We start from the raw sequence: 243,793 nt of genomic DNA, 5'->3' as shown, positions 1-243,793 counted from the left end.
TAGCCAGTAGGTCAGAAACACAGGTAACCTCCTGGGGCATCTGGAGTCGGGGGTAAAGGGCAGTCTTGTAGGATGGGAGCCCTTAACCTGGGAATCTGGTGCTGTCTCCGGGCACACAGCATGAGAATTGAGTTGTCCAATGCCCTGCTGGTGTTTGAGAATTGTTTGGTGTAAGCATGTGTGGGAAGACCTCCTCCTACATACTTACACACATTGGAATCAGGTCCGGGTACCGGAATGAAGTTGTACTAATATTACTGCTGTGTATAATTTATTGTTATACATGTAAATAGGAAAAAAAATACACCATTGCATTTGGTGTCAGAGATGTGGCAGCCACCCAATGAAAATATGATGGTCACATAGGTAATTTTAAATTTCTTAGTATCCATATTTAAAAAAACAGGTGAAATTAATTTTAATAACATTTCAATTAAATATAAAAATGTTATCATTTCAACTTTTGAATATAAAAATTACTGAACTATTTTACATTGTTTTTCATACCAAGTTTTTGAAATCCAGTGTGCAATTTAACACTTCCATCATATCTCAATTTGGGCAATAAATTTCAATGGTAAAGTGAAATGTAGTCCCACCCAAATGATAAAGTTGTATTTAACAGAAGTATGTTACCCTGCTTCGGTTTTTAAATTTAAATTAATTAAAACATCCAGCAAAAAATAAGTGCCTCAGTCGCAGTAGCCACATTTCGAAGTTCAACAGCCACACGTGGCTAGTGGCTACTTTTTAGATAGAGCAGTTTTGGATCTTCTCTTCTAAAGGCCGTTTGCACTTCCAGGATACTTGTGGACCACATGAAGTTCATCTGTTTTACATGTCCCTCGGTTAAGAACTGTCATATTCACATTTTTAAAGCCAATTTACAGTTTAACAAAGTCAGCAAGTTACTTTCCCTGTGTTCACTGAATTTTATTCAAGTTTGCTTATGAATAGATTCCTCAGGCTAAAATCAAGCAACTTTATAGAGGTAAAGTAGGCTGTTGATTTAGACTTGGAAAAATAAGCTGGGATATAGTACGCTTCTCTCTATCACTATCTTCGGGTGTGATCACAGGATTTAACTTCTAGATATTAGGGTCACCGATTTTCACCTTCCCGACAAGCCATCCCCAGGGTCTGTACTTCTCAGGGCACATAAAGCTCTCTTAAAAAACAAGCCGCGGAACTTTCATAGCCAGGGCTTTATCCAAAGTCCCCCTTCCGTTTTTAACCGGAGCAACAGCTTGTCAATTCAAAATTTCTGGAGAGAGAAATGCATCCACTACAAAACACGCACGCCGAGCAAGCCTTTGCTGGGTACTGTTCGAAATCCCGACGACTACTCCCCCAGAAACTTGGTAGCTCCATCGCTGCGCCGGCTCCCGCTCGCCTCAGCAAGCCCGCGCGCCAGGCTCCGTGCAGCCGACTCCGCCCGTCGGGGCGGTCCTGCGGGCCCGGGGGCGGGTCCTGCCCGGGGGCGGGCCGGGGAGGACCAGGAGGCGGAAGTTCCCGCGGGCGGAGGGGGACGGCGCTCGCACCGCAAGTCGCTTGTCAGTGCTCGTCTTCGCGGGACGCTGCGCAGCGCGGTCCCCAGGTGAGTGGCCGTCCGCCGGGGATACGCGCTTCTGACCTCCCGCGGGGAGTCGCGGTGCTCCGGACGCGGGAAGGGAAGCTGGCCTGGGGAGAAGGGGGCGCGCTCGCGAGCTGGTGACTCCTCAGGTGCTCTCTGGGCTCGGAACGACTGAGGTGGAGAGCGGCGTGGGAGAGGAGCGGCCGGGAAAGGGCGGCGCGGGAGCGGGCGCGAGCGCGAGGCCAGGAACTGACGCTGGCAGCCCCCGGGGCCCTGGCCGGCGCGGGCAGGACGCGGGAGCTGGGCGCCCGGAGCGGGTGGCAGGGCGGACGCGACCGGGCGCCGGGAGCCTTCGCACCGCGCCGTCGGGCACCCGCCTTGGCGTCCGGGTACAGCCGCGTCCGGCGTGAGCCTCTTGGGGTGAAGAGAGGAAACGGGAAAGGCGTGTTACTTTTTGTTGGCTTTCACGTTACTGCGAAGTGTTTATTTCCTCCCAAATATTTACAGTTGTGTAACCTGTTTGGGGAAAACTTCCGTGCAACCAGAAATAAAGTTCATTAAAAAACAATTTAATATTGCGTAGTTGGGACTTTTCTAAGACTGCCGTTAGTGAGTTTGACAATAAGTGGAAAAAGGAAGGGCGTACGGACAGGGCAGAGCTTGGAAAGAAAATTCGTGGCTGTGCTGGGCAGGGCAGGTCAAGTCTAGGGTAAGATCGCCAGATCCTAACCCAAGTCCGCCTTCCCGACGGTGAGGACGTCGAACCCGCCTGCACGGAAACAGCCCGCTTGGAAGCCTTATTTGGCGAACAGAGCAAGGCGTGAACCTCTGCTGGAAAACTCCCGCCAGCTGCTTTCATCTTGTGCCTGTGGCTTTGCTTCTTCAGCCCGACCTCCATTATCTATCAATCTGGGGAAAAAGATAATCTCACGATTCTGCTCTTTAATTTTAAACCCTTGTCCCTCTAAGCAGTTAATCACGAGTTCACCTTTCTTTTTTCCCACCCACCGAAGAAGCTGGATACAACTGTGGGAAATAACCAAGCTTCCTTCACTAGTACTAGAGTGAAGACATTATTGAGACTTGATTTCCCCTGAAAGACAATCAAGAACTATACAGAAGTTCCAACATTTTCTGTTTGAAAGCAGAATAGGCTGCTCGCTGTTTTCTGTCCGCTTGGGATTTTAGGAAGAGTTTAGGTACTAACAACCAAATAGAGGAGAACAGGAAAAGTCCAATAATAATATTATCATTGCGTAGGGATCAGAATGTTTCAAGGGAAATTAAGCTAGCGGTGAGAGAATACTAGAAATGAAAAGACACTGACTAGAAATGAACTAACTCTGGTTCTGTAGTGTGGCTGTGACCTTGTCAAATTCTAGAAATTTTAATGAACCGAAGTGGGGAAGGGAACGCCCAAGTAAAGGGAAGTTGAATGTACATGGGTTGATATATAAATTAAGTACATTTTCTTGTAGGGAACAATGGGGCCAGAGGAAGCTGAGCTTAACTTTCACATTGTTCTCCTGACACAAGTTAAAAATTAAAAAAGGAGGGGGTAGGCTGCCTATGAAACCTCTATTGGCTTTGCATGTGCTTCTTTCTATCGTATACCAACCAGTATCAGTACTTCTCTACTAGTTTTGTGAAAATCTTCTCTTTTGTTGTAGTGGGAAAGCAGTGTGGTCCCCTTGTTTCCTCTGTATTGTTCATTTTTCACCTATATCTAAAGGTTTGACTTCTGGCATGGCCGCTGGGTCTTTTTAGTGCCCTGAACTGTTAGAGCAGTACTAAAGTAATGTATTATTGCCTAGTACTTCATCACACTAGATGCCAGTGGAAAAGCTCATTCTATTTCTGGGTAGATGCAATGCAGATTTTCACTGATTTAATTTTTCCTTGAGAACTAATTTGAAAGTTGTGCCTCATTTTTTGCCTTATGAGAAGATGTAATCTGTTTGCTTTTACTATATCCAGTGGCTCAGATATTTAAATCTGCCAATATTAAGTTGGTGTGATCAGAAAGAAGTTTTGAATGGGCTAAATAAAGGGAAAGTTTTTTAGATAGGTAGTATAAGGTGATGATTTGGTTGAACAGCACAGATTTTCCAAAGAAGTGTGTCTCAAACAGCGTTTAAAAAAACCTTTTTAAAATTGTGAATTTGTACATTCATTAACATTTTAATACTTTAAGGGGGTAAATACTATGTTTCTTAATATTACGTTTTAGAAAATCTTCCTTGCTTCTAATTTCTTCCATGCACAGATAACCACCATAACAACCAAGACCAAACTCTGGTCATACACTGGTTTTTTATTATATGAAAGTACTGCTATGGGAGTCATTATGAGTGTAAAACACAGGAGAAAAGACACTGAAACACTGGTTCTTTTCTGAAGCTCTAGTTCCCTTTCATGCATTAAGATTAAACCCGTATTCCTGCCATGTTTAGCCTAATTCTCTGTGTGGTAAATGCTTACTCTCCTTCGCCTATGTGATGTGCGAATAGAATAAAAAGCAGGTTCTGACTGAAATAACAGTGTGCTAAATTATTACCTATGATTGCCTGTCTGAAGGAAAAGTAAATGTTACTTTTAGTGTGGAAATGCCACTGTCCTTAAAAGAGGATATACAAGTTGTAGTTTAGGATTGGGGAGAATGGTTCATTAAAAAGCAGTTTTTCATTTTAAAGGGTTTAGTGTTTGGAGAGCATGAATGAGAGTATGTGAATTGGCCCTTTTCATATGTTAGAATAACTTCGAATGTAAGTAAGTGAAATTGAAGGCAAACTTCAATTTTTGCCTGCCAACTGCAAAAATTACTTTCAGTTAAACCTGAAATATAAAGTCTTGTTCGTTCTTCTGTATATAACAGTGTTGCAAAGTACTTTGAGTTAAAATTTGTATGCAAGAAGCCACAAATTGTAGCTAGTTCTAAAACTGATCAAGTGTCTAGAAATATATTCTTATATGGAATTTTTAGGCTATGGAAATTGGTGTGAGTCAAGAAATTGTATATAGCTCATAGATTCCTTTTCTTAGACTGAAAGGAGAACTTAATATAACCTTATTTTGTATATCTTCTCATCTGCCCAAAATAAAATACTGAACATAATTTAGTTGGGTTTATATTAAGTACATTTAAATATGTACTAGGGCTTCAAACAAACATTTTTGTTAACCAGATGATTTTCTTTCACAGTTTCTTTCATTTTCTGGGATTGGACTTTGAGCCATTAGAACCATGAGCAACTACAGTGTGTCCTTGGTTGGCCCAGCTCCTTGGGGTTTCCGGCTGCAAGGTGGCAAGGATTTCAACATGCCTCTGACAATCTCAAGTGTAAGCAAACTTTACAGATTTTATTATGTATCTTCATTCAATGCTTAGTCCTGGGAACCTCAGGGCTGAGGTGAATTCTCTTGATGACCTGTACTCATTAACAATTGCTTATGGGATTTAATCTCAGCAAATTTAGTTATCTGTAATTCAGGATGTGGTGCGGAGGGAATTTAATAATGGCCACTGATTTCAATTAAGCTTATTTTCAGTGTCACCTATCTTATTAATAAGAAAATGGAAGGCATTTAATTAAGGGACAGAATCCAAATCTTTGAATTGATACTAATTTGGAGAATTCCCTGGACCTTTGTTTCTTCATATGAAACATTACAAGTTTGCACCTAAGGGATTTTTACAGTTCCTTTCAGCTCCAAAAAGTGTTCATTAAAAAAGCACTTTGTTGATCAGTATTGGATAAAATGACTGTTTTTGGTGTTATTTCGTCTCTCAATTTCTGTTTAAAGTGATAGCCAACAGTAAAATGGCCAAAAGTTCCTAACCTTTGAGGAGGAATTGAAGGGCTTGGATTTCCAACTAGATACTCAGCCTAAGAAAATAATTGAGTTTGGCTGTTTACCTCATTATGGATTTAGTTTGAGTGTATTCTCTGTATATATTTTAAGGATATGTTGTCATAATGATGATGATACTGATGAGGGGAGTAATTACAGCTTTCATTTATTGAGGCTTGACTATGTGTCAGGCACTGTTTTGCTTTCATCACCAGTAGGTAATTACTGCTATTAATTACTGGTATAACTTTCCAGGATTTTTTTGGGGGGGAGGTATATTCAAATAAATATCAATATCTACTCCTCTTTTACTTACATGGTAGCATATTACAAATGTACCATATCTTGCTTTTTTCTCAACAATTTACCATGGGTAATGTTCCCTATTAATATATAGTTTTTTTTTTTTAAACAAGTGTATAAAATTCTCTTGTAGGGAAGTACTGTTCATATAAATCAAATGAAGCATATTTATATAGTTTCTGGTATTGCTATTCAGTTGTTGCAGTGGATACCATGTGTACATAATTATATATACTATATAAACATACACATTTTTTTGAGAAGCATGTGAAAATTTATACTTCTCTGCAATGCATGAAAATACCTACTCCTCCCACAGCCTTACCAGCAAACGTTTGGATTTTTGTCAAGTGCTCGTATCATCTCATTTAATTCTCATGCCAACCTGTGAAATAGTGGTATTATTCCCACTGTATAGAACTGTGCTGTAAGCGCACATGGCTGGTGTTGGAGAGCTGGCTTTCAAGCAGTTATGCTATGCTGCTTCCCTAATAATAAACTTTATCTTACATTTAGCTATATGGTTTTTCAAATCAGATGTTTAAAAAGTCATTGTTTAATATTATATGTATGTATGTATGAATATGTATATACATACTGCTTCTTACATTTATCCAACTTGATTTTGAAGGATTAAAAAAAATAAGTTTGTAACACTTACATATCTTTATTAAAATAGTGCAAATTCCAGTTTACTAATGAAGTTTTCCTTGTTTCTTGTCTCTGGATTTTTAAGTAGTTATCTTCATCACCAATTTCTGTGTAGATTCCAGTTAATTAGATTTTACAAGGAAATCCGTGTATGTAATCCAGCCAGCAAGTGTCAGTACTTTTCATGGTTGGATGAATTTTTAAATCTAAAGCACCCATGTGCAGATGTGTCTTGTGATTTATTGTTTGAACAGACATTTTTTTTTTCTTTTCTGCAACTGAAGCTTTATTATAAGGAAATGAACAGTATTTGAATATTATCTGTTTTTATGTTCTGTGATAGTTTATATTAAGTTTGAATATCCTACTTAATGATTATGGAGTAGACTGTAATAATTGTTTAGTTTAAAACACTTAATATTTTTTGCTTGGAAAAAAAATGTCTAGAAACCAATCGACACCTAACTGAAACAAAGTTACTCTTTACTTTGTTGTTTGGTAACAGGAATGCAAATGGTATGTAAATTTTGTGGTACCAGGCCTTTAAAAAAGTTGTGTGTGCTTCAGTTCCCTGGCATAGCGTTTGAGGCCCAGCTCCATGTTGTGATGCTGATAGAACAGAACACTGTGTACATGCATATGTGCCCTCCCCTGGCACAGAAGAAATGCTTTCCTTGTGTAGACAGAGTGCTAATTAAAGGATTTTGAACATACTGATTAAAAGAGACTATGGTAACAAAGCTGCTGAGTTATTTCTGTTCTCTTGCAAAAGTCTCTGCCATCTCCTGTGACCTTTTTGGGCCTTGTGCATTGGGGCATGCAATTCATTCTGGACTGGAGAGGATGGGAAGAGGAGGGGGAGGAGAGAAGGGAATGTTGGCTCAACTGTGCTGCAAGGCTGTTGGCCTTTCATTGTAGTTATTTTTAACCCCTTCTGTGGTTCAGTTCAAACATGCCTAGTAACATTGCCTAGTAAAGATGTGTAGCTAATAACTTATATTGAGGTAGTAATATTATTAATGGTATACCTCATCTTAATCAGTTCTCTTGTATTCTGCTTTAGTTATGTAAAATTACTGGGATATGTTTCAGTGGCCACCCAATTAATTAATTAATAATATCAAGAAGCAATTAAAACTTGAAAGCATGCCTTCAACATGTAATTTAGTGAATCTCTTACTGTTTTACTTATGGTCTTGAATTAGAAAAGAAAAGAAATCACAAATTTGTGCTTGTTATGAACCTGCATGTTTATATTTAGAGTTCAAAAGTATAGTTTTTCCTCTGGTCAGGTATTGTGTTGAACTCCAAAGGGCTGTTTATGTTCCTTGTAACACTGGAGCTCTGTGATAGCAAATGTATTTGAGATAAATAAGCCATTGGCCAGGACTTGAACATTCTGTTTTCTTGAGATTTTGTTGTTGTTAGCATATGAATATGCTCAATGTACCTTGTATGTTAAAGCATGCAAACTGTACAGTTTTAGTATTTCACTCAAATTGGTTCATGACCTATATTGTATGACTTTTGCATACTTTTATTAGTAGTAGATGGATTTCTCAGATAAGATTGGTGATTTCTGCAAACTTTTGAAAAGATCCTCGCATTACTGTAACTGCATAATCACATGTCATTGTCTTTAGTTTCTTTTTCTTAAAATGGTTTGCGGGCTCTCCTTTTATGACCCTGTATTTATGAAATTGCCTTGAAGCCATGGAATGTGGGGATGGATTTCATTGTAGCAGTGTGGGTTTGCTGGTCTTTGCCAGTATGTTTTGTAAGAAGAAATAGGAGACTTTTTGTACAACTCGACCATATTTTGACAAGTTGATGTTCCTCATGATGGAATTACAAGGATAATGTATTTGTGAATAACAATTTTTAAGTACAGCATCCTAAAGTTGAAATAATCTGCTGTGTGTTACCTTTTGATGTATGGTTAGAGTTTTTTTCTTAAATGTTAATATTTAGATTTCTTGATGATGCTCCCCCAGTGAATTCTCCATGAGCACATCTACAGAGATTCTTTAGGAGATAAGAATAAGGTCAGACATTTTAATACCTAAATAGTTATGATGTTGATTCTCAAGAGTCTGAGAAGGATCACTTGTTACCAACTCAGATGAGATTTTAGTTGGATTTGAAAACCAGAAGAAATTTACTATTTCCTGGAATATGGAGCTGTGTCTGTGAGTATAACAGAATAGAGGAATACAGAGCCGTGAAACACTTGGCTGTGTATTCATTCATTCAGCAGTTAAAGGAATAATTTCCTTGAAGCCATTGAAGAAGATACAAAGTATTGGGAAGTACAAAGGTTAGAGAGAAAAGTACAGTACTGGACAGTGTCATAAGACCTGTCAAAAGTCAATAGCTGATGAAATTACAAAGATACAGGTTAAGTGTTTCTTGGTTTCAGGGGCATAGATCTCAGTATTTGTAGGGGTTAGCTTCCTACAGGAGAAATTAATGGAACTGGTCCTTGAAGGATGAAATTTGATCACCTCAAAGTCAACAATTCTCTGTTGGTTTTCAGTGCAATGTGAAGATGAAGACTTTTCTTGCTATTGCTTGACTCCTGAAGCTGCGAATATAGCTGAGTGATTCCCCAGACAGTCCAGCTGCAGTTTCCCTCCTAGAGGAGGATAGAGAGAGACTTTCAGTCCTTTCAGGCTGAAATGGGAGAACCATTCTACCTTGAATAAATGGGCCCATTGTTAATTTTAAGCTGTTGAGTATTTTCTTTTACATTCCCTCCCACTACCCTGTCATTATGCCAAGTTCGAAAGTTAATAATTTAGTTCTTGTAATTACATAATGTATATTTTGCCTCCTCTCTTTAAAGTATTAATTACCTTTTGTTCAGGGTTCAGAGACCTGTCTTTTCCTACACAGCAGTTTTCTGCCATTGTGGTCACAAAGAATCTCAAGGTAATTCTGAAGATAATTTTCTGGTCTATTCTAAAGAAATGAAAAATATCTGTATGTTTTGTTGTAAATTAAATTTTTTAAAAAAGGGTATGCTTTTTTAGATTTTAATGGATGTTGGGCATTTTGGAAAGTCATTAGTTAAAAATTTTACTGGTATGCAGCTCTTTTGTAGCTGATGGAGGAAACAATATTGTAGAGGTTGGGTGAAGTAAAAGCTGCACTTCAGACTTAAGCAAAGGAGGTTTTCATGTAATCTATTCACCTACCCATGGGTTAGTTACAATATCTCCCTACTTAAATGGAGAAACTAAGCCTATAGATTTATTTGCAGTTATTTTTGAGAACCTTAAAGGCAAAGAGCTTGTCTTTCTGATGGTTGTTGGTCAGGTGGCAGTGTAGATACACAGTTAACCACTTGTCCTTGTCCACAATACCCTGTTTGCAGTAGTTCTTGCCCAAGGCCCTGTATACCACTGGTCCAGTCATGGCCTTTTCCCCCAGTTACTGCTGGATGGAGGAGAAATCTGATATGACTGAGAAGCAAACATTGCCCTGGACAAAAAAGGGATTGTTTCTTTGGTGTCTTATAAGGGGTAATTATGTTTCAGCTGTAGAAATATTGAGTATGTAACATAAAACTTGACAAAGTAAGACCTTAGCATGTGAAATATTAATGTATGTGCACATTGCAAGTAAATGGCATAATAATGCGAATGAAAAGAGAAAATTATTAATTTAAGCAACTAATAAGCAGCGACCTAGTACAGGTATTCTAGGTACAGAGCCACTAGATAGCCCTGTTGGGATTGTGGTTTTGATATTTTAATTACAGAGTGGGAAAATCACTTTTCTAGTACAGATACTCAGTTTTTATTAAGATTTTTTTTTTCTAAGTAACACAGTATTTCTGAATGGACAGAGCAGACAGTATTGCATGATTGTTTAAAGGTAGGTTTGGAAGAATTCTGTGTAATGTTAAAACTGATTCTTTCAAGTCCTACATTCTCTCCCCCCATCTCCTGCACCTTGTATTTTTTTCTTTCTTGTTGCATAAGTGGAGTTATCTACCATTCCTGTAAATAAATACTCAAATTTTTTTTTTTTTATAGCTGATGTTGCCATCCATTTTGTGTGACAATTACCGGAACAAAGTTCATCAACCTTTTTGGCATATAGTACTCCCAGCAGGGCTAAGCAATTATAGTAAATGTCCCTTACAGGTCTAAATGGAGGAAAGTAGAATGAACTGGGAAAGATAACATGAGGGAATGAAAAAGAACAAGTAAGATGGAAGGGGAAAAGACAGAGGCAGTTTTAAAAAGGTCACAGTGGGAATACTTATCTACTGGGTCACATTTGCTAATCAATCTTAACACTTTCAAGTTTGGTTAATTTATGCTTTAAGTAAGATATTCATATGGTTTGAAATTCAAAAGATAAAAGATGAAATTAAAATTCAAAAGGTCCTCGCTACCCCCATTTCAATATAATTTCCTTAAAAACGTCTTTTTATATGTTTCTCCTTAAAAAAGTGTTTGGCATCTTGCTTTTTTCACTTAGTCCCAAATCAGTAAATATATCTTCATTCTTTTTGCACAGCTGCATTGTTTGGATTTATCATAACTTACTTAGCCAGGTCCTATTGATGGGCAACCAGGGTGCTTCTAGTCTTTTTCCTTTACTGACACTGCACTGTAGTTCTGCGTACACACACACACACACACACACACACACACACACACACACACAATCTATTATATGTACACATGTATTTATGTATGTATATATATTGCATGTATACATGCTTATCTGTCAGGTAAGTTCCTAGAAATGGAATTGCTGAGTCAAAGGGCTGTATGGATATTGCCAAATATCTCTATAAAGACACTCTTACCCACATGAGAATATGAGAATACTGGTTTCCTCATACCTGTGCTAGCACACGTTTCAACAGACTGATTTTTTCTAATCAGATGGGCCAGTTTCCACCTTTCTCCTTTTTACAGGGCTTAATCACAGGTATTCTACCAAGGTTTCTATTTTTAAGTGGTTCATTGTTTTTCATTTTGCATGAGAATATAGTAAATGTGCTGCCTTACTTTAAATGATACTATTAATTTTTAGGGGTGGTATTGGAATTTTTCATCCAGAATGTTAATGAATTATTATCTCTATCATTTATTTCCTGTTTCTAGATGGATTTCCTCTCTGTGTTAACATGTTACTTCCCATTACATGGTGAAGATTTTTCACTGTTGAACAGTTTTTGGCATAGTGCCCTGTCATAGACTTCCTGAAAAATTACACAAATCACATACAGATTCAAGGTTGTTACCTTTGGAGTTTCTCCAGTAGCCTGTTACAATATGATGTCGAATCCCACTCTTCTCCAGTTCCCTTTAAATGCTGGGGCGGGGAGACTGACAATTATGAAGTGTTCGGAATGGTCTAGGGACATTGTAAAACTTACTCTTAGGAGCCTCACTGTGTTTTCGTTGTTAACCTTTATTAGCCAGTGGAGCTTAACTGAAGTCCGAAAGGGTTATGGAGCATTCTGTAGCACCATCAGTCTGGCATTATGAAGGCATACTAATGTGTGGCACAGTATGTTTATTCAGTTTACCTAGGTATATGCAGCAGAATGTATGTGCTGGTAACCTTGGTGATAAAAAAGTAAGGATGCCAGGGATGTTTCTGTGTTTTGTCATTAAAGATGGGGAAAGGAGGGATTACTTTTTAGTGTGTTGCTGTAAATTTTTAAATATAAGAGTTTGAAACTAGATAAGAATTTGCACCCTTTGTAATTTGAATCGTGTGACTTATTAAATATTTTTTCCTCGGATTGAAAAATTGATTTAACAATGGACAATGTTCTTTAACTTTTTTGGAAAATATGGTTTTACCAAATGAGGAAGTGGTTATTTTAATGATGTTAACAATTGACACAATTTACTATTAATTCAGTCAGGGATTTAAGTGTTGTGATTTGGCTCCATTGAAGAGCCACTTAATTAGCCCAATATTTCTCAAATGATTTCTGAGATACTAACTTTTAGAAATGGTGTAATTAAAAAATTTAGAAAGGTTGTATAAATCTCTACAAAAGGAGATTGTGATGGATATGTTCTGAAAGTATTTCTCTTCTTGAGCAAGGTAGCGGAGGTAAATGTCCTTTAGGAAACAAATGCTTTATCCCTTAAATAAGGAACCCTTACACATGTTCTGGAGAAAAACATTAAATAGAAGTACAAGTGTTGTTACATATGTAATTTTCAAGATTGTGGACATTCCCTTGAAGTATCTCTATTATTAACTTCCAAGTATTCTACAGATGGTTCTTTTGACCTTTTTATACTAGGCATTTTTGTTTATGTGCGCCTCCATTCTGGAAGATTCTGGTTAGTTGGTATCCAATTCTAAGTATAATATTTTGATATTTTAGTAGATAAAGTTTCCAAACTTCATCAGTCTCTTATTTGGATACTCAGGCACCTTGTTTCGGCAGGAATTCCAAAATCCTTTTAATAATACATTACTTCCCTATTTAAGAAATATTCAGGGCTACCTGTTATCTTTTGAATTATTGCTTGATTACTCTGCCTGGTATTCAGGCTGTATTTAAATGGGCCCGTTTAATACAACTAAGTTTATGGTCCAAAATGCCCATTTTGAACCCCAAAGTCCTTGGTTTCTTTATGCACATTCCCTTCGTTTCTTCTTATCTTTAAAGCCTATCCATCCTTCTGGGTATGTTCATATACTAGGTGCTCTTGAATGTTTGACTACTACTACTTACTTGGGTCTCCTATCTTTCCTATGTTAAATAATAATAATAATAATGAAAATATGCTAACATTATTGAACTCTTGTTATTGTCTAGGCCCTGTTCTAAATATTTTGCACGTTTGATTAAGTAATCCTCATAACAACCCTCTGAGGAAGTATGGTTTTAAATATTTGATTTACGCATGAAGAAGCTGAGGGACAGAGAAGTTAAAAAACATGCCCAAAGTTATACTACTAGTAATTGGTTAGGCTTAGGATTTGAGACCAGTCAGACTGAATAGTAATAAGACTTTTGGCCAATATTTTCTGGGAGTAGATGACAGCTTTCACCACCGATAGCCAGTTTTTTGTTTCTTAAAGAAAGAATGCATGCCATAGACTTGTATATATTCGAATAACTGAGCTTATTAAGAAAAAAATGTGACTGGTTTCCAAACTACTTATCAAAATCATGAATGAGATTTTTTAAAATGTAGATTCTTGGCCCCAGACTTTGATTTTGGGGTATTTAGAGGTTCTCACATGTTTTCTGGATGTTTCTCTTGTGCAATTTGAGTTCTGTTTTGCACACTAATGTTTGAAAACCGATGTAGCTTTGCTTTATTTTTTAAAATTTTTTTTAGTATTTTTATTCTGGGTCTTTTGTTGCTTAAATAATTTCAGCAAAAAAATTAAGCCTAAGCTACAGTGGAACAGCCATTGACTAAATAATGGTGGCTTTTTGTAGCCAACAGTCTTTTTCCCATTTTCCAGAGTTCAGATACCATAGGTCAGATCCTTTTAGGAAATAAATGGCAGTTTTACTATATGACATCAGGGCTTAGTTCTCTTTATGATGCTCTAAGTATCTTTGTGATGAGAATTAGAGCATTTTGATGTTGGCAAACTACTTGCAATATTTTAGTACTGTAATATTTAATCATGAAGGTTCAGTTTACCAAAGATTTCTGGAGGAATCTTTGCCTGTACTAGGTTTTGTTTTACATCTCATTACTAAACTGAAGTGGTAACCTTTAAGTTAAAAAGCACTAGTTAGTCTTTTTAAGGCCATGTACCAGAGATAAATTCACATTTTTGCTCTTCATATTAGGTCTCACAGCAGTATGGTTTTGGTACATCTAAATGGATAATATACTCTGTTAAATCATGATGTTCTTTCACCAGAACAAAAATGCTGTACAATTTGGGTCTTAATTTACTCAAGATCCTATTAGAATTCCCAGGATTTGTAAAATAACTATGACTGATGGTCATAATGAAAATAGAGGACAAATGGGAAGCTGGGTTGCAATTACAGTCAAGCTTCTAGACTTGTTAGTGTGCATGACTGATAGAATTAACTGATGAAACATTTTTTTTTTTTGATCCCAGTAAGGGTTAAGCTTCTAGGAAATGTCCCAGAGGTTACATGATATAAAAGTCCCTTTGCCTCTCAAGGTACAGTCTTCCTGTGTGTCAGTTAGAATTTGTTTTCTATGTATTTGATCCATCAGTTCTGCTCTGTCCTTTAGTGTAATGTAATGTAATGTACAACTCCTCTTTCATATAGCCTTTTAAAATAGGTGACTGAGTGATATTTTCCTTTGAGTCTTGGGGATATTCTATAGGAAGCCATTTCTTCAAATGTTTCTTTCATGACAGTTTGCCTCTCTTCACATCTGGGCATTTGTCTGTAAAAGTAGTTCAGTTTTTAAATGTATCTTTAGAAATAAATCTGACACCTTAGATACATGAAGAGCGTGCAGAAGTATAGTTAGTAACAACAATTTTGTGGGGATGGTGTGGGGTTTAAAAGTTGCTCTGGGCAGTGGGTTTGATGGAACTGTCAGTGTTTTTTCAGTATACTTTTCAGTTTGGAATTTTTACAATATGTATGTGTTTTGTTTAAAAAGAGAAAGAAAACTAAAACTGGCGTATTCTTTGTACATGTGCAAACTTAGGCTTCTCTGGACATATAGGGAGGTTAAGAAAGCCTAAGAGAGGCAGGTGTTTGTATGTGTGCTGTTTGTATGAAAGATCAAGGAACCTCATGGGAGAGAATTAAGGAAACAGATAATTGAGGTATTTTTAACCATGGTCCTTGGAGGTTATATTATTATTTTTGTTACCTTTTAGGAGAGATGGCTAAGTTCTTGGTATAGGAAAGTATGTCCTCTTGGTATCATCTTTTGGCACTGCGCTTCTCCTGAGTGACTCATGATACAGCCCAGAGAGGAGAAGCTGTTAGGCAACACATATTTATTGATCTCTTACTGTGTATTAGGCCTGGGTGTAGAAGGTGTTTCTCTATTTTCAGACTTGGAAAGGGACATGAAACATACTATGAATATAGAAGGAGCTTGGAAGTAGGAGAGGACATATATGTAATCAGATCTAGGAAAAGACAACAGTAACATGTACACTGACCATACAACCTGTGTCGGGATAGCAGGTGTGGGGTAAATGACAGAAATTCCAGAATCTCCCACCTAGCCTTAGTTTATTTACAGATTAATAGGTTTTTACCACGGCAGAGCCTCCCGTAGATCCGGGGCAAGGGGTGGGGAGAAAACGACCATTTTCTCCTCCCCTCCGTTCTTGGTAGATACTTGGTCGGGTGTCTGCCAGTCACCAAGGACTCACCAGTGGAGTTCCTCCTGGAAGAGGCTAGCGGTTAAGTAGAGAACGCCTGAGACACCAGAGCGTGACTAGCAGTGGTTGGAGGATATGGGCGGGTTGGGCCTAGCAAGTGAATTTGAGCAAGCTGTGAGCAATATAAAAATGGTTTCTCCCAACCTATGCTTTCCCTTGACTTACTTGGGTTTCACTGGTTTCATAGGGAATTCTCCCAGGGCCGGGAACACTCTTCCCCCTGGAGCTACAGCAGGGAATTTCTAGAGTAAAATCTGTAGAATCCATGCTGGGTTGGTACTGGCACAAGAACAGACCAATAGTACAGTGAGACAGAGAGTCCAGATATTATTAACCCAAGCATATATAGTCAATTAATATACAATAAAGAAGCCATGGATGTGCAATGGGGAAATGACAGCCTCTTCAACAGCCGGTATTGCCAAAACTGGATAGCTAAATGTAACAGAATGAAACTAGATTACTGTCTAACTCCATACACAAAAGTAAACTGGAAATGGATCAGAGACCTGAATGTTGGTCATGAAACCGTAAAAGGCTTAGAAGAAAACATAGGCAAAACTCTTGAACATAAATATGAGCAACTTCTTCATGAACATATCTCCCCAGGCAAGGAAAACAAAAGCAAAAATGAGCAAGTGGGACTATATCAAATTAAAAAGCTTCTGTACAGCAAAGGATACCAACAGTAGAACAAAAAGGCCTCCTACAGTATGGGAGAATATATTCATTAATGACATATCTGATAAGGGATGGCATACAAAATATATACAGAGCTCATGCGCCTCAACAAATGAAAAGCAAATAATCCAATTAAAAAATGGGCAGAGGATCTGAACAGACATTTCTCCGAAGAAGAAATTCAGATGACCAACAGGCACATGAAAAGATGCTCCACATCACTAATCATCAGAGAAATGCAAATTAAAACTACGATGAGATATCACCTCACACCAGTTAGGATGGACAACATCCAAAAGACAAACAACAACAAATGTTGGTGAGGTTGTGGAGAAAGGGGAACCCTCCTGGTGGGAATGTAAACTAGTTCAACCATTGTGGAAAGCATCGTGGAGGTTCCTCAGAGAACTCAAAACAGAAATACCATTTGACCCAGGAATTCCACTTCTAGGAATTTACCCTAAGAATGCAGGAGCCCAGTTTGAAAAAGACATATGCACCCCTATGTTTATCACAGCATTATTTACAATAGCCAATAGATGGAAGCAACCTAAATATCCATCATTAGATGAATGGATAAAGATGATGTGGTATATATACACAATGGAATATTATTCAACCACAAGAAGAAAACAAATCCTACCATTTGCAACAACATGGATGGAGCTAGAGGGTATTATGCTCAGTGAAATAAGCCAGGCAGAAAAAGACAAGTATCAAATGATTTCACTCATCTGTGGAGTATAAGAACAAAGAAAAACTGAAGGACAAAACAGCAGCAGACTCACAGAACCCAAGAATGGTCTAACAGTTACCAAAGGGAAAGGGATTGGGAAGAAGGGTGGGAAGGGAGGGATAAGGGGAATAAGAGGCATTGCATTATGTAATGTAGGGGTGGGGCATGGGGAAGGCAGTATAGCAGAGAGAACACAAGTAGTGACTCCATAGCATCTTACTACGCTGATGGACAGTGACTATAATGGGGTATGTGGTGGGGACTTGATAATGGGGGGAATGTAGTAACCACACTGTTGCTCATGTAGTTGTATATTAATGATACCAAAAAAAAAAAGAATCCATGGTGGAGACATAAATAGCAGCAGTAGTATTTGCTATAACTGCATCTGGGCATGGAGTCATTTATTCAGTATCATAATTGATACTGGTCTAGGCACTGATAATACAGAGATAAGTAAAACCAAGTCCTTTGTGTTAGGGACCTTATATTCTAGTGAGGGGGACTGATAACTGAAAGTGTATAAATAAATAAGCAATGTGATCTAATAAGTGAAGTGCTACGGAATAATTTGGGGAAGAGGAGGAGTGTCTGGGAGTAAGGGTTTTCCTTAAAATTGGGCAGTTGAGACAGACCCTTCTGACAAAGGAGGCAATATTGACTTAAGAATAGGAAGCCTGCATGGGAAGAGCCAGGAGAACAGCAGTGCAGGCATAGAGAACAGTAAGTGCCATGAGACAGGAAAAAGCTTGGTGTATTCAAGGAAATGAAAGGAGGCTAGTGTTGCTGGAGTGCAGTGAGCAAAGAGGAAAGTGTAGTGAGATGAGGGATGGGGGAGGTATGTCTACTGCAGGAATGAGCAGTAAGGAGGTTCAGGGTAGTGAGGAGGATAACACTGGGGGTGGGTGGTAGAACAATTTGGGATTTGAGAGGGATTCTAATTCCTCTGGATTAGAGTTGTGCTAGAGAGAGTGGGTTACCGCTGTTGGGATATTACCATATTTATAAGCTGGTGTGTTTTGTAAATTCGTTTTGATAGACATTTCAGAGAAAGAATTCTAAAAATTTTTTGAGCAAAGTAATAACCATATAGCCTTGCAAAGTAGCTATTTGGGTAAAACACTCATTTTAATATGCTTATTTTAAAGGTATTTATAGTTATAACGTACATTATTTTTCATTATTTGCACACTGATTACATTTTTTTCTGTTTGGTGTTCTTTTAAAATTTTTTATGATCACTGTAAAAAGCAGTTTGTTTCCCAGATGGCTTCTGTTTTCTTTTCCTTGTGATATTGAATGACCTTTTCTACTTCAGTAAAGACATGTTGCATACCCATTCAGGAGTTGTTTACATATTATGCTGGTAACACTTTTGTTAGAGTAGGCCTCAAAGATAAAGTGGGTGTTAGGTTGTTTATTCTAGATCAGATATGTTGAGCTGAAAAAGGTTTTAAAATGTGTCTATTTTTAGAAAGAATGTTTTAGCCTATTGGTTGGTTAATGTTCCCAATGCCAAAACTTTTGTTTTGTGACCAAGCAGTAAGTTGAGTTTATAAGATTTAACGTTTTTCATTTATGAACTTTTCAGAAAGGTCTTTGTATAGGGTTAATATCTAAAAAGAGCAGGCTGACCATTGACACTTAAGTAAATTCAGATTTTCATGCCTTAAGCACATCGTTAATGGATAAAAATATCAACATCATATAGCTGTAAGTCTGCAGTAATAAGTTGTAATGCTTTAGTAAATGATGTAACATCATAGCTCATATTTAAGGCCAGCTTTTTATAAAAGTTAGGGAATGACTTTTCCTATGAATTTTGGGGTATAGTTGTAAAATAGTGCTTCTCAACCAACCTATGAATTATCTGCATTACATTAAATATGATAAAATACACTAGGATAAAATAAATGTTACTTTAAATATAGTTTTCTTAATGGTTTATCTTAATATTTAAAGTAACATAATAGCAATTATTTTCTAAACTTAAAAAAACCCTTCAGGCAATTGTGATTATAATATGATGGTCAAATATCTGTGAATATTTTATTGCCAAAGCTAGTATATTAGTATTGTATTAAAAAACATTTTTTTTTACAATGATCCTTCAGAATTTATATTTTCTTCCAACATAATCGTTTTTAGATTTTATTTTTAATGGACAGTATTCTATATGCTGTTTAGTGTAGTTATTCAGGTACAAGCTCTGGAGCACAATGGCCTGGGTGTGAATTCTGGCTCTGTAATTTACCAGCCATATATATATATTTGGACAGATGACTTAACTGTCTCAGATTCTTCAACTGTCAAAATGGTGGTAAAAATAATATTTATATCATAGGATTGTTGAATTGAATAAATTAATATGTGTAAAGTGCCTGCCACATAGTAAACACTCAGTGAAGGTTACTTAATAATAGTAAAGGTTATCTTATAGTAATAAATATTTCCTAGCAATATCTAGTTGTAGCTGTTTTGATGATATTGAAATAATATTTCTAGATCCATCACATCTTACATGTCATCTTTGGAATTCAATTGATTTGTCTTTTTGTAGGTTTTTATGTAAGATTCCTTAGAAGCACCCTTCTCAATAACACATATACACAACATATACACACCCTGCAGTATGAATTATTTCATGAAATATCTTTTATAGAAGGTATGTAATAAATGTTGAATGAATAGGCTATTTCCTACTTCCATCTGTCATGATCTGGCATAAACTCTTAGATTTAAAAGAAGGGTTGACACCAGTAGTACCTCCCATTAGATATTATTTCCATAGTGACTGCCATTCACTATATTTTTTTATTTCTTCAAGTTCTTTTAAAGTGACACAAGTTATATTGCTGTTGAGAGGCAGTTGCTCTAGAGAACAATTTTCTTCTCTAGTAAAGGAGAAATTTGATTATAAAAGGGAATATGTAAGTGAAATGTAGACTATGCAAGCTTAAGCAGTGTGCGTACCATTTGTATTATCACTTTCTGGGGGGTTTTTGCAATATCAGCAGACTTTGTGTGCAGATCTCTGTGCTTCTGAACTTGACATTCTGCTTCTCTGACCATAGCCACCTGGACTTAGGGTGGGTGCTTGACCCAAATGTAGCCGTTTATAGACAAAGTTCGGAGATCTGTATATGGTCATAATCTTTATAAAATCTATCAACTTTATGAATTATGAAATAACCACTCCACTTCAGCCATACAAATAAATGTAAATTATTGCTGTTCATTCATTGGTTTATTTACTGTACAAATTTGAACATCTGTTAAATGTCAGGCATTTAACTGAGGATACAGTGGTGTGATTAAAATGAAGTCTGTGCCGTCTCAGACCAGTATTTTAGGGGAGGGAAGAAGAGACAATAAACAAATAAAAATAGTTGGTGATAAATAGTATGGGGCAAAACAAAGAAGTAAGGGAAAGGGAGTGGTGGTTTAATGGGGGTTTCTAATTTATAGGTGAACAAGGTAATAAGGTGTCATTTGAGCAGGGATTTGGATGACACAGAGAGAGGGAAGAGCATTTTGGGCAAATGGGAAAGACTCCAAGGGTAGCGTTTGCTTGGCATATTCGAGAAATAGCAAGATTCAGAGTGGCTGGAGTAGACATAGGGGAGAGTGGTAAGACAGGATTTTAGAGAGTCAATGGTAGTTATTTTCCAAAATTAGTTGTATTAAAATCTGTAGCAGGTTGGTTAATAGGGCAAAAGCATTTTGCTATTAGAGTAAGAAAAGACCTTGTTAACGTATTTTCTGTTATTTTTTAACAATGCACAGTTCTGTGGTACACAGTAAATCTTTCTCTGAAATCTGAAAAATCTGATTTTTATTTAGGACTGATGTTAATTTTTTAGTAGTATTTGAGGTTTAAGAGGTTGTAAATATTTGATATTTGCATTAGTACTGTTTTATATGTAAGATGAGTAACTGATTATAATGAGAAGTGGATCAGAATAAATAATATAGTTCAGTGATAATAATAACTTCTCATGGAGTGGTTACCACTCATTTAATTTCATTGCCATGCTCCTTACAATAAATAATATTCGCCTTAAAATGTAAGGTGAAAGAAAAAATTAGTTTCATTTTCAAGATTTTTGGCTTCATCTTCTGGTGTAAGTTTTTTTAATCTGTAGACAGTTATCTAAGCTATCCCAATTAAAATTTCATAATCAACTCTTATTACCTTCTGTGTCAGTGAAATCCTGCCCTTTTTATTTGCCTGAAGGAGGGGTAAAAAATGTTTATGAACAGAAATTTTTCCATCAAATGAGATTGCTATGTTAAGGATAAATTTATTCTAATGGAGAGCTACTTTCTCAATTAAGTCTAAAGGTAAAACTCTGAATGTAATACAGATGATTTGTTTCTTTAAAATTGGTTATTTAAAACTTATTTTTCAGTGATTATGTGAAGCAAGTATTTTTTTCAACAAAATCTGCAAGTTCATTTACCAGGCTGTTTAAATATGCTCTTGTGCTTGTTTAGTTTTGGTAATTCAAGTTTTTGCAAATGCAGTAGACTTGAGTTTCATGGTCATATTTGGCCTTCTCCAGAAATGATAATGATTATTTGCACTGGGGCTAGTATATATGTTTTTTAGATTAAAAGCCTTAGTAAATATAAACTTTTATTTCTACCACTTTTTTTTAAAGCAACAGTTTTATTGAGATATAATTGACATAGCACAAAAGTTACCCTTTACTCCTCAGAAGTCTCTGATCTTCTGAAAGTGATTAAAAAAAAGTGTGCTATTAGTACATTTAGTATATTCAGAGACTTACCCAGCCATCACCACTAATTTTAGAATATTTTCATCACCATAATTATATACCATGGGGTTAATATATTTTAATCTTAATAATAAAGTCATAGTCTTTTTTTAAAAAGGAAAATAAAAATAAAAACTGAAGAAAGGTAGAATGGCGGTTACCAGGGGCTGGGGGAAGAGGGAAATGGGGAATTGTTTTATAGTTATAGTTTTTCAGTTTTGCAAGATGAAAGTGTTCTAGAGATTTGTTGCATAATAATGTGAACATATTTACCACTGTTCAACTGTATACTTAAAAATGGTTAAGATAGTTAAAAATATAGGAGGAAAAAATTGCATATTGAACCACTGAATTTTTAAAAAAATTTATCATATAAATATATTTTTATTAAGGTATTATTGATATACACTCTTATGAAGGTTTCACATGAAAAAACAATATGGTTACTACATTTACCCATATTATCAAGTCCCCACCCATATCCCATTGCAGTCACTGTCCATCAGTGTAGTAAGATGCCACAGATTCACTATTTGCCTTCTCTGTACTGCACTGTCTTCCCCATGATCCCCCACACCATGTGTACTAAATATAGTGCCCTTCAACCCCCTTCTCCCTCCCTCCCCACCTGCCCTCCCACACCCCTCCCCTTTGGTAACCACTAGTCCCTTCTTGGAGTCTGTGGGTCTGCTGCTGTTTTGTCCCTTCAGTTTTGCTTCATTGTTATGCTCCGCAAATGAGAGAAATCATTTGGCACCTGTCTTTCTCCACCTGGCTTATTTCACTGAGCATAATATCCTCCAGCTCCATACATGTTGTAAATGGTAAGATTTGTTTCTTTGTTATGGCTGAATAGTATTCCATTATATATATGTACCACATCTTCTTTATCCATTCATCTACCAATGGACACTTAGGTTGCTTCCATATCTTGAATAGCCTCTAATTTTAAGGATAGTGGAAGTTTGTTGGATAGGCAAACCACCTCCCAGTTTAGTAATGCTAAGGAAATTTAATTCTGCTTTGTCTTAAAGTATATATACATACCACAGATATTTGATACATATTACTCCCAGGTTTTTTTAAACTATTAGGTAACTCTTAAAGTTCTATCATATTTAAACTAAAAGAAAGAGTCATAAATATGCCTGTGTTATCTCTTGGATATGAAATATGGATACAGTTGACAATTTATTATTAACTGATTAATACTCTGAAGCCTGATACTTCACATGTTGGTGGTCAACATGCATACATAGCATGTCCATGAGGAAGCCAGTGTCTGAAGTCATCCACCTTGTTTAAAGTATTGTAATTATTTTGGATTGGACATCATTTATAGTTCTGATATTTTGAAAGTTTTAGCTTGGGTGGATAAGAGTATCACTTTGTGTTTTAGGTAACCCAATCTTTCCACCTAAAAATATAGTTTGCAGATTTGTTGTAAAGAATTGTTATTTTTTAATTAAGGGTTGTTCTCTCACTCTATTTTGTTTTTGCAAATAGTAATTTATGACAGTCTTTTTAATTCAGTAGGAAAAAATTTGTTTACTTTTGATTATAAAAATTATATATATGCATTTTACGTAGTTGAAGCTGTGTAGGAAATAATGGCATCAAAAAAGCTAAACAGAAAACAAAACATCTCACCAAACCTGAAATCCATCTACCCAGAAAACTACTATGGACATTTTCATGAGTATCCTTAAAAAGAGACATTTCACTGACATTCTTTATGTAACAATGTAACAATATGTTTTGATCTTCTACCATCATTAAGTGTAAAAAGACTTCTACCATCTCTTTTTTTGATTTTGCTGTTTTAGTTCTGTACTTGTTTTTTTAGTTTATATGTTGATGTAGAGGAGATACAACAAATACAGGGATAGAGAGGCAGGATATTACAGTGTGTTAAAGAGTATGGACTCTGGAGCCAGTCATTGTGGGTTCAAATACTGATACTTTATTGCTGTGTGACTTTGATCAAGTTACAAAACTTCTCTGGGTCTCTGCTTTCTCATTTGCAGAGTGAAGTTATTAGCACTATGTTTATATTGTAGGATTGCTGTGAAGATTGATATTTTTGAAGTACTTGGAACACCTGGTAAAGAGTGTGTGTAATATAAATATAAACTTTTGTTAATGTGAATGTAATGGTTGCTAAATTTTAGGTAAGTTATATTTTGAATGATTTGGAGTATTTAGTCCAATTATCTACAAGTAGCTTTTGCCAGTTCCCTGTTTGTTCCAAAGTTTGTGCATTATATTGTTTTGTGTCTGTTGGATGAAAGTAGGGTGAGAGAAGGGTGGTAGAGAGTGTTATTACTTCTGATAACAAGTCAGGCACGTAAGATGTTATAGGAGATTACTGTGATCAGTAAAATATGGTTTAGTTAGTATTACAACTATGCAAGGTCTTAGTGAAGCTCAGTCTGGCTTGAAGTGTGAGCAGAGATATTAGGCCAGTGGTTGAAATTTATAGCAGCAGTAATTTCTAGAGACAATGGTATCTTTCATTTTGTAAAACACACTCAAACCAGTAGTTTATGGAATACTTTGTTTTTTTACATTTTTCTTACTTATTTCTTTCTCATTAGTGGTTAGCCAAACTGGTCCTTTACGGGAGTTTAATGTAGAGATCTTTTGTATATTAGAGTGTTTTTAAGGCAAACCATGATGAGAAGCTGAACCAATCTTAGATTATTCTCTTATATTGAAATGGATAAGATTTACCTAAATAATTCTGTTAAATCTTTTGATGTTTTTCACATACATCTTTATCTGTTCTCACATCTTTATCTGTATCTCATCATTCTATGGTACTTGTCTTTGATTCCAGTTTTTTTAATGCTGGCAGAAATATACTGGTACAATTTGTTGGAAATCTGTTTCAAGATTCTGAATAAAACTTTCCACTGCCTTTAACCAGCTTTTGAATTTTTCTTGCTCCTGGAGACAGTGCCCCTATGTTATGGACTCATGGTTTTGATGATGTTATTATATTTAAAAATATTGTTCAGATAAGTATTATTAAAATAAAACTTAATGCTATATCATTTAAAATTATCTTGAATACCACACATTAAGAAATACTTCTTTACTATTAATACCTCTTCATCTTACTCTCCACTCACCTCCTGTGTTGAAATCTATCAGTTACTCCAAATGGGACCAATTTGAAACCTTAGATACATTTCCTAAGGTACATTCTGTGCAAAGTATGGTTTTACTAGCACACTGCTAGTTGTATTACCAATCTGAGATTATAGTCTAGCCAGCTCAGCATTTTTATCTTTTAGGTTCAAATTCCATTGCATGTGACATGCAGTTTTGCAGAGAAAGGATAAAAACAACAACCAGGATCCTGCCTCTGGATTGTCATTAAAATCCATAGTTTTTTCTGAATAAATGGAGTCAAGTGATGAATGAAAACATTTTAGGGAAAGTTAAATTTGAAGATGATAAATTAAGAATATGCAGAGATAATTTTTTATAGTTTCTAAAAATTCATGGACAAGGCATTTCAATAAAATTATTTGTCTGTGAATTTTGAAGACAGTTCATTATTTTACTTTGTGTGGTCAATATATTTAACTGCATTACATATAAGGATTGTCCTTGTTCATGTATCAAAATAAATATGCTGTGAATAACTTGCAGAGCTCTTTAACACATTCTGAGTTGTATCTCATGTTACTCTACAAGTAATTCTCATCCTCATTACAAATTAGGAAGCTGAGGGAAGAAATCATGTGACTTGTCCGTAGACACAATCAGAGGTGATACTGAGAATCAGGTACAAAATTATCTTATACCATAGTGAAAAGACACTGTATTTAAAATCACATGTTCTTTATTATTACTTTTTATTAGTTAAGTTGTATAAGCTTGGATAATTTATTTCAAATCACTCTTCCCAATCACAAATTGGGATAATTTGCTATAAAACTTTCTTGAGAATGAAATTAGATACTGTATAAGTGAAAGCAATATAAAATTTTAAAAATTTACAAAATAAGTTCTTTTGCACAAATTAATGTCGTTTTATCTATTTTATATTAAAATAATACTTAAAAATAAGGTCATTGCCTTCTAAAATGTTTTCATCAAAGTCTAAGTAATAAAACAATAACTTGTATGTTTTCTAACAATTTGGTTTCTGTGAAGTTCTTTTTTCTGTAATTGGGAAATTTGATGTACATTTCATTCATTTGGTAAATTTTGATAGGCTTTGGGGATATAAAAACAAGTAAGAGATATTTGAGCTCTTTCCTTGAAGAGCTCACAGTCATTTGAGAGATATGGACTTAAAAGCAAGTGAATTTCACTAGAGCATGTAAATGCTTTATTAGAGGGTGAAAGACTTCTGTGAAAGTTTTCCTGGAGAAATAAGTTATAATTGTATGATATTATATACAAAACAAGACCTAGACTCTTAATACTTACCTAGACATGGAAGGTTATGCCTCATATGCCTTGAGTGAGCTCCACTCATATGGAGCTGTTGGACAATAAATTGTCATGAATGGCTTTGTTGAAGCCTGATGTGATTAGTCAAATGACTAGATAAAAGGGAGTTCAGCTGAGGGCCAAAGGGACTTACCCCTACCAGGTGTGTCTATTGCTATATGCTTTTAAGAGGAGGGGTGTTATGAAGGAAAGGAATGGAAGAGGAAGGAGAAGCTAATGTTTTGTATTCATAGGGTGAATACATGTCTAATGGGCATCTGTTGATAGAGGGCAGAGGAAATTACAAATTCTGCTTTTATCTGATGGACTCTAGCCAAGTGTACTCGTGTCCCACCCATCTGTCTTTGCTAGTTTCCAAGTTTATTTCTCTTAGGTTTTTCCATTTGGTCCTATTGGCACTCTAGGATTCTGATTGCAGTATGTCCCTCTTCTATATATTATTTTTGTGCTAGAACTGTGTAACTGAGTGATAAAATACTCTTAATAAAAGCATTTGTTTCACACACTTCATGGCCAAAGTAATATATATATATATATATGTAGTTGGGAAATTACATGGTTGAAGTGAGTGAACTAGTGCGTAATACCTTTTGAGCTGGAAGGTCAGTGTGCTTCACTGAGGTTCCTTAGCTTCTGCCACCATAATATTAGTTATGCTCCAACCACTCAGTATAGATCTGTACGTGCTACCTATAAATATTAGCTTAGTATTAGCATTTCTTTCCTTTAAACAGTCTTTATGCTTTTTATATTTGGAAATATAACCAAATAATAGAGAGTACTCTTAGATAAGGATCCTTAGCTTTTGATAAATTAAGTGAGATTTTACATGTAGCCTCTAGATGAAAATTCTATGCTTACTAAAGTATTAAGGCTCTAGGAGATAAAAGAAACATATTTTGTGAGTAGGATATGTTGACATGTTAGACCTTGTACCAAGCTCTCTAGACCAAAATATCATGGAAGGTTTGTAGACCGAAATGCTGAGATGACTTTCCTCAAGAAATTTTTGGGTGACAGATACTGTAATTTGCCTTTCTAGCATGTTCTGTCTCCTTTTTCCTTATTACAGGCACTCTACTTTCTTGGGGTGGCAGTGTGCCAGCTAAGAGATTTGCCTTTGTAGGTTCAAAGTCTTAAGTAGATGAGTGCTAGGGTTTATTTCTATTTCCCTGAGTTAGATGCCCTTATTTCCTACCAATTTCCTTTTCCTCCTAGTCAGAAAATTGACATAGCGCTTGGACTTTCTTGCTACCATTTGTGACAATTAAAAAGTAGATGAATTCTATGTTGTGGGTGGCTGAGGAGAAAGAATGACAGAGCCAAGGGGCAGTGATAACATTGTGGAGCTGCCTTGGACTGCCTACCTTTGCACTTCTCTTTACATGGAGAAAAGAATTTATTTTTAAATGTAACCACTGTACAAGGATTTTCTGGTATGTGCAGCTGAATATAATCCTAACTTTGCTGCATAAGGAACATTTTGTCGTATTTCACATCAGAGCCTTTGTTACTAAAAGCTTTCAGCACCTGCGCCCCTTCTCGCCCTATATAGATTTTGTCACTGAACTTTGATCAGTGTAGAACTTGACCAGAGGGACAAAGAGATAATGAGAAAACATAATTTCAGCAGAATTTGAACATAATATATTGTCCAGAATTAAGTGATTCAAGACCATCCTCCTGAATAGTAATTTGCAGAAAACTTTGGATCCAGATAAGTTCTTACGGTTTGCTTTCTGTATTTGCACCTTTCTTACCTTTGCACCCTGGCCATTCCTTGAAAGCCACTAAGACTGATAGCACATAGCACTTATCCAGAATGTCACTGTTTCTTTTTGCTGATTTTAGTTTCCCTGTGTTCCTTTTAAAAATTTGCTAGGAATGGAGATTCCAGTGTGTTTCCTGTTCCCATGCAGCAAATGTTTATTGACTGCATAACATGTGAGTCAATTCCTATGGTGGGGTTGGGACTATTCAGGCTTTCCTTTGGTGCTTGCAGATGGGATGTGTGTGCTTCTTAAGAAACTTGAGTGTGTAGGGGAGTTTCTGGAACAGTTTTTCTTGGCCGACCTGTATCAGAATTACCTGGAGCTCTTAATAAAAAGACACATTCCTGTGCCTCACTCAAGACTTACTAAATTAGCATCTTTATGGGTAGAAAGTGGGAATCTTTTTTAACAAGCACTGCAAGTGGTTCAAGGACGCAAATATTTGAGAAATACAGGTTTTGAACCTTACTAGATTCCCCCATCCTCCTACACAAGTCCCACAAGTTGCATATTTTTATTAAGATGCTGAATTAAGCTCTCCTTTTGTCTAGTGTACCTTTCACTGCAGGCATTTGTTGTTGTTCAAGCATTCTAGCTTGCTAAATGGTGGTTCTGTATGTGAAACCAGCTTTTAAATTGTTTTTACAAGATTTTAATGTTTGAGGAAAGTACTTTGTCTTGGAGTAATAGATGTTATTCTTGAATTAAAACAGGTTTTAATTACAAATAACCAGGGAATTGTTTTTCCTTTAAAGGTGCTTATGTAACTTGGAAGATTCATGTTAATTCTGGTTTTCCAGGAATTCCTATTGCCTCCATTTTATTGGGGAAATATTTTTTCTTTACTTTCATAGATGTTTTTAGTGACTTTTCCCCTAATGTCTTTCCAAAATGGAAATAAAATTCTTTAAATTAAAAAAAAATTCAGTGCCATCCTTAAAATTAACTTGCTTCTACTTTTGAGTAGTTTGGGAAAATGTGATGTCTTTGCCATTAAATACACCTTATAAGTAGCTATAAAAAAACATCTTGTTTTTTTTTTGGTTACAAAAGTTTCAATTCCAAGTAAAATACATAAGCAAAAAAATCTTTCTATGAACCTGAATCTGCACATCTTTAATATAGAGCTCTCACATTTTAAACTGTTCATCCTTTTTCAGTCAGTTCTTCAGCAATGCCAGTTTCAATTCAGTAGATTTTTTTTGAGGCCTTTCAGTTGAGCATATATTTTGCATTCTTCCTCAGCACCCCCTTCTTTATTGGGCTGTTTTAGTCTTTATAAAATGCTTTGTCCTTTACTAAAGCAGATGCCACAAAGGATTTGCCTTAAGGCCAATTATTTCTCCATTAGTTAAGGTGGAGTAAGAGTACTAAGGAAGTGAAGTAGACAGAGAGTACAGCTTGTCTCCTTTTATGGAAAGTAATTTTGCCGGAAGAATTGCTTTGTATACCACCCTTGAGAGTGAGGCATTTCACTGATGTCTGTTTTGGAATGGTAACAAAGGTGTGTTTTCTTCTCATGACCAAATACAAGCTGCCCTAGAGGATTTGGCAGTCTGTCAATCTCAGATTTAGTCAGGGGGAAATAGAATGTCTGATCGAGACAAGGAGTTAACCTTGCAGCTGTGAACCAGACACATGTCAGTATGAGACACACTATCTCTAGTTCTAGAACTTTACAGGCGGATTGGGAATTAGATTACACAGCATGCAGATCCTGTGAATGCATAAGCATGTATTTTATTCTTTGTGAGATACATGTATGAACAATAAATATTGTTTAAATGATGAAGTCATTCTAGAGTTTGATTATCAGGTAATGAAAATGTTGCTTTCATGGTTTTGGTCATAACAGGATCCTTACTAATTAGTTTTAGAATGTCAAGAATATTGACTATATCTGGTATCTTTAAAACGAATATGTATCTTTATCTAAAAATTAAAGTTTAATGATACTTGTAAAATATTTGAATAATATAAAAGTATACCAAGTAGTAAGTAAAATTTCCTCAGTGTCTTTTGGTCTTCCTTCTTTTCAGATGTAATTTTTCCAGCTTTTTGCTCTTCCTACCTAAGCACCACTATCCTGACACATACATGTTGTTTAGCTACTTGCCTTTTGTTCCTTAATATAAATCTTTGCTGCTTTCTCTTTGTTCTTTAATACAGGTCATAAATATGTTTCTAGGGAGATAAATGTAGGCATTTATCATTGATTTCATCATTTATATATCAAAGTTGTTGACTTTGTAATTATTCTTTATTTCCTGAGGTTTTAAAAAATGAATGTTTACTTACTTATTTTTGATCAGTACATCTCTCTATGTGGCTGTTCATAACAAAAAAAAATCAAACATAAAGTGTGGATAGTAATCTTATTAATGAGTGTTATGGTAGGTTATAGCAAATTTCAATTAAAATTAATAGTAACTTGAAAATGACCTACACATCTTTGTAAACAGTGACTAAAACATTGTAAACACTGTGTGAATCTTTTCCTGTATACTTGATTCTTTGTAAAATAATATTCAAATGATTTCATATTATATTTTAAATCTTTGTAACTTTGACATCTGCAAATAAGCTTTCCATTCAGTTTTCCTCAGAATTAAAAATGTGTAACTCATACAGTATTAATTATACCTCAGTAACAAATGTTTACCTGAAGATTTATGAGTAAAATAGTATGAATTATTTATTCATATGGCTTAATATTCCTGGCCATGTCCTTCCATGTAACAGTGGATAAGGAATTGGTGAGATGACTCAATGGAGAGGATGGTCAGAATTAATTTATTTTGGACATTGCATGTATTATCTTTCTAAAATTTCTCTGTTTAATATTTATAATAATATTTTATGTAGGCTGATATTAAAGTAAGTCAGTGTTTCTCATAATTGTGCAAATGCTAAATGGTAGCAGAAACCAAATCAAGACTAAAAAAAATGTGACTGGTCTGGTAATCATATATAATTCAAACGTAAAAAATTGGAAAATGATTCAAAAAGGTAGATAATTCTTTTAGACTACTGTTTTTAATAAATACTAATGTTGCAGTATTAAGTAATCCAGTAAATGAATTTTGATTCTACCCAGAAGAAGATAGGAGTGGATTCCTAACACATTTGTGAGTTCCATGACTGGTTCTTTTGTACTGTATGTGAACATGAATTTTTCTTTTATTGAAGTATTGTTTTATACAATCTTATACTAGTTTCAAGTATACAACACAGTGGTTCACCAGTTACCCATTTTGTTAAATCCTCACCCCTACTAGTGCAGTTACTGTCTGTCAACATAGGAAGATGTTACAGAATCATTGGCTGTATTTGCCGTGTACTACCATCCCCATGACCAACTTACATTTTTTTTTTTTTTTTTTTTTTTTTTTTTGAGAGGGCATCTCTCATATTTATTGATCAAATGGTTGTTAACAACAATAAAATTCAGTATAGGGGGGTCAATGCTCAATGTACAATCATTAATCCATCTCAAGCCTAATTCTCGTCAGTCTCCAATCTTCTGAAGCATAACGAACAAGTTCTTACATGGTGAACGAATTCTTACAGAGTGAATAAATTCTTACATGGTGAACAGTACAAGGGCAGTCATCACAGAAACTTTCGGTTTTGATCATGCAATATGACCTATAAACCATCAGGTCAAATATGAATATTCATTTGATTTTTGTACTTGATTTATATGTTGATCCCACATTTCTCCTATTATTATTATTATTTTTCTTTTTAATAAAATGCTGAAGTGGTAGGTAGATGCAAGATAAAGGTAGAAAACATAGTTTAGTGCTGTAAGAAGGCAAATGTAGATGATCAGATGATCAGGTGTGTGCCTATGGACTAAGTATTAATCCAGGCTAGACAAGGGCAGCAAAACATCCACGGATGCAGAAGATTTCTCTCAAAGCAGGGGGGGTGAGATTCTGAGCCTCACCTCTGTTGATCCCCAAATTCTCACCTGATGGCCCCCCTGCGACTGTGCCTGTCTTAGGTTGTTCCTCCCTTGAGGAATCTTACCCGTCTCTGGCTAACCAGTCATCTTCCGGGGCCATACAGGGAAATGTAAAGTTGGTAAGTGAGAGAGAAGCCATATTGTTTGCAAAGGTTAGCTTTTTACTTCTTTGCAGATTTATGCCCTGTGGCTTCTATGCCCAGCACTTGTCTCGAGGTATCTTTACCACCTGGAGGAATTATGATACTCGGTAAATTCGATATGAGGCACGAATTCTATTTAAAGTTTGTAATTAGGAAGGAAGAAGAAAAGCTATAGATGTAGCATATGAAGGAAACTTGGGAGGATTGATTATTTCTTTGACATATCTTCTTGTATAGTACCTTAAGTATGTATAGGTTTTAAACTACTAACTAATTTGCACACACATATTGACATAATAGGAATACGGTGACATAAACAAAGCAAATCTATAATTACCAGCCATCTCCAGTGAAGCCAAGAAAACCATTTAGGCACCCTAGGCATTTGTGAAAATTTATCTATGATATGATGGATATTTTCCAACTGTACTTGAACCATCAGACAAATTAAAGCAGCCCATTTCTGGGATCTGTTCACATCCCATATGTTCTTTTAACCATAGATAGTCTATAGTCATGAGATTTTGGGGTGCTACAACTTGCACCCTCCCAACTCCTGGTTGAGTTCCAACAGTACAGATCCAGTCAAATTCGTTGTCTCACTGTATGCACATGCCAGCCTAGACATCTCCCTCCTCCTTCTCATGGCAAGTCCAGGAGATGGTGGGCTGGATGCAGCCACAACCGCAGCATCGTCCGGATCCCTGTGGAGGCTTTTTGATGATCATCCCCCGGCAGGAGTCCTCCAGAGAGTGCTGATGCCGGAAGCTCCTCCTCATATCGTATCTTAGTTCATTTTCTGGGTATCCAAGCTAGGCCTTGATCTTCTGCGTAGAAACAAACAGACCCTTTGCCCACACTTTGACATGCCCTCTATACCACTGTGCAGAACTCATTGGAGGTCAGCACACAGTAACTGCTTTTTTTTTTTTTTTTTTAATTAAGAGAAAGGAATATTATCAGAAAAGAGTACCTCCATAGCTGATCATCTGACACCCTTTAAGTGATCAACATTAAGGATATTTAAAGCATGCGTTGATCTTTGATTTACCAATAGTTTTATCCTGTTAAGGAGTAATCCCCCTTTTCTTTCTTTCTTTCTTTTTTTTTTTTTTTAAATTTTTAATCTACACTTACCTGAAGAATACTATGTTTACTATGCTCTCCCCTATATCAGGTCCCCCCTAACAACCACATTACGGTTACTGTCCATCAGCTTAGCAAAATGTTGTAGAGTCACTACTTGTCCTCTCTGTGTTGTGTAGCCCACCCTCCCCTTTCTCCCTCCCCCCCATGCATGCTAATCTTAATACCCCCCTTCTTCTTCCCCCCCCTTATCCCTCCCTGCCCACCCATCCTCCCCAGTTCCTTTCCCTTTGGTACCTGTTAGTCCATTTTTGGGTTCTGTAATTCTGCTGCTGTTTTGTTCCTTCAGTTTTTCCTTTGTTCCTATACTCCTCAGATGAGTGAAATCATTTGGTATTTCTCTTTCTCCGCTTGGCTTATTTCACTGAGCATAATACTCTCCAGCTCCATCCATGTTGCTGCAAATGGTTGGATTTTTCCACTTCTTATGGCTGAGTAGTATTCCATTGTGTATATGTACCACATCTTCTTTATCCATTCATCTACAGATGGACATTTAGGTTGCTTCCAATTCTTGGCTATTGTAAATAGTGCTGCGATAAACATAGGAGTGCATCTGTCTTTCTCAAACTTGATTGCTGCGTTCTTAGGGTAAATTCCTAGGAGTGGAATTCCTGGGTCAAATGGTAGGTCTGTTTTGAGCATTTTGATGCACCTCCATACTGCTTTCCACAATGGTTGAACTAATTTACATTCCCACCAGCAGTGTAGGAGGGTTCCCCTTTCTCCACAGCCTCGCCAACATTTGTTGTTGTTTGTCTTTTGGATGGCAGCTATCCTTACTGGTGTGAGGTGATACCTCATTGTAGTTTTAATTTGCATTTCTCTGATAATTAGCGATGTGGAGCATCTTTTCATGTGTCTCTTGGCCATCTGTATTTCTTTTTTGGAGAACTGTCTGTTCAGTTCCTCTGCCCATTTTTTAATTGGGTTATTTGTTTTTTGTTTGTTGAGGCGTGTGAGCTCTTTATATATTCTGGACGTCAAGCCTTTATCAGATCTGTCATTTTCAAATATATTCTCCCATACTGTAGGGTTCCTTTTTGTTCTATTGATGGTGTCTTTCGCTGTACAGAAGCTTTTCAGCTTAATGTAGTCCCACTTGCTCATTTTTGCTGTTGTTTTCCTTGCCCGGGGAGATATGTTCAAGAAGAGATCACTCATGTTTATGTCTAAGAGGTTTTTGCCTATGTTTTTTTCCAAGAGTTTAATGGTTTCGTGACTTACATTCAGGTCTTTGATCCATTTTGAGTTTACCTTTGTATATGGGGTTAGACAATGGTCCAGTTTCATTCTCCTACATGTAGCTGTCCAGTTTTGCCAGCACCATCTGTTGAAGAGACTGTCATTTTGCCATTGTATGTCCATGGCTCCTTTATCAAATATTAATTGACCATATATGTTTGGGTTAATTTCTGGGGTCTCTAATCTGTTCCACTGGTCTGTGGCTCTGTTCTTGTGCCAGTACCAAATTGTCTTGATTACTATGGCTTTGTAGTAGAGCTTGAAGTTGGGGAGTGAGATCCCCCCTACTTTATTCTTCTTTTTCAGGATTGCTTTGGCTATTCGGGGTCTTTGGTGTTTCCATATGAATTTTTGAATTATTTGTTCCAATTCATTGAAGAATGTTGCTGGTAATTTGAGAGGGATTGCATCAAATTTGTATATTGCTTTTGGCAGGATGGCCATTTTGACGATATTAATTCTTCCTAGCCATGAGCATGGGATGAGTTTCCATTTATTAGTGTCCCCTTTAATTTCTCTTAAGAGTGACTTGTAGTTTTCAGAGTATAAGTCTTTCACTTCCTTGGTTAGGTTTATTCCTAGGTATTTTATTCTTTTTGATGCAATGGTGAATGGAATTGTTTTCCTGATTTCTCTTTCTATTGATTCGTTGTTAGTGTATAGGAAAGCTACAGATTTCTGTGTGTTGATTTTGTATCCTGCAACTTTGCTGTATTCCGATATCAGTTCTAGTAGTTTTGGAGTGGAGTCTTTAGGGTTTTTTATGTACAGTATCATATCATCTGCAAATAGTGACAGTTTAACTTCTTCTTTACCAATCTGGATTCCTTGTATTTCTTTGTTTTGTCTGATTGCCGTGGCTAGGACCTCCAGTACTATGTTAAATAACAGTGGGGAGAGTGGGCATCCCTGTCTGGTTCCCGATCTCAGTGGAAATGCTTTCAGCTTCTCGCTGTTCAGTATAATGCTGGCTGTGGGTTTATCATATATGGCCTTTATTATGTTGAGGTACTTGCCCTCTATTCCCATTTTGCTGAGAGTTTTTATCATGAATGGATGTTGAATTTTGTCAAATGCTTTTTCAGCATCTATGGAGATGATCATGTGGTTTTTGTCTTTCTTTTTGTTGATGTGGTGGATGATGTTGATGGATTTTCGAATGTTGTACCATCCTTGCATCCCTGGGATGAACCCCACTTGGTCATGGTGTATGATCCTTTTGATATACTGTTGAATTCTGTTTGCTAATATTTTATTGAGTATTTTTGCATCTACGTTCATCAGGGATATTGGTCTGTAATTTTCTTTTTTGGTGGGGTCTTTGCCTGGTTTTGGTATTAGGGTGATGTTGGCTTCATAGAATGAGTTTGGGAGTATTCCCTCTTCTTCTATTTTGTGGAACACTTTAAGGAGAATGGGTATTATGTCTTCTCTGTGTGTCTGATAAAATTCCGAGGTAAATCCGTCCGGCCCCGGGGTTTTGTTCTTGGGTAGTTTTTTGATTACTGTTTCAATTTCTTTGCTTGTAATTGGTTTGTTTAACTTTTGTGTTTCTTCCTTGGTCAGTCTTGGGAGGTTGTATTTTTCTAGGAAGTTGTCCATTTCTTCTAGGTTTTCCAGCTTGTTGGCATATAGGTTTTCATAGTAGTCTTTAATAATTCTTTGTATTTCTGTGGAGTCTGTCGTGATTTTTCCATTTTCATTTCTGATTATGTTGATTTGTGTTGACTCTCTTTTTCTCTTAATAAGTTGGGCTAGAGGCTTATCTATTTTGTTTATTTTCTCAAAGAACCAGCTCTTGGTTTCGTTGATTTTTGCTATTGTTTTATTCTTCTCAATTTTGTTTATTTCTTCTCTGATCTTTATTATGTCCCTCCTTCTGCTGACTTTAGGCCTCATTTGTTCTTCTTTTTCCAGTTTTAATAATTGTGATGTTAGACTATTCATTTGGGATTGTTCTTCCTTCTTCAAGTGTGCCTGGATTGCTATATACTTTCCTCTTAAGACTGCTTTCGCTGCATCCCACAGAAGTTGGGGCTTAGTGTTGTTGTTGTCATTTGTTTCTATATATTCCTTGATCTCTATTTTGATTTGTTCATTGATCCATTGATTATTTAGTAGCATGTTGTTAAGCCTCCATGTGTTTGTGAGCCTTTTTGTTTTCTTTGTAGAATTTATTTCTACTTTCATACCTTTGTGGTCTGAAAAATTGGTTGGTAGAATTTCAATATTGTGGAATTTACTGAGGCTCTTTTTGTGAGCTAGTATGTGGTCTATTCTAGAGAATGTTCCATGTGCACTTGAGAAGAATGTATATCCTGTTGCTTTTGGATGTAAAGTTCTATAGATGTCTATTAGGTCCATCTGTTCTAGTGTGTTGTTCAGTGCCTGTGTGTCTTTACTTATTTTCTGCCCGGTGGATCTATCCTTTGGGGTGAGTGGTGTGTTGAAGTCTCCTACAATGAATGCATTGCAGTCTATTTCCCTCTTTAGTTCTGTTAGTATTTGCTTCACATATGCTGGTGCTCCTGTATTGGGTGCATATATATTTAGAATGGTTATATCCTCTTGTTGGACTAAGCCCTTTATCATTATGTAGTGGCCTTCTTTATCTCTTGTTACTTTCTTTGTTTTGAAGTCTATTTTGTCTGATATTAGTACTGCAACCCCTGCTTTCTTCTCACTGTTGTTTGCCTGAAATATGTTTTTCCATCCCTTGACTTTTAGTCTATGCTTATCTTTGGGTTTAAGGTGAGTTTCTTGTAAGCAGCATATAGATGGGTCTTGCTTTTTTATCCATTCTATTACTCTATGTCTTTTGATTGGTGCATTAAGTCCATTTACATTTAGGGTGACTATTGAAAGATATGTACTTATTGCCATTGCAGGCTTTAGATTCGTGGTTACCAAAGGTTCAAGGTTAGCTTCTTTAGTATCTTACTGCCTAACTTAGCTCGCTTATTGAGCTGTTATATACACTGTCTGGAGAGTCTTTTCTTCTCTCCCTTCTTATTCCTCCTCCTCCCTTCTTCATATGTTGTGTGTTTTGTTCTGTGCTCTTTTTAGGGGTGCTCCCATCTAGAGCAGTCCCTGTAGGATGCCCTGTAGAGGTGGTTTGTGGGAAGCAAATTCCCTCAGCTTTTGCTTGTCTGGGAATTGTTTGATCCCACCATCATATTTAAATGATAGTCGTGCTGGATACAGTATCCTTGGTTCAAGGCCCTTCTGTTTCATTGCATTAAGTATATCATGCCATTCTCTTCTGGCCTGTAGGGTTTCTGTTGAGAAGTCTGATGTTAGCCTGATTGGTTTTCCTTTATAGGTGACCTTTTTCTCTCTAGCTGCCTTTAAAACTCTTTCCTTGTCCTTGATCCTTGCCATTTTAATTATTATGTGTCTTGGTGTTGTCCTCCTTGGATCCTTTCTGTTGGGGGTTCTGTATAATTCCATGGTCTGTTCGATTATTTCCTCCCCCAGTTTGGGGAAGTTTTCAGCAATTATTTCTTCAAAGACCCTTTCTATCCCTTTTCCTCTTTCTTCCTCTTCTGGTATCCCTATAATACGAATGTTTTTCCTTTTGTATTGGTCACATATTTCTCTTAGTGTTGTTTCATTCCTGGAGATCCTTTTATCTCTCTCTATGTCAGCTTCTATACGTTCCTGTTCTCTGGCTTCTATTCCTTCAATGGCCTCTTGCATCTTATCCATTCTGCTTATAAATCCTTCCAGGGATTGTTTCACTTCTGTGATCTCTTTCCTGACATCTGTGATCTCCTTCCGGACTTCATCCCACTGCTCTTGCATTTTTCTCTGCATCTCATCCCACTGCTCTTGCATTTTTCTCTGCATCTCATCCCATTGCTCTTGCATTTTTTTCTGCATCTCTGTCAGCATGTTCATGATTTTTATTTTGAATTCTTTTTCAGGAGGACTAGTTAGGTCTGTCTCCTTCTCAGGTGTTGTCTCTGTGATCTTTGTCTGCCTGTAGTTTTGCCTTTTCATGGTGATAGAGATAGTCTGCAGAGCTGGTACAAGTGACCGCTGGAAGAGCTTCCCTTCTTGTTGGTTTGTAGCCTTTTCCTGGGAGAATAGCGACCTCTAGTGGCTTGTGCTGGGCAGCTGTGCGCAGACAGGGCTTCTGCTTCCTGCCCAGTTGCTTTGGGGTTTATCTCCACTGTTGCTGTGGGCTTGGCCTGGCTGGGGCTGTTCCTCCAAAATGGTGGAGCCCCGTTAGAGGGGGAGCAGCCAGGAGACTATTTATCTCCGTAAGGGGCCTCTGTGCTCCCTGCTGCCCAGGGGGTTAGAGTGCCCATAGATCCCCAGATTCCCTGCTTCTGGTCTAAGTGACCTGTCCTGCCCCTTTAAGATTTCCAAAAAGCACTCTCCAAACCAAAACAACAACAGCAACAATGAGAGAGGGAACAGAAAGGAAAAAAAAAAGAAAAAACACGCGATTTTTTTTTTTTTTCCTCAGGTGCCGGTCCCAGGCACCCGCGCACTGGTCCTGCTGCCCTGTCTCCCTAGCACCAGGGTCCCTGTCCTTTCAAGGCTTCCAAAAAGCACCCACCCACCGGTCCCGCAGGGAAGGAACGCTCAATATTCTTTGTCCTCAGGCACTGGTCCCACGCACCCGCTCACCAGTCCCGCCGCCCTGCCTCCCTAGCACCGGGGTCCCTGTCCCTTCAAAGCTTCCAAAAAGCACTCGGCAAAAAGAGAGAAAAAAAAGGGGAAAAACGCGCGATTTCTTCCGTCCTCAGGTGCTGGTCTCAGGCACCCACCCACCGGTCCCACAGGGAAAAATGCGGGATATTCTTTGTCCTCAGGTGCCGGTCCCAGGCACCCGCTCACCAGTCCCGCCGCCCTGCCTCCCTAGCACCGGGGTCCCTGTCCCTTTTAGGCTTCCAAAAAGCACTCGCAGAAAAGAGAAAAAAAAAAGGGGAAAAACGCGCGATTTCCTCTGTCCTCAAGTGCCGGTCTCAGGCACCCGCCCACCGGTCCCGCAGGGAAAAACGGGGGATATTCTTTGTCCTCAGGCGCCGGTCCCAGCCACCCGCTCACCAGTCCCGCCACCATGCCTCCCTAGCACTGGGGTCCCCGTCCCTTCAAGGCTTCCAAAAAGCGCTTGCCAAAAAGAGAAAAAAAAAAAGGGGAAAAACGCGCGACCTCCTCCGTCCTCAGGCACCGGTCTCAGGCACCCGCCCCCAGGTCTCGCAGGGAGAAACGCGGGATATTCTTTGTCCTCCGGCGCTGTTCCCAGGCACCTCCTCACCGGTCCCGCCACCCTGCCTCCCCAGCAACGGGGGCCCGTCCCTCTAAGGCTTCCAAAAAGCGCTCGCCAAAAAAAAAAAAACTGCTCCGGTTTCTCTCCACCCGCCGGGAGCCGGGGGGAGGGGCGCTCGGGTCCCGCCGGGCCGGGGCTTGTATCTTACCCCCTTTGCAAGGCGCTGGTTCCTTGCAGGTGTGGATGTGGTCTGGATGTTGTCCTGTGTCCTGTGGTCTCTATTTTAGGAAGATTTTTCTTTGTTATATTTTCATAGCTCTATGTGTTTTTGGGAGGAGATTTCCACTGCTCTACTCACGCCGCCATCTTGGCTCCCGCCTCCAACTTACATTTTGATTGAGAATTTTTGTGCCCCATTTATCCCCCTTACTCTCCCAACCTATGCATCCCACCTCCTCCCCCATGGTAACTACCAGTCACTTCTCAGTGTTTAGGAGTCTTCTGCTATTTTGATGGATAGGAATTTTGTAGTATAATAAGAAATGACTATGTACCATTGTTTTTTATAAAACTTTATCTCTCAATAGCTCTTTATTCTCTCTCCATCTCTATCATAAAATAACATTCCAAATGGGAATTTTTACGTACTAGTGTGAACCTTGTTTGGGTTCACTAGGGAGGGTGACTACTTTTTCATTGTGGAAAAATTGAAGTGATCATTACCTTACTCTGAACAAAAGCCAGAAACTGATTTTGACTGCTAACAGGACTGGTTTAATTGGCATCTAGCATTTGTATTTGAGACAACGGAAGTTTAACCCTCTTCAAGGCTTTTGAGCTATTCAGGTATTTGACTAAATCATTTCCTTGCATAACTGTTACCTCTGACATTGATTATCCTTATCTGATATTTTAGAGTTAATATTACATGTTATAGAACCTTTTACTGTTGCTAATTTGTATTTAAATCCTAGGATAATTTCCTTTCTTTTTGGACTGAGAATAAATTGAATATTGAGCAATCTCTTTGGAATATATCTTCAGTGTCTGGCTAACTTGCTGAGTACATCATTTCCATATTATATTACTTTTCCTTTATTCTTTTTGGAAGTTTTCAGTGGTAACTAAGATTCATAACCTTGTTACTGAGATGTGTAAACTTTTATTTTTTCATAGCATCAGTAAGATGAAGTCTATTTCATCATCTCTGTCTTACTAAGTTATAGGTTTCTTGTGGTTGAATCAAAGGGAATGAATGTAATTTTTATAAGATACAGAGATCTTTAATTTACTTTCAAAATATGCTCCTTTTAAAGTAGTCACATAATTGTTAGTACTTTTTTCAGCTTTAGGATCCTGGCCTAATTCCGTAGAAACTATTAAGTTTTTTTTTATTAAAATTTTTTTATTAAGGTATTATTGATATACACTCTTATGAAGGTTTCACATAAAAAACAATGTGGTTACTACATTCACCCGTATTATCGAGTCCCCACTCCCCCATACCCCATTGCAGTCACTGTCCATCAGTGTAGTAAAATGCCAGACTTAGAACTTGTCTTCTCTGTGCTACACTGTCTTCCCCATGATCCCCCCACCCCATGTGTACTCATCATAATACTCCTCAATCCCCTTCTCCCTCCCTCTCTCCCCACCTGCCCTCCCCCACCCCTCCCCTTTGGTCACCCTTCATCCCTTCTTGGAGTTTGTGAGTCTGCTACTGTTTTGAGGAACTATTAAGTTTTAAGACTTGCTTTATTCCCATTTCCTATTGTTTAAGAGGTAACAGGAGCAAATACAATTTATGAAACAGTCTCTCCTACATGTGTTTTCTAAAATGAAAGACATGCCAGATCTTAAACACAGTGTTGTTAATTTACTGATCTCTATGTTGAATTATGCTTTCTTACCTTGTAGAAGTTTAGCTTATTTTTGATGAATCACAAACTTTATTCAAATAACATCTTTGAGTTTCCAAATAAAAAGAAAAAATACCTTATAATCCTAGTAGAAAATATATTCTAATAAGAAAAATATTTTTGGTTTCTGTAAAGGTTTGTTTTTAAAAAAGAGAAATGGAATCATTATATATCTTCTTTACCCTAATTTTTTTTAGCTTTACTGATGTATAATTGGCATACAATATAATGTTCACACTTAAAATATACAGTTTGATAACTTTCACAAATGTGTATACCTACAAAACTATCACCAATCAAGAGAATGGACATGTCCATCACCCCCAAAAGTTTCCTGGGAGCTCTTTGTAATACCTTCCTCCATTTTCTCATCCCAGGCAACCACTCATCTGCTTTCTGTTGTTACAGATTAGTTTGGATTTTTTTACAGTTTATGTAAGTGGAACCATACAGTATGTCTTTTTTGTTTTTCGTTTGAATTTTTTCAGTCAACATAATTATTTTGAGATTCATGCATGATATAGGTAACAATAGTTCATTCCCTTTTATTACTGAGTGGTGTTCCTTTGTGTAGATACAGCATGGTTTATTCATTCACCTGTTGATGTATAACCTATTACCCATTTCTGGGTGTTATTTAGCAAAGAAAGCTGGACATGTGCTTTCATTTCTCTTGGTTAAGTACCTAGAAGTAAAATGGCTAAATGATATGGAAGTTATAAGTTTAACTTCTTAAGAAATTGTCAGTTTTCCTAAGTGGTTGTACCATTTTACATTTTCACTTCTAGTATATGAGATTACCAGTTTCTACACATCCTCAGCAACACTTGGTATGATCAGTATTTTTAATTTTAGTCATTCTAATAGGTAGGCATAGTATTTTTTTAAATCAAGGGGAATTAGAATCAGCATGTGATACACTGAGTTTTTATATTAGTTGAAGTGAAATTCACACAACAGAATTAAAATGAATAATTTCAAAGGCACTTTAGTACATTCACACTTTTGTGCTATCTGTCTAGTTTCAAAACATTTCATCACCCCAAGAAGAAGCCTCATTCCCTTTAAGTAGTAATTCCCCATTCTCTCCTTTTCCCCGGCCCTTGGCAACTACCAGTCTTCTTTCTATTTCCAGCAGTTACCTATTCTGAATATATCATATGAATGGAATCATATGTGACCTTTTGTGTCTGACTTCTTGAACTTGTTATATAACATTTTTGAGGTTCACCCATGCTGTAGTAGATATCAGCACGTCATTTCTTTATATCGTGGAATAACATTTTGTTGTATGCATGTATCATGTGTTTATCCATTCATCAGTTGATGGGCATGTAGGGTGTTTCCATTTTTTGGCTATTGTGAATACTGTTGCTGTGAACATTCATGTGCAAATTTTTCTGTGGACATGTTTTGTTTGCTTTTGATATATATCTATGAGTGGAATTAGTAGGTCATATGCTAATTCTGTGTTTAACCATTTGTGAAACCAATTTGAATATACATTTTAATTCCCACCATCAATGTTATGAGAGTTCCACTTTCTCCACATTTTTGCCAACACTTGATTTTGTCTGTAGTCATCTTAGTGGGTATGAAGTGGTATCACTGTTACTTTGGTTTGCATTTCCGTGATGACCAATGATACTGAACATCTTTTTATGTGCTTATTGAACATTTGTTTGTCTTTGGAGAACCTTCTGTTCAGATCCTTTGCCCATTTTAAAATCGGGCTATTTATCTTTTCATTATTGAGAAGTAATAGTTTTTTTTTTTTTAAACATATATTCCAGAGACAAGTCTCTTACCAGATATATGATTTGCAAATATTTTCTCCCATTCCATGGGTTGTCTTTTCACTTACACTTTGAAGCTTTGAACACAGAGGTTTTTAATTTTGATGAGGTCCAATTTATCTGTTTTCTCTTTTGTTGCTTGTACTTTTAGTGTCACATCTAAGAAGTCTTTGCCAAACAAAATTACTTCCTACATTTTCTTCTAAACATTATAGTTTTAGCTATTACATTTTGAGTTAATTTTTGTGTATGATGTGAGGAAGAGGTCCAATTTCTTTCCAATGTGGACATCCTGTTGTGGAAAACTATCTTTTGGTTTTAATTTTATTTCCCTAATGACTAATGATGTTGAGCATCATTCCTTCTTTACTTAAAATGTTTTTTATAGCTTTATTGAGAAATAATTGACATAACATTGTATAAGTTTGTGGTGTGTTGTTTTTGTGTTCATAGTGATATTGCTGAGCATTATGAGGGTATGTTGTAACAACAGTGCTTTATTGTCAATGAAATCTTTCTGCTTGGTATTTTAAAGTGTTTTAAAGTAAAGAGAAGGTAATTGATTTTTTTTATCCTACTAGTAATGACTACTTTTTATTCACAGAAATGAAAATAATAATTCAGGATACCTGATAGTCTTCTAAGGGAGGTAAAAATGTAGAGGAGTAGTTCATACTCAATGAACTATATAAAATGTGGTATGATCATGATAGAAATATGGTTAGCAATTGAATGATACAAAATTGATTTTGGAAAGGTAAATTTGCTTATTTGTTAAGATAATTTTTTAGACTACCTGATGTTCCTATTAGAGATCATGTGGGAAAACACCTTAATGAATTATTCTGGAGTTCAGTCTTATAAGTTGTTTGTAATGTGGCTTCCTATCATCACAAAGATTATGTAGAGATAATGAAACAGCTTAATTTAATCAAATGGGTATCTGTTTTGCATTAACTATATATGTTATTGCAACATAGAAGAATGTGTATGTAGTGTGCCATCCTCCAGTTTCAAGTCATAGATTTTGGACCACTGTTAGCCACCAGCACTTTTCTCTTCAAAGCTGCCAGACTTGAGTGTGTAGCTACATGCCGTGTGGGAGTTTTAACTTTTTAGATAGCCTGAGAGGAAAACTATATTGTTAAATGGGTTATTGGTTCTTGCAGAAATGAAAGGGTTGTTTTGCCATTGCTTAGCTAAATGTAGATGTTCAACCAGTAATCCAAGTGAGGAATGACCTGGGCTTTGAGGTCAGGGCTGAGCATTGAGAAACTAAATATGTGTGCTTTAAAAAGCAGCCTCATTTGGATTGTACCTCATTTGCAGTGAGGTATTAGTGTTACATTTATTTCTCACTCAAATTCAGTGATTAAATTTAAAATGTGGGCACCCCTAGATGTAATTTCAGAAGTCTTTTGCGCATGGCTAAAAATGAAAAATATAGTTAACAAATATGATTTTTTTTCATTTATTTCATTCACATTTTGTATATTTTGCTATTGTAATAATTTATGTCTGGCCCAGGATCTTTACATATATTTATCTTCTTTTTGAAATTCTTTCTACCTTGCTAACATCTGGACTTTCTTTATTGTTCCTAGACTGGGTGAGATACCCATCTTATTTATTCTCATAATACTTTGCATTAAAAAAAGGAAGTACATTTGTGAGAGTTGTATTAAGTACTGTAATTTTGCTAATTATTTAAGTCATCTACTGTATGCACTAACTTCGTAAAGGCAGAGCCTAAGCCTGCATTTTTTTGTTCACTGCTGTATTGCCTATTTCCCATTGGTGTTTTGTGTATATGTACAGAATGAGTGAATATATGCATGTATCCATTGTAAGATGAGGAAAAGGAAACTGAAGCAGGAGGGATGATCTGTAAGAAATATATGAAGTTTTGACATCCATGTTGTTGCAGATAGCAAGATTTCATTCTTTTTTATGGCTGAATAATATTCCTGTGTGTGTGTGTGTACATACCATATTTTCTTTATCTTTTCATCCATTGATGACACTTAGGTTGTTTCCATATCTTGACTATTGTAAATAATGCTTCAGTGAGTATGGGTGTGCATCTGTCTTTTTGAGTTAATGTTTTGTTTTCCTCAGATAAATACCCAGAAGTAGACTTGCTAGATCATATTTTTGAAGAACCTCCATACTGTTTTCCATAGTGGCTCTACAGTTTACATTGCCACCAGTAGTGCATGAGGGTCCCCTTTTCTCCACATCTTTGACAACATTTATTTCTTGTCTTTTTGATAGTAGCCATTCTAACTGATGTGAGGTGATAGTCCATTGTGGTTTTAATTTTTATTGCCTTAATGATTAATGGTGTTGAACATCTTTTTATGTACCTGCTGCCCATCTGTATGTCTTCTTTGGAATAATGTCTATTCAGGTCTTCTACCCATTTTTTAATTGAATTGTTTTGTTTTCGTTATTGAGTTGTATGAGTTCTTTATATGTTTTGGATATCAGCCCCTTAACAGATACATGATTTTAAGATATTTTCTTCTATTCATTAGATTGCTTTTTCATTTTTTGATGGTTTCCTTTGCTGTGCAGAAGCTTCTTAGTATGATGTGGTCCTCCTTAACTTATTTTTGCCTTTGCTGCTCTTTTGGGGGGTCAGAAGTAAACACTCATCACCACGACCTATGTCAAGAAGCGTACTGCTTATGTTTTCCTGTAGGAGATTTATGGTTTGATGTCTTATGTTCAAGTTGTTAATCCATTATGAGTTAATTCTTTTGTATAGAGTAAGGTAGTGCTCAAGTTTCATTCTTTTGCATGGGTTGCCCAATTTCCCCAGCACGATTTATTGAAGAAACTGTCCTTTCCCCTATGTATATTCTTGGTTCTTTTGTCATAAATTAATTGACTATATATGCATGGGTTTATTTCTGGGCTCTCAATTCTGTTCCTTTGATCTCTATTTTTCCACCAATATTGTACTGTTTTTATTGCTGTAGGTCTCTAATATCACTTGAAATCAGGGACTGTGATGCCTCCAGCTACGTTATTCTTTCTCAATTTTGTTGTGGCTAATACAGGGTTGTTTCGTGGTTCCATATAAGGTTTAGGGTTATTTGTTCTATTTCTTTGAAAAATGCCATTAGAATTTTCATAGGGATTGAATTGAATCTGTAGATTTGCATAGTGTGCATATTTTAACAGAACTGATTCCTCTGATCCATGAGTGTGAATATCTTTCTGTTTATTTTTTGTCTTACTTTCTTTCATTAATATCTTGTCATATTCACTTCCTTGGTTAAATTTACTCCAGGTATTTTATTCCTTTTGATGCAATCATAAATTGGATTGTTTTCATTACCTCTCTTTTTGATAAATTGTTATTAATGTATGGAGATGCAACAGATTTTTGTGTCTTGATTTTGTATCTTTCAATTTTGCTGAATCCATTTATTAGTTCTAATAGTTTTTTGGTGGAGCCTTTAGGATTTTCTGTGTATAGTATCATATCATCTACAAATAGTGATAGTTTATTTCTTGTTTTCCAATATGGCTGTCTTTTATTTCTTTTTCTTGCCTAACTGCTCAGAACTTATAATACTGTGTTGAATAAAAGTGGAGATAGTGGGCATCCTTATCTTGTTCATGACCTTAGAGGAAAGGCTTTCAGCCTTTCACCATTGAGTATGATGTTAGCTATGGGCTTGTCATAGATGGCCTTTATTATGTTGAGGTAATACTGTCTGTACACTAACTTTGTTGAGAGTTTTTACCATAAATGGATTTTGAATTTTGTCAAATGCTGTTTCTGCATTAATTGAGATAATCATATGACTTTTATCCTTCATTTTGTTACAGTGATGTAATACATTGATTTGTGGATATTGAACCATCCTTACATCCCTGTAATAAATCTTGGCTTGGTCATGGTGTGTGATCCTTTTAATGTATTGTTTTCCATTTGTTGATATTTTGTTGAGGATTTTTGTATCTGTTTATCAGGGATATTGGCCTGTGAGTTTATTTTATGTGGTATCCTTGTCTGGTTTTGATATCAGTGTACTGCTGGCCTCACAGAATTACTTTGGAAGAGTCCCATCTTCTATTTTTTGAAAGGGTTTGTGAAGGATTAGTATTAATTCTTCTTTGAATGTTTCGTAGAATTCACTAGGGTAGCCATCTTGTCCTGGAACTTCAGTTTATTGGAAGATTTTTGAATATTGATTCAGTCTCCTTACCTAGTATCTGTTCAGATTTCCTATTGCATCATGGTTCAGTCTTGATAGGTTGTATGTTTTTAGGAACTTTTCTATTTCTTCTAGGTTGTTCTTCTGTTCTTCTGTTCTTCTGTTTCTTCTAGGTTGTATGACCACAGTTTGTTGGTACATAATTATCCATACTTTTCTATTAATGTTCCTTTTTGTTTCTGTGGTATTGTAACATCTTTTTCATTTCTGATTTTACTTGAGTTGATAGGTTTTTATTGCAAATTATTTCATGGAATTCTTTAGGGTTGGGCATTGTGCTCTAATTTAGTAGGTAAAAGGAGTTCTACTCATGAATGAGAACTTGAACACTTTAAAAATAATTAGAGATAAGATTGATTAGACTAAATGTTCACTAAAATATACTTTTGTGTTAATAGGTGTTTCTGGAAAAGCAAAGCCATCTTTGTAGAAGACATTTCTTATGGTCAAGAGGCATGTAAATTATCTTTTTCTATTGCTATGACCACAGGTATTCATTTACAGGAGCTGAAATATAAAATGGTAGAAAAAAGTAATTCTTCATAACTTCTCTCCCCCTTAATTGAGAGTAAACTTAAACTTTCATTTATTTGTTTATATATTAAGTAATACATTATAGTGTTCAAATAAAAAAGTGTAACAAAGATATATAGTAAATAATCTGTTTATTCTGCCCAGTTCCAAATGAGTAACCTCTTACCTCTATCTCTTGTTCTCAGCCTCCAAAGCAGTAACTGTGATTAGTACAGTTTGAGTCTCCTTTGAGAAATATTTTATGCATGTAAAGATAGATGTGAATTTATGTTCATGTCCCCTTTTTTATACAAATGGCTGCATTTTATGAACTGTTCTGTACCCTGCCTTTTAAAAAAAATTCAGTTTTTGCTATATATATATTTTGCCTTTAAAGCCTCCTCATTTTTTCAGCTTTATTGAGGTAAAATCAACAAATCCTCATTTTTTTTTACAATTGCCAAGAATTTCACTGATTTCCCATAACTTATGAATAATTACAGACAATGCCACATACAGTCAGTTCTGCCATCATTTGTTCAGCTTTCCTGTTGCATCATGTTTCAGTCTTGATATGTTGTTTCGAAATGTGAATTTGTTCCAACACATTCGCTGTATCAGGGAACAGTTTGAGCATAATGTGAATTTTGCATTTGCTTATGTGTGATTTAGTCTGGGAGAAATACTAGGTGAACATAGAAAACAGCATTCAGCTGAACCAAACTGTCTAGGAATACACACCTCAGCATCTGTTTAGTTCACCAGTGTGTTGTAAGCCACCTCCATCCACATCTGGTGTTACTGCAATTTTCAATCTGATTTAAGATAACTCTCCTTCCATCATGTCACAGTAATCAATTCCACACCTATATCCCACTTATACTAGCAAACTTATGATCTTTTTCAAGGTAAAGTCCCAGAGTGTGTTGTGCCGTTAAACTGATTTTTTTGTAAGCCGTATTTTCCCCATAAAGTTCTTATGGCAAGCCATATTTTCCCCATAAAGTTCTTATGGCATGATTTTGCATAGCACAATGGTTTATAGGAACACATATGTTGCATTATAGCAAAACTGTGCATGATTTCACTCGTGTGAAGATATTTTTTTAAATTTTATTATCATTAATCTACAATTACATGAAGAACAGTATGTTTACTAGGCTCCCTCCTTCACCAAGTCCCCCCCACAAACCCCATTAGAGTCACTGTCCATCAGCGTAGTAAGATGCTGTAGAATCAATACTTGTCTTCTCTGTGTTGCACAGCCCTCCCCAAGCACCCCCTCCACATTATACATGCTAATCGTAATGCCCCTTTTCTGTTTCCCCGCCCTTATCTCTCCTTTCCCACCCATCCTCTCTAGTTCCTTTCCCTTTGGTAACTGTTAGACCATTCTTGCATTCTGTGATTCTGCTGCTGTTTTGTTCCTTCAGTTTTTCTTTGTTCTTATACTCCACATAAGAGTGAAATCATTTGATACTTGTCTTTCTCCACCTGGCTTATTTCACTGAGCATAATACCCTCTAGCTCCATCCAAGTTGTTGCAAATGCTAGAATTTGTTTTCTTCTTATGACTGAATAATATTCCATTGTGTATATGTACTACATCTTCTTTATCCATTCATCTACTGATGGACACTTAGGTTGCTTCCATTTCTTGGCTATTGTAATTAGTGCTGTGATAAACATAGGGGTGCATCTGTCTTTTTCAAACTTGGCTGCTGCATTCTTAGGCTAAATTCCTAGAAGTGGAATTCCTGGGTCAAATAGTATTTCCATTTTGAGCTTTTTAAGGAACCTCCATACTGCTTTCCACAATGGTTGAACTAATTTGGATTCCCACCAGCAGTGTAGGAGGGTTCCCCTTTCTCCACAACCTCGCCAACATCTGTTGTTGTTTGTCTTTAGGATGGTGGCGATCCTTACTGGTGTGAGGTGATATCTCATTGTGGTTTTAATTTGCATTTCTCTGATGACTAGCGATGTGGAGCATCTTTTCATGTGTCTGTTGGGCATTTGAATTTCTTCTTTGGAGAAGTGTCTATTCAGCTCCTCTGCCCATTTTTTAATTGGATTATTTGCTTTTTGTATGTTGAGGTGCATGAGCTGTTTATATATTTTGGATGTCAACCCTTCATCGGATCTGTCATTTATGAATATATTCTCCCATAGTGTAGGGTACCATTTTGTTCTATTGATGGTGTCCTTTGCTGTACAGAAGCTTTTCAGCTTGATATAGTCCCACTTGTTCATTTTTGCTTTTGTTTCCCTTGCCCAGGGAGATAAGTTCATGAAGAAGTTGCTCATGTTTATGTCCAAGAGATTTTTGCCTATGTTTTTTCTAAGAGTTTTATGGTTTCATGACTTACATTCAGGTCTTTGATCCATTTCGAATTTACTTCTGTGTATGGGGTTAGACAATGATTCAATTTCATTCTCTTACATGTAGCTGTCCAGTTTTGCCAGCACCATCTGTTGAAGAGACTCATTTCCCCATTGTATGTCCATGGCTCCTTTATCGAGTATTAATTGACCATATATGTTTGGGTTAATGTTTGGAGTCTCTATTCTGTTCCACTGGTCTGTGGCTCTGTTCTTGTGCCAGTACCAAATTGTCTTGATTACTGTGGCTTTGTAGTTGAGCTTGAAGTTGGGGAGCAAGATCCCCCCAACTTTATTCTTCCTTCTCAGGATTGCTTTAGCTTTTGGGGTCTTTGGCGTTTCCATATGAATTTTTGAACTATTTGTTCCAGTTCGTTGAAGAATGCTGTTGGTAATTTGATAGGGATTGCGTCAAATCTGAATAATATTGCTTTGGTCAGGATGGCCATTTTGATGATATTAATTCTTCCTAGCCAAGAGCATGGGATGAGTTTCCATTTGCTAGTGTCCTCTTTAATTTCTCTTAAGAGTGTCTTGTAGTTTTCAGGGTATAGGTCTTTCACTTCCTTGGTTAGGTTTATTCCCAGGTATTTTTTCTTCTTGATGCTATTGTGAATGGAATTGTTTTCCTGATTTCTCTATTAGTTCATTGCACAGATTTCTGTGTGTTAATTTTGTATCCTGCAACTTTGCTGTATTCCGATATCAGTTCTAGTAGTTTTGGAGTGGAGTGTTTAGGGTTTTTAATGTACAATATCATGTCATCTCCAAATAGTGACAGTTTAACTTCTTTACCAATTTGGATTGGCTATATTTCTTTGTTTTGTCTAATTGCCATGGCTAGGACCTCCAGTACTATCTTGAATAACAGTGAGGAGAGTGGGCATCCCTGTCTTGTTCCCTATCTCAGAGGAAAAGCTTTCAGCTTCTTGCTGTTCAGTATGATGTTGGCTGTGGGATTATCTTATATGGCCTTTATTATGTTGAGGTACTTGCCCTCTATACCCATTTTGCTGAGAGTTTTTATCATGAATGGATGTTGAATTTTGTCGAATGCTCTTTTAGCATCTAAGTAGATGATGATGTGGTTTTTGTCTTTCTTTTTGTTGATGTGGTAGATGATGTTGATGGATTTTCGAATTTTGTACCATCCTTGATTCCTGGGATGAATCCCACTTGGTCATGGTGTATGATCATTTTGATATATTTTTGAATTTGGTTTGCTCATATTCTGTCGAGTATTTTTGCATGTATGTTAAGAGGAATATTGGTCTGTAATTTTCTTTTTTGGTGGGGTCTCTGCCTGGTTTTGGTATTAGGGTGATGTTGGCTTCATAGAATGAGTTTGGGAGTATTCCCTCCTCTTCTATTTTTTGGAAAACTTTAAGGAGAATGGGTATTATGTCTTCTCTGTATGTCTGATAAAATTCCAAGGTAAATCCATCTGGCCCGGGGTTTTTGTTCTTGGGTAGTTTTTTGATTAGCTCTTTAATTTCATTGCTGGTAATTGGTCTGTTTAGATTTTCTGTTTCTTTCTGGGTCAGTCTTGGAAGGTTGTATTTTTCTAGGAAGTTGTACATTTCTCCTAGGTTTTCCAGCTTGTTAGCATGAAGTTTTCATAGTAGTCTCTAATAATTCTTTGTATTTCTGTGGGGTCCATCATGATTTTTCCTTTCTCATTTCTGATTCTGTTGATGTGTGTTGACTCTCTTTTTCTCTTAATAAGTCTGGCTCGAGGCTTACCTATTTTCTTTATTTTCTCGAAGAACCAGCTCTTCGTTTCACTGATTTTTTCTATTGTTTTATTCTTCTCAATTTTATTTATTTCTTATCTCATCTTTATTATGTCCCTCCTTCTTCTGACCTTAGGCCTCATTTGTTCTTCTTTTCCAGTTTCGATAATTGTGACCTTAGACTGTTCATTTGGGATTGTTCTTCCTTCTTTAAATATGCCTGGATTGCTATATACTTTCTTCTTAAGACTGCTTTTGCTGCGTCCCACAGAAGTTGGGGATTTGTGTTGTTGTTGTCATTTGTTTCCCTATATCGCTGTATCTCCAATTTAATTTGGTCGTTGATCCATTGATTATTTAGGAGCATGTTGTTAAGCCTCCATGTGTTTGTGAGCCTTTTTGCTTTCTTTGTACAATTTATTTCTTGTTTTATACCTTTGTGATCTGAGAAGTTGGTTGGTAGGATTTCAAACTTTTGGAATTTACTGAGGCTCTTTTTGTGGCCTAGTATGTGGTCTATTCTGGAGAATGTTCCATGTGCACTTGAGAAGAATGTGTATCCTGTTGCTTTTGGATGTAGAGTTCTATAGATGTCTATTAGGTCCATCTGTTCTAGAGTGTTGTTCAGTGCCTCTGTGTCCTTACTTATTTTCTGTGTGGTGGATCTATCCTTAGGAGTGAGTGGTGTGTTGAAGTCTCCTAAGATGAATGCATTGCAATCTATTTCCTCTTTTAATTCTGTTAGTATTTGTTTCACATATGCTGGTGGTCCTGTGTTGGGTGCATATAAATTTATAATGGTTATATCCTCTTGTTGGACCGAGCCCTTCATCATTATGTAATGTCCTTCTTTATCTCTTGTTACTGTCTTGGTTTTGAATTCTATTTTGTTGATACTAGTACTGCAACATCTGCTTTTTTCTCCCTGTTGTTTGTATGAAAAATCTTTTTCCATCCCTTGACTTTTAGTCTTTGCATGACTTTGGGTTTGAGGTGGGTCTCTTGTAAGCAGCATATAGATGGGTGTTGCTTTTTTATCCATTCTATTACTCTGTGTCTTTTGATTGGTGCATTCAGTCCATTTACATTTAGGGTGATTATTGAAAGATTTGTACTTATTCCCATTGCAGCCTTTAGATTCGTGGATACCAAAAGTTCAAGGTTAGCTTCTTTAGTATCTTACTGCCTAACTTAACTCGCTTATTGAGCTTTTATAGACACTGTCTGGTGATTCTTTATTTCTCTCCTTCTTATTCCTCCTCCTCCATTCTTTATATGTTGAGTCTTTTATTCTGTGCTCTATTGTGTTTCCTTTAACTGCTTTTGTGGGTAGTTGATTTTAGTTTTTGCTTTTAGGTAGTATTTGGTTGGTCTGCTTTCTTTGCTGTGATTTTGTTTTCTCTGGTGACATCTGTTTAGCGTTAGGAGTGCTCCCATCTAGAGCAGTCCCTCTAAAATACCCTGTACAGTTGGTTGGTGGGAGGCAAATTCCCTCAACTTTTGCTTGTCTGGGAATTGTTTAATCCCTCTATATTTAAATGATAATCGTGCTGGATACATTATTCTTGGTTCAAGGCCCTTCTGTTTCATTGCATTAAATATATAATGCCATTGTCTTCTGGCCTGTAAGGTTTCTGTTGAGAAGTCTGATGATAGCCTGATGGGTTTTCCTTTGTAGGTGACCTTTTTCCTCTAGCTGCCTTTAAAACTCTGTCCTTGTCCTTGATCTTTGCCATTTTAATTATTATGTGTCTTGGTGTTGTCCTCCGTGGGTCCCTTCTGTTGGGAGTTCTTTGTAGTTCCGTGGTCTGAATGATTATTTCCTCCCCCGGTTTGGGGAAGTTTTCAGCAATTATTTCTTCAAATACACTTTCTATCCCTTTTTCTCTCTCTTCTTCTTCAAGTACCCCTATAATGCAGATATTGTTCCTTTTGGATTGATCACACAGTTCTCTTAATATTGTTTCATTCCTGGAGGTCCTTTTATCTCTCTCTGCTGTGATTTTGTTTTCTCTGGTGACATCTGTTTAGCGTTAGGAGTGCTCCCATCTAGAGCAGTCCCTCTAAAATACCCTGTACAGTTGGTTGGTGGGAGGCAAATTCCCTCAACTTTTGCTTGTCTGGGAATTGTTTAATCCCAGCTTGTATGCGTTCCTGTTCTCTGGTTTCTGTTCCATCAGTGGCCTTTTGCATCTTATCCATTCTGCTTATAAATCCTTCCAGAGATTGTTTTATGTCTGTAATCTCCTTCTGGACTTCATCCCTTAGTTCTTGCATATTTCTCTGCAGCTCCATCAGCATGGTTGTGACCTTCATTTTGAATTCTTTTTCAGGGATATTGGTTAGATCTATCTCCCCAGAGTCCTTCTCAGGGGAGGATGTTTGGGTTAGTCTGGTCTGGATCAAATTCTTCTGCCTTTTCATGGCAATAGAGGTAGTTGTGGGGAGCTGGCGCGTGTGTTGACTGGGAGAATATCCCATCTTGCTGGTTTGTGGCCTTCCTCTCCTGGGAGAATGGCGACCCCTAGCGACTTGTGCCAGGCAGTTGTATGCAGACGCGGTCTCTGATTCTTGCCTGGCCACTGTGGAGTTAAGCTCTGCGGTTGCTGTTGGCGTGGCCTGCCTCAGGCTCCTGCTCCACTATGGTGGAACAGTGTTGGAGGGGAAACCGGCTGGAGACTCATTATCTCTGTGAGGGGCCTCCGAGCTGCACTGCTGCCTGGGGGGTTAAGGCGCCTAGTGTTCCCTGGGATTCCCAGCTGCTGGGCTAAGTGTCTCGGGATGCTTCCATCCAGCTGTGGGGTCCCTGTCCCTTTAAGACTTTCCAAAAGCACTCGCTTTTCTTTGTCCCAGCGGCGCAGGCTGCGGGAACCCACTCACAGGTTTTACTGCCCTGTTTCCTTAATATCCAGCACACCACGCACTGTGTGTCTGCTCTTCTGTGCAGATGGCTAGAGCTGAATATCTAGCAATCCTGGGCTCTCTCTCCCTACCCACTCCGATTCCTCTCCTCCCGGTGGGAGCTGGGGTGAGGTGCGCTTGGGTTCCACTGGGCAATGGCTTGTATCTTCCCTCCTTCGCGAGGTGCTGGGTTCTCACAGGTGTAGATGTAGCCTGGCTGTTGTCCTATATCTTCTCATCTCTCTTTTAGGGATAGTTGTATTTATTGTATTTTCAAAAATATGTATGGTTTTGGGAGGAGATTTCTGCTGCTCTACTCACGCCGCCCTCTTGGCTGCACCCTCATGTGTGAAGATATTTGTAAGATAAATTACCAAAGGTAGAATTGCTGAGTCAAATAGAATACATACACATTTGTAATTTTAATACGTATTACCGAACTGCTCATCAGTAATGTATGAAATTGACTATTTCCCCACTTCTTGGCAACATTCAGTTATCACATTTTAGTTTAGCTTCCTGATAGATGAAAAATAATCTTACTGTTTATATACTTCTCATGTTTTAATAACTATATATATTTTCTTTTGTGGAGGAAACTCAGTATAAAAACTTTGTTATATAACAGAATCCATAAGTTCTATTACTTGACAGTGGTGACTTTTTACCTAAATAACTCACAGTGTGTGTGTGTGTGTGTGTGTGTGTGTGTGTGTGTGTGTGTGTGTGTGTGTATTATAAGTTATTGTACCTATCAGCAACAGCAACTCCTTTCAGAGCATCTAAAACCTTTATGAGTATTTGAAAAGTGAATTTTATTAACATTTGTGAATTACCTCATAATTTTTGAGCCAAAGGAACATGTGTAAACACTAACATTTTAATAGGTCTTCCAAACTAGGGGATCAATACCCATTATAATTATATACAGTCCCAGGAAATTTATTATGTTATGCATAATATTTTTCACTTTATACTAGGGCATTGAAGCTGAGTAAAGAGAGGAAGAACACAAGAAGTATAAAAAGATAAGGCAGAAAAGATGTTTGGGGTATTTTATGTGCCATGAAATAAGCTATAGCAACTGAAATGATAGCTATTTTAAAAAATTTTTTATTTCTACTAAATTTTAAAATAAAGGGCATAAAGAACTAAGTTTTAAAACTTGCTCATAATCAGAATTTCCCAGAATGGTAACTTCTGTTGACACTTAGAAAAAAATGTTTTCTTAATTTCTAAAAATTTCTTAGCTCTTTAACATAATATAATTGTCAGGGCATGGAAAGTGTTGATGTGCTAAACAGTGTAATTCAAAGTGTTTTTACAGTTGTCGGTTTGTGATAATGTAAGTTCAGAAATTGAGAGTAATTTCTATAGCAATTTGACTCAGTAATTTTATGTTTATTGAATCTAATAAATATTTGGGGCTTATATTTTATATATTTTTAAATTAATTTTTCTAATTTTTTTTGTACTTTATTATTAAAGTATTGGTCTGAAACAAATTGGAGACTTAAAAATGTTGGTTCTTCACAGATGCTTTGAGAAGCTGTGCTTTATGATATTTCATTGATCAATCATATTTGAGTAGGTATTAATCCTCACCAGTCTCATCAAAGAGAGGCTTCCAACATCATTCATTAAGGGCATGCCAGGGAGCATCCTCCTATGAAAATAAAAATGTTGGGAGAAATAGGGTAATACCTCATCTTGGAAGGCAGGTGCTGGGCAAGTTGACTTCTCACCTCCCCAGATAAGGCTATTAATTTTATTTTTGGAGTAATAATTTTATTGGGGAGTAATATTAATTCAGTAGGAGAACTGCAGGGATTTTTAAAAGAAGAAAGGAGATTGTGGAGCCTCTGTCTTTTTCTGCCACTTCCTTTCTCTTTCTTCCCTTCCTGTTCCCTGTGTCTTCTCCTTACCCCTCCTTTCTCCTCTTTTCCTCTACTTCTTTCTTTCTCTTCATTTTTGGTCTGGATGATTAGAAATTTTGACTGAGGATTTTCTTTTAACTTGTGTGATGTTTGGATATCTGTATTGGATGGAAGCTGGATGAAGCTTAGAGAGAGGTAATCAGGGCAACAATTTAGAGTTAAGCTCCAAGAGAGGGAACTTTCCCTCCTGCTTTATCTGGCCTAGTTTTTCTAAGTAGGAGGAACAGATGGATGGGATTTAGAGAATAAACTATTCAAGATGAGAACCTATGCATTAGGCTGGAGTGTGCAGTGCGTTACCTCAGGAGGGACAATGGCAGATGACGTGTTGGGTGGGAAGGCACCCTGGCTGGTGATCCCAGTGTAGACTTTGAAATCACACTGCCTGGGTTCCAGCCCCAGCAGTGTGACCTCCTAGGTCTGTGAATGTAGACTAGTTAAGCTCTCTCTGTCTTAGTTTTCTCACTTAAAACTTGGGAAGGCTAGTACTTACTTTGCAGCATTTGTATGAGGCTAAATGATTACTTTGCATTCTTTATATGAGGCTAAATGAGTTAATACATGTAAAACATCTACCTTTCCAATGTTATTTCTCCTTTGCTTCTCTTCTCTATTATTAGCATCAAGCCTGTACCAGGTAGTATATTGAAACAGGTATCTTTGTGTGTAGGCACTCATCAAATATTTTACAGGATGGTGAAGTTTCTTCCTTTCTAGTTCACCATTTTGCAAGTTTTGTTAGTGTTTCCATCAGCAAACAGAAGTTTATGATAATGACTACTGGTTTGTTTTCAAGATCAGACATAATAGTTGTGGGAAATGGCTTAGATTATTTCCCATATCCGCATGGAATCAGTAGTCACAAAAAGCAGAGGCATAGAAAGAGAAATTTGTTAAGAGTGGTGAGACCCCTTAGATTATATAGTCTAACCTACTCCTCCCCACTACTTTTTTTCCTGAACAGCTGAACAAGCTCAGGACAGAAGAATTTAGTGATGGGTATACTTTGTTTTGAAAATAACTTGCTTGAATATTAATTCAGTATCTAAATTATTACTGTAAGAGGATTCCTTGACCTTTCTGGAGCCAGTAGAATTTTTAACTGAGTAACATGGATATTTTGCACTGACCTCTTCCAAAATACAGTTTTTTTATAATCACCTTTCGTCATGCAGGAGGATTTTTTTGATGATGCAACCTCACATTGGTACAAGAATAGCAGTCATATTGTCCAAGTCATATGTGAATTTATTTTAGAGACCTGCCAAGTTTGTATTTATTTGGCCACCAGAATGAACTTCTCTCTCTCTCTCTCTCTCTCTTGCCAATTAAACCACCCAATTTGTGATGATAGTCCCTGTTTTAAACATTTTAACATTTAAAAGATGTTTTAAAAGGCCCAAACATCTGATTACCTTTACCAACTTTGATACTTAAGACTTGCGTTTTATCTCTCAAAAATGCAAGAAAAATCATTTGAACATCTTATTTGAGACTGCTGGAGTTCTAGCACTTTTATTTACTCAGTGTTTTGTTTCTGTTAGTTCCTAAGCTGTAGGTTGTGATACTTGATGTCTAACATCAAGTTACTTAACATGAATTTATGTTTAATCTATGCAGATTGATAGAGGGTTTAGCTTGTGTAACATTTTTTTCCCCCTGTTTGGAGTGATTACTGTTCCATCTTTATGGGACAATTTAAATATCCTATTTAGAGAGAATTTATAACTTTCTGAATAATCAGCATTCTGTATGGCCTAGGACACCTCCTATTTCCTTGTTTTTTCCATTTACCTGTGTCATAACAATTTAACAAAGTTATTTTAGACAATTTAGACAATTTAACAAAGTTGTCTTTGGAAGGTATGTTTATTATTTAATAATATAATTTCAGGTACTCTGATCTCTAGCTGAGTTGAAATTTCTATTTCATTTTATAGTATTTCTATATATAAAGTAGTTTGCAATCTGAGTGAAATAACTCTGATGTGTAGTGAGAATCAGAACTTCATGGGTATATTACTGGCATGGAGAAGGACCATTTACGATGTGTATGGAATTGTGTAAAGGTGCTCTTGTGTCTGGTCATTTACTCACCAGTAATTTCTTGAGTACTCTGCTTCTCATTTTTAAATTCATCTATCTCCTGTGCAGTACCATGGCACATGGCTGGCTGCCTTCTGCTTAGTCATACCCAGGATAGGAATCTCATTACTTTGTGGGGAAACCATTTTATTTCTGGAATGTTCTGAATGTTTTCAAGCCCTTAATTGTGCTGAGAATTGGTATCTTCCTTTCTGAAAGTTGTACCCATGGATCCTAGTTCCTGCCTAGAGGATTGTTAGATTCCTGGGTCCTCACTGAGACTTTCTAAATCAGAATCTCTTGTAACAAGTCTCTGTAGACTGTATTTTTAAAGAGTGCCCTGAGAGAATTTGATCAGCCAAGTGTGGAAATTACTGCTTTGTAAAACACATTCTAGTCTACATTATATTAAACACTCAGTCTTTTTTAACACCATCATTTTAATAAGAAATTCCTGGTATGATGAAACTTCTGGATCTTCTTCTTTGGCAATGGCTATTTCTCTGGTACTGAATTACACTATATTTCTAATATAGTTTAAATATAGAATACAATGGAACTAACACTTTTCCTAATGTGGATAATGCTTTTTTTTAAAAAAATGCAGCCTAAGGCTATATATTGCTACTTAAAAATGTTTTTAAAAACACAACAGTCACACTGATGATTCACAGGGATAACAACCCTCCAAAATCTCCCTCATTGTATTTTTGTGGACTCTTTGTCAAGCTTTTGAAATTCTGTTGAATTTCAATATCTCTGAAAGTTTTTGCTTTTGATTCTAGGTATTGGGTTACAGATTCTTTCCCTGTTTATTCTGTGTATCTTAAAGTCAATAAAGAGCTTTTAAAAATTTTTCTTACACAGCCGAGCGTACTGCTCTCTTTTCTACCCTGTTTTTTGACATCTACAAATTGACATACATCCTTAATTTGTAAAAGGTTCTTGGAAACAAATATTGAGTCCGCTTCAAGAAATGGAGCTTGTGTTGATTGATTTTTTTATGATTGTGGAGTAATTATCAAGTGAAAATCAAGAAAGGAGATTTTAATACATTTAATCAAATACCTACATTTAATTAAGTTTTAAATTTGAGAGTGAAGAAAATAAATATACTAAAAAACCCATTTCAATTAGGGATGGGTCCTATCTGCCAGTTTTTGTTTTGTGTGTGTATATGTTTTACATTGCTTCAAGGAGAAGAGTTTTGGATTTTCAAGTCACTTTGGTAGGGCAAAATGCCTGGTGTTCGTCCTTGTCTTGCTCCTTCTAAACAAAAGAAAATATAACCAAACAAAAACAGTATTTATTTGAAAAAAATCTTTACTCTTGAAGCTTGCTTATAAATCTTTAGAGAATTCTGATAAAATATATGTTTCTATTCCATTGGTTTTATGCCAGAGCAACTTTTTGTCCATGAAGTGTGCCTGTGGTTTAAGAATCTGTTGCAAGTAATGTTTCTTACCTCAGTGTTTCTGAGCTATTAGACATTACATGTGAATACATTGGTCTCTAGTTCATGTCTACAACGATGAATAGTGTAGCTGGGGAACTCATGGTAGTTAGAGACTTCTCCTGGAATAAAAGTTTTTTAGCTCAACTAATATGATATTGAATGCTATTTTCCATTTTGTTTGGAAGTTGAGAAAATGGCTTGTAATATTGACAGCAGAGAACAATAACAAAGTTAACCAGAGGGTTGCCAGATAGATTTTCTTGGAAATGTATTCTTAATATTTAATTTTTTGAATAGATATTTTGATATATCAAAGAAATGTTAAGGCAAAATGTTAATTTGAGATAGAAGAGCAAATGTAGTATTTTTCATTTGTCCCCTGAGCTTTGTCATTTTACATGTAGAGATAGAAGGTTTTGTAAAAAGAGAAAGTAGAGACGTGCCTAACAAGCCGGGCCTGTATTGAGTACTCAACAAATGTTAGGTAGACTTTAAAATATTATCTGTTAATTACACATACTTTTAATAATTAAAAAATACAACTGTTACCCCTCCCTTTCTGTCTCCCGCACACACACACAGAGAAGATACCTTATGTGCTAGTATACTTCATGTACTCCTTAACCATCTTTTTTTAAAAAATTTTTTTATTAAGGTATTGATATACACTCTTAAGAAGGTTTCACATGAAAAAACAATGTGGTTACTACATTTACTCATATTATCAAGTCCCCACCCATACCCCAATGCAGTCACTATCCATCAGTGTAGTAAGATGCTACAGATTCACTGTTTGCCTTCTCTGTGCTACACTGATTCCCTGTGACCCCTCACACCATGTGTACTAAACATAATACCTCCCCTTAATCCCCATCTCCCTCACTCCCGACCAGCCCTCCCACACCCCTCCCTTCTGTACTACTAGTCCCTTCTTGGAGTCTGTGAGTCTTTTGCTGTTTTGTTCCTTCAGTTTTGCTTCCTTGTTATACTCCACAAATGAGGGAAATCATTTCGCACTTGTCTTTCTCTGCTTGCCTTATTTCACCGAGCATAATATCTTCCAGCTCCATCCATGTTGCCGCAAATGGTAGGATTTTTTTCTTTCTTATTGCTGAATAGTATTCCATTGTGTATATGTACCACCTCTTCTTAATCCATTCATCTACTGATGGACACTTAGGTTGCTTCCGTATCATGGTTATTGTAAAAAGAGCTGCAATAAACATAGGGGTGCACATGTCTTTGGGTCTGAGAAGTTGTGTTCTTTGGGTAAATTCCAAGGAGTGGGATTCCCGGGTCAAATGGTATTTCTATTTTTAGTTTTTTGAGAAGCCTCCATATTGCTTTCCACAATGGTTGAATTAGCTTACATTCCCCCCAGCAGTGTAGGAGTGTTCCCCCTTCTCTGCATCCTCGCAAACATTTGTTGTTCTTAGTCTTTTCAATGCTGGCCATCCTTACTGGTGTGAGGTGATACCTCATTGTGGTTTTAATTTGCATTTCCCTGATGATTAGTTATGTGGGGCGTCTTTTCATATGTGTGTTGGCCATCTGAATTTCTTCTTTGGAGAATTGTCTCTTCATATACTCTGTCCATTTTTAATCAAGTTATTTGCTTTTTGGGTGTTGAGGCGTGTAAGTTCTTCATGTATTTTGGATGTTAACCTCTTGTCAGATATATTTTTCCATACTGTAGGATGCCTTTTTGTTCTGTTGATGATGTCCTTTGCCGTACAGAAAGTTTTTAGTTTGATGTAGTCCCATGTGTAAACTTTTGCTTTTGTTTCCCTTGCTTGAGGAGATGTGTTCAGGAAAAAGTTGCTCATGCTTATATTCAGGAGATTTTTGCTTATGTTGTCTTCTAAGAGTTTTATGGTTTCATGACTTATATTCAGGTCTTTGATCCATTTCGAGTTTACTTTTGTGTATGGGATTAAACAATAATCCAGTTTCATTCTCTTGCATGTAGCTGTCCAGTTTTGCCAACACCAGCTGTTGAAGAGGCTGTCATTTCCCCATTATATTTCCATGGCTCCTTTATCGTATATTAATTGGCCATATATGGTTGGGTTTATATCAGGGCTCTCTAATTTGTTCCACTGGTCTTTGGGTCTGTTCTTGTGCCAGTACAAAATTGTCTTGATTACTGTGGCTTTGTAGTAGAGCTTGAAGTTGTGGAGCATAATTCACCCAGCTTTATTCTTCCTTCTTGTATTGCTTTGGCTATTTGGGGTCTTTTGTGATTCCATATGAATTTTAGAGTGATTTGCTCTAGTTCATTGAAGAATGCTGTTGGTATTTTGATAGGAATTGCATTGAATCTGTAGATTGCTTTAGGCAGGATGGCCATTTTGACAATATTAATTCTTCCTATCCATGAGCACGAAATGTGTTTCCATTTATTGGTATCTTCTTTAATTTCTCTCATGAGTCTCTTGTAGTTTTCAGAGTATAGGTCTTTCACTTCCTTGGTTAGGTTTATTCCTAGGTATTTTATTCTTTTTGATGCAACTGTGAATGAAATTTTTCCTGATTTCTCTTTCTACTAGTTCATTGTTAGTGTATAGAAATGCAACAGATTTCTGTGTATTAATTTTGTATCCTGCAACTTTGTTGAATTCAGATATTAGGTCTAGTAGTTTCGGATTAGAGTCTTTAGGGTTTTTTATGTACAATATCATGTCATCTGCAAACAGGAACAGTTTCACTTCCTTGCTACTCTGAATGCCTTTTATTTCTTTGTTTTGTCTGATTGCCGTGGCGAGGACCTCCAGTACTATGTTGAATAGAAGTGGGGAGAGTGGGCATCCCTGTCTTGTTCCCGATCTTAGAGGAAAAGCTTTCAGCTTCTTGCTGTTAAGTGTGATGTTGGCTGTGGGTTTGTTGTATATAGTCTTCATTATGTTGCTGTACCTGCCCTCTATTCCCATTTTGTTGAGAGTTTTTATCATGAATGGATGTTGAATTTTGTCGAATGCTTTTTCAGCATCTATGGAGATGATCATGTGATTTTTGTCCTTCTTTTTGTTGATGTGGTGGATGATGATGATGGATTTTCAGATGTACCATCCTTGCATCCCTGAAATGAATCCCACTTGGTCATGGTGTATGATCCTCTTGATGTATTTTTGAATTCGGCTTCCTAATATTTTGTTGAGTATTTTTGCATCTATGTTCATCAGGGATATTGGTCTGTAATTTTCTTTTTTTGTGGTGTCTTTGCCTGGTTTTGGTATTAGAGTGATGCTGGTCTCATAGAATGAGATTGGAAGTATTCCCTCTTCTTCTACTCTTCGGAAAACTTAAAGGAGGATTGGTATTAGGTCTTCACTAAGTGTTTGATAAAATTCATTGGTCAAGCCATCTTACCGAGGAGTTTTGTTCTTAGGTAGTTTTTTGATTACCAGTTCAATTTTGTTTCTGATAATTGGTCTGTTCAGATTTTCTGTTTCTTTCTGGGTCAGTTTTGGAAGGTTGTATTTTTCTAGAAAGTTGTCCATTTCTTGTAGGTTATCCAGTTCGTTGGCATATAATTTTTCATAGTATTCTCAAATAATTCTTTGTATTTATATGTTGTCCATTGTGATTTTTCCTTTTTCATTTCTGATTCTGTTTATATGTGTAGACTCTTTTTTCCTTGATAAGTCTGGCTAGGGGTTTATCTATTTTGTTTATGGAAAGAACCAGCTCTTGCTTTCATTGATTCTTTGTATTGTTTTATTCTTTTAAATTCTTTTATTTCTGCTTTAATCTTTATTATGTCCCTTCTTCTACTGATGTTGGGCCTTATTTGTTCTTCTTTTTCTAGATTCGTTAATTTTGAGTTTAGAGTGTTCATATGGGATTGTTCTTCTTGAGGTAGGCCTGTGTTGCAGTATACTTTCCTCTTAGCACCGCCTTTGCTGTGTCCCACAGATTTTGCAGTGTTGAATTATTGTTGTCATTTGTCTCCATATATTGCTTGATCTCTGTTTTTATTTGGTCATTGATCCATTGGTTATTTAGGAGCATGTTGTGAAGCCTCCATGTGTTTGTGGGATTTTTTCATTTTCTTTGTGTAATTTATTTCTAGTTTCATACCTTTGTGGTCTAAGAAACTGGTTGGTACAATTCAATATTTTTGAATTTACTGAGGCTCTTTTTGTGGCCTAGTATATGATCTATTCTTGAAAATGTTCCATGTGCACTTGAGAAGAATGTATATTCTGCTGCTTTTGCATGTAGAGTCCTGTAGATGTCTCTTAGGTCTGTCTGTTCTAATGTGTTGTTCAGTGCCTCTGTCTCCTTACTTATTTTCTGTCTGGTTGATCTGTCCTTCAAAGTGAGTGGAGTGTTGAAGTCTCCTAGAATGAATGCATTGCATTCTATTTCCCCTTTTACTTCTGTTAGTATTTGTTTCACATATGTAGGTGCTCCTGTGTTGGGCACATAGATATTTATAATGGTTATATCTTCTTGTTCAATTTACCCCTTAATCATTATGTAATGTCCTTCTTTGTATCTTGTGACTTCCTTTGTTTTGAAGTCTATTTTGTCTGATACAAGTACTGCAATTCCTGCTTTTCTCTCCCTATTAGTTGCATGAAATATCTTTTTCCATCCCTTCACTTTTAGTCTGTGTATGTCTTTGGGTTTATAGTGAGTCTCTTGTAGGCAGCATATAAATGTGTCTTGTTTTTTTATCCATTCAGTGACTCTATGTCTTTTGATTGGTGCATTCAGTCCATTTACATTTAGGGTGATTATTGATAGGTATGTACGTATTGCCATTGTAGGCTTTAGATTTGTGGTTACCAAAGGTTCAAGGTTAACTTAATTACTATCTAAGAGTCTAAGTTAACACACTTAATATGCTATTAAAACCAATCTAAAGGTTCTTTTTTTATCCTCCTTTTTCTTCCTCCTCCATTCTTTATATATTAGGTATCATATTCTATACTCTTTGTCTATCCCTTTATTGACTTTGGGGGATGGTTGATTTAATTTTGCATTTACTTAGTAATTAACTCTTCTACTTTCTTTACTGTGGTTTTATTACGTCTGGTGACAGCTATTGAACCTTAGTAACACTTCCATCTGTAACAGTTCCTCCAGAATACACTGTGGAGAGATACTTTGTGGGAGGTAAATTCTCACAGCTTTTGCTTATGTGAAAATTGTTTAATCCCTCCTTCAAATTTAAATGATAATCTTGCCATATTAAGTATTTTTGGTTCTCGGCCTTTCTGCTTCATTGCATTAAATACATCATACCACTCCTTTCTGGTCTGTAACGTTTCTGCTTAGAAGCCTGATGATAGCCTGATGGTCTTTCCTTTATATGTGATCTTATTTCTCTCTCTGGCTGCTTTTAATGGTCTGTCCTTATCCTTGATCTTTGCCATTTTAATTAGTATTTATCTTTGTGTTGTCTTCCTTGGGTCCCTGTGTTGGGAGATCTGTGCACCTCCATGGCCTGAGAGAGTTTCTCCTTCACCAGACTGGGGAAGTTTTCAGTAGTTACCTCCTCAAAGACACTTTCTATCCCTTTTTCTTTCTCTTCTTCTTTCGGTACTCCTATAATGCAAATACTGTTCCATTTGGATTGGTCACACAGTTCTCTCAATATTCTTTCATTCTTAGAGATCCTTTTTTCTCTCTGTACCTCAGTTTCTTTGTATTCCTCTTCTCTAATTTCTGTTTCATTTATCGTCTCCTCCACCGTATCTAATCTGCTTTTATTGCCCTCCATTGTGCTCTTCAATGATTGGATCTCTGACTGGAATTAATCCCTGAGTTCTTGAATATTTTTCTGTATCTCCATGAGAATGTTAATTATTTTTATTTTGAAATTCTTTTCAGGAAGATTCATGAGATTGATTTCATTTGAAACTTTCTCAGGTGTTGTATTCATAACTTTACTTTGACCCAGGTTTCTTTCCCTTTTCATGTTTGTATATGGTACTCTCTAGTGCCCACAAGTTCTACTCTCTGGAGCTGCTTAGTCCCTGAAGCAGTGTCAGGGGTCGCAGGGGAGCAGTATTGTTGCCTGAGGGGAGGAAAGAGCTTTTTCCTGCTTCCTGGCTGCTGTGCCTGCCTCCAGTGCCAGAACCAGTGGGCCAAGCACAGTGGTATAAGCATCTATGCTTTGTGTTTGTAGTTGCTGTAGATGGGGCTTCCTGCTGGCTGGCCTAATGCCAGGATAGGGTTTTCTGGTTTGCGAGCCAGGTGGGGTGGCTGCGAGAAAGGCGCAGTACGCTGCATTTCACAGAGGGGGTTCTTTGAGCCTGCTAGGGAACTGGAGCACCTGAAGTTTGAGAAAGTTCCCAACCTGCTGGGAAGAGTACACCTGGAAAGTTTTGTCTTCCCATCCTTTCTACTGAGCGGTAAGCTCTGTGCAATCCTTACCCCTTTAGCAGCCCTTTTGCTGTTAGGAAGTCTTTCAGACTGCCCGCCTTTCTTTTGTCCCACAGCACCCAGATATGGAACCCTGCTTTCCACAAGCAGCTGGAATCTCAGTCTCTCCAGGTATTCTGCCTGCCTTAGCTTTCCAACCCCCTAATCACAAGATTGTCATGAAAGGACCATGAAATGTAGGTTTGTGCTCCCGGAGCGGATCTCTGGAATTAGGTATTCAGCAGTCCTAGGCCTCCACTCCATCCCCGTTCTGTTTCTCTTCCTCCTGTGAACTGGGTTTGGGGATGGACTTAGGTCCCGCTGGGCCACGGCTTTGGTATGTTATCCTGTTCTGTGAGGTTTATTCTTTTCTCCAGGTGTACGCAGTTTGCTGCAGTCCTCTTTCCTGTTGCTCTTTCAGGATTAGTCGTATTAATTATATTTTCATATTATATGCGGTTTTAGGAGGAAGCCTCTGTCTCACCTCTCACACTGCCATCTTTAATCCTTTCCCCCCTCAACCATCTTTTAAGTAAAATAATTCTCATTTTTTTCCCTCACAATTCAGTAATGATCAGCCATTGGTAGTACTGATTATTTTGATTTACACAAAAAAGCTGTGTATAGATTCTAGATTTATCTGTAACATATGCTCATAAATTCTTGTTTCCTATAGCAATAATGGCTTTAGTCTTATCATTATATTGAGTGACTCTGGGTTCTTTGAGAGGAAAAGGTGGTTTGATGCATCTAAGTGCTGATGTAATGATCAAAACAGCAGACAGTATGCTTCAGGCATATTCTTCCAGGCAAACAAAATCTTAGCCCCCTCTGCTCCTTTACTCCCACCACTGTGCAGACTTTGCACAACTGGGAGCAGTGACACTGCTCAACAGGCTTTCCTTAAGTGCTGTCAGCACCCTGCCCCCTGCCAAGTCCAGTGTTACCCAAAGCTAAGAAACATGTGCTGCACCAACCACACTGGAACAACAATCATTTAGTATTGCTTCAATCTCTTTTACTCTTAGTTCCAAAAAGGAAAAAGATAGAAGCACTGACGTAAGAACATTTCTGTTTTATTTCTAACTGCTGTTTGTGATTGTCCATTTGCTTTCTGTGGAGAGAGTGAAACAACTAGATTTGATCAATGTTTTGTGACTAGAGAACAGGGCGCTAGAAGTATCTTCCAACATTTGGTGCTATCTTGATAAGAGCCAACTGTGAGGCTGGCTTATTGGGCTAGAAAAATAAACCAGCAACTGCAAGAAAAGACAAGGAGACCTTTAAGAGGTATTGGTGGGAGTTCTGACTTAAACAAAGAGAGCTGAAAGGAAAAGGGTCCCTAGATTTTTTTTTTCCCTCAAGAGATCTCAAACAGATAAATAAAATAATTCCATATATAGAGATGTTAACTCTTTGGGTCCAAGTGTTGATGAGTTTTGGTTATGAAGGCTACAGATGTGCAGAGGAAGCTGAGGCCACACTGCCTGAGACAGGAACAAAGCAAAAGACTTAGTTGTCATCTTTAAGGGATGAAAGAAAGTGCCTGGTAGAAAAAGCACTGAAAGGAATCAAGAGTTGATAAGTCTGGATTTCTTGGGAAGAGTGGCATCCAGGAGTGATAGTAGTTAATGTAAGCAATCTGTTTTAAGCAATACAATTTTTAAGGAGACCACACTAGTTGATGTAGAATCAACTTGTAAACTTAAATTCTTCAGAAGTTACTTCTTGTCACATACCATGCCCTTTATTGTGTGGCTTTGTCAACCTGGCCAGTCTGGGCTTTCAGTTCCTCTGTCATTTTATCCCTATGATACAGATAGCCTTGCCATTCCCTGAAAATGCTTTTCTGTTATCATGTCTGTCACATGCTTTTTGTTTTTGTTTAGAGCACATGAGTCTCTCCCATTTTGTTTCTGCAAATTCCTATCCATATTTGAGTACTAAGGGCACTTGTCATTATCTTGGAGAAATTTTCATATCTTTGAGAATTTCATTATCTTTTTCATGACACCTAGGTATATTAGTCATTCCAGTCTTTTGTGTTACTGATAACTCTTAGACATTTCTTTACTATGCTGTATGTCCCAGAATAGTCTTTACCTTTGCTTGTCCCTCTGCTTGGAATGCTTTCTCTCTGGATATATGCATGGCTCTTTCTCTTACTTCATTCTGGTCTCTGTTCAAATGTCACCTCCCCAGGAAGTCTTTCCTGACTACCCTTCCTTAAAAGAGCATCTCCTGACACTTCTGTCCTCTTTCTGTGCTTTATTTTTCTTTTGTAATACTTAATACTTCCTGACATTTATTTATAATTTTTATTTATTATTTATTTGCATGTTTATTGGCCAGTTGTCTCTTTCTCCATGACTGAATTTAAGTTCTGTTGAGTGCAACGACCTCATTTTTTTCGTTGTTGTATCACCATGCCTAGAATAGCCTGGCACACAAGAGTCAGTTGACAAGAATTTGTTAAATTATGCCATAAATGAAAATTTACTTTCCTCATTAGCCTTATAATCCATTCTTACAGTCATTGGCATCTGGCTCATATGTAATTGCTCAACTGCAACCAGTGAGAAGAAGATTCTTGTTCTGTAGACTGTCATTCTAAAAAAAAAAGCATTTGGGGTCTGAAAAAGTGGATAAGCTAGAGTAGATTCTCTTTCCTCCTAGTTAGCCCTGAACCCTTCTGGGTTTCTAATGTTGGTGTGGTTTTAGATTTTTGACAAGCACCTGTGTTTGCCATTTTGGTATTTTGCAGTAGTGATAAAAATAACAAAATGAAGTCATTGGAGAATAATACAAAACTTATTTTAATGCCTAAGTGAATAATGGCTATAAGTTACAGCGAGTGTTTAGACTACTGAGAGATTGTAAACAGCTGTGGAAATATTTATTGTGGTTTAGAGTGAAAGGGACCATTTGATCGAACATTCTTGTATAGCTGAATGGAATGAGGCTAGAGATGTAAATGATGTGCACAAGGTCACAGGATTTGTTATGGTAGAGTAAGAATTACCCTCAGGTTTCTTTTGTAGTAAGTACTAAGGGTTGCAGGGGTGTGGGTAACAGACACTTTCATCCACAGTTTGGAGAATTATGTAAATGGCTGTAAATATTCTTGCTGGCAATGTAGTGTCATAGATAAAAACTTTAAATATGGATACCTTTTTAGAAACAATTACTAAAGGAAAAGATAAATGTGCCAGAATAAACGTACCATCTTAGTAATCACTTTATGTTTACTATAAGAGCAAAAAAAAAATTGGAAGTGAGTAGCAGCCTATTAAATACCTTTGATTTGCACTGTGGTAATTCATCAAATGGTTATTGTGCATTATGTTTAAGTCCATGTACAATGGACCTAATGAGAAATAAAAGAAAGACATTGCCTAGAAGGAACTTCCTTGCTTGTTCACAGACCAGCAAACTGTTGGTCATAGTCTGAGATGAAATAAGGATAGAAATGAAGAAGTATTTAGAAACTTTTATCATTTGACAGAGTAATTTTTTGTCCATTGAATCTGATAATAAAAAAATTTGGTCTTATATTTTGTATGGTTTGTTTAGTTTTGTTTTTTCAGTAATTCATTATACATTACAGAAGAATGGGAATGCATGGCAGATTTAGGGGAAATACTCTCCCCTCAGATAGTGCCTTTCATCACAGATACTTTGAAGAGCACTGGTTTATGGAGATGTGCACATACATGAAGTTAAATTGTGTAAAATGGTAGGTGATGTGAAGGGCCATGCCTGTTCTTTTTTTTTTAGCGACTGTCTTCTCCATGTTGTACTACAGTCCCCATGACCAACTTACATTATGATTGAAAATTATTGTGCCCCGTTATCTGCCTCACCCCTCAACCCTGCCCAGCCTCTCCCCTAAGGTAACCACTAGTCACTTTTTAGTGTCTGTGAGTCTGCTGCTGTTTCGTTCCTTCTGTTTTGCTTTGTTTTTATATTCTACAAATAAGTGAAATCATATGGTATTTGTCTTTCTCCACCTGGCTTATTTCACTGAGCATAATACCCTCTGGATCCATCCATGTTGTTGCAAATGGGAGGATTTCTTTTCTTTTTATGCCATGCCTGTTCTTTTATGCCTTTTCTCAGAATTCAGTATTGCATTATAGTGTCTTACTGGCATGGGCCCTTGGTAAATGCTAGTGATTTACACTATGCAGATTTTAAAAGGTTTTAGAAAGCAAGTCCCTGTTTTTTTAAACACTTATCTTCCATTAGCATGTGAAAAAATGACTTTGCCCCACTTTGAATAAATACTAACCTTGCTTTAAATTTTAGAGTATTCTTAGTGCTAAAGGATTTTTTGTTTGTTGGGTTTGGAACATCTTTAGCTTGTGGGTTTTGAGGGGCTTGTGATTTTCTTCCCCTGTCATGAAGTATGCTTGCACTGGTGGTTTAGGAACCACACTTTGAAAAACACTGTTATAAGGTTTGTAACATTTATTTTGGACATAGATGCTTTTGAGAATTTGGGGAAAGCTGTGGACCAACTCAGTGGAAAATACCTATATACTTACACACAATTTGCATAAAATTTCAGAGTGTTCATCTCATGAACAGAACCTGGTGAGGAGGGAGGGTTGAAATGTATGACTTTCAGTGTTCATCAGTACCCAGGTAACTAGAGGTAACTAATTGGTTTTTAACTGTTATAGTGTGACATTTATTTATCATTTTCCTTATTATTATAGAGTGGACTACATAGAAACATTAATTTCTGTGTACTTAACAAATTTGTTTGATTTTGATATGTTTGTGGATGTGTTTTTTTTTTTTACACGAATCATCATGTTTTCACACTTCTGGTAAAATTTTATTCACACATTAACAAAAAGCCTATTAAATCTCTGGGCATAAACATACAGATTTAGCTAGAAAATGAAAATGTTATGTGTGATCTTAATAGTGAATTACAGTTTAAGAAAGTATGTTTTATTTTACTAAGATGCTGGTAGAAAAGAATAAAGATGTTAGTTCAGAAAGAAGGACTCATATATTTAGACTACTAGAACAACAGTATTAACAGAAGCTCTATTTTTTGACTAGGAAGCTCAGTGGCTATGTAAGGAAAGAGAACATAATCACCCTCTTATTTCTTTTGGTTTTGTAAGTCATAATGACACATACTTTGAAGTATTCTTCTCATTGCTGCCATATAAGATGAATTCTCAGACTTTTGGGTAAAATTGATTACAGTTTGACTCATAAGCCAAAAAATAAGGAACATAGTTACAGTAACCAGTGCTCACATGAGTCAGAAGTCTATAAATTTACTCACAGCAGTGATGGCTTGTTCTATCTCACTATTCTAACTTACAAAAAGCAAAACCATTTTATTTCACATGAAAGGAATTAAAATGAATCCAAAATAGTGTTAAGTTTTAGAACAGCATGTTTTCATTAAACAACAAGCTGAAAATGAACATTTTATATGTAGCTGAATAGCCTTGATAGGCGGGTTGAGTGTCACAATTATATATCAATTAATAGTGTAAGACTGAATAATTATAAATGCTGAGCATAATATTGTAGGACAGACTAGTAAATACTGGAGTCATAATAAATAAATTGGGACTTGAGAAAGCATTAAAGGTTATGTTTGGAAAAAAACTCAGTACTTCTCAAATGTTCTTTACTTCTGCTTACTTTTCATGCTTAAAAACTCTACGACTTTTTGTTTGTGATATTTGACAGTGATCCAGCAGGAAACCAGGTTGTGTGAGTTGTCCATTTTGGTGTAATGCTCATATATTCTTACATGTTTTTGGGGAGTTGTGGTACAAAAAGTCATCTTCACGGTCATCTGGGAGTATGTGGGAGATAAAAACCTACAGACTTTGAACCATAGGCTCACATGTCTGGATACAAGTGTTTAATTCTACAGTAGGTACTAGAAAATACATTTTAAAGCAAAATTAAAGATTGTCCATTAATTAGGTGTTTTAAAAAATAAGACCTTTTTCAGTGCTTTCCTTTGCCTCAAGAAAATCCTGTTGGTCAGGATTTCTCCAAATTTTGGTAACAGCATTTTTAGAAAACAGTTTTTATTTTCCCATGGCTTAGTTCCCATGGTTTTTGGACATGGGAAATTTCTGTTAGTGTTTCTTTCTATTGCTGTCATATTTATATATTCCGTTTTTACATTTACTAAGTCTGATAGCATTCCTGTCATACCCATGGTGTTAGGGTCATACTTTTCCAAGCATTCCATATTTGTTGAAAATATGTGGAAGGTTGAAAACTGGCATGTTAGTGGTCTCTGACATAGATACCTGTCTCCTATTTGTTACCTGTAATATATAGTAGGATAATTACTAAAGTAAATTTCCTTTGACCTAACATGATTTGTTCTTAGTAAACATCCAACTATTAAAATGATATTATCTATATTGCAAAATGATCTCTGTGATATACTTGGGCATATATGTTTTCAATAAATATTTCTATTGCTGATATTTATGAGGTTTGTTACTACTGGTTTATTTCATAGAGAAGGCAGATAGAGGTTTTTATGTGCATGTTGAGGATTCTCTATAATTTGGAAGGATACATTTCATTAGAAAATTCTAAGACTGGAGTTTCTACGGCTAAACATTTTGCCTCTATGAAAAAGCTTTGGGCAACATAGCAGCTGTATTAAACACTTGTTTTAAAGAGAAACCTTAGGTAATTAGACTTATTTAAAATGGTATATACTATATTGGGCTCTAACTTTTAAAAATGAAATCTCTATAATGCTTTCATTGATTTCATTTTTTTTTCTATGAGTTCAGTGATTGGTTTGTTTTTGTGATGTGCTCTTAAGAGGTAATAGCTACAGGGAAGGGTTAGCCTAATAGGTATATTTGTGAATCTCAAAAAGCATGTTTCTTTGTGGATAAGATAATTTTTCTATTTAGTATAATTTTGAGATCTTCCTGTTGTGCTGTCTTGAAATATTAGTATTCGATTTCCATTGCAGTTTTATGAATATGTAGTACTACTTTAAAAACAGAAGAAATGCTACTGGAACCATGTGTTTGTATGGAGGCTAAGTAATTTGGGCAAAACTTACTTAAAACTTATATTTTAGTACAATAAAGTTAATGACATGGTTAATGGCACACATAAGTTCTACTGAGTTAATTGGCTTTATATCATAGTTGTAAATTATAGTCATTTAAGTTAGTTCTTCAAACCAAAGCATAAAATCTTCTTTCTTCTATAATTGGTTGTTATTTTGATGTTCTCTTCAGTATAGATATTATTTTGTGCATGTGCGCATGGATGTACAACACACCCAGGGAGTAGGCCTGGATCTAGTTAACCCAACCTGACATCACTCATGACCCTGTGTCCTCTCTTGGTCTTGGTTACCAGTCTATCCTCTACTCGTGCCCTCTTCTGTTCCCCTTGCTCTGTTTTTCACTCTCTTTCCTTCCCTGACCTCCAACTCAAGGCTTCTGTACCAACATCACTTTACTGATTCTTACCTTTTGGGCTCTTGGATCAGTGGCCACACCGAACTGTCCTGTGGAGTGGTGCTGTGAGGGGATGGAGTTTGGAAAATGCAGACTTAGAGAGTAGCATGCAGGGAAAGTGGACATGGTGAGGTGGGGTTCTGATTCTGTGGTCTTTCAAGCTCTGTTGCTGAGTGAGGGGAAAGTTTAAGTTTAGAGAAGCAGTGGGAAGAAGAGAATGAATGAAGGAGGGATGTGTGGTCTTTCTTTAGGGAGGGAAGCGAAAAGTCCGGAGGTCTGACTGGTCAGTTTGAAAAGCTGTCTTCTCTCCTCTGTGTACAGGTTCTTGAAGTAGGCATTCAGCCTGTGTGAACTAGTACCATACTGTAATAGTGAGCATTGCTTTGTGTGGTTTGTGTTTTGCTGGTGTTTTATTTAATCTGCTCAACAGTTCTGTGAGGCAAGTGGAATTCTAGTCCCCATTTTCAAGGAGAGAGAGGTGAAGTTTAGAGAGGCATAGCACATTTGTCCCACAATTAATAGATGGCAGATTATGAATGTGAACTTATGTTTCCTTAACTTCAAAGCCTCTGCTCAGTACTGTATTCTTACTTGCTGTATGGACGTAGGCAAGTCATTTAATCCCTTTGAAGCTCTCTTTTCCCATCTGTAAACAGAATAAAACTACCTGATAGTGGTAAAGAACAACAAAGGGCCTCCCCAAGTTCCTGACATACTGTTGGTGCTCAGTAAGTCATCCTAATTCTTTTTTCTGGTCATTTCTTTCTCAGGGCAGAAAAACACTGTTGAGTGGAGCATCTTCTCTAAAATGACTCAAGAAAATTTACCTCTGGGTATTCCTAGTCAAAAGGTGGGGCAGCCCAAGTCTGTGATAACTTTTTTTTCCTTACATCCTCCCATACTCCCCCAGTGTCTGGCAGTCTACCAGGTTGCTTGCTGAAGATTGGACTTCCTTTTCAAGAGAAAATTTCATGTAATCCAAAATTATAAATAAAAGGGTTGAAATGCATCACTAGTAGTTTTAGCCTAAGTACAGGTCTTTGATATTAGTGCCTTTCTTACCTAAGTTAATGGGGAGACTCAGTAAAGAGATCATTCTCTTGAAGAGCATCCTTCTTGGAATTTACTATTTTTCTATTAGTAAACAGAAGCTTAGAGGTACTTCCAACGTGTGCAGCCATGTATGCTTGCAACGTAACTGAGACCACGAAGCAGTGTTTTTAATGAAGCATATAGCTACAATTAAGTTTATGGAAAGTTGGACAACAATACTGAAAATGCACTTAAAGATCAAAGGAGAAGCATTTGCTCGTGATTAGTTTGATTTATACCAAGCTTGACCCAGGGGTCTCCCGTGGCTGTTTCCTTCCTATACATCGTGCTTTTATGAAATACATGCACACTTATGGCTGTTGTCATATAATATGTACAAGATTTACTGATGACAGAAAGTTATTACTATTTCAAACAAATGCAAGCTATTTAGACTTAGAAAAACCAAGAAATAAGGAAATAATTGCCAACTTATGGTAATCAAAATCTAACTGAACATACAGTATCCTTTGTATTTATTGCTTTGTTTCCAAATTATGAATTCCAGCGCTCAATTCTTGTTGAGTTTGCTGAGGGATTTTTTTTTTTTGGTGAAAAGTACTTTCAATAAAATGTTTTCCAAAATGTTTAACTTTTTTAGAGTTTTTAAAAAAATTGTGGTTAAAAACAGTATACACATCAAAAGTTATACATTTTGCCCATTTTTAAATATACAATTCAGTTGCATTTCCTCCATGTGTAGTGTTGTGCAGCTTTCAGCCAGCTCCACTTCCAGAATTTTCTCATCATCCCAAATAGAAACTCTATATAAATATAATCTTTAATTTTACCTATTAGAGGACTGTTGTTTATTTTCTTTCTTTTCTTGGGCCTAGTCTCCTGTGTCTTTCAAAGACCCAATATTCAGTGTGATCTGTTTATACTTACTGAATTCTGACCTTGTCATTTGAATTAGAATATTTTTTTTATTGTACTTGTTCCATGCTTCTAGGTATCATATTAAAATCCCATCATCTTTCATTTCACTGGATTTTTATATTTATTTGCTTCTTTTGGAGCAGTGAAACACACATGAGATTTGAAGAGATGAAACAAAATAATGTAAATACATAGAAAGTTTAATAGAGAAGAGAAGAAAGATTGTAATTAAAGACTGTGTACACAAAAAAGTCTGACAGTCTCAGTCACAACAGTTTCCTTCTCCTCCTGCTAAATGCCTAGAACAGGAAGTACATCCAGTTAAAAAGATACTTGGGCCCATGATCTGAAAGAATTCAGCCCCCACACTGGGTATGAGTGGACTCAACGGGAATGATTGTTCAGTAGATCCTCTGTATTGTTTGTGCGCAAATAAAAATAGCTGCTTAAAGAGTTTTAAAATGTTGTTTATAAAGGAGTATTAAGTACCCTATTAAGTTTACTCTTTTCATCTGCTAAAATGTCATTTCCTTGGCTACTTCTCTTCCTCATTTGTAACAATCACACACTATTGTTAACACAAAAAAGAAATGGAGGAATTATCAGGGAACCTCTCTCAAAATCATTTTAGGTTTTTAGAGAGCAAATAATTTAAGAAAATGAATGTGAAGTTCATTTGAATTTTAACTTGTTAAGCAAGATAATTTTTATTAGTTTGTCTGATAGTATGTCCATGTTTTTCTTTTGCTATAAAAGTGTAATTTTCACCTGTGTTTATTATTATTTATTTTTTAAAGAGTGACACTGCTAATGAAATATATTTATTACAGCTAAAAGATGGCGGCAAAGCATCGCAGGCAAATGTGAGAATAGGCGATGTGGTTCTCAGCATTGATGGAATAAATTCACATGGAATGACTCATCTTGAAGCCCAGAACAAGATTAAGGGTTGTACAGGCTCTTTGAATATGACTTTGCAAAGGTAAATTGCTTTTTGTTTGACTCTGAGAAAAAACACTGAGGAATGTGTTTGTGTGTGTCTGATTCTAAAAGTGTTTCTGCTACCACTGTTTTAAGTAGGTAAGTTAAAAAGTGTTAAGTTTTAAGTAGGTAAGTTAAAATATAATGGCTCTTAAATTGGGTAATTGAGCAATATGGTTATTGGTGAAAGCTTTGGATTATTTCCCCCATAAAAAGGAATGTATTCACGTAATCATAAAAATTGTAATTTCAGAGAATTAAAAAATTCCAGAAATTTCTCAGTGGAATACAGGCTAAGAATTCTTATGAAAGGCAAAACTTGGACTGAATATTCTAGCCAGTATATTGGAGGGTATTCTTTTTAAGTCATAAAGCTTTTATTTTCTTGCCTTTTTTCCTGGGTAGAAAAGTATTTTTTAATGTACCCAGGTTTTGAAGTCCGGATTTTCTGAACTTAACAGTTCTGTTTTGTTTTTTAAATTACTCTGGCCTCAGTTATAAAATAGCTAATCATTTCATTGATTATATCAGGTATTTTGAGCATCCCAACAATTGACCTGCATTTAAATCCATGGATTTCTTGTTAAAAATACTGATAGGAATCAGAATATTTAGAAGTAAGTACCAAAAAATATATTCAGTAAGTTCCCTGTGGTAATTATGAATTATAAAATTGAAACCACTGCAGTATCATGGGGCTGGAGGGGCCGCTATGGAGAAAGAGGGAATGCAGAGAGGGTGATTGAATGATAGTTTTGAACCTTTAGGTTTATAAGAAAGGTAGTTATCATTTACCAGGTATTTATGGAGGATTTTAAAACAAGTCCTCTTTTTGATGATTACAAAAGTGTTCTTCAGTCTGTAAAATTTAGAAAACATCATTTCCCCTGAAAAATACCTCTAGTCTTTCATAAATTGTGTGTTCTGTAAATCTTTGAGAGGATGTGGTACCTTCCAAATGTATTTGGCTATAGAATTTTATTTTTTGAAGTCTCTCCTGGGACTATTAAAAGGATATATTCAGGGTAACGTGTATGTACTTGACTGAAAGAGTCTCAATTTGGTCTTAAAACTGAATAGAGAAAATTTTTATGAATTTATTAGACTTACAGATTTACCTTGATGTATCATGACATTCTAACCAGTTCCCTTTCTGGTTTTGTTTCTTTGTTTTTATTTTGTGTAAGAAATTCCTTTTAGTGAGACTGTTGAATCAAAGGTTATATGTAATTTAATTTTGATAGCTGTTAGCTATACATTTTAATGTGTGTAAAAAGAATGATAAGGTGCATGAGCTCTTTATGTATTTTGGATGTCAACCCTTTATTGGGTCTGTCATTTATGAATATATTCTCCCATATTGTAGGATACCTTTTTGTTCTATTGATGGTGTCCTTTGCTGTACAGAAGCTTTTCTGCTTGATATAGTCCCACTTGGTCATTTTTGCTTTTTGCTTTTGTTTCCCTTGCCCGGGGAGATATGTTCATGAAGAAGTCGCTCATATTTATGTCCAAGAGATTTTTGCCTATGTTTTTTTCTATGAGTTTTATGGTTTCATGACTTACATTCAGGTCTTTGATCCATTTTGAATTTACTTTTGTGTATGGTGTTAGACAATGATCCAGTTTCATTCTCTTACATGTAGCTGTCCAGTTTTGCCAGCACCAACTATTAAGAGACTGTCATTTCCCCATTGTATGTCCATGGCTCCTTTATCGTATGTTAATTAACCATATATGTTTGGGTTAATCTCTGGAATCTCTATTCTGTTCTGCTGGTCTGTGACTCTGTTCTTGTGCCAGTACCAAATTGGCACATACATAAGAACAAAGAAAAACTGAAGGAAGAAAACAGTAGCAGAATCACAGAATCCAAGAATGGACTAACAATTACCAAAGGGAAAGGGACTGGGGAGGATGGGTGGGAAGGGAGGGATAAGGGCGGGGAAAAAGAAAGGGGGCATTACGATTAGCATATATAATGTGGGGGGGCGCATGGGGAGGGCTGTACAACACAGAGAAGACAAGTAACATCTTACTATGCTGATGGACAGTGACTGTAATGGGGTTTGTCGGGGGGACTTGGTGAAGGGGGGAGCCTAGTAAACATAATGTTCTTCATGTAATTGTAGACTAACGGTAACAAAATAAAAAATAAAAAATAAATAAATAAATAAATAAATAAATAAATAAATAAGGAGGTTGGGGGATGACCAGATGAAACAGTACTGGACTGGCCAGTTGTTGAGAACTGTTGAAGCTGAGTCATGGATACACAAGAGTTCATTATACTGTTTTACCAATTCTTGTTTATGTTTGAAATTTTCAGTAAAAAGGAACAGCCCCCCCAAAAATAAATAAATAAAAATAATCTTGCCTAAGAAGTTTTATTTCTGTAGCATCCTTTCTGTTCTATGTATATTGAGATGTAGACAAAAAATTGTTAGTAATTAATTAAAAGTTATGATTTTTATTTATAGGCATTTTTACTAAATATGAATTCTGAAAGGGAACCAGAATCAAGAAGTCTGAGATGTCAAATGAACAAATATACATGGTGACGGGCTGTTTCTCAAATCCTAAAGTTGAAAGTTTATGTAGGATATAATCTCTTTTCCTGAGCTGAGTATCATTTCTTTCTTACCAACCCACTTGTTTCCACATTGTGCTATTTTATGACCCAGGACCCAGTATCTTATTTTCTATTGAAAACACTTCTCAGTCCCATAAAAATAGATGAAAAACAGATGTTACCCTTTTTGGATGCATTTCCAATTTAAGTAATCTGCTACTGATTCTAATAAAGATTCTTTTAAGTTCCTTAATATAAACTCTAACTTGTATAAACATTTGGAGATACTACTTAATCTTGTCTTCATATTTCTGAATATAGATATTCAGGGATCCAAAATATGAAAGAATTTTAGAGTTCTGCTGTATTCATTATAATTCTTCTAATGTTTTTTGAACACTTCTTGTGTTAGGTATTGCCAGCGTGAAAAGAGATTTTCATTTAAGAGAATTTATGGTATAACATTGGCAATGCTACCAAGGAAATACTTTTTGCCTTTTAAGGAAAAAAAAAACTTTGAAGAGTTATTTTCAATTCTTTATACTAAGACCATTTTCTTCTTAAGTTCCTTCTCTTTCTCATATCAAAGCAAATTTTTTTTTCCCTACTTATTTCTGAATTTGAACAACAGCATCCTTAACTGGTTTCTAGTCACCTTACCCTCTTTATCACACTTTTCACCTATCAGAGTGCTCTGCTTTCCCTTCCACTAACTGATCTATAATCGTACTTCCTCTGTGTGACTGTTTTCTTCATAAGCATGTGCTTTTCTTCATGAATATATAGTACTTTCCTATATAGACTTGTCTTAGTCTAGTCTGTTTTCCTTAAAAGCAGAACATGAGATGGGATTCATGTGCAGGTGATATGTTAAGGGAGTTCTTTCAAATGTTACAAAGAAGTGAGTGAAGAAGAACTGGGAAGCAGAAGAAACTGAGATGATCAAGGATGTGGTCTCAGGGGATGTGTAGCTTCAGTTTGATCTAGGGTGGAATTTGCAAACAAAATTGTACCATAGATTCTGTTCTGCCTTGAGGCAAGAGAACTGGGCCTTTGTTGTCTTCCCCTGTGTTTGTTAATCATGGGCCAGCACTATTTTGGAAAACAGAGAGAGAGAATGTATGTAGGGGAGGGCTGGAAGGTAGCTTCCGTTGCTTCCACAGATAATTGCTGGTGTGAGCCTTTAGCAGCAATGCAAGGAGCACCTTGGGGATGGGTGTACCAAACTGGTAGAAGGGGTCCAAAGTACCCAGGCTGGGTACCAGTATAACACACACTATAAGATTCCATCCAGACTTGAGTTCTCTGCTCAGAGGATTGGGTTCTCTAGTAGACCTAGGTCCATTTAAATTGTCCTCTCCTGATAGCACTATTCATCATGAATACCATTTTACTATTTAAGATTGATTTCTTACTGTCCCTTATGTACCTTTATGTCCTCTCATGAAATTTGCTTCATCTGGAATGCCTCTCCACCTATTCACTGCCAATACATGCCTCTTCATCCACAAATCCCACATCAAATCTCATCATCTACTCATAGTCTTTATAAGGATTTTAACTCATTTTTTTTATTTCCCCTCTGAACTCCTAAGATAGGTTTATGCCATTTGATTCAGCATTTAATTATCACTAGATACAACCAGGAATAACAAGGCAGGTTCCATAAATCATATACAAATATAACTAAATAGTTAATAGTCATACAAATAAAGCTAGTTAGTTAGTAACCCAATACTGCCCATGTAATTAATTACTCCATGTATAGTATTTCAGTTTCTCCAACTATATTCCTTGAAAGCAGCTAGATTCCTTGAAAGGAGTGAAGGCAGATTGCTATAAGTAGGCTCAGAGAGGTAGTGGGAAATGTGTAGAGGTCTCCATTTGTAGCGCCTGTGGGTCACTGTAATGTTTGTAATCAAATTAAAGTTTCCCTGAGCCTATACAAAATGGTGAGAAAAGCTTGGAGAGTTATAGCTGCTCTGCCAGTCTTATAGCAGGATTTGAGAGATAAAGGACTTCATTATTGGAGGGAGGGTCTAGAAGGCAGATCAAACATCTCCCCAATAGATGTAAGAAAAGGTAAAGATATTTGCTTATAATTAAACCTATTTTATAAGTATTTTTTCTATCTAGTCTAATTTGGGAGTATGTAGTAAATACATCTCTATCATATCTAAAAAATAAGATTTGACTCATTGTATTCTGGGTATCTAATGAATGTGGAGGTATGGAATATTTCATTTTGATAAAATCCTTGGAAAGGATTGGAAAAGAATTCTTCTGCAACTGGAACTGATTCTAAGAGTACTACACCTGGACAATGAACACTTTAATTTGAAATTATTTTTCCTTTTTGGGGAAATAAGGCAAATACCAGTATGCTTTCTTTTAAATAATCAATGTGTTTTGCCTGTGCTTTTGAATCCAAGTCAAAGTGGATCATTTTTAAAGTTACATTATTTCAGGTGCCAATAGAGGTGGCACTGCCTTTTCCTTCCAGTTATGTAGAAACACTGGTAGATGACCACTTTTGCTGATTTCTGCTCACCTTCATCCAAGAATCCCTATAAGAGAGAAAACCATCTTTGTTTTTGAAATGAAAATAACCAGCAATTTTGTTTTGCAGATTTGTTTTTGCATTAGGTATTACTGTTATTCATCTGTTAATAAAAATATATGTGTATGTATATTTAATTGGTCTTTAGACCCAACCTCAATAATCCTAAAATAGGATTTAAGTAAGAAAAGGTAAAGATGCTTCCTTATAATTAAAGCTATTTTATAAGTACTTTTTCTATCTAGTCTAATTTGGGAGTATGTAGTAAATATATCTATCATATCTAAAAAATAAGACTTGACTCATTGTAGTCTGGGTATCTAATGAATGTGGAGGTATGGAAGATTTCATTTTGATTTGTCTTTTATCCTTGGAAAGGATTGGAAAAAAATTTTCTGCAACTGGAACTGATTCTAAGAGTACTACACCTGGACAATGAACACTTATATTTGAAATTATTTTTCCTTTTTGGGGAAATAAGGCAAATACCAGTATGCTTTCTTTTAACTTATCAATGTGTTTTGCCTATGCTTTTGAATCCAAGTCAAAGTGGATCATTTTTAAAGTTACATTATTCCAGTTAATAAAAGATGAAAATTACTTTCTATAGCTTGCATGTCTAATAACTGTTAACTATATTAGAGTTGGATTCTATGAGTAGGATTTTTGACTATTTTTTTTTTTCAATAATTCTCTGCATGGCATAGATAAACTTGCCACTAACTTAGTGTAGGAAATGGGGCAAGTTGCTGAACTTCTGGGCTTCCATTTTCTTGATTATAAAATGAGGTCATGGGTGATTTCTTAGTTCCCTTAAATTCTGGTTCTTGTTCTGGTTTTTCATCTATAAATGGATAAGAGCATGCTCTTAGATCAAACTCACTTTAAGTTTGCTTATATTGGCTGAGAGAATCAGGAAATTGGACTTTCTTTATTGGAAGTATCTTAAACTCTGCCAGGTTAGCAAAGTGACTTGTACAACTCTGCTGACTTTAAGGTGAAAGGTAGGTCACAGAAGGATATTCAAACAGCATTTGATCATTAAAAAATCCTTTATGTATTTGTCCTTATTTTGTATTTTAAAATTAATCCTCTTGGAATCACAGAGAATATATATAACTTTTCTAATCTTCCTGGTTTTTTACATTTTTTTAGTGGCATGTGTGGTGTTTTATTTTTTTCCTTAGACTTCATTTAGTATGATTGGAAGTGAAAGATCTACAAGGATTGAGTTTTGAAAAATATTGATGTCTTCTCTTTCTGCCTCCCACTTTTTCCTCATCCTTCAAACAACAAAAAAGTTGTCAGAGGTCCAACTACTACTAATGAATGACAGATTGGAATAATTTAGTAGGCACATTCAGTTTCAAGAAAAAAAGAAAAAGCTGTTGAACCAGACTGAAGCTGTTAGCTGTCTTGTGTTTCTTCTTAATGGATTGCTTAACATACTATTAATATTAGCTTTATGGGTTCAGCTCTACTCATTCTCACTAATGGTATAGAGACAAGATTTTAGAAAGGATTTTTTTTTTCAAAATTTTCAGTTTTCTACTTGGGGTATTTCAATTCATGTGAATTAAAAGATAGTAGTACCATTATCTTTTCTTTTTATTGAATTGCACATTATCCATTTCAGATTACTTTTTTCCTCTTGGCATTTAACATTCTTTTTTAATGCAGTCTTCATAGACCAAATGAATATATTTGAATGAGAGTAAAAGAAAAAAAGGAGGCTAAATAGCTTGTGGGCCACTCACAGGACCATACAGTTGATTGCTGCTTTGTGTATATGGTTGCCTTTCCTAAATCAGAATATCATCTTTTATTTTTTCCTCTGAAGTTTATTAGCATGTTGACTGTATTTCCTAATTTATTTCAATATTAAAGTTTAAAGATACAGTTTTTCAAGCAGGCTTCTAGCTATGCATTCTATGAGAAAGGATTCCAGAATTTTTAAAAAATACATGTTTTTTAGGACTTTTTGCTCAATATGACATCTGGAAAGTAGACTGTAACTGTCAATTTAAATCAATAAGCAGACATAAAAAAGTATTTATCTTATCTCTTTTTCTTCAATTCGGTAGGGATCAAGATTGTTGAAAATGAACTTGAAGGCTAGAGTTCATCTTTTTGATAGTCTGTAGCAATTAGACAATAGATTTGGTAAGTATAGGTTCATCAGGGTGTATTTTGCAGTTTGAAATTCTTCTCTCTGAACTTGAAATTGTATGGTTATTTCTTAACATATAAGCCTTATTTATTCCTCTAAAGGAAATATTATTTCAATCTGTAATCCTTTGGGAAAACAACCCTAGGAAAGAATACATTTAAAACCTGTTCAATTTTAAAGCTTTATTGCAGAATTTTAATGTGTAGGATTTTTGTGTATGTGCAGAATATTTAAACAAGGCCACCAAAATAGAGATATAAAGGAGGAGAATGGTTGTAACATGGGTGTTGAAATTAGGCAAACTTTGTGCAAACCTTGGTTCCACCAGTTTGTAGCTGTGTGACCTTAGGCAAGTCATATAACTAATTTTCATGTAGCCATTTGTAAGCGGACATAGTAATAACTGCTCTCTGGGGCTGTTACAAAGATTAAATGAAATAGCTCATGTAGAACCTAGGACTTAACTTTTCTCTCCTGTCTTCCTACTTCTCTCCTCAGGTGATAAGTGACTATGAACATAGTATCTATTGTAAAGTAAGTCCCAAGAGTTCATATTTATTTTGTTTCTTAGCAACAAAATGGGTGTGACTGGAGGAAATAAGGAGAAAAGTAGAGGGCAGTCAGGTAGGTGGTTTTCTGAGAAAGAAAGGTGATGATGCAAGTGTTGGAAGAAAGGATTGTTTAGTTGAGTGAGTGGTTTTGATGGGACACTGTAATTATGGATTTTTAAAAGAGTGCAGTAGATTAGTAGATTTACAAACATGCTTACTGCCAGCTAAATACTGCTTTGGGTCAAAATTATTGTTTTAACCAATCATTTGTGGCAGCAAAAAGGAACCAGTACACACCTAGTCTTGCTTATTCTAATTCCTCTTGTTCTCCTTAGAGGAACAATGCAGATGTAATTCTTTTTTTGCTGTGGATTAAGTTAGAAAGATAAACAAAAAATAAATCTTTTCTCTCATTCTTCCCTCCTAATTCATATGAATTCCTTTTAATTTCCTGAGCAACTTATTAAAATCAAGTTAAATTTCTAACTTCTGGACTGTTTTTATGAAACTTTTAGAAATAATGTTCTCTTATAATCTGTCATCAACACTGTGATTAGTTACTTTAGTTGAAAAATTTATAATGTTCCAAATATTTAATAATTGGACTTTTACTCCAGATTTACCTTATGACTAGCAGTTGTAAAGGGTGTATTAAAGGGAGTGATTTATGATTGTGCTTTAAGGAATTTATATCTCTTCATTGGGATAAGAAGAGACAAAATGTGCTCCAGGGGTTCAAAGAAGTCAGATCACCATATAAGTGGGAAGGCTTTCTGGTGGTGCTGAACCTTGGGCTAGATTCTGAAAGAGGAGGAGCTCTCAGACATAGGAAGACCCTCTGAAGTAGTGTGAAGGTGGCCAGGCCCCAGGCATGTGTTGGGATGAGCATGTCACCAGAACTGCCTCCCTTGTGGATGTCTCACAGATTCCTCAAACCTAACATGATCAAAACTGAGCTCTACACCTTGTATCACGAATTTGTATCTTCTCCTGCTTGTACTTTGGTAAGCAGCTGGCCATCTACCCCATTCTCCAGATCAGAAAGACTCATGTTTCTGAATCTCCCACCTGTTCAGTTCATTTGTATGTAGCTCAGAGCAGACTGTGAGTTAATAGAATAAATTAACATGGCCTCAGGGTGTGGTGGTGGGGTGAGGCAGAACTCCTAGTTTTAATGCCTGTATCTTAAACATTTCTGTTTAAACATTTGTTTAGCATGTTCTAATGGAACACTTGCTGTTCTGATCACGGAGGATAGAAAGAAGTCCTTACACCTCTCCTCAAGGAGCTCACAGTGTAGGGCACTGGTTTCTAACCTAAATAAGGACTCTTTTATTTATGTCAATTTTTCATAGGCAGTTCTTCCCGTACCACATTAAGGTAACAATTATATTTTTAGTAATTGCATATACTATAAATATGAAGAAGAATCTACATTTATTTAAAAATCCAAATATATATGTGATTTAGCAGACTTCAAACAGTACATAGCATACAGATTAATTCATGGGTCAAATGTGAAAACTTACAACTATGTGCCAGTTGCCTCTAGTGCTCAATATGTGTTTCACAGATTGAAAACCACTGGCCAAAAACATTTTAAGCTGTCTGAAAGTAGAGAGGCAGACAAGCAGGGACATCCAAGGGAATTTGAGACTGAGGATAGAAAACATGAGAATGGGGAGGCAGAGACAGAAAGACATATACAACAGGACACTTGAAGGAGTAGAGTAACATTAGAAGAGTAACTTAAAATTATGAAATGAATAAAGAACAGTAAATTACAGTAGAGTAACAAGAAGATTCTCCTGATCTCATCTGCTTATTAGCAAATTAAAAAAACTGTATGTATTTCTGCAACAGCAGATTCTACCAAATTAACCTTTGTTATCATTTTAAGGAAGGGGGAAAAAAAGCTTTATTTCAGAGTTTTAAAATGAGAAACATACAGTATTTGCTTGTATAAAAAGAAATAGCTGAGTAAGATAAAATGTGCATTCTGATTAAGTGGCAAGAAAATCATTCCCAACTGTGAAGGGCAGAAATAATGTTCTGTTTATCACATCCTCCAGTGCCTACCACTATGGCTTGGTCATAGAAGGTACTCAATGAATATTTGTTGCCTTGATCTATAGAGAATGCTCCTTTGAAAAATACAGTAATTTTTGCTGCCTTTGCCTGACAAATTTAGAAGTAATTCAGAATAAATGATTAAATAGAGTGACAAACTGGTCACTCTTGCATATTTAATGGCAGCAGTCTCTTTGGTGTTTCAGATAAACATTTTGTCCATTGATCACAGAGCTTTTGAAAGGATTGAATTTCCAGCTACTGCCAACTGTTCCCAGTGGCTGTTGTCACTATTAAGTTCTCAAAGACTGAAATAGCTCAAGTGTGCAAAACACATATGCAGTGAAGCATTTATACTGTCTAACTTGGTAGTTTACTTTTTCTTTAATGTATTTTAAAGCCTGCATTTTCATACTAAATAAGCTTTGTAAGTAAGTTTCTGAATGTTACTAGTCCTAATAATTTATTTTGCCAGCCATGGCCCCTATTAACAGCCTTTCTCACAAGTATAAATAAATGCTCATGAAAAATAGTCTTTCATTCATCTATTTTTGTGTGTGTATGAATTTTAATTTCTTGGGTGATACATCAAGAATTGATTTCTGCATTACAATAAAAATCCATAGATAATAGTCCTGAAATCAGTGACCAGAGTTATAATTGAGTCTGCCTTTATCTTGCCTGTTTTGAATGAAGTTTATAACATTGTTTTCCTGTGTAATTCATCCTGTTGCAGTGAATACAAGGGATTTTCCAGATTCTTTTGTTTTACTGGAATTATATAGACTATGCTTTGAAATAATGGATTATTTATTAGTCCAGAATGTTTTTGTATCTGAGAATATTTTTGGTTACTGAAACTTAAGAAAAGCATTTCTGTACTTGAAGATAAGATAGTTAACTGCTTCTTTCAAAGTAGGATTTCAATCTCTTTGACACATTGAAATATTGAACACTATCTCTTTTTTAAATTTCATGGATTCTATGATGTTCATGTAGATGTCATTTTCTAATGAGAATTCTATTTGCTCCAATGAGCCAAAGTATTAACTCCAGGGGGTCAAATGAATTGTTCCTTTATTGAAAATTTGTTGTGCTGTTTTTGATTTTTGCATGTAAATTATACATGACTGGAATTTGAATAAACTATATGTAATTGAATTACAGAAATAGGAAACAAGTTTGTGTTAGTTTCAGTGGACATAGAGACCTTAAAAATACTGAAGTACAGCCCCCGCCCACACACACACACAGGTAGGATGAATGGTGATGGCAGGAAGGAGTGGAGTACCATTGTTGAGGCATCTGAAGTTTCAAGTGCTGAAAAGACAGGATTTTTTAGACTAAGGGCAGTGAGAAAGTTCACCGGGATCCTAGAGAAGAGAGGTCCTAGTTCAGAATGATTCTGTGATTAAAGTACAGGGTAAATTATAAGTTAGTACAAAAATGCTCATTTTCTCAGGCGTTAAATGATATGAGATGAGCTGGGCTGAGTATTAGGATTAAACATAAATTAAGAAACTTGAAAGAACTGTAAAAATCTCAGCAGTATGTGAATGACGGACAAGATGAACAGAGTTTTCTGTGACTTAATGCATGTGTATCAATATGTAATATATAATTCACACCCCAAGTTCCTTTATGTTGTAGATTGTCTTTGTGCTTTAGGCTGCTGACTGCATTTGTTGGCTAAAGAGGACTTAACATGGAGAATGGAGAAATGTAGGGGAAAATTGGGGACACAGAGGTCACAACATTTTTATAATACAAGTTGAATATTGTCAGAATATGGGTATGTGCGATCGACATCTGGAACATAGAAGAAGGTGTCTGAAGGAGGCAGCCAAGATGACCCATGAGGTAATTCATGTACTGAAGCTTGAATACATAATAGGGGCTTGCCAGGGGTTCAGCTGATGGAGAAAAGGACTCATTCTAGGCAGAGAGGACAGCTTAAAGCCACACTATTCTTACACTTCAGTGAAGTATAGTTTTTGAGGGAACAGGAAAAGTAGGAGATAGCTAGAGGGTGAAGAAGGTTCAGATTATTATAAAAGATCTCAATTGCTATAAGGAAAATTCTGAATTTTGGTACTGAGTAAAGGGAAACTACTGAAGAGTTGTTTTGCAATGCAGTAATAACAGATTTAATAATAATAATGAGTTAATATTTATCGAACAGGTACCATATGTTAGGCATTCTTTTAAATGCTTTACATATAATTTACTTAATCCTTTCAAGAACTCTTGAGATACGGATTGTGTTATTCCATTAAAGGTAAGGAAATGGAGGAAAACAATGCCTAAGGTCAACTGCCAGGAGGATGAGCCCAGATATTCTAGCTGTGTGTAGTAGGTGGTGGGTGGAGAAAGAAAGGAGTCCATGAGGAGAACCTTTCATGGGTATAGGCAGGAACTAATGGAGGCCTGGGCTAGAGAGAGTTGGGGTGGAGACAAAAATGTTCATTGGTGAAGGCAGTAGTTCTGAAGCTGGTTGAATAACTTTCTGTTGAGCGGCTATGCTGATCCACCTTGCCTCCTTTCTGTCACTTATCTCCTATTTAAAACTGTTCTGTTCATTTTGTTTAGTTTTTCTCTCTTCTTTCTTCCCATGAGTAACACTTATTTACCCATTATTTTAACAAACATTAGTCAGGTTTTTATTGATGTGAGTCTACATTAATTCCCATGCATTTACTGTGGGGGAAGGCAGGGACATAGTCCCTGCCTTAAAAGGGCTGCAGGGCTGTTTGACAAGGCATGACAGGTAAGTACATAACCTGTAATTCAAGTGGGTGTGAGAGGCCATCAGAATGATGCAGACTTCTGGGAGAGCCATATCCATTTGACTGTATACTCAGTCTTCCATTTGTATTTCTACAGCTATTTGCGATAGATTCACCTGAGCTGGTGAGGTCTGCAGCTCCCTAGTTTCCCTAAAGGTCAGAACTGGGCCATTCTAGAACCATTACATAATCTATATTTAGGAGCGTAATCCCACATGCTACACTTAGTGCCTCTTAACACAGAAACACCTCTTCCAACATTTTGGCCTTAAGAGAAAAAAAATCATCTCATTAGTATAAACCTCCATTTGCCTTTCCTACTGGACTGTAAGTTCCTGAGGGCAAGGGTGATGCTTATCTTGTTGACAGTAATATGCTCTGGCCTTTCCTGTAGACTGGCCCATGCTGGGTGCTAAAATGTTTGTTGAATTGAATAGTGCATCTGAGGGTGAAAATTTCCTAAAAATACTTTTACCAACAGTTAGGAAATGGAAGTACAGAATTAAGTGAGACTAATGAGATAAGTGTGTGATGCTAAATCAGACTACACTAAATTGTACCCACAGATGGGCAAGAACAGTTTTGTGGGGCAACTCCTTTATACCCAGCCCCTTCTTGTGTCCATTGCCAGCTGGGAAGTGAGGTAATTCATTCTGTTTTCTACTGCCTCTGCCCATTGTGATACCGGAGCCTCCGTACACATCTTCTTCGCCCACCTGCAGAGGATGCTGATGGGCAGTACAACTGTCCATCCAGATCATTTTCCTCCCCTGTGAGCTGGAGTCTGTGCCTAACTGGTCCTAGTTTGATATTTATTGGGCCCCACTTACCAATGAATGACATAAACTGTGCCATTACAGGGTCAGAGTCTCCGAGTTCTACTTCTTCAACTTTTGTTCTCAGGTGTGGCAGGTGCGCTGGGAAGGGGAGAGGCATGCTGTTCTCTTGCACTTTCTGTTCCAGTTTTATCTACTGTTTTGATAACTGAGTGGAGTCAAAAGAGATTAATTTAAACGGAGAGTCCCTTTTTGGCTCCAACACAAATCAGAGGCCCTGCATTTTGGGCCTTTAAAGGGTTTATGTTTACTTCTCATTTGCCTACCATTTGTTAGTAGGCCATAGCCCTGTGGGAAGGCACTTTTAGTGATAACATTTTACCTTTTAGGCGAGAAAAGGTTTGGGGGCCTGACCTGGTTAGTACACTTCATGGAATGCTTAAGTGGCTGATGTGTCTCTGTGGGCTAGAAGAAATACTGTGCTTCAATAGCTATACATTACCTGGGGCAATATTTCACTTATTGGGTAATGAGCCCTTTCCCTTTTCTATTCATTCATTCATTCATTCATTCATTCATTCATTCATTTATTAATTATTTTTTATTTTGGTACCATTAATCTACAATTACATGAGGAACATTATGTTTACTAGACTCCCCCCATAACCAAGTCCCCCCAACAAACCCCATTACAGTCACTGTCCATCAGCGTAGTAAGATGCTGTAGAATCACTATTTGTCTTCTCTGTGTTGCACAGCCATCCCGGTGCGCGCCCCCCATTATACATGCTAATTATAATACCCCCCCTTTTCTCCCCCCCCCCCCATTATCCCTCCTTTCCCACCCATCCTCCCCAGACCCTTTCCCTTGATAACTGTTAGTCCATTCTTGGGTTTTGTGATTCTGCTACTGTTTTGTCCCTTCAGTTTTTTCTTTGTTCTTATATTCCACATATGAGTGAAATCATTTGGTACTTGTGTTTCTCCGCCTGGCTTATTTCACTGAGCATAATACCCTCTAGCTCCATCCATGTTGTTACAAATGTTAGGATTTTTTTTCTTCTTATGGCTGAATAATATTCCATTGTGTATATGTAACACTTCTTCTTTACCCATTCATCTACTAATGGACACTTAGGTTGCTTCCATTTCTTGGCTATTGTAAATAGTGCTGCGATAAACATAGAGGTGCATATGTCTGTTTCGAACTGGACTGCTGCATTCTTAGGGTAAATTCCTAGAAGTGGAATTCCTGGGTTAAATGGTATTTCTACTTTTAGTTTTATGAGCAACCACCATACTGCTTTCCACAATGGTTGAACTAGTTTACATTCCCACCAGCAATGCAAGAGGGTTCCCCTTTCTCCACAACCTCTCCAATATTTGTTGTTGTTAGTCTTTTGGATGGTGGCAATCCTTACTGGTATGAGATGATATCTCATTGTGGTTTTAATTTGCATTCTCTGATGACTAGCGATGTGGAGCATCTTTTCATGTGTCTGTTGGCCTTTGAATTTCTTCTTTGGAGAACTGTCTGTTCAGCTCCACTGCCCATTTTTTAATTGGATTATTTGCTTTTTGTTTGTTGAGGTGTGTGAGCTGTTTATATATTTTGGATATCAACCCTTTATCGGATCTGTCATTTATGAATATATTCTCCATTCTGTAGGATGCCTTTTTGTTCTATTGATGGTGTCCTTTGCTGTACAGAAGCTTTTCAGCTTGATATAGTTGCACTTGTTCATTTTTGCTTTTGTTTCCCTTGCCCAGGGAGATATGTTCATAAAGCAGTCGCTGATGTTTATGTCCAAGAGTTTTTTGCCTATGTTTTTTTCTAAGAGTTTTGTGATTTCATGACTTATATTCAGGTCTTTGATCCATTTCGAGTTTTCTTTGGTGAATGGGGTTAGACAGTGATCCAGTTTCATTCTCTTAACATGTAGCTGTCCAGTTTTGCCAACACCAGCTGTTAAAGAGGCTGTCATTTCCCCATTGTACGTCCATGGCTCCTTTATTATATATTAATTGACCATATATGTTTGAGTTAATATCTGGAGTCTCTGTTCTGTTCCACTGGTCTGTGGCTCTGTTCTTGTGCCAGTACCAAATTGTCTGTGATTGTGTACTGTGGCTTTGTAGTAGAGCTTGAAGTTGGAAAGTGAGATCCCCCCCTTTATTTTTCTTCTCAGGATTGCTTTGGCTATTTGGGGTCTTTGGTGGTTCCATATGAATTTTAGAACTATTTGTTCCAGTTCATTGAAGAATGCTGTTGGTATTTGATAGGGACTGCATTGAATCTGTAGATTGCTTTCCGCAGGGTGGCCATTTTGACAATATTTATTCTTTGTAGCCAAGAGCATGGGATGAGTTTCCATTTATTAGTGTCCTCTTTAATTTCTCGTAAGAGTGTCTTGTACGTTTCAGGGTATAGGTCTTTCATTTCCTTGGTTAGGTTTATTCCTAGGTATTTTATTCTTTTTGATGCAATTGTGAATAGAGTTGTTTTCCTAGTTTCTCTTTCTGCTATTCATTGTTAGGGTATACTAAAGCAACAGATTTCTGTGTATTAATTTTGTGTCCTGCAACTTTGCTGAATTCAGATATTAGGTCTAGTAGTTTTGGATTTGAGTCTCTAGGGTTCTTTATGTACAATATCATTTCATCTGCAAATAGTGACAGTTTGACTTCTTTACCAATCTGGATTCCTTGTATTCCTTTGTTTTGTCTGACTGCTGTGGCTAGGACCTCCAGTATTACGATGAATAACAGTGGGGAGAGTGGCTATCCCTGTCTTGTTCCTGATCTCAGAGGAAAAGCTTTCAGCTTCTCACTGTTCAGTATGATGTTGGCTGTGGGTTTATCATATATGGCCTTTACTATGTTGAGGTACTTGCCCTCTCTACCCATTTTATTGAGAGTTTTTATCATGAATGGATGTTGAATTTTGTCGAATGCTTTTTTAGCATCTATGGAGATGATCATGTGGTTTTTGTCTTTCTTTTTTGTTGATGTGGTGGATGATGTTGATGGATTTTCGAATTTTGTACCATCCTTGATTCCTGGGATGAATCCCACTTGGTCATGGTCATGGTCATGGTATATGATCCTTTTGATGTATTTTTGAATTTGGTTTGCTCATACTCTTTCGAGTGTTTTTGCATGTATGTTAACAGGAATATTTGTCTGTAGTTTTCTTTTTTGGTGGGGTCTTTGCCTGGTATTGGTATTAGAGTGATGCTGGCTTCATAGAATGAGTTTGAAAGTATTCCCTCCTCTTCTATTTTTTGGAAAACTTTAAGGAGAATGGGTATTATGTCTTCTCTGTATGTCTAATAAAATTTTGAGGTAAATCCATCTGGCCTGGAGGTTTTGCTCTTGGGTAATTTTTTGATTACCAATTCTATTTTGTTGCTGGTAATTGGTCTGTTTAGATTTTCTGTTTCTTCCTTGGTCAGTCTTGGAAGGTTGTATTGTTCTAGAAAGTTGTCCATTTCTTCACGGTTTTCCGGCTTGTTAGCATATAGATTTTCATAGTATTCTCTAATGATTCTGTGGAGTCCATCATGATTTTCCTTTCTCGTTTCTCATTCTGTTGATCTGTGTAGATTCTCTTTTTCTCTTAATAAGTCTGGCTAGTGGCATATCTATTTTGTTTATTTTCTCAAAGAACTAGCTCTTGATTTCATTGATTTTTTTTCTATTGTTTTATTCTTCTCAATTTTATTTATTTCTTCTCTGATCTTTATTATGTCCCTCCTTCTGCTGACTTTAGGCCTCATTTTTTCTTCTTTTTCCAATTTCAGTAATTGTGACTTTAGACTATTCATTTGGGATTGTTCTTCCTTCTTTAAATAGGCCTGGATTGCTATATACTCTCCTCTTAGAACTGCCTTCACTGAGTCCCACAGCAGATGGGGCTTGTGTTGTTGTTGTCATTTGTTTCCATATCTTGCTTGATCTCTATTTTAATTCGGTTGTTGATCCATTGATTATTTAGGAGCATGTTGTTAAGCCTCCATGTGTTTGTGAGTCTTTTTCTTCTCTTTGTACAATTTATTTCTAGTTTTATACCTTTGTGGTCTGAAAAGTTGGTTGGTAGAATTTCAATCTCTGAATTTACTGAGGCTCTTTCTGTGGCCTAGTATGTGGTCTATTCTGGAAAATGTTCCATGTGCACTTGAGAAGAATGTGTATCCTGCTGCTTTTGGGTGTAGAGTTCTGTAGATGTCTATTAGGTCCATCTGTTGTAGTGTGTTGCTCAGTGCCTCTGTGTTCTTACTTATTTTCTGTTTGGTGGATCTGTCCTTTGGAGTGAGTGGTGTGTTGAAGTCTCCTAAAATGAATGCATTGCATTCTATATCCTCCTTTAATTCTGTTTGTATTTGTTTCGCATATGTTGGTGCTCCTGTATTGGGTGCATATATATTTATAATGGTTATATCTTCTTGTTGGATTGCACCCTTGATCATTATGTAATGTCCTTCTTTATGTCTTGTAACTTTCTTTGTTTTGAAGTCTATTTTGTCTGATACTAGTACTGCAACACCTGCTTTTTTCTCCCTATTGTTTGCATGAAATATCTTTTTGCATCCCTTGACTTTTAATCTGTGTATGTCTTTGGGTTTGGGGTGAGTCTCTTGTAAGGTACCTGTATAATGCAAATATTGTTCCATTTGGGTTGGTCACACAGTCCTCTTAGTATTCTTTCATTCCTGGAGATCCTTTTATCTCTCTCTGCATCACCTTCTCTGTATTCCTGTTCTCTGGTTTCTGTTCCGTTAATGGCCTCTTCCACCTCATCCAGTCTACTCTTAAGTTCTTCCAGAGATTGTTTTATTTCTGTATTCTCCCTCCTAACTTGTTCCTTTAGCTCTTGCATATTTCTCTGCAGTCCATCAGCATTGTTATGACCCCCTTTATATTGAATTCTTTTTCAGGAAGATTGGTTAAATCTATCTCCCCAGGCTCCCTCTCACGGGTCGTTTTGGTAATTCTGGGCTGGATCAAATTCTTCTGCCTTTTCATGGTGATAGAGGTAGACCTAGGCAGTTGACACATGTGTTAGCTGGGAGAACAATGTTCCTTCCTGTGCCTTGCCCTTCTCTGCTTGTGCTAGGTACCCGCACATGAGGAGCAGCTTCCGGTTTTACTTCCTCAGCCGCCATGGGTGGGGTAGTCGTCAGGGCAGCCCAGAGCCTGGTGGGATTGGCAAGTGCTCCAGGTGTGCTCTCCTGCGATAACAGTGACCCTTCGTGCCCTGTCCCGGCTTCCTCTGTCTTCCTCTGTCTCTGCTGGGTTTCTGCGTGCTGGCGGGAACTCTGAGTCTGGCCTGGGAGGCTGCGGAGGAGGCTCTGGGTGACCGCTGTGGGCGCGCCTGCACTCAGGCTGCTGCCCTGCTATGGCGGGTCCACCCTGGATGGTGAATGGATAGAAGGCTATTTATTGCTGTGAGGGGCTTCAGAGGTGCACTGTCGCCCTGGGGGTTAGGGTGCCTGGAGTTTCCCGTGATTTCCAGCTGCTGGACTCAGTTTGCCAGGACGCTTCCGCACAGTTGTGAGGCCCCTGTCCCTTTAAGACTTTCAAAAAGCACTCGCTTTTCTTTTGTCCCAAGGCCGCTGGCTGTGGGGACCCGCTTGTGGATTTTACTGGTCCGTTTCCCTAATTTTCAGCATACCATGCAATGTGTGTCTGCGCTCTCAGTGCAGATGCTAGGGCTGGGTATTTAGCAGTCCTGGGCTCCCACTCCCTCCCCGCTCCGACTCCTCTCCTCCCGCCGGTTGGCTGGGGTGGGGGGCACTTGGGTCCTGCTGGTCTGCGGCTTGTATCTTACCCCCTTAGTGAGGTGCTGGGTTCTCGCAGATGCAGATGTAGCCTGGCTGTTGTACTGTATCTTCTGGTCTCTCTTTTAGGATTAGTTGTATTTGTTGTACTTTCAAAAATATATATGATTTTGGGAGGAGATTTCTGCTGCCCTACTCATACCATCATCCTGGCTCCTTCCCCCCCCTTTTCTTTATTAAACAATTCACCCTGTTTTTATAATTCCAGCTATTACTAATGATCTCAAATCCCTTGTATTTCATCTATTTAATAGGTTTAGGGTGAATGGTACTTCTTCCAAAGCTACTAATATATTTAGCTGTAGCCCAAGCTAGTGAAATAAATGAGAAAATCATTAAAAGAGGAATTTGTTTGTCTTTCCTAAAAACAAAGCTCAATGGTTACAGTTGCTAATTTTTTAAGTTATTTTTACTGGGGTATCAAGTACCTTTTGGCAGATCATTTTACAGTGAGGAAAGAAATATGTAACATTTCTTCCCTGGAAAAGTGTAAAAACAGACATTTGCATGTAGAAATGCTGCCCATCTTAAAAATTCATTCGTTAATAATAATTGCTAAAATTTATTGTATATTTATAGATTAAGATGCTTTGAATTCACCATCTTAGCAAATCCTTTCAACACTCACGTTTTGATATTGTATTCGTTTTCTGTGGCTGATGTAACAAATGACCATGGACTTAGGTGGTAAAACAACAGCAGTTTGTTCTCTCACTGTTTTGGAGTCCAGAGCCTGAAAGCCAGGTGGCAGGATGGCTGCAGTCCCTTTGGGAGCTCTTGGGGAGGATGGCTCTCGCTTTGCGCAGCTGCAGTGGCCGTCAGCGTTGCTGTGGCTTCATCACTCCAGCCTCTGCCTTCCTGGGTGCCTCAGTTCCTCCTCTTTGTGTGTCTTTCTGCTCTTCTCTTCCTTATAAGGACACTTGCCATCAGCTTTAGAGTCTTCTTAGGTAAGCCAGGGTGATTCAGATCTCAAGATCTTTAACTTAATTATATTTGCAAAGACCCTTTTTCCAAATAGGTTATATTCACAGAGTCTTGTTATTAGGACATGGACATATCTTTTTTGGGGACCACCATTCAACCCACTATAGGCACATACTCTTTATTTATTTATTTTCCCCATTTTCCAGGGAGACATTGAGTCAGTGGTGAATCTGTTATGACTAGGTGCTATGCCTCTCCACTACCACACTGTGATGCCTTGCTAATGTATTCCACTCTTATTTTGAGACAAACAGTTTTAAGGCATTACCTATATGGTGTCTTGTCATTTATTTAATTAGAAACAAATTCATACCTGGTAAGTTTTTTCTACTGTTACATAGTGTCTATTTTGGGAAGTATATGTATGTATAAGATTAACTGATAAATTCTCTTGATATAAAGAGGGGAATTACCTTGCCATGGTTAACTCCAGAAGAAAAGGCAGCTTACTTCTTTGAGGGCAGCATAGACTTGTTTTTCTGGTTGAGTGAGACCAATCACCAACATCAGAATTCTAATCCTGACTTCATCGCTTACTAGCTCTGGGGCTATGGGCAGGTTACTTCAGTTCTTAGAACTTCAGTTTACTCATAAATTTGGGACTCCTGTTTTTTAGAGTAGTTAGATTAGTTGAAAAAGTTAAACCTGAGCATTTGATAAGTATTTTGCATAAATTAAGCCTATAAATGTTTTTAAAAATTAAATTCTAATGTCTATGAATTTCTTCAGGCTTATTTAGGCTTCTTTAGTAATTTTAAGCAATTCTCTACATCACAAATAATGGGACATGAAACTTACAAAATTTTAATGTGTTAACACTTTTCATTATCCATCCATGAACATAGATGGTATCTTGTATCTTACGAGGTGGTATCTCTTTGAGAAGAATACTTTGGTTTTGTTGTTTATTTTTTTAAAGGGATCATTCCTTTTACCCAGTGCCTCACACACATAACCAAAAATGGAAAAATTACAAGAAAGAATGTTGCTCAGATCACATCATGGATTATTGTATTTTCAGCATTTTGTGAGTAACAGCTTCTCCTTAAGGAGACATTCTTCTTAAGGTTGGAGGTCACTGTTTTCAAGAGCACTGTGTTCCAATTCTAAGTAATATTTCCTAGACAGGAAGTATGAACATCCTTCATTTTATTGTCCTTTATAATAGAAGCTTGTTGGGAATACTGGATGCTGGGTAAAACAAACTGCTCCAGTCTAGTTGTTTTTACTTAGTCTTGTTTGTTTTTCATAGTTGCGTAAGGCTGTTCCTTAAGGTCATGTTGGTTAGATATGTTTTTCATCTATTTACTGATGAAAGGATTTATTTTTTTTAAAATCATGATTATCTTATCCAGTTGACAACTGAGAAATTCTCAAAAGTGAATGTTTTAGAAAACAGTGCTTTTTAAAAATATGTCTTATTCCTTGGCATTTTATAAAAACTTTTAGACTGTAGTCACAATATAATCTCTTAAATGAAACTGTTGACTCATAATGCAAAAGCCTTTGAAGGTGTAAGCCCAACTGAGTAGTATTTTTAAGGATCTGTTTTCCACTTTTGTGCAGATAATACAAATGATGGATGGATGCAAAATTTGTTTTAGCCATTAGCATTTAATGAAGCTTGTTTCAGGAAGAATATATTCTCATAGAACTGAATGTAGTGATAGATTTTTAAAAATATTTCTGACCCAAATGACTTTGCATTGCTAATACAGAGCCTGCTATTAATTTCCTCCTGGGGTAGAAAATGGTTTGTTTCTACAACAACCCATTGAGAGCATCTTCTACACACACACATACACACCCATGTGCACACACCCACATCTGCATTCAGAGCAGAATAGTTTCAAATTGCAAGTAACAATGTAGAAAAAGAAGGTAAGCTTCCCCTAAAGATGTATATGTAAGTAGTATTTTTCTTCTTCGCGTTTACCTTTTTTATTGATATCATACAAAAGCTACTTGGAAATCTTTGGAATATACTCTGGAGAGGTTCCAGATATGTTTCCTGATACTCTTGCTCTTTAGGGCAATACATTAATGTGTTTAATTATTTCTCTGATATTAAATATAAATGAAATATTCTGTTATCAATAGACGATTTGAAACAAATAGGTGTTCTTGATTTTTATAGTATCCAATCTGTAATTTGAAGTAATTAAAAAATAAAAAACTAAATTTAATCTATGGTAAAAGGCATGAAGACATCAGGGATGTCAAATTTTTAAACTTAAATGTATTTTATAATTAACTTTTACTTAATATATTCGATCTTAACATTCCTTTTGGCAAGAGGCCATTCCTTTTTCAAATCTAGATATTTAATCAATTTAAGGTATTAGAAATTACATCTAGTTATGTTTTGGTTATCTCAGTAAGCATCATAATATCTAGGTTTATAGTTAACTGTTAATGATTTTAGGCTTAAGGGGAAAAAAAACTCTTATTTAAAATTAGTGATAAAATGTTAGTTATCCCAAAAACCTCAGGGAATAATTTTGAATAATGGGATTTTCTAGATAAATTGACACTAAATACCTCAATTCTTTAAAATGTTTGCTATAACATTTTCATGAAAAGTCTTTCAAATTTTATTTCTTTATGTACTAGTTTCTTATTGCACTGCTATAAAAAATTACCATAAACTCAGTGGCAGAAACCACCCCACAAATTTACTATATTAAAATTCTGGTCAGAAGTTCAAAGTGGGTCTCACTAAATTAAAATTAACATGTTGGCAGGGTTGTCTTCCTTTCTGGAGGCTCTAGGGGAAAATATGTTCTTTTTCATTTTCCAGCTTTCTTTGGCTCCCATTCTTTCCATCTTTCAAGGCTGCAAAAGTTACGGAGTTTCTCACATCACATTATTCTAACAGCAACTTTTTGGATGCCTGCTTCCACATTTAAGGACCCTTGTCATGTTGAGCCCACAGGATAATCCAGGATAATCTCCCTAGTTTAATCTCATGTGATTAGCAAATTTAAAGGATACCTTAATTCCCCACTGCCATGTAATTCAGCATTGTTTACAGGTTCTGAAGATGGGGATGGGGGCATCTTTGGGAGGCCATTATTCTACCTATCTCACTTTGCTTTAAAATGTTGAATTAAGCATGCTGAATTGACTGTAACTATGGAGACAGTGTGAAACAGAGGTTCAACTGATTTATTTTACCATCTTTTATTACCCAGGAGTGAATTTAAAAGCCCCTTCCAGGCTGCCAGTCATCTTAGTTGGTGGTCCTTCTTTATGGCTCTATGGTACTTTTTGTAGGTGTCCAACTTCTGTAAACTCAATGGAGATTTTCTGTCAGAGTCATTAAGGGGCTACTGCTGGGATACAGATCAGTACTGATACCCCTTCTCACTCCTAGTAAGTTCAGTGCTATTAAATAATCTTTCAATTGTTGACTATCTTTATTACCAAAATAAGTCCCATTCCCATCCTTATCATTATGTTTCTCACCATTGCTTGCCATGATTGATATGTCTGACTTCTGTTCTCTTTGAGAGATCTGATCTATATCAGATTCCAGTCTTGCTTTAATCTTTTTGCTGTCTTTTACACCTTTTGTTCTTTCACACTTGGTGTGTGTGTGTGTATGTGTGTGTACAAGAGTACTTTTTTTTAAGATGAAAAAGTGATAGTGTGAGTAACTTTCACAAGGCTACCTCTGTCTAAAGTGGCTGATTGAGGATTAACCTGGGTTCCTTAATCAAGGAGAGCCCATGCCTACCACTTGACTGAAATGCTATCCAACATTCATTCCAAGCCCTGAGCATTTTCTTTTGAAATTCATTTGCCATGATTACATGATTAATGAAGAGGTCTTTGCAACTAGAAGGGAGAACCTTACATTAACAGAAATGTATTTACTGCAAGGAAGATAGGAGTAAGATGAAATGATACTTTCCCTCTGCCTTTCCCCGTAGAGGGCTAAAACGGAGCTCAAAGGGTAATGCCTAAATGTTAGTAAACTTCAGTAGAAACAGTTCATATATACACCCAGTTTTCAACTTAAGGAGATGAGGGATTGGGCTGTTTCATGACATTTTTCTAAGGGAAGATAAGAGAGGAAATAAAGGGGTGAACCAAAAGACATCAGATTTTAAGTGCCTGTTTACTCCCTGAGTCACTCATATTATTCTGCTTTAAAAACATGCTAGGAATTCATCTAATCTTCTTTAGGGCACACCCACTTCCCTCTAAGCCCAGTATAGTTCACAGATAAATTGGTCTTTCTCAGCTCACCACTTTGGCTATGCAGTCACCTTGCCAACAGTGATTTGATTTCCTGTGGCTGGCCCAACTTCTTATTCTATCTCAATTTCTTCTTATGTAAATGAGTACCTGACTAACAAATATCTTACCTAATCCTAAACTTTCACTGCCTTGCAGTATTTCATGAGTTGAAAAAGCCATGTAAGGTACTAAATAAATAATGATGGTCGCTTTGTCTTTTAATTTATGTTTTGCTTTAATTGGCTGTTCTTCTTAGTATACTACATTCTTGATTTCCACAAGTGATTTTTTGCAGAGAACATCCATTTTTTTGCATATTTGCTCTTTGATCCAAAGTTTAGGGTACTGTATGCATAATTAATTGACCCTCATTCTCATGGTAATATATATAATGTCTGCAGTATAATGGGTTAATATAATGCCTGGAAGCTTCATATTCTTAATTAAATGAAGAGATTCTAAACAGAGCATATGGTTAGTTGCTAAATGATTTCTATATTCTTTATCATAGTATGTGCATTCTCATTTTTCTGTAAGGTTGCCTGTTTATATGTGTTCCCAGATAAAGACTCTTGAGGGACATGAACTCTGACAGTAAGAACTTACATTTTAGTATATTCATATTTCTTTAGTTTAGAATTTTTCTTTTTGTAGAAGAGAATGCATAAATACTCTCTAAACTGGAAACTACTAGAAAGTAGGATTTACAATTGGAAGACTGTATTAGTGATTGTAACTAGAATTCACACTCTTTGCTTCTATTGTCAATTTTTCAGAAAGATCTAGAAATCTTTTGTCTCATTGATTAAACCATTAGAATGACCAAAGTTACTGGAAGAGATTTGGCATCTGAGTAGTCTAAAATCTTCAAGTCAGTAACTCTTGCAAGTAACTACTGCTTCCAACAAAAGTGTTTTGGAAAAGAAATTTATATATATGATAACTTGGAGCTGGGAAAATTCAGTTAAAACCTGAGAAAAATTTTTGGCTCTAGGAAATTACTATTTGAATCTCCTGGATAAATGAGTTATTCTCTTTAACTGAAGGAGACTACATGGACAAAGGGCTTCATTGTCAGACATAGCTGAAGGTATGTCCTGGTAAAATTTACTTTTTATACTAGAACATGCATGATCTAATATATCTGAGAGTTCAGTCTTTTTTTTATAAATAATACTTATTAAAAGGTGCCGAAGATGTAGTTGTAGGTGGCAGCATGGTGTAATGAAAATATTCTTGACTTGGGTGTTAGTCTAAGATTTGGGTCTTTGCTCTGCCATTTACTGGCCATGGGGACTTCTGGAAAATTTCATATTTTAAAAAGTTTTTAAGCAAAATTTTGTTAATTTGTATTTTTAGTAAGTAATATATTCATATTGTTTAAAATCCAAAAGGTATGAAGCTTTTGACGTGAAATTCTTTCTCCCCACTCCTGTCTCTCAGTCCTTAGAGCAACCTTAGATATATATATATATATATCTATTTTACATCCATGTACTGAAACACTGTGCAGCTATACTTTTGCAGAGGTATTTTATACATGTGAGAGCAATACATGTGTACATTTTCCTCTCTTTTCCTATAAATGGTAGATACTATGTGTACTGTCTCATATCTTGCTTTTTTAAACTTTTTAAACTTAAGGTTATCTTGGGGATCCTGCTATATCAGAAATAAAAAAAAACTTGCTTCTAAAATTGGGTATATAATATGCCATTATATGGATGTGCCAAAATATATTGAATTTATTTCCTATGGATGGACACTTAGTTTGCTGTTAACAATGCTGTAATGGTTTACTTTAAATATGGTTCATTTCATACATGTGTGAGTAATTATAGGGTTAAAGTCTAGAAATAGAATTGGTTGGTCAGAGGTTATATCTATTCCTTGTCTTTAGAAGGGAACAGACCTTAGAGATGTCAGAGTGTTTGGACAAAATGTGTATACTCAATTAACAGTGCTTCTTTTTTGTTCCTCATGTAGCATGTAGGAATGTTGAGGGGCATGGGTCAGCTGAATGCCAACTCTTTGGAGACATCATGGATTGTCAGTGTTGTTGCTTTTTAATTCATCTCCATCCATACAGATAGAACCAGCCTGTGGACTCATTTTGTCTTCTTGTTACATGGCTCTCCTCTCGAAGTAGTTTGTGTTTCAGAAAGGAAACAAAATTTCCATAATATCTTTCTCTTCAAAAGAATATTAATTCTTCACAATTACTATGTCTTTAACATGCCAAGATAGAAAACACTATCTTTGATCTTTAAAAAAAAATCACTAATAGGGGAAAGCAGGCACTCTCTTCACCCTTCTCTTCTGCCTCACTTGCAGTGTGAGTTTTCGTGGAGTGTGAGCAGCAGTCTTGAAAGTAAGAATTTAAGCTGACCTTTATTTATTCCAGTGCTTGTAAATTTTTCTTCAGGTTTCAGAAGCTTCATTTCCTTCTGCTTTTGGCATATGCCTATGTCACAGAAATCTTGAGAGGTTTCTTTTGGGGTAGTTTTTTGGTTTAAACTGAATTCTGGTTATTAGGCACATTAATATTCATAGTAGTCTGAAAGCTTTGTATTTTACCTGTATGATAGATCAATTCTTGAATGGATTTTTCTAATAACATTCATTGTCTGAGGTATGCTTTGCCGCTTAGGTACACAGGAAGATAGTAAAAATGAGGAGAGCCACATGCTAGAACAGTTTTCACATTAATTCATAATAGCCAAATCATTGTTCTAACTGATTTATATATTAACTCATACAACTTATAGCATCTTCCCTGTGAAGTAAATATTACTCTCATTCACCAGTGTATATATGAGCAAAGTAAAGCACAGAAGATTAGGTGGTTTACCTGAGATCACATCTCTAGTAAATGGCAGTGCTGTGCTTTGAACGCAGCCAGGCTCTAGAGTCCATCCTTTTCTACAGTGTACTTCCCTTAGTTTAACAGATGCATCTTTAGTGTAACATTTTGGTGTCCTTAGGGACTACTGAAACCTAATGACACCCCATGTTAGCTTCCTTCTGTTGCCTGTCTTTACTTCTCTACTTGCCTCTTCTTTCACACCCGTACACACACACTGTACACGCACATGTCTGTAAGTGCCCTTTGGCCAAAGTGCTGTTGTGGTACTAAATTTAGATTATGCTTTGACTCACTTTTTATTTTCTGGTTCTTTTCTTTTCTCTGAAGTCAGTGCCTGTTTTTTGCCACCGTGCCCTGTCTCTTTTGTCACTGCCAATAGAGTTTATTACCCTCCAGGATTGTTCCTTTTGAAATCTCTTTCATCTTTGTCACTTACCAGCATTATGTAGAGGCTGTCAACCTATGCGAGTACCCCTCCGTTCTGGCACAGTGAATTAAGTAGTCGCGTTTCTCTTCTGTGTTTATTTGCTCCGGTTGTCTGGATGGCTTCTTTATCATCAAGAAAGGATTTTCGCCAGCTGCTTCACCCATCCATTCTTAAACATTCATCAAGTATCTCTGGGCCAAGTTCTTTACAACTGCTAGGAAAACTGAGATTGGTAAATTGTAGCTCGATCAGAAGGCTTAGAGTCTAGAGAGGTCTTACACATATCATGATTTTAAAATACTTCAGTAACATAAATCTTCAGTAACATGGTCATGATACTGGTATCTGTATAAAGACTTGGCAGAATATAAAGCTTCTTTTTATATGCTTGCTGAAGTCAGTGGTACAATGTCCAGCTGATGTCAGTTCATACACACGCACACACACACATATTAATTACATGAAATTACATAGTTATATAATGATTCAATAGAATTATCAGAGTACATTTTCTTAGTTTGCTTATTTTATAAGGTTTGATTTAAGACATCTCCATAGTCTTAAATATCGTTCTTGTCTTAATCTATGATTATATATGAATTATTTTTCTATGTAAAATACATTTTACTCTCACTTTTTGTATTCAAAGTTAAGACATTTCAAAAAGACTTATACATTATCTGTTTGGTAGAAATCTTTCCATTCTTGAACTAGTATGTAAAGACTAAAAGAATCACTGAAGATGAGGAATTTAAAAGACTTGTTAGCAAGCATTTAACATGTGCTACTGTCCTTATAGAATTATTTTAAGCTCTATCTGTTGTCACACATTGAAGGATGCAAGGAAACAATGTGGTTTTGGCTAGAGTTTATCAGTTCTCAGAATAACTTTGGTGTATTATCTTCAGTGGCATTTTAGCTTAGTTGGCCCACTTCAAAATATCCATCAGAGACACCATGGATTGACTTAAGCTTTGATGACTTGCAGTTCCAAAGGTGTCTAATTTTGGAACACTTAAAGTGTGGAATTCTAAAACTCAAATTTAGAAATTCTATAGCATATAACAGCAGTTCTCATACTTGTGGGGACAAAAGGGAGTATTTTTGATAATTATAATTAATGATGTTTTTATTTTTTTCTCTTATTAAAAATTCCCCACATAATATTTTGGTAACTTATTTGCATAAGCATTACTAGAAAGAAATCAATGAAAATAGTGTGTAACCTTTCTCAGAAATATACTCTACCTGAAATATGAGGTCAAGGTCCTTGTTGGAATAAAATTAAACAGATCCAGAAAAAACTCAGAGAATGAGAAATGCCAAAAAAATAAATAAATAAAAGCTTGAGCTTAACAAGGTGAGAGGATGACCCTAGCATTTATCCCAATGGAAAGCCAAGGGCAGTATGGGATTGGTGACATGAGAATGCAAAGTCATTTTAATGCCTCTTCTAGAAAGGATCAGCCCCTCTGAGTTTTTGCAGCTAGTCTATATCCAACTCAGTTAAATCCACAGGTGTTTTTTTTTCTCTTTCAGTGAAGGTATTCAATTTTTTTATTAACATTTATTTCATAAATTTATTGTATACCTGCTTTATGCCAACCATTCTGCCAGTTACGAAGGATAGAAAAATTAGTAATTTGAATGAAGACTACTTGATTTACTGTTCACAAGGGACTGTGTAAACTGCTTGTGTTAAAGCTGGATTCTAATGAATTTATGAGTGTGCGGTAAACTGAGGGGCATCCCCCTTAGGTTCTCCAAAACCAAGGCCCTGAATCTTTGCTGAATTTAAAGAACTTGAAGCAGATTACTGGGTTCCCTCTACAAACATTTTGATTCTAGAGTCAAGTCTTTCTTACTCAAAGCCCATTTATTTAACCACTGGCCTTTACTGTTTGTTTATTCCACATCCTCAGGTAAGGTTAAGATCATTGAAGAATTGTTCTCTAAGAAGAAATGGAGGAATGGAGGAAGCTTCCTATCTTTTTTAGCTTTAAGAAATATGTTATGCATTCTCTACAGAAGGACTGATTAACTTTTTCCTTATATGAACTGATTATTTCTTGTATGTTAAATATGAAAAGATACTGCATTGTAATGTTTACTTAATTGACATAGGATTTTTGATCCTGCGTAATGATTTTGAAGCTTTCTTAACTACTGTTCTCAGTAGCTACCTAATACCTAACAAGAGTGTGCTTCTCCAAGTTGAAATGACCTATGGATATGTACATGTGTTTTACTGCAATTATAAAATAAACACTTTGATGATTTTTTATGTGTCATTCCAGTTAACTGTTTCCAGAGTATGAGGAGTTTAATCTTCTTTATAAGTTATATATTTTATTTAGTGACAACTGTTTCTTGACAGAGTAATATATACTCTAGTATAATTTTAAAATATCACCAAGTTTTGTCAGGTTGAGTGGCTGAGAGATTTGTTTAAAGAAATATGGGTAACATTTTTGTGGTTGGAAAAAATAGGGAGAAAATGAAAGTATTGTTTTAAAAGATGTTTTTAAAGCCTGTATTGTGAAATGGATTGTATCTGAGATTGAGTCTGTTTTTAAAATAAAAATGAAAACAGACTAAATTCTAACTGTAAATATTGTGTAGCTAGAAGTCACTTAAAGAGACAGTATTAAAGATTAACTTTCTGATTATGCATTCTCTGACCTCAGCAGAACATTTGTTGACTAATTGAATGAAAAATAGGTATAAATTAAATGTAGCAAAGTTCATTCTACATCAAATCTCATTGTAATGTATGTTAATATATAAATACAAAAATACGAAATTTTCCATAGGAAGAAAAAAAAGAAAGAAAAGAATCATAGAGGAGAAACTATAATTTTCCTTTAGATTTTGCTTCATAAAATAGTGATGTTTGATATTGGCTGAAAAAAGATTGCTGTAGTTTCATACAGTGGCAGTGGGGGAAAATGTTGCCTCAGGTAAATGTCAGGTACGTCTGTGACATGGTAGTATAGAGTCTGAAAAGGGCTGGCAAGGTGGCTGACTTCAGGTTATCCACACGCGGGGCAGGAGGGGAGTTGCTAGAAATGCAGTGGAGGTGTCTATGTTAGTAGATACATGTATTTTTGTGGGTTTCTTTTGTTTTCCAGTAAATCTAATTTTCTTATGTGGTATTTGAAATTATTAGTCATAAATTCTCTTTTTATATGTATATCACTAATGTTACTGCCTTGTTTCTTATTTTGAATCAACAAATATACTTCTTAAAAGTTTCACTTAATTTTTATCAAAATACTGTGCAAATATGCAAATATCCTAAGAAATTAAAAGGCTTATATACAAGAAACCCCAGCAGTCCCTTTTTTGCCCTTTGCCTTACCTGGTCTCTCTTATCAGAGGCAACATGTTCTTTCTCTTGGTAATTAACTTTGTATTTCTAAATAATAATCATCTGCTAACTCTTGGATCATCAGTCTTAGTTATTATTCACTGACTTCCTATTCTGGTAGGTAAGAATTTGCCTTACAGCTCTACTTCACATGCCATTTTGTCATTATCATTTTGGGAAGGTGATTTAACAAATTAAAAAAAAATTCAGTCTTTTTCTTATGGCAATATAAATATTCAGTGCTAAGCCAAAGTTGGTGAGAATTCAGAATTCAACCAGGGAGTCTGCAGTGTCCCACAGAAAGCACTTCCTGGTGTTATGGGCCCTAAAGGCTGTGTGAGCTACTGACCCACTCACTCATTATGGATTGACTTGGTGTGCCGTGCCTATGATCCTGGAGCCCATCTTTCCTTGCCAAATTGCAGAGCTGTCTTTATGTTGTGTTTAGTGGCTGCATGTTTGAAATCTACTTCTTTTATGTATCTTTTAGATAGCTAAAAGATGCATATGATATATATATATATATATATGATGAAATTTAACATTTTAGGGGGTATGTGTTACAGGAATGGCAGAGGATGAATGGATTGAGTAAACTTCTGGGAAATGTGAAAATATTTTCAGAAAAATACATGTTAAAAAACTCACTTTCTTCATATATTTGTATTTGTTCCGCAGTGTTATTTTCAGATACATTTTTGCAATCACTTTGTCATCCAAGTCTTTCCTAGGAATGAGACATTCATCTTCCCTTTTGTTATTGGCTTTCCCATCTTCCTGTCATCTTTATAAAATTTTCATCATTTTATTATTTAAAACTAGTTAATTGTTTTTCTTTGTGTACTGTTTTCTGAGTACTTTCTGTAATCACTTTTAGGGCCATCGTCTATCAAGAGATTACAAAATCGTTTGAGTTTTAAGTAGCTTTCAAATTAATGCAGTTGTTTTCTTTGTTCTCTGTTGTCTTTTCTTTCAAGTACTTTCCTCTTTAAGAAAATACTTAGTGGATAATTTGTTTGTTAAACAATTACACATATACTGAAAAATATTTGGAAGGTAAAGAAGTAAGAAACTTCTATGCCATCTAGAGAAAACAAACATGTTCTGGTAAATGTTCTTTTAGTCTGACAGTATAGATACAAAGAGATTATGCATTCTTTCAACACATTTCAGGAATACAGTGTTGAACAAGATAGACATGGTGCCACATGAAACTGCTGCAATAGCTAATAAAAGAGATAGTCGTATAATAACAATTATAATTTTGACAAATACTTATGGTTTAAGATCACAGTTTCAAGGAAGAGAGTAGTGTTATCAAATTTGTGAGCATGTTTGTCATTAAAAAAAAGTCATGATATATAATCAAATGCCTCTTAATATATATATCTCTCTATCTTGGTCTCCAGTGTGTTTAAGTTTGTCAAATGTTGTTTCTCCTTAGGATATATAGAACTGTGGCCTAGTAAAATTGAATATTAATGTGAAGAATCCTTCTGTTTTTAACTTTATCTTTAATATATAAACTTATTTGAATTCTTTACTTCAGTTACTACTGAAGTACCAGAGTGGTGAGATAGTGAATTTGTGATGGAGATAGCTTATAATGAATCTGCCTATGGAGTACCATATGATGATTGTAGTACTAAGTAGATTTATTTTATAAATACGTGGAAATGCTATACAAACTCTAGGCTATTTTATTTATTGACTACAAATTGTAGGTATAGTGCTAGATAATTTACATATGTTACTTCATTTGATACTCTGAATAATCCAGTGAGAGATAAGTAGTAACCTTTTACAGATGAGGAAACTAATTCAGAGAAGTTAATTAACATGGAATAACTTACTCTTGGGAAGGTAGTATTGAGATCTGAGCCTTGATTGGCTTTAAATGAAATGCATGCTTTTAATTTTCTGATATTATGCTCTCTCCTTGCAATAGTGAGGTAAATGAGTCGGAATTATCTCCTTTTTTCAAATGAGAACATTGAATCATAGAAAAGGCGAAGATGTCAAGTAGAGTAAAAGGACAGTGAAACAGTATCAACCTGTTCTTTTTGAACTTCAGTTTTTCTGTTTGTATACAGTATAAGAGGATCATCTCTATTAAATCTACCCTGAAGTGTCCTACAGTGGTGGTACCAGGATGCCAGTGGCAGGAATGCATTCTAAATTTTCTGCCTTTGCTAGTACTTCAGCCAGAGAAGCTGTGCTTTTACTTGTTTAATAATATTAGACCTTAAAGTACATTCACATGTAACCAAGGATTGTAATACTAATCTAGTTTAGGAATAAAATTTGGGCTTTCAGATTTGATTTGCTGCTTTACCTTTAGTCTAGGTGAGAGCATAAATAAATCAGTTCCCTACTATATTTTTCTGTAAAATGAACTGTCAGGAGTTTTTTTTTTTTTTTTTTGGTAGTAAAAATCTTAATGAGAATGAAATTATGTCAGTGGATATTGATCTTGAAGGGTATTTTTAATAAAGCCAAATGTTGGGTTCCTCTGCAAGTAATTATGGTGAAATTTTTTTGTCCAGAGCATATCAGCTTATAGGAATGATACTTGATTCTTACGGGTAGATATTCATGCTAAATATTTTTGGTAAAATAAAGAAAATAAACTTACAGAATGAGGGATTTTGATTAGACTAGTAGGAGATTTTGATAGTTTGGCATAAACCAAGTTATTACTGTTTGTCTACCAAGAAACCTGGAAAAATAAAGATTTTTTTTATGATTTTAATGTTGATATTGTGTAAAGTCAGTCTAAATGGCATGTTAAGATCTGTGCATTCTTTGATTTCTCAAGCCTTTCCTGAGAGTTTTGTTAGATTTTGGAAACTGGCCTAGTTTTTTTAGAATCCAACTTTATTGAACTTAGTCTACACAATTATCTAAGTTCCAGAAAATATTTTTGGTGATTCCAGAAATAGGAAGTTGTAATTATCTGAACCAGACCTATCTGGTGCAATTTTTGCAAGGCTGCTCTATTTCTTCAGCTGTTTCTTCTAAATAGTTGGTCTCTTATAGTCATACTCATCAATATTCCAGCACATTTAACTGCTGGTCTTTTTCTTCAGAACTCACATAATGCATATAATTCAACAAGAAGACCAGTGAGTCATGCCACATCTTGTTTTCATAGGAACACCAAAGCATAAGCGTATATCAATGTTTGCTTTGGAGAGGGTTTTCTTAGAAAACAAGAGATCAGTGAGATGCTAAATTACAATTTTCTGTGACAGGCAGCTGAAAATAAGGCCATGTGTGAAAGCAATCAAACTCTTAGATGTTGTGCATGTCAAAATGGGAACAAAAATTATAATGCAAGTTTAATTTGCTTAAGCATGGATCTTAACATTACTTGAGATATGCTGGTCATCCACAGCTTTGGGTGTGGTCCATGAACTCAGTTCCTAACTCTGTTCTGTAATTATTTTATTTTATTGCCATGTATGACTGGGCCTTTGGGTTATAAGCATAGATGCAAATGAGAGAGAAGGAAACACATTGGATATACCGTAACATACAGGTTTCTGGCTTTGCTATTTGTGCCTTAACTTTTTTTGTTCATACAACCTGGGTACTTAGACGTTCTTTTGGAGAAAGTTTTAATATGCTGAATTTCTTCAGGAGGATTGGGAACGGAGCCTGTGCTCTGACCAGTCTGTGATAGTTTCTTACCTATGTAGAGTCCAGTGCCAATCACCGTGAAGGCCAGAGGCATCCAAGGCGGCACTATCCCAAAGGTTATTTCCGAGGGCAAGTTATAATTGTGCCATGATGAGCCTAGGTGTTGTCCTTGTACCTTGGACTCAGTGAAGTGCCTGAGGGAAATTTAGGAGTCATTGACTTCACTTTGATGATTCCATACAGACCACTTTCTCTTCCATCTGCTATCTAACTTCTCAGAAACAAACAGAACCATCAGCAAGCCACAGATTGTTGCTAGTTGAAAGAATGATCTAGAAGACAGGTAGACTTCATTTCCACTCTGGGCAATTAGGGGTGATAGTGTATTTTAGGGATGATTTGGAACTGGATTATTGCTTCCATTTCTCATCACCTCAAACTCTCTATCATGGTAGCCAAGAACTGACATATTTTGAAATGAGACTGATGAGGTAGCTTTCACAAAACTATACTGTGTTTAATGTTAGAGTCTTTCTCATAAAAGCAGAGAGTATAGCTGCCATTTATGTTCAGTTTTCATGTCATAGAGGAGGATAAATATATTAGACACTATAATATGTATTTATATGGCAAGCATTACTCTGGGCACCTTACAGAATATTTTTTCATTTAGTTTTTACAATAACCCTTAAGACATATAAGTGTTCATTACTGTTCTTATCTTACAGGTGAGGAAATGAAGACAGACAGTAATTTGTCCTAGGCCAAACAAATAGTAAATGAAAGAGCTAGGATTAGAGTCTGGGCATCTGCTCTTTAGCTCTCTTAGATACTGGACATTCTTGGGGCTACACAGCTTATCAAAGTAATCAAGCTAAGACTTAGGTGAATTTTTAAAATTTACCCTATGATTTGCTTGTCTTCAAAGCCAGTGCTAATGTTGGTTTTATTTGCCAGTCTGTTCTGAGACTCTTCCACCTTGTTATGGCTAATACATACCTAAGAGAAATAAAAGAGTTTGCTAATATAGACAGATTTTCACAATGAAAAAGAACAGTGTATGATACAGACTGTGTTGTAGAGGTGCTAATGTTCCTCTGAGCTTGAAGAGATCTTGTGGGTCTAGCCTTCAACAAAACAATTCCAGAAACAGTGATAAAGCTCCTGTGTGAACATCACCAGTGGGCAGCCCATTCCAATTAGACATCTCTAAGTAAGAGATAGTCCTTTTAATTAAAATCTCGTTGGTATTCAGCAAGAACATCTTAGAAAAGCAGCCAAAAGAGTTAAATATCAGAATGGTTATTGAAGAAAAGAAACATTGTTATCTTGAAAGCAATCAGGAACTTCGATGCCAAAGTTAATAAGTACTTTTTCATTTACTGTAAATAGTTTTTGCCTTTTTTTTAAGAACACAGTATAGAGCACATTGTGTGTTTTTTCTGTGAACTGGTTCAAATCTTTTGTGAGTTTTCAGGTCCCTCTCTTAATCTCATCAAAAGAGGAAGTAAGTATGATGGGAATCTCCTATTCTCATTCTCTTGAGATCTTTTAGGGGATGCATAACACGAGCATAAAGGAGACATTAGATTAGCTGGTGTGTCTTTCTCTCACTAAGAAATCTAATGCAGTTCAGATTACTTAAGAGTTAGGTATTAGTGTTTGGGTTCTCTACATTTTCACACGTTATCAAATAGGAAAATCTCTGTCATCTACTTCAGTTTATAAGTACTTGCTAGAAGATTTCACTGTTGGAACAATACATATAATAATATATGGTCAGCCCTTCTGTTCTTGGTGATTATAATTCTGTTGAAAACAAATGTGAAGTTTGGCTTTACAGACATATCCAAGCCAGAAACCTGTGTTAATTATTATTTGTGTGTGTGTGTGCTAGATCTGTTTGTGTGTGTGGGCACCTTTTCATGATATTATTGAATGCAATACTTCCCAAAAGTTAGAACTAGTTTAATACTGTTCTATGAACAGGCCATTTCAGTTCAGTGTATATTTGTTATGTAGCCACTATTATCCAGCCGTCATATTTATTATAGGATCTCTCAAGCTTTTAGTCCCTTCTGAGTTCACTGCCTTTGAGTGAAGATTAGTGTTTATCAAACTGAGGCTTATTATACATTGTTTATTGGGTCAGGATCGGCATCTCCTCTCCCCACTTTTTAAAAAAATTTAATTGTCTATAGGACATATTTTAATGGATTGCATTAAACTGTGTTTTATTGATTCATATTTGTACTAAGTAGGTCATGATACAGAATACATTTCTGGCTGTATATTGTCATAAAAAGTTTGAAAAGAGAGGCTTACATCAGTGCTACTCAATTTGTGGTCCTTGGACACTGATGTCAGTTTGAACTGTTTGTTCTTGGTCACTATTAATGAGACAAATAATGAAATTGAGAATGTGCATTTAGAAATTTTTGTAGCAATTTGACAATACCACAGTTTTCAAGCTTTAGATCACTGGATTTGTCCCATTGAAAGATGTAGACCAGTTTGGGTGTTGTTGAACTGGCATGATTGCATTATGAGGCACATATGTTGAGAGTTATGTACTGTTAAGATTGTAAATGACTAGGGTCATTCTTTAATATATTAGATTCAAACACTAGTGGGACTAATTTTCTCAGGATGATAACCTTACCTTTTGTAAAATAGGGGGAATGTATTGCTGATTTGCTAGTTTCAGACTTTCTATTAGAGTAGAGAATATACTCTAATATTTTATATCATTCCTTTTTTTGTATTTAAAATTTCATTATAATTTTATTTGTCATAAGAATTTTTTTTAGTATCATTAATCTACAATTACATGAAGAACATTATGTTTACTAGGCTTCCCCTTCACCAAACCCCCCCCCCCACACCCCATTACAGTCACTGTCCATCAGCATAGTAAGATGCTGCAGAATCCCTACTCGTCTTCTCTGTGTTGCAAAGCCCTCCCTGTGCCCCCCCCCTCATTATACATGCTATTTGTAAGGCCCCCTTTTTTTTTCCCCACCCTATCCCTCCCTTCCAACCCATCCTCCCCAGTCCCTTTCCCTTTGGTATCTGTTAGTCCATTCTTGGGTTCTGTGATTCTGCTGCTGTTTTGTTCCTTCAGTTTTTCTTTGTTCTTATACTCCACATATGAGTGAAATCATTTAGTACTTGTCTTTCTCCGCCTGGCTTATTTCACTGAGCATAATACCCTCTAGCTCCATCCATGTTGCTGCAAATGGTAGGATTTGTTTTCTTCTTATGGCTGAATAATATTCCATTGTGTATATGTACTACATCTTCTTTATCCATTCATCTACTGATGGACACTTAGGTTGCTTCCATTTCTTGGCTATTGTAAATAGTGCTGCGATAAACATAGAGGTGCATATGTCTGTTTCGAACTGGGCTGCTGCATTCTTAGGGTAAATTCCTAGAAGTGGAATTCCTGGGTTAAATGGTATTTCTACTTTTAGTTTTATGAGCAACCACCATACTGCTTTCCATAATGGTTGAACTAGTTTACATTCCCACCAGCAATGCAAGAGGGTTCCCCTTTCTCCACAACCTCTCCAACATTTGTTGTTGTTAGTCTTTTGGATGGTGGCAATTCTTACTGGTATGAGATGATATCTCATTGTGGTTTTAATTTGCATTCTCTGATGACTAGCGATGTGGAGCATCTTTCATGTGTCTGTTGGCCTTTGAATTTCTTCTTTGGAGAACTGTCTGTTCAGCTCCACTGCCCATTTTTTAATTGGGTTATTTGCATTTTGTTTGTTGAGGTGTGTGAGCTGTTTATATATTTTGGATATCAACCCTTTATCGGATCTGTCATTTATGAATATATTCTCCATTCTGTAGGATGCCTTTTTGTTCTATTGATGGTGTCCTTTGCTGTACAGAAGCTTTTCAGCTTGATATAGTTGCACTTGTTCATTTTTGCTTTTGTTTCCCTTGCCCGGAGAGATATGTTCATGAAGAAGTCACTCATGTTTATGTCCAAGAGATTTTTACCTATGTTTTTTTTTCTAAGAGTTTTATGGTTTTATGACTTACATTCAGGTCTTTGATCCATTTCGAATTTACTTCTGTGTATGGGGTTAGACCATGATCAGTTTCATTCTCTTACATGTAGCTGTCCAGTTTTGCCAGCACCAACTATTAAAGAGGCTGTCATTTCCCCATTGTATGTCCATGGCTCTTTTATCGTATATTAATTGACCATATATGTTTGGGTTAATGTCTGGAATCTCTTTTCTGTTTCACTGGTCTGTGGCTCTATTCTTGTGCCAGTACCAAATTGTCTTGATTACTGTGGCTTTGTAGTAGAACTTGAAGTTGGGGAGCGAGATTCCCCCCCCCTACTTTATTCTTCCTTCTCAGGATTGGTTTGGCTATTTGCAGTCTTTGGTAGTTCCATATGAATTTTAGAACTATTTGTTCCAGTTTGTTGAAGAATGCTGTTGATAATTTGATAGGGATTGCATTGAATCTGTATATTGCTTTGGGCAGGATGGCCATTTTGACTATATTTATTCTTCTTAGCCAAGAGCATGGGATGAGTTTCCATTTGTTAGTGTCTTCTTTAATTTCTCTTATGTCATTCCTTTTTAAAAAAATAGGTAATACTCTGTTAACATTGGAAAGCTTTGAAATTCTAATGTAGCTTCAATTTTACAACAAACTCCATTAAGTTATCAATCAGAAATATAAGTAATCCTGTCTTTATGAACAAAATTCACTTTTTGTAAATAAAAATAAACCGAGTAAATAAACAATTAAATGCATTTCAGGCCTTTTTATGTGATTGTATAAGTATGAAGTTAACTTATAAAAATGAACATATTTGAACATTTTCTGGCTTTAAGTTTTCCTTTTTTTTCTGGTAGATAATTTAGATAATTATTTTTTATTGAAGGGTAGTTGACACACAGTATTACATTAGTTTCAGGTGTACAACACAGTGATTCAACATTTATATACATGATAATTCTAGGTATCAGCTATCACCATACCAAGTTGTTACAATATTTTGACTATATTCCTTATGCTATACATTACATCCTGGTTACTTAATTATTTTACAATTGGAAGTGTGTACTTTTTTTTTTTTTTGTGAGGGCATCTCTCCTACTTATTGATCAAATGGTTGTTAACAACAATAAAATTCTGTATAGGGGAGTCAATGCTCAATGCACAATCATTAATCCACCCCAAGCCTAATTTTCGTCAGTCTCCAATCTTCTGAAGCATAATGAACAAGTTCTTAAATGGAGAACAAATTCTTACATAGTGAATAAGTTACATGGTGAACAGTACAAGGGCAGTCATCACAGAAACTTTCGGTTTTGATCATGCATTATGAACTATAAACAATCAGTCCAAATATGAATATTCGTTTGATTTTTATACTTGATTTATATGTGGATACCACATTTCTCTATTATTATTATTTTTAATAAAATGCTGAAGTGGTAGGTAGATGCAAGATAAAGGTAGAAAACATAGTTTAGTGTTGTAAGAGAGCAAATGTAGATGATCAGGTGTGTGCCTGTAGACTATGTGCTAATCCAAGCTAGACAAGGGCAATAAAACATCTACGGATGCAGCAGATTTCTCTCAGAACAGCAGGGGAAGAGGTTCTAAGCCTCACCTCTGTTGATCCCCAATTTCTCACCTGATGGCCCCCCTGCGACTGTGCCTGTCTTAGGTTGTTCCTCCCTTGAGGAATCTTACCCGTCTCTGGCTAACCAGTCATCTTCTGGGGCCATACAGGGAAATGTAAAGTTGGTAAGTGAGAGAGAAGCCATATTGTTTGAAAAGGTTAGTTTTTTACTTCTTTGCATATTTATACCCTGTGGCTTCTATGCCCAGCATTTGTCTTTACCACTTGGAAGAATTATGATACTTGGTGAATTTGATATGAGGCACGAATTCTATTTAAGGGTTGTAATTAGGAAGGAAGAAGAAAAGCTATAGAAGTAGCAGGCGGAAGAAAACATGGGAGGATTGATTATTTCTTTAAGTTTTCCTTTTTTATATTTAGGTAATATTATATTGAATGTTTTGAACTAATTTAATGAGATTCAGTGATGAGGATGTTGGACAAGATTCTACTTGTGAATGGATGTAAAATTAATGGCTTTTCTTAAAGTTATTAAACAAGGGTAAACCTGGCATATCTATGATTGGAATAGCCACATTTGATTATTATTATTTTTTTTTATTGAAGTATCATTGATATACAATCTTATATTGGTTTCAGATGTACAACACAGTGGTTCAACAGTTACCCATATTATTAAATTCTCACCCCCCACTAGTGTGGTTACTGTTATTAGATCATTACTTTTTAAATTCCTTTGACTCTTAACTATCTCCAGATTTTTAAAAAACCTAAACCTACTCAAAATTTTTTTGTAGGTGTTAAATAAAAAGACTGAAGTTGAGGCTATAAAGAATGTGAAGTTTTCATTTCTGTGCTCTCTGCAATAAGGTTGTGCTAAATGCTGAATGCTTGTCCCCTTGAATTTCATTGAAATACCTAAAAAATACCCATTTTATAAAAAGTGTTTGCTGTTTAGACAAGAATAGAAAAAGAGAAGTATCTGGAAAAAGTGACAAAATTGTATGTCTAATAATGGCATAGGACAGAGACTATATAAAATGTGAAGCTCAAAGAGCATTATCTTACACTTTGGATGAATGAAGAACAAATTAGATATTTTGCTTTGTTTCATTTGTATATTTAAGATTTAAGGCAAGTCTTAGTCCCTCTCTCTTCCTCTTCTTTTAGTTAGTAATTTCAAACACATATGCAGGTTAACTTATTGCTCAACACTGTATTTTTATTATTTTTAATTTGAGGTTTGGATTTACCTTTGTTACAGAATGAAGTACTGTGTTGAGGAATACTTTTCCATCTCACTGAGAAGAGTAAAAGAGAAGGTCCTTACAGTGACATAAAGTAGTTTATGTGTTTTGGTTCTCAGGCTTCATCTCTTACTGCTCTCCCAGCTTTCACTCCCACTCTAGCTTCACTGGCACATTCCTGCCTCAGAGCCTTTAGGTTTGCTAAGGTTTGCCTGGAATTCTCTACTTCAGATCTCTGCTCAGATTTCAGCTTATTAGAGAGGCCTGCTCTGACTCCTTTATATAACATAACATCTCTGTCCCTGTCTTGCTTTTTTATGCTCCATCATGTTCATTACAGAGTGACATACTTGGCTTGTTTGTTATTAGTCTGCTTCTCCCAAATAGAATGTAAGCACTTAAAAGTAGGAATTCAGTTTGTTCTATTCTTTACTGTTGGCCCACATCCTACAACAGAGCTTGTGCTGTAAGGGGCTCAATAAATTTTGTGGGATTAGTTAATAAGTTAATGAAATTAATTAATTGAAGGAAGAGATATAGCACAAGTGTTGTCTTGAACTTGAAGTGACATTTGGGTATAGTACATATTGGTCAGAAATGAGAAGGTACTTGGTTAAAATAATTTATGGTAATATGGAATGCTGTGCTAAGCATAACAAATCTGGTGTTTTACAGGAGCTACATTCTGATCATAACAAAAGGGCATGTGTTTGTTTATGAAAGTACAGGCTGATTAAAAAAGAATTGAGCACTATCAAAAATATGTTATACAGTGGCTAGATATATATTATGTGTGTAGATCTATATTCAGTGATTAGGTATATATGAATATGTAGCCAAAACCAAATTGTAAAGGAACCATCATGGTTATTTCTGTAATTTTACATGCTCAGTATATACCCCTGTATCTTAGATCTGCAGTCTGATTCACTCTGAATTATTGGTAGCATATTACCATCAATAATTGTAATGGGGACTATGGTGTCAGTCCCTTTTATTTTCTCAAGATTGTGAGGGAGAGGAGAGGTTCTTGACACGTACCTACAAGAAGATTGTGTAATGTGGTGGGTATCATGGGGTTTGGATGACTACTAATTTCAGAAGCTGGTTGCTATTGTGAACAGAACAACATAGATGTTGTTAGCACCTAAGGTGATGTTCACCTCCAGCCCCATCCTGCTGGAAAATGAAACTATTAGAGAATTTTTATTGCTCTAGGGAGAAATGTTTCTCTTCTCTGGAAAAATAGGGAAGAATGGACTGAAGGCTTTTGTTTCTCTGTTTTTGCATGCTTATTAAACTTTAACTGGGAATTGTCTGAAAACTTAAACCCTTATTTATATATATATATTGCTCAAGCTATAAAGTGTGCAATTTCTATAGATAGGTAGACAGATACCTACATATATCAACTCTCTCTGTATGTTAACTACATAAATATATATACGATGTATGTATTTACAATCAGTAACTTTTGTTTACATAAGTTAAACCAAAGACAGCAATGAAAATGAATAATTATTAGTTAAAAGAAAGATAATAATTATCCATTGTTTAAAACCATTTTTCTCTGAAGTTCTTTGCTGAAGTTACTTTTTTAACTTTCACTTTATTTGGTATGATTCCTGGAAGGCAGAGTGTTAGAGCTACATATAAAGCATTTGGAAGACTTGGGTTCAAATCCTGGTTCTGTCATTTTCAAATTCTAAATTGTCAAAGTATTTAACCTATCTGAGCTTCTGCTTCCTATATTTAAAATGAGAACTATACCACTTACTAAAGAAGAGTACATTAGATGTTTTACTTAATAGGCCAAACAAAATTATTTGCATTTGGTAGGCACTCAGTAAGTGATATTTTCTTATCCATTTTTTGTTTGTTGTTATTTTCTCTTGAAACTTACCCTGGTAGGTAATGTAACAGTATGTAATGAGAAACAGGATAATTTCCAAAAACCCATTGTCAAATCTTCCATATAAGGATAAGAAAGTGGTGTCTGTCACTGCTTATTTTGTGTAAATCACTCCTCTGGGTATGTGACACACATGACCTCATTCCATCCTCAAAACAATTCTGTGAGGGGAGGATTACTATCCTTGTTGTACCAGCTAAAAAACTGTAGAATAGTTACTTTTATTGGTAACTTAGACTTGCAACCGTCAGTTAGCTATTTCTCCTAGTTCTTAGAAAATACCTCTATCAGTGAAAGCTTGATAAGAGAAAGTGAGAATATAAAAGGTTGGATTTCTCTGTCTCTTTAGGATTCTAAACTTTTCCTAAAAGGAAGAAAAAAAAAAGTAGAGAAATACTGGATCATGGGTTGTGCTGGCTTATACTGCTTTCTACTACTTTTACAAGCATTTTTCTACTACTCTCTAACATCTGACCCTTATCAAGGTTTTCCTGCAGCAGTTAATTTTATATGCATTGCTGGAAGTCTGAAAATCCATTTATGCATATAGTTTGTTATTGAAGCCTACTTTCCTAATACGAATTATAACAAAATTTGTTGTTGAAGGATGTTTTAATAGTGTTATGAAAGATCTGGAAAACTGTAGATGTATAAATGGGACTCCTACTAATTTTTTGCTTATTATTTGCTTTGCTTTGCAAATCCTATTATTTTCATACAGTAAAAAAGTACTGTGTTGATAATTTTTTTTTCTTTACCTGATTAGAGCTGGAAGAGAATATATTAAATAGAAGTAGTTACTGTTATGCCCAAAGTAAGATATAAACCTAGTAGGTTTTTCAGAGAATGCAACTCTAGATGACTTGTTTATATCAATCCTGAAAGTATTACAACCCATGCCTGATAAAAATGTATAGGATTTTGGTGGAAAAAAATGGGAAAAAAGAAAAATACTTTACAGCTTCTTGTCTTATAGAATACATATTTTATCCTTGTTAGTTGTTGTCTTAAAATTTTTAAAAGCACAATTTCATTACTAATAGTTCCATTTATAATATATGGAAGCAGAAGATTAGAGAGATTTTTAGTAGCCTTTATCATGTTATTAGCAAATGAACTGAGATTGAGATGCTGAGGAGCAGAGTTAAAAATAATGCTTAAAATGTCATCCTTAATCCAATAATATTAGTACTATCCCTACACCAAGCTTCAATATAGTTCCATTTGGTGAACTTTATTTGAATGGGTGGTTTGGAAGTTTAAATGCGTCATTCAGCAAATGGTATGAAAGTTTAAGGTTAAGTAGTCGAGAAAATTGAAAGGTAATATCCTGCAACCACAAAGAATAATAAGCTCAACTCTCATTTCTTAATACCTACCAGTGTCTGAACAAACTGAATTAGGGGTTTTTCCTTATGTAGAATGATTCTGAGACGTGAGTGCAAAAAAACCTTGGTCATTAATGTAGGATTATTTCCCAAAAGTTTTGTTACAATCAAAACCATAAAATGATCTAAAGTTGGGGTGGGCAACTATGACCTACAGGCAAAATCTAGCCCCTGTCTGTTTTTATAAAGTTTTATTGGAACATAACCATGTTCACTCATTTACATTTTGTCTGTGTCATCTTTCTTGCTGTAATGACAGAGCTTGAATAGCTTAATCGAGATCCTGTGACCCACAAAGCCTAAAATATTGACTGTCTGGCCCTTTGCAATGAAGTTTGTCATTTCTTAACAGTGGGGCATGTAAAATAGATTTCTTGTTTAAAAACCTTTATTGAAATAGTATTTTCACTGTAAAATAATTTTACCCATAATAAGAATGAATAATCCTAAACTTTGTAATTCTTGTTATTTAACCTTGAGCACATCTAAAATGTGCAATCTCTTCAACATCTGTTTGATAGAAATTACTTTATAAATACTAATAGAAAAGTGCACTTTTTTCCTTAAATGATTCTGTGGTGATTTTGAGTGTAGACGTGAGGCATAATGGACAGATGAAACTGTTTTACCTGAAATAAATGTTGAGTAAAAAAAAAATATTTTCTATCTAAAATCGGGTAGAATAATATGAAATTTTGCATTTATCACTAAATGAAACTGTCTTATTAATTCACTGATCTGCCTTCTCCATTAGAATATAGATTCCAGGCAAGGGACCTTTGACTTGTTTATGACTGTATTCCCAAATCCTGGAACAGTGTCTCTGGCTCAATAAATATTAATGACCAGATAGGAAAGGATGATCTCAAGTGAAGGATGTCAAGTTATATATAAAACTGACACCAAAACTTGTTATTTAAATTAATTGGTATTCAATTTGCATTTTTGGAGATCTTGATAGCATTGAGTTGGTGTACGTTAATACAGAAAACAAATCAGCATATTATGAGAGGAAGAAATATCTGTTAATTTGTTGGCTTCTGCTGGGTAGGATGGATATATTAGAGGTAGGAAAACGTGGACATTGACATTAAGCTTTTCAGCAGTCCAAGTTATTTAACATTTCTAGGCTTTATTTCTGAAACTTATGCAATATATTGTAAATAAGGCCTTTAATTCACTGTTAAGCTCCCAGTAAGACCCCAATAAAAGATAGCTGTGATGTTGACATTGATGCTATTATTACTTGTATAATGGGCAATATTTTAAATGTAGTCTAATGTTCCCTTCTCTACTCCCCTCATTTTTTTTTCCTTGAAAACAGTGTAACCATGCAGGTCCGCTCAGGGATGCTCAGTACAAGTCCTTCCCTCCCTCCCTTCCTTCCTTCTTCCCTCCCTCCTCTCCCCCTCCTCCCTTCCTCCCCTTCCCTTCCTCCCCCCCCTTCCCCCTCCCTCCCTCCTTCCTTCCTTCCTTCCTTCCCTCCCTCCCCCCCACCCCCTGCTCAAAGCCTATCACCTGAAAAGGATGTTTACAACAAAAGCCTTTATCTAGAGAGGTAATTAACAGGTGGTAGTTGCCTGTTCTGAGTTTATCAGAGCCACACCCAATTTCAGGCTGCGCCCAAGCAGTAGGTAATCAAGCCCTAGGTACTCAGAGGGGCTAAAGCAATTCCCTTGCCTTCTGTCTTCTTACCTTCTTTCTCCCACTCGTCAAAGTCTATCCTGCTTTGGATTATTTCTTTCTCTCTAGAGGAAAACTTGCACTTAATTAGTTCTCATAGTTAAGACAGAGCAGATGAAAGGAGTGAGAAAGTGAGCCTGTGTGTATGAGTGCATGTGTATGTGGTGAGTCCAATTTTTATAAGCTAAAAGATATTATAACATGTTGATACATGACTGTTTTGTGCTTTTGTTTATTGAAAATACAATCTTTACATATCTCAGATCATTTAGAAGAATACCGCTGATAACCTTGGTGTAAGTGATTTAAATGTTTAAGGTTTGAGTCTTTAGGAAAGTAGATTCACTGGAAGTACTATAAAATATAGGGAATTGTTTAGAGAGACATCCCTCTGCACACTTGAGTGCTCACTTTCCCCCCATCTTGAGTTGCTTTGTTATTGCAAATTGACAACTTTGCAATTAAAGTGATTAATGATATACCCTAGTGTTTATGGGTCCTGAGGTCAATGATCCCAAAGATGGCCGTGCTGTGGGAAACTAAGATACAGCTCATCTCACAGAAGATGAGCTAAATATTCTTCCTCTTTTCTGTATAATTGTTTATGAGTTAAGTATATTATATATGGTTGAAGGCGTCACCAAGACATTAGTAATGTGAATAACCTTTATCAGTCTATTTCTGTTGCTTAATTTCTCATGTTTAACACTAACATGAACATTCATTGGCTACTTTAACTAAAAACATGTTACTCACAATGCAGTATTAGAAAAATGTAATAATCATTTAAAAATAAATGTTATATAAGATAGTTCATAAAATGCAGTTTTGCTTGGTTTGTATTTGAATCAAATCCTTGATAGAGCTATTGCTTATTTATGGCATTATTTTTTCTATACATTATTCTAACCAGAACAGCTCAATTGTAGTTTCTAATACAATCCATTACAACTTAGAACTTCTTTCAACTGTTCAGCAAGTTCTGAAGCTTGTAATGCATCAGGGATTTTTTTTTTCTTAATACTGCTCTTACAAAATTTAATCAGCCTTCCAAATAGATAGTTCTAGTCACACTGACGGCTTTGTTCTTTGAGTTCCATGAGCTGAGAATAGTACTGGGCCAAGGCACTAGTCTCTCACTGTCATAGTTTACTCCTGTACAGTGGCTTTGCACTAAGGGAAGACAGAACAATAAGCAAATTGTTGAGACCGTGGCACTAAGCCATTGCCAGGATCTCTGCTCATTTGAAACACTACACAAAAGTAACTTGTGATGATCACTGCAGTTGAAAGGGAGATATGTTATCCCATTGCAAATTACCCAGGATTTGAAGAGAAAAATGTAGGAATAATTTTTAATAATTATGCCCCAGTTTTTAAAGCTATTCATTTATTTAAAAGTATATACAAAATTATTTGCTTTTAAGTTATCTGGGACATTTCCAAAGTAAAGGAGCAGATGCTCATTATAAATTTTTTCTTAAAAAAAAGACAGTGATAAAACTTTTAATTTGAGAAATAGTTTTTCTTATTCATATATTATGATTTTTTCAAGGAATGTAGGAAATATATTTTAGTTTGGTGAAGAAAATAGTATTTTCCTCCTTAAACACTGATTAAATTATGCTCACAGTTTCTGGGTATCTTATTAAACTTCAAGTAAGCACTAGTTCAGTACGAAAGATTCTGTATAACAAAAGGTTTTGAGGACTTTATGGATTATAATTTTTTTCCCTTGTAGGAATTACTTGTAGGAGACTTATGTAAACATTTCAGACTAACAAAGATTTACTTTCTTTACTGATTCTTTAAAATAGTATTTCCCAGGGTTTTCCCTTCCTAACTCTAGTCTTGAGAAAGGTTTCCTAAATAAATAAATATTCTAAATAAATAAATATTCCATAAATAGGTAAGAACAGTAATCCACAGTGTTTTCTTCTTTGGGCATTTAAAGGTTCTGAGAAGTCCTCTGGCTAAGCTGCTCATGTAATTTTAAGTTTTCTGGTATCTTTGATAACAGAATCTTATTTTTCTTATTTGTTTTTCTGGTTTGGAAGTTGGTTTTCTGTGAAGCATGCTTTGAGGAATAGTCTTAACTTACAAAAAGTAGCACATGTATATTGTATAAAATTTGGAGAACACACACAAAAGAGAGAAAACAAATAATGGTCATAGAAAACCTCTACTAAAATACTGGTGTTTTTCCATGCAATGCTCATGCTCTGTATGCTATTTTATGTCTTCCTTTTTTCACTTAACATCATAAAGCAAGCATATTATCATGCGATTCAGAATTCTTTTTAAGAATGATTTTAATCATTTCATAATGTTTCCTCATGTGATTATATTACAGTTAACCATTTCCTCAATGTTGTGTATTTAATTGATTATTTCCAATTTTCCCTATTGTAAGTTATACTGTAGGGAATGAATATCTTTATTCATAATTTCATATTTCACATTATTTCATTATGGTAGATTCCTATAAGTTGATTGTTATGTCAAAGGGTATGAGCTTTCTTTAAGGCTTTTCATGAATGTCAAATCATTTTTCAAAAGAGCTATAATAATGTATAGTTCATCCAGCACCATACGGAGTACTCTCACAAGCATTATGTATTAACTTTAAAAGAAATATCTATACATTTGAAAGTAAAAGATGGTTTATCTTTTTATTTTGTTATTCTTTGATATTCAGTAAAGTTTGATTTTTTAAAAAAACTTATGTTATAGCAGTTCATTAAGATTGCAGATTTCACTTGTTACACAGTCTAAATTTCCTGAACCACAATAGTTTTAGTGTCTGAGAGTATGTATACATTTAAATGTAAGATTTATATAGCCTGTTTTTCTTTTAAAATGTAACTAATGCATATTACAGATTTTATGTTGTGTGTTAAAAATGGGTTTCCAAGTATTTTTAATGAGGACATTTCTGACTTCTTCTGTTTACTCCAAAAAGCAAAATAACACACTAGCATGAAGCCCACTTTAAATATAAGGATTCAAAAATTACATGGCTTAAATTGTGGGTTCCTGTAAATATTCAAACAGAGGTAACAGGAATACCTGATTGGCATATATGCTAAAGTAACCCTTAAGGAACCTTCTAAGTTTCATTGATTTTGTAACTCACTTGTTGTTTGCGTAAATATTTAAACCAGGAACTAAATTTTATTGCATCTGATGTCAGCTCTTTTGACATTTAATTATAAGCCTGTCTGTGTTTTTCCTAAAAATGATTGTTGGTTTTTTAATGTGTAATGGACTCCATCCTAGAATTTTTAGGGCATTTTGCCCAGCCTTTCTCTGACTCCTCATCTTAGTTCATGCCACTGCACCTGTGAGACTTTGTCAGAAGGCAAACAGATTCAGGCTTTCAGATTTAAACTTTTTTTTTGTGAATTCAAGATTTCAAGCAGTATTTTTGTAGAACTTTCAATCCATAAATTATGTTAGGAGTCATTATTATTCAGTGCTTTCTCAACAAAGTTAGAAGTTAGACTCCAAAATGCACAAAAACTAACCATTAGGGGCTCTGCTGCCGCTAATGTGCTTCAACAGGAGTAACACCTAAGAGCAATGAAAGACTTTTTTTAAAAATAGATGTAGGATATATGTATTTTATTCTGTTTGGAAACTTGGTGACTGTTAAACATCATGTTCTTTTCTTGTAAGAACATTGCTAGAAGAGATCCATGTACCTTTAAGTGTCCAGATGAGAAAGGACATCATCATTTCCTCTATTATGACAAACTTTCAATTAATGCCTTAGATGGTTTTAATAAATAGATCCTTTATAATTGCATCTTACTGTAAAATGTCAGTGAAAGTAAGATTCCACTGTTCTGTTTTCTTTGCTTGTTATAATAATCCCATAAGCAAAAAGAGAAATTGTCTATTTGAGAGTACACATGGCAAGTTATGCAACTGCACAGAGTATAATTCTCTGTTGCAGTAATCTAATGTTAGCATCCATTGTGGCCTCTCATTAGTTTAGTCACTTATTTAGTCAGTGCTTGCTCTAGCTAACCAAATCAGTTGTTATTGAAAAATTCGATTGCCCCTAAAAATGTCGATCAGAGTTCATTACTAGGTTACCGTCAGAGTCCAGATATCCTGTGCTTTCATCTTAATTGGTGATCTGTTATCTCTGTAAAACAGTCTCATGGTTTGTAGCTTAAAATTGTTATCACTTATAATTTACCTACCGTGGTTACATTTCTTGAATTCTATACTTATGTTCAGGCATGTGTGATAAAAGAGGAATCCAGCTACTTCTGGCATTATTAAATACAGCATGTACCTTAATAATGGGTAAATAGCCTTTAAATCATTGGAAACTTTCCCAATTGTTTAGTTACTATCCTCGACTACAGCCAGTATATTACAGTGTGAGAACTGTTGGCCGTAGTCCATCTCCATAATTTACTTGCTCTAACTTTGAATTTCTTCATCTGAAAAGTGGGGATAATGATAGTTGCTTCTTTAGTTATATGCCATGATTATGTGAGACAATTGATCAAATCAGTTATTGTTATTACTAGTTTATGCTTACCAAAGAGACAATAGTAATACAAAAAACATATATTAAAAATAATTAATATGAGGTATGTACAAACCCATATACCTCAACACCCAAAAAACAAATAACCCAGTCAAAAAATGAGGAGAGGACCTGAACAGACACTTCTCCAAAGAAGAAATACAGATAGATGGCCAACAGGCACACGAAAAGATGCTCCACACCACTAATCATCAGGGAACTGTAAATTAAAACCACAATGAGATATCACCTCACACCAGTTAGAATGGCCACTATCCAAAAGACAGGAAACAGCAAATGCTGGCAAGGATGCAGAGAAATAGGAACCCTCCTACACTGTTCATGGGACTGCAAATTGGTGCAACCACTGTGGAAGGCAGTATGGAGATTCCTCAAAAAACTAAAAATAGAAATACCATTTGACCCAGTAATTCCACTCCTAGAAATTTACCCAAAGAAAACAAGAACCCTGAATCAAAAAGATATATATACCCCATGTTTATTGCCACACTGTTTGCAGTAGCCAAGATATGGAAGCAACGTAAGTGTCCATCAGTCGATAAATGGATAAAGAAGTGGTGCATATACACAATAGAATATTATTCAGTCATAAAAAGAAAAGAAATCCTGCCATTTGCAACAACATGGATGGATCTAGAGGGTATCATGCTTAGTGAATAAGCCAGGTGGAAAAAGACAAGCACCATGTGATTTCACTTATTTGGAGTATTAAAAAAAGCAAAACAGAAGGGACAAAGCAGCAGTAGACTCATAAGCACTGAGAAGTGACTAGTGGTTGCTGCAGGGGGAGGGGAGGACCATTGAACTATTGTGATGTACATTTGATAAAGAAAAAATAATAATCAATTAATTTGAATTTGGAGTCAAGTTCTATGCATGGATTTTTGTTTTTTTTCCTTTCCTTGTTTTCTCCTTTCCACACTCATTATTGGTGACCAATTACATGCCAGGCACAGTGCTGATACAGAGACACAAATGGGACATGGTCATTTCCTTTATCGAAACTGCAGACTATTGGGATAATTTACAGTTTAGTGTAAGCATAACAAATATATTATGTACATAAGCGCTTAAGAATATATATACAAAATAAATACTCATCTGGTGACCTAATTCAACCAGAATTTGTTCATTTTCTTCACAAAGAGACCATTATCCTTTGGATGTATTCATGGATGTTAGGAAAAAACACAGGTATCATTGGTGGTAGAGATTCAGATTAGATGTTTCAGGAGCATTCAAGAATCAGAAAGTCATGTTCATTATACTTTGCCCTTTTGGGTGGAGAATAGCCTTAATTTAAAGATTAAACATGGGTGTATTAGCAAACAGGACTGGTGTTTGTCTTTCCTCATGTGAGTCTGTAGAGAGCTAATGAATACCTAATGAGTAAGGGTTTTGGATCTTGCAGCACTTGAGTTACATGAACTAGTTAGTAGATTGTGAATAGTCAAAACCATGAATTATGGAACTGTAAGTTATGATTTAGTATGTTAAGGTATATAAAAATAAAAATTCCATTAATAAAATGTTTGCAAGTTTGCAAAAATTCATGTTTTTTTTTTTTTCCATTTCTTATTTCTTCCCCTACTCAGAGCATCTGCTACACCCAAGCCTGAGCCAGTTCCCGTTCAAAAGGTATGTTTGTAACCTAGTAGCATTAGGTACCATTTGATAGTCCCTCCTGAACTGGTGTGATTTCCATTCCTGTCTCAGGCCATACTGACAATTGATAGTTTTAAGCAATTTTCCTCACAGTTCTTTTTCCTTTGAAGATGATGTGAGAATGGAAATGAGCATATACGGAAGTACCATCTGTAATTGTACTGTTATTATTAAAATATTATTTCCAATGCCGTATAGTCAATAACTTCCGCCCAGATTTTTTACATTCACATTAACTTCTAATTTGCCTATCTTTAGTCACATATTCTACAGAGAACAAATAAGTGGTTACTGAAAATGAATATCATAAAAAGTATTTAATAACATTTTACTAATAATATTATTAAGGTTTTAATTACATTTTCAGAGTATTCTTGGATTAAGCTATTGGCAGGTATACTTTTTGTCTCATGTATCTCCTCAAAGTGTTCCAAACCATATTTATATACATTAGGTTTATGCTTTTGTTTTTTTTCCCTTAATTTTACTTCTGCCTTTTCTATTGAATTATTGTATCGATTTGCTGAAGCATTACACTACCTTTTCTCCTTCAGTTAGCTTTATTATCTCTACAAGGTTAATTTAGATTATCATTTTTTCCCTTAAAATCAAACATAATAGAGCCACCACTTTATGCTTTTTAAAATTTTAGGAGTGGTTGATGTTTCTTATAAGTTATTTTTCTTTGTTTTTCCCTTATGTAACTACTGACTCTTAATGATTTATTTTGGAAAAGGAAAATAATTTTATTCCATCTCTGCATGATACCTCAAAACATTCCAGAGAGAGAAACAGGTGGATTATAGAAAAGGGAAAAGATTGATTTTGGCAAGTGAAAAGATTCATTTGCTTGCTTTTTAGTTACATTTTTCCTTTTAAGCAATTTCTTGATTGAAAATAAGTAATTAGAATGTGCACATTTCTGAGCTAGATTAACATGATCTTTTTCCTGCACCCCCCCCTCGTTTTAATTGAAGACTTAGAAATGTGCTGCTGCTTCTGTTAAAAATAAATATCTGTCCTCTGGAGAATAATTAAAAACGCTTGAAAGAATAATTGAGACTGGATATTTTAAAATAAATGTTCTGTTAGCAATATTTTGTTTATTGTGGGATATTGAAAAGTTTTCCTTTGGAATACGTCTAAATTGATGCTTAAGATGACCTTTAGGCTTTTTTATACTTTTCTTGCTCTGTTTTGAATTTTTATAAAAAAATATTTGCTCAGTGTGTGCATCTGTGTTACGCATGTTGGGACCAGTTAGCATGCATGTTATGCTATTATCAACTCATTGTTTTTATCTGGAAATGTTAAGTTTGGGCTGCTAACATGATTGTGTTTGTCTTTTTTAAAACTAGTTGTGTGTTCTTTTCAGTGAATCTGTTCTGCATGTATTTGGTGTTTTTGTGTATGTTTATTTTTATTTTAAATAGGGAGAACCTAAAGAAGTAGTTAAACCTGTGCCCATTACATCTGCTGTGTCCAAAGTCACTTCCACATCCAACATGGCCTACAATAAGGCACCACGGCCCTTTGGTTCTGTGTCTTCACCAAAAGTCACATCCATCCCATCACCATCGTCTGCCTTCACCCCAGCCCATGCGACCACTTCATCACATGCTTCCCCTCCACCTGTGGCTGCTGTCACTTCTCCCCCATTTGCTGCGTCTGGACTGCATGCTAATGCCAATCTTAGTGCTGACCAGCGTTCATCTGCACTGAGCGCTGGTAAACCTGCAGTTAATGTCCCACGGCAGCCCACAGTCACCAGCGTGTGTTCCGAGACTGCTCAGGAGCTAGCAGAGGGACAGAGAAGAGGATCCCAGGGTGACAGTAAACAGCAAAATGGGTAGGTGGCCAAGGGTACTTTCTGCTCTTACCAAAACTCTTTTTTGAGGCAATTTTGAGGAAACATTTAGTCTACAACCCCCCAAAGTCAGCTGTTCTTTGAAGGAAGGGAGGTGAAGTTCTATTTGCTTTGTTAACATTGTAGCTTTATATTATATACATATAGCACTTTGGGCTAGGCAGTTATAGGTTAATCCAAACCTAAATATGTTCTGTGACATGCTATCAACCCTGTAACATACTCTAACTCTTTCTCCAAGTCTTGAAAAAACACCGAGCAGCTGGCACTTATAATGCAAGGCAAATCTTGAATCTTTCTTCCTCAATTTTTCCATACTTTTGTCAGCCACCAAAAGTTTAAACAGAGAGGTTACAGTTGTGTTAGTTTATGTATCTCATCCTAAAGAGAGAGGAAAGGAGTTTCTAAGAAGCTTTTTTTCTTAAAAAACACAGAAAACAAATTTAATTTTGACTCATGTCTGTGTAGGATACAGTAGCTTAGGTCAGCTACCTAGCAACATTCTTTTCAGATAAGCTTAAGCAAGAATTTAGTCTTTAAAAGCAAATAGTATTGACAGAATAGTAACATCAAAAGATGCTTAAGAAACATCAGAAGCAAATTAGAGAATATTTTCACTGTAAAGATATTTCTAAAATGAATGGATTTAAAGCAATGAGTCCTAAATATACAATGTTTGCAGAAGTTTTTCAAAATCCATTCCTTTTAATTTTTCCCTTTTGGGGGTACATTTTTAAAAAAAATTGGTTGAAGTCTTTTGCAGCAGCTTCTGTTTGTAGTTGGTCATTTTACTCTTTGGAATTCAGGGGCCATACTTGAAGCCCAAGTCATTTTTGTACAATCATTCTGATGAGATTTATTGAAACAAAAATGTACTTTAAGAGGGAAACAAAGGGAAATCATCTGCATGCATGATGGGTTTTACCAATGCCAGTTCCCAGGAAAAGATAATCAAAATAATTGCCTGGCTAGGTCCTTTCTGAGGTAATCCCTTCTGAATGTGAATTCCTGTACTGAAGGGGCTGTGCTCTCTCCAGCACTGCTGTCATGGCAACTTTGGGACTGTGAAAAAGAAGGTGGAAGGGTTCCAGGCTTCTGCTGAGGGAGCGAGCAAGGGGCTGGGAGAACGGCTGCTGGGCCATACATCCGGTTTTGTGCTTGTGGGTGACTTTTTAAGGTTTTGATGTATATATTAAGGAAGGGTAAAGGGAAAGAATGTTATTTCTTCTTTCATGTGAGGAAGAGTATGTAGTGTTGAGGTGGTTTTGGTTGTTTTTTTTTTTTGTATGTCTATTTTAAGACAATAGATTTTAAAGTAGTCAAAGTAGATATTCTGAAAGGAAAGATGCTGCCTGTCAAATGCTAGTCACAAAGAAGACTAAAAGCAGAAGTTTGCTATGTTTATTAAATTCCAGGTTCAGGAGAAAAAAGTCTATTGAAGGAAGTGTCTGAACTAAAATCTTTTCTACTAATACTTCTTGGGGTTTTATAAGAAAGTCTTAGTGAGCAAGAGGTAAAAGTAATTGAGGTTATGGAAAGTTCTACATTTAAAACATGAAAAATACCAAGTTTATATTTCGTTTTTTATAAATACAGCTTTGGTGATTAAACTTCAAATGACTTAAAGGTTGTTATTTTCAAGCAAGCTGTAGACAGTGGTGTAGTATAGAGCCTCTATGGTGGCTTCTTAACATGTGATTATTGAGCACATGCCTGGTGTCCAGCATCGAGCATTCAGGAGAAAAGGTATTTTTACATATTTTCATCATGAACAAGCAAGTTAACTGTTTTACATTTACAAACTGGTGAGTTTAAAAATGGGTTGACTTTAAGTGCTGTCCAGAGGTTATGGCAATGAAAACTTGATTATTTGGTAAACAAAGTATGGTGTTTTGTAAAATTCTAGGACAAATTTGCAATGCCTTTTTTTTTTTTTTTTTTTTACTACATTTAGGTTAGAGAAATGAAAATAAGTCACACACTTTACTCATCAGTGATGTGTCATTCTGAAGGGTACATGTTTTGTGATATTGATGAATGCATTTTCTGCATCGGTGTCAAACTGGTTTTCTGAAATCACTCAGACTTTTTACTTATTGTGTGATTATTAAGTTTCCCATACCTGTAATATTACAAAAGATCGGCAACAAAACTCTTTCAAAGTTGAGAGTTGTTAACTTATTTTTTAGTTTAACAATAATATAAACCAAATTTTGCCAGTAACCAAAAGTTTAAGAGTTCAGAAGGATGTGAAGTTAAATGCATAAGTTATCTTTTTCTTCAAAGCAGGAAGACTATTAGTATTTAAGTGATTTAAAGTAGCTAGTTAATTTGCCAGTTTGATAGACATCCTACCCAAATTTATTTAAACGTAAGACACAAACAAGTGCTTATTAATTATGCATCTATACTGAGAAATAGTTATTCATCCAAATAGTATGCAATTTATAATTGTTGATATTTTTAGAATATTTCTTAATAACACAATGAAACATTCCTGTTCCTCTCATAAGTAATAATGAAAAGTTACTTTAAGAAATTTTTAATCTCTCTTCTACATACACAAATGATTGGTCTTGGCTTTATAGTTTCTCTATTACTCTCCTTACTCTACTCAGAGTAAAATGGGACTTTGTATTCCAAACTGCCGCAAGTTGTTTTAAGTGCCTTACTTTTTCCTTTTCCATATGCCCTTGCATTATCATGTGCCACTGCTTTCAAGAGGTAAGTCGTTCATGCATCCTTCATTAATTCCAATGTTGTTGGACTGCAATTTTCTTCTAACAGTTCCCATGTAGTATTTTGAAGAACCTGGCCTTGGAAGATAAAATAAAATGATATGGTAGTAATATTTTTAAATGCTTTTCTCTTTGCAGAAAATACAAGTGACAAAGTTAGTATCCACATTACTGGAGAGGAAATATGGTGATTTATATATGAGTAAACAGCATGGATGCCTGATATTTGCAAAATTAAGTTAAATTTTGCAAAACAGCAGTAATTTAGAAACACCACAATAAGTTTGGTTTGCATTGCTATGTTGTGGTGTAGTGCTTTATGGTAATAAATAATAGTGTTAACTTTTGTCAACAAATAAATGTGGGGTTTGCTGTGTAATGGTTTAAAAGAGGTAACTCTTGTGGGAATGCAATTTGTATCGATGAAGACTGTTAGAAGACTAAGGTAGAGGAGGTAACATAAACGTGTATACCATTAGTAAAAGGCGAAGATAAAACTGAGTTGATTTCCAAATTCATTTAAAAAAACAGTGTTTCCCAAGTATTGCTGGGAGGTGTAGGCCTCTTATGTGTCACTAGAAGATAAAAAGTTTATGCATACCTTTGAAGGGAGGTAATTATTAACTTATTAAATGTCACAAGTAGTCGGCACAGACATTGTGAATTGCTGTAGTATAACTTTCAAACCTTACTTTGGTGTTGATGGTAAATTGGTTGGTGATAACTAGCTTTAAAAATAGGTAAAAACCACATTAGATAAGAATTTAAAATAATTATTAACTCATTAAAATTAAGTTATATATTGTTATGATTTTTCTTAGCATGTGCTGAAATTTCTTTATCATCACAGTATAGAGTAGACTTAGAAATATAGAATTTGCATTTTTGACATAAAATAGCTATTGAATTATTAGAACAACTGTATTCCACTATGGCTGTGGTCTCACTAATTGAATAGTTTCATGTGGTACACACAGGAATATTGCACACCAATGTATAAGTGAAACATCCCCATATCCTGATTTTATTGTTTGTCTACTTAAAGTTCTTACATGCAAAGACTTTGACCAATTATGTTACAATATAATAAACATGTTGACTCATAAAGGAGAAAATGTGGGATTTGGAAAAATAAGCATTTAGGTTAAATGTATATTTTTAAAATTCAAGATTCAGATGCACTTATTTATTAGGCATTACTATGCATTGGGCTAGATGTTTCTAACTGCATTATGTGATTTAATTCTCATTTAAACTTTGATTCTGAGAGCTTATCTAATATTCTCAATTCATGCAGCTTATAAATGATAAAGCTAAGATTCTAGCCTAGGTTCTTTGAAGCCATATTTTGTTGTGCCTTCCTCTGTATCACGTTTGTGACCTGGACTTATTTCTGTTACTTTGAATTAATATTTGTTTTTAATGATTATAAACTTGAGAATAAATTGAGTGAGTTGAGGATATATGACTGAATAATGTACATTAACTACAGTTGTGTTTGATAGTATGTTCTTTTATACTGAGCGGTTGGGGGATCCACCCACACAAACTTACATTTGTATAGATTTTAGAGTTCCTTCAAATATGTTAAACATATGTCCTTACAAGAAGTCTGAAAGACAGAGAAATTATAATCCATTTCGCTGTTGAGAAAGAAGAGGCTTCTGTAGTTTACACCTTGCCCAGGGCACAGGGAAGCTCGCAGCATAGCCAGGGTGAGCAGCCAGGTCATCACTCATGTTGGCACAGATGCCACGGCAGTGTATGATGAGCTGTTCCACTTGGACACATTTTCTAAAGTGTGTGTGAAAATATTTGTTCAGATTGGCATCTTTAGATTGAAACCAATCAGCCCTGTGCTTGCTACTCCTCACTACACCACAGAACATCTCCCCAACCAGCTTCATGTTGACTTAAAACTATTCTTAAACTTTACAATGTTTAAATATTTATCTAAAATTCTGTTCCATTCAGGGGAGGTTATTTTGAAAAACTGTTTGCCTACTGTTTAAAATAGCAAAGCAGAGAAGAGGATGCTTTGCATTGTGGCTAAAGAAGAATAAATACTGATAACTACTGACATCAACTTACTCCCCTGTCCCACCTCCAATTCAGTGAAACTCAGCCCTCTGTTGAATATATGAAACTGACTTTGTTTTGTGGAAATTTTTAGCTACACTGCAAAGTCTTAGCATTAAAACTGGTAGGCAGTTTTCTTACTACTTTTATAAATTACTCTGACTAAACTTGATTGCAGAAGGATTGATGCAACAATGTGTTGACAAGCTACATAGAGTTTATACGTTAGTCTTCTCTATCTAAAATGAAAGATGATCATAACTGTTTTTAATGATTCTACACTAAATAGGTTGAGTGAATTATATTTTGAGGTTTTCTTCTTCAGATGTTATTAACCTAATTTCTTTACTATATCATATCAGACATGCCTTCCTGGGCAATAATTAGGTACTGATAATACATAGAACTATAGAGTGTCTACAAATCAGTTCTAAACTTACTGAACTTTGCTTATGAATACAGGCAGTTGTAAGGACAGGGGAACACATGAAAATTGAGTGATAGCCCTATTTATTGTTCACTGTTCCTCTATTTTTCATCATAGTTACTACATTTTAAAAACAAGAGAAAATTTTCAAATAGGTCATTATTTCTTTATAATATATGATTCAGGATAATTAATGTGAAACAATTATACTTGCTGTTAATATATACTTAAGTGAGAGTGAAAGATTTTTTTTTATTCTACTCTGATTTGACAATTAATTCTAAAATGATCTGTTTCTGCATAGTACATCTAAAATTTTATTCTCTGCCTCTTGGTTAGGAATATAATAGGAGTTTGGACCTTGCTAAAAAAACCCTGAAATTGAAAAAAAAAAAAAAGTAGTGGATCTTTCTGTGTAACCCTGTAACCCAATTTAGACTAACATTTGTTTCTGTCTGTGTTTACCTGTTTATATTGGAGCATGATGTTTGTGTAACATCTTCATGTAAATTCATTGTTTTGAATTTTATTTCATTTCTTTTCTTTTCTTTTTCTTTTTTTTTTTTTTTTTGGCCTCATTGTTGTCTGTTTTCCATCATCCTGGGAACATCAATGTCTGCTCTATCACATCTTTTTTGTGTCTATTATTCCTCCTCCAGTAACCCGGGCACTGTGTAAGTACTTGATCAATGATTTCTCTTGGAATTTTTATCACTGTCTTTGTGTAACTTTCCATCTTACTTTCAGTGTAACACAATCAGCAAATTTTGTTAGTATCTTCTCGTTGCAAGATTTCTCAAATGTGTTAGGAGCCTAGGAAACATGTTTTCCATGCTAGAGAGCTTCAAGTGAAAATCAGTGGATGTCATTAGAACACCCACACTTCTCTGCAAGTGGAAAAATTTAGTAAGCTTAACCTTTAGAGAGTAGATAAGTATTAGAGACAGTGTATACTGGAGTTAGAGGTATAGTTCAGGCTCCCTCATTGAGTATTTTTTGAAAAGTTTGAATGAATTTGCTAATTTTGAATGTTTATATTTTGATGTATATTATTTGGTCTTGGTGGCTATGTTTATGTTCTTTCCCAAATATATTTGTAAACATAAAATCATTCAGTTTATTCTCTTTTTTAATCATAGTCACCAGAGGTTAGAGTTTCAAACCCAGAAAACACTAAGTAAATATTGAGAAATTTCATTAACAAAAGGCTTTAAACTATGGCATACCTTAAGCTAAGGTGTACTGTACCTTTTCAAGTGTGTCTTGACTAAAAACTATTCTTAGGTGGTATCATTGTGTTATTCTTGGTATATTAATACAGTTGTTTATTTTTATAGACCAAATTTTTTACAGAGGGTAAAATAGTCTTACACCATTTTAGAGTAAACTATACTCACTGACTGATTACAGAGAAATTAAAAATTATAATATTTAGTGGCTAAATATAAAGCTTTCCAGGTAATTGCATAAGATGAAGTATTGTCTGTTAAACAACTTGTGTCTTCCAAAGGTAGTGTGTTTGTGAAGGTATTCTATGCCAAGTATTTACTAATTTTTAGAAATTTTGTCTTGAAGAATTAGGTTTTATACAGTATTAGTAAAAGGTCTTTTAAATATTTCACTTCTGGAATCCTAAATTTTACTATAAATTATAAGTATTTCTAATTTTGTGTATAAATGCTGTTTATTCTGTTCTTTATATTTGTAGATGACACATAGTCTTAGAACATGCATTGTAAATAACTTTCTAGTAATCATAAAAGAATACATTATGTGGTTAATTACTATGCATTACGTACTGTGAAAAGCATTTAAATTAATTTTTATATTGTTTATTTCTCAAAACAACCCTTTAAGATGGATGCAGTCCCCATTTATCAGATGGGGAAAATCAAGACTTGAAGAAATTACATGACTTGGATAACCCACACATTAAGTGGCAGATGTAGTGCTTAAAACTATTAACCGTCTGACTCCAGAGCCAGTGTTAATATTAATTCTGTCATGCTTTTCACTGGGCAAAGACTGAGACAGTTTTGGTAGTGTAACTGTTAAAAATGACAACAGTTACATGACTGATAGCACTGTGAGTTTATACCTAGCAGGTGTTGCTACTCATATCTAACACTCTTTGAGCACTTTCCCTGCTTAGATCTTGTACCAGTAGTCTGCTAGTCAAGACTGAACTTCCTTTTTCTCTTCTGAATTTAAACTCATAGACTCCAAAAGTTGCATTTATCCTATTTTGGGATGTGTGGGGAGAGACGGGAAGAGTATTTACTATGTTTGGTAGATCTTAGGTAAAAGTGCTAAAATAATCTACTTTGTAAATTCCTTAACATTTATGCTTTGTTAATAGAAAAATGTATGTCTTAGCAAACTCAGAGTTCTTGAACAATGTAGTTTACAAATTCCTTTCACAGGTATTAGTTTATTTAATCCTCAGAACAATGTTACTTTATATGATATTCTTACCTTATAATTAAAAAAGCTAAGGCTCAGTGAGATTGTCCAAAATCACACATCTAAAAAAATCAGAGTCAGGATTTACATTGGCTTCTATTGTAACGCAGGTCTTCTTCGCTGTGCTCCCTCTGCCCACAACTTTATTTAGGATGATGAATATCTGTACACGTGAATGAGAAAACTGTAGAAACTAACAGTTTTGACCCTTTTCAAAATTGTCTCTGCGATTGCTGGTTTGCCTATACTAAATCATCTTGGTTCTTGGACCTACTGAAGACATGATCATTTAATTTTGTGAAAGCTAATAAATTTTAGCAGTATATTGATATTCAGCTGGTTATGAATGTAGTCCATATGTATGTTTTGTTAGGCATAAGATAAACAATGTAAGTAATTTATAATTGTTTGATTTTAATTACTGTGGACTTTTCAATTTCTTATTTCCCTTTTTTTTCTTACTCTTTTATTTTCCTTTCCTTTTCTTCATGCTGGAAAAATCTCTCTTCTGATGCCTTCTTCTGTCAATTAAAAGGAAAATCCCACCTAAACGGTAACCTTCCTGTTGAATAGATACTTATACTATTATTTTATATTAGTGTATAAGGCCTTTTCTATGTTTAAAAAACCTAGTCTATTTTAGAAGGATACCTTTTAAAAAAATTGAGGCTGAGTATATTTACAAATGGAAAATATATTTAAAAAGGAACATTGAGGATTAAATATATAAATCATAAATAATTTGGCAGAAGATATTGTATCCTTAATGTGATTTAAGAATTTTCAGTGCTTCTTTTCCTTTTTAACCCTAGCCCACCAAGGAAACACATTGTGGAACGCAATACAGAGTTTTATCACATACCCACTCACAGTGATGCTAGCAAGAAGAGGCTGATGGAAGACACTGAAGACTGGCGCCCAAGAACTGGAACGACTCAGTCTCGCTCTTTCCGAATCCTTGCCCAGATCACTGGGACTGAACATCGTAAGTGAATACTGAGAGATTTTAATAGATGAATGTTCTCTGCCACAGAAAGGTAGCGTTTGAACTGATGGACAATGACTGGAAAACAGTAATTTTCCTGAGACAGTTTACATTTATATTATGTCATGTGTAATATGGGTACTGCAAATAAGGAACCAGCCCAGGAGAGTTACATGGAAGAATAGAATTAGTAGTAGTAATAGTGTTGACTATAGTATAGAGCTAATGACAACTTAGCTCTATACTATGATATGTAGTTTTTTTGAATGGCTCTTTGCAACTTGATCATTTGGTATTGATTGGTATGGGTAATTGCTTAAGTGATTTTAAAGTTAAAAACAAACTAATATTGGATATTCCTTATTATATTTCAGTGACAGATTCTGAAACTGATAATACAAAGAAGGCAAAGTAAGTCCATTTATTGTCCACTTTTTGGTAAATTGAATGCTTTCCTTTCATGAATGGTCTCAATTTGTTTTTTCACATTTTCAAGTATAATGGTATGGCATTTTGTCTTTGCAACTAGAAGCTAAGCTTTTAACTTTGGTGCCCTTTGAGGGACTTAAATATACAATTTGTAGATTTTTTCAAATTAGTGGATATTGTCTGGATTTTATGCCTAAGGCTTTTTCCTTTAGTGTTGAAATAAGTGGGCCAAAGGATGTCTTCGGGGTGCTTTGCTAACACTATAGATCTTTGTGAATGAATTCATGTGTTGTCTGCAGTAACTTTATTTTGAGTATAAAAGATGTTTCCAAGAGGCCTTATGATTAGTTTCTGTATTTTTAAAGGTGTTTTATCCTTAAAATCTTTGCTACTAATTAAAATAGCTCTCTGGAACTAACCTTTTATAAGGCATGTTTTCTGCATGAACTAAGTGTAGAAACTTACTTTTTCTTTCTCTTTCTTATGACTCTTCTATTACTTTCTTCTTTTCCTTTCTTTTCTTTTTTATTTTCACAGGGAAAAGATTCCCCTTCACATCTTTAGTCCCAAATATACAAAGTTACGTGACTGGCACCATGAAGTTTCAGCACGTGCTCTTAACGTACAGTGATTTATGAGTCTTGCACCCACCCCCCAAGCCAGCATGTACCTTTTCATTCACTTCTTTTTTTCCAACTTCATAGCAAAATCTGTATTACATCTGCCTTATGAAAAAGAGACCCTTTTCTATATTTTCTAACCATTGTAAAAATGAGGAAGATGAACATATTTTGTGCTAGTAGGTAGCGCAGGAGAGCAAATTAAGGAACTAAATGTATTCAGTGAATTTACATCTGTTTCCGTTGTAAAGGTAGTGCCTTGGAAAGGGAATTCTTTTGTAAGTTGAATTTGGTTGGTCATTTCTAGCAGAGGCAGATGAGTAAATCCTGTCTTCATCTAATTTGCAAAATACTTCCTTTATGTTATTATATTTCCCAAGATTACTTTTAAGTTCATTATTACATAATGTTCAAAGTAGATTTTAAATTATTTGAAATAAGTAGATACGAGAAGCAAAATAAAACAGTGAAGACTTTGTTGCAATAGAGTTCGTTATAGATTTGGGTATCTTTTAAAGCAGGAACTTTTTGGGATGGCTATCTGAAGAGAAGGAGGCCCAGATTTGGCTCCTAAAACAAGAAAGAAGAGAATTCTGCTCTTACTTGCAATGGGGAAATACAGTGTTCTTTTGGTTTGGTTAGTTTTTTTGTTTTTTTGTTTTTTAAATCCTGTTTTCTAGCAAAGGAAATATTTCTAAACTGGTGGATATTTTTAAGGTATGGACAACATCTAGGCATTAAGTAGGAAGATATGGAAAAGATGGCTTTGCTTTGTTTTATATCAGAGGAAATGGACATAAAAGAAAATGAACATGTTACAATGTAAATGATTCTTTATGTGATGTCAGAGAAATATTTTACTTAGTGATATGAACTATTGTGCATTGCTGCTATTCCTAGGAAGCTGTTTTGGGCACTACATGGAAGCTAAATATCTGACCAGAAATGCCTTATCTTGTAACATAATGTATTATATGTTAGATCTAAATTGAATAATAAATGCATTTTGAAGTTTGGAAAAATACGGTAATAAAGTTGCCTTTAACTTAGCTTTGTACTTGTTTTCTGTTTCCCTGAAGCTAGTAATAGTGCCATCCAAGACTTGTTACAGTATCACTTGGGTAAAATGTGAGTGCATGGAATGTGATAAAAGCCTATATTTGATTTTTTTCCTGAATTGTTATATTATTTAACATAACATCTAATAAGATCACTTAGACTTTGGCACAACACAGAATTAGTCTTAGTGTGAAAATAATTAACTGGAGAATCTTGCCTGACTTCAAGGTTCCATTTTTATTTTTTCCAGGTTTTTATTTATTTTTCACTTCAACCATAGGCTAAGACAGCTGCTTGATAATTTGAGTAACTAATATTAATTTTGTTTAGTGATTGATTGCTATTTAGAATTTGGCATATCAAAGGTATTTAAAAATAATTCTCAGATTTATCTGTGCTCATTTCTGCTATACTTCATAATATATTAAAATGTTTTTCTTTTATTGTATCAGTTCTTCTTCAGATACTGCTTGTGATCTTATGATTCTGCCATCAGTCCATTATTACTGTGTTTCTGGCCTTTATGAGAAAATCTGTTTTCTTAGTCCAGGTTTTACTATACCTAATAATTCTTCAGTGATCATAAAAGATGATATTTGAAAGAAGATGAAATCAAATTATGATGAAATTAAATGCTGTGGGTAGAGTAAACATGGTATTTTCAACCATGAACCAAATTCTAGAATAGGAGAGAACTACTAGAAAGCGAGTTTTAGGTAAATAAAATAATTTTACTCTTGTAAAGAGAACATGTATAGATCTTTATAACTTGAAATAGGTGTAGTTGAAAAAAATTTAAATACCTTGCCTAATAAAAATAAAGTATTTAATGTCTCTTTGAAAACATAGACTTAGATAAATAGAATGATCCATATTTGAGTATGAGGGCAAATGTTCAGCCAGGATTACAAAGGACATTCTATTTGACCCTGTCAGAGGTTGAATTCCTGTGTTCAATTAATATTCTGGGACATCATATATTCCTAGCTTAAAAGCTAGCCAAAAATTATAAAAGCTTCTTGGAAAAATATTATTCTAAGTCTAGTGACTTAATTTATAGCTTGTTTTTGTTTGTCTCTCTTAAACAGACTTTCTTTATCATAGGCTTGTTTTTAATGTAAAATTGAAAAGTTATCCTTTAGAGTTTTCAACCTTTTTTTCTTATACTGTTTTACTAGTTAGAAGATGGAATGTCTCCCACACAGTCAATATTTTTGTTACCTTGAAAAACATTATTTGTGGAAACAGAAGCATACTCATTTTGCACATATTACTATGCCCTTTAGTAGGACTCAGATAAAAAATAGCTGGTTTAATAAAAACTATGACATTAAAACAGAGAGTAGTAGTTCCTTCTTTTAATCAAATTTATTCAGAAACATAGGATGAATTGATATCCCTATATAAGTTTTATAATTATTGTGTTTCTGATGTGTATTTAAGATCATATAAATCACAAATACTCATTTATTGCCTTCATTCATTCTTTTACCTGTGTAATTACTGAATACTTAAATGCCAGGCACTGATACGTACTAGGGATTCAGTAGTGAATAACAGGTAAATACATAATCATGATGATCTGGGGCCATCATGTTACCAAAATAATAAAATATGTTAATATAAAGGAAATTTGGTTTAGGCAGAAAGAGATTACTTAGATTGTGTGGCCCTCAGGAGATAACCTCATTGCCATCATCTAAGAGAGGAAAAGAAGTCAGCCATGTAATGGGGTGGGGGTCGGTGTTCAAGGGAGAGAAAATAGAGCTGCAGACCCTGAGGTGGAAAGAAGCATGACAGAAAGGAAAATAAGGCCAAAATGTGGTATGTAAAGGGAAGCATAATATAAAAACATACTTGTACATATAACTTATATTCCCAGTACCGTCCACAGCATTTTAAATGGTAAGTTGTCTTACTATCGTATCTAACTACTTTCAAATAAAATTAGAAAAAATGAAGAACCAAGATGGTTAATCAACTTGCTTAAAAGGTACATTTACCTAGTTAGTGTCAGCCCCCAGCATGGTTGTCAGTTTAATACTTTTCCCATTAGACCCATTGAAGACCTAAAAAAAAGGAGGCATTTGTATACTATATGTGACATGAACAGAATGGCCTCTAAAGAACACACAAAACTATTCAAAAATAAAACTTTTCATGTATAGAAATTTGGTATGTAATGTTCTATTCATAACTTAGCGATGAAGTTGACAATTTAGTTCTTTCTGTAAAAACCTGCCTAAATTGTTTGGACTCGTTCCGTTTGTTTGTCCCTCTTAGGAAATCCCTTAAACCAAGAAAATATTTTCCATGCTCCTTGTTTCCACAACAGACATCAGCATTCCAGAGTAGCAAGCAAGGAATGATAAATTCATGTTTTTAGCCTCAGATTTGTAACTGACTACTTTCTGCCCCTGAGTTTTCACTTCTTTAAAATATGAAGTAAGAATCCACGGTGGACACTGTAAAGCTGTTCCATACACTGCTTCACTTGAAGCCACTGCTGCTGGGGGGTGTGGGTGGCAGGCTGCCTCCCTGGGACAACCCCTTCACATGTCACTTCAGTTGCAGCTGCCTCCTCTTCTGAGGTTACAGCCTTCTTGGGGCCATCTGCATGCACTGAGCTGATTGGAGGGAGGGAGGGAGAGGTGAAAAGCCTGGTCATTTTGTATAGGTGAGGACAACCTGGAAGAGCCATTCTCTCTCTTTGAGATCCCAGTTTGGGCCTCAGTTGCACAGGCTCTCTTCAGCAGGCACCTTGTTTTTATCATCTTATTCATGCTCTCTGTCTTGATCACTTCTAATCCTTGCTCCTTAAATTTTCAACCCACGTCACAAATACCAATTAGGGAAATCACTAAAATGAAAGATCAAGTAAGGGCAGCCTGAAAGGTGTAGGAAGACAAAAGGAAGATACATTTATTTTTCTTTGTCTTGAGTAAGGATGTTTATTGATTGCACCAGAAGTATCCTGGGAATAAAGAGTAAGTAAAGGTATTTAGACATATAGTCAGGGCTATATGAATGAATCAATAAAATGAGAAGCTTCAAAATAGAAAATTAAGATTAACTGAGTAAATGTAATCAACTCTTGTAACTGGTAAGCAGCACTTAATATTACTATGATTTTGCATGCTGTAACTTTACATATGCAGCATTTTAAAATCAAATATATTAGCCATTTAATCAGTCACATAATACATTTTATTTGAGCACCTGTGCTGTTTTCTTCACCTCCTTAAAAGTTGACCTTCATTTCTCTTCTGGGGGAGGTGTTGGCTGCTAAGTAGCCTTTGAAAATGTGTGGGTGCTCATATAGATCTTAGGTCAGGAGGGTGCTGTGGAAGCACTAAGGATGCTAAATGTCTCATAATGCTCTGAATAATTCCATAGGAAGTCATTCTGCCCAAAGTGTCAGTGATGTGCCGCTGAGAATAACGGCTGAGTGCAAGTGCTCCTTCTTCCAAGATATTCTTACTCCTTTCTACAACTCCAGCCACATAGCCCCACCCACCTTGTACCTCCTCCACCCTCTACAGTGGAAAGGACCTCACTTCTCCAATAACATACCACATAGTTTTTACCACTCCCTTTCTAATTTGTCTTATAGATATTTGTCTACATGTCCTAAATCTCCACCTAGAATGTGAGCTCTTTGAAGACACAAGTCTTAGTATAATAATTTAAATTGGAAATAAAAGGCATTCTGATAGGCATGGTATTTCCTCCTGGATGCAACCATAGCTGTGTAAGTAAAAATCTATACATTCAATATATAAATGGACATTGTATATAAGTATACAAATATATAAATATACAAATTCAACTTGAAAGTAGGTGTGAAGATTTTAAGAGCCTTCTCTGGTGAACTGCTTAAATGAGAGATATACTGTAGTAGCTCAGGCTGCCATACAAGGTACTACAGACTTGGTGGCTTAAACAACAGAAATTTGTTTTCTCACAGTTCTCAAGTTAGAAGTCTAAGACCAAGGAGCTTTCAGGGTAGGTTTTTGGCAAGGTCTGTCTATCTGGCTTGCAGATGGCCACCTTCTCAGTGTCCTCACATGGTCTTTCCTCTGTGGGCACATGAAGAGAGAGCTCTGGTATTTCTTCCTCTTTTTATAAATTCACTGGTCTTACTCCATTAGGACCTCATTTAACCTTTATTACTTCTGATAGGCCCTGTCTCAAAAAACTGTCACAGTGGGGGCTAGGGATTCAGCATATGTGTTTGGGGGCAGGGGTGATGTAGTTCAGTCCATAACATATACCAGCTCGACTTGACAGATTATCATCAAGGAAAAATTTATTCTGGACCCTGTTGGAATGATTGTTGTTACCTGTTATGGTGACTCCTTTTCTGCTTTGGACAGGTGTTTGTCTCCATGTCCTGTATCCCTAAACTGGACTGTAAGCTCTGTGAACACCATATGTGGCACTAGCTAGCATTAACTAAAGATTTTTTATTTATTGCCTAATTGCATATTTCTTCAATTCCCTAATTGTTGAATTTAGGGAAATTGTTTAGAGCACAGTATATATATATATATGTTTTAATTGAATATAAATAAAAGGCAAAATTTTCATAAAAGTATCAAGACATTAATATCTGTACTGAAGGTAAAGTGGAACCATACTAAGGAATCATTTTGTCTGTTGCAAAATATAGAATATTTATAATTTATCTTTCATTTTTCTACTGGTGGATTGTACTGTTCCATGCAAATGCTAGTTTGGTAACTATAATGTAAAGGTTGCCATCTATTGAACATAAGTAATTACTACACTTTAGTTCCTTGTGAGAATAGTACTTTAAAATTATTGAGGCAAGAACCATAGTCCCTATATACTGTGTGTTTTCACACACAAATTGTTTAATTCTCTGCTTAATTGTGGAAATGCTTATATACTTTCCCTAAATTAAAGTGCAATGACTACCCCTTATAAAGATTTTTTCCATAAAAATCAGTACTTACAATATGCAAAAGTTGACTTTATTAATTTGGAATGCTCCCTGAAATTCCTTATAAATTTTATCAGAACAGCAATGCTTCTCTTTCATGCTATTTGGGTAAGTTATTTCTAATTAATCTTTGAGGTAAATTACACATCAAAGTTATTTTGTTGAAATAAACCAGAAAATAAAAGGAACTGATCTTCCTACCTAAAACTCAACATTGAAGATGCTTCCTGAAGTTTACCTTTTTTTAACTTCAAAATAAATCACTACTTCAAAAAATTAATTAGGAGCATTGATAATAGGCAATCTTCTCCATGATGGAAAGCTTAATTTTCTATCTTTTGCCACTGTTCAATTTTACATATTTTAGTCACATTGAAAGTGTCAGACGACTAAGTTTTTCACCATTTACATTATGTGAGGGTGTGTTTACTGAGATGGTATGATAGTATAAAAGAAAAATAAAATAATTGGTCTATAATATAGTATAAAACACATGACAGCTATGGATATTTAGATATCTTAATTTTCCTTTCCATGGTCAAATTAAGGAACTCTGCTTTCAAATTACATAATCTTAAAAGGATAATATCCATGTCTAATATTTTTTATTTCTCTAATTTTATATCTATTAATGTGTGTATGTTGAGTGCTATTTGTATGTACAATTTTGTGATAGGTGTTCACCTCCCAGATGCACCTAATTACTTAATTCCTGAGGAATCTGTATTCATTTCATTGACTAGAAGAATGTGTTGAAGCTAGGATGATACCTCTGCAATTTTTGAGTTAGGGTATACATTTACTGTCCTTCCACATACTTTATTCTATAACTTGACATCCTAGTAATTCTTAAGGAGAAAAATATTTGAGTATATCTGATAATTTCACAAAAGTTCTTACTTGAGAATAAATTCTAATGGCTTTAAGTACTATATCAGTGATTAGAAAATGAGTGAATTTGAGGTTTTGATACAGAGAAGCAACACTTTTAAACAAAATTTGTGAACTCAAACTTACCCTTTTCTTAGAGCCATGGAATCAAATATCTCATTAAAGTTGGCAAATATCTTAGCAGGGATATTGAAGCAGTACCACATACATGTTAAGAAACTGTACACACAGCAATCATTTAAATACAAAAGGTAAGACAACTAGTCAACATTAATTTAAGAGATGAAAAAGTGAAAAAAAAAGTGATTTGTCAAGAGTTATTGTGAAATAGTAAATGCTCATTGTTGAAGATAAATGCACACAAAAAATATCACCCAAACCCAGAGATAAATACTGAAAAAGTTTTTAGTTTATTTATATCCTGTAAGGAACTGAAGCCCTAGGTAGAAGGTGATTCTAAATGAGTTTTCTGTAGTCTCTTTTGTCAGTGACTTATAGCCCAAGTATTTATAGAGAATTTCCAGATGATATTTGCTGAATAACACTATGAGCACTTAAAAAAAAAAGTCCTGGAGATTGAGAAAGAAAATAGAAGACTAGTAACAGGTAGAAGACTAGTAACAGGTAAATACAATACTGATGTTCAAAAAAGAAAAGATTAACTTCTAAGCTAAAAACTAATTTCAACTTGAGACTACCTGGAAAGAAGTCTAGAAATCATTCTTAAAAGCCTGGCAAGTGAGTGTGGAGAAAAGGAGGGCTGAGTTGCCAAGAACCTGAATTAAGTTTCAAGAAACAAATCACACCTAGATTAACACATTTTGAACAGACTGGGAGAAATGTTAATTTTAACAAGTTATCAAAGAAAGGATTGTAAGATCCATTGAATTTAATAATGCAGTGAGGCTAATGATTACCAAGTTTTTAGGTTCTTAACAGGTTGAAGGAGTTTTTAACCAAAGGATATTATTTAAGAGATCAATGAGTGACTTGGATGAGAACCTCCACAGTTTGCTGCCTAAATTTGTTGATGTTGTGAAACAGGGAGATACAGTATACCTGTTCCATAATCCTTCAAAAATATATTGTGAAGCTAGGAAAATGGACCGAATCTAGTAAAAGAAAGAAAAGGAGAGAGCGAGAGAGTGGAAGGAAGAAAGGAAAGGAGGAAGGGAAAGAAGGAAGGAAGGAAGAAATTTAGTATGGTTTTATGTAGTTTGAATTAAGTCATTTTGCTTTTCTGGGACATATTAGTGCGGGAAGGGGGTACTACTAGCAAAAACAAATATTAAAAAGAGAAAAGCTACAAGAAAATAAACCCAGTATGAGTTTGTCATGTCATATGGCTTCTATAATTATAAGGCAAGCAATAGTTCTATTCTACACTAGTAAAATCTCACCTGGCATATTATGTTTAATCCTTGGCATTAATCTCTGACAATTAGATATATAATCCCAAGAAAATCAACTGAAAAATCATGGGAAAACTGTCTTTGTGTCAGAGGAAGTTATATGAGTAATCAATTTTAGCTGATAACATGGTCTAGTTTCCTTGACCTAAATTTACTGCTCTGTTTTCTTCTTCCCTAAACATTCTCCCTGTATCTTAGACCTTATGGTTACAGTGGTCCCTGCTCATGTTTATTATATATTGTACATAATAAATCCAGCAAATGCATATAAAGTACTTATTCTGTGCCACTCACTGTTTCAGGTGCTTGGTTTATTGCAGAGGCAAGGTGCTGTCATGGATTTATAGTCTAGTGGAGCAGATATGCAATAAGAAAGCAAAATATATATATATATATATATATATAGTTTTACATTACTGTGTATTTTATAAGAAAATAATATAGGCAATATAGTAAGTATAAAGAGGGGAGAAGGGGAATAAAGTCATTGGATACCAGTTAAGGAAAAAGAAGATATTTGAGCTGAAACGTGAATGACCTGAAGGAGTTGACCATGCAGATATGCAGGAGATAGGCTCTCCAAGCAGAGGATAGAGCAAGTGCAAAGACCCTGGGACAAGAATCAGCTTGGTGTGTTTAAGAAACTGAAAGAAGGCCACTGTGACTGGATTGGAGAATAGTAAATAAAGGAGTGAATGATAAGGGATTGAATGAAGTAGTCAGGGGCCAGTCATTTATTGCTTTGTAGTTCATGTTAAAAGATTTAGATTCTTACTCCAGCTAATTGGGAAGCCCAATACAGGATTTTAGTCATGGGAGTAACATCTGATGTGAGTTTTAAAAGATCACTCTGAATACTATGGAAAATTTTATTATAAGGGAGAAATAATGAATATGGGAGACTAGTTATGTGTATCCCTTAGTTCAGGCAAGAGATGGTAATGGCTTACACTGTGGGTGTACTAACTGAGAAGGAGGAATTAGAGGGTCTGTATTTTAGAGGAACAGCTGACAGGAGTATTAGAATATTGATGGGTGGGGTGGGGAACTGATGGATAGTGGAAAATTGCTAAATGTTAGTGATTTTGGTAAGAGGTTTACCCCTAGAATCAAGGGGTAAATGAGTGAGTAAGTTGGGGAAAAAAGAAGGTGCTTAAAATCCAGATTTTTGATATGTTATTCTCTCTGAAGTACATAGAGGAAATATTCCAGGCCTAAGACTTAACCTTAGAGAAATGTCATTGAAGTGAAGAAGTCAAAGAATTTAGCAATCAGGTTATTCATTGATTTCACATGACCATATTGAATCCATCAAAAAGATTGTTGGAATGGAATAAAAAGGAAAGTCTAACAACCAGGGCCTAAAGCAAACAGTGTTAAGACAGTAAGTTGGGTAGGTAGTGAGTGGTATAGTCTGATGACAGGAGCCTCAAAGGACTTGGAATTTTGAAGGATTGGAAATGACTGATGATGTTAGAAACAGTAATGAGGAGGATGCTTTCTCCTTTCCAGTTTTGTAATCATAGGAAGTATGAGAGAAAAAGAACCTCTTTTTGAAGGCATGTCAAAAAAGGTATAGAATGATAGCAGGTATAGTAGAAGGACAGATGATTTGTGAGGGCTGAAGGGGATTGGAAATAGATCAGATTAGGAGATTCATAAAACAGTAAGGAAATAAGAGTCCAGGAGGTGCTTAATGACCCAAAGGGTTTTACATTTCTGGTTGTGGCAGGTAAATAGGGATGCAAAGCATGATAGGATTGATGGTCAGGGTTTGCTAAAAGAAAGTGAGTTAGGATGTAAGTTTCATGAGGGTAGGAAACTAAAGTGGGCAGTAGAATATGTGAGGATGCCTACACAAAGTGGGAATTGAAACAATATGTTGTTGATCCATAATATTTCGCTAGAGCATACGGTGGCCCTTTTGTTGTGGAATGCTGGCAGGATGCTGTCACTGGAGCTTTAGGTGTGATGGCATTCTTGAGACAGCTGGCTTCTCCAAGGACTCACCAGGGGTGGCTGCTGAACAGTAGGCTTTCAGAAAGATTCATTTATAATTTCAAGTAGGTAAGAGGTTGACTCAACACTGAATACTTAATCCTTTTATTCTGATTCAGGGAAAAAAATACCTTTATCATATGTAAATTATTTTTATAATAATAGGATTATGTTAATATTACAAAACGGCAGATATTTTCCCTGTAGAGAAAGCTGTTCCTAACTGGTTGAAATCACCAGTAGGAGTGATCCAATGAAGAAATTGATGATGCAAAGTGAGAGGCACTAAGATTAGTTGTAAATACCTAGTAGTTACTAAGGGAGTCAGACTCACTATCAGGAGATACTTTATCAGGCATTGTTCTGAGTGACTTTTAAACTGGTTTTAAACTTTAAAATCTTTATATTGGTATTTTTTTAAAAGATGTAGTATAACATATGCTCATTCTTTATCTATCTTAATCTTCTGACCCCATAGAACATTTTCTGTAAAGAGATCAAAGAATAGTCTAAAGAGTTCACATAATATTAAGATGGACATGATTTCATAATGGTAAAATCCATTAGGGAAAGCAACGCAGAGAAGTACTTAAGAAGAGTCAAGGCCGAAGTTGAAGGGTATGAACAAAATGGAGTATATTAACAGAGAGAGCACACTTCCCCCAATACAAAAACTAGGTTCCAGTCCTTCAGAGGTTTCCCATTGTGTTTCCCTGCTTTCCTTGCTTCTGTTAAGTGGAATGCTCCAAGAAAAATAATTTAGAATCAGTTCTTTTTCTTTGCTCTCACAAAGATATAAACTTCACTTGGGGTGGTGTTTTCATGTTTGAAAATCTTTTATGTTTCACGTTTCATAATCTTTTAACCTCTAACAGTCCTCTCTGCTCCCTCATGTGTAAAGCAAGGTTGCCCCTACTTGCTGATTTTTCAAGATGCTATCTGTAGCATAGAATTAGGCTCAAATAATGTTTTTCAGGGTGCTACAGAAACAAAGGGTATTGAACTCAATAAATTTAGCATGTAATTAAGAGTGCCAGAAATTTCCAGCTGAGGTTTAGTTGATCAAATTTTCCAGAAGGGAGATCAGTTGCAAGTGAACATACTCACCATATTTATTGTCAGGCAGCCAGTGGAAGATACTTATTTTTCCAGATGACTGTTAGTTTCCTTGGCTAAAATAAATAACATTGCTTTGCCATTGAACCCCAAAACTACAGAATGCAGCTATGATCTTGAAATATTCCACTTTCTGCTTGGCAGTATTATTGTGTGAATGTTTGCTTTGTGGAAGAGTGAAAAGAATACCAAGGGAAACTTACTGTCATTATCTGCCTTTACCTGCTATAAAACCCATATTTCATGGTATCTGTATTTCTCCTCTTTCTGAGAATTTGCCATGTGGGAACGGAATAAGTCATTCTATTTGATTGTTTTATGATACTCACATGGAAAGTAATAAGGTATTGAAATTTTTAGGTGGATATTTGAAATTTTTATGCAGCAAAGGAAAGTTTCTACATTCAGATACTGTAAGCCTTTGTGAAGAATTTATTCTTACGTAGTTTGCAAATAATTCTATCAAAATATGGATGAGCCAAATTAGCATTTTGAAATTTTATTCTTGATGAGGAGCTTTAACATCTGGCAACCAGTGAACGTACTCAAAATAAGCAAGTGTACAGGGTCAAGGCACAGAAGACAGGACAAAAGGACTGGTCAGTTGGGTCATATTCTGAGACTAAGTAAAGAAAGGATGCACACAAAAAGATAAAACTGTATGATTCCACCTATACGAGGTATCAACAGTAGTTGGATTCGTAAAAACAGAAAAGTAGAAAGGTGGTTACTGGAGTCTGGGTAGAGGGGGAAAAATGGGTGCTGTTGTTTAATGGGTATAGAGTTTCACATTTACAAAATGAAAAAATGCTGGAGATGTTTCTCCCAAGAGTGAATGTACCTAATACTACTGAACTGTCTATTTAAAAATGGTTAAGAGAGTAAGTTTCATATTGTGTTTTTTACCACAGTAAAAAGAAAATTGAGAATATGAATTGTCAATTGAATTTAGCCACAAAGAGTTCATTAGTGACCTTGGTAAAAATGTGGCTTTACAGAGGTTGTGGAATGAGGCCCAGTGGGTGTGGTTGAAGAGTGACAGGCAGGTTAGAAAATGGAGACTACGTGAATACACGATTATTTCAGTTTGGCTGGTAAGAGGAACAGGAAAATAGAAGGTAAAGGTAATTTTGTTGTTGTTTTCAGAGAAACTGTAGCATTTTTGAACATGGACTCCACACAGTGGAGAAGGAGAAATGGAAAACGTTATCCTGAAAAAAGCAGGTCAAAAGGCTACAAGCCCAGCTCTACAGACACATCTGGGAAGGAGAAAGTTTTTATACCTCTCTCTGCTGATAAATGAAAACTCACTTAAGTAACAGACAAAGCAGAAAATCTGGCTGCACCAAAGGTGCTGCTAAATCAGAGCTGCTTCCATCCCTAAAAGGAATAAATATTAGGGAAATAACAGAGTGAGAATAGATATTGATGTATATCCCATATTAAATTAGGTAGTTTAAGATTTCCTTAAGTCTAGTATTTTCAGAGGTTGGCTAAACAAAGCAGTAGGTAACCTGTGTGTGTAACACATGAGAAACCTCCCAAGTGCATTTATTTGGAAATTTGGAAATCTGGCTATAGAAGGTATTTCATGAGTTACATCAGCTTTATTTTCTCAAGTGGCACTCATTTTTCCAGTCATCGTAATTTATGGACATGTTGTAAGACTCAACTTCTGCAGCTCACTTCCTTTTCTTACCTGTCCTCATAAAGATTGATATGCAGACATTGATAATTCTTCATACTGTATTTTTTTTCTCGAGTATTAATAATTCTTACATTATAAAAGGTATTTTTGGAGTTTCAGTAACTGCTTCAAGGTTGATGATATGTCCCTTCTTTTCTTAGGTGGTAATATCTTTTTAACTTGAATTGCAATATAGTCCCTAGAAAAAAGGTACAAATATATTCTAAGCAAAATGTATATTGTGAGTTGAATTCTGTGTTTGGAAACATTAAATTTCATTCATGCATTTATGCAACAAACACTTAACTTGTTGTTTACTTTGTGTAAGTACTTTGTTACACTTCATTTATACCAGTAAAAATAATGGTCCCTGACCTCAGGGAGTTTCTAATCTAGTGAGGACATCCAGATTTAAACAAGTAGCCACACAAATTGTATAATTAAAATAGTAAATAACAAATTCTGTGACAAAAGTACAGGGTGCCATGAAAGCCAATGACATGGGCACCCTAAGATGATTTGGGGAATTGGGAAGGCCTCCCTGAGGAGGTGACACTTAAATTGAGACCAGAAGGGCACTTAGGAATTAGCCTAATGAGGGTGTGGTAGAGAAGTGGGTATAGAAAGTGAGAAGTGGTCAGCTGTGGACCCTTGGTGTAGAAAGAAGGTTGGCCTCTTTCAAGAAAAGATGAAAGACCTGTTGGACCAGGTCCAGACAGAGGAAGTGGAAGAATGCCATAAATAAGGCTGGAGAGTTAGGTAGCCCAGGGTCACAACTGCCTTTAGAACAGTGCTGGAAGGTCTAAGCAACAGATAGGAAGATTTGTATTGTTAAAGTTTGTTTTGGTAACTGTGTGGAGATTTTTTGCACTAGAACAGGAGTTAGCAGACTTTTTCTGTAAAGATCCAAATAGTACATGCATTAGGTTTTGTGAGTCATGTGGTCTGGCACAGCTATTCAACTCCGTGTATACTGTGAAAGTAGCCATAGACATGTTTATGAATAAATAGTTCATATTCCATCAAATTTTATTTGTAGGTGATAAAATTTGAATTTTATATAATTTTCCTGTGTAATGAAATAGTATTCTTTTCAGTTTTTAAAAAAAACATTTAAAACTATGAAAACTGCTCTTAGTTCACAGGCCATGCAAAGACAGATGGTAGGCTGAATTTGTCCTGAGAGCCAAATATCATTTTAGTACCATGACATTTTTCTTAAGTTGTCTATGTTTTTTAAAAACACACTGATAAAAGTATGACCAATGCTAAATTTAAAAATGAGAATATAATCTCTCTTTTTCTCTGTCTTTATTTTAATGTTACATTTTTTCATTTGAAAATCAGTATAACAGGACTAACCTATTCTATTTTTTTATCCACAGGCTTTTAGAAAAATAATGTGTACTTTTGTATTTCTATTTATTTTTTCTTCCTAAAGTGCTATACTTGGTGCTTTCTTCTTTCAAACCTCACATCAATTTTTTCATCTTTTCTTTACATGGTGGTAGTTCTGAAATTTAATTCTGTTATTCAAAGGGAAAAATGGTATGGACATCTGAAAAACAAAGTAAAAAATACTCAAAGCACCACGGTTGTGTGTATTCATTTGTTGTGTGGCTTGATAAAATACTTTGTTTACATCAAAATAAACAACATCTGTGTAATTCCACATCTGCAAAAGTAGCATTTTAACTTGGAAGGAAATTCCTAGCTGCTTTCTTGTAGTCCAGTATTCAGGCAGCTACTCCACAAGATGCTAGAAAGCATTATGTAGTGCAAATAGTACAGAGAGACCTGGTTCAAATTCCATCTGACCCTTACTAGGTATATGATACTGGGCAACTTAATTAACTTCTTGGAGCTTTAGTTTCTGAGAAGCATGCAAAATACATGTCAGTGTATGGGAATTCCCATCCACCTTTCTTCCCTCACCTGGAAGTAGCCATGTTAAAAAACTGGAGGGGAAAGAAGCCTGTATTTGGTGAAGGTTTTGGTTTTAACCTTATGCAGATAGGAAGTTAAAAAAAAAATACCCCAAATGGAACCATTGTGCATGTGAAGATAGTATAAATGATGAACATCTGTACTTTATTAATATGTCTTTTGCCTTATTTTACTTCTGAAAACTTAGGTTTGACAGTTCTCTGGAAGACCTACCTAAGAGTGGACCTCACCCACCTGCAACTCCTCAGGTTTTACATATTGGTAGCCAAGTAGCCACACTTGCTAAAGTAACTACGCATTCTAGTAGAATTTTTCCTTTTTGGTATGTTGAAATTTATTGCTGGTGGTGAAACTGTATACTAAACTGACTAAAAAGAAAAAAGAGATCATAGATTATTAAACTGACATCACAATACATAGAAAATAAAGCTTGGCATCCAGTCTTGGAACACCACTTTACACTGCTTTCTTTTTTGTTTAGATTCTAAGTTCTAATTTAGATTCAGGAAGCCTGTACCTTTTATTTATTCACTGTGATTTGGAAAGTCAATTGTCTTGAGTTTGTCATAAGTCTACTTTACTGAATTAGAACATTCACCTGTAAGAAAAGGAATGATAGAGATCTTATGTTCCAAGGGCCCAGACATATTCTAAAGGTATTCCGATTAATTCTTCCCAAACAGTTTTGGGGGACTATGCTGATAGTAAGTCCTTTTATATTATTATTTGTGATGCACAATGATGAAACAAAGCTATTAGAGGCTCCTTTTCTTACAGGAGGGTAATTTCTCTGGTTTTTAAAAAATAGACGTAAGTTTCTAGTTATTATTTGCCATAAGTTCCCCCAAATAGTAGCCACTGCCTCAAAGATGCAAAGTAATTGAGAAACTCAAAGTTGGATCACTTGGTAATTTAGTCTTCCACTTTGCATGACTCTCGTATTACCCTGCTCTACCACTCATAGCATCTTTCTTTCTTCTTTCCAGCCCCCATTCTTTTTCCTTTTGTACTCATTCATAGCAGTTGTTAAAAGTGTAGCCATAAAGTTCAATTAAATTATATACTTGCAAAAAAACTGTACTTAAATAATTCTAAATAATTTTTTCTTAAGTGGCTTGCCACTATTTCTTTATCTGCCTTCTATTGGTTTCTAAAGTTTCAGAGAATTGAGCTATCAGTTATCAAATAGTGGATTATCAAATTCTTCTGACAGGGAGACTGATGTCAGCCTTCACAGTTTTAGACATGTGAGCTCTTATTAACCTGGCACAGAATTATTTGTATTGGAGGTGGCCACTGTCACAAATTTTTGAAAATAGCAAGAATGTTCATGAATAACTTGCATGCATAAATAAGGAAGCAAGACTACAAATTTCATATTATGCATTTTAGACTTTCTTTTCACTTATTAAAAGAATATCTCAATTTCAGTTTGGTAACCAATTTGAAAATATAGCTAAGGTAGAATGTTAATTCTTGTTCAGGAATTTGCTCTTTTCTTAAAGACCAAAGGAAAATAATTATTGTTTTAAGTAATCAAAATTCTGAAGATAAAATTTCATACCAGCATTTTGTGAATCTTCAGAGCTAACTAAAAACAGAAATAGAGAACATCAGCAGAGAAGGTGGTATTTTAGTTATGTTCACTATTTCTGCTGTTTATTTTACAAAGGTGTTTGCCCTCCCCAAATAGCATTACTCTCAGTATTTTAACAGTTATTTCTTGTTCATATTAATATGTATTGCTGCTTCTGAATAGGCAGCTGGGTTGGTTGTACCTGCTTCTCCTGAAAACACAAATATCATTAAAATGTCAAGCTCTGGGTATATATCATCTCTGAGGTAAAACTTCATGTAGAGATTTATGTGAATACTGATATAACCTTACTTCTTTCTCTGCTTCTAGAAATTCAAACTTCATGTTTAAATTTATTTGCCTACTTAGTTGTTAAATCAATTCAAATGAGTGTTACTATAGGATATTTATTTAACTTTCAATAGACTTAGAGACAGTGAACTTAAATACATTCAAAAGTGTTTGTATTTTAAAGATCAGTTTTGCAGAGGATTACACATCAAATTTTAATTTCTAAGGAAAACCATAGCAGCAGTAAAATAAGAACCTGAACACCTATTATACTTGACATGTCACATCTTTATGTCTAAGTATTAATATAGGATGGTTGCTCTCTTACCTTTATTATGCTGCCTCTTCTCACTTTACCTTTTGTTCCTCTCCTCTGTCAATTTAAGCAGCTCCACAAGAAATGTGACAAGTTCTTTGGAAGGTTCTCGAAACTTTTCTACCTTCTCCTCTCCTGCTAGATACACTGCTGCAGTTTTGAGCAGTGCAGCTGCTACTGTGTCTGCTGTCATAGCTGCAAAAACCAGGTAGAACTGCATGAACAATGTGTCTCTGACGTGATCTAAACACTTTTCACGGGCTTACAAGTCACCTCAACTCAGGGGGAATGTCCCCATTTGAAACAGTCACAGTTCTATTATGAGATTGAATTGTACTGTGGACATTTTATCCAGGTTGTGGCTTTATCCTACACTGTTTGTTACTGAACTTTTCTTTTAATCACCCTTTTATCTCTTTCCATTACTATCATTTATCTGTGATACTTCTCAATTGCGTGGATTATTGCATGTTGTGTCTACTGAGTTTGGGGCTTTTGTAATTTTTAGTTTTTATATCTGGAATAGAGTAGGTATTTTAAATTTCAAGTAGTTTTATTATATCCCACACACTGATTATATTTGAGGGTGAGCTAATGGTTCACTGTTCTCTATAATAACCCTTCTTCCTAAAAAAAGAAGAAAAACTTATTTTTGTGGGGTAGTTTTGTTTTTACTACATAATTTCTAGTAGTTTTTAAAGGCTTTCTAAATGATTGCCTTTATCAATTTGGGTCAAAATGTAATCAAATCTATATTAGTGAGTAAAATAGTATAATAGACCCTTAGCACTTCTTTTCATCCTTTTTATATTGCTTTGTTCTCCCTGTCTGTCTGACTTCTCTCTGTATTCCTTTCTGGAAATGTTTCAAATCATAGACTATGAAAACTACTTTCTGCTCTTGGTAGTGTGATTTTTCGACTTAAAACTCTTTCTAAATGCTCACCAGGCTCTCCAGTCCTGAACAGTATCCCTTGCTCCTGGATGCACTTTGCATCAGCCCTGTTTCCAAGCCTTTAGCTTTTTCATATCTCCAGTCCTCGAGGAAATCGACTGGCTCTATCCGTGTTAGGAACACAAGGTACTGTGGGAGCAGATATCATCAGTGGTGGTTTGCTGTAAAAGATACTGCTTTCTGTAACACTTAACCACCACATTAACAGGCCAGATGAGAAAGCCAAAGCTGATTTGTGTCGTTTCAAATTAACTGTAATTTCAGCATAACGCTAATGCACAAGCATGTTATTTTGTATGATTATTAACTTGCCTTTTAACTCTTGGGACATATTTTACTTCATCTTGTGACACTTGATATTTGTTAGGAAATTATGAGTAGTTGTGCAAGTATTTAAATTATAGTAGAACTCTGACTTTTATTGCATGGATGTAACTGTACTAGAAAAGTCAAATGTTTAGTAAAACACACCTTTATACCTTTTGAAAAAATGAAAAAGTATAAAAGATTTGGTTTTTGATTGTCTACTATCTTACAGATTTTAAATATGAATGTTTTACTTGGGCAAATAGCTTAATTTTCACCATATCTGGAAAACACTGAAACATACAAATTAATTTTTTCCCTAAACTTAACAATTATGCCAATAGTTATTAGGCATTATGTAAAAAATAAAAACATCCCAAGTGTATACAAATGTTACAATCTTAAGGAAATTTAAAATCATTACTGACAACAAAATTAATGGCAGAATGTACAGCTATCACTATAATTAGTAAAAGCCTGATTTGATATAAGCTGTCTATTGATCAAGTGCTTATATCCTACCCACTATACAGCTTGGGAGTTAGGGGAGCTGACCCCCTGCACAATTGAAAATTGGCATATAACTTGACTTCTCCAAAACTTAACACCCTACTTTTGACTTCTTAGAAGCCTTACCAGTAACATAAATAGTCAATTAGTACATGTTTTATATGTTATACTATTTATAGATTGTATTCTTAAATAAAATAAGCAAGAGAAAAGAAAATATTAAGAAAATAATAAGAAAAATACATTTACAGTACTGTCCAGTATTTCTTTTAAGAAACTGTGTGTAAGTGGACCTGCAAAGTTCAAACCCTTATTTTTCAAGGGTCAACTTTACTTAATTATAATTCTAGGTAACTTTTAAGGGCAATATTTAAACAGGAAGAGAGAGATCATTGTAAATTTTGCTCTAAGATAAAAACTGCAACTATTTATATTTGTGGAATTTTGAGTGTTAAATGAGTGGATATCTTTCACTGTCAAGGCTAAGTCTGTACAGAGACAGGTTACTGACCATGCTTAGAATAAAAGATCTCTTTGAGAACCTAATGGAATGCTGTAGATCTTTTCTCCAGAAAAGCACCTATTGCATTTTTTTAAAACTAAATGGCCAATGGTATGTTTTGATTACCATCAAATGGAGATGGGATGCGGGAAAATACTGGTCTTGTAAAAATACCTCCTTTCTCCTTTAGCGGCATGCTCATTTAACTCTTATCTTTACATTCCAGTAAGTTATTTTGCTCTCACTGCTTAACAGCAATGATGACAAAAAAAACATAAAAATCCTTGTATACCTTGTTCAATTGAAGATTTTTTATTTTTTTTATTTATCATTATAAAACCAAGAACAACTTTTTAACTTTTTGTACATAGCTATTATTACATGTAAGGCAATCTCTCTTTAAATAGGGATAAATTACTCCAAAAGAAATGAGTCCTAGGTAGTTTTCCCTTCAAGTCAAGCATCTTGTTGAAATAAACTGCCTACTTAAAAAAAAAAAGTGTTCCTGCAGTTATGGACTGACTGAAGCTATCTGTGGGCTCACCTCTAGAGCACGGGTTGGTAGTCTTTAGCAGGACTTTAGATTAACAGCAGTAGACACACTAAATATGTTTGCTGTTTGGGAAAGGGAAATGCTTCTTGACAAGGTAAGCTAATTGGCATTCTGGAAAACAGGAATGCAGGATTTCCTGAGAAGACTTTGCTAATGTAGTGAGATGAGCAGTTGGGATAATGCCAGAGATATTTTATATCTGATTTTTGCTTTCATATGACAGTAATCTTTAAAATTATGATATAGTATAATGTCAGACTTGTTCATTTCATTATAGTATATTCAGCATTTCAAATTTTGGTACAAAAGGTCTAAAGAGATAATGGGGTGTGTGGTGGGGACTTGATAATGGGCAGAGTCTAGTAACCATAATGTTGCTCATGTAATTGTATATTAATGATACCAAAAAAAAAGATCTAAAGAATTTTGCTTAGGAAAACAGAAAAAGTCTTCTTACAAACAAAGGATTCTGGAAGGAAGGTGACTCATGGCTCCTCTGTATGTCTAGGTCCTTGTGTAGAGTTCTGACAGAAGAATTCTGTTAAAAGAAAAATTTGCTTATAGTTGTGACCTTTCCAGAAATACTCCTTTCCTACCACGTTAGAGTCTGTGTGTTAGTGTATCAATTTTTTTATAAGACTTTAGCTAAAAACTGTTTAAACACTGATAATTAAACCTGCAATGTATACCTGGCTTTTCAAAAAATTTGAACATCTAATTAGAATAAAGGTTACCTCAAGAGTATTCTTTGAACAGTTTTCCCTTGAAAATAGACTTAAAATTTATGACTGTTCCCAATCTGCAGCTGAAATTTATTTGTTATAATAAACAAATGTGGGAAAGGAATGTAAACTGAAGATAAATCAGGTTGCTGAATCTGAAAGTTAACTTTTTCTTTTTTCCTCTTTAGCTCAGTTCTGAAAAGAAACCCTTGCTCTGTTAGTATTATGTTTCTCCATTTTCAGTTTTTAAAATATAAAACAAGAAGTTTGGTATTCTTGAGATGGAAGTCCTATTAACTTAAGATTTCATTTCAGTGCTTGTTTATTTAGCAGGCTAGTAAAAATGAGGAAGCAGGATTGTGTCAGGTCCCAAAATTGAGGAAGCAAGATTGTGTCAGGTACCAAAACTATCCACAAACTACATTTGGAAGCAGAATTCCTAGTAGAAATGAGGGGTATTTATTTAATAAATGCACTTATCATTAGATATTTTTACCACATATTATAGATAAGGAAACATGAAATTTAAGTAACATACCCAAGGTCACAGTAAAGACCCCAGACTCAGGTAGTTTATAATGTAGTGGAGGAGACAAAATACATAAAGAAGTTACTATTAATTAAAAAAAATAAAACCTGGCTCTTACTAAATGAAATGTAACTGTATGCCATGCAGTTCATATGTGCCATGATTTGAAAGAAAGGAATGTCTTTACTTCTAGAAAATTGAGTGATTAAATAACATGTTAATTGTGTAGTGTAGTACACAGTACATGATGGATATTACTGTTACTGCTATCACTATTAATTATGGATAGAATTTGGATGGGTGCAGAGGTATAGTTGGGGGAGGTACATTTTGTGTGGAACCTGGGAAAAATGGAGACTTTGAACAGAAAGGCAGGGTCAGAATATAGTTTGGATAGCAATGTGGTAGGAGATAGGATTGGACAGGTAGATTGTAGCTTTATCTTTAGAAGTCTCCAAATGTCATCCTGAAGTGTAACTTTGCCTTCACCCTACAACATCTCCATCCTCTTCTTAAATATCTCCTAGAGACAGATCTCTCACAAAAGGCATTGTTAGGAAACACTTTTTTTCCTTTCGGACAATTTTTCATATCAAGAAGTACTTCTTTTTATTGAACCAAATCTATCTCACCATAGATTTGACTTAACAATTTAGGCAAACAGAATGTAGTCATAATCCAAAAGTCACGTAATTTGAAGTTTGCTCTTAATGTGTGTCCTGGGTGTTTTTCATACCCTCAGCTAATAATGCCAGTTCCCTCAGCCAAACTCTAGTAGGCCTGTCATCCTGGTCGCTTTCTTCTAAGTAATTTTGTCTGGCACTCTTCCTGGAATTATAGTTTAATTCCTTCAGATTATTAAACATTAAATGATGACTTGGGTTTTGTTAATATTTCCAGATTATATTTTTGTTTCATTGTAACATACTATTTCTTGGTCATAAATTTTCTTCTCAGAACTGAGGCTATATGGATCATCATTTTTTCTGCATCACTTAACTAGAATTAAAATGACAAATAGATGATTACAAATCATTTATTTGTAATCTCTAAAAGTACTGAAAATAATTATCCTTTTCAGATGTTAATATTTTGTGCCTTAGAGTCTGCTAAGTATTTAGTACATAATTATCTTATTTAAGCCTCATGAAACTCTTATGATCAAAGTATTATCCGTGTTTAAAGTTTAGGTAACTGGGGTTTAGAGAAGTAAAATAATTTGTCCATCCCAAAGCTTTTAAAATGTGCTTATAAACCACTACAGTAGAATGCTTAAACTCTGTTTCCATTAATATTACTTACTGGGTCATCTTAATAACTAAGTTCAGCATTGCCAATCTTTCACTTTTTATTTATGAAAAAAATTATTCAAGTGTCCACATTTTTCACATTAAACAGGTTTTAGTTTTTCATTAAACTCATTAAAGATAAAAGGTGATGGCTCTGTTGCACTTGAATCTGGGAAAACAGTAATAGGGAACAATAAGCCAAGAAGGTTAAGAGAGCTGTAGTGTAATTTTTCAAAACTGTTCAGTGTCAGAGAGGTGCCTCAAGATCACCTCCAAGTTTGACGATTCATTAGAGAGCTTAAAGAACTGAGGTATGTAGTTAACACTCACAACTAAGATTTATGGCAGTGAAAGAATACAAAGCATATTCAACAAAGGAAAAACATGCATGGGATCACGTCAAGAAGAAAACTCCAGTTTCCAAAAGTCCTCTTCCCAGTGAAGTCACATCCAAGTCCCAGGATGTGCTTGATTCCTACAACGTGCAAAGTGTTGTCCACCAGAAAAGCTCATCAGAAACTACACCTAAGCAGCGTTTTTACTGGGGCTCCTCATGTGGCATGCTGTGCCTAGTTCATACCAGACCTCAGATTATCAGAACAAAAGCAGGTGTTTAGCATAAACCCCATTGTTTACATAGTTAAGGCACAGGGAGCCACTTATGTTTTAGAAAGTCTTATATGCCTGCACAGGGCTGTTACCAGCCAAATTCCCAAATATCAGTCAGAGGCCAGCTTTGCAAGCAGGCCTTCCTAAGGATAGGCAGTCTCAAGCCTACTACTCTTTTAGGTCTTATTCAAGATTCAAAAAACATGGGAAAAATCAGGTAAAATTCTTTTTCATTTGACAATGTAATGAAAATGATGGAATTTGAAATTTTGTTGTAATAATCTCAAATAGTACCATTTAGGGTATTTATTTTACTAAAGTCATTAATATAGCATCTCTATCAATCTGTTCCTTCAGCTTTTGATTTAACTTATTGAAGGAATTGAGTTTTTGTGCATAGAATTACTTAAACAACCAGTTCCTCAATTTCTACTGAAAAGTTATCAGGATATATTATTATTTTTATTAAGAGAAATTGCTGTAATATTATATCATCCCTGCTACTGTATCATTACTGCTATAGTAAATCTCATTAAAAAATACATGTTTTTTATAAGTTGAGCTACTTAAAATTTTTTTTTGAAATGATAGTATATAATTATAAATAACAAGTGACTGGCTACTAAAAACCATGTGTTCTAAATTAAACTGGAGCCAGCGCAGTTAAGGCCCATTAAGCAAATAACTGATTGAGAGAGGACAATGGCAGTCTTGCCTATTTTCCTGTATTATGACCATAGAACACTGGATGTTCTGTTAGACTGGAGGTGTTGTCTCTTGTTTACCACTGTGTGGTCAGTGCACAGCACAATGTCTGGCATACAGTAGGTGTTTGAATATTTATTGAATGAATGAATGAGTATGTGAGTGAAAAGAGTGACTGGTGAGACGTCAGAGAATCTTGGTTCATAAAATGCCTGGAGAATGTGGGGTGGGGTGGAAAGGGAAAGATTTGTGCCATTTCATAGAGATTATCAGGTATTCTCCAATAATTAGTTGTTTTAATATTAACTGTTCTGAAATGTTGAGATAGAATTAGGAAGAGGAAATTAACTCATTACATAAATGGATTGGCTATATAATTAGTAGCCTAATTTCTCATGGTAGATCTTTTCAAGAGAATTTCCAATTAGACAAATGCAGTTGGACTCCTTTCTTCTCCTTTTCTTTCCTTTTTTTCTGTTTTTATAATTGAAGTATAACTGACATACAATATGCTGTTTGTTCCAGATGTACATCATAGTGATTTAATGTTTTTATGTATTATGAAATGATTCCCGTAAGTCTAATTACTGTCTTCTTAGCATGTTATTACAATATTATTGACTGTATTCCCTATGCTGTGTGTTTTACCACTGTGATTTATTTTATAAAACTAAAAGTTTATACCTCTTAATCACCTTCACCTGTTTCACTTTCCCCTCAACCCCAACCCAGTCTTGTAACCAATAGTTTGTTCCAGTATTTGTCTGTTTCTGCTTTGTTTTGTTTTATTTGTTCATTTCTTTTGTTTTTAGATTCCACATGAAAAAGAAATCATACAGTATCTGTCTTTCTCTGACTTACTTCACTTAGCATAATGCCCTGTAGGTCCATCTATGTTTTCTCTCATAAGATTCTGTCCTTTTTTATGGTTGAGTAATATTCCATTGTGTATATGTACCACATCTTCTTCATCCATTCATCTGTTGATGGACCCTTAGATTTCATTCTTATTTTGTCTCTTGTAAATAATGCTGCAATGAACATAGGGTTGCATATATCTCCTTTAATTGTGTTTTTTGTTTTCTTTGGATAAATACCCGGAAGTGAGATTGCTGTATCATATGTTAGTTCTATTCATAACTTTTTGAGAACCTCGTACTGTAATTGGTTACACCAGTTTATATTCCCACCAACAGTGTAGGAGAGGGCTCTCTTTTCTCATATCCTTGTCAACGAATCTTATTTTTTGTCTTTTTGATAATAACCGATCTAACAAGTGTGAGGTGATACCTCCTTGTGGTTTTGATTTGCATTTTCCTGATGATCATCATTATTTCATGTGCCTGTTGACCATATGTATGCGTTTTTTGGAAAAATGTCTATTCAAGCCCTCTGCCCATTTTTTAATTGGATTATTATTCTTTTTACATTAAGTTGTGTACGTTCTTTATATATTTTGGATCTTTGTTTTAATGAGAGGCAGTCTGTCATGGCTTTAGAGTTTTTCTTTTTTTGAATGTCAGTATTTTGCTTTTCTTAGAGATTTTATAGATTGAAGGATCATTGCTAAGGTAGATGGCTATACTTCACCATAAATGTTTCCTTATTTTCTTTCCAGCAACACCCAGGATCCTTCTCAGCAATTGACTCCATCAGTAGCTTCAGTGCGGAGCATGCCTGAGAGGCAGGAAAGCCCAGCTTCGGCCAGGCCAGGGGTGGCCAGTCTCACAACTGCTGCAGCCTTCAAGCCACAAGGATCCATGAGCATTATTAAGTCACCAAGCTGGCAACAGCCAGACCAAGCAGGTAGGCAAAAGAAATCTCTTCCTATTGCTTTTCTTAATTGTAATTATGAAAATGTGTTCTGGGTTATATGGTAGAAATCACTGGTGAAACCCATGCTACACCATCTAAGATTGTAAAAGGACAGCAAAGAATAGCTATAGCTGTTTGTCTCTCTGAAGTGTCTCATAACACTCTCTCTGTATATTCGGCACAGTTGTCACTTGCTATTCATAATTATAGAATTATAGAATGGGTATTTCCCTGTTTCCTAGAGTACTCAGGAAGCATGTGTTCAGTTGTAAATTTGATGTCTTATTAACAAACCACATTGTTAGAAGGTTAGCCTTGAGAATACAATTTAGTTTTGATGATACATACAAAATAACAACAGAAACATTTATTACCATCAATTATGAAGAAAGAATTTTTGACCTCTTATCCTCTGAAGATTTACAAGGCAGAAGCAGAAGGATGTAAGACCAGAAAGAGAACATTTGAATGGAAGGATGGAACAGCTTGGGCTCAGTCTGGAAACTTGAGTTTTCACTCACTCCTGTGGATAAAGAGCTTTAAATAAAGATATTTAACTTCTTTGATCCTTAGTTTTCTAGTCTGCAAAATGAAGGCAGACTAAATAATACTTGTTTTCCCAGCATGAACAAAAGTTCTGATTATAGGACTAAAGTACCTCTCTTGAAAGGAAGATGGGACTATATATATGTATGTATATATGTATACACACATGTGCGCGCACACACAACCACATACATGTTGTCAGTCCCATCCTTCATCTCTTCTCACTCTTTATACTCTCCCTGGATAATCTGTCATCCAGATTACTTGTACTATCTAGCCACTGATAATTTACAGTCCTCTCTCTCCTAAACTCTGTATCCTCAAACGTGTTGACCTACTTGCTGTTTCCAGGTGGCATCTTAAACACAGCATGTCCAAAAATATCAGTGCCTATCTTTGGGAATAGTATAGTGTCTTGCCAATGGGTTTCAGCCCCGGGCAAGTTTGCTTTGTAATCAGTGTGACCAAAGAAATGGCAGTAGAACATTCTTGGGGTGAAAGGGTTTATTACCCGGCTTGTTCTCCCGGTGGTAGGTCGAGCACTAGCATCTCTGCCTCCGTGCGGAGCACTGGGCGCAGCTCTCTATATAAGCGGTAGCCTAGCAACAGGCCAGTCACATCATCAAGTGGTTTAAGTTCAGTGAGGATCCTGGCCCTAGGAACCCCAACCTCCCCACATATAGCTATCCAGTCACCAAAGCTTGAAATAAAACTTGAGACAGTCTGCCTCTCCCCCCATATTCTCATAATAACTAAGATCTAATGATTTCACTTCTTAGTATGTCTCAAGTTTCCTTTTACCTCTCTGTGGTCAGAACCATTACCTTGGTTCAGGCCCATGTCCCTGAAAACAACTTCTAACTAATTTCCCTGTCCCCTTCTCAACCTGTCAACCTGTCCTCTGTACTGCAGCAAGTGTCTTCCTAAAACTCTGACTTGTCATGTCACTCTCCTGCTGCATATGCTTTACTGTGTCTCACTATTCCTTAACTTATCATTTAAGACCTTTTCACTCTGGTTCCTACCTACTCTTCAGTCTCATAATCAAATTTATAATCAGTTCTGTGGTCTTACTAAAACATCTTCAGTTACTAAGACATGCCATGTGACCTTGCTTTTGAAAGTTCTGATCCCTCTGCCACAGAATGTGCTTTTTTTACCTAGTCCTCTCTATAATTGTCCTTATCAGTTTTGGGATGAGTATTGATTGAATACATATGGGATTGCTTTTTAAAATAGGGTAGCTTTATTTTGAGAGAAATCTTCTGCATCCGTGGATGTTTTAATGCCCTTGTCTAGCTTGGATTAGCACATAGTCTACAGGCACACACCTAATCATCTACAATTGCTCTCTTACAACACTAAACTATGTTTTCTACCTTTATCTTGCATCTACCTACCACTTCAGCATTTTATTAAAAATAAAAATAATAATAATAATAATAATAAAGGGAGAAATGTGGGATTCACATATAAATCAAGTATAAAAATCAAACAAATATTCATATTTGACCTGATTGTTTATAGTTCATAATGCGTGATCAAAACCGAAAGTCTGTGATGACTGTCCTTGTACTGTTCACCATGTAAGAATTATTCACTATGTAAGAATTTGTTCACCATGTAAGAACTTGTTTGTTATGCTTCAGAAGATTGGAGACTGACAAGAATTAGGCTTGAGATGGATTAATGATTGTGCATTGAGCATTGACTCCCCTATACAGAATTTTATTGTTGTTAACAACCATTTGATTAATAAATATGAGAGATGCCCTCTCAAAAAAAAAATAGAGTAGCTTTAAGCATTGATCATTTATTATTATTACTTAAGAATTTTTTTATAGTTGTAAGAGCAGATCTTAGTTAATTAGAAACTCTTCTTTGTTTTGTATTTCCTGAAGTGTTTAAGTATGTTAAATACCAAATTGAACTTCATTTATTGTAAATAAATTATCTTTAGAAAAATACTAATTATGTATATAGTTAAAATTTATTCATAGTGTCATTTTGTATGGTTTTGAAACACCACTGTATGTTACTAATTTTGCAAAGAAGTTCGAAGTTTTGTGTTGGGGGGGAAAGAGAATAGGCCATTACATGTGATCTAGACTGTTTTAAAGAAGACACTATTACTTTTGAAAACTTGAAATATTTAGACTAATATCATAAGCCTCTGAAATTTCTTGACTAACAACTTAGCAAGACCTATTTTCTCAAGAAAAAAATGTGGGCAATTCAGCCCCATACATTTTTAATTATGTCCAATTATTTCAAGCTTACTTATGGTGATAGAGATTTGCTGTGGTTATTTTGTATGTGCATTAGAATATAGAAAATAGCTAAGATTTATGGTATGGTAAGTGGAAGAGAACAGAATGTTTCCTAACAGGATGGGGAAAAGACTAAAGACTAAATTTCTGAGGTGGTAACTGAAGGGAGGACACAAAGTATATGTACTGCTTTTGGAAATTCAGGAACTATGGTCAAAATACTATTCTGCCTCTTGAAGGGAAAAGAGTAAGTTCTCATTGGTGCGGAACTTCTGGAGAATACACTACAACAAAACCACCACAAGAGGGTGACACAATCCTTTCTTCTCTGAGCCTAATTTGTTACAGTAAAGCAAATGATGCAACTATAATCATGATTCAGATGGTTATTATTTAATATATTTTTCAAAGAAAATGTGAATTTAATCTGAGCAAAATTATAACAGTATAAAGCATTGTATATTATATAACATAAAAGATTAATATAAATAAGATATGTTTTGCCATTGAAAAATCATAGTTGAACTGCATCATGATGCTTAGCTTAAATCAGAAAATATTTGTGGAATGCCTGCTGTTTATCTTGCTGTGTTACATGGCATTTAATGAGCTATAATTATGTAAAAGTTATTTTATACTATTTTATAAAATCAAAGAATAAATAGAAAATTTGTGGTCACTCATATTCTTTTATTCTACCTTGCTTAACAGTATTCCATATTTAAAAACAAAACAAAAGCACCTTGGAATCCACTTAATCTTGATAGTTTTCAAGATCTTCCTAATACAAATGAAAAACTTCTTTTGACTTACAAGGTGGTTGCTGAGTAGGTTTTTAGGCTTTTCCTAAGTCCCCTGGGAAAGGTGCACCACCAGCCAAAGGGACGCAAAAGCCAGAAAGGCAGGTTGCTTGGCTGGTGTGGACTAGACAAAGCGTGAAGGCAGGTGGTGTTGCTTCTCTCGCAGGGAGAACTTACGGCTTCTTTCTCTTGATAACTCACAGCAGTGCTCTAGTATGGACGAAAAAGGAGGAAAAGAGACTTCTTATTCCCCTTTACCTTCCACCAACAAAGAGTAACTATTACCAGTGATGCCATTTTAAAATGATTCCTACAGTTGGGTGGAAAGGACGGGATCAAAATCATTAAGCAGTCTGTAACTCAGTTGATCCTGCAATCCACTTAATGGATTATAGCCAGTATTTCTGCCCAAAATAGAGAATAGAAAATTGAAGGATATTTTAATATATTAAGTAACTTTAACTTATTGAGGATAGGTATCATGTTATGAAAATATGGTAACTTATTTTACATTTTATATATATATATATATATATATATACACACACACATATATACATATATATATATATACACACACATACCTATATGTGAATATATATACACAAATATACATTTATTTTGTGTCAGTAAGTAAAGTGTATTTCTTACTGTGTTTTATAGTTAAGAAAAAGTTTGAAGGTCATGTAATTAAATAAGCATTTTAGTCATACTTTATGCCTATTGGATGGTGACTAATATAGTTTTGAAATGATAGCCCTCAAAAAAAAAAAAGGACTTCATTGAAAGGGCTAATTTAAATTTAAGACTACTAGTATATTCAGAACCTGTAACAGGTTTTTATTACCTTCACTGAAATTGATTTTAAATGTTAGGCTCAGAAGTTTTTCCAGAACATAATAATGTTATACCAGTTGACAAATAGGAACCAGGTGTGTATGTAACAGCATTGTAGTTTAGATTAGATCATCTTCTTTTCCTCAGGCATGTAGTTTAACCTACACCACCACACATACACAAGCTTGCCAGTGACTGACAAAGAACTAAATATTTTGGAATGCAAAATGTTCAAAAGTTCATAGTCTGCATGAAAGTGTTAAGGTACAAAAGAAGTAAGAATCCAAGCTTGAGTTGTATGTAAGCTAGCAATATTGTTTCCTACTTGTCCAGTGTCTTTCGTAATACTTCCATGATTCGGATGCAGTAGTCACTTGAGAAACATTGACTTGATCTATAAAAGTACATAAAAGGTGAGTTCTTATTTTTCAGAATTGGGAATTTGTACTTTTTTAAGTTTATATTTTAATTCACTGTATTTTTACATCTAATAGATTTTTTCATGCTTGAAACCTTCTGTAGTATATAATCAGTAAGTGATTAGATACTTTCAAAACCTTTGTGTATTTAATGGTGTACATTATAAATACATTCTTGTGCTTATGTAGGTGACCTAATTTGCTATGTAATTAGATACCAGATTAGGTAAATTTAGTTCATTTGAAAAAAGTTTATGTATAAAGTATTACTATTTTACCAAGTATAGTCAGATTTTTTCACAAATTCTGTCTTGAAGTTAATGAACCATTGTATGCTGGAAGTACAGCAGTTTTCCAACTTTAGTTGAATTGTATACAAGTAGAGAATGACTAATTCATTAGAATTTAAGCAGTGATTTGCTAGATCAGGCCTCTTGTTCATTAAACCCAGTTTGCTGACTGGTGGTGGCCCTGGAGAATAGGAATGTCTGCCTCATGGGGTATGAATTTCAGGAGGTGGAGATGTTTCCTAAATGGAGCATTTTGAGCCTTCAATGTCTTTATTCCTTTTAGTGATAGAATTAATAACTTACATTGTTACCATCCAACAAAACAGGTCTCCTCATGTGACTTCCCTGTGTGAAAGTGTTTGGGCTCTCTGCTACCCCTCCATTAAATGTTTGGCTTTTTGACAGGGCTTACAGTCCATTACAACCTTGTGCTAACTACTTCTCCAGCTTAATTTTGTAATACCTTTCCTCATGTTCCCAGTAGTCAAGTCACACTAAAGTTTGGGAGTTCATACTGTTCTTTGGGCATAATACTTCTGTGCTTTGTACAGACTGCTCCTTTTATCTGAAATGCTTTTCCACTCTTTTACCCCTGCAAAATATTTCTTCACCCTTTAAGAATAGATGTCATCTCCGTTGTGAACCTTTCTTGAGCCTCTAAATAGCAGCCTGTTGATGATTTTATTATATCATTCATCATGTTCATTTTAATTGTTAAAATATGTGCCTTTTGCTACTGTTTTTAGATTTCCTTAAGGACAGGGGCCAAGTTTTATTAATCTTTGTTTTATTGCACTTAAACAATACCTGGCACAGTTCCTAGGCCCTCAAAAATGTCAATGAGTGAATAGTGAGTGGGTGGATTGGTCAGTTTGTCTTACTTTGCACATTTTCTTATGATTTGAAGGATTCACAAGATATTGTTCTTTCCTCCTACCAGATTTGAATTTCCTACAACAGTCACTGAACAAAGGTGGACACATGGCCTGCCAAAGGCTGCCATTAAAAACTACACATATTGCTTAAGGAGAAGAGGACTCCACTCTCCTTGAAACATTAAACTCCAGAAAGACTTTATAAAGTTGTGAACATAAGCAGTACTATAAGTAGTATTATATTATTTCTTTCCAGTAATTAAAAAATTAATAATAGATCTGAAGCCCTATGATAGGAATGTTTTTTCTCAAAAAGTATGGGAATTTATGGCATATAAAGAATCAAGCAGTGGAGTGTAGAGGAAATATTAGGAAGGTCATCTGTTTTGTCACTGGAAAAATTAGCTTGGATGCAAAGCACTGGTAAATAAACAGGTATCAGTAAAAAGTGTTCAGAATTAAATCAGATGGTAAGATCCAGAGCAGAAGGCATGGAGAGGTCTGGATCAATGGAAACCGGAAGAGACCAATACATTTTCACTGATAACAATCTTGAGGTAGAATATGTATTTGGTTATAGTGGAATTGTATTTTATGCAGGAATAAAGCATAATGTTTGTTCCTCAAGGAAAATCGTATGCAGTCAATGCCCCTTGAATATTTTTAGGAAGGAGCCAAGTTGGAGAGGGAAGAAAATGTGTAAAAGCTCCCAGAGAACTTGGCTTCCTGGAGGAAGAGCAAGTAGTTCACTATGTTCAGGACTCTACAGTGGCCAGAAAGAAAGTTGGGTGGGTTAATGGAAGCCTGGTCAGAAAGAGCTTTGAAAAAGAGTGTGGATTGATGCAGAAAAGAAGCTTTTAAAAGATTTGTAAGCTAGAAAGTGATATAATCAGATTTGCATTATTAAAAGATGCTTATAATGTTAGTGTATTTTACAGATCATTATGACCTCAGTGTAGAGATTAAAATTGGAGTTCTGGAGACTAGTATTTAAGAGGTCGTTGACATAACCTAGTATAGAGCTGATGATAATGAATATTACCCTGGGCAATAGCAGTGGGAATGGAGAGAATTCCAAAAGCAAGAAAATAGGAAGTTCTTACATGTTAACCTGACTGGGATTAGGTTAAATAAAATTAAAATAAATGATCAGGTTGAAACAATCAGTTTGAATTAAAAAAAAGAAAGTTCTTCCATGGAGCTTTATTTCCTGTGGAGCATTTATGTATCCTCTGGTAAAACATGGATGAAGATAGTGTTTGGCTTAGACAAACTATGCTTAGTTCTGAGTAAATCAGACTATGGCAGAGATGATTGGTTGAATATATCTTTAGTTTTCTCATATAATGCATCTGCTTACAAAAAATAAGTCTTGAATGAACCACATCTTTTATTTGAGAAATAAGTCAAAGTTTCCGTTTGTAACATAACTAGTCTATTTTTGCAGCATTTCCTCTGGCAAGTGTATTTATTTCCCCTAAATCAGCATTTTCTAAATGTTTACTCTTTTCAGTTCTTTGCAGAAGTTGTAAATAGTAGATTGGTAGCTTTGGCATGATCCTCACTGCATTGCTAGCCTTTGCAGGAAGCACTTGTACTCTGTTGTCATTGAAATAAACATTGATATGGAAAGGGGCCTTCTTTGAAGACAAAAGAAGAAAAATTCTATAGAGTCCCATTGGTCAAAAATTAAATACTCATGTTACTGTATGTAGTTCAGAACACTTAAGTCCATATAGAGGCTAATAATTTTTTCATTTATCATAAGTTTCTTCTTTCTCACTCTTAAAATATGCTGATTTTGAAAGTCTTTGTAATGATACCTAAATATATTAATATTACAATTAGCAGTAATAAATAATATAATCCCTTACTCAAAAAATAATTGAGTTACACACTATTGGCTGATACTCTAAGCCACGTTTTCTATAAAAAACAGTAACTTTATTTCACAGAACCATTGAAATTAAAAGGCTTTATTATATTTTCTTTCACAGTAGTGTTTTCTAGCTGTGCTAAAATTTTTCCTTTTGCTGTTTTCTTATAGCTTGTTAAAATAATGCCACTTTCATGCTTTCCTTAATTCTGTGTACACACACATCCTGTTTATTTTTATATACCCTGATGTTGGTAAGAAATTATTGGATCAAAAAATTTTTTTTTTACTTTTGTTAAATATGTCCATGGAGGCAGGCATTTTACTCAGGAAAGGAAAAACATTTAGTTGATGTTCTGATGACATACTCAGTATCCTAGTAGTAGTTTATAACTTAATATTAGACATTCTTGACCTCTGGTACTCCATACTGAACAAATAATTTCCCTATATTCTACTCACAGCATCATTCCCTTTATATATATCAGGTAATATATGTATAAGCTTTTTATTAGTGAATTGCTTTTGTCTATGAAAACAGCATTAATGTAGTAAAGGGAAGGGTTCATAACTGATAATGAGATTTGTTCAGAAACTATAAATAATGTTTTGAAGAAGCGTGGTACAAGTAAGCTGTAAATAGAAAAGTTGGGATCATTTGAAGGTCATTAAGGACATAGGAAATTTCTTTTGGTCAAAATAAAAAGGTAAAAAGACACAAACTTACCTTTCCAAATGAATATTTAAGTAATTTTAGCTTCTGTTGTATCCTGTCTTGGAGAGTACTCACCATCTGCATTTGGGTATTTGGGGTCGGGGATAGAATGGGTTGCCTTGAAGGAAGCAGACAACCTCATCTGACAGTAAAATGGCAGGCGTCATTGACTACTTGTAATAATTATGTTTTTATAATGCTTTGTTTTTAAAAGTATCCTATATTCTCAATTATAATGTAGGTTGGTCACGGGGATAGTAGGACAGCATGGAAAATACAGCTAATGATTCTGTATCATCTTCCTATGTTGACAGATAGTAGCTGTAGTAGTGGTGGTGAGGATGGTAAGGATTTAATAATAGAGAACTGTTGAGCCACTGTGTTATAAATTTGAAACTAATATAAGACTATATCAGTTTTTTAAAAAGTATCTTTTTATTAAGAATGTACAATAGGTGTCAATAAAATTTTAAATGGGTATCATTTTACCAATTAGGCAACAGAGTCTGAGAGAAGTAAAAACAATTGTCCCGAGTCCTACAGTGACTTGAACCCAGTTATAATTAACTACATAGTACAGTTTCCTGTATCACAAGATAACATCAGTGAATTTACTTAAAGAGTACTGAATCTCTTAGGACTGTGTAGAAAGGATTCTTGCTTTGTATAGGAAGGATAAACTAGTTGACTCACAAGTGCTAAGATCTGTTTCCAGCAACATTATCTTTGTATCTGAACTCTATTTGAAAAAATTAGGTAAGAGTCTAGTTAACATGACCCTCCATCATACCCTGCCTCTAGCATTTGCTGCGTGTTAGCAATAAAGTAAAAGTTGCTTACTCATTATGGACAGAACTTTGGAGAGATCTGTTATATTATTTGCTTTTTTCCCAAGGAGAATTCAGATATATTTGTGAGATCTGATTAGATCAAAGACTGAATGATGTGCATCTCATTTAAAAGTGGATGTAAATTCTATCTTTTATTTGAAGTCCAAAGGAGATAGGGGTGAGAAAGGAAATTACTGTTTCTACAACCATCCCAAATTTCATTGTAGGCTTTACATTGCAGTAATAAATCGAGGTAACTAGATTTGCTTAGCTAAGATGGGTAGATTTATTGGTTCCATTTTAAAATTTTTATATGAATAAGTAAACTGCTACCAGTGCATATGCTGCATCTCTTCTAATGTTTTACTGCCATCTGCTCCCCTACATTCTGACATCATTAAACTGAAACAGTCCACTTGCCGTAAAGGCCTGACTGTAGCTTTTCCATTGTGAAAACTGGTGTAAAACATCTAAATATGCTCTGTCTCTTTACAGAACAAGTAGATTTTTGTTTCAAGCCATGACTCTCAGCTAGGAAAAAATAAAAGTAACTACTGTTAACTGCCTTCTTTCTTTTCTTCTAAATATCCTCTTATTGGAATTTATTTCCATGTCAGAAGCTTTCCAGTGCTGATGCAAGTGTGCAGTTGTGAAAGCTCTTCTTTCTCCCCATTTTCCTTTCATCCTGAGATTAAAATACTAAACCTTTTATAAGGGAAGATATCTGGACTTATTCATATATGCTTTCATAAAGAATTATTATTTATTAAAAGATATGGTTTAAAATAGGGGTTGACAAACTGTGACCCTTGGTCACATCTGGCCCACCACCTGTTTCGGGGAATAAAGTTATATTGGAGTTCAGCCATACTCATTTTTTTGCATGTTGACTGGCTCCTCTCATGCTGCAATGATGAGTTGAGTAGCTGCAACATAAACCATATGACCTACAAAACCTAAAGTATTTACTCTCTGGCCATTTATAGAAAAAAACTGCTAACCCTAAATTTGTACCATAGGATAAGAAAAATTATGCTTGATAATTCTGTACAGTAGATACAAACTTTATTGGGGGTTGTGAACACCCTTAATAGCTAAGGCACTCTGCTGCCTATTTGCTTGTAAACATCACCTGTAAAAGAAGATACAGTCTTTTGGGGCAGGTATCTTATTCTTGGTTTTATCTTTCATACCAGAAGAGTACCTAGAAGTACCTACATCTGAAACAGTAGTAAGTAGTTGTTGACTGAGTGGATACTTTACTTTTTTAACTGTGTAAGATCTTATTTCAGACTGTAATAATAATTGCCATTTATGAAGCATTTCTCACACATTCGAGGAACTGTACGTGAGCACTTTACTTACACTGCCTCATTTAGCCCTCTCACAGATTGAGGTAGCTGTTATTGCTATTGTTCTACAGATGAGGAAAACTAAGACTCAGGAAGATGACATTTTTAAGTTCACACAGCTAGAAATTAGCAGAACTAGAAATGCAAGTATATGTTAACACTAGTCATTATGCTAGATATACTGCTACCTCCGTAAAATAGCTGAGCAGTGTTTTCTGCTTTTAAAAGATGTGAAAGTCAAATGTAACTTTGGATAATGATGATAAAGTTTTGTTTATGTCAGAGATCTAATGACTAATTGAGAGTGCTATCCTAGAGAATGAGTAGTAGAAATGTAAGGAGTGTCCCAGGTATAAATTTCTTTCCCTTTCTGCTTCAGTGTTTTTACTTAACATTAAAACAGTTCTTTTTATCTGAGCAACTCAAACCTGAAGTACCTTTCTCCTTTATTTCTGAGAATAGGCTGCTTTCTCACTTACATAAAAAGATGAAAATTGGTGGGAAAATGGTAAAAGCCACATCCATTTGAGTTTCATATGTCAGAGCTCTAGATATAATGTGAATATAAATAATTTTAATGTTATTATGTCCTTACAGTTTTCTCATCCAAATACAAGCAAACTTCTACAAGCTTAATATTTTAAATAAATTCTTAGCCTAGAGTCTGTGCACGTTCACCAGTGATCCTGTTCCTGAGGTCCTTAATCATGCCAAAGATTTGTTTTTGCTTTTTAAAGTATTTTATCTGAGTTTTTTTCCTTTTTGTTTCTTTTTCTTTATTACTCCCCTTCACCCTTCCTCTCCCTCCTCTTTCACTCTCTCTTTTTTTAACATGAAGCACATTGACCACCCTCAATTAAAGCATGGACTTGTCTCCCCATTATAAAATTAGAAATTGGAGTGGTGATACTGAGATTACTTAGAAAATCCTATGTATAAGTGAAAAGTAAATCATTTGTCAAATTTTAATTGGATGATGTCAGAACCAGTTATTTTAAGATCTCATATCTTTATCTGCAAGTTGCAAACCAGATTACTTTTGCTTATAACTCTGACCAAATTTAAGTTTTCTGTGTAAAGTCAGTTGGGCAGGAGAAAAAGGCATGTCTGTGTGTCCCACATTTTGATGATGTGTGATGCAACAAAAAGAGAACTGGACCTAATCTAAGTCCCCACACTCACTTTAATTAAGACCCTCTAGATCCAGTTTAATCTGGGTTCTTAGAGTTGAAAGACTGGTTGCTAATGGAAGAAACTAACCTTCCAAAGTTGCGGAAATACTTGATACTCAGCCTTGGGCGCACCTGTTCCAGTTCTTAATGGCATACATACCAGCATTCTCTACTGCTTAGAGAAATGATAATAGTTTAATCTTTCCAGTTTTGCTTTTAATCACTGAATTAAAAAATCCTTGATTCCATTTAATAAAATTTGCACAAACCTCTCTAGAATGTGCTTTCCTCTGATCCTAGATCTTGGCTTAAGTTTAAATCCTCTCTATTTCTACTGGATATGATTTCATGCATGGATTATGAAAAGTAGATTGTTGTTTATGCTTGTAACATAAGGATCTTGACAGACAAAATGAACAGATTCTGTGCTGCTCTTGGCCACCATCTGTCTGAGATGGTTGGGGAAGGGGCAGAGGAGAGAGTGTGGCTGTGACACGATAATACGCAAGTGTGTTGCCATCACTGCAGCCCAATTTAGTATGTGTAAAATTGCTACCATACCTTTGTGAACATATTCTCTGAGATGCTGAACTATATTACTTTATCTCTGCAAGAGTGCCAGAATGTCACTTTGATGTAGCCCAGTTATTTATATAAGTACATTAGCTTCAGTGTTTATAACAGGAACACTCCTTGCAGCTGAGCCACTTGTTTTTCACACCAGAAAACCTCACATATGACTTCTGTCGTGTTAGGGATGTAAACATTTGTCTTTTTTCTTTTTTTTTTTTTTTGAGAGGGCATCTCTCATTTATTGATCAAATGGTTGTTAACAACAATAAAATTCTGTATAGGGGACTCAATGCACAGTCATTAATCAACCCCAAGCCTATTTCTCAACAGTCTCCAATCTTCTGAAGCATAACGAACAGGTTCTTACATGGTGAACAAGTTCTTACATGGTGAATAAATTCTTACATGGTGAACAGTGCAAGGGCAGTCGTATCACAGAAACTTTCGGTTTTGATCATGCATCATGAACTATAAACAATCAAGTCAGGTATGATTATTCGTTTGATTTTTATACTTAATTTATATGTGAATCCCACATTTCTCCCTTATTATTATTATTTTAATAAAATGCTGAAGTGGTAGGTAGATGCAAGATAAAGGTAGAAAACATAATTTAGTGCTGTAAGAGGGCAAATGTAGATGATCAGGTCTGTGCCTATAGACTAAGTATTAATCCAAGCTAGACTAGGGCAACAGGAACATCCACGGATGCAGATTTCTCTCAAAAAAGGGGGGGTGAGGTTCTAAGCCTCCCCTCTGTTGGTCCCCAATTTCTCTCCTGATGGCCCCCCTGCGACTGTGCCTGTCTTAGGTTGTTCCTCCCTTGAGGAATCTTACCCGTCTCTGGCTAACCAGTCATCTTCCGGGGCCATACAGGGAAATGTAAAGTTGGTAAGTGAGAGAGAAGCAATATTCTTTGAAAAGGTTAGCTTTTTACTTCTTTGCAGATTTATGCCCTGTGGCTTCTATGCCCAGCATTTGTCTTGAGGTATCTTTACCACTTGGAAGAATTATGATACTCGGTAATTTTCTATATGAGGCACGAAATCTACTAAAGGGTTGTAATTAGGAAGGAAGAAGAAAAGCTATAGAAGTAGCAGACAGAAGAAAACATGGGAAGATCGATTATTTCTTTGACATATCTTCTTGTAGAGTAACATAAGCATGTATAGGTTTTAAACTACTAATTAAATTGTGCACATACATTAACATAATAGGAATACAGCTACATAACAAAAGCAGACCTACAATTACCAGTCATATCCAGTGAAAACAAGAAAACCAGTTAGGTACCCTAGGCATTTGTGAAAACTTATCAATGATATGATGAATATTGTCTTTTTTCTTTTAGGGGGGAGCATTAGTGTTCTTGATATCAGCCCTGTTTTGGGGGGCTTTCAATGTTTTTATTAAAGTTAATTGACATACAAAACTATATTGGTTTCTGGTGTACAACAGTGATTCAACAATTACATACTTTGTGAAATGCTCACCATGGTAAGTGTAGTTACCTTCCAATCATCCTAAAAAGACATTGCAATATTATTGATTATATTCCCTATGCTGTACTTTCATCCCCATGACTTACGTATTTTATAACTGGGAGTTTGTACCTCTTTAGCCCCTTCACCTGTTTCACCCATCTCCTGGCTCCCTCCCCTCTGGCAACCACCAGTTTGTTGCCTGTGTTTATGAGCCTATTTTTGTTTTGCTTGTTTTGGTGCATATAATTGAAATCATATGGTATTTGTCTTTTAATGTCTGGATGTCAGCTCTATTCTGACTTAAATAAGAATGAAATATGGAATTTTATAAAAAATTTTATGGTTATCCCTAGGTTTACTGCCATAACTTTCTCTGCTACTTCATCTTAATTCAAATGTAGCAGTTGGAATATCTACATCACCATAAAGTTTGTACAGTGCATACAACATTCTAATGCTCCAAGCCTGTTTGTCCTTGGCAAAAATATAAATCTATAACTACATTTCCTTTTTGAAGCAGTTATATAAATCTTCTTAAATGTTTCTCAAACACGAAGAATCTAGCCTTATATCCATGTTTTATTTCAAGGACTTTGCAGCCGTTAATTATAATGGCTGACAAGTATGGGCAGCCAGGTTTAAGGGAAAGGTAAGTCTCCATTGGAAACTTTCACAGAATACATGAAGGGCTTAAAAGTGATAATCTAATCTGTTAGTCATACCAGGGCAATTAAAAAATAATTCTTTCAAACCTACTTGTAGATTTCTTCTAGAAAGCTCATTAAAATAATTAAAACAATAGAAATGACTCATCTTAGTTACCACTATTCCCTCCTTCTAAACTGATCTGGAAGTTAGTACTTGCAGGTGGAGATCACATTTAAGGAGCTCTGTCTCCATGTTTTCATGAGTCCAGGCAGTGACTGGAGAAGGGCCTGGCACACAGTAGGCATGTAATAAATATTTGATGATGAAAGCATAGGGACATAGGTTTTGGAGGCAGTCAGAGATGGTTTTGGATCCCAAATTCCCCACTGCCCCCCTCTGGACTCCATGATGCACTGCCCTGGTTTTTCTCCTACTTCTTTCTGTCCCAAAGTATTTATGTTATTTGCCTTATGCCTTAGGGGCACTTCTGTTTTCATGCAGTTCTGCCCCTTTCCAATTGCATTAACTCCCCCAGCCTCAGAGCATCAAGATGCTTATGACTCTTGAATCAATTCTTCTCAGATCTTTTTCCTGAGTTCATATATTCCTTAGACTATCAGTACTTATTAGATAAACTACAAGCACCTCCAAATAAAAACAAAACAAAAACAAAACCAAAAAAAAAACCTGTGAGCTTTATGAGGGAAAGGACCATACATGTTATCCCCTCTACTTCACTCCCGTGCCCAGCATAGGGCCTGCTGCATTGTTAGGCTCTCACTATCAATTTGAACTGGATGAATATCCATAACTAAACTCATTATCTTTCCCCCATTCTAGCACTTACCCCACTGTGAAGTAATTGACTGCTTACTGGTCTTTAACCTTCTCCATGAGGGCAGAAATCATGTCTTCCTTGTTCATTGTGGTGATAAAACAGAGCACATTTTTAGGTACCTAATAATGGTTCAAAAAAACATTTGCCTCATGTTACTGCTTTTCAAGACCTTGAGCTAGTCGTTTATCTTTCCTGAGCTTTATGTTCTTGATCCATTAAATAGTAGCATAATAATATTACCTTATAATGCTGTGTTGTAAAGATGAAAAATTAAGTATCATATGTATAAAATTTCTCTTCCCATATATTTCTCTTTTTATTATAGAAAAAAGTTTAAATACATATACACATGCATTTAACTAGAGACTAGGTCTCTTCTGCATGTATACTGCAAGGGATGGGGAGTTGGAAGGAATTACACATTAAAAGAGATTTAAGAGTCAAACAAAATGTAATATATGGACCTTAGTTGCATCCTGATTAATACTGTGTTGGAGTTTGTTGCAGGCAGAATAATAGTCCCCCCCAAAAAATGTCAATGTCCTAATACCCAGAACTGCAGATGTTATATTACATGTTAAAGTAAGAAATTAGGCATGCAGATGGAATTACAGTTGTTTATCAGCTGACCTTATAGGATATTATCCTGCATTAGCTTCGTGGTCCCAATGTAATCACAAAGATCTTTAAGATCTTTAGAAGTGGAAGAGGGAAGCAGAAGAGAGGGTTAGAGTGATGCAGTGGAAGACCTCAACCTGCTATTGCTGGCTTTGAGATGGCAGAAGAGGGCCATGAGCCATGGAATTTGGGCTGCCTCTAGAAGCTGGAAAAAGCAAGGAAATGAATTTTCCCTAGAGCTTTTAGAAAGAAACACAGCTCTGCGAATACCTTGATTTGGGCCCAGTAATAACCATGTAGGAGAACTATAAAGTAGTACACTTGTGTTTTTTTAAGACAATAAGTCCTTAGTAATTGGTTACAGCAGCAATAATAAACTAGTACAGGGGATAATAAGAAAAAGTTGAAAATTGGTTATTTGGTAACAATAAGGAAAATTTTAGTTTAGGTATGATAATGGTTATTATGGCTAGGTTTTTAAAAAGTATTCTTATAGAGATGATGACTGAAAATATTTTAGATTAAATGATATATCTGAAATTTGCTTAAAATCGTTCAGAGATGGCAGGAGAGTGAGTGGAATATGCGTGAAATGTGATTGGTTATAAAGTGATAAATTTTTAAAGCTGATTTGTTTCCCTTGTTACATTTTACTGGTTTTTAAAATAATGAATTGTTGCCTTAGCATTCCCAAAAAATGATCAATGCTTTTTCTTTTTAAATTCCAGAATCATTGTGAGTTCATGGGTTTAAACATATTTGAAGTATTTTAATCCTTTGTAGTTACTATTCTTATTAATACTCAGCTGTCTCATCTGCTTCCTCAAACCCATTTGATACAACTTTAGTAGTCTTTGATACCTTACTGCTTTCTAATTTGACAAGATATTCTAGAGTTTTTTGTTCATTATTTTCCTCAGAATCAGCTGCTTCACTAAGAAGTCTGGTTTCTTTTAGTAGGAAGACCGTCCTTTTGGTGCTAGAGTCATTCATTCTCGAAACAAAGATTTATTAAACAATATGCCTGGGGACTATTCTAGGTGCTAGAGATTATAGCAATGAACAGAATAGACAGTGTCCCTGGCCTCAAGGTGTAGGAAGATAGATAATAAAAAGCAGTAAGAGGAATATAATACATGATAGATGGAGTTGAGTGCTGTGGAGAAAGACAAACCAGTTAAGGAGTATAGAGAATGCTGGTTTATGGGGGAGGAGGTTACTATTTTATATAGGGTAGTCAGAGAAAGCTACATTGATAAAAAGACCTGTGAGCAGAGAGCCTAAAGGAGGCAGGGAGCAAGCCATGCAAACAGCTGGGGGAACGATTTCCAGGGAGACAGAATAGAATGTACTGTAATAGCATCGGAAGTATACTGGTCATTTGTAGAAATTGTAAGGAAGCCAGTGTTCTTTTATGTAGTGGGCAAAGGAAGAGTGGCCAGTCAGGTTAGAGAGATAGCAAGAGTCAGATTCTATAGGATCTCTGGTTGTACTTGTGAGTTAGAAAGGAGTTACTGAAGCGTTTTGAGCAGAGCAGCAGCATGATCTGACCAGTTTTTACTGTTTGCTGTATTGTTGGCATCAGTCACTGCAATAAGCCAAGCAAGAGGGTGGTATGGACCGGACCAGGATGTACTACAGAGGGGTGAGAAGTCATCACGTGATTTACTTCTCATGTTGTCATGAGCAGTTCATCTTCCAACCCAGATTGCTCTCCTATGAGTAATATGTTCACCAATTCAAAAGCGCTACATCTACTAAGAGTAACCTACCTTAAATGACACGAGCAACATCTGTTTGCCTTAACTTTGTCTTTTGGGATATCACCCCCCAGCCTTAGCTGACCTGGTTAAGTTTCCAAGTAAGGTTTGGCATAATATAGTAGTTTTTTACCTAGTACGTATCAGTATATATCAGAATATTTTACTGGTAGTTGAGTTTGACTTGAACGAAAAGAGTTAACTGATGAATTTCATGCCTATTCAAGTACAGTCTGGCCAGTTGTTTAATGTATGCATTACAATCTTCACTACTGTTTTTTTTTCAAGTGGATTGGTTTAGAGTTAACAGTCTTTTTTAACAGCGGTAGAAAGCAGAAGTATCAAATAACCCACCTTATTCTTAATACAGTTAGAAAACATCTGTTGCAGAGAATTCACACATGGTACTACCAGGAGTTCTACTGGTTTTAATCTGTGTTTTCCTTCTGGAAACTCTATTTTTATTAACAAGTGCCTTTTTAGTGGGCTCAGCTATTTTTGAAGTGCACAGTGGGAAATCAGATAATTTCTAATTCCTTATGTATTACATAGTATTTTATAGTATTATATATTACCTTTGTAATATATAACATAATATATAAATCCCCAGTATTATACTTATGTGGCCCATCAGTGCAGAAGTTACTTGGATAAACTTGATAGTTATTTTGTTAAGGCCTTACACGATTAGAAAAGAAAATTAAATCTCAGGAAAAGATTGATCAAACCTTGTGTTAACTTATTTGCTAAGTAATGCAAACCTGAATCTGCTTGTGGGGAAAAATGCAACTAAGATCTTTCTAGGATAAAGAATTTTGACTTTATCTTTCCAAATGATATATAACAAAGATTTCCATAATAACAAGGGTAAGTATTCTTCTAAATTAGTGAGTTATATGGTTCATTTAAAAATTCTTTGTCTCCAATTTATAGTCTGTAGTCTGAGAGAGAAATTTATTTCTTTGTAGTAAATTAAATTTCATATTTTGTAAGTCAGGATCTGTTTACTTTTTTAAAAAAAACTATTACCTTTAGAATTCTCATGTATATCACTATGACAAATACTTTAAAAACTGGGAACTCAATATATTGTGGGTTGGGCATGTTTTATTTGGCAACTTTATACTGAGAATATATTCTGGTATGCAGCTAGGTTTTCCTATTAATTTATATTTATGTATTAACTGATAATCTTTGTAATACTAGGTTTGATTGTCATGCTAACAAACAAAAGCATAGAATATGTATGAATGTATGTCATTCTAAACCTTTAGACAACTCATAAATAACCATTCTAAAGTTAGAAAAATGTTTTCACCAATCACTATTGGTCTGGAGAGCAGCTAGTAGTTTACCTTTCTAGATGAAGTGTATTTTATACAAAAGGAAAACATTTTCAAACATGGTCCCAGTGGAGTAGGGATTAGCCACAAAAGAAACCAAATTTAATGGAAGTTGCTCAAAATTTCAGGTTACAAAGGAAAACTTGAGTCAAACTAACTTCCTCCTAATATTCTCATTGTGACACTTTACTGACTCACTTATTATTCATTTTGAATAAATCACTTAAATTCTTTGTGACTTAGATTCCTAAATTATGAAATGGGGCCAATCAGTGGTCCTATTTAATAGTTCCACTAGAACATGAGGGAAAAAATTTTGTTTTCAAACAAGTAGATTATCATCTTTAAGCTGTCTTTAAAGAGACATTTATTTTTTTGTACATAAAAGTGATTATGATAGGTTCAATAAATTTGAAGTATTTTGGTCTGTGTGCTACCTGTGGCAGATGGTTTTTCTCTGTGTGTAGTGCCATTCTCCACAGAATTATGAAGGAAGCAGGGCTCGTTTTGTGGTGCCTCCCCTCCTCCCAAGACCTCACCTTCTCACGTCTCTTCTCCCCATTAGGCAGGAGAGCAGGGGGCTGACACTTAACAGCTCCACAGTTGCCGTCCTGTGCAAGAGTAGTGAGAAGTTCAATCTGCAGAAGTGAAACATCACGTTATTCATACGGGAAATAACTGTGCTTTGGAAATGTTCAGGGCTTGGTTGGTAATTAGCAGGACTTCTGTGGCTTTGTGTGCGGGCCAGTATGCTACCAACATAGAACAAAACGGAGCTGTGAGATTTTCTGTTTTATCCAAAGTGGTTAAAGTGGGGCAGGAACAGAAAGCAAGGCTGTTCTTCCCAAGGAAGGAACAGCAGTAAGCGTAGAGCCTTTTTATATGTGTTTCAGACACAGTCACATGTTTCATGTTTAAGAACAGCTTCTCATCTAGTAAGTTAGTTCCCCCATGTACCTTCTCCTTGAGGCATGGGCCAGATGGATTTTGTCCCATCTTACAATGACTGATGGAGAATTACCACACTCTTTTATTGCTAAAAATGTCTCAGTGACTCAGTACTTTGGGGCTTATGCATAGATAATATGATAAAATACAGGCATATGGTAGATGAAAGGGCTTGACTCTCTTTGAGGTCTGATTTTCAGATTTTTCAATTGGTAACTTTCCCACTGTTTGAAATCCTGAACTTGTCCACGTTTTAAAAGTATCTACTCCATAGTGTTCTTTAAAAAGGCAAAATGGAAGTGATTTGGAACCTTCCCTTTTTCACTTGATGAAATACTGATTTTTTGCTTTCTATTTATAAGGAAGTTTTTTGGTAATAGGTAGAAAGATGTATACAGTTTTGTTTTGTTTTGTTTTAAATTTTTAAATTTTTAAAATCTATTTTTTATTATGGTATTATTGATATACACTCTTATGAAGATTTCACATGAAAAAACAATGTGGTTACTACATTCACCCATGTTATCGTGTCCACCCATTCCCAGTCCAGCTGACTCACTTGAAACATGGGCAGTAGGAGAGCACCCTGGCCTGCAGAGTACATTTCACAGCTCAGGTGCCAGGCAGAGTGCTGTAGCACATGTGCTGGGTGTTCATAAACCCTGGGCTTCTGGGTCTGTAACTGTGTCATTGCAAACAGGCTTTATTCTGGTGAGGGAGAATTATCTGTTTCAGTATCCTAATTAATCTTATCAAAATCTAACCATACCTTTAATATGAATCCTGTCAATACACCCACACAGACATTGTTAATTCACATTATTTATATGTTTTTCTTTAAAGTTGTTCCTTTAAACCTTTTAAATACATGCCTTTTCAATTCCATCTCACTTTAATTGCCTGCCAGTAAGAAGCAGACCTTCTGTTGGTTTCAGTCTTTCAGTTTTCTCATTTATTCATGTATGCATTGATTCCGGTTTATTCATTCATTTATTTATGTGTTCATTCCAGACACTGTACTAGCTACTAGGGTGATGAATAAGACACACATAGTTCCTGCCCTCAGGGAGCTTACTGTCTAGTTCTGGAAGGAAACATAGGTATATGTAGTAGAAGCAGTAATAAAGGCATTCACAGAAAATTAATTATGGAAATATAGAAAAGAAACATTTAATCTGGATTATGTGGAAGAGGTAGCAGGGAGAGAGAATTCAGGGAGGATTTTTGAAGTAGTTGACTTCTGGGCTGAATTTTGTACAGTAAGTAGTTGTTACTAGGTAACCAGAAGGAAAGGTAGGGAAATGACAGTGTAGACAGCCTGTGCATAGATAGCTCCATTCACAAGGAAAAGTGAGGCAGTTAGGTATTGGCTGCAACATGAAGAGAAGGGCAGCGGTGAGAGATGGGGCTGCCGGGGCCTGTGTGCAGTGCCTAGAAAGGTGAACTACATTTGATGATCACAGTGATCACAGGTGGAGCCTTGAAACAGTTTGTGCAGGGTTGTGATTGGTTAAGATATCAGTCCTAGGTGGCAGTGGGGAGGATGAATTTAAGGAGGACAGGACATTTTGGCAGCTAGTCCAAGTAGGAGACAAAGAGGACCTAAACCAGGACAATACTGTAGGAACGGAGATGAGAGGCAGAATCAAGAACTGTTTGTTAGAACAGCAGGTCCCATTATAACAAAAGATGGAGGGAGAGGAATGCCTTGGGATAATTCTTACATAGGTACCTTATTTGACCAGGTGACTGATTTTTAGAGAAAACAGGAAGAGAGAATATAGTGAGTTCATTTTTGTTTTTGCTATCTTTAATACATTGGAATTTTTTAATGTGCCTGTGATATATTTGGAGTTAAATCTAATTAATAGTTAGCAGAGATGTCTGGATGACCAGAAATATCTTGTTGTCAATGTTCACCTGAATCACATTTCCTCCTGGAAGCATAGGTAACTCTGCTTTTCCTACAACTCATCTGTCATGTGTATTCGTCTGTCATCTCTTCCTTTGTGTTGTAATCTTTGATTTTCTTTTCTATTTATCTCTGTAGTCACAGTCCAGTGCTTGGTACATAACTCCTTCATAAATGTAAGTGAAAAGTGAGTGAATAGGTTATTTTTAAAACTCGTATCATTTGATTATTTGAAAAAGTTTGATTATTAGAGAATCTCATTCTAATCCTTCTGTGTTTTAACTCCTAGCACCTTCCACTGGAAGAATCTCAAACAGTGTGACATCCTTAGGAGCAGTGGCACCGGTCAGCTCAGCTGGAAGTCAGCCCCAGCCAAGAGACCAGGACACTTTAGTGCAAAGAGCCGAGCATATTCCAGCAGGGAAACGAACTCCAATGTGTGCCCACTGTAACCAGGTTATCAGGTTGGTTATTTTTTTTGAAATTTTCTTGACAGTACTTTGTACTAATGTTGATTTTTTTTTAATGATAAATGAAAATCAAATGAAAAATTTGAAATTTTTTATTAGTGCAAATGTTCTTGCCATATTTCTCTGTACTAGTTATAATTGAAGTTGATAAATAGAATATAAATATTTGTTAGGACCTATTTAATGAAAAGTAATTCTCTGTGGAAATAAGACTAAAAATATCACTTTATTAGTTACTAATTCCTATTAGAATTTAGGAAAAATCATGATTATCATGGCCTTTCAGAGAATAATAAAATTTTAAGACTCAAAAGAACTCTGAAGATCATTTATCTGAACTTGATTATTTCACAAATTACAAAAGTGAGGACTTTCATGTAGATGAAAAATAACTAGTGATGTAAAATAAAGAACTTTGAGCCCTAGAGTAAAAAAAGATTGGGTTGTCACACACAAGCACTGGAAGGTATAATTACCTTCAGATTTATTCATAAATGTTTAAAATTTTAGATTAAGTTATAACCTCCTTCTTTAAAAATATTTTTTATCCAAATTTGTTTTATTGTTTCTTTAATTCCAAGAAGGAAAAAGGCCCAGAGATCTTAAAAGTTATTGTACTATATGGTCACTTACTAAATCTCTGAATGTTTCTTAATAAGTGGCTTTTAAAATGTTACGAGGTACAGGTATGAATGTTGATGGCAAGGACTCCTACCAGCAGGACCTCATTGCCTCTGAGTTGCCTTGTTGGCAGTGAGAAATCAGTTGAAATGACTGCTCCCCTGATGTGCTGCTTCTTAATGTATTCTGTTTGAAAACGTATTGCTTAATGTTTCTAGACAGCACTGAAAATGGAGACCAAGAAGCCTCAATGCTTTAAGAACCAAATATAAATATTCATCTACTTAACCCACTATTAAATAATAAATGTATCAAGAACACAGAACACAGTACATGATTAAAAGTAAAATAGCTTTTGTATTTTAAAGGTAGTCCACATTCATTGTGACATTTCAAAAATATGGAAAAATAGAAGGCAAAAATGAAACTTTACATGTAATTCCACCTCCCAAGATAACTGCTATTAGTATTTTAGTTCATACTTTTAAAACATACACATATAAAGACAGATATCATTTTACAGAAATAGAATCAATACAGTATTATTTATAAATTGTTATTTTTCACTGAAGTTGTATTTTCCACAGTAAGCGCCTGCTTCACAAGAATTCGCCAGCAGCAGTGGTAGTAATAATAGTGGTTATGGGGAGAAGGAGAAAATCAGCAGATGTTTTCAAAGTCTTGCACAGTATCCGGCACCCAGAAGGCACCCAGTGAGTGTCTGACCTGAACAGATCATGCATGTCACTGGTCCCCCTCATTGTCATGCCATAATATCAGTTTGGTTAGATGTATTTTCATACAAGTACTACTTTAGGGTCACTGCCTTACAGAAATAATTTAATCTAATTTTAAATCTAATGTGGGGCTGCTGTGCTCCATCCAGTTCATAAAGCACTGTTTTTAACTACAAACTGTATTTAGTTGTTATATTTTGGTGTTTAGTATTAATAAAATAAAATAAAATTAAGTCTGACTTGTAACATTAGTTTTGTAAGTTATGGTACGAGATAACTGTCTTCTGGATAAAAGTACCCCTTGTGGAGATAGGAATCACTGCTGTTTGTGTGTTGTAAGCAAGTAATTATTGGATGGGTTAACAGTGTCAAACCATATCATTTGCTGATTCATGTCTGATTATCATATTCTGTGACATCCTATAATCACTACTATCAGCACATCTGAAGAACTTACTGTGGAGAAAATATGAAGATCTAAATAGAAATTATAGTCCCTACCCCTGCCCTGCCTGCCTTGGTTTCAGTTTTAATGCTTGACCAGGATATGATTTTAATTCACAATCTTCCTGCCATTTGAAATAAAACACATATTGTATCAATAGCATGAATGGCCATCACTTAGTGGTCCCTCATCTGTTAAATTTTATATTACTCTGGATTATTCCAGCACTTTTTATCAATGAAGCATTAACGCTTCATTTACTAGGGAAGTTAATAGGAACAGGAATTAGTTCATGTCAAGATCACATAACGGTAATTAACATAGCACATTTGCTTGGTGTTCAGATGCTAAAGCAGCTTGAATAGATTGAGGTCAGTTCCGAAACATAGTCAAAGCATAATTCTAGTTCTAGGCCTCAGTGTCAGTATCATTTACCAAAGCAAGAAGGCCTTAGATCAAGTGACATTCTCTTGGACACCTGTTAAAAACAGGCTGCAGATGCAGGCTTGTTATTTTCAATTAACCTGGCAAACCCTGGGAAGTTTAAGATAATTCTATAATGTATATTGTTTGCTTTCTACAGTGCAATTTGTATTACTCATTGATTTATATTGTTTTATTTTACATTTATTTTCTAAATAATCCAGGTCTTCAAAAACATTTTTTAAGTAAAGGAAAACTAAGCCCAATTATGTTTTTTCTTCTCTTTTTCTTTTTTTAGCAAAGTTAATTGTTTTTGGAAAGCTACAGAAACCTGAGTCACTGAACTGATTATGTCTTACAGAACATAGCTTAAAACTGTATAGATCATTTTATTTGTGTCATATGTTTAAATTTTTTTTTTTTGGTTTATTTGAATCGTGAAAACAGTATGGTTGTTTTGCCTGAGTTGTATTATCTTGACATTAATTTGATTAGTTGCCTTTTACAGATGGATAAATTCTACTGAGACTTTTTTGATTAAGTTTGCTATGGAATATTTCCAATCCATTTATGATAGAAGTACCATTTCTTTGACTGTTTAAATGGTGGACTACTGGTATTAAAGGAAAATAGAAAACCAGGCTAATATAGCCAAAGCCACATTTTAGTTGCCCAGTTAGTTTCACATTTTAACTTATGAAAATTGTAGCTTATGTCTTGACTCTTAGGTCTAGTGGCATTAAAATCTTTTGAACACTTGTGTTACATAGAGTTAACTCAACCACTCAGATTTAGCTTTAGCATCTTTGTGAAAGAAGTAAGGGATTTATGGTGCTTTGCATTTCTTAAGTATCGAATGCTTTAAAAAAAATGCTTTTGTTCTGTTTTTGCCTGAAGTAAGCACTCATTGTTTATTCCAGTGAGAGAATTTTAACATTATTGATTTGTTTCTTGCTTAGTGATTTTCTAACTTTTCTCTTGAGGAGAGCCATCTCAGTTACCCGAAGGAGAGGCCAGCAGAGTTTTTTGCCTGTCTTATCATTCATTTCAATCTCTGAATGCTCCCTTGTTCATAGGTTTTATTTATTTTCCCTTTTGGTCAAGATTTGACTTGAAAATAAAAAGTTTCTAGGCTTAGTGTGTTAGCCCCTGAATTTAAGGAAGCAACCAAAACCAAAGACCAAGATTTATGAGCAAGACATAGACCAAGATTTAAAATTCACTGCAGTAAAAAATTGGTAAGATCACAAAAATTCTCAGCATCTATGATGTGTAATATTATAGTGCCATTAAGATCCTATTTTGGGATAATAATAATAATAATAGTTTAATATGTTCTTAGCATATGCCAATGTTGTCCAAAGAATTTTACCTGAATTCTCATAACAACCCTGTGAGGCAGTTATTATAATTGCCTCAGTTTCACTGATGAGAAAACCAAGGTACAGAGAAATTATTTATTTGCCTAAAGTCACATAGATTGTAAATGCTAGAACCTAAATTTTGAACCCAGATCTAATTTTAAATTTTATCAGTGCTTTTAACTACCACTGCTTAGGAAAATGTTAATAGCATTACATTAAGATGAAAATATAGAAATATAAAACTCCAAAGTATGGCTCTAATTTTGTATAAAGAAAATATGTACCAAGATATTTAACATATATTACTAGTATGAATACACACACACACACACACACACACACACACACACACAGACATATATACTACTGTATTAATCAGGAGAAAAAAAACTTCCAACAGCCTTGCCATAACTTAAGAGTACAACCATATACTTTTCTTTTAATGTTTGAGTATGTCAGTGAGTAAAAAGGGAATAAATAATAGGTTGAACAGTTAAAGATTCTTCTTTCTCCACCAAAATGATTTTGTATCACATATATGCATTCCTAGACTCAAATAGATAGTCTGAGGCTCACTTTTCCAGTTTTTCATCTATGTATAAATATAGTCACTCTATAAGCAACACTCCTTAAGTATTTTGTATGTCACCCCTTTTAGACACCAATGATACAGAAATCAAGATATACTCCCTTCCCTTAAGGTTACTGTTATGGACTGAATTGTGTCCCCTTGAAATAAATATATTTAAGTCTTAACCCCCAAAGTCACAGAATATGACTGTATTAGAGTCTTTAAATAGGTAAAACGAAGACATGAGGGTGTACCATGATCAGTATGACTGGTGTCCCTTAAAGCAGAGGAGATTAGGACACAGACATACATGACATACATGGGTGAAGACCATGTGAAGTCACATGGAGAGATGACCATTATAAGCCAGGGAGAGAGACCACAGAAGAAAGTTACCCTGTTCACAATTTGATCATAGACTTCTAAACTACAGAATTGTAAGAATAAATTCCTTTTGTTTAAGTCACCTATTTTGTGGTCCTTGTTAAGGCAGCCCTAGCAAGCTAATGTAGTGATGCTCCAGTAAAAAATACAAACAAGCAGATCAACAACCATATCAATGTAACTCCAGTAGAGATACACCCAGAAATCTCTTGGTGCACAAAAAGGGGTGAGCTTCAACAAACCAATTTCTTTTATTTGAAAGGAATAGCAAGCAGTAAGGTTCAGTAATCTGCTTATAAAGTTATTTGTATATAACATATCCATTGAAAACTTACGAAGTGTTAGCTAATGCTAAGGTGTGGTGATCGTTACAATATATAAACATATCACACCAACATATTCTGTACCTTAAACTTTTACAATGTTATATATCAATTATATCTCAATAAAATAAATATATTTTTTAAAGCCTCATGTGCAAGTTGCCATACAGCAGGTACCATAGAGTATAAAGATTAACAGGTAGTCCCCATTTTCATGTATCTTATCACCATTAACTATTTTCCAAATCTCTTTTCTAAGAATCCCACTCCTTCAGGAATTACCACCTGTATTTCCACTCTTTTACCTCAACTCTAACAATCCTTTGACTACCCCATACCTCCTAGCAGCCTCTAATCCATTGATCCAAATAATTACTGCTGTCCCTCGGGTCCCGATATCCACACTCTCTTCAGTCTGAATTCCATAGTCAGTCATTATAATCACTCCCTCACATACATCCTCAGTTCCTTTGCCCATCTCTCACTTCATCATATTTACTTAACTAAACCTGGATAAAAATAAACAGTTAGTCTGGGCCCATACCTGAACAGGTGGATGTGGCTGGAAGGAAATCCACAACCATACTAACCAATTTTACTTTAAATTCATGATGATTAATATCAGGTGGTTCTTAATAGTGACAAAAATCTGATTTTCTCTAGTATGTTTACTTTCCCATTCTCCCAGAAAGCCACTTCATTTCTTCTTTCCCTTAAGCCTCCCATACCTCCTTTCCCATTCTCACTGCCAGCTGATAACTTTGATTCTTCTTTCACATAGGAAAGGGGAATCAAAGACATAGAACATAGAGAAAACAAATAACAAAATGGCATTTGTAAATCCTGCTTTATAAGTAGTTACATTAAATGTAAATAGGTTAACCACTCTAATTGAAAGAATGGCCGGATAGACAAAATCACAGTCTGACTATATGGTCCCTATAGAGGATACACTTTAGATTAGAAGACATAGATAGGTTGAAAGTAAAAGTATAGAAAATATCATGCAAACTGTAACCAAAAGAGAGCTTAATGCCTAATCACATAAATTAGGCAATAAGAAAAAAGTTGCTAATGATAAAATGTTGAATCTGCCTAGGTGGTATAATAGTAGTAAATAGATATCTAAATGTGTGAAGCAAAAAATGGCAGAATAGAAGAGAAAATATAAACAGTTTAACAACAATAGTTGGAAACTTCAGTACCCCATTTTCAGTTATAGTTATAAGAACTGCACAGAAAGTCAACAAGAAGCTTTGAACAACACTGTATACTAAAGAGACATAACAGATACCTCTAGAACATTGTATCTAGTAACAGGAGACTATATATTCTTCTCAAATGCATATTTTCCAGGAGAGACTGTATGTTAAGCTACAAAACAAGTTTTGATAAATATAAAAGGTTTGAAGTCCTTGAAAATATGTTCTTTGACCAGAAATGAAGTGAAATTAGAAATTAATAACAAGGAAATTTGGGAAATTCAAAAATATGTGGAAATTAAACAACAGACTTCTGGATAACCAGTGGGTCAGAGAAAACATCAAAGAAGAAATTATACTTTTGAGATGAATGAAAATGAAGTATACCAAAACTTATTAAATGAAGCTAGAGCAGTGCTTGAGGGAAACTTACAGTGGCAGATGCCTATATTAAAGAAGGAAGATCTCAAATCAATAACATAACCTCTGCCTTCACACACTAGAAAAAGAAGAGCAAACTCTAAACCTAAAGCAAACAGAAGGAAGGAAACAATAAAAATGACAGTTGAAGTTAATGAAATAGAGAACTTTGTTTTAACATAGAGAAAATCAGTGAAACCAGAATTTGGTTCTTTGAAAAGATCAACAAAATTGACAAACCTTTAGATGAACTACTAAAAGAAAAAGACTCAAATGACTAAAACAACATACGTCTATTCTCTAGGCATGGGTCAGCCCAGTCCTCTGCTCAGAATCTCGCCAGGTGGAAATCAAGGTGTCAGCTCAGCTGCAGTTCTCATCTGGGGACCAGTGTCCTCTTCTGAGCTCACTGATGTTTTTGGTCAAGTCCAGTTCTTTGCAGTTATAGATCTGAAGCCTTCAGCTCCTAGAGTCCATCCCCAGCCTAGGCAGTTCACAACATGACTATTTGCTTTATTCCTAAGGTGGAGCAGGAGAGCATCTCCTGTTGCTTTTTACCCCTTTGAGTGCTCACCTGATTAGGTGTAGGACAATATCTTGATTAACTCACTATCATCTGATTAGGAGACTCAGTTCCTTCTATATAATCCTTTTTGTCATATTGTAACTCCAGGGGAAAATCCTAGGGCAAAATATCTCTAAAACCAAAATCAGTCAAAGGGAGAAATAAAATTAAGAAACCCATTTTTTTCTTACAAGCAGTCATCCCATCTCTCTCTTGACTAGGCTGCAGCAGAAAAGAGCTCCACCTAACCTCTCTGGTCCAGATAAACCCTCACATGCCCTTGTAATTACCTTATTGATATGTAGATGGACTAATTGTCTCCACCCCTTGGAAACACCTATTGATACGCAGATGCACTAAAGCCAGGGGAGAGATTCTGGAAATACTGCAATTTTACACACAGCCTACCCCTCCAGAAATCTTGCCTCACAATCTACATGTTCCCCATCTTCCACAGTGGCCCCTGTCTAAGAAAACTGGAACATTGTAACCAGACTAATGACATAAAATAGCAACAGCAGTAAAATCATGATAATCCTCAAGCTGGAGGCTTCAGCTAGGTTCAAAGTCCTAGGCAGATTAAGTCCATAGCTTGCCCATTCCACAGGTGCTCAATAGCTGAACAGGTAGGGAGTTCAGAGCAATCATCATGCAGGAGCTACAGCCAGGGGGCATATCCAGAACACAGGGACTGTAGAAAAAAATAACCTTAAGGGGGCGATAAGATACATGTTTTAATGACACCAGCAAAGACAAATCTTGTCCATCAGGTAGGATGCATGCAAGAGAGTGGTCCTATGAAAGGACAGTGGCAGGAATGGGACCTCATCCTGGTTTAGTATAACAGACTTTCACCACACTCCCTGTGGGAGTTACAGATGGGTCAATATATAGGACTATGGGAGGTACATACACTGGCCATAAAGATAAAACAAAACTTCCTGTAAGATGCTTTTATCTCCTGGATGTTTTGGGTACACTACCGTGATCTTTGGGAGTCACTCTGCTGTGAGGAATACACGAGACCAGCTTCCAGGCCTTTTCCCCAAGGTAACAGAAGGGCCAGTCATTGCTAGTCCATGTGTTGAAATGTCCAGGGCACCATCCATTCAACAGTGTCTCCAGGGTTTAATGCAGGTGGGGCTGGCAGCAGGATGTTGCTCTACTGGCCATATCCTAACTTCAATAACTCCTTTTTGGTTTGTACATACAGTTGTATAGGAGAGGCCTAAAGTGAACTGACCAACCCTGTAGACTGTTGGTGTCTTGACTTCAGGCCAGATTTCAACAAACCATTGTACCTCTCTATCATTCCCGCCCCAGAAGGGTTATATAGTACATGAAACTTCCACTTTATTCCTAATTGCTGCACCCATTCTTGTAATGCATGTCCAGTGAGGTGGGTACCTTGATTGCTCTCAGTCACCTGCAGCTGGCCATAGGCTGCAATGAGACACTCTAGGTCCCTCTTGGTAGTTTGCTGATCTGCACAATGTGCAGGAAAAGCAACCAGTAGGCCAGTAGCTGTATTCATGCAAATCATGGTATACTGATATCCTTCTGATATGGACAGAGGCCCAATACAGTCTATCTACTACCTGACAAAGGGTATGAGCCCCTTTACTATTGTCCCATGTTGCTGTGGGACTCCGTGTAAGTCTCTCTTAGGGCACACAAGACACTCCTTCCAGGCTCTGCTGACTTCTTCAAAGGTCAATGGCAAGCCCCACTGACAGGCTACAGCCCACATTGTCTTTTGCCCCCTGTGCAACAAATGCTGATTGGGCCCCATCAGAGGCAGGCTTTCCTTCTAGCCAACGCACCTGGGCCAGTGTGCCTGCTTCATCATTCTCTGGGAATGCCAACATAATATAGGGTAATGGTCTTAGTCTGACCAGAGGCCTATAGGTCTTGCCACAACTCTTTCCCACAGAGGGGTTGGTGACCAACCATCTGGCTGGCATAGTACCTTGTCAGTAGCCACAGGTCATGCCCCGATAGATGGCCCAGCTGTCGGTGCAGACAACTGCAGTGGAGGGCTCTTGGGTGATTATGAGCCTACTGCCAACAACTCAGCCCATTGGTTGCTCTTCCCCTCTCCATCCTCCATTCATATTGTCTCAGTTTTAGGATGGAAAGCCACAGCCTTCCACTTCGGGGGCTGCCCACAACTAGAGCCATTTGTATATCAAGTGTCTTCAGGTTATCTTGGCTAACAATGGCTCAAAAGCAAGTTCTTCCTGCTTTCCACTGGTATATGTCACTGGCTCTAATAAGCGCTGGAGTTCTTCACTTAAGGGCCTAGTAGAGAGGATGCTATGTTGATGTAAATATGCACTCCATTTGGCCAATGTAGGCGTCTGTGCCATGCCACTCCATGGCCTTTGGGTCTAGTCTCGCACCCACCCCATGATGGGATAGGTGGTTATTACCTTGGTCGGAGCTGTTCTGGTGATGGGCTCCATAGCCAGCAAGGCGTGGTACACAACAGCCAGTTGCTTCTCTATCAAGGTGTACCAGACCTCTGCTCCTTTTCATAGTTGTGACCAGAATCCAATAGGTTGGTGTGTCCATTCAAGCCGCTGCCAAAGACCCCATCCATTATTATCTTTAGTTACATAAACATCTAGCTCACAAGGCCTTGATGAGTCCATTACACTCAAAACCTGTATGTCCTTGACTGCTTGCTTAGCAGCAGTAAAGGCAGATACATATATTTCATCTCAGGCCCACCTGATGCACTTTCATACCAACTGGTGTAAGAGATTCAGAATTTGTGCCAAATGTGGAATAAACACTCTCCAGTAGCCGAAAAGACCCAAAAACTCTTGTAATACTGCAACAGTAGTAGGAGTAGGGAAAGCCTGGACCTTGTGTACGACTGCTTTAGGAATAACTTTAGTTTTACCCAACCAGACAACACACAAAAACTTCACAGACAAACCAGGTCCCTGAACCTTGGTGCTGTTCACAACCCATCCTTTCTCCTGTAGAACTGCCCCTTCTAAATCTGCAAGATAATCAGATGTGAGCATAATATCATCAGTATAATGATACAGCCATACCATTTGCAGTTTCTTCCATGTGGCCAAGTCCTGGGCTACAAGTCCATGACAAATGGTGGGACTGTGGAGGTATCCCTGAAGAAAAGTGAATGTCTACTGCCGGCCTTCCCACATGAAAGCAAACTGTTCCTGACTTTCCTGTGCTATGTCAATAGAGAAGAAAATATTAGCAAGGTCCACAACATAATGATACGTCCCTAGTTCATGACTGAGTGTATCCATAAGGACTGCTGTAGAGGGGACAGCAGCATGTAAAGGGGATGTGACTCTAATTCCCTGTAGTCCGTGGTCATATGCCAGGAGCTGTCTGGGGAATGAAAAAGACTATGAATGGGCTTTATGATGCCCACCTCCTCCAACTCCTGTAGAGTTTCTTCAGTGTTTCCTTGTGCCCCCCAGGCAATTTATACTGCTTAGTATGTCTCTCACCTGGGTACAGGCAGAGCTACAGGTGGGTGCTTAGCATGTCCCCTCAGAGCTGCCTTTACTGCACATACCCTCAGTCTGAACTCACCTGCAGGAGTCTGTAACCACAGGCCCTGCAGGATATCTACCCCCAAAATATATTGAGGGATGGGAGAAATGTACACAGCATACTCTTTGGGGGTAAACAGTAAAAACTCTTGTAATACGGCAACAGTTGGATTTGGGCTTTCTTTACTCTAATTGTCTTACCCCTGTAGCCATCTATTACAGCAAGGGTCCCAGGGAAATGCTCAGGGTTGCCATAAATCAGAGAACACTTAGCTGCTGTGTCCACCAGCGCCAGGACACGTTGTACATTCACAGGGGACCAATGAATTGCTAATTCTACATGTGGCCTCTGTGTTCTCCACCACTTCCCCCAGGGTGGGGACCTTGACCCTCCCTGCAGTCAAACTGTGTCACCCAATTGTCCTGTGGGGGTGAGGGCCCAGGTGGAGCCTGAGTACTATCCCCCACGAAGTCTTGCAGGGATGCAGGCCAGACATGGAGCATTGCCTCTGGCTTCTGTGTCCTGGACCTGAACTACTTCTCTGGCTTTAATTGGTGCCACAGTTCTAACAAGATCTTTCAGGCTGCCCATCAAGTTTTTCTTTCACTACCCCAGCCTTTATAAATCAACCCACATCTGGGTCCTTGAGACCTTCACAGGGCCCTTTGCAACTCTCCTTTCAGTTGTAGCTTGTACTTCCTTCCATACTCTTATTGTTTCAAACTCCCCCAGATGTGCCAAAGTACAAGTAGCCTCACTTATGGGTTGCCCTATGTGGGGGGCAAGAATAGTCACTAGGGACCCAAAAAGAGATGAGGGAGCTGTATTAAGCACCAGATTTCTCATTCTTATGATGAGCAACAACTCACTGGGTCCATATTATAGGTGATATTTTTCATTCCCAGCTCCCATAACACCTGCTGGACCTCTGCATATGTTTTCCTACTAGTGGGTAAGTATGGTAAATCACCTTGATTAGGCCACACTCTCCTGATGGCTGCTGTCAGATAATCCAGAAGTGCCTGATTACCTGAGGTGTGAAGGCCACTTTGAAACCACTGCCGGAGGGAAGGGAAGCCAGTCTACTCATTTCAGAACACAACATAACAATGTTTTCCACCCCTATATCCCAGAGACGCAGAAGCTATGTAGGCAGAGGTTCCAGTGGCTTCTGCCAAAACCAGATGCCTATGTCCACCAGCTCATCCTGGGTATAGGGGCAGAGCATGGAGCACTCTACAACCTGGGGAGGGGGCAGCTCCTCCCCCCTAGGAGCCCATTGTTGTTGTGTTTGTACTTTCTTAATTACAACTAGACAGTCCTTTAATACAGGAGAGGCTGGTTCCTTGGGTGGTGGCCTTGGCAGCAGATCAGCCCCCAACCACACCCCCTCATCTTCTCCTGACATCTCCATCTTTGGGGCTGAAGGCACCACTCTTTCCTCCCCCTCCCTCACAGCCTCCTGCAACGCAGATTCTCTGGCTGCCTCCTCCCTCACTGCTAAGGAATCTTCCAAGAGTGTGACCCGTCTTTTCAATAACCATCTCTCTTCCTTAAGGGCATTCCATAGGCCATTGCCCAGCTCCTCCAAGTGATGCTGAAGTGTGTCTCTTTCCTGCCCATGTCTCTCTCTCCTTGATAACCCTCTCTCTCTCCTCAATAATACTTTAAACTATCTTGAGGAAAAGAGATCCTATAATCCCAGCTGCTACACCGCCACTCAGGGCCTCTAAGCAGTCTTCTATCTCATGGAGGGCTAATTCTGCAGCTTCCAGTGTCTCCACCCGTCTTGGTCTAGGAGTTGCTTTACCCTAGACCAGTTTCCCACGAGGGGCTCCCCAGTTGGAATCCCCACACATAGGGGGCTCCTGAGTGAAGCTGTACCCTCTACTGTTGCAACCATTGGGGTCTCCCCACCACCCCTAGAGGCAGCCTGCCCAAGGGTCGCACTTGTGTAGAAAGATTTTGGGTTCAGAGATCCTGCCAAGTGTGCCAGATACACCTCCAGGGGGAAAATCCCAGGGCTAAATACTTTTGAAACCAAAATCAGTCAAAGGGAGAAATAAAATGGGAGAAACTCATTAATTTCTTACAAGCAGTTGTCCCACACCTCTCTTGTGACCAGCTGCAGCAGAAGAGACCCCACCCAATCTCTCTGGTCCAGATATGCACTGCTGGCCCATTGATTACCTATTGATAAGGAGATGTACTACTTCTCTCCATCCCTTGGAAACACCTATTGATATGGAGATGCACTAAAGCCAGGCAAGAGATGCTGGAAATACTGCAATTTTACTGACAAGGGCTTATTCTGAATGTTTTCTGCCATAATCTCTGTTCCTAGAACAGTGCCTGGCACATGTTGAAAGGAAAGGAGCGACACATAGCAGCAATTCACCGGAGAGTTCCGCTTTATTAGGGAAAGGTGCGGGGTTATATAGGAAGGGGCATGAATTGATTGAGGTGTCACTTCTACGGGGCTGGTGGCTGTTGGCTAGGTGCTGGGATTGGGAGGGGGGCGAGAGGTGATTGGGCTTCAGGTGGCGCCGGCGGGAACTGAGGACCCCGAAGAGAAGCCGGAAGTTTGCCATCTTACTGGTGGGGACCCTTCATTCCCCCCTTTCTCCTCTATGGGTTTGTGGACGTTGCTTTCTCTCTGGCTGCTTCCTGCTGAACAGGGGCGGAGAAGGGAGTGAGGGCTTGAGGATTGGGAGGAAAGGGTTGATAGGACTCCCCGCAGTAAGGACGAGTAGATGTGGACTTCTTCAGGTTTGGAAATCAATGAAGGTTCCCTGTAACCATAGGTTGGCCAAGAGGATATGGGTGTCAGGAGCCAGGCGTCTGTGGCTATTGTTTCCAGGAACAGTTTCCAGTGGAGAGAGGGGTCCATCTCAGCGTGTGGTGAGGAGGTCATGTGAGGGTGAGGGATCTTCTGTGGCCAGAAGCTGGTAGTTCCTGAGTAAAAGCTGGTTGAAAGCTTGATTAGAGATTTTTCCGACTTGGGATTTGATGAACTTTATTATACAGGGTAAGAAGAGACAGGCGAGAAGAATGATTATTATGGGGCCTGCAATGGGCCAGAGCCAGGTGAGGAGGGGGTTTGTTAGTATTGACGAGAATGGGTTGGAATTGGAAGCAGAGTGGAAACTGGAGGCAAGGTCGGTGAGTTTGGTAATGTCAGTTTCTACAATGCCAGATTCGTTGATGTAATAGCAGCACTCTTCCCAGAGGAAGACGCAGGTGCCACCCTTCTCGGCTGTAAGCAGATCTAGGGCCCGCCGGTTTTGAAGGGTGACTTTAGCTAGCGAAGTGACCTGTCTTTGGAGAGAGGCTAGAGAATCGGCAGTGGATGTCAGGGCTCCCTCAAGTTTGGCGTTGAGATCTCTAACTGCCTATAGAGAGTGACCCAAGGCTTCTCCCGGAAACCCTGCCCCAATGGCTGAGGTGATCAAAGAGCTACTGACCATGATGGGAAGGAAAGCAGCTCTTTTTGTGCACGAGGGCAAGGGAGGTTGGAGCTCAAGGAATTCTGCCATGCTGTAAAGTGTAAACTGTGGGATTAGGGTGACGAGAATGCAGGGTGTATCGGAGTTGAGAGGCACTGAGTTGAAAAGACTGCTATTACACTAAAAGAAGTGTCCCGGTTGCGTAAAAGTCTTAGAGCCGGAGGTAGGGGTGTAGATAGAGAGGCAGTGAAGTGCGCTGGAAGGGGGTGGAGCTGGGCTTACACAGTGGTGGATGGTGAGATTGTCTGCGTATTCTGGTTCCCATAAGGGTATGTCTGCCAGGGGGCAGAGGGGTTGTCTTTCTGCATGGAAGGAGTAGTTGGAAATATTAAGGGGCACGGCGGCCAGCAGTGGGCGCTGTAGTGATGCGCACAAGAAACAATTGGCTGTGTTAAGGGTGTGGTTGAGAAAGATGGTGGTGTCCTGAATGAGCTGTAATGAAGAGTAGGAGAAATGGGAAGAGGGGTGGGGATAAGAAGATGAAGAGGCGCTATCAAGAGTTTGGATAATGACTTTTTCGGAATGTCTGCTATCTGATGCAACTTGAGAGATCTGGGAATGAGAGGGAACATACTTTTGAGAGATATGAAGGGTACTGTGGGGGGTCGAGGACCCCCCATAGTAAACTGAGGCTGTGACTCTGGCAGCCCATTGAGAGTCCCAGGGATCTGGGATTGATAAGGAGAATGAGCCATTGGGATATTTCATGAAACGGTTGGAGGAGTAATACTGTGGGTACTGGAAGTTACCCATGTAGTGAATGGCACAAGACCAGTAGGGACATCTCCTGTAGGTATCTGGCCATCGCCTGCAATAGGCTTGTTTTTGGTCATAGAGGAAGCAGAGGTAGGGAGAATAAGGGTAGCTGCTAGTGAACACTTCAGTGGAGGGAGGAAAGTGGAGGTATAAAGGCTCAGAGCAGCTTTTCAGAGGGCAGTCTGGTGTGGCAATGAGGGCAGTAACTTTTGTTTGATGCTGTGTGTAAGTCTGTCTGACTTTGAATCGCCATACAAAGGAGGCTGGGGTGGCGGGGAAGACAATAGGAATGAGGAAAAAAAGCAAGAGAGCAGTAAAGGAGGAAAAAGTCATGATTCGGGTATGGATGGCAAAGGGGGTGAACGGGATTTTGGAGGAAAGAGGACAGTAAGGTCAGGAGTCTGGAGGGAGGGAGAGTCTATAAACTTTTGTAGGTTAAGAGATCTTTTAGGTGATGTGGGGACAGAATGGTAAGGGGCGCCCTGAATGTCAGTTTATGAGCTTCTTTCTGTAAGAGCTGTCTAGCGGCTAATGCTCGTAGGCAGGGGGCTCATCCCCGAACTGTGGGGTCTAATTGCTTGGAGAGATAAGCTACTGGGGCAAAGGATGGGCCATAATATTGGCCTAGGACTCCTAGAGCTTGACTGGACCTCTCATGAATGTATAATGAGAAGGGCTTCAACAAATCAGGAAGATGGAGAGCTGGGGCTTCCACAAGGGCTTGACAGAGCTTAATGAAGGAGTGTTGGGGTGAGGAGGATAAAGGTTTTTTAGGGGGGCTCTTGCTGAGGTTGTATAGGGGTCTTGCCAACAGGGTGCAGGGAGAAGTTAGGGATCTATGTTCTAAAATATCTAGCTAGGCTTAGAAAGGGCCTAGAAAGGAAAGGATTTTTGTCTTGGTTTTGGGAATGGGCAGGTCAGAGAGGAGCCATTTTCTGTCTAAGATAATGGACTTTCTTTGTTGAGATAGAAGGAATCTGAGGTAAGTGATAGGAGGGGAAGAGATTTGAGCTTTGACGGGGGATACTCGGTAACTTCTGGAAGCTAGAAGGTTAAGTAGGGAGGCAGTGTCAAGTTGAGACTGTTCCCACGAGAGACTGCAGAGTAGAAGATTGTCTATGTATTATAAGGTGGACTTGGAGTGATCATGATGAAACTGTTTGAGGTCCTGAGCTAGGACCTGTCTAAAAATATGGGGACTATCTCGGAAGCTTTGTGGCAAAACTGACCAAGTGAGTTGTTTAGAATGTCTTGTGTATGGGTCCGTCCAGGTGAAGATGAAAAAATCTTGGGAGCAGGGGTCTAGAGGGATAGAAAAATGGGTCTTTGAGATCTAGGACTGAGAAGTGGGATGCTGAGGCTGTATGGATTTGTAACTAAGGGATGGATAGGGACAATGGCTATGTTGATGAGGCAAAGGTCTTGGACAAGGCAGAAAGATCCGTTGGTTTTTTTAACAGCTAATATGGGGGTATGTCTTTGAGATCTAGGACTGAGAAGTGGGATGCTGAGGCTGTATGGATTTGGAACTAAGGGATGGATAGGGACAATGGCTATGTTGATGAGGCAAAGGTCTTGGACAAGGCGGAAAGATCCGTTGGTTTTTTTAACAGCTAATATGGGGGTATGTCTTTGAGATCTAGGACTGAGAAGTGGGATGCTGAGGCTGTATGGATTTGGAACTAAGGGATGGATAGGGACAATGGCTATGTTGATGAGGCAAAGGTCTTGGACAAGGCGGCAAGATCCATTGGTTTTTTTAACAGCTAATATGGGGGTATTAAATGGGGAGTGAGTGGGTCTGCTTGAATGATGGGTTGGAGGCCTATGAGGGCTGAAGTGGTCAGGGGGTATTGGGCCTGACAGATACACTGAGAGGAGTCACATAATTTGATAGAGGCAGGGGGACATAGGGCCACGGAGGAGCTTGTAATGTCCCAAACTTTGGTATTTACAGGGTGTATGAGGGCAGAACCGGAGCTTTCATTGGGTAGAGGGGGGGTCATCGGCTATGAGGGCCATCAGAAAGGGAGTACTGGGGGCTGTGGGAGTGGATATAGTTATGGAAACGTGGAGGAGGGAAAGGATGTCTCGTCCTAGTAAAGGGATGGGACACTGGGGCATAACCAGGAAGGAGTGGGAGAAAGGTATGGGATTGTCTTGGATTGTGCATAAAAGGGTGGGTGGGGGGTTTAATGGGAAAATCTGTTTACCTCCTACTCTGACTATAGGAGTAATAGCTGGCGTGGTAGGGCCCCGGTATTCTCACAAGACTGAGAAGGTGGCTCCTGTATCTAGGAGGAAGGAGATGGGGTGACCGTCTACTGTTAGAGTAACCCTGAGCTCCTGTTTGGTGATGGAAATGGTCGGGCGAGAAGCTCCCGGGCCCCATCAATCTTCTTCTGCCAGCCCCACTACGGCGGGCTTAGGATGGGGGTTGTTCGTCCAGCCTCCCCTTCGGGTGGTTGGGCAATCAGACCCCCAGTGGCCCTTTTTGTGGCATCTGGGGCATGGGGTGGTAGGAGATCTGGGGGAGGGGCACGCCCTTGACCAATGTCCCTCTTTTCTGCACTTGAAACAAGCTCTTGGGGGGGCTTGTTTGTAGAGGGGCGCCCAGGTTGTGGTTTTATCAGCTGGGCCAACATCTGGAAATTGGCCTGATCAGCCTTTTGTTTACGGCATTCTTTCTCCTGATCAGCCTTTTGTTTACGGCATTCTTTCTCCTCCTCCTGCTTATGGAAGACTTTAAAGGCCACTGTTAGGATCTCAGTCTGTGGGGTAGCGGGGCCCTGTTCTAACTTTTTGAGTTTAGCTTTAATGTCGGGGTAGCCTTGAGCTAGGAAGTATGTCATAAGGACATGTCTTCCTTCAGGTGTTTCTGGGTCCAGGCTGGTATACTGTAATAGGGCTTGAGTGAGTCTGTCTAAGAACTCGGAGGGGATTTCATCTCTCTTTTGAATTATGTCTTGGAGCTTTTGAAAATTGACTACTTTACAAGCTGCCCTTTTTCAGACCTGCTATTAAGCAGGAGGCAAAAATATCTCGAGAGCGGAGACTCATGGTGGTGGTATAATTTCAGTGTGGGTCCTGTTCGGGGACAGCAGTGGGGCCAGGGGGATAGGTGGAGTCAGTCCTGTGGGTTTCAGTAGCCTGCATTTGGGCGAAGTCCTAAACTCGTCTACGCTCTTCAGGGAGGAGAGTATTGGCCAGGAGCATGAAAATGTCATGATGTGTGAGGCTGTAAGACTGGAGGGTCTATTGAAACTCCCTGATGTATGTCATGGGATCAGTGGAAAAGGAACTTAGGCGTTTCTCTAGTTGGGCTAAATCTCTTAAGGAGAAAGGGATGTGAACGCGCACGCTGCCTTCGGATCCTGCTACCTCCCGGAGGGGGGCAATAATTTTGGGAGGCTCTCGGGACTGAGTCTGAGGGGGACTGAAGGGTTCTGGCTCAGTCTGTGGGGGAGTGACGCAGTCTAGCCGTGCCTAGTCGAGCAGGTCCTGAAGTGCAGAAGGGGGGCAAAGAAAATAAAGAAAGATAGAATCGGACCCACATGTCGCCAGCTAGCAGCCCAGCTGCTTACTTCTGCCGCTCTAGTTGGGCTTGAACTCATGACTCTGAGGTTAAGAGTCCCATGCTCTGCTGAGCTACAGCAGGGCTCCAGTTAATTGCTTATGGAATGCGTTGTTTTCTATTCCTGCCACATCGGCAAGTGGGGGAAGGGCATAGCTAGAAGCAGGGGCGGTGTTTCTACACATCTTCAAGGTCTCCCTATTTTCAGAGTGAGGAGTCTTGGCAAGATATGTTTTTGTGGACAGATAACTTCTAAGGACTGCACCGGTTGTTCTCTAGCTTGTGCTTTCCCATGCTGCGTTCAGACATGGGGGAAGGTGCTTTCCCATTCTCTCTACAGTGAGAAGACAAAGGCGGTGCCTAACAGGGGAGAAACAGGTGATGAGGGCAAAGACGGAGGAGGCCCCCGGGACCTAGTTAAAGGGGGGCTGAAAGGCTCAGGCTTAATCTGCAGGGAATGAAGGTGGAGGAGGTGAGATGGGGGAGGAGATGGTTGGGGAGGAAGGGAGAAGGGCTGTTGTAGGAGAAGAAGGGGAAGGGAGGGAACAGGAGGCTTCTGCGGGGGCGGTGGCTTGCAGGCTAGGAGAACTTGGGAGGGGGCGGGGAGAGGAGGAGGTGGAAAGCTTCAATATAGGGAATCTCCTTCCATTTTTTCAGGCGCTGGCAGTAGTTAAAAAGATCGCGAGTGATGTTAGGATCAAGAGTTCCCCCTGTGGGCCATTGCTTGTTATTGTCTAGGGGGGTATGTCGGCCAATCTTGGGAGCAATATTTACGGAGAAGTTTTGGTTTTATATCAGGCATCAGGGAGAGGGTAGCCAGATGCTTAAGCAGGCATTCAAGAGGTGAACTTTCAGGGAGGGATGAGAAGGCTCCCATGGCTAAAGGACAAAGAAGGAGACAAACAGGGGAAGACGAACGGAGATCCTCGGACTGGAAGCAGACCACAAGGAGACAAAGGGCGTCCCCGATGATCCTTGGTGGTCTGCGGAAACTCGTATACGAGTCGGAATTTCTTGGGAAGTGTGGGTCGTCACCCAGACTTCCCTAAGAAGGCAGAGTGCCGGAGTCTCGAGGTACCTAGCGCTAGGCGTTTTCGGCGGACGGAACAGAAGGAGGAGGGGGGGAAAGGAGCGTTCTCATCCACAAAGGAGTCACCTCGTTTATGGCTGTTGGAGGGGGATGCCTGAGAGTCAGCCGCAGCCGTGAAGGCCTGAGGCGGGGATTTATGACTGTCGGAGGAGGGGCCTGAGCGTCCGCCGCAGCCATGAAGGCCTGAGGCGGGGAGAGTTCCCTCCTCATCCCCGAGCGTCAGGGCCTTGCCGGACGATCACGGTCAATGGCACTGCGATAGCTTGGGGAAGAGTGGCCCACCCCGGGGAAATTTTGCTTAAAAACTTTCAGCACTGATGGAAGGGATGGTGAATGCGTTTGACTGTCGGAGGAGGGGCCTGAGCATCTGCCGCAGCCGTAAAGGCTTGAGGCGGGGATTTATGGCTTTTGGAGGAGGGGCCTGAGGGTCCGCCGCAGCCGTGAAGGCCTGAGGCGGGGAGCATTCCCTCCTCATCCCCAAGCGTCAGGGCCTTGCCGGACGATCACGGTCAATGGCACTGCGATAGCTCGGGGAAGAGTGGCCCACTCCGGGGGGAAAACTTACCTAAAGGCCAGAGAGGAGTGGTGAGTGTGATGAGCCAGCACCGGAAAAAGAGGACGAGGGCAAGCTGCTGCTGGTGTCGGGGGAAGACGGGGCCCAGTTGGGGTGTCCCGTCTCCCGGGTTTCGGCACCAATGAAAGGAAAGGAGCGACACATAGCAGCAATTCACCGGAGAGTTCCGCTTTATTAGGGAAAGGTGCGGGGTTATATAGGAAGGGGCATGAATTGATTGAGGTGTCACTTCTACGGGGCTGGTGGCTGTTGGCTAGGTGCTGGGATTGGGAGGGGGGCGAGAGGTGATTGGGCTTCAGGTGGCGCCGGCGGGAACTGAGGACCCCGAAGAGAAGCCGGAAGTTTGCCATCTTACTGGTGGGGACCCTTCACATGTCATTGTATTTAGTAAATATTTGTTCAGTTGATAAATGAACTTTTTAAAAATGTTTGTAGGAATGTATGGTATTAATCTTACCAAGTTGAAATTATGTCCCACTTGCTTTGTTATATGAAATCATATTTCTCCTATTCTGCTGGTTTTATAATAATTGCAGTATAAATAAATGACTATAGTTTTCTCCAGTAGATTTTGTTTTTTAATTAGCAATTAATGTTACCTTTTTTAGAACTTGCTCTTTTATTCACTATTATGTTCAGGCTTATTTTACCTGTGCATTTATTTTTGAGGAGCAAGTCATTTAAGTCTTTAAAATAAAAAGCTATAGTTGGTCTCTCAGCCTTTTAAATGCAGTATTTTGAAGGGATTGCAAATTAAAGATGACACTCAGTGAAAAATCAAACTATATTTTTTAATGTTCCAATTGGAAAGTTTGGGCATAATCCACTAGAAACGAAGAATTAAGGGTGTCAAAAACATGGTACTTCTAAGTCTTAGGAAGGATTGTTAATATTTCTAATTTGGAGTATTGCAAGTCGTGAAAGATAGTCACTTTCAAGTGTGTTCCATTCTGTTTTATTCTCTCCCTGCAGGTGTCTTTGTGACCATGCCTGTACAGTCTCTCCCAGTAATCTCTTCTGTTTTACTCTCTGCCTTTGGTTGTGTTGTTCCTGGATTCATTGCTCATGCCAAGGCCTTCCTATAGGTTTTCCTCATGCCAAGGCCTTCATATAAGTTGAGCACAATATAAAACTGGCTTATACATTTATATTACTTACTATATCTAATGAAATAGAATATTAGGTTCTATTTTTATTTTGGAATACATGAATTATGACTTTGTTTTTAAACTTTGGTTGATTAACTTCTTTTGATTTTTTTTTTAACTCTTATTGATGTACTAACTTCTAGTTGAATATAATTTTTAATCTGTAGTGTCTTGGCCAAGGAGGATTCATCTTTACAGTTTATCATCCACATGATCTTAGGAAAGTTCTCTCATTTCTGATGTTTTCTTCATCTATTTATGGAGGTCGTTTCTGGCACTGAGAGCTATTGTGAGAGTTGAATAACAAGGAAGTAAGAAGCAAGCCTCTGATTTTGAAGCTAAATCCCTGTTAGACTGTGCCTGTTGAAATTCGCAATTTTTTTCACCTTTCTGACTTTCTGTAGACATTTATTTTCCTCTGAACTCTTTCTTGTCATCTTTCCCTACCTTTTCCTTCATTTTTTTTTCTTTTTAACAAAAGTCTCACAGAAGATAAGCAGGGTAAAAAATCAGTTTCATGCCGTAACTCTTCTCTTAGCCAGTCAGTGCTTTAATTCTCTCCCCTCCTTCCCTCCATCAGTCAGGGAGTGTTGAGTAAGGGCTCAGAGGGTGCAAAGTACTTTTAGAGGTAGCCCATTTTGCAGTTATCCAAGCCTGTCATTCCAGGTCACAGATAGAAACCCAATCCTGGAACAAGAAGAACTTCTTCAGGGTTAATCCTGCATTAATGAATTTGTTAAATTAGTCTCTGAAGGGGGTACTTTGTTATGTGTAAGAGATTTTTATTGTTTAATCTATATGTAACTTCAAGGGCAGTGATGGAGAAAGATGCCCTTTCAGCACAGCCGAGGCGTATCAGGTTGGCCAGTATCTGCACTAACCATGTTTGTTTGAGAAAGGAGATCTGGCAGGAACAAGGGTCTCTTTCAGCTTACTTTTTAAAGGAGCACAGGGAGTTTCTTTGCTGTCGCTAAGACCTTTCTCTATTCAAATTTGTTAAAGAAACTAAGGAAATACCTTAAAGTTACCTTTCCTGATTGATAACTTTTATTTGTAGTGGACTTTATTCCAGAAAGCTTTTAAAAACATTGTTAGGAATATATGAAATAAAAGAAAATAATTCTAAATTACAAAAGAGAGCAAAACAAGAATGAAAATCATGGATGGGACCATTAAAAATGAAAACTAGACAAAAATTTGTCATTGAGACTGGACAAAATCTACAGTAATGACATATTTGCCTGTGGTAGACTAAATTCTGCTTTAAGCCTCCTAGTAGTCAACAAAGAGAAAGTTAATCTTTCAATTTACTATACAATGAAATAGAAATAAACCTATTGCTGAGAAGAAGCAAAAAACTTATTACAGAAACCCGAAAGGAATCTCTCCGAGGAATCTGTGTGAAAATGGCCCTATGTGATCTGAGAAACAACACTGTGAAAAGCACCTTCCAGGAAGAGCAAGGTGAACTTCAAAGCAATGTCTTATACCAAGTGTCTGTGCAGACTGAATACCACACTCAGCTCTGGTCACTAAAGGAATAATTCTGTGGAATAGGTCAGGCCCAGTCTGATGTGATCACAGAACCTGCTTTTTTGCTATTCTGTCCTGATCTCAACACATTTCTTTTTTTAGAAAATGTAGAAAATGGATTGTCTCTGAGTTATTCTTAAATGTCTTTTAATCTCTGATGAATTTTGTGAAATAGCTTGTAGCACCAGTGGAGCATTTATTTATACTCCAAGTGTGTGCCAACATTCGTGCTTTCACAGAATGAGCAGTTCAAGGTTACATTGACATTTTTTGCTAACTGAAAAGCTAAATAAGGATAATGGCCTCAAGGAGCCATCAATCTCAAGGATGAGCTGAGAATGTGCCCTAATAAAAAATTTGCCCTAGCAAATTGTTTTGAATCTGCTTTAATGTCCAGACAAATGTTAGCATGAAACCCAGCATTCTACCATACTCCATGTTATAGTCATAGTAAGTGTAGCTTGGCAGATTTTTTAAGCATGTATAACCAGATACCTACCTAGTGGAAAAATTCAGAGCACTGTGGTTTATCTTTGAAGATAAACTGTTTGCCAAGTGTATACTGAGAAAGCAAAGTGAAAGAATCTGTAAAGTAGAACTTGCTGGATAGCACAGTCTGCTGAAAGTAACATACCTGGTTGCAGAATAGTGATCTCTAACCCTCTTTTTTTTTTTTCCCAGCAGAAATTTGTTAAAGAAATTCCTTGTTAGTGATAACAAAACTATAGTACCTTAAGCTTTAACAAATAATAATAAACTACTTGGCTCAGATGCTAAGGCTGCTGTGTGTACTAGCTGGTACAAAATGGCATCCAGGTATTAAAAAAGTTAACAAAAAGTGGGGCTAGAAAATGCCTTATACCCACAGGACACGTTTTTATCATTCATCAAGAGCCTTTTTACTTTCTCGATTCTTACAGAATTAGGTGGTGGTTCTGAGGAAACAGCAGCATATTTGCAAAGATTTTCCCGAAGGGAGACAGTTACTGAATTACCAAGGTTTATGTTATTGGCAGAGACTAAAAAAGTGCCTTGACTTTATAATGCTCATTACTATGACTTTTCCTATTAATAATCTGCCTCAAAATCAGATATCTAATGCTACTAACTAGTACACTTTGGTCACTCAGTGATGATAACTTGATGGTAATGGATCAAAGACAAGATGTCAGTTGACTAGTATAGTATACTAGAAATGAAGATATTCAGCTTCTGGCCTTCACTCAACCTGTGATTTTATGATATTTGTCATATCTTTCAAACATTCTTTATCTCAGCTTCTCCATCTGTTAAACTGAGTTCATAATAACTGTCCTGGTCTGTCTCACAGGAATGTTGCATGGACAAATTAGATAAGTATATAAGTGCCTTGGAGGTAAAGCCACTCAGTGAATAAAAATTAATGTAATGTAACTGAAAAGTGTTTTGCAGAGGCTAAAATGGTTCATCTCTGCAGGCTTCATGATTGGATAAGGCTTCATAATGGATTCCTGTCAAGCAAACCAAAACCTATCTTATCAGTTCATGACTGTATAGTATTTAATGGAAAAAAATCTCTTTACAAATGTTTCTTACCTTGATACAAATGTGCATTAAAAATCAGTCATGTTGAATTAAGTAAAACCTTTCTAAGTAGCTTCAAACGATTTCTAATACCCAGCTTTCAGTTTCTGTGGTCATTGTGGAAGGTGAGAATTTGATGTGTTTAATAAAAGTTCAGAAATACTTAATATGAAAGAATGTGTGGAGAGGAGATATTGACTACACTGTTTTCTCAGGTAATAATTACCATTTTTAAGAGTCTTACATTACAAAATTGAGATTTTACTTTTGCTTATTTTATAGAAATTTCAGATTCTCATTTCTGCCTCAACCATATTTTTTCTGGTTATGTCATTTTCTACATTCTCATTTTCAGATGTAACTGAAATGACACAAGACACCCATTGCACATCAAAAAACATAACCACCAATTCCCTGAAGACAGAAAAAGTGGGGGAAGTGGCCTTTCTTGATGGAATCCCTTAAGTGCTCTTACTCCTCTCCCCTCTTTACATAAATACACAGAGAGTTCCTATGTCAGTTTATAGCATTCTTGTTCAGTACTTGAGAGAGAGAATTGAGCAAGTATTTAGTTATTTGTAAAAGCGGTTCTATCCAGGCTAACTTCGGAAACTTTTATGCTTGAACTAAATTGATCTCTTTTCTTCTGGCAGGGGACCATTTCTAGTGGCACTGGGGAAATCTTGGCACCCAGAAGAATTTAACTGTGCTCACTGCAAAAATACAATGGCCTACATTGGATTTGTAGAGGAAAAGGGAGCCCTATATTGTGAGCTGTGCTATGAGAAATTCTTTGCTCCTGAATGTGGTCGATGCCAAAGGAAGATCCTTGGAGTAAGTATTGGAAACCCTTTTAGTCTGAGTTTTAGAGTAGAATAATTTTTGTTCTGAAACCCTTCCATCATTTTTACTTTTTATTTTTTTCTTGCTTCATCCCCTCTTTGCTTTCATCACTTTTTATTATTATAAAGTAGAAGTAAATGGGCCTCTGGGGAAGTATATCAGACTCATGGGGTTAAGCTGTCTTTGGTTTTGTCTTACTGAGTACTGGCTTGTCTTGTGAAAGTCTAGCCACTGTAGGGAAAAAGTAATTTAGTGGGGGTGTGCTACCTCAACCGGACCATGTTTGTACAGGAATGAAGAGGTCGTACAGGACCACACACATCAGAGTTCTCAGAACTGACACCTTCACTGTTTTTTAAATTAAATTCCATAGCTTTTTAAGAACAGCATTTCCCCACTTCTCAGGGTTCAAGCACAGGGCACAAATCTCATGAAATATATAAAACATGAGGCTTTATAAATGATATATTTTTCTTGAATGTATATAATGTGTGAAAATATAACTCAAGTTTTAAGAGAGCATATATGTGATAAAAAATAATCAAATCACACCTTTTTTCCCCCAAAAAGGGAGTAATTTAGGAGTCAGATACATATTAAATAATAATGAATGAATGAATTTCCTGCTCTGAAATACTCAGTTTACAATTACAAAGTAAGGGCCAGGAATTTCCTATGGGTGGCCAGGAGATGGAGTTTTATTTTAGAAGCAGCCAAGGTGTCTGATCTTGTACAAAACTCTCTACATAAAAATTGGAGATGGCATTTATACTGTTGATGACATATACTGTTTTAGTATATAAATGAATTCTAATATTTTCAATATGAAAATATAATGAAACTAATTTGTTTCAGGTGAGAGAAAAATTTAGTGTGATTATTGAGTTGCCTCAATTTTATAATACATCTTTAAGTGGGTCTGAAACTTTGAGGACATTTAAATTATAAATAGACCACATGAAATATTTCGTATTATTAATTTGTACAGTATGTAGGGAACAAAAGAATAGAATGATTCAGGCTGTACCTTCCCAGATGAAAAATTATATGTAGAATATATATGAATACTGTTTTAGTATATAAATGTATTCTGTGGATTCTTATATAATTAATGAAGTCAAGTAAGAGTCTTAAAACTAACCAAATGAGATTCTAGGGAATGGAAATCTTATACTCATAGCTTTAGAGATGGGCCAGAACTTCACTAAGGGGATAGATTCTCTGGTTTTTGTTTTAGTTGATTACCTAGTAAAGATGGAATGGTAGTGTGGGAGGGGAAGTATATCTCAAAGCTTTGAGAAATGATTTGGTTCAATACATGTTTGTTGTACATTTTCATGGTGATTATTTTGTATCTAAACAACTGCTGTTTCTTTCCATTGCCCTTCAGTAGCGAACTGTGGCATTTTCTATGGCTAATAATTCATTCTATATCATTTTATTTTATTTTGACTTTTTCATTATGAAAGAAAATACAAAACACAATAATTAGAAAATACAGAAAAAAAATGTAAAGAATAAAATTAAAATGACTATATATTTTCCAATCCCAGATAATTCCTATTAACATTAGGATGTGTTTTCTTCCATTTTGCTTTTTATAAGTAATTCATTTACAAAATTACAGCTGTACTTTATGTTATAGCATCCTTCTTTGTTATGATATTATGGAAAGAGTAAATTGCTATATTAGTAACTATACTTCAAAAGGAATTATTAATGGCTTCATCTCTCAATCCAAAGAAATGATTCCTTGCAAAACTAACTTCCCAAAACGTTTGAGTAATTAAAATCTGGCTCAAGTCTTTGATATTTAGTATATTTAACCATAGGGCCACTGTTGATGAGAATCTCTCATTTGAGTGTGTGCTTAGCACAGTCACAGCTGATTTCCAAAATCCTAAACATGTGTGAAACTGATTGGATTACACTGATTATGTTATTGCTTCCATAATGCACCAAAGCATAGGTTTGTTTTAGTTTTTGAATGTTTTTCCCTTCCTCTATGACATTCTCAAGATAATACTATGAAACCTTTGCTAAGTTAATATTTCCTGACACCCTTTTGAGAGAAAGCAGAATGTACTGAAGCAAGCACTTATGAAATGTTTACTTTATTCACCACGTGTATAACATTTAAATAACAGCAATCAGTCTTCAAATAAGTTTATTGATGTGTATTTGTGAAAAGTGCACATATTACAGAGTACATCAGTTTAGATGATTTGTGAGTCTTTCCTTAAGTGTCTTCTGTTACTTAGATGAAAAGCTCAAAGCCAAAACAAAGCGTGTGTGTCTACTTTGGGTCAGTTTAAAAGGGCTGTATTGGTGTAGCTAGTAGAATAACCATTTGTGTATTGTCATCTTTCTTTACATCCAATTACTTTTCTGTAACAGGAAGTCATCAATGCTTTGAAACAAACTTGGCATGTTTCCTGTTTTGTGTGTGTGGCCTGTGGAAAACCCATTCGTAATAATGTTTTTCATTTGGAAGACGGTGACCCGTACTGTGAGACTGGTGAGATCCTGAAGCCATTGGTTTCTTAAGTTTTGAATAAAAATAAAACATTAACCCTTGTATTGCTATAAAGTTGAAAGGAAGTATTAGGCAACATAGTTTAGCTAATTGTTTTAGGGGCATTTAATATTACTTGGAATATGTAGCAAAAAACTATGTATAATTTTTATGTCTCTGTCTTAACAGTATTTTCAACTTTACTAAGAGAAGTGAGCACATAAAACATTACTTAGTGGGAAAATTTTTTCTTCACTCCCCAATAATTTATAGATAGAAATTCTATCAAATCCTGTAGTTTAAAGGCACCTCTTATACTCCAGTGAATTGTGAGTGGTTCTAAACAAGAGAGATGTTAAACTTCTTATGATAGTAATTTATCCTTTAGGATAATTGCCTTGACAATGACTTGGAAAGCTTTTGTTACTCTTCCTGAATGGAGGGCAGTCCTGACTTGGATTGCCCCCTTAGTAAGGTTATTTTTAATAAACTAGGCAGCAAGGAAGGACCAATCTAATATATTAGTCTTGTTACCTGGACTGTGAACACTTCCTTTTCCTTCCCAAAGGCTGTAAGTGAACTTTTGTAACATTTCTTTTATGAAGAAAAAAAACAAGAAACCTTTTCTTCTTTCTCTTTAACCTTATTCATAACCCTGTCTTCCCCAATCCAGTAATGGCCCCGTTTGTCCCCTCTCCCAAAACCTAGGAGTCATCTTGGATTCTGCTCTTTGCCTTGTTCTCCCCATAATTCAATCTAAGTAGTGAGTTCTAGCAGTTTTACCCCAATGCATATTGAATTCATTCATTTCTATTCATGTGAACTGTCACAACTAAACTCAAATTTACTCTTAACCCTTTGCCTGAACATTGTAATTGCCAACTAAAATGATGTATCTTCTTTCCCCCAACCCTCAAATAGCAGCTGTGGGTACTATTTGTTTAAATGTGAATTAGGTTGTCCTTGACACCCTTCATGGTGTTCTCTGGAGTAAACACTATGTTCCTTGCTAGGGCCTGCTTACTAAGGCCACCATTATCTCCTGCCACCTTACTTGCTATCATTGGATTCTAGCCATACCTTGCCTATTGCTGTTTCTGAACATGCTAAGATCCTTCCTGCCTCAGAGCTTTTGTACTTGCTGTTTCTTCTAATGGAATATTCGTACTCAGCTTTTCTGTGGTGATTCCTTTTTTTCAAGTCTCAGCATTACTGTTACCTCCTCAGAGAAGCCCCTCTTAATACCCTCCCCTATGTAATGTAATTGTACATACTTCCCTAATAATTCTGTATTTTGTCACTATTTTCTTTTCCTGGAATTTATTACCACAATCTGAAATTTTATCATTTATTTTGAAAATACAATCAATGATGACATCCTGATTCCAATGAGAATACAAGCCCTGTGTGGAGAGCCACCACGTCTGCCTTCTTAACTGCTATACTCCCCTCTCACGGCCTAGAACAGTGAACCCTGTGCATATTTGTTGAGCAAATGGTGCTAAGGAGTATTGTAGAATGCTAAGAAAGGTATATCAAGCTACAAATGATAGCCTACTTTCTCCTCCAGCTCAAGCAAGAGTACACGCAAGTAGTGAGAGTAACTGCATGAAAGAAAAAAAAATGCCAGTAAGTTCTAATTTAGTAATAATAAAGAAACATCTTGCCAAAACTACTTTCTTCCAAAGGAAATCCTATTAGTATTTTATAACTGTAGTCTGTGTCAAGTAAATAGTGTTCTCTGGCTAAGGATTTTCAGCACGAAATCATAAAATTGAAAGGAAAGTACAGCAAAAGAAATAGTGGCTAGTACTATTGTACAGCTAGATTCAGTCCAGCTAGAAACTCAGTCATGGCATTTATTCATGGAAGTTTCCTGTAACTTTTTTTTTCTTCCTAACAAGTCAGACATGCTGTGAAGTTTGCTAATATCAGATACTTCTTGATTTATGATCACTAGTTTTATTGTTGCTAGCTGTTGGAAGTTCTTTTGTATTTCTTTGAAACAGTCATTTCTGTTGATAACTTATCAGAGAACAGTGTTCTTCTTCATACATATTTGGGCTTTTAAGTAATTGGAGAGAAATGAGGATTACATGGAAAAATAAAGGATGTTAAGTTGTATAAGTAACATTTGCCAAAGGTAATACACATATATCTCAAGCTAAATATTATGCCACGTGAAGATATTCCAATTATTAATAAATTTATCTTTATCATCTTACTTAATTCTAATTTTGTTGCTACTGTCTAGGTAGTATCATTCTAAAACTACATCATGTTTAAATTGTGTCTTCTCCTCCCCCAAACTTGCCCCCATATAGATTATTATGCCCTCTTTGGTACCATATGCCATGGATGTGAATTTCCCATAGAAGCTGGTGACATGTTCCTGGAAGCTCTGGGCTACACCTGGCATGACACTTGTTTTGTGTGCTCAGTAAGTATATTCTTATTTCTGAATTAAAGGAGCACAGTATGTCTAGTTCTTGCCTTAGTAATAAATGGAAATACCAGTTCTTGTATCTTTCAGTTCTTCAAACTTAAGAATATTTTTACTTTAAAGTTCCTTATTAAGATTTTTGGCACTTTTTGAAATTATTTGGCACAGAATAAGATGCTTATTACACCTTTAGAGAAATCCTATTTTAACATGTTTTTGTTTATAAGGAGAATTTTTATATTTCTTAAATCAGTGAGAGTCCTTTACTTTTTTTTTAAACTGGTTTACCAGAGTATTTTTAGTAATTTTTGGCAACAGGTACTTCTTAAAAGAGAAATAAATAATTATAAAAATCTATTATTAACACTGGAAACAAATTATATGTTGATCTGTTTCCTTCCTTAGCAGTAGTCCATGAATAAATACTCTTTTCTTTCTGAGACTACAATAAACATGTAATGATATATTTGTTTCATTTGATATTTTAATATTTTGGTTTTATTTTTAATGATGAGGATAGATTCAGAGATTAACAGTACCTAAGATAAAATCTTTAGTTTAGTAAATATCCAGCAAAGGTACTCCATTCAAATGTTTGATTTGTTTTTAAATTAGATTTAATATATTAAATAGTTTTCAGTATCTATTGTATGAAGGGGAAAAAGTAATGTTAACTAAAGTCAAATGATTTCCCTAAACATTACCATTGATCTTGTTTATTTGTTTATACCTCATCCTCTTGGATGTCATAAAGTCTATAAAAAGCAACAGCTTCTAACTGATGTGCCTTCTGTTCTCTGATAGAGCTGCTCATGAGTATTATTATTAACAAAGGCAATAGGAAAGGCAAGAAGATATAAATGTGGGTAGTTAACTGACTCTATAATTAACCAGTGGTCAGATGTGGACCACAGTTTTCACTTTGAGAAACAAAGAAATGACTCAAAAAGCCCCTCAGGTATTCTATGACTGTGTTTGGGGCTTTGGAATGTTTGGCAAAGCAATCATGTTGTGTTTTCTCTTTGAATGCTTTGGTTCTCTACAACAGGAGGCAGATGTAAAGCATTGATTAGAGGTTTGGGAAGAGAATTATATTAAATGTTGTCTCTTTATGTATTAATTTATTCATTAGGGCCAAGTGCTTCACTCCCTATAAGCAAAAGTAATGATCAGTGATTTAAATAAATTAGAATGCATTCTAGGAAAAATTCATTCTCCATTGCTTTTGAAAATTGCCTGAAATATCAGGGTGTCTAACACAACCAACTAAATATGTTTGTCTTATCCACTGGGTGAAAAATCATTTTCCCCTTCTTAGGCATAATTGATAAAATAACAGTATTCTCTTAAATAATGCTTCTTTTTCAGGTATGTTGTGAAAGTTTGGAAGGTCAGACCTTTTTCTCCAAGAAGGACAAACCACTTTGCAAGAAACATGCTCATTCAGTGAATATTTAAGTCGACAGTTCAGGAAAAGAGAAGAAATTTGAAGAGAAAGGAAAATTCAAATTACCAATTAATTTTTAGATTTAATATTTATTTGGGGTTTTGAAAAATAATAGTGGCCCTGAAGGGATAAATTCCAGCTTAAAAATCAAGTCTATGAGAAAATACTTGGCTTCATAGAGAGACAATTTGGCATTTATTATTACTTTTCCTGTATTTTCTGCCCATAAAATAACTTTTATAAAAACCAATTTCCTGGTTGACTATTAAATTCATCTTAGAATAAATTAGTGAATTAAATTTCAGAATAAAAACCTCTAACCTTTATGCTCAAATAATTACACTTTTTTTCCTTGTTAGGTAGTTATGTGTAAATCTGTAAAAGGAAATGAAAATGCCTTATGCTGTAAGTGAAACATTGTATTTTTAAATAATGGTGTTTATCTTTAAAACAGTGAATAGGAGTTTAAACAAAGAATTTTATCAATCATAGGTGTTGTTTTTTTAAAAAGCTGTAAGTACGTTTTTGTTCAGTAGGAAACCCAATGAGATTTTTGATCAAAATGTGTCATACCAATAAGAGATACTACATTTTTCTTTCATTCTTGCTCCCCGAAAAGCCACCATACAGCTTACAAGTCTCAAATTTTTGCCTTTTTAAAATACTACCATTTCTATTCATTGTGTATTATTACATCACCTATAGTGATCAAACTCCATTTTTTCCCTTCCCTCATGCTAAATTAAAGAGAAAAAGTAGAAAAGAATAATAATGGGAATTACTGTAAATCAGAGGATTATATCAAAAAATTTAACCCTTTTCAGACAATGAATCAGATCAGTTTCAGAGTTATACTACTAACTGATGAAGGTCTGAGAGCCCTCTTTGCAGTAATTTTTTTTCTTTGACTCTGCTTAAGAAAAATAAAAGATTGGCTTGGGGATATGATGAAATCTAAAGTTCTGTTTTCCTTTGGTAGCTCTTAATAATAAATGAACCACTTCCAAATGTGATCATAAAATTTGGAAAGGTTTTATTCACAGGGGTTGGTAATACAGGAGGAGAATGTGATTAATTACTCACACTGGTCCATTATTTTTTTTCTTCATTTGGGGAAAAATTTACATAGACACCACATGAAGGCAGAGAAACAACTGTGGTAATATTGTAGATCTAGTGATATGTGCCCAGTAAGAAAATACATTATGGCATTTGATAGTTTTTCGTCTTTGTTTCCAGAATTGATGAAAGTCAATGACTACACTAAGTTATAATTTAAACCCAATGGGGGCAAGATGCTTTTACAGTTGAGGCTGAGCCTCGAGGCCCTCCTGCACCATCACTGGCTAACAGCTTCACTTCCATTGCATGCATGTTTGTTAGAGGGAGGTTTTAGTCTACAATATTAGTTTGATCTCCCTGAGAACTTTTCAAGGCATCTGTCCTGAAAGCTGTTAATTTATGGTCTAGCAGATTTGTATTATATGAGATAATAATTAACTGGGGAAAAAAAAATAAGAAGGGTGACTTAAAGTGGCAAACTGAATACTTCACCAACAGCAACCCCAAACTACCTCCTCACCCTGCAGCTTGTAGGGAGGTAGGAAGTCTATTTTAAAATAAAGAGCTGGAATTACATTGTGCCTTATTTCTCATTGCTGCTGAAACCACCTGTAGAGGACATTCTGGCTAATGTACATGGTCATGTATCTTAATGTCAGTCTCCTGCTTTACATAATAGGAAATAAGTTGGTGGTTTTGTTTTGGTGTGATAGAGATTTTTGTTGTTACTTAGTTTTTTTGCCTTTATTAATTGTATACCAAGATAGTCTTTGATAAGTCAATGACATTTGGGTATTTTCTTCAGAGAATTTTATTTGACCTGGATTTCTTATAAAATTATCTTACATTGAGGGTATCATTTTTATTAAACTCTTTTCCTACATATTATTCATGGAGCATAGTGTTGTATTTCTCTTAATTTTATCCCTGAAAGGGTAACATTGCTTCCTAATTTATCATTTTGTCTTTGTGCTTTGTCCTCTTTTGTGGTGAAGCTTTGTATCTGTTCCTAAAACAGTTAATCCTGTGAAATCTATATTCACTAAAACCCAGAAGAATCTCTGTATTTTCCAGTAGGGAATGCCATATTTAATATGCAAGCATTAATCTTTTAATAACTGGCAGAGCACTTTATTCTTCTGTTGAGCTCCCTGAATATTTATTTTTCTGATTATAAATAATCCACATCAGTAGCATTTTTTAATTATTACCTCCTTACTATAGAACATTTACTTTTAGTCTCTCTACATGTATATTTTGGAATGCTGTACTTAGTATAATACAGATTAAAACACAGTACATGACTCTATAAAACATCCCCTCCTTGCATTTCCCAGTTTCAGAATGCTTGTGATGGGCTCAGATTTATAATATTTCTCCAGCTTTACAAAGACTGAATGTTGCTCCCTGTAATAGCAGCCTAAAAGTGACCCCCCCCACTGCTTATGCTTCTAGTAGCATCTGTATTTCCCACTGATTCAGGTTACATTCAGAGTCTAAAGCTAAAATCTGCTCATTTGGTCACAGTATTATGACAAATAAAAATAAGAGTTTAAAACTTCAAAATATTAGTATAGCATTATAATTAAAATTACAACAAAAGTGGATTCATGGTACTATTTTCAAGGGGGTATTGTATTAGGACCACTCTTATAGAAAGCAGTTTTTTCCACTCCCTGTTCAAGTGTGAAGCTAGAATTATATTAATATTTTTGTGATTGGAGTTTATAGTTAGTCATCCCTATTGAAAGGAGAGGCTTTTCAGATGTAAGAGAAGGGAAAACATACTGAATAATTTTACACAAGTCTAATGGGGTTTCAATTTGACCTGTTTAATCCCCCAGATGTTTTAAGGTATTGGGTTTAGATTCTCAATGTATCATTTGCCTTATCTATTAAACTCTGTCTTCTGTTTCTTCACATTTTTAAGTTTGTATGTCTGTGCTGTTACGCTTTTGGATACATTTTCTAATTAAAAAAAACATGAGAAATATAATCAGCCTAGTAATACCTTAATGTGCACATACTTAATAAATAAATGGCTGCAGTGACAGAGACAAGCTCTCCTGGCTCTTCTTTTCGGGTGGCAAGTGGTTTCTATTAAGTCATCATCAGAAAATAACAGGATCACAGACTAGGATGAGATGTAAAAATTCTCAGAAAAATCTCCCTTTTATGAAAATTGTCTGTCAAAATGTCCCAGAAACAAAACATTTGTAAGTACTGCCACATTAGTTCTACTTCAGAATTTAACTCCATTTTTATGTTGTGCATGTACACAATTAATGTTTGTGTACACAATTGTTTGTGAATTGACAGACAAATAGCTCTATTGTCTTTAAAAAATATTGCCAAAGTTACTTATTGGAACAACCTGTCGTATCATGCATTATATTGTATCATAATGTCATGTTCAAACAACACAAGTTTTCATTTACATTTTCACATTTTTCATTGACTGTGATGGGTTACTTCATGCTAAACTCCTCTATAACTATGTATGATCACCTATTCCTCATTTATTGGTTTGATTAAGATTTTTTCCAACTGTATAAAGTTAGGAATGTTTCTATTATAGGCTGTATATTGGAAATAAAAGACAAATTCTGAGTCTATTTGCTCACAGTATATTAAACTCCAGAAGCCGAGCTTATAAGGGCATCAAGTCTGCATCTGACACTTTAATAGCTGCTGTTTGGTTTCTATCAATCACGTCATTGCACATTAAAATGCACCAACAAAATAAGAGATCTGTCATTCCTTCGTTAAGAAACAGTAATCCAGTACAAGATTTATAGGCTTAAGTCTCAACAGTGTGTGTTCACAGTAAATCCCCATTCAGTACTCAAACCAGAACCAGCCTCCCTGTTGTTCAGTGTTTTCTGGTCAAAATGTCCCCCATGTAAGATTATCAAAGGTTGTCTTACATAAATACATATAAAATGCTTTTTGCCAGCAAAAGCTTAATTTAGGTTGGCCGTTTTCTTTTTTGAGCACCCTCAGACAAGATCTTGGTTATATCAGAAACACATAGGTACTGATGTATTATTAGCAGGCCTGGTGTTAATTAGGGAGAATTACCAGAAATAGTTTGCTTCGTGGGAATTTATTGCAGAATCACACTTGACTGATGGCAGAATAGGAGTTGCTGAGAGAGAGCAGCTCCCACTCATAACCACTAATTAATAGGGTGCCAAAATTCCGTAGAGAAGGTTTCATCCCAAGTGTGGGAGCCTCACAGGGAAAATGGTTCCTTTGCAGTATTTAAAATTTAAAAGAGGAAAGGGGCTGGGACACATGGCTACCCAAAAGAAGTCTCAGACTGATACAGTGTTGTGTTATACTTATGAATGAGAGCATTTAACTCAGGAAGTAGCAGGCTCAAAAGTTGTGAAAGGATCCCTTTCCCTCCCCAAATCCAAAGTTGCCCCTTTATTTATCATACTGAGGAGATACTCATAGTATTTTTAATGTGACAAGTGTCTGATCTGCTCAACTGTTTACTTTATGAAGAGAATTTGGAACAAACCGTTCATGTATGGTATTATATTACTGAACTTTTAATTCCATGATTTAGAAGCTGTCTGAGTAGGTGGCAAGATTGCATCAATGATTAATAAGAAAGGTGTGTCTTCCACACCTTGAACCCAGAGTTGGGGAAAAAACAAGGTGTGTTTAGTGATTGGCAGTAATGGCAGAGCACTGGGGGAGCCCTATTAAAGGAAAGTTTGCCAAGAAGGTAATTTTTTTCCTGTGTTTGTAACTCTGTGTGATCACATATAATAAAGCTTGAAGCCGTTGCTTAGTGTAGAAAAATAAAACATTTACATGTTAGAAAACCACTGATCACTGACCTCAGGGAGAAAAATAAGACAATTTACAATTCACAGATAGTATCAGTTTTCAATTTCTCTATAGGCAAATATAGTTCCCAAAGAAAACTCTGTGCCAAGTCTGTGAATCGAGTGACACGGTCTCTAAGGCATCATGTTTCAAAGGACAAAGTTTCTGTTTAATGAATTGTTTCCAAATTAGTTTTTCATCTTCACATTCTAAATTGTCATGTTTGCTCTCTAGTTCAAATATACTTAGTTTTTTTCTTCTTTTTTCCCTGTTTTCTTCTTTTGCTTGTAAATCACACACAGCTGGTGCTTTCTAAGCACTTACTCAAAAATACCATTGCTTGTTTAAAATATCTTAGTGGACTTATAATAGCCATAGAGGTGTCTTGACTTTTTTTCCCTGAAGGTATCACTGATAGGCCAAGCTGTTACCTTGGTATATAGGAAAGTAAATTGAACTCCAGTGACATATCATACCAATATTAGTTTTTGTGCAAATAAAAGTTTTTGCTTAGGTGATTATATTTTAATGTCACCTGACCCCAGAAGCATTCTCTACCACTGCTTGCTCAAGAATCCTGACATCCTCAAGTCAGACCTTGGGGAAAGTGTGGTTGCAGCCCACTGAATGGCAGAGAAGTTTTCTAGTTGCTAATGCCAATGCTGGTCCTTGGTGGCTAAGAACAAGGAAACAGTCCTTCAGAATGCAGGTAACCAAGGTTGGTGGGTAGGTGTGCTGAGGGAGTTGGAGGGCTGCTGTGAGTACAAGGCCTGTAATTTCCAGTTGTAGGGAAAATGAAAGTTTCTATGGCCAGGATCCTCACCTTGACCCTAAACTACTTGATGATGTAATTGGCTTACAGTGGAGGCTAATGCTTACACACCCACTGACAATAAGCCATTATTGTTGGTGTTACTGTATAAAGAAAGAGCTCCAGCCAGTGCTCTGCCTAGAGGCAGAGACAGAAACAGATGGAAAACGCCCCAGAGGCAGATGTGATTCCATCACCTGACCTGCCACCATGAAATTAAAGCTTGGTATAAACCCTTTTACCCCTAATATTCCATTTTTCTTATTCGGTCTCACCAAATCCAGAGTTAACTTGCCTGGGGGCAGTCCCCCACAGACAAGACAATTGGCATTCCTCAGCAAGATTTGCTGCAGGCTTAAAAACAACCAGTAATATGCCCTCACAGGAGGAGTACTTCAGCAGGTTACCTCTATGGATGGGGAGACACTCAGGTATCCACCAGGAGGTGGTCTGAGGTGGCTTTCCTCCTAAAGGAGTGGACCCCTCCCCAGGACTGGGGGGAGGTGGAGGTGATGCCTGAGGAAGTCAAGAAGGCCCTCTGCAAAATAGGTCTTTAAAGAAACTACCTGGGTGGTTGTGGGAACCATGGGTTGGCTACTCCTCACAGTGTAAGAAGGGCCATAAAAATAATATGCTCTTGTAAGAAGCACAAGAAGAAGTAAAGGTCATGAAGGAAGAAAAAAAATTCACTAATGATTGAGGTGGCGTCACTGTGAGGTGCTATTGAAATGGTAAAGGATGTGTAATGGTAAGATACAAAGAGACAACACAAGAACACAGGCTGCGAGGTCCCGAGGAGGAAGTAAAAGATTTGTTGAAGAACAGGTGGCATTGCTGTGAGTCACTGTGGAAGACGTAAAGGCCATGAAGGAGAAGGACATACCCTTGTAAGAACCATTAGGAGAGACAGCATGAGAACGTGATCTGTAAGGTGCTGTAGGGGAGGTAAAAGATTATTTGCAGAATGAAACAGCAGGGGGGCAAGGAACTGTGGAAGAGGAAAAGGCCATGAAGGAGGATTACTGTGAGAAGCACAAGAAGAAGAAGAAGAAGCCGTACAAGAAAGTGAGCTGTGAGGTATCGAGGAAAAAGTAAGAGAGCTGTTGAAGACTGAGCTAGCATTGTTGTGAGACACTGTGGAGAAGGTAAAGGATGTAGCAGAGGAGGTGCTCTGCAGAATGAGAGTCAGTTGTCAGCCCTGGAAATGGTGGAGGAGCTGGAGGAGAGCAAAGAGGTAGAGGTGGTGCTGGAGTGCCAACCCCTTCTCTATTGAAATCCTACCCAGTTGTAGTCAAGAAAATAAAGAGGCTGCAACTGCAGGTTCCTCTGAGAGATGTGCAGCCCTCTCCCCAGATCATGGAGCACTCTATTCTTCACCCCTATAAACAGGTAGAGCTGGTGCAGTTGGGCTCCTGGTTTTGGCAGAACCCCTGAGAGTCTGTATCAGCCTGGCTCCTGCGCCTTTGGAATGTAGGGTTGGAGGGGATCATTCTGTCTGGATCAGAGATGAGAAAGCTGGCTTCTCTAACAACTCACCCTGCCTTATGGCAGTGACTGCAGCATGCACACCAGACCCCAGAGAATCATTCACTTCTTGAGTGGGTAATGGCCGTACTTCACACTGTATGGTCCAGCCAGGGTGACTTCATCTTCCTCCACTAGATAGCAGATGTATACGGTGTTAAGGGAGTTAAGCATGAGAAGTGCCATTTTTTACCCAGTAAATTATGACTTGGACGAGGAGCTTTTTATGGCAGGAATGAGAGTTACAGTATTGCAAATGGCTCCTTTGCCCCTCACTTAGGTCTGCTACTGAGAGAAAGGGTCCCATGAAGGTCAGAACCCTCCAGGAACTAGAGAAGAGGGTGGATTATAAAGCCTACCTATAACCTTTTTAATTCCCGTGTGGCCAGTAAAAAATACAGATGGCTCCCGGCATATGACTGTGGATTAGAGAGAACTGAATAAAGTCATACCTGCTATGCATGCTGCTGTCCCCTCTATTGCAGACCTGATGGATACCCTTAGTAATCAACTAGGAACATACCATTATGTTGTAGATCTTGCCAATGCCTTCTTTTCTGTTGATACAGAGCAGGAAAGTCAGGAACAATTTGTCTTCACATGGGAAGGACAGCAAACAACTTTCACCATCCTTCCACAGGGATACCTCCACAGCCCCACCATCTGCCATGGACTTGTATCCCAGGACTTGGCAGTGTGGGAGAAACTGCCAATGGTGTGGCTGTACCATTTCATTGATGATATAATGCTCACATCTGATTCTCTTGCAGATGTAGAAGGTGCAGCACCTAGACTGCTGCAACATCTACAGGAGAAAGGTTGGGCTGTGAACACCAAAGTTAAGGGAATTGGTTTGTCAGTCAAATTCTTGGGGGTCATCTCGTCTGGTAAGACTGAAGTTATCCCAGAGGTGGTCATAGATAAAGTCCAGGCCTTCCCTATCCCTACAACCTTGGCATTGTTACAGGGGTTTCTGGGTCTTCTAGGCTACTGGGGAGTGTTTATCCTGCACTTGGCACAAATTCTGAAGCCCTTATACTGTTTGGTATGAAAGGGTGTCAGGTGGGACTGGGCTGAGACATGTGCATCTGCCTTTACTACAGCAAAACGGGCAGTCAAGTCCATAGAGGCCTTGACTGTGATAAATAGAGCCATCAAGGCCTTGGGAGCTGGATGTTCATATGACCTAAGATGGTTATGGCTGGGGTCTCTGGAAACAGCTTGAACAAACTCTCCAACCTTTTGGATTCTGGTCAGAACTCTGGAAAGGAGCAGAGGCATGGTACATCTTAACAGAGAAATAATTGGCTGTGTGTACCATGCCTTGCTGGCTACAGAGCCCATCACCAGAACGGCCCCAATAATGGTAATAACCACTTATTCCATCACTGGGTGGGTACAAGACTGGACCCAAAAGCCACAGAGTGGTGTGGCACAGATGCCTAAACTGGCCAAGTGGGGCACATACCTATAGCAGTGTAGCACCCTCTCTACTAACCCCTTGAGTGAAGAACTCTAACACTTATTGAGGCGAGTGGCATATACTAGTGAAAGGCAGGAAGAATTTGCTTTAGAGCCACTAGTAACAAAGAGCCTTAAACAGGAAGGAAGAGCTCCTATACCTGAAGATGCATGGTACACAGATGGCTCCAGCCGTAGGCAGCCCCCAAAATGTAGAGTGGTAGCTTTCCATTCTAAGACTGATAATATGGATGGAGGATGTGGAGGAGAAGAGCAGTCAGTGGGCTGAGTTGTGGACAGTATGGTTTGTGATCACCCAAGAGCCCTCCCCAATACTTGTCTGCATTGACAGCTGGACCATCTATTGGGGCTTGACCCTGTGGCTATCAACATGGTACCAATGCCAACTGGTTAGTTGGTTACCAACCCCTTCGGGGCAAGAGTTGTGGCAAGATTTATGGGCCTGTGGTCAGACTAAAACAGTTACAGTATATCATGTGACAGACCATTTGCCACTGGCATCCCCAAGAAATGATGAACCAGATGAATTGGCCCATACATTGGCTAGAAGGAAAGTCTGCCTCTGATTTGGTCCAATGGTTACATCAACATTTGTTGCATGTGGGATAGAAAAAAATGTGGGCTATAGTCCGTCAGTGGGGTCTGCCTTTGACCTTTGAATAAGTCAGCAGAGCATGGCAGAAGTGCATTCTTTGCTATAAAAGGGAGTTACACTGAGTCCCACAGCAACACTGGACAATTGCTAAGGAGCCAGTGTCCCTCATCAAGTGGCAGATAGACTAAATGTCAGAGGGGAATCAATATGTTGTGACTGGTGTGGACACAGATACTGGATTTCTGGTTGCTTTTCTTGCATATTGTGCAGACCAGCAAATGACCAAAAAAGGCTTAGAGCATCTCTTTGCAGTCTATGGCTGACTGCAGGTAATTGAGAGTGATCAAGGCACCCAGTTTACTGGATATACACTATAAGAATGGGTGCAACAATTAGGGATAAAGTGGAAGTTACATATACCACATAATCCTACCAGGGCAGGCATGATAGAGAGATACAAAGATTTGTTAAAATATGGCCTGAAATCAAACCAATAGTCCATGGGGATGGTCAGTCTGCTTATGGACAGTGCTAAGGTGTTTGAATGAAAAGTGCTGTAAAGGGGCATTGAGCCCTGTAGACATGCTGATACACATATTGCTGCCTCCCTTATACAACTGCAAGTACAAATCAAGAAGGAATAATTACAGCTGAGGTTTAGCTACCAGAATAATATTTTGCTACCAGCACCAACACTAAACCCTGGAGACTGTTCAGTGGATATGGCCTTGGACGTTTCAACACATGGATCAGGGATGACTGGCCCTCATGGCACCTTGGGGACAATGCCTGGAGGCTGGCCTCCTATTTATTCCTGGAGTAATGGCAGAGTGGCCTCTAAAGATCACAGTAGTTTACCCTAAATGGCTGGAAGGTAAGAGCATCTTGCCAGGGAGTTTTGTTTTATCTTTATGGCAGGTGCATGTACTTCCAGTAGCACTATACATACACCCCTCAGTAACCACCACAGGAAAAGGAGTAAAAGGTATGTTATACTAGACCTGGATGGGAACCCCTTCCTGCTATGGTCCTATCACAGGACCACTCTCTTGCATGCATCCTATCTAATGGACAAGATTTGCCTATACTATTGCCATTAAAACATACATCTTATTGTCCTTAAAGTTTATCATTTCTAATATCTCTGTGGATTGGGCACACACTCTAGCAAACACTGCTACTCACTGGATGTACATGGAGCTCCCTATCATTACCTCTACTGGCCTCCCATGGAAAGTGCAAATCATCAACTGGGACTGGTTTGAATAATGCTGGAATGACCATTTGATGGCAATCGATCTCTTCAGGCTTGACGATGACTATTAATATTATAATTTTTGTTGTTACAACATTCCAGCTTTCTTGCACAGGGATCATTGCAGAAGATTGAGCATGTGTACATTGTGAGGCGAGAATCCTGGAGGGGTGAGTGTAGGGAAAATGAAAGTTCCTATGGCCAGGATCCTCACCTGACCCTAAACTACTTGGCTCGCTTGACTGATGGCTGATGCAGCTTAACACTGCTCACTATAAAGGAGAAAGACTTAAAGAGTATTTTACAATCATAGAGCAAGTACTGAAGGGTGAATTTGGAACCAAACCCAAACTGCTAATAGGTACATCTGTGTACAAAATAAAAACTATGTTCTCTCCTAGAATGAAACCTCTGTTATCTAAAAAACATCAATGCAAATTCTTGGTGAATTGGAAAGTCAAACAAGAAATTCTTCTGACTTCATTCTCTTGTCACACCTTCAATGTGCAAAGCAAACATAACATAGTATTGTGTTTTTCAAAGCTTACCCTATAAACATCCAGTATAATCGAACAGTTCTGAATATTTAAGAGATTTATTAGATTTGTACTAAGATATAACCAAAGTATTTTTTAATGATTTCATTTTATTGTAATAGTTTTCCTACAGTTAAAATGAGTAAAACATTCCTAATTGAAGGTTTGTGTTAGTTAATTGGCTTTCAGTTAATAGAAGTTTTTCTGTATAAACCTAAACCCCTGTCATATAGAAAAATGAGTTCATATTCATTAATAGCAAAGAGATTAAGTTTCCTCCTCACAATAAATTAAACCATGAAGGATCAAGTCCAGCAGATCTATAATAACAACTTGTATTTTGTATAGTCTTTGTAATTTGTGTGGTGATACAATGTAAGTTTCTAGACTCAGAGCCCAGTATCTTTAACCCAAATATTAGAGATGCAAAAATAAAAACTCAGAGAAATGATTTTTTAAAAGGATGTAGTTATTAACTGACAAGTCTGAGGCTTAACTTTTTTAGTAGGTTGAGAAAATTTACAATTTCATCCACATTCTCTCAGAGTCCCTCTTTTTAATAAGGTTTAGGAATTACTTAATTTTGATAGAATATGTAAAACTTAAAACCTCTTGTTTATTTAACTACAGTTACCTGCCACACAGTTGTCAATATTTAGGGGGGTTGCAATTGGACTGTCTGTTCTTGAAGAGTACCTATGCCGTGGTAGCCTTCTCAGCAATGCACCATTTCCTGTTCTTGGTCTCTTGGCTACAAAGAAGCACAGGCATAATGAGAATAAGTTGGTCTGAAGTGTTGGATAGGATCAAATATGATACCAAATGAATAGAGGGCTGTTGGAAGGGCAATTAAAATTACTTCTGCACATAGGTCAAAAACGCCTATTTATAAGATGTTGGAAAACAGGTCAAGATGGTTGACCCCTAGTTCATTTTTATCTTTGCAATGTGATGAAGTTAGTTCACACTGTGAGTTTTAAAAAGTGGAAGCTGGTAAGGTAAGACCTCAGTGAGAAACTGCATATATGGCCAATTATACTGACAAGGTTGCCTAAGATTCTTTTTTTACTCAATTGAAATAAAATCTCTTTGCTATTTGGTTATGGCAGGCACCACTGCTAAGTCCATTGAAGCATAGCTGGAAAATCCAGCTGCCCTCACATCTGTTTTGCATGACCTTTCAATCATCAGCACATACTTCTGCCACTATGAAGGGAAGTCTGATTTGGGCATGGCTCTATGACTTTCTGAGCTATACTATGGGAAACATATTGAAACCAAATTCATGCATGCCATGTACTGTGCCCAGAAATTATCGACTTGTCTGGGTGGTGTTAAGGTTTTGACCTATCCAGAGTGCTACACCTGCTTTTTACATTCAAGTTGTTAATCCTTTGTTGAGAAAATGAGATATATTATGAAATATGTGAATGGGTTTTTATGGCTTAAGTTGTAAGTGTTTAGGCTCTTAAAGTGGTTCAAATGAAAATAATGTTGAAGAAATAGTGTATTTTAGACTTCTAACAAACGTTTATCGCATGTCAAGAACCTGTGTGACTTCACTTTCAGATTCTTTGAGAGCATTGAGTTAATTACAGTGCTTGCCTGAGTTCCAGGTTATAATGCAGGTTTTAAAAATATAAAAGAGGATAAAAGTCATTAAGAATCTCTTGAAAGGATTGTAATAAAGCTCATTCCCCCACTAATAAATTCCATTCTCACACTAACACAATGGGCAACCATGCAAAATGTTCAAGAGCACAGTTCAGTTTATCTCAAGACCAACTTAAGCTGTTGTCAAAGTAGAGCATTACCGGTTACACTGCATCTAGTAATTTTATGTAAATACATGCATCAAGTGCTTAATGAGAGAAGGCTTTGTTTAGGAGGAACACAGGCATTGGCATTTGATAGACCTATGTGACTGAATCTTGATTATGTTCAAGTTGATCTTGTATATGTTTGCCACAGGCAGGCTAATAATTTGGATATCCTCCAAATCAATGGAGTTCCTTTTTTGTTTTCGACATTTACACAGAAGGAAGGCTGAGCACTTTGTTGGGAGGAAAGGAAGAGGCAGATGATCCTTGAAAGCAGAGATCAACCTCCTAAAATGTTCTGATCCACTTAGCAATGCCTCTTATTAGTCCACCAGCTCAGCACAGGAGCTCCAAGCCAGGTGTTAGCTGGTGTTGCTCCAGAATCTCCCTTGACTCTCAATCCCTGACTTTTAGCTGCTTATCAAAGTATCCCAACACATGCCTTGAAGTTCTCTTCCCAAGAACTGCCCTAGTAAATTACAATTTTCTCCATCTCCTAACGTTTCCAGTAATATTTTAGAGATTCTTATAGATTGGAACACTGGGCAATTGTCTTGCCAATGGGTTTCAGCCCCAGGCAAGTTCACTATGGATTCAATGTGACCAAAGAAATGACAGTAGAACATACTTGGGGTGAAAGACTTATACACAACTTTATTCCCACAGTGGTAGACCCACTAGAATCCTGTCCACTTAGAGAGAGTCTGCATGCAGCAAGCTGGTCTCTACCTCTGGGTCTCTCTACCAGCACAGCTGTCCCAGTCTCTGTCCTTGGCGCTACCACCACTCCAGCCTCTGCTTTGCTCTCCTGTAGCCATGCCACCCTGTCACCCAGAGCACTGGGCAGGGCTCTTTATATAGAGTCAATAACGACATACTGCCCACAGTGAGCTAGACAACCAGGGCCAGGTGAGAATCCTGGCCACAGGAACCTTCACTTGATCCACAGCAGTTGACTAGCAGACCAACTTCTTGGTGTTCCTTCCCTTAGGAACCTTCTGACCATGGGAAAGCTAGGGAACTTATTTGAGCCTGTGTTGTTGTTTTTTTTCCACTACTGTGTCCCGTCATTATCTTGGAGGATAATTCTTCAGTGTTTTGGAGAGTTGTTATGACATTTAAATGAGATAGTGTATGTAAATGTACCAGGGCCACAATCTATCCAGACTTTTTTCTAGCAACTCGTTATGAAATATGTGAGTGGACTGCTATAGCTTAAATCTTAAGTGTTCCCACATAAATTTGGAACTTGTCATCAAGTGTCTTACAGATGCACAATGCACAATAAACTAAATTTTGCCATGAAAAATTTAAGAAATCAACAGTTTTAACTATATATTTCCCAAATATATTTGGCCATGAACCCTTTACTTAAACACCTACCAATACCTTAACACAATTTGGGAAATACTGGTTTTTCCTTTCTCTTTTCTTTGGGTGAATGTTCTGAGTTGTGCTGTGTCTTGCCAATGGGTTTCAGCCCTGGGCAAGTTCGCTATGGATTCAATGTGACCAAAGAAATTGACAGCAAAACGTTCTTTGGGGCGAAGGGGTTTATTACCCGGCTTGCTCTCCCGGCAGTAGGCCGAGCACTAGTGTCTCTGTCTCCACTCAGAGCACTGGGCCAAGCTCTCTATATAGCACAATAAGAGCTTATTGCCTAAAGGTGTGGAAGCAGTGGCCTAGCAACAGGCCAGTTACATCGTCAGGTGGTTTAAGTTCAGTGAGGATCCTGGCCATAGGAACCCCAACTTCCCCACAGCCTCTGTGCCTGCACAGCCATCCTCTGGGCCTCTGTCCTTGGCACTGCCACCACTCCAGCCTCTGCTCTGCTCTCCCACAGTTTTGCAGCCATGCCACCGAGTCACCCAGGGCACTGGGTGGAGTTCTTTATATAGAGTCAGTAGCAACATATTGCCCACATGTGTACTGAGCTAGCCAACCAGGGCCAGGGGAGAATCCTGGCCACAGGAACCTTCATCTTATCCACAGCCTGTCTCACATTTTGGACTGTGGTCTTCAAACTTTAGTGTGGGTCAGAATCTTTTGGAGGGCTGGTTAAAAAGAAATTGTTGAGTCCCACCTGCACAGTTTTCTGATTTAGTAGATCTGGAGCACAGTGAAAAATCTGCATTTCTACTAAGTTGCCAGGTGAAGCAGATGCTACTCATTGAGAGACCACTCTTTGGGAAGCACCTGTTCAAGATCTAGGCCAATACTCACTTTAATATGCAAATGACCTGAGGATCTTGTTAAAGGGCCCACCTGGGCCCAGGCTGGGAGATGTTGATGAGGCCAGGGCACTGCTGGTCCACAAACCACACTCAGAGGATGGTTCATCTTGCCTACTTGTCTGGAAATGGAATGGCAAGGAGACTTCAGAGACTGCAGGTAGGAACCAATGTTTTCTCTCTTCCTCTTATGTCTAAAATCAGATACTTGTGCTTCAATTTCTGAAAATCAGATATATAGAAAAATATGGTCTACTCTGGGAATTTTACAAGTTCCTTCCATCCTTTTTTTGTTTCCAGGATTTCTATGGCACTCCTGGAAAGAAGAGCAAATAGGACAGGTCCCACATGGCTATGGCTGTTGCCTCAGTGGGGCTCCTAAACACTAGCAGTGGGTGTGCAGCCCTGCAAGGGAGTGAGTACTTAAATCTCGAGTGACAGGCTTTCTTTTCATTTTTCTAGATCGAGTGTAAATTTTCCTTACCTCTAAAGATAAATGTAATGGGGTGGGTAGGAGCTGCACCGAGCCAGAAGCAGTGGGTTTGGGGCTTGGCCTCCTTGATCACTATTTCTTGACCCTGAAATGGCACTTAACCAATCCTGCCCAGATTTTCCTTCTCTATAAAAATTCATGAGACCAGTGGTTTCTACACTTTGTTTTAGTAAGTCTTTTTTGAAGCATCTTTAGAATGTAATACATAAAACAGGCAAAAGGTAAGCACTGGATACTTGACCTTCTGTATTTTTTCCTTCTTTCTTTCTTTTTTTAAGCAGAAATACTTCTCATTTGCAAAATCACCAAAGCAGCTCTGGATTCCTTAGGTTCTCAGGAACAAGCTGTGTAAATCACTGAGCTGGCAGGCCGGCTGTCCCAGCTGATACTCCTCGTCCACTTTTCCTGCAATGACAGGCTTCTATAGCATAGCTTCCTTGTTTTCTGGTTTTGTCTTTAACCATAACCCATTTTTTCAATGCTTTCCCCCCTAAAACTAAGGGGCAAGTTTTGTTGTTTTTTTTTTCCTCTCCGAACTATTGAAAATGTCTTCAGTCTGGGGGAGGAGGGCAGAGGAAAGGTTGTCTGCAGCCGCACAGGAGGCCTGGGAGTGGCTTTGTTTTCTTAGCTGTGCTGTGCAAAGGAACCAAAGGTTTAACGCTTAGGTGCTGTTTGAGGATATAACACAACACAACCCAGGGTAGGGAGGCCAGGAAGGCTGCCGGCCTTGCCCAAGGCCTCCCAGTACAGCTGTTCTGATCGCTGCAAAGCTAAAACTTGTTGCCATGACTTAGACCTAAACAAACCCTGCTTGTTCTGGCATGTAGATTTTGTTCTTCCAGGACAGCCCCGCTCTCTTTTTGTAGCCAACTGTGGGACCTGCTGGTTTCAGTCATGCCTTCCCACCTCCCGGTCCGTAGCTGCAGTCTGTTACGTGATACAGGGCCTTGTCACTTGGCCGCAGACGCTGGAGCTGGCCTATTCCTCCAGCTTTCCCTCAGCTATACTGGAACTTCTGTCCTCAGGGACTTGCTGTGGGGCCACCTTGCAGGTGTTAATACTTTTCCTACTAAACCTGCTTGGATAGAGGCCAACGTGAATGCTGTACTCAGTGGAGAAATGAAGATTCCAGGCTACCTGTAGGTCAGGTTGGAGGCAATAGAGCACAACAGTCCCCCTTCCCCATCCTGGTCCTGCTTCTCTTTTCATTTCCCGTTTCTCTCTGCCCCCAGCCCCATGCTCTGGGAGATGAACTCTTCTTTTGGTTTATTTGAGTTCAGTGATATTCAGCTCTATTTTTGCACTCTCTCTATTTCAGAGGACTCAACAAGCAATCTTAAGGATCAGGAGGTCTCCTAGGAAACGGTAAAATAACATTACCTCTAATTCATGCAGCATGGTAAGGAGTTGGAAAATACACACACGGTCTTGTATCAATATAAATATATCTAGCAAGTGAAAATTATAAAACTTACAAAACACTCAGGTATTCATTAGAACAGCCTCCTGAACCCCTCCTCCCAAACACACACAGTTTTTGTGCATTATTTACAACAGTGGTATTTTCCTGGCAGTTAAGAGAAAGGTGCTGTATATGGTCTGCATAGTCAGAATTTAAAAATGCAAGTAAGTGTTATGCTGGGGAAGTCTCTGGCCCTGAATTCTTGAAGGAATTTGTGTTGATTCTTGTGTGAGAGATGCTGAGTAACTAAAAGCCATTTTCAAACTCTGGGAAAGACCGTCATTTGTATAAAGTTATTTTCTATAGCTCTTCCTAAGAGCAAAATATTAAATGTCGTGCCAGAAAACATTTCTGCATGGGAGTTGGATATGGCCCACATATGCATCTCAGCCATTCTCCCACACATCCATTTATTGAGCAAATATGTCTGGGAGCACCTAGAATTCAGCATGTGCTGTTTTAGTTGCTGGGGATCTAGCACAAGTCTCTCCCTTCCTCAAGCTTACATTCCAGTCAGAAAGAACAACAAAGGTAGCAGCTGTGTATTTGGAACATCAGATGGTAAATGGAGAGCATAAAAGAAGGGTGGGGAGAGGGACTGTAGGTTGTGGGTGAACCAGACAGGAAGAGGGGGAGGGAGGGAGCTAGGTGGCTATTTGGAAGAAGGTTGTTTCAGGCAAAGGAAAACGCCTGGCACATTCAAATACAGCAAAGAGCCAGAGTGGCTGCTGTGAGGGAGGAGAGAGAGAAGAGAAAGAGGAGCCGGTGAGGGCAAGGGAGAGGGAGTTGGAAGGCCCTGGAAGTTCTGGTGAGCCATTTTGAGGACTTTGGTTTTTACTTTAGTGATAAAGTTAACAAGTCCTATAGGTTGGTGTATGGTCCATTCACTCTCTCTCTCTCCCCTTTTCTGAGGCACATCTTTGGCAACTGCTGGACCACATTCCAAAGTCTGAATGAATGAAGGCCTGAGTGTCTGTAGTATTACTAATCACCTTTGACTTTTACTGTGACTTGCTCACAGGGCAGGGCTTCCTGAACACTCTATTTTTGGCTTATAAGAGAAATTATGTTGTTCTCATCTTGATGAAATTTTACAAGTCTGGACTCACTCTAATTTCTGTAATATAAAATTTTGTAGTCTCCAATTTTCCTGTTTCTTGCTGTCCCTGGGTCTGAAGGAAGCTCCTTGTCACAGGGCTGGTCACACAATGAGATGAGCCTTAGATTCCTTGTTCAAATCAGCTCTTAGGCACTGGGCAGGGGCTTCCCCTGGAAGAGTGGGAGGTGAGTGAGATGACCAGATGCTCGGTAAGTTGCTGAGGGGACAGGAGGTTAAGAGGATGTACCTGCCTCCACGGTGAAGGGGGTAACCTCTGCCACCATCCCATGAGACCCTGAAAGGGTGTTGTAGGTGTGGAACTGCAAGTGAACTTAAAATACGAATCTCCTGTGTTGTTTCATTGATTAACTGTCCTAAGTTGATTCTAAATACTGTTCTATAGGCCTGCAAAACTTCTGGGAAGTCACGCTGTAGTCCCTACCCCAAAATTTTGTCCAAGAAAAATAACGATCAGTTTAAAGATGAAAGCGAGTCCCAAAACCTTATGAATGTTGAGTATGAAGATTTAAAGCCTTTGTCTTGATGGTGGTGGGTGGGATGGGGGAGCTTGTGTGGTGGTGGGGGGTAGGGGGGAGCTTGTGTGGTGGTGGTAGAGAACATAAAATGCAACTTCGGTGAGGCCCCCTCAGATCTTGTTTAGCAACATCACTAAAATGGCTTCCTTGACTGACCTCCTCCATCATGCTCATGGTCTCCAGTTACTGTCCAGCTGGATAACATACTCCTATTATTCAAACTACTTTCTGGCCACATAACAAAGCAGGCAGTTCTTTCTAAGCACACACAAGAATGTCTCATAACAGTATTTGTTCCCTCTGTACTTCAGGTACATTGTGTACATTTACTGATTTGTGTGGCTCATTTTTATGAGCTGCAGGGACTATGAACAGTTGACAGCTGATCATTTATCCCAAATAAGGAAGGCTCATTAGTGTTGTATACTCCATTACCACCCTCCTTGATCAATCATTCTCAGAATAATTCCCCCAAACATTTCTAATTCTGTTTCCAGATCACCACCTCCATGTGACATCACAGGAACTTAATGCAAACAAATCTCCAGAGAAACCTATGCCGAACAGTTATTGAAATGGATTGCCGCAGGAGGGCATTGCTTATCTCCTGAGAGAGTGGGCTTATCACTAAAGCAGGGCTTTGATGGAAAGCACTCCTGGGGCTTCCACTGCTGCAGGGTATCCAGGCCATTTCACTATCAAGTCTGGACATAGCCCAGGGCAAAATTAGAGCAGAATCTTATTAGCTGAGAACTAGGGCTGTGTTTTGGGGGTACAAGAGGAAGCAGCTGTGATAATACATCCTAGTTATTGGCACTGCTTAACTGGCAGGGTAGGACAGATTCCTGGTTGTACCTACTGAAAATGGTCCTTGTAGGTATTAAAAAAGCAACTGTTAAAAAGCTCCTTTTCTAAGTCTGAATTATCTAGCACCGAAGTTCTGTATCACTGTAGGATGATTATATGGTTTTATGTACAGGGTAATGCTTAGGAATAATAAAAATTTGAAAGCTATATGACCTCTGAGCATGTTCTTTCCAAATAATCTTACTCTGAGACTTGAATTTAAAAATGGGAGTTGATAATTTTCAATGCATTCTCTAAAATCCAGAATGAGACAATGGAACAACAAAGATGTTTTTGACAGTAAAAAGACATCTAACGGAAAATGTCACTACAGATTGAGCTGGTCTGAAAGGTCCACAACAGAATGGGGCAGAAGGTATAGGCCATAAAGTTTCTGCCAAATCAAGGAGGCTGGTGCCTGGACAACAGACACCACAGAGCACCAGGATGTGTCCAAAGATATGTCCAGCCTGGACGGAGGAGACAAAGGTGGGAACAATTTAAAACTCAGAAGGTAAGGATTAGTGTCTTCATTTTAGAGCTAGAGAAACTGAGGTTCAAAAATCTTTCCTGCTGAAGCAAGTAGTAGAATCAGAGCTTGTATCAAGATCTTCCCCCAAAGCCCATGATCCATGCCCTCATCTATAGATTAAGAATGTTGGACTCTTTTGCTGACTTCAAGAACAGAATGAAAAGAGTGTATTTCGGTGACACTAAAACAAGTCAGGGTTTCATGACCAAATTTGTCAGAATTTTTATCCTTTAGCTGAAATTGGAAACACATAGCCTGCCAGTTACAACCTTTAGACATGGCTATTAGGTTGTTAGGTTTTAAAGTAGTTGCCAACTATAAAAATTATAATGGTCATACCCTCTAAGTCAGAACTGCATGTTGTCTTGGCAGCTTTGGCTGGTTGCCCTGTGCGGCTGGAGCAAGTGGCTGAGTCCCTTTTCACAGGCTTCTCAGTTTGTCCCTCCTGCACTGAAGGCGCGCCTCTCTCTTCATCACCTGCCTGGTCCCTGATTTAATACTGAAGAACTATGGAGGGATTTCAGGAGGAGGGTACATAATGAAAGAAGAGTTTTAAGAAGCAAGAGAAGGGATAAAGTGATGTATGAAAATGTATTTAAATTTGGTGCACATGGCCTTTTATCTAATGGCTGGCAAGGCTTAATATTCAAATCCTCCCACTAAACTATTCTAGAGAGCAGAGTAGTATCTGAAAGCTGAAGGAGCCAGTAAGTGCATAATGTTAGCATGGGGAGGTACATTAGCAACCCCATTTTACAGTGGAGGACAGAAAGGCCCATCTGGGAAAAGCAATTTTACTCAAGGTTGCATGACGTGGGAGCTGTTCGCTGGTGAATATGTGTGAGAAAGTTCATTCGTAATGCATTCAAATGATACACAGTATCAACTTTGGAGTAAAGGTCCTAATAAAACTATATATTACATAACAAGCCTGACTTTCTCTTTTTTTCATTTGTGTTTCTTGAACAGAAAACACTCCTATAACTCTCCTCAGTAGGTCTCTAAGTGGTGGGCTGTGGTAAACCTATTTGCCTTGAGGTGGTCTGAGAATGTGTTGAAGATCTTGGTGCCCCTGTGATGCCCCCTCAGCCCCACCCCTCTCTGACATCTCCCCCAAACTCTGAGGAGGAGAGAGGGCTGAGAGGTTGAGTTCCCTCACCAATGGCCAGTGATTTCATCAACTGGGCGTATGTAATGAAACCTCCATTAACAACACAAAAGGGTGGAATTCAGACAGCTCCCATGTTGGAGCACACTGAGGTTGAGGGTGCTTAGTGTCCCCAGGAAGCTCCTTGCCCTCTCCCAGGCCTTGCCCAAAAGTCATATAGCTTTTTGTTGTTGTTGTTCTCGACACAAGAACAAACCAATGGCCTGCCAATAGGAAATGCAGTCAATTTCTGGTTCTGAGGCTTTTAGATTTAATGGAACATTAACATTTCCAAAGAAAACCAAACTTTAGAGGCTGCTGAATCTTAAATTTCCTACAGATTGATAACTCTCATTTGCTATGAAGATCATTACATGAAGAA

At 36.7% G+C, this 243,793-nt stretch overlaps 1 protein-coding gene across 18 annotated transcripts; it reads left to right on the top strand.

Annotated features, from left to right (window-relative positions):
- Positions 1 to 1,463: 1,463 nt before the first annotated feature.
- Positions 1,464 to 225,259, top strand: PDLIM5 (PDZ and LIM domain 5). Of its 18 annotated transcripts, none has more exons than XM_037020076.2 (18): positions 1,464 to 1,597; positions 4,776 to 4,913; positions 77,513 to 77,664; positions 130,544 to 130,586; positions 135,357 to 135,373; positions 138,384 to 138,398; positions 140,723 to 140,740; positions 141,000 to 141,172; positions 141,547 to 141,583; positions 157,485 to 157,619; positions 159,551 to 159,688; positions 160,429 to 160,560; positions 167,778 to 167,965; positions 190,370 to 190,544; positions 215,543 to 215,723; positions 218,130 to 218,250; positions 220,572 to 220,687; positions 222,059 to 225,259. In XM_037020076.2, exons 2-18 carry the CDS (start codon positions 4,818 to 4,820, stop codon positions 222,146 to 222,148), a joined length of 1,827 nt encoding a protein of 608 aa, XP_036875971.2. In that variant the 5' UTR covers positions 1,464 to 1,597; positions 4,776 to 4,817; the 3' UTR covers positions 222,149 to 225,259. The 18 variants fall into 18 exon arrangements, with proteins under 18 accessions (XP_036875971.2, XP_036875965.2, XP_073093383.1 ...); XM_037020070.2 differs by lacking the exon at positions 135,357 to 135,373 and adding an exon at positions 132,371 to 132,462; XM_073237282.1 differs by lacking the exon at positions 135,357 to 135,373 and adding an exon at positions 132,047 to 132,462 and having other exon boundaries at positions 159,554 to 159,688.
- Positions 225,260 to 243,793: the final 18,534 nt, after the last annotated feature.

Source organism: Manis javanica, chromosome 5 (assembly GCF_040802235.1).
Source record: "Manis javanica isolate MJ-LG chromosome 5, MJ_LKY, whole genome shotgun sequence".
NCBI lineage: Eukaryota > Metazoa > Chordata > Mammalia > Pholidota > Manidae > Manis > Manis javanica.
Note: the sequence above shows the minus strand (reverse complement) of the source record. Positions and strands in the feature narration are given on the sequence as shown.

Bases quoted from the DNA above. Each gene is read 5' to 3' on its own strand.
- PDLIM5 (XM_073237280.1), top strand. From the start codon at position 4,818: ATGAGCAACTACAGTGTGTCCTTGGTTGGCCCAGCTCCTTGGGGTTTC. The intron at 215,724-218,129 runs GTAAGTATTGGA...TTTCTGTAACAG, and splicing joins GCCAAAGGAAGATCCTTGGA to GAAGTCATCAATGCTTTGAA. The intron at 218,251-220,571 runs GTGAGATCCTGA...GCCCCCATATAG, and splicing joins TGACCCGTACTGTGAGACTG to ATTATTATGCCCTCTTTGGT.